This window comes from Gallinula chloropus, assembly GCF_964237585.1.
Source record: "Gallinula chloropus genome assembly, chromosome: 5".
NCBI classification, from domain to species: Eukaryota; Metazoa; Chordata; class Aves; order Gruiformes; family Rallidae; genus Gallinula; species Gallinula chloropus.
Window position 1 is genome coordinate 1,772,953 of NC_140090.1, and position 285,670 is coordinate 2,058,622.

At 44.1% G+C, this 285,670-nt stretch overlaps 7 protein-coding genes across 20 annotated transcripts in view; 5 read left to right on the top strand and 2 right to left on the bottom strand.

Annotated features, from left to right (window-relative positions):
- Positions 1-9,591, top strand: part of CACNB4 (calcium voltage-gated channel auxiliary subunit beta 4) — a gene marked incomplete at its 5' end in the record, with an annotated part of 92,859 nt that extends 83,268 nt beyond the window's left edge. For both annotated transcript variants that reach the window (XM_084264768.1, XM_084264769.1), the window contains 2 exons: positions 5,257-5,442; positions 9,271-9,591. In XM_084264768.1, the coding sequence (XP_084120894.1) occupies positions 5,257-5,442; positions 9,271-9,531 (447 nt within the window). In that variant the 3' untranslated portion in view covers positions 9,532-9,591. The remainder of the gene's footprint in view (positions 1-5,256; positions 5,443-9,270) is intronic.
- Positions 9,592-20,310: 10,719 nt separating this feature from the next.
- ARL5A (ARF like GTPase 5A) lies at positions 20,311-30,247 on the top strand. The gene is made up of 6 exons (XM_084265036.1): positions 20,311-20,619; positions 22,755-22,815; positions 25,860-26,007; positions 27,054-27,137; positions 29,411-29,562; positions 30,129-30,247. Exons 1-6 carry the CDS (start codon positions 20,574-20,576, stop codon positions 30,175-30,177), a joined length of 540 nt encoding a protein of 179 aa, XP_084121162.1. The 5' UTR covers positions 20,311-20,573; the 3' UTR covers positions 30,178-30,247.
- Positions 30,248-57,585: 27,338 nt separating this feature from the next.
- On the top strand, positions 57,586-174,605 carry NEB (nebulin). Of its 13 annotated transcripts, none has more exons than XM_084264247.1 (154): positions 57,586-57,654; positions 58,386-58,494; positions 59,028-59,093; positions 62,323-62,367; positions 64,200-64,403; positions 65,353-65,460; positions 66,860-66,964; positions 67,264-67,368; positions 67,477-67,581; positions 67,869-67,973; positions 69,540-69,644; positions 69,801-69,908; positions 70,600-70,716; positions 71,378-71,479; positions 71,563-71,670; positions 71,763-71,867; positions 72,596-72,694; positions 73,140-73,244; positions 73,342-73,449; positions 74,120-74,431; positions 74,556-74,762; positions 75,378-75,482; positions 75,841-75,948; positions 77,339-77,650; positions 78,094-78,300; positions 78,519-78,623; positions 79,625-79,732; positions 80,388-80,699; positions 81,806-82,012; positions 82,826-82,930; positions 83,091-83,198; positions 83,557-83,868; positions 84,604-84,810; positions 86,246-86,350; positions 87,287-87,394; positions 88,344-88,655; positions 88,802-89,008; positions 89,425-89,529; positions 90,425-90,532; positions 91,329-91,640; positions 91,855-92,058; positions 92,416-92,520; positions 93,326-93,433; positions 93,814-94,125; positions 94,255-94,458; positions 94,795-94,899; positions 94,995-95,102; positions 96,392-96,703; positions 97,217-97,420; positions 97,757-97,861; positions 97,957-98,064; positions 99,242-99,553; positions 99,683-99,886; positions 100,198-100,302; positions 100,398-100,505; positions 101,694-102,005; positions 102,135-102,338; positions 102,676-102,780; positions 102,876-102,983; positions 103,936-104,247; positions 104,878-105,081; positions 105,836-105,940; positions 106,625-106,732; positions 110,271-110,582; positions 110,989-111,192; positions 112,103-112,207; positions 112,386-112,493; positions 112,863-113,174; positions 114,401-114,604; positions 114,821-114,925; positions 115,068-115,175; positions 115,830-116,141; positions 116,674-116,877; positions 117,072-117,176; positions 117,321-117,428; positions 117,592-117,903; positions 118,866-119,069; positions 119,267-119,371; positions 119,877-119,981; positions 120,074-120,385; positions 120,678-120,782; positions 121,019-121,117; positions 121,271-121,372; positions 121,538-121,645; positions 122,400-122,711; positions 122,848-122,952; positions 123,049-123,153; positions 123,723-123,827; positions 124,776-124,883; positions 124,974-125,087; positions 125,840-126,037; positions 126,192-126,296; positions 126,887-126,991; positions 127,111-127,215; positions 127,613-127,720; positions 128,396-128,509; positions 128,969-129,166; positions 129,817-129,921; positions 130,634-130,738; positions 131,047-131,154; positions 131,439-131,546; positions 132,221-132,328; positions 132,964-133,068; positions 133,158-133,262; positions 133,455-133,553; positions 133,764-133,874; positions 134,045-134,149; positions 134,836-134,940; positions 135,377-135,481; positions 136,582-136,686; positions 136,986-137,090; positions 137,601-137,705; positions 138,040-138,144; positions 139,699-139,803; positions 142,317-142,421; positions 142,549-142,656; positions 143,852-143,956; positions 144,561-144,665; positions 144,781-144,885; positions 145,453-145,557; positions 145,673-145,783; positions 146,265-146,375; positions 146,527-146,628; positions 146,745-146,843; positions 147,613-147,711; positions 150,674-150,784; positions 150,922-151,026; positions 153,220-153,324; positions 154,141-154,251; positions 154,683-154,793; positions 155,301-155,414; positions 155,539-155,643; positions 156,092-156,196; positions 156,836-156,940; positions 157,722-157,814; positions 160,005-160,097; positions 161,578-161,670; positions 162,133-162,225; positions 163,432-163,524; positions 164,018-164,110; positions 165,277-165,369; positions 166,157-166,249; positions 166,831-166,923; positions 167,488-167,580; positions 168,084-168,176; positions 169,140-169,232; positions 169,524-169,616; positions 169,888-169,980; positions 170,769-170,876; positions 171,181-171,364; positions 171,778-171,870; positions 172,356-172,505; positions 172,768-172,877; positions 173,853-174,605. In XM_084264247.1, the coding sequence occupies exons 3-154, from the start codon at positions 59,061-59,063 to the stop codon at positions 174,024-174,026; spliced, it is 21,264 nt and encodes a 7,087-aa protein (XP_084120373.1). In that variant the 5' UTR covers positions 57,586-57,654; positions 58,386-58,494; positions 59,028-59,060; the 3' UTR covers positions 174,027-174,605. The 13 variants fall into 13 exon arrangements, with proteins under 13 accessions (XP_084120373.1, XP_084120368.1, XP_084120374.1 ...); XM_084264242.1 differs by lacking the exon at positions 139,699-139,803 and adding an exon at positions 140,442-140,546; XM_084264248.1 differs by lacking the exons at positions 139,699-139,803; positions 166,831-166,923 and adding an exon at positions 140,442-140,546.
- A 666-nt stretch (positions 174,606-175,271) lies between these two features.
- RIF1 (replication timing regulatory factor 1) lies at positions 175,272-210,126 on the bottom strand (the record flags this gene model as incomplete). The annotated part of the gene is made up of 35 exons (XM_084265660.1): positions 175,272-176,384; positions 176,988-177,096; positions 177,365-177,518; positions 177,625-177,740; positions 177,842-177,919; positions 178,174-178,314; positions 178,789-181,596; positions 182,343-182,397; positions 182,477-182,566; positions 183,237-183,379; positions 183,861-184,004; positions 184,330-184,429; positions 185,235-185,437; positions 185,748-185,790; positions 187,469-187,733; positions 188,819-188,918; positions 190,289-190,438; positions 190,668-190,775; positions 191,772-191,952; positions 192,074-192,147; positions 193,762-193,848; positions 194,255-194,355; positions 195,255-195,317; positions 195,550-195,660; positions 195,910-196,083; positions 197,029-197,149; positions 198,381-198,532; positions 199,815-199,953; positions 200,051-200,143; positions 202,378-202,567; positions 204,341-204,435; positions 204,852-204,982; positions 207,279-207,375; positions 208,370-208,448; positions 210,023-210,126. The coding sequence occupies 35 exons, from the start codon at positions 210,124-210,126 to the stop codon at positions 176,146-176,148; spliced, it is 7,038 nt and encodes a 2,345-aa protein (XP_084121786.1). The 3' UTR covers positions 175,272-176,145.
- Positions 210,127-214,027: 3,901 nt separating this feature from the next.
- Positions 214,028-226,263, bottom strand: TNFAIP6 (TNF alpha induced protein 6; the record flags this gene model as incomplete). Its single annotated transcript, XM_084264827.1, has 6 exons — positions 226,066-226,263; positions 220,266-220,403; positions 218,347-218,508; positions 216,075-216,303; positions 215,134-215,174; positions 214,028-214,191 (listed from the first exon to the last, which is right to left on the bottom strand). Exons 1-6 carry the CDS (start codon positions 226,157-226,159, stop codon positions 214,028-214,030), a joined length of 828 nt encoding a protein of 275 aa, XP_084120953.1. The 5' UTR covers positions 226,160-226,263.
- A 19,009-nt stretch (positions 226,264-245,272) lies between these two features.
- NMI (N-myc and STAT interactor) lies at positions 245,273-259,151 on the top strand. The gene is made up of 10 exons (XM_084265099.1): positions 245,273-245,385; positions 247,466-247,516; positions 249,359-249,439; positions 249,739-249,864; positions 251,055-251,162; positions 252,783-252,945; positions 253,608-253,717; positions 254,247-254,433; positions 255,077-255,183; positions 257,167-259,151. Exons 2-10 carry the CDS (start codon positions 247,472-247,474, stop codon positions 257,353-257,355), a joined length of 1,116 nt encoding a protein of 371 aa, XP_084121225.1. The 5' UTR covers positions 245,273-245,385; positions 247,466-247,471; the 3' UTR covers positions 257,356-259,151.
- A 2,491-nt stretch (positions 259,152-261,642) lies between these two features.
- On the top strand, positions 261,643-263,831 carry RBM43 (RNA binding motif protein 43; the record flags this gene model as incomplete). The annotated part of the gene is made up of 4 exons (XM_084265661.1): positions 261,643-261,678; positions 262,042-262,240; positions 262,859-262,953; positions 263,035-263,831. The coding sequence occupies 4 exons, from the start codon at positions 261,643-261,645 to the stop codon at positions 263,773-263,775; spliced, it is 1,071 nt and encodes a 356-aa protein (XP_084121787.1). The 3' UTR covers positions 263,776-263,831.
- Positions 263,832-285,670: the final 21,839 nt, after the last annotated feature.

Consider the following 285,670-nt stretch of genomic DNA (forward strand, 5'->3'; position numbering starts at 1 on the left):
ACAAATCCCTAGCTTTTCTGATTTAGAAAAGAATTCCTGCAGAGGCATAGACCTTCCAAGCTCTCCACAGGTGTGAGCCAAGTTAAACAGAGCTGCACCTGCACCTCTTTGAACGTGGCTTGTGGTATTTACACCCAGCTGTCACTCAGCTCACACACAGAAGGATCCGCTGCGCATCCTTCACGTTCTGAGAGGTGTATTTATTTTCCCACCTGCACAGACAGAGAAGCCTGTGTGTGTTTCACAGCCTTGGCTGCTCTTTCACACAGCGATTTCCTCTTGCTCCACTTCAGTTTGTTCACATCAGTTGAGAGGAGGCGAGTAGCTGTCTTGATCAGAATAAGCAGCGTGTGGCAGCAGGATGTGTGCCGCAGCTCGGTCGTCGTGTCGTAGCATTTACATTGTCCATCCCTGGGATCTAGCAAACCGCCTTAACACCCAATCTTGAGCTCGTATTTGGCTGCCCAAGGCAGCAGAGTGAGTCCCCATTTGAGTAAGAGTGTTTCCAAATCTCAGTGTCTCCAGATTTCAGCCTCCTGCTCTGTGTCTGCCATTCCCCCCCTGACTTGTGCAACAGCCTTCAGATCACTTGGGTGCTGTTTGATTTCAGGAAAAGCTATTCCTGACTTGGAGCACTCCCACTGGGATATTCTGGTTGGTTTGTGAGGGCAGGATCTACTCTGTCATGAGCAAAATAAAAGGCTTAGATTACCCAGGCAGGGCAGGGACAAATAGAGCTGGGCTGTGCAAGGTGATACTCCAGAGCTCACCCGCCTTGGCTGCCCAGCCAGCGCTGCTCCCTGCTCTCCCCAGAGCATCACTGGACGTTGGTGGTTCAGCATCTCACATGCCATTCTGGATGTTTGTTTCCCTTACTGAACCAGTAGCTTTTAAAACCAGGGTTCAGGTTATCCAGTGGTGTCTTTTGGCAATGAGATCTCCATGAAATCAGGTCAAAAAGACCTTTGTAATTTTAAAACTAAGCATCCTCTTCTGTCTTCATGTTCTTGCCTGCTTCTAAGTGTGTGTTTTGGCTCATGATCCTTTAGATTAGGTTAACTTTCAGTTAACCAAGTTGATCCATGATGTAATTAAGTGAAGGCATACTTCCTAAAACCAAAGACACCACTGTCTGTCTGCCACACAGTGACCTGCTTCATCTGTCCTGCAGCTCAGGTTCCTGCAAGAGTGTTTGTTGAAAGCAAAGATACGTTTTCATTTGCTGGGAGTCAGCCTTAAGTAATCAGATGGTGCTCTGTGTCTAGACATCTTAAAATAGCTGTCTTTTTTGGCATAGTTCAGCTCAGGAATGGCTTTCATTATTAATTCCATGCTGATCTTGCAGTGATGCTGCTCGAGCCAGGGCTGCACGACTCCAGCAGGCAGGAGCGATACATGGCTCCAACATGAACTGTGCTGATCACACAGCTGTATGCACACTGGTCTGTTGAGTTCATTGTGATTTGCTGTTGGATTCACAGAATCCCAGACTGGTCTGGGTTAGGAGGGACCCCAAGGGTCCCAGAGCTCCAACCCCCTGCCACAGGCAGGGACACCAACCTCCAGGCCTGGAGCTACACAAGGTTGCCCAGGGCCCCAGCCAACCTGGCCTTGAACACCCCCAGGGATGGGGCACCCACCCCCTCTCTGGGCAGCCCCTTCCAGCCCCTCACCACTCTCTCTGCAAAGAACTTCCCCCTAATATCTCATCTCCCTGTCCGTGCTTCACGTGGATGTGAAGAGAGGGGATGTCTCCCTCTGGTCTATTTGATGTAACCTAAGAAACACCAGAAATTAGACTCCAGCAGAACTAAAATGTGGTATAATTAAAAATAGGCTGTACACCAGCCATATCCAGAGGGTCAGGTTCCTCTGCAGGTAACACCACTGGGTAGGTACCCTTTCCCTAGAGCCTGAGCTCACCTTCCCTGAGCACAGTGGAATTTTTGATTGCCTTTAGGGGATGAGCTCTGGGGCTTGGGCCCTCCTGTGCTCCCTCTCCCTGCCTGTGCAGTCATAACCATTTCATTTTGTCTCCCTAACAAGGGGTGCTGCACCCAGAGTATTTCCTGGTCACACAGTAAACTGGGAGGAATGGCAGAGGAGAGTGGCAACAAGTTGTAGCTTCTCTTCAGGAAAGACCACTGCTTTAATGTGTATCACTTGAAATACTAGTGTTTGGAAGTGTTTATATAGTAACTGTGACTGGCAGAAGGAAATCCTGCAGTGAGTAAAATTCCTTGTAAGGAAAGCTGGGAAGAGCTGCTTTGCTCCGTGCCCCTTGCAAACGAGGTTCTCCTTAAACGATTCTTTCCTCCCAAACACATAGGAGTAGAACAAACACAGTCAAGCTGTGAGCAGAGCTGTTACATGCAAGAGAAAAAACCCTGGGGTCCTTTCTCTGGAATTTAGTTTCCTGTAAAACACCAGAGCCCTGGAATTGGGATCGTGTGGCTGTTCCAGGTGACCTTGGGATGACAGTCGGAGAGGCTCACCATTACCAGTCTGAGTGTTATTTTACACTGGACTGTTAAAAAGGAGATGGCTCCACTGCAGCTCTGGAACATTCTTCTTCCCTAACAGCAGTTCAGTTGGTGATCACAGCTAAAATACCCCGTGGAGCTCCACCCCAGCACCGCTGGGTTCTGTGCCTTCCCCAGCAGTGCCTGCGCTGCTCCTCCTTCCTCCCTGGCACCCCACCTTGCAGCCACTCAGCTGTGCCAGGATCCAGCTTACAGAGAAACCCGGGAAGCAGCTCCCTAAGTGAGCAGGAGGAGGTTGGAGACTGTGGGAAGGGTTTCTGGACCTGCTCACTGCTGCAGCCCCGTACGGCTGAAAATACTCCCGGGGACAGAACTATGCGACCTGCAAAGCTGAGTGTTGAGGAGCCAGGCAGAGCTGAGCTGCCCTCAGAGCAGGGGCCAGGCGTACAAAGAAAGAGGAACACATGAAAGGTGCCTGCTGGTCTCAGGCTGAACAGCAAAAGTCATTATTTATTTAAGAAAACATCTATTCTCCTCCCAGTACCATATTTTTCTGTCAGCATTTTCCAAAGCAAAGCCCCACCTGGAGTGTTGTGTCCAGTGCTGGGCTCCCTGGGATCAAACAGCCAGGGATCTCCTGGAGAGAGTCCAGTGGAGGGACGGAGATGCTGAAGGGCCTGGAGCATCTCCCCTGTGAGGAAAAGCTGAGTGAGCTGGGGCTGTTCAGCCTGGAGAGAAGCAGCCTGAGAGGGGATCTGATCAATGGGGATCAATAGCTGAAGGGTGGGACACAGGGGGCCATGGGCAGCCTCTGCTCAGTGTCTGTGGGGACAGGACAAGGGGCGATGGGCTCAAGTTGGAGCCCAGGGAGTTCCCCCCCAATGTGGGGAAGAACTTCTTCCCAGTGAGGGTGAGGGAGCCCTGGGACAGGCTGCCCAGGGGGTATGGAGTCTCCTTCTCTGGAGAGATTCCAGCCCCGTCTGGACACCGCCCTGTGTGCCCTGTCCTAGGGACCCTGCTTGGGCAGGGGATTGGACCCCATGGGCTCTGGAGGCCCCTTCCAGCCCCTGTGAGTCTGTGGCTCTGTAAGGAAGCCCCATTCTAACATTTCCTACCTTAACTATGTGTGAATTACTAATTTCTTCTGCAAATGCTGGTGTGAGTGATGAGATGGAATATGTCATTTATCAGCATGTGTTCCAGGAGCAGGGGAGGCTCTGAAGGGTGTAGGTAAATACAGGAGCAAAGCAAGCAGCAGTAAGTGCAGGGCTTCCCCAAGGATGCAGTGGGAAGAGCGTTCCTGGCAGTGACAGGAGAAAACGCTGAGTTTGCTGGCAGAAGAGGAAACGTTTTTCTACTGTGCTGATCAGAGAGACTAAATTAACAAATAAATAAAATGGCTTTAGTATTAAAGTACCTTCTGGTCCAGAGTTCTGGGCAGAAGGTAGCTGCGTGGTCAAGACCAGAGCTAAAGTCACTGTGCAGTTTTCTATCTTGTTCTAGAGACTCCAGCTCTGTGTGTAATGGATAGACCCAGAAATAGGCATGGAGGAAGCAGCAAGCTGTGGTTTGTACTGGTTACCCTTTAGCAACACCTGCACTTTTCATTTCCTGTGCCATTTTCACAGTAGTTTGTTTTTCTGCTGAGGCAGGACTTATGGCTGAGGTACGAAATGTCACTGCTGAAAAGGGGCTGATGTTTTTCTGGAGGAACTCAAGTTTGTGATGGTTTAATATCAGTGGTTTCTGATGGGTGCTGTCCTGCTGATGATCCAGAAGATGGTCTGCAGAGCATCCCTTCGATTTCGTGGGTAGCAGGGAAGCCACGTGGCTTTGAATTCTTCCCAGGTTCCCTGGAAAAAAGCATGTGGATCACACGTGGATCACATGGGGAAGAGGCCTGAGGCAAAGCACCAGGGCTTGTGCTTGACTCTAGGGAACCTCACTGAAAGGTTTCAGTGACTTCTCAGAGCTTTGGCTCTTTATCCTCATACAGATCCTCTTGTCTCGTTTTCTTTGGCGATCCCCACACTCTGATTGCAGCTGGGAAGGGTGATGGGATCCTGGGCTCCATCAGCAGAGGGGTGGCAGCAGGGAAAGGGAGGGGATTGTCCCTCTCTGCTCTGCCCTCCCCAGCTGGAGTCCTGTGTCCAGAGCTGGGGCCCAACACAAGGAAGATGTGGGACTGTTGGAGAGGGGTCAGAGGAGCCACGGAGATGCTCAGGGGGCTGGAGCAGCTCCCCATGGAGAGAGGCTGAGGGAGCTGGGCTGGGTCAGCCTGGAGAAGAGAAGGCTGTGGGGGGACCTCACTGCAGCCTTCCAGTCCCTAAAGGGAGCAGAGGAACAGGAGGGGAATGGGCTTGTTAAAGGGCAGAGACTGGCAGGACAAGGGGGCTGGAGTGAAGCTGGAGGAGGGAAGGGGGAGAGGAGAGACTGGGGGGGATGTTCTTTGCAGAGAGAGTGGTGAGGGGCTGGAAGGGGCTGCCCAGAGAGGGGGTGGGTGCCCCATCCCTGGGGGTGTTCAAGGCCAGGTTGGCTGGGGCCCTGGGCAACCTTGTGTAGCTCCAGGCCTGGAGGTTGGTGTCCCTGCCTGTGGCAGGGGGTTGGAGCTCTGTGACCCTTGGGGTCCCTTCCAACCCAGACCATTCTATGATCCTATGGTTGTTGTTTATTCAGTTTTGAAGGATGAGCCTGATGAGAACCATTTAATTAATATCTCTTTCTTTCCATCTGTAACAGTGTTAATGAACTGAACTGTTCTCCTTGCCACCAGGAAATGTTTGATGTAATTCTGGATGAGAATCAGCTTGAAGACGCTTGCGAGCACTTGGCAGAGTACCTGGAGGCGTACTGGCGCGCTACTCACACCACCAGTAGCACACCCATGACTCCTCTCCTGGGGAGGAATTTAGGATCCACTGCCCTTTCCCCGTACCCTGCGGCCATCTCTGGATTACAGGTAGGAAAAGGCCTTTCGGCCCCGAACAGCCGAGCGGATCAGGTGGGTGGGTTTGTTCTGTGGGCAGAGAGTTGAAGATGTGTTCTGGAGCGTGACTTGTCTTTGCTTCAGTCGCTCTTCCTCGCTGTTTGGCCACTGCCAGCAGCGAGCTGAGGCCCGTGGGTGGTGAGGTCAGTCGGTGCTGAGGCACTGTGACCGCTCTTGCGGTAGTGGGAAATACAGGGGCCGTGAGGGAGTTCCTGAGGAGGAGGAGTGAACTGACACTCCTTGGAGTGGCTGTGCTGGTAAAGGGCCTTTCTGGAAAAAAATGTCATTGCAAACGAGCCCCCATCAGCTGGAGGATGAGCACTAAGCACAGACAGTGTGTCACGGCAGGTGAGCGAACGGCGGCTGGGTTTAAGAGCACAGAACAGCATCCGTAACGATCCCTTTGATTCCTGCCCTCCTAACTGCACAAAACCCTTCCCTTCTGGGTGAAAAACCTCCCTGCTTGTCTCTTGTATCAGCAAATTGTCTTCACCTTTATCACTTCTTTGCGTGTCAATAAAATACTTTAATTTATTCTTTCTTTACCCATTGAAAAAAATTCTGACCCTTTTTTTCCACAGGGATAGCTCAAAAACGGCTGAACTTTGAAACTCCAAACCTGGCATGTAAATAGTCCTTAATGAGAAGTACGTGCTTTACTAAGTTTGAAACCAAACCAATGTTTTTCATTAATAGTTGTGAATGCTTGAGAAGATCAGGACTGCAGCCAGTCTGCAAGTCAGAGGAGGAGTTGTGTATGCGTGTGGCTCTGTAGGAGTGTGCTGCTTTCTGGTGTGTGCCAACAGGAGAGCTGAGCAAAATTACCTTAAATGAATAATTCACCTGACAAATTTAACCTCTGTTCTGCTTGTAGAGTGTCTGGAAGCAGGTAACAGTTTTGAAGGCAATGATTCATTGTTCAGTGTTTTCAGTTAACACGAAGCTGGTTTTGCTGTGAGTGGATTGCACTTGGCCCAAGGTGCATGGTACTCGGTGCTCACATCCCTAATGCTCTGCTTGATTTTGTTAGGATCAGTAAGTCACTGTTCCCCGACTGGCTGAATGCACTATAGCACTGTTCTATAACTAATAACTTGCACATGTAAAATGTTGTTTCCATTTTCACTTGCCTTAAAATTTCAGTTTTCCATCCCTTCATGACAATAAAAGTACCATCTGCAGAACTTTCCACCTCTTCAGTTTCATTTTGAAAACTGGGTGTATCCACAGAATTTTTTTCAGGCATTTATTTCTCTCTGATCAATGGACACCAGCAGTGACTGTGAAATGTTGCTCCATTTACTTAGGGAAAACTCACACTGAAGATGAAAATCACCCCTGTGCAGTGGGCTGGCTGAAGGTATGCATCACTTAATCCCTACTTCACCCTAACCGTGAAGGCTTAGATGGGACTTGAATGGTGCTGGTTCTCTGCAGAGGGGTCAATTTCTCCCTGAGCCAACGACACCTGACTAAGAGGCTGCAGGATTTGGCTTTTGGTGCCACTTAAGCGTTCAGGCCCATCTAAAGAGTGGCGATGTTCTCCCTGGCCCCCTCGCAGTAAAGACTCCCAGCATCCCGAGCGCCTCTCTGCCCAGAGGTGTTACCTTAATCCAAGCCTCTGGAAGCACTGGCACCAGTTTTAACTGCAGTGCTGTGACATGGTAATTAAAGCACTGGGAGTTAAACTAGCTTAGGTGGTTATGATATATTAAGAGTTTATACTTCTTATGACCCTGTGATGACTGCTCTCCTGGGGGGACTGAATCCCGAAAGCCCAGAGCCCCACCTAACAGTGGTACCTGAGAAGGGCACAGATTTGCCAGGACAATCCCTACATCCTTCACCTAATCAGGACGTAGGTGTAGCCCTTTTTTACTTGCTTAGAGTTTAGTTTACTGAGAATGGAAACTCCTGTTTTAACTTAAATCTTTGGGCTTCATGAAGGTCATCAGGGTGGAGTTAAATGGCAGAGAGAAGGAAGAGCAAGGCAGAGAGTGCACAGCAGTGTGCTCCAGCTGCATCCCGTCGTGGGATATTGGTCTGTGGTCAGACCTTGCCCAAAGAAAGAGATGTCAGTGCTGAGCTCTGCAGGCTTGCAGTCCTCAGCAGCAGGAGTACATTTGGCATTGCTAACTCCTGCGGCCTGTGGTTCACCCTCATCCCAATCCCCGGTTATGCAGCGATGTAGTGTAGTCTTGATTTCAGCAGAGGGGGTTAATGCTGGAGCTGAGTGTTGGGGGTATGTGTTTCTTAGGCTCAGGGGATTTGCATTTTAAGTTGTGAAAACTTAATGCAGCTTACTCAGATTGTACTCAGATTGTGCTGCAGGGTGAGAACTTTGGGCATCAGAGCAGTGTGCAGCCACACTGGTTCTGTGCCGTGCCTGACCTCTCTGGGGTACATAGCAGGATCAGGAGAGGCCAGGAGCAGGTTCTTAGAAGGGAGCAGGTTGCAGCTGGAGGGACCAGGTCAGTTCCCACAGGGAAGGCAGAGGGTTCAAGCGCAGGAAGGTAAAAGTTCGATTGATGAAATCATTGTGTATCCAAATTGTATGCCTTGGGCAAATAAATCTCAGAAGTACAGCTTGGAAAGAAAATAGGGAGATTTGGCACATAATCACTACTAAAACGCGGTGCTGGGATGAAGACTTGGGAATACCTTGGTGGGAGTTGCTGCCCAGGGTGTGTGAATTTGCAGAAGGGCACCTGTGCTGTGCCTGCTCCCAGCGTGGCATCTCTGAGCGAGTAACCCCGGTAGCAGGGATCCTCAGACAGGGATGGGACACGGTATCGGCTGTGCTGTAAGCGTACACCCACCCGCACAGCAACCGCCCTGGGCAGGCAGGCCTTCTGCTATGAATTATGCAGCTGCTGCACAGAGAGGGTGTAGCAGTAGGAGGGGGTTGTAGCACAGAGCCATGGCTGGGATATCAGACCTAAGAGAAGCAGACGATGCTGTCTGCCTGCGTGAGCCCGCGGCACAACCTTGGCAGCAGCGTTGTGCCAGCGAGTGCAGGGTCAGAAGAGTGACACTGAGTGTGTATCTAGAGAAAGGAAGGTACTGAATGGGCTTGCCCTGAGAGTAGGGATGGCCAAGCTCTTGAGAGGCTTAATGTGGAGCAACTACACAGAATCCTGGTTGTAGGTTGTTTCTTCATTGTGCCAGATTACAGGCAAACAATGGGAATTAATTTGGTTCATGTGACAAGTGTGGCACATTATTGCTATGGGAACGAGAGGATAGCAAAGGCTAAACTTTTTATTTAATAAACTGTCCTAGAAAAGGGTTTTCTGTCAAGATATTTAGAATATCAGTGAAGTTTTAGTGGGAAGAATTAGTTAATATCTCAGCATTCCAGCCCCCCCTTAGCTGCCTGGTGAGCAGTCGGCCCTTTGGTCACAGGAAGGTTTTAAATAGGGCTCAGAGATAGCAAAGAGCATCTTCAGATGTTTTCTAAACCCACCTAAACCAATGCTCAGAATTTGCTAAGCAGAATAGAAGCATGAATGTTACGTTCATGATCAGAGAAAAGTGATAAATGCTGAATACATCAGCTCACTTTTCATGCCAAACGGCCTGTCCTGTTGAACAAGGTGAATAATACCGCGAGGTACACACTGCGATACTGCCTTTGGTCTGCTTTCAGCTCTAGGAACCAGACTATACAGATTTTAATATAAAATTAATAACAGAAAAGTGGATGGATTCTGAAAGACCTCAGAATAAGTCTCAAAGCAAGCTGAAACAGGTGAAATACTTTTTGTCTGTATTAACGCTTGGATTCTTTGGCCCTCGTAGAGCCAGCGTATGAGGCACAGCAGCCATTCTACAGAGAACTCTCCAATTGAGCGACGAAGTCTAATGACCTCAGATGAAAATTATCACAATGAAAGGGCTCGGAAGAGCAGGAACCGCTTGTCTTCCAGTTCCCAACACAGCCGAGATCACTATCCTCTAGTGGAAGAAGAATACTCTGACTCATACCAGGACACTTACAAACCCCATAGGAACCGAGGATCCCCTGGAGGATATAGCCATGAATCACGACATAGGCTTTGAGCTCAAGAACCTGGGATAAAAATAGCATTCATCGGTCTACCTTGCCATAACGTAGCTAGGAAAGGGAAACAAATCATCTTAATTTGGCAGGTGTAACACAGTTACACTGGAGTTGCACTCTGCTGCCGTTCGACCTTAAGTAGGGGGCAAAACAGAGTTACCACACCCTTATGTTTATGCCCAATCATATAGATTGTTTTTTTGGGATTCTATTTATTTCTTTTAACTTTGTTTTTAGTACAGCATTTGCATTTCTAGCCATACTTTTTCGTGTTGTTAGGTTATTAGACACATCCGTTTGTAATTTAGGGTACTTATCGAGGCACTTATCAAATAATTTCCTGTGCTGGAAATTCCAAATGACCAGTTCCAGTTGGAACCAATTTATAAACCAATTCCTGTTGGAATTTGGGTGAATTGACTGGAAAGTCGACTTGAGCATGTTGCAATCAATTGAGACAAATACAAATGAGAGAAAATAAAAATATCCAAAAATTACCAACCACTGGAAGCCAGAAGGTCAGCTACAGTGTTTCTTTGCTGGAAGCTCAATTTATGTTTCAAGTTAGAATAAAAGGATTTATTCTAACTACTGGAATAAAAGGATTTATCCTAACTGCTTCTTTCCAGAATGGCTTTTTCAGACAAACCAAACGTAAAACTGCTGCGAGTGCCAAATATCACAAATTATTACAAAATAACTTTCCAGTTTGAAATTATTTTTAGGTCTGGTGTGAATGGTGGGGCAAAAGGGTTCCTTTTAGTTCAGCCAGCACTGACATTTACATCCTGGTCAGCAAATCACAAACTGTGACTGGATAAGGGGACACAGAAACAGGGAAAGGAACCAACTTGGCAACAGTTTGAATGGTGAGAGGTTGAGGATAGTCTTTTTTTCCCCCTCTTGTTTACCTGAACACAGCTAGCAGGCCCAAAATGGAACATCAGTGTGTAGACACGTGGTGTTTTTTCCTCCCTTTTTAAATATTCTGCCTTTTTAAAGGGAAAACGGTACACTCTTCTTACCCAGTGTGTAGAGTACCTACATTCCAGTACATCCCAATACCTACCTGTATGTTCCATCTTTCTAAATCCACCTTTGAATGTCTGAAAATTCCAGCACCGCACAAGAACTCTCCAGAAGATGAGCTGACATTTCAGGAATGACCTCTGAAGGAAGGGAGAGGGGTTAAATACTCCTAAGTGCTGAACATTTCAAATAACCTATTGGTCAGAATTAGCTTGCAATAATCAGAGTATTGGGAAGAAAGTCTGCTCACAGCAGAGTTGGAGAGCTGATACATTGATTCAGAGAGAATCTTTGGAGATAACTGCTGCCTTACTTCCTAGCAATCGCTTCTTCTCACCTACTGAGTCTCTTAGTTTCTTTAAACAGATGATAAACCTACGTGATCAGACCTTGTGTCTTACACCATCGGTGAAGCCTTAGATCCCCGACCGTTTTGTACGACCCAGTAACGTGTGTAAGCAGAGACCCCTGGGACCCCCACCACACGTGGGCTCCAGAGCTGGCAGCCCCGTGCTGAACATGCAGGGGTTTTTTTTTCATGCAGGTTCATGTCAAAACTTTTTTCTTCCAAAAATGGGAATCATTAACTTTTGTATTTGCATCTTTTCTCCCCAGCCTGCTGAAAGTGGGCTTCAAAAGCATGTAGCACCAGAGGAATTTCCTGAATATTATGGTTTCTTCTACTTTCTGGACCAGTTAGCAAAGATCACTGGTATTTTCCACCACCATTGAGTCTGGTTATCTTCTTGCTGTTAACAATGAGCAAAGTAATTCATCTCCTATCTGGTACAACCACAAACAATGTCCATCCCAGCGGCATTAAAAGATTTGTGGATGCATGATTCATTATTTTAAACAATTTGGCTGCCTAAAAGGCAGCCTTCAGCACCACTCTGTGATTCGAATGGGCCAGTTACCAAGGAAAAAAACAAAAAAAACCCCAAAAAATAACTATCTGCATCCATTTGGAGTACAAGAGTCATGGATACAACAGCCCTGATCCTGCTTGATTTTCTCAGGCTGAATGCCTACAGCTTCCAGGAGGGCGTTGAGGCTGAGAGAGCGCAGCGAGATCTGGTCTGGGAATGGCAGCTTCAGCTGCCTTCTCTAATAATTTTCTGCTATAGCACAGTGGAGCATTCTCCAGGAATTTTTACAGATCTTTGTTCTGTGTACAGCACACATACCTGCATGAGAAAGGAGGCATTAGGCAAAACATTTTTTTCTATAAGCTTTAATAAGTTTCTTGTTTGTGTGCATTAAAGTATTAATTGCAGAGGATGCACTGAGATGTATAAACCTAGATTAGACAGCTGTTTATCTTTATTCTGTAGTAGCATTAGGGATCAGATCATTTAACTGCTTGAAGATATTTGCATTTTAATGGCAGGTACCTGCGAAGCACCTACATAGATTTTTCTAGTAAACAAGGTTACTGCTTTATCATTTCCTAGACAAAAATGGCATTTATTTCTCGAGCCTTTTGGAGCCTTGTTTTTAAGTCTTCCATGTCATGCTAGCAAAGGGAAAGACCCACACAACACATGCACAAACTCCATCACCTGCCACATCTGAAGTGCCAATATGACTTTATTTGGTCTAGTAACAAGCTTCTGAGGGAAGGCATGTATTGTCTTGAAAGAGCACACCGAGTTCCTTTTTGAGGTGGGTTTAAGTTTACTCTGGTATGCAATTAGTTTGCCCTCCCCTCTCCCACTGCCCATTCCACTTCAATGTAAGAAACCATTTAGAGGTGATCCAGCAGGTCCCCCTTGCTTGCTGGGTGTTTTTTTATTCTTTGAAGATAGATACACCTTTAAGTACGAATATAGGTTATTAATTTATTCTGTACACAAGCTGTGGGAGCTCTTTATTTTAAAAAGTAAGTGATTTTTAGGAAACACATCAGTGAGCAAACGCTGCAGCGTCGATCTGGACACGTTAACTTGTAGCATTTGCATTAGGACTTGAGCAGTGCTAGCAGGCTGTGTTGTGGTTTGTTATGCAACGGCGCTATAGAACATCATGAAGTCCCATCTATTCCCAAATGGATACAAGTAAGACTAATTTTCCAGCCCTCATACCATTTCTCCTTCTAATGAAAATATTATTAAAGAAAGGAGTGCTGTTCCTAAGCTCTGCCTCATACAGAGGATTTTTAGAAATGTTTATAAATGATAAATTTCTTGTTGTTCACTGGGACGCTTTGGGATGACCACAACGATCTTTATCCCTAAAGAACAATACACGTCAGCGCACTCCTGGGCTTGTGAAGCAACCAGCAAAATGTTTTGAAAATCTTGAAGCCACTTTAAAAACCATTAATTGTCAAGCTTTTCATTTAAGGTACTTTGGGAAGTTGTATTTAAGAGATGCTGAGGTTCTTTGATGAGCTCCACAGAGGAGCAGTTACCCCGTGAGCTGCGCAGCTCATGGCTGGTGATGCTTTCTAACCGAGTGCCTACGGAAGGTGTGTTGCGAGGAATGCAGCTGAAGCTGTTCCCTGTCAAATTTTAGTTCCTAAACAGTGGGCCAAGTTAGGTGATGATTCTCTAAAGTTAGGTGATAATTCTCTAAAGGGGTCAGTCTGGCACAAATCAGTTGCTCTGCTGGAGAGCTGATAGTGTAGTACAGCCTGACACCTGGGGTTTATCCCCAAAAACCAGCTTGCCCCCCGACTTTGCCCTGGATAGGTGAGAGCAGTGTGAAGCTCTTGCTGGTCGCCCTACTGCTCAGCCTGCTTCTGGCACCAGGTGGTTTGCCTGCACTCCCAGCCCCAGCCAAAGGAACTGGGATCAGAGGCGGCTCGTGACTCACAGTGTTGTTCCTGGGTGCGCTGCAAACGGAGAAGCACCGCGCTGGGTTTCCTCTGGCTTTGAAAGCTGCTTCTGGAGGTGAGATTTGGGGGGGTTCATCTCTTTGCTCCTTGCTTTTAAAATAACGTTTCGTACATACTTAAGGGAGAGAAAGTTACAGGAAGGGGGAATCAGTAGTGCTTAGGAGTAGCAAGGTGGTGGTAGTTGCTCTGGGTATGTGTAGCCCCCTCACTTCAAGTTCAGTTTGGCTGCAAATCTTCTGAACTCAGTTTGGTCTCAGTACCATACAGACGTCTCTGGAACGTCCCAGGACCTCACATCTTCACTGGCAATGCTGATCTCAGAGTAATAGCGCTAACCTGACTGATTCCTAGCATGCTGGTGTGAGTAAGTTCCAGCTTCCATTACTCATTTCTTCTCTGAGAAAGTATTAAATCCATCCTCTGCTACGTTTTGCTTTACAAGTTAAGCGCTTGTGAAGCCTGTCCTTGACTCCTTAGCCTTCAGGGTTTTTTTAAAGCAGAAATAATTGGAGATACAATTGAAAAAATCAGATGAGAATTTGTAAAAATACCATTTATACAAATCTGGGTTTGCTCCTAAAAATGTGGGTTGTAAAGTGGAGTCTCGGAACCCCTGTTGGGGTTAATAAAGGTCTGGGTATGTGAGGTTCTACTACCGTGTATTTTGTTGCAGTTTCCTCTCATTCCTTCCATTGTGGTTCTACAAAGAGTGACAAGGCTGAAGGTACCCTGATGTCACCAGTTTTGACTCTGGGGAAGTCCCCACTGTCTCTAAAATGATGCCAAAATAGAGCATAGTAATTGAAGAGTTGTCATTCGAATAACCTGTGTTAGATTGTTATCCAGTTTGGTTTACATAGAGAAATAAAGGTATGTCTTTAAAAATAAAGGGATGTTTTAATGTTGTAACATACTTGTAAGGAATTAACTTAGGGAAAGAGCTGGAAATGCAGCCTTGTCCTGAAATTTGTGTTAAAATCTCATGATTTCTGGAATCCATTGAGAAATACTGTAACTGAATCCTTACAGAGAATTTGAGGAGAAGGTAGAAATCGTTTTAAAATGTTAGTAAGAGTGTGTCCTGCCTTTATTCCTCTAGAAGTGGTGAAACTGGGAGTAGCATGGGCTTGGTCTGGGCGATGTGTGGTAGACTTGCCTTTTCCCCTTCACATTTCTTGGCAGTGAGTTACTACCTAGTAACTACTGGATCCTGCAGACACCTACTACTGTACACGGTGGTTATTACTGTCTATTACTGGCAGTGTTTGCAAGGTGCCATCATAAACGTCACATGCTGATGATCATATGCCTTATCAATATTTCCCGAAAACCAAAATGTGATTAAATTTAACCCCACAGTCCCCTTGCATCCAAATTCTACTCCGTGTAAGCAGCAGAAAAATCCCTATAGTGAGAAAAATACATGGTATAGGACAGCATAATGTATTTTGCCAATGAGGTCAGAGCAGAGCAAGGAGAAAAGAAGCACATTTGCAATAGCACAAGTGTACAGTAACTCCACTCCTGTGTTTGGCTTTGCCTGTTTGAGAGAATGGGCAGATACTTTGATCCAGCATCAGTGGATTTATTGATTTCTGTATTGCCTTTTTGATCTGTTTAACTTGCTGCCTGATACTTCAGCAGTTTATTTCCAAGCCTTGCATTGTGCATCCGTGATTAACTTGGGTTCTCTCCATATTAATTAATGGGGGGGGGGGGGGGAAAGAAAGCCTTTTAAGATTAGAAAGTCCACTGCATTCATTCCTGCCAAATTCCTCCTCAAAGCTGAAATGACATGAATAACTCCCAGTTTTGGCCAACATACAGATTTTTGGTGTATGACTGATGGACATACCACGAATACATTAGTAGCCCAAGGTCGGGGATGAAATACTCCCCATAATGAGTTCTTGGGGTTACAGAGCTACTGGCTTTCATGTCTGGGGACAGGGAGTGGGGGGAGAGAAGTATGTTTGGCTGTGGATGAGTCCACCCACCCAAAATTTTGCTGCTACTGCTGAGAATTCAGACCATACAGTGAGCTTAAGGACTGCATGCTTAGGCCCGAGGTGTATTTACATTTGAAACGCCCGATTCTCTTCTCATGCAGAAAGTCGGTGATGGGGCACAAGAGCAGCAGAATGCAAATTGTATGAGTGAGAAGTGAGAGGGGTGAAGAAAGTAGATGAAAACACTCACTCAAACTGCAAACTATGGACCTTGGGCTTCTCAGATCCTGGAAAGTCTCCGTTTCTCACCCAAACTGGTTCCCAGTGATAGCTTGGCAGCGTTAGCTCCAACCTCACTGGGAGCCAGTTCAGAGTCACGCTGGTTAACTACTGCCTTTACTAAAACAAATAATAAAAATACCCTCAGATTCCTGTTTTCTGCTGATTTGCCCCTTTCTGTTTTTACTTCTATAGATACTGTATGTGTAGCATTCTACAAGGCATGCTGGGTAAAATATACTATGCAAATGTGTACAGTGTTGCATGCTTTGCTCTCCCTCTGCTTTTAGTGGCTTTCAAAGAGAAACAACAAAAAGAAAAGTGGTGTTATTTTTGTGATCAGAATCATTTAAAAGAAGAAAATGCAGACTGCATGCTGATAGTATCCTCATTTCTATGGATTTGTTTTATGGAATTTAGATGTACAAAAATGAACTGCATTACAATAACTTTTCTACAATAAATGAAAAAAAAAAAACCAAACCTACAAACTGTTTAAAAGTCTTTGAAGTCTCTTTGTGTTCTGCACTCAGGATTGGAAAAGAGCTCCAAAGAGTCACTGGGGAAGAACCGCTCCGGGTCCTGCAGTGTATTTATTGTTTGCCATAGCTTTTGGCAGCAGCTTCATGTGTTTGCATTTTTAGGCCAAATTAATGAGATCCTGAAGAAAGAGATGCATCTGGTCTGTGAAATGAATGGTGGTTTATTTTTAAATCTATCTGCTCTTAAATAGCTGCAGCTCTGAAGTACATGAATACATGTCATACCTTGCTATTCTGTCGCGAAGTAGTTGCTGGGTTGAAGGAAGCTTATTGCCATTAATGGTCTTTGGATCTGGTCCTCAGTATGATCTCACCTTCATTTAAAATTGGTTCCTAGACAGAATGATGTGAGGTATTAGGGGCTGAATGAATAATTAAAAGAAAATTAAATACTGTTTATAGTATCTTGAAAATGGGAAGGCACTGAAAGATGCTGCCTGTAGCAAGGAGTTCCATAGTACCTCTTCCAAAGAGTGAGTAACAGGGAACCAGCAGAGATGCTGTGACCACCAGAAAAACCTGGCAGGACACTGCTTTCAACCCCAGTACGGCAGTGGGGGACCAGACCAGCTCTGTGGCAGCTGGAGCTTGTTTGGAGCCCCACCAGACCAGTAAGGCCAGTGACCTGTGGTGCTCCCAGCACTCCTGCCCCTGTCTTTGGGTTCCTGCTGGAGGGGAGTGGTGGTGTCTGTTGGCAGGGCTCAGGCCCCTTTCACCCTCTGGGGTGTGCCATCCCCCCAGGCCTGTCAGCACTCGGGTAACTGGTTGCACAGTGTGCTTGCTGCCTTCCAGGGCAGAAAGGCAGTGACCAGGGAAGCTGCATGGCACCTCCAAATTAACGCCACCATTCACTTACCTATTGCAGTTTCAGTGTTCAGAATCAGATACGAGTGTGCAAGGCTTGATACAAGCTGTTAATAAAGAGTTTAAGGTCTTTTAAATAAATATAATGGAGCAAAAATCTATTTTGTGTGGTTTTGTACAATCCTAGAAGTTAAAAGTTCCTGAGCCACTGGTCTGTCTCCCCCACAAGCTGAGTTTCCTGTGTGTAGGCTTGTTCAGCCTTGAGAAAAGAAGGCTGAGGGGATCTTATTAATGGTGCTCAATATCTCAAGTGTGGGACACGGGGACATGGGCAGCCTCTTCTCAGTGTCTGTGGGGACAGGACAAGGGGCGATAGGCTTAAGTTGGAGCACAGGGAGTTCCCCCCCAATGTGGGGAAGAACTTCTTCCCAGTGAGGGTGAGGGAGCCCTGGGACAGGCTGCCCAGGGGGTGTGGAGTCTCCTTCTCTGGAGAGATTCCAGCCCCGTCTGGACACCGCCCTGTGTACCCTGTCCTAGGGACCCTGCTTTGGCAGGGGGTTGGACCCCAGGGGCTCTGGAGGTCCCTTCCAACCCCTGTGACTGTGAGTCTGAGACTCTGCAGCACAGGAATGCTGGGGTGACCCACACAGCTGCTGGGAACAACACGTACACAACCTGAACAGGGCTTTTTGAATTTCCAGGAGGAAATTGCGTAACTGTTCTCGTGATCAGCTACACAGCTCTGAGTGCTTCTTAGAAAGCTGCCACCAGCAACGGGGAGCCCAGCATTAGTGTTGGCAGGTAAAGAAGCAGCAGCACAGTACTGGCTAAAGCAGGCTGCCATACAAACAAACGGCAATTTAACTAACAGAGGGAAGCCAGAGATGCAATCATAGCTTAAATAATAAATAAGAGCTAAAATACACCATCTATGCACCCATCTTGTAAAAAGCACTACATTTTTGCAGCTGTTAGGTACAAGCACGCTGTTGATAACTCAGGGTTGTTACGTGGCAGGACCAAGGGGTGCTGGCAGCAGTGACTCCTTACCCCCCCCAGTCTGATGTGGCTCCAACAAGTGCTGGCTGCTGATCTTTGAAAGCAGCTTCAGTAAGTCACAAGGTCAAAGAAAAAAAAACCCAAACTATACACAATGAGGGGAATCCAGTGCTCCTCTATTTTAAGAAACAGACTAAGTGGTTTAATTGAATTTTGCTACCTTCTCACATAGTTGTGCAACCTACTTAACCCTGGGAGGAGCCCATGGGTTTCAGGCTGCTGCTGGGTTTACACCAGACCTGAGAACAGCAATGATTCAGAAGCATCTGAAGTCCTCAGCTGAGGTAGGGCAGAAAGGAGGCTGAATTGCTGGTTAATGAGTAATTCCATCGCAGGCTGAATGCTGAACTTTTGGAAAGGATCACATGGGAGGAGCTGCTCCATTTACCTGCCAGTGACTGCTGCTCTTGCACGGGGACAGGCAGGTCCTGCTGTAAACCTGGATTTTGCTTTCGCCTTCCCTGACCCCCTTCTCTGGCACGCTCAGCTAGCAGACTTCCTTGCTTGTCCTAAGAGGAATATACAAATATTGGTAACACCAGGAGTTGGCACAGGATCACTCTGAGGATGATAACGCACCGCTACTTTCCCAAAGTCATGCCGATTGCCATGTTTGAGGTTGAACACTAACAATGCAATTCTGAAGCAGCAGAGCTAACCCGTGGAGGGTAAACACTTTGTGAATCATAGAATAAGTTAGGTTGGAAGAGACCACAGAGTCCAACCACAGCCTGACCCTGCCTCTAGATCATGTGCCGCAGCACAATATCTACATGCCTTTTAAATCCCTCCAGGGATGGTGACTCCACCACCTCCCTGGGCAGCCTGTTCTAATACTTGACAACCCTTTCAGTAAAGAAATTCTTCCTGATATCTAACCTAAATCTCCCCTGGTGCAATGTGAGACCATTTCCTCTTGTGCTATCCCTTGTCACCTGAGAGAAGAGACCAACCCCAACACCTCGACACCCTCCTTGCAGGTAACTGCAGGGAGCGATGAGGTCTCCCCTCAGCCTCCTCCAGGCTAAACAGTCCCAGCTACCTCAGCCGCTCCTTGTGCTCTAGACCCCTGACCAGCTTCATTGCCCTTCTCTGGACACACTCCAGCATCTCAACATCCTTCCTGTAGTGAGGGGCCCAGAACTGGACACAGCACTCGTGCGGCCTCACCAGAGCTGAGTATAATGGAACAATCACTGCCCTGCTCCTGCTGGTCACACTGTTCCTGATACAAGCCAGGATGCCATCGGCCTTGGCCACCTAGGCACACTGCCGGCTCATGTTCAGACAGCTGTCTCCCAACACCCCCAGGTCCTTTTCCATCGGAGCACTTAAGACATTAAGGACAGAGAGGCTTAAGGGAACCTGTCCTCGAGGAGCTTCTCCATTTCAAGATGGAAGCTTCTCATCCTGTGTGGGGATAGAGCCAAGTGAAAAGGTGGCAAGCTGTGGTGGCAAGCAGCGCCTTCAAACACTGATCTACTGAGGTTTGGACTTAAGAAACCGACTTTCCACGAGTTTCGCTCTTTCACACCATCTCTCCTGAAGCCGAATTTTACTTCCTCAGAGAACTGTGGGTGTGGGTTTTCTTTACCAAGCCTGTCAGGGGTGGTTAAGCAAAAGCCGTGTCTAACAGCCACACATCCTACCTGTGGCTTGAGAGTACTTGGAAGTTATAAATCCTAGTGCTGGAAATGCCCATTGCTTCAATTCACATCCAAGCACCGGTGGCATTGCCTGGCTCACATAGAACCAAGCGTTTGTACAGCGGTTAGCAAGGGCTGCAGGGCTGAACCCGGCAGCATTAACTCAGTTTAACAGCTTTGCTGCCACTAGTTGCATTTCTCTGTTAAATTAAAGCAGTGTTTTTGGTCGGCGACGAGACAAATGTGGGCGACGGAGGCATGTTTTGTGCGTGGGCTGTCACACCGAGGCGCGCGGTGCCTGTTTATCGCCTGGTTTGGGGGGGGTTGTAAAGAAAAATAACAATCCCTGGCGCTTTAATAACGAGGCGGGCGCCGTTTCCTCAGCTGCTGAGGAAACTTCCTGAGGCGGGAAGACTGAAACGCGAGCGGGCGCCGAGGTCTATGGCGCGCTCGCGCCCCCGCCTCAGGCGAGTCGGCGGGAGAGGCGATGAGCGCGGCTTTGACCTCGGCGGCCGCTCGCTGTCTGAGGCGGAGCCGCGTAATGGCGGCCGCCGCCGTTCCCGCCTCCTCGCGTCACGACGACGCGGCCGCCTCCTACTCCGCCTCCCTCGTCTGTACGGTGGCCGCCGCGGGGTCGTTGGGACGGAGAGCGGCGCGTTTCTCTTCTCCGTTCCGCCGCTGGCCCCGGGCAGGCGGTGAAGGGGAAAATAAGCGGGGTCGTCTTCGTCGCCGGCGATGTCCGAACGTGAACAGGTCCGGCGAGGCCCTAGCCCGCCTTTCCGTCGGCAAACCGGGCGTTGGGCCGGGCCCTGAGTCGCCCGCGGTCCCGGAGCTGGATAACCCCGCTGTAGGCGCTGAGGAAGCCGGCGAGGCCCGGAGCTGCCCCGGCTGAGGATGGGGATCCTCTTCACCAGGATATGGAGGCTGTTCAACCATCAGGGTGAGGGCAAGGCGGCGGGAAGGAGGGAGGTGGAGGAGGGAGGCGGCCCTCGGACGTGTCAGGTGCCGGGCCGGGGCCTGAGGGCGATCCCCGGCGGGGCGAGGCGAGGCGGCGGTTCCGCGCCTGTGAAACCGCTGTGGGGACGGCGGGAGGGTTTGGGGGGACCGCGATGGGGTGTGTGTGTGTGTGTGAGGGGGGGCTGAGTGCCCGCCTTTGTAAACCGGCACGGCTTTGGCCAGCGGGGCTAAAGGGCCAGGTGGCGGCGGTCCCGCAGCCCTGGCTGGGGAAGAGAGAGCGAGTGCCTGTGTGTGTGTCGGCCTGTGTGTATCTGTGTTTCTCTCTGTGTATCTGTCTGTCTGTGTGTGGAGATATTGGCCCGGGAGGACGAGCTGCGGTTGGGGAAGTTGGGGAGCGGGGGTGTGTGTGTGTGGAGGGTCCGTTCGTGTGTTTAACCTCTCTTCATTCCCTCCCCCCCCCCACCCCAACTCCCTGTAAAGCTCCTTTCCTGAAAGGTGGATGTTAAATTATTAACGTGCGAGGAAAGGAGTAGAGCGGTGTTGTGTGGCAGCGTGTAGTTTCATCTGGTGATCTGCAGGGTATGCTTTGTTAAGGGTTCTGAGTGATAAACCTGGCTATCAGGCGAAGTTGCATGGAGTGGAGGTTATAAATAGCTTCAGATTTGTAACGCCTGTCTCCTCACAGTGAGATTTCGGTGAGAGTTGTAACTTTAGCAGTAAAACACATACTGAGGCTCTTACCCCTGTTTATCAAGTCCTTTTAAACTTGATTTTGAGTGAACTTAAACCCGCTGACACATGCATGTTAAACGTCCCAGTTCTGTGCCCATTAACGCTTAGTGCAAATACAACCAAATATTTTTGTCTTGTAGTGTCCAGCCCCACCTCAGATCTTCTGTTCCAACCGATTTCCTAACATCCACTATGCTGGCAACACCACACCCGAATCAAAAGTTCCTAGTTATGTGGGGTCAGGTAAGCAGATATTTTTACAATATTGTGCAGTTATGCAAAGTTATTAAAACCAGAGTTTATATTTGATGGTACCCAAGACAACTCTGCAAAACCACACAATATTGGTAAAATCAAAACCAAGAAACCTCACTTACCTGACCCCCAACCCCTTCCTCTTTCCTCTGTGATAAATTGATGTGAGTGTACTTTGTGAACAGAAGGACCTCCATGTATAATGGCTTTTTGTTGCCCTCGTGGACCACTGGGAAGCAGGGGGGAGAAGAAAGCCCCTCCTCACAAAGCCTTCACTTGCATGAATAGTCCGGTTGAAGCCCAGGTTATTTGTGCAAGTAGAAGCTGTGTGTAGTGTAGGTGAGAGCAGGCGGCGCTCGCTCGTCCTGGAAATCACAAATTGGAATGTGCTTCACAACACCAGCTGTGGAACTCAAATTCAATTTCGTGATGTATGGGAAAGAAGGTGCTAAATAGCAACAATAATTGATTCTGGCATGGAGCTCCAAAATGCATTCCCATATGTGTCAGAGTAGTTTCGTGTACTACTCGGTGGCTCATCTAAAACTAAACTGAGGGAATGTGCACTGTGAAATACTCGTAGGCGGATCTGCCCTCCAGGTTCCAAACCTGCTGAAAGAACGAGGACGCTGAGGGAGAGGGGTGGATCACCCTGCTTACAGTGCAGATCATTGTGGGGTTGAACCACTCTGCAAAGAGATTAAGGTGTTACAGGCCCTAATAAGAATACAGCCTTGGAAATCAACATTTAACATGTGTAAGCACGTGTAGCTGGGGGGAATACAGAGTACAGGCAGTTACAATCTGTAGAAGCTTGGGCAGGGATTCCAGTGTGAGATTGCCCTAGCAGGTGAGAGAAGGAAAAAACCCATGTGTGAGCTCTCAGAAATTGTTCTGGTGGATGTGCAAACGGGGAAGAAAATGACCATCACTTACCTACTCAGAACAGTATGCAGGGTTTATTCACCTCCACAGACATGAACCCGTAGGTATGGCCCATGAAACGTGGCCCCTGAAGTTTGGCAGTGTTTGCTTAGCAAATCACTCAGAAACTAACCTTGTTTCATAACATGGTTGTTATCGTGATAGCAAAGTTAACTCTGTGACTTACTAGTGATGTTTTTATTTCAGAGCACAAAGTAATCATTGTTGGTCTGGATAATGCAGGAAAAACGACCATTCTTTATCAATTGTAAGTATGAACTGTGGGTGACGTTTCATGTCTTTCAAGGTGTGCGTTGTGTCTGTTACTCTGAGTTGGTGTTGCTGCTTTCCCTGTTAGTTTCACTGTGAGAGCATTAAGCTGAGCATCGCTGAACAGTGTAAGTGATGGTGTGTTTAGTACACAGAAAAGGTCTCTATTTTGCCTGGTGTATAAATAAGGTTTTGTTCAGAGCTTTTGTTTATCAAATTACACTGCTGTTACCACTTAATCACAACTGCCCTTGGTGTCACTGTGTAGGCTGTCAGCCAGCTACATAAAATATGATTATATTAAGGGTTAGCCACAGGACGATGCTGCTAAACTGATCCATGCCACAGCATGTAAATACTAACCAAATTATTCTGTGAGTGGGAGAGCAGCGAAGCCTGACCTCTCCCTGCCATGACTTGTGCCCTGCATGCTAAGATGTACTTCCATGTCGTTTGTGTCAGGGATGAAGGAGGAAGGTCGAGCTCTTGGCTGGGCCCAGGGCAGTGTAGCTCTGTGGCTGGCAGCAGCCTGTGCTGCTTGGCCTGGTCTGTATTTGAGCCACCAGTGTTGCTAGCTGTCATGCAGCTCCTGCCTCAGTGGCAGTGACTTGTATTTCTCTTGCGTGAACCTTGCTGCTGGTTAACATGAAACTTGTCTGGGCTTCTTCCTATCTCTGGTCCTCAACTGTGTTTAGATAAGAGGGCACAAGTTTGCCTGCAGCCTCAGGAGCTTCTTGGTGGGACAGGCGACTCAAGGCCTGTTTGTAATAGAAACAGATTGTTGATTTCTCATGTGAAGTAGTCTGGTGTTAGGAAGTGTTCCTGAGTCGTATCAGGAATAAGTGATATGGCCATACTGGACCAATCCTACACGTACAATTCCGCTTTCTTGAAGCCTTTTTGGTCTGGTCAAGTTATGATCTGCTTTTCCCTCCCTGAAACGTGAAACTCCTGCAGCGTTTCCAGCCACGTGTGCCCTAGCACATTCTGCAGAGAAAGTGAAAAGATGAAGGTGGTTGTCTTTATTTAAGTCAGGAGTGAGAGATTTTAAAAAGCATAAATAGAATGAAGAATATTTTTAAGGCTAGTAACTGCTGCAGCTGAGAGCCGTCCTCGGTGCATTTTAATGCTGCCTGTGTCTTTCCACTTCCTCCACAAACGTCCCATGATTCTTCTTCTCATCTTCTTCTTTCTGTAGTCTCAGTGTTTTGTTTTCCTGTTTGTACAGTGGGTCTCTCTATGCCTCCTTTTCCCTTACACCCTTTTTAGCTCCACAGGACTTCCCCTTCTCTCAACTGGTATTCCCCTTCCCCTCTTTGCTGCTTTGACAGAGCTCTGTGTGTGCACTATCCTCTCTGCCTCCTTAAACCCTACCTCCATCTTTGTATTTCCCACTTGCTTCTCTTGCTGTTTCTTTGTGGCAGATAAGTGTTCTGATCATGAATGAGTATGTTTAACTCTCACCAAAGGAGTTGGGCAGAGATAACTAGTAGAATAACTAGTGCTGGTTAACCTGGTGGCCGTCACCTTGATGTCATGGAGGGTCACAGCAGGTGTTGGAAGGGTGACTTTTCTAACAGACTGTGGCAGCTCCACAGATGCTTCATTTCTTTCCATTCTCCTACTTCAATCTCCTCCCTCCCCTTGGGTAGCAGTAGGATTTTGTGATCAGGTGCCTAGAAATACATTAAGCTTCACGCTCACCTTGGTTCAGTGTAGAGGAGGGAAAAATCCACCTGGCATCTCCCAGTCTGCGATACGGTAACAGATTAGAGTGTGAAAGGCTGCAGGTTCAGCCAAGGAGAGGGGGATTCATGATACATCTCTTCAAGAATTCGACAAACTCTGCTAAAACTGGGTTTTTAAATACGAAATCAGCCACAAGCATCTTAGATTATTGTTATCCTTAATTTGATTTAATGGTTCTTTCTTCTGATCCTTCTTTTTAGCTTATACAGCCTCCCTCAGATGTGTGTGGGGTGAGAAAGTTCCTTGCTTTGTGCTGCAGAGACAGTGGGTAATGGGATTCTTTTTCAGACCAGTGGATGATCCCTGTATCTCCTCAGTTCTCTCTATCACTTCCAACACAGATTAGAGCACTGTTACAAGTCTCACTGGAACTTGTGAAGTCTTAGCAGAACTCTCAAATCTTCATGTAAAATGAAAAAGGAAAAAAAAGATCAAGATTATCAGAAGAAAAAATAATTAAGTTCTCTGACAATGGTTGATGTTTTCCTTGAAGCTGCCTTTAACTTTTGTTGCATGTCCTGTACAGTAGAGTCTAAATAACTTGAACTTTTGGAGTATCTGGAATGCACATTTGGCTCTTGCTATTGATTGGAAACTGTTTTGTCTTGAGGACAAAGTTGCACTCAATATGTCTAAAGCATCTCAATATTTTGGAAACATTTCACATCCTTGTTTGTCTCCAAAAAGTAACTGTTGGACTCTGCTGAAAGGAAAGAGAAGAAAGTTTGGACATTCAGAAATGGAATTTGCAAAGGATGTACACTTAGTGACCTGTACTGGAAGGAGAGCGAGATGTAGAATGCTTGGTGGAGCTGAATGATGAGCTGTTGTTTTTCTGCAACCTTGGAAATCTTGTGGCTTAACCACAGTCTTGAAGCAAAACAACTGCTCTCTCCCTTGCGTGCCAAAATCAGTCTGGAAGGAGAAAAACTGAGTGCTCAGAACAGCTTTTGAGGCAAACATTCTCTCAGCTTTATGAGTTAATTAATTATAATAGTCTTGTGTGTGAATGCTCTCTCAGCTCTGTAATTCAATTATTATATAATTCAGTGAGTCTCTTTTCGTGGCTGTGTTTATTTATTTTTATTTTTATTTATTTTTGTTTCTTCCCCTTCCACTGTCAAACTGTGTCTCTGTTTGCTGCATAGGGAGTGTTTGTAAGCACCCACTAAGCTGTCTACCTACTTCAGTGGCTATGGGAGTAGGTCAGTTTGGAGCCCTGAGATGTTCCATAATGCAGGTAACTCACCCCTTTTTGCCCATTCTGACCGAGTTGCTCTCTTTGCTGTGCAGCTCCATGAACGAAGTGGTGCACACCTCGCCCACCATCGGGAGCAACGTGGAGGAGATCGTGGTGAACAACACGCGCTTCCTGATGTGGGATATCGGGGGGCAGGAGTCTCTCCGCTCTTCCTGGAACACCTACTACACAAACACTGAGGTGAGGAAAGGGGCTGTAGCACGCTGGTTGCTGGCCAAGGGGGTGCAGCATACCTGAGATGTGTTGCCTGTGCTTTGAATGTTACCGTAACTACTTCAGGGGACTCCTGCTTTGATTTTTGAAGTCTCCTCTTTAGCAAGCTGCTGTGTATTTCTTACGTAAGATATCTAATACAAAGTTGCAATTAAAACCAAGTTCTTCATGAGGATTCTGTTTCTGGGGATCCTCGGCCTTAGGGCAGGGACTCTGTCTCAGTATGGCTGATCCTGCTTCTTGTGGGTCATTGCTGCTCTGTCTCTGCAGCCGGTGCTCCAAAACCAGTGTCACCTCTCTGGAGTTATAACTAAAAGGCCCAAAAGTTTTCCTCCAGGTCTTGTGAGCTCTCGTGATCAGTTAACTGAAGCAGCCCTGAAGATTTTCAGAACCCTTTAGCAACAGAGTTGCAGCATATATACTGACCTTGATTGAAATAACCATTAATCAATTGGGCCTTAAAAGTAATTTTTCATAATAATTAATTTAGTTTTCTTATGCTTAGCTAAAAGATGCTGTGACAAGTATCTGTATATATGCTTTTAAGGAGTGGAACTTTCAGGATTTTGAAATCTCTCTTAAATACCTACTTGCATGTTAATAGCTGAAGTAGAAGAAGAAAGCTGAAACAATTTACCTTTTTAAAAATGCAACAAATCATTTAGGGGTCTGTGTGCTACCTCAGTTATGCTAAGCACAAAACTGGGTCTGGGATTGCAGAGAAACTCTTGCTTTTGATATAAATTTTTCCCCTTGAAATTGAAAAATAGAAAGTCAGAGTGTGTGTGGGAGCTACCTTTGTGTACAGACCACAGCACAGGTTGTAGACAGTACCAGTGCTGTGGGTGGTAATCATGCTCTGGCTGGGTAGAAGTATATCTGAAATACAGTGATACCTGATAATCCAGTGATGCCTGGATAACCTGATGGGAAGAATAATCTGTTCTGATGACAAGTGGGTGGCCAGGAGAGTGGAGTTTGTTCTCTGACTAAAAACTTCTCGCTTTTTAAAGTTTGTGATAGTTGTTGTGGACAGCACAGACAGAGAGAGAATTTCTGTGACAAAGGAAGAACTGTATAAAATGTTAGCACATGAGGTGAGTAGACCCTCTGTTTCCTTTGTTTTAGTATTTATTGTGGGCAAGATCTGGGTGATAAATGTGTTAAGGGAAGCAGGTTTGCATGCTGTTTGTGAAAGCTCTAGTTTACACCCACTAGCTGGAGATGGACCAGAATGGAGAGGCCTCTCCAGTGAAGTCCAAGACAGATAGCCACACTTACAGTACCACCCCTCAGCTGGGACAACTTATCAGAGCTGTCTTGTTCCTCCTAGAAGCTCTGTCTTTTGTGAAGCTCCCAATAAAGCTGTGAATTAGTGCTGAATCACTGAAAAGAACTCCCACAAAAGCAGCTTTTCAACTTCTGAGCTGGTTTAAAAAAAAACAACTTGTTTCCTCCAACAGCTTAATTACTATTTTTGATAGCTCCACAGTTGCTTGATGCTTTCTGTTTTCACAGTGAAACAGATACAGCCTTAATAACCTCATAGCAGCCAGCCGTAACACTGAAGAAACGGGCTGCCTGGGGCTATAGTAGCTGTTGTTCTGTGTGTAGTGGGATTACAGAATGAGCATGTAATTTGCAAAGACCCCCTTTAAAATAGAGCCATTTGTCAGATCCAAGCTCTCAGGGTCTGATTCATAACCAATGGACCAGTGTGTAAGCTTAGGAGTACCTATTGTGTGGCCTGAGTGTCCCAAAAACTGCAGCCTACCCGTGCAAGTGCAGCAGGACTGGAGCCCCTTTTTTTAACTGAAGATGTGTTTTTATATAAGCTTGGGTACTGCCAGGACTCATAGGACATTTTTAATGCAAGCTGGATCAGTTTGAGATGATGCTGAAGACACTGAGCTTCCAAATCTTACGTGTCAGATCAAAGATGTGCATAAAATTGATGGCATTATATCCCCAAAATATTACGTCTATATTTAAACTGTAGCCACTGTTTGGTAGATGACTGCAGGAACAGCAAAGACAGTCTGTGTATTTCCTCTGAGTAACTGTGCTAATCCAAGGCATTTGGGAAAAAACATGTGCTTCACCCAGTGTCTTGAGTTCCTAAGTTTTGGTAGTTAAATTAAAGTTGTGTTTAATAAGATGAATTGAAATAAAGTAGGTCTGGCTTTCTTGGTTGTGGTGGAGAGTTAAATGTGGCATGGTGGGGCTGCTGCTGTCATCAGAGTGTCAGAGATGTCACTCTTTGGTATGTTGGAGTCGCTCAACAAAATCTGCATCTTCTCTTTCATCATCTGTAAAAGAAGATGCAGAAGTTGTTAATGAATTAAAATAGAAATGAGGGAAGCCTGGAAGTCCAGGCAGCACCAATGTCCTTGCTTTGTGATGGGAGACTACTTCTGGGTTCTAAAAACACCCATAAACGTGCCCATTGTTTTACAACAGGATGTTTTCAGCATTTTCTGCTAACTCTGCAAACGTTGTGGCATTTAGAGAGCTGAAATGGAAGTCAAATATTTATTTAGAATCACTTTTCATTGCAGTCCTTAAAAATCTTTTCTTTCCAATAACCAGTTCAATTGAATTTCTAAGGCAAAATTGAGTTGTCCAGGTCAGTTCTATGTTTCTGGACCACTAGATTGTTTGGAAATTAATTTTCCTGCCTGTAAAAGGTAGTGTGCCTGATAGGCATTTAAGTGAATAAGTCTTGGCTTCCTGAGAAGACCTTGTTAGTTCCAGAGGGACAGTAATGCATGCCTGTGCTAGAGCCATTCCAAGCAGCCTGAGATAAAATGAGCTTGCCCCAAGAGTCACTGTTCTCTGAGTTGTTAGTACTGAGGTTTTAATTATTGCATGGGCCTTATAAAGGAGCTTATTGCCATGTGCTTGTTCATGTAGATGTCCATCCTTTGATTCTAAAACAGTGCCAGTGATGATTTTCTGCAAATTGTAAATAAAATATTACCACAGCTTGCTTTATGCTGACTGTGGCAGTGGGGGGTGTGTACCAGAGCCAGGCTCAGGAGAATCACTGGCTGGTGTGAGTACAGAGGCAGGGCTGACCTGCATGGTCAGGGTTAGAGGTGTGTGGCTGCATTGCAGCTGCACACATGCAGAGATACAGAGATACAGGGTGCCTCTGAGCCTCACAGGCACAACAAAACATTGCATGTAATTTTACAGATCATCCTAGGCAAAAATTATATGCTTGGTCTGGTGGATCAAAAGATTTTTGGGAGTTAGGGGTCAATCAACCTGCAGCATTTCATAGTTCAGGGGCTTCTATGAACTTAAGGGTTCTTTACTTTGGTCTCACACCTGATTAGTCATTATCTTTTTCTTTCTTTCTCCCTAGGACTTAAAAAAAGCAGGTTTGCTGATCTTTGCTAACAAGCAAGATGTTAAAGAGTGTATGACAGTAGCTGAAATATCTCAGTTTCTGAAACTGACTTCAATTAAGGATCACCAGTGGCACATTCAGGCGTGCTGTGCTCTAACTGGAGAGGGGTAAGGGTTATTCTTGTCTCTAGGGGTGGAATCTTGAATTACTTTGGTATTTTTGTGGTGGTGTTTGGTTTTAACACTCATTCCTCCCCTGTCAATGATAATCTTAACATTTAAAAACTTTTGGGGCTCAGAACATACTGATTTTGGATGACCATAGTCTGAAAACCAACTTTCACATCAAATACATGGTCTCACCTCACAGTGAGAAAGCTGTATGATTTGAGCCTAATGAGGGTGGGCTGGGGGTGGGAACAGTCTGAAGTCTGTTCTGGCTTATTAAGAATAACCATAAGTAGAGATAATTTTGGTGTGTGTCTCAAAAAGTGCTGGGATCTGAAGTCTCTCCCTGTAGATTATGTAATGAGATATAGGAAATAGAATCCTAGAATCTGAGTTGGAAGGGGACCCATAAGGATCATCCAAGTCCAACATACTGTGCCTGGAAGTGACTCCTTCAGTCAGAATTAGAGTTCTTAGGAATGATTTCTATTGGTGCTGTGGAATGATTTTTTTAATTAACCAGAGAAATGCATGTATTCCTTAAAAATCCTCTCTTCTGTTTGCAGACTGTGCCAAGGACTCGAATGGATGATGTCAAGACTTAAGATCAGATGATTTTTAATGACCTCTTTGCACAGACATTGCTTAAAAGGAGCTGCGCCCATGATTACCTTCACAGTGGCAGAATTAATGGGTTAGATGTATTTATACTGAACTGATTTCAACTTTATTTTCTACATAGATGCACACACACATACGTGTATATAAATTAAGACCATTCAGCAAAAAGAAAGATGCAGTTGAGGCTCCAGTTTGGTTTCCTGTTTGTTTTCCTCTGAGGATGCATTTAAAAGCTGTGATCAACCTTCTTTTCAAGATACAGCCACTCAGAACAGCCCGAAGTTGAGCATCAACATGAAATGAGAGGAAGAAGCTCTTAATGGTGACTTTTACAATCCTGTGGTGGTCCTCTCTAGTTGAAGATGTTGGCTTCGTTATTCCAGTAAATTAGCAAAGAAATCAATGGCATAGATACCAACTTTCCAGTATTTTTAAGGTTACTGATGTTACAAATGCAAAAATATTTTCCTGTATGTGTACTGTACATAGTTGTGTATATTTATACCTCAATTTTAGGTCGATTGCAATCTGTTCAGACCAGTGTGTAAAGCTGAATCAGTATCTTGACAAGTAGTACTAACATTTGACATCGCCAACATGTCACAACTCCTTTTCCTTTGTTACCTGTGTGGCCATAGCATCCATCAGACAGTTGGCTCACCACAACTTTGTAAAGCCAACTCTCTCTTGTTTCTCACATGATTTTTTCACTTTGGGAGGATGCTGTAATGGATCAAACTTCAAATTACAGTGTTGGCAAACAGTAAAAATTTGCCAAAGAGTTTAAAATGAGAAAGATACTTTTTTTTTTTGTAGCCATGGGTGGATTAGGCGACTCTAAATAGTACATGTCATGCTGTCCCCTGGTACTGCTCTCCTTTTTGTGCAGTACAGTTCATTTATGATTGAAGTCTAGTTACCAGTACCTTTAGCTGTCATAAAGGGAAAAATGTCATCTCTTTTTTTTTATGTTGTTTTTTTCTTAACCAAAGAAGAGGCACAAAAGTATGTTTTAAAGACCCACTGGAATATTGCAAAACAAGTCATGCTCTGTATCAAGTGTTTTTCAGAGGAAGGCACGCTTCTCTTTGATAGCAGAGTGTGTATATATATATATATATATACACACACCTATATGCAATGGATGGAACCAGGACAGGGAACAAGCCAGACCACACTACTTGAAAAGCAGTAAGTGACACCCTGATCGTGTTCCCTCTGAAGTTCCAGGGCAGCACTTCTTGAACATGCATCTCCCTTGCGTGGTCCTCGGGTGAGTTATACAGAAGTGGCCAAACACTACGTGATTGTCTCCTCTTACTGTAGTACCTGGAGGGATGGGTGTCTCATATGGGTGTTGTTCACAGCGACTGTTGTAAAGGAGCTGGGCCTCTCTTTGGGATGGCAGTTGGGTGGCTTGAAACGTCGTCAGTATTGTGATCGCGTATGTAGCCTTAATCACAGGCTTTTATGTGGGAAATGTGTGCTTGAGGAGTACAGCTAAATGAAATAAAACTGTTTAAAATGTCCCTCCCTTTGGTGGCTCCTACATCTGATGAGGATGGAAGAGACATTTTAAAGGCAAAGTTTAGTTTGAACTTCAGGTGCTTATCTTTGGTCATGGGATAATCTAGTTGGTGCACCTACCTTCCTTTTTGCCTGCTTCGCTGAGGATCGTGGTGTGAACTTGTGGGGAAAAGAAGGGAGGCGATTTCAAAAGTCTGTATTTAACAAAGGCAGGTAAAGAATTTAACTTTTTAATATATTTTTGGTATCTCTATGATGCTCACTGGCTAGGGAATCTGCTGTCTTTGTTACAACGTGTACATGCATATGTTTCTGGTGCATGCACATAGTGGTATTTAACTGGTGTATTGCAAAACGTATAAATGTTTGAAGAAATAACAATTTAATGCAAAGACTTTCTCAGTTTATCTGATAGTATCTTCAAGAAACGAGCTCTGTGCACACTTACCTATGAAATGGAATTGTACGTTTTCTAGTCTTCAAAAAGAAAGAAGCAGACTTGCTTTAAACTGAAGTGTTTGGCTTTTGAGTCTTCCCTTTCATCCCTTCAAAGTATTTAGCTTTAGTTTTCTTACATACTGGATCTGCCCAGGTTGTTTGTGTTGGGTTTTTTTCCTTTGTTTCTAGGAAAACAAGTTGTTCCTGTTAAGGAAAGAGAAATCAAGGAGAGTATTTTAATACCTGCTTCTTGCTGAAATTTGCTGCTCACCCCTTTGCTTGAGTCTGTAGGAGCTGGTACATCCACATAGTGAAAGTGTGGTGGGTTTTGCCAGGTTTTTTTCTCATTATCCTGGCTACTTCCACCTTTGTGGCCTCTCAGATACTGTGTGGTTCACATCATCTTTACTTCACAACTGGCAGCAGACCCAGCAGGGACATGAGCCTAACTGCACACAGGGAGACTGCCTGTCACAACTCTTTTGTGCCCTAAAGAGTTTGTCATCCAAAAATTAAATCCTTTGTGTTGGGTGAAGAAAGCTTAGCCTGACTATGCTCCAGTGTGGGTCATGTCACACAGAGTGAGTTTTCTACCTGGCTTGTGATCCCATGGTATTTTAGAGGCAGATGTGCTCTTCAGTAGCTACAATTTGGCAGTGGCCAGGAGTCAAAGGAAGGCTCACCTTAGATGTAGATGCTGGTTTTGCATTCTGTAAAGGTGGTGGGTTTTGTCTGGGCCACTCTTTGTCACCCTGTTGAAAGCAGAGGGGATGATTCTATGTTTTCCCTGCATGTGGCTGGTGTGAGTGTGCTTGCAGGGGCAGCAAAGCTTAGTGAAAGCAGAATAGCATCACCCAGACATTGCAGGGGAAACTTCTGCAGTCAAGTTTGTCTGCCTGAAGGCCCTTTACCAGGACAAGTGTGTTTGCTCAGATACCACCCAGATGAACACTGGAAGAATATACAAGTCTAGACCTTCATGGTAGTGGTGTAGCTGTGACCATCCTTTCCTACACACCTTGCCTTGTGTAAGCCAAGAATGGTTTTCAATGTAGCCACCTAGCAGAGCAGGCTGACTGTTGGACACGTGGTCCCTTTTTGTGTGTCCTTCTTGTTTACAGCTCGTTGTCTTTTCCCTGTGGGAGACAAACCACATTTTTCTCACGACTGTCCATAAAGAAGCAAGTAAACTTTGTATCAGTGCTGCTTCCAGCTTCGCTCAGTTATTGTTTGGAAGGGATTGTCTTAACGTGGGTCGTGACCTGGATTTGTATTGCTTTTGTGTTTTCATGTGCTGCTGGGACTTTCAGCTAAAGCTTAAGATTACTTTGCCTTTGTTCTTCATGAAATTCTTGGGATATTATACAGAAAAAGGGAGGGGTCTTTAAAAATGGGGTTTTATTTTTTCAGTTTATGCTGCAGAATACCATTTTACTAGCAAAAAAAATATAGAGCAGTAAGCTAATACTGAAAATGTTTCCTTTGGTTTAGCAGATGATAAATGTGGTAAATAATCTCTATTAAAAAGTGTGCAGATTTTTAATTGTGAGGAAAGGTGGGATATGGAACTTGAAAAATGGGAACAGGGATTTACCTAGCTTTTTTTTGTGATTTTTCTGTTTTTCAGGGAGGGTTAGTAGCAGCTTTCCTGTGCATTGTTAAGTAGTGTGTTCCTGGGTGTAGGTGTGCAGGGGTGAATGTTAAACGTTGCATCTGATGGGCCCCTTCTACAGTCTATGCAGCTCAAGTGCCTAGAACTAATTCAGTGATTTATTTTCTTCCTTCCTATGCTATAATTTCCATTCCCTTAAAATAGATATATTTCTATTAAAGCCTCTAAGAGTGTGTAAATGAGTGGGGTTTTTTTCTCCTGCTTACACACTGGTATTAACATGATTTATGGTAAATTTCTTTGTTACAGTTATTTCTATCTTCTGCATTCCAAGCACTTTCCCACTCACCGGACGTCGTGTAGCCAGCTTGCTTTGAGAAAGGCTCTCTTAAATTTCTCCTCACATCAGATCACTTAGCTGGGATTCTTTTCCAGGAGCTCTGTTTAAATAACAATATTTGGCCTTGTGAGCAGCCTCATGTAAGTAGTTCCTTTTTAATGGGCTAGAAAAGCGTGGACTTTGTGACTGTCAGACTGATGATGTCTGCAGAAGAGCTTTCAGCTCATTCAAATGAATGTAACATTAAGCCTTTACCTGGTGCATCATTGGGACAAGAATGATTTGATGCTACAAAGAATGGCACTAAGAGAAAAAACCTCTGTGCTTATAGTTGTGATATGTATTATAAACACAAATGTGACTTGAACATACTTGTTGCAGTGAATATATTACATGTACAAAAAGCAGAGTTCAAAGGGGTTGCCACTGTAACTTTTTTACGACGTGCTTTAGAATCATAAGCAGAAGTTCTCTTCTTGCCTTACTTGGATTTTACTGCTTAAGTTTTATATTGTACAGAAACTTGTTTTGAAAATGTTCTTCACATCCGATAGGCGCCTTTATTCCCAGCAGGATCATACCCTTGTGCCACCCCTGGCCTTGTAAGCCTCTGGGGAGGAGGGACCCAAGTTGGGTGGGGGTTTGAAAGCTTTTCCTATCTGGACATTCAGACATCTTAGCTGCTACTGAATTGAGAGAGCACTGCTTTGCTGCAGGCTGCAAATCATTTAACACATCAGCTGTGTGTTATCTTGTCTGATTCTCCCTGCATCAAACACTAGGGAGGGTTCAGGAGGTGGCTGAGAGCAGCTGTATTGGAGAGGGAGATGCAGAGTGCTCTGGTGGCTGATAGCTCAAAGAATGGGTAGGATACAATAGGGGAATGATAACTGTGTCTGTATGATGTTTTACTGAATGTTTTTAACTGCTCCTCAACTGTTACAGCCACATTCTTTCTCAAAACCTTTAACCCCGCAGCCACAGCAAGCTGCTGGAGGTCCAGGTCTGCCCCTCTGGCTGAAGGAGGGGTCAGGGGGAGCCAGCTCTCTGTCCTCAGGCTCCACCAAACGCCAGCTTGTCATCCTGAGCTCCAACACTAACCCTGTGACTCCTTGCGTGCAAAGTAACCTCTGATTAGTACACTAATGATGTGCTTACGTTACGGTGTATGATCTGCCTGGTTTTACCAATACAAAGTCCGTCTGTACACACATTAATCATACGACCCAGGGTCAGATTTCTTTTGATGGCCTGTATTTTGTACTACTTCTCTTTCTCTAAAGTTTGTCTCCTTTCTGAAAGAACACATAAAGTCTGTGGCTGACACTGATACTGCAATAAAATCTCATTCTGGAACCTACAGAATTCCCTCTTGGAGTTAATGCAGAGCCTTGTGAGGGCTGGCGTTTCCTGGCAGGAGCACTTCTGGGGCTGAAACTTGAGTACGTTTATTAAAGGCATTAAAGCATTTATAAAGGTATTTGTAAAATAAATATTTATAAATGATGATTCTATTAATTAACTTTTCCTGAAATTTTATCAGAACATTCCAGGGATTGTTACGGTTACCCTTACCTCTCACCCCCTTACCTCTTTCTGACTTTCCTGTAGTTGAAGGGAACTTGTTCAGCCTTTTCAGTTCTTCTTTGAAGGGGTGAGATGTGGATTTGGTCTGGAGCTGGGGGGGGAGCTGGGTACCAGCACACGTACATTTCCCTAGATAACTTGAGAACTGCTGATCCTTGAAGAACTGCCACTATCTGTTATTCCAAAGTGAAAAGAAGTGTCAGGGGTTTACTGTTTGCATTAACTGTTTTGTGTGTATCTGTTGTGGAGAAACTTTTCAAGCAAAAGTCCTTTCTGGCCTAGTTCAGGGGGTTGTCTGGGCATTTTTGGAGTGAAACACGCTGTTCTGTGATGGTCGGTTTGTCCTGGGACGTTGGTGTTAGGGATGAGTTTGGTAACAAGTGTGTGCTGGCTGGTTTGAAACAGAACAGCAACTAAAATGAACAGTGACCTGCTCTTTTCCTGTAGAAAATGCTGAATTCCAGTGGTGAAACTGCTCCTGCTCATCTTCTGCACATGGTATTTGCAGCCTTGGGAGCAGTGGGGTGGTTAAAGCTGATGGCTTAGAAAGTGAAAGTGATAGAACCCGAGCGGGGTTAGAAAATGAAATGACCCTGTTACCCTGCACTGCTGGTTGTCAGCTCTGCAGCCCCAACAGGCCTGGTGTGTTCCTTTCGGACTTACTGCTTGATCTCTAGTTGCACAGTGTTTGTATCCATGTGGTAATCCCATTGTAAAAGAACTTTTCTGTTAGGTAGTGTGCAAACAGATGGTGTCATGAAGTGCATTTTGAGGGAGGAGTAAACACACTGACCTCTCTGTTACAGTGGCATAATAGATGGCAAAATGCTTTCCTGTGGTCCTTATCCTTCTGGCTCTGTCATCCTGAAGCTCAGCTCCCTTGTGACACGCTCTTCCCAGCTGGGTGGCCTTCTCCATGGCACACCACTGTTCTGCCCCTCCATGGGTGTTTTGTGGGAGGGCGAAGGAGGGGTGAGCTACCCTCAAAGCTGTGCCCACTCTCAGGGCAAACCTCCTGCTTGTCTCCCTTCCCCTTAACTCTGCTGTTCCTTCGCTTCCCTACGACTTCTCAGAAAACTGCTCTGGTTTTTGCTGTAATGCCATTAAATAGAGGGTGACTTAGACAAAACATTAAAGGCACCATTATCAGATATTTCATTGTCTGGTTTAGTAAAGGTTCCTCCAACCTGTTTGCTCCTCAGCCGTGGGCCTGGTGCTGGTCTCGCATCCCCCCGGTGCTGGGTAATCTGACTCTAGATCACCACACTAGTCCACAAAACAAATAAGTATTTATAAAGGTTTTTATTCCTGTATGTTTTTAGCATTAAATACCTTTGTTTCTGTGCACACACAAAAAAGGGTTTGCTGCTGCTGCTGACCTCTGACCGTTATACTTCTACATCCAACTCCTGGATGCCCTGAGTAGAGCAGACCTGCTGAAATGAGCCTTGGCTTTGTCATTTGCATCTGGTGTATGAAACTGTAAATAGACTTTTTAACAGAAAACGCTGTTACTTTGGGGCTTTTGTTCCTGACTCTATGAAAGCTGAAGACTGCTGTGTTCTCTTTTAATTCCTTTAAATTAAAACCTAATACAGTACTTCTTTGATCCTGTAGCCACTTTCAAAATTACAAGTCGTGTTGCTACTGCTCCATTGCACAATCTATGTTGATTTATCCTCTCCCAATACAGCTCTTTAATGCAAGGTTGAATTAGACTCAACACTACAGCACAGTTAACGTCTTCAGGTTTAATTCTGGCTATTAACCCTTTTGTTCTGCCCTGCTTTTTGCCCCCAACTCATCAGAACTGGATGGGGTTGGTTTGTTTCCCCAGGTATATATGTATGTGTGTATATACGTGTAGGCAGACTGTTGGGGTCACACACACACACACACACAGATGCAGATCCTGGAGTAGTAACGAGGAAAATGGTGTAAGATTTTTGTACATAAATAAAGATTTGTTATAAATGCTGGTACTGTTGAAGACTTGCTTCTGAGGTCCTTGTACTGTTGACTCCTAACAGGCGCCTCGTTACTCCCTGTATGTGCAACTTGGAAACATGAATTAATGGATGCTTATTAGAGCTGTGTAAACAACTAATAAACCTAACTTTGTATTAAGTTGGCCAGATAACTCCTTCATTTCAGACTCCCTGTGCCATTTTCAGAGTATGACAACCGATTTTCCCCAAGGTGATATCTGTCTGTTATGAGAATGTTGAATTTCTTCAGCATAGGATGTTTTCCAGTGTAGCTCCTGCTGTTGGCAGTGGTACCTGAGCATTGTTCTTGAGCCTGTGGGTAATGACCTGGGTGTATGTTCAGTCTTGCCACGGTGTGGTTGTGCTGTGAGGGGATGTTGGTCTCTGGAGTGGTGAGCTTGCATCCTGTGAGGCCATGCAAGTCAGCCCCCCTTTCCCCTTTCCCCTTTCCCCTTTCCCCTTTCCCCTTTCCCCTTTCCCCTTTCCCCTTTCCCCTTTCCCCTTTCCCCTTTCCCCTTTCCCCTTTCCCCTTTCCCCTTTCCCCTTTCCCCTTTCCCCTTTCCCCTTTCCCCTTTCCCCTTTCCCCTTTCCCCTTTCCCCTTTCCCCTTTCCCCTTTCCCCTTTCCCCTTTCCCCTTTCCCCTTTCCCCTTTCCCCTTTCCCCTTTCCCCTTTCCCCTTTCCCCTTTCCCGTTGTGATACAGGTTTTCTGGCACTTGTGTATACTCTGTTGTATACAGCATACTTAGCAACTAATAATCCAACAGCTTTGCTGGTTGAGGAGTGGTTTTGGGTTTTTTTTTAAAGGCTTTAAGTATATTTGACAAGATATTTGAGCACAGGTTGCTGTTATTGGGAGCATGTTCCTAGAAGCAGCACGGTTGTGTGGGTGTGTTGAATCTCTCTGGGTCCCAGATGCCAAGGGCACTGTATGGTTTATGCTGCAGCGAGCAGGGTAGCTGGTAAATGAAGGAAAATCTTGAACTTGACTTGATGGACAAATCTTCTTAAGAACTTTCAATATCTTCTTTTTCAGCCAGATCTTGTAAAACATGCCTGCAGAAACAAAGTGAGGAGAGAGTGATGAGTTTCTTAAGGGCACGTTCACAGGATGAGGGAAAGCTGCTCTCTGAAGCGTGCTTCAGCCTGTAAGTTCTCTGCTGTGTGTATGTCAGCCAGGAGCATAAGAGAGAACCCAAAACTGCTGTAAGTACCTAAAGCAACCGACTGTCACCGATCCTTCTGTCACACCTGTGCTTGTTCACGACAGGCGGTGTGGGAGATGCCAGGAGGAGACTGTCATGTGGCTCCTGCACATGTTGACGGGTCCTGGGGGGTCTGTTGCGTGGGGTGAGGTTTCTCTTCAGTAACCACTTACTTGCCTGCAGTGCAGTGTGAGTTGATGAGACCACTAAGACCTTCTTTAAGGCAACCTCAGCTACCCAGGTACCTCCCCCCTCCACACCCCTACTCTCTGCTGATGGTCTCTGGCTCTTGGCATAAAACATGCACCTGTGCTTATTTAACAAAGTGGTTAAAACACCCGATTTCACACCAAACGCATTAGCCATCAGCTCTGAGGCTTTTCACCTGCTGCAGGCAGAAACCTAGAGGTGCACAGGGTTTGAACAACCAATGGTTTTAAGTTACCCCTTTTGTTTTCCTCTTTTAATGGGTGGAAGGCATGGAGAGAAAGTGGTCTGATCTGGACCTTCTTCACACAAGATCTGTTTGGGGGTTTTCTGGTTCTGGCAGCAGCAAGCCAAGTCCAGTCGCAGTCAGTGAATCCCAGGGTCCCTTGCTCTCTGGATCAGTTGTACAAAGAGCCCTGTATGCTCACAAACTGCCACAGCCAAACCCCAGTTTTACTGGTTGTGGGGACTATTCTTTAAAGCCAAACTCCTGTGGAGAGGAGCAAGCCCCTCTTTGCCATCCTTTCAGTAAGGGCAGCCTGAAGCCAGGCAGAACAGCTTCTCCCCCGTTTGTTTACACCATTAATTCTTACTGTTCTAGGTATATCTAAGGAGAATCCTGGGGTAGCATGAAAGATGTGCCAGTTGGTAAGTTAGGTAGCTCTTAGCTGAGGGAAAGTGGGAAAATCTCATTCTTACATGGGAGTTTTGCTGCTGGCCAGCACTGACATTACTGTATGATGCGACACTGAGCCCAGCAAAGGAGTGTGAGGTCCAGGACAGAGGGCAGCTGGGGCGAGGAGAAGGAGAGGGCATCTAGAGGTTACCTGGGGGAGTAGGAGGATACCTTATCTTCTGCTAATTGGAGATTTATAATTAAACCTTACGTCTGGTTTTCAGAAAGCAAGAGGTCCCCCTGGATTTAACTGACAGGTTCCCTCTTCCCCTTCCTCCTTGGGGAGAGGTGTCTCAGCTTTGCAGGCCAAGTAACTTTTCTTCAAAAGCCATTTCTGCCTGGAAGTGTAGTACAGAACTTGTGACGTGCTGCAGATTTATAGAGGCAAAGCCAATCAAACTATTGTTTTTCTGGCTCTTGGCAGTGGGCACAGATCTACTGAGGAGACTCTGGTTCCTTCCCACATCGGCAGCAGATGGCGAGGCCTATATATTCCCATTCACACGGCACAGTTGGGCCCATCTGCACCCCACAAACAAACGATTGCATGACTGGAGCCACTCCAGAAGGATTACAATTATCTCTGCTTTTCTGCCAGTCAAACCTCGATCCAAAACCCGAATTATTACCCGTTTCTGAGCGTGGCTCAGGAGCCAGCATTCGCACCCTGCCCAGCGCTCCCCTCGCAGAGCCGCTGCGAGGGATTTCTTGCTCCGGCTCCACCTTGGGCTGCTTCCTTCCAGGGAGGCCAGATGGGGGCAGGATCCTCCTTTTTATTAGCAAATGCTTCCAACTAAAAGTTTTTACTGGTTTTTTTAAGAGAATTGTGCTATATCCAAGGTGATAGAACACTAAGCCTGTGCTGCCAACCAAAGAAATCTCCTTCCCCTCTCCCCATGAATTTTCATGTGGGGCTTGGGGACCCAATGGGGGCTTAGGGACCTGTCATAAAACTACCTTTATTTGTAACCTGAGTAGTTTATAGCTAAATAAGTGTGTTTCAGATGGCTCAAGCAGAGGTTTTTTGGCACTGGAAAGGGTTAGAAATAATCATTGAGGAGTATGAAAAGGGCTGGATAGAGGTGGGGTTGAAAGATGGAGATGTTGGGAGGGTCAGTGTTCCTCTGTGGCACTAGAGCTGGTCTAGCACCCAAACTTTTGCATACACTATAATTTCAATTACTTTTAGATGATGCTCATGCTCAGGGAGCTGCTTGCTGCTAAACTGAGGCGCAGGCTGAGTGGCCCTGCTCCGGCGTAGCGCTGCACTCAGCGTCTCCTTTGGGGCAAACAAGACACAGCCTCACATGTGGAGCTGGGAATGCATTAGCCTCGTGTTTTTGTGTCTCATCAGAGTCTAACAGTTGTCAGTGTGGTTACAGCAACGGTACAGAGAAGTTCTGAGGCTGAGGCTCTGCGCTGTTGGGTGGATTAAAAGCCTGTGGCCTTTCTTCTCAGCAGTGTCCCATTTATTGGCCTACAACAGGTAACGGGAACAGCTGAAACAAACTGGGGACCTGGGAGAGGCTGTAATTGATTTAAGGAGGTTACTGGGTGAGGAGCATGGGCACGGTACAGATCCCCACTGACTTCAGCAGGAACAGAGCGGAATGCTTGCGTTGGTTCAGCCCGCACAGTGAGGAACCCAAAGCATGGAGCTGCCTGGGATGTTGGGAGGGGAAGGAAATCCTGTGTAGGTATGAAACTTCCAAACCCTAGCTAGGGCTTGTGTTTAAAGGCTGAGGTAGGTTTACCTTCACCCAGAAGAATCCCACCATCAGCTCCCAGCAGCCTCTTTTCGGGGCTCCTAGGCGCAATAAAACACAAATATGAGTTTGGTAGAATTAAGGCAAAGGCCTTGGGATGAGCCCTGTTGTTTAGGTGGGGTTTGCAGTGATCGATTTGGGACTGGGGTGAGGGGCAGAGCACCCCTAAGCAGGCATGGACGTGAGGCAGTGTCACTGTGGCTGCTGCTTGTCCAACTGTACGTGGAGATGTGTTGCAGCAGGGAGCTGAGCTGGAGCCTCCAGGAGCCACACGGCTGAGGGGGTCCTGGGGCTTGTCCTGTGGTGAGAGCAGACCCCCTCCCAGCGCTGCTGGGGTGTGTCTTTCTGAGCTGCCAGGTTGTCACTCCATGCCCTGGTGTGTGAGCCTGGCTGAACAGATCCCCTCTTACGCAGAAGAGAATGGGGGAAAAACAGGACCAGAACGCAGGAGCTGCGGTTTTGAGTCATGCCATCTGTGTGGGTAGGATGTGTCACGTAAACTGCCTCCTTTCCCAAACTGTGGCACGGATAAACTGGTTTTCCTTTGCGCTTGGCTGTTCCTGAGCCCAGCTCAGGCAAATGCTGCTGGTTTCCTTAGTAACTTCAGTGGGAAAAGCAGAAAGTGGCTGGAGAGGCAGAGGTGTAGCAAGTGGTACGGTGCAATATGCAGACCCTGGTTCGGCCATCGGTAAGCCCAGAGCAGCCGGTCCCCAAGGCAGAGGATGGGTGATGCTGGGAAGAAAATGCACTGACTGTGGGCTTGGGGAGGCCGTAGCTGTCTGTGTCCCTGGGAAAGCCCTGCTTCTTCCTGTTTTAGGCTGGGAGTGGTGTTTATGGAGATGATGTAGCTGCAGGTGATGGACATCTGTGTCTGAAATGGTTCAGCCACTTCTCACCGTGTAAGGACATGCTAATAAAGTGTCACTAAACTGTGACTTGGTTCTCATGGGGGGTCTGAAGCTGCCTCACAAATGGGGCTCCAAGTACAGCAGTTTGAATCCACTGTGAAGCCTCAGTGTTTGATTCTGTGCTTCAACCCAATCCAGGTGTGTCGCAGAGCTCTCCCTGATGGCTTCCTGATGCACCTCACACCTGGCTTCTCCAGGCAGCAGCTCGAGTGCTGCTGTGCCTCAGCACTGCCCTTGAGCAGGACAGCAGGGCTTTGTCCTGTCCCATCCCCGTGGATCAGGACCAGGTCTGGTGTGGATTCAAGTGTCTCTAATGGCTGTGCTGCTGTGTCATTAACGAGGGTGGGCTCCACTGTAACCACTAATACCTCAGTGTAGTGGCAGCCTAACATTTCTTGTACCACCACATTGTTTGGAGGATTGAAATTGTAGCAAACTCCTACAGCTGAGGCTGTGGCAAACACAGTCAAGTGGAAAGCTGAAGACCTGATGGAGCCGAGTGTCACTGCGGGGTTTGGTGTGAGGTGCTGCTGGGCACGGAGCTGGAGCTGAAGCCAAAGGCCAGGTGAGCTCAAAGCTGTGACACTGTGTCACAGCTGGCACAGTGGCCACCTCTGTGCCATGGGTGCTCCCATCAACAGGAGAGCCCATGGCCAGGGATGGCTGCAGCCTCAGCCTCATCTCCTGCAGAACACTTGGAATCTTCTCAACACAGTGGGAATTGGAGTCCCAATATTCTACCTTTAAAACAAAATAACCAAATTTGTCTCCACACAGCAATCACCTTAGGAAAGTCTGGCTAAGTTTAATCCATGCAACATAATGATAAATCTGTGTCTTTGCCACAGCCATTGGTGTTAGGCTGGATCGTATCTCTTGGGTGATATTGATGGGTAAGCTGAATCTTTGGTCCTTTATTTAAAGGAAAGACGATGCCTAAACACACAGAGTTTAAAAACAGCTCATCTTGTTCATCAAGCTCATCAAAGGTGTCGTGGAAGGAACAGCAGGTTGCAGGGACCTGGGCAGGAGGAAGCACTGCACTAGAAGAGCAACAACTGGAAGCAGCAATTATTAGACATGGGGAAAAAAAGGTTAAAAATAAGAGAGGTTTTAATTTGACACGTTTAGCTCACCAGTGGCTTCTGAAGGAGAGCACTGTGGATCTGCACTTGGAGGCAGAGGGGCTCAGCTGACCTGTGGCAGCGAGGGAAGGAGCTCCCTCCTGGCAGCTCCATGCTGTATTCATTCCCTCCATGGAGCAGCAGGTAAGGAATGGACACTTTCAGGCTCACTGTGCCCTTCCCTATGCACACACCGTGATTTATTGACCTCAGTAACAAGGGAAGCGCTGCAGCAGCGTGGGTGAGGAGGTGTCTGCTGCTCTTCAGCAAGTAGTGATTTGCTGTGCAATTTATTGCTCCCTGAGGGTTTTCCCAAGGGACCAAACTGTTGCTGGTACCACAGGATTGTGCCTGTTTCTGCAGCTTTTCCCTCTCCTGGGGGACAGTGACACGTTTTGTTCCTTCTTCTGAGTCTGCAAATCTGAAATTTCAGCTGCTGGGGCAGGATGTGGCCCCTGCCCTGCACAGGGTGGAGGTGCAGGGGTCTCAGTAGTGCCCACACAGGGGCATTGCCCCATGTCCAGCCCAGCTCCGTGTCCTGCAGCAGGACACTGTTCACCCTGGCAAGGTTCCTGCCAGCCCCTCACCGTGGGAGCAGCTCTGTCCTACGCAGCTCCCCAGGTCTGCCTGTGAGTTTGGGCTGTGTGGTGCTCAGCTCCACCTGCTCCTAAAGAGGGAGTGGCCTTCAACCTCTGCCAGGATTTGAGCCTGTGGTTTCACAGAAATAGGGTGTTTCTATGACTGGAATGCTTTTCAGGCAAGAAAGCTGCTGCTTACTGGTCCCTCCCTTAGGAAACGATGCTTTCATAGCCGTTGCCTTAAGGAAGCAGCTGTAGCAGCCAGTGGTTTTATAGCACACCAAACTTCAGATTTCCCCAGCTTGACATTAAACAAAACTGGTTTTTTTAGTCCTTTGGGTACTTGTGCATAAACCCAGTTCAATCTGATTTTACAGGAATGAAAGTTAAAGCCCAATTAACTTCCCAAACTCCTATTGTAATCTACTAAAACATAACCTTTGAGCTGCACAGGCTGACTCTTTGGTTCAGCTGCAGCTTTTCATCTTTCTGTAAGCACCCGGGGTGGGAATCCTGCTCATGCTGGAGGTTTTGGAACTGATTTTAAAAGCTTCTGGGATTTGGTCTGGAGCTGGAGCCGGACAGGTTTCAGCTGCCTCCGTATCACAAAACCAGAGCTATCTCAGCCTGGTCTCCCCTGTGCCAGTGGGGTTTTCGTAGACTATCATCTTTCCTTTAAATCATCAGTTGATGTGCTGCTAAAAACTCGGTCACCTCTTAGCCCAAATAAATGCTGACAATGTCACGGAGTTATTTAAGCTCAGTCTCTGTTTCAAAGCCTGGTAGAGCTTTACTCAAGTTAGTTTTTGTGTCTTAGGACCAGCTTCTATCGATGACACAGGAATTTCACAGGGGGTTTCACTGGCCTCCTGCTGTGCGGTTGTGCTGGCACAGGGAGGGGATGGGGAATCACCTTTGGTGTCTGCAGCCAGCAGCCCAGCAGAGAAACACCTGGAACCATCACCACCACTGAAGGGTAAAGATCATAGTGCTGGACTCACTGCCAGTGTGGGACTTGGGTGTTTGGGGTCCTGGTCCCCAAGGACAAGTAGCTGCTTAACTCCCCTGGGTCTCACTGGCAGTGGAGCCCCTTGTAAACCCAGGGCTGACAGGAGATGTACATCACTGACGGAGATCCTGCAGGCACCTCGCTCAGCAGAGGCTATCTATAGTCTTGCTTTTGTCTATCTCATTTCTGCTTCCAAAACAAGCCTGTCTTCAGTACCTTTGAAATCCAGGTGTTCTCTGGTATTTTTAAAGGCTGAAGGAGGTGGCTGGATTGAAACAGACAGGTTTCGCTCGCAGCTTCACTGCACCAGGGCGCCAGGCAGACCTCAAAATGCTTTACCTGCTTTTCAGTGCCAAAGCCATCCCACAAACTAGACAAACAAAAATATTTGCTCTATGTTTGTTGCTCAGAAATCTGTGGATTCAAAGCATTTCTGTGAGAGTTGGATCACTTTTGAATCTTTACATCTCAGGAGATATCCTTGAGAGTGAATTTCCAACGCTCGACTCGCTGTGGGCTGAGCCTGGCCCAGAGCTGCCTGTGCCCTGCTGAGCCAGTGGTGGATATTGTCCCAGTACCCTGGGAAATTGGCTTTTACTCGTGTCCCTTGCCACCTGATGAGAGAGGAACATGCACCAGCTAAATCCACAGCTGATGTATGGTAAGGAAAGGGAACCCCGAGCCTGTGTTAGATCATTGCGCTTCATTTTCAGGTTGGGAATGGCTGTGTGAGGGTTCCTGGGGATGAGATGCTTTAACAAGCGCAGGCTGAGAACATGCCCAAGCATAGCCAGAGCTATCACAAGACACTCCCAAATCCCAGGTAAGTCCTCTCCTTCCCTGGAAATCAGCATGTCCCATGCAGCGCTGCTGCTAGCGTGCCCTGCGGTGACAAGCACCCACTTAGCATCTCCTCACTGCTGGTTCTGAGGCAGCAACCCTGCAGCCACAGGGACAGGGAGAGTCATCTCCCTGAAGGCCACCACGCACAGGCAGCCCTGCCACAGCCAGGGTAGTTCTGCAGCTGCTGCTGTCCATTCCCTGTCATTATGTTGCTTTATAAAAAGACCCATGAGGTCATCAGTAGTTTCTCCTGCCATGGAACCATTTCCAAGGAAATGAGCTGACAGCCTGCCAGGCTCCCTGGAATGAGAACTATTCAATGAACAAAATTTTTCCTCCCCTGGCTCCCCTATTGTTGAGAAAAATGCACCAATGACCCGAGTTGTTTTGGACCATGAATGAATGTGAGAAGATCTGCAGGGAAGGCAGAGACCAGAGCCTGTGTGGGTGTGAGTGGAGAGGGACTGAGGGCTCAGAGGGTGGCTACAACCCTTTTGGCATGGGTGCAAGCAGGACCAGAGCAAACCTCCACATAACATGGGTGAAGGGCTTACAGTTTATATCCTGATGGCACGATCCCCAGTGCTGAAGATGCTGTGAAATGTGAGGCAAAGAAAAGAATCACAGAATCCCAGACTGGTCTGGGTTGGAAGGGACACAGAGCTCCAAGCCCCTGCCACAGGCAGGGACACCAACCTCCAGGCCTGGAGCTACACAAGGTTGCCCAGGGCCCCAGCCAACCTGGCCTTGAACACCCTCAGGGATGGGGTACCCATCCCCTCTCTGGGCAGCCTGTTCCTGCCCCTAGAAATCATTTCCCAGGGGCTGAATTTCAGGCTTTTTCCTGCTTGTTTCTTTTCGTCCTGTCCTTGGTGCAGGTTGTTCAGGTGAAATCCCAGCTTGTGTCAGGACTTTGGTTTGCAGACACTTATGTTCCCTTGTGAGCTGCTGCAGATTATACCTCTGAGGATGCTGCTCTTAGGGCAGGAGAGGTAGGGGATATTATTTGTGACAGTATCGTTCCTCGTTGCAATTAAATGTCACTTTGTTGACCTCAGTAACGAAGCAGTTGTCTCACAGTCCAGTGCCGCTGCCGGGCTGAGCAGTGGGAGCAACCACAGATTCCTTATGGCTGGTTAGCACTGTTAATAATAGTCTGGAGAAGAATTTCTCGCGGTGGCTGTTGTGTTAATGACCTTTTTGTTGTGTTAATGACCTTTCCCGGAGCATTCAGCCTCGGGGAACTGCTGCTGCAAAGTATTACTGGCCACAGCAGACTGTGCCACAATGCCCTGCAGCATTTGGACCTCTGAGGTGGGACAATCCTTGTGTCTGTGCCTCAGGACCACCAAGGAGAAGTTATATATCTTCCTTCTGCATAAGTGGGTGGCCAGTGCTGAGTGGTGTCCCTCAGGGGGCTGCACTGGGACCGGTGTTACTTAACATCTCTGTCAGTAACATGGGTAGTGGGCTCGAGTGTGTTCTCAGCAAGTTTGCTGATGACACTGAGCTGCGTGGTGGTGTGGTTGACATGCTGGAGGGAAGGGATGTCATCCCGAGGGACCTGACAGGCTGGAGAGGTGAGACATGCAAACTGCATGAAGTTCAACAAGGCCAAGGGCAAGGTCCTGGCCATGGGTCATCCCCAGCACAGTGACAGGCTGGGGATGGATGGATGGATGGATGGATGGATGGATGGATGGATGGATGGATGGAGAGCAGACCTGAGGAGAGGGGCTTGAGCTGTTGGGGGACAAGCTCAACATGAGCTGGCAATGTGCACTGGCAGCTCAGAAAGCCACCTGTGTCCTGGGCTGCAGCAGGTCAGGGGCAGGGATTCTGTCCCTTGAGCCTGTGCAGTGCTGCGTCCAGCTCTGAGGTCCCCAGCACAAGCAAGTCCAGAGGAGGCCACGGAGATGATCTGAGGGCTGGAGCACCTCTGCTATTGAGACAGGCTGGGAGTTGGGGTGGTTCAGTCTGTAAAGGAGAAGGCTCTGGGGAGAGCTCTGAGCCCCTTCCAGCCCCTCGAGGGGCTCCAGGAGGAGAGATGGAGAGGATCTGGTGCCGAGGGCAGGGAGGGCAAGGCCCAGGGGCATGGCCTTCAGCTGCAGGAGGGGGATGGAGAGGGGCTGGGAGGCAGAAATCCTTCCTGCAGAGGTGGGAGGCCCTGGCACAGGGTGCCCAGAGAAGCTGGGGCTGCTCCTGGACCCCTAGCAGGGTTCAAGGCTTGGTTGGATGGGGATTGGGGCACCCTGGGCTGGGGGGGTGTGTCCCTGCCCATGGCAGGGAGGCACTGGGGGGGGGCCTGAGGACCATTTCAATCCAAACCATTCCATGATTCTAAGTGCAACCATAACCCAGCCTAGGAAGTGAAAGGAAACAGGACGATCAATGCCAAGAAGCAGCAGGCACCGCAACAAGTGTGATGTGGAGTCCTCTCCCTCCACTTTTCACTCCCAGTGCTTTACAGGGGACAAGTGTTGCAGACAGGGGAAGCACTGAAATTCTGGCTGTCAGTCAGGGCTTTTCACTGGCATTTACAGCTGATATTTGTACCTCTGGTCTAAATATATAAAGGTTTATTTATCTTATAAATAGAAGGAAAAATAAAAGATTCCCCTTCCTAGTTCATATTAACTTAAATTCACATTCTGGCAACTGGAAATCTTGTGTTGCAGCAGGAAGAGCTGTGTGCTGTGTCTAAGCTTACCCCAGAGCTCCTGCTGGGAAATCCAGTCAATATGATCAGAGCTGGGCTGGTATTTTTCAAGAGATCTTCCTTTGGTGTATCTCCTTTCTGCTTAGCACCTAGGTGGAAAATCCTGGTGCAGTCTTGGGAACATTAGTAGGAGAGATAAATTAGGCTGTTTGACATCATCTTGTTGATAAATGTTTTCTTTTCAGACTCCCAAAGGACTGGACTAGGGAACAGTGGAGGCTCTGACAGATGCTGTCATGTGAGGAGAACTTCCCTTCATGCCAATGACCAGATTCAGTTGGATAAAAAACCACCAAACAACCCTAAACCCCAAAGCAGGGCTGTGTCTGCCTGTTAATGATGTGTAGATATCTTGTAGCAGTATACAGTATCCTTTACACTGTGACATCAATGTTTTGGGATGGTTTTTTTGAAATCTTATACTAATTTTTAAGTTTCTACAGCTAGCTGGAGGGTTAGGTTGAGATTATTTGCCCATTTGATTTATCCTGCTTCATGGTATCTCAGCATGGAAAAAAACAAACTAACAAATCTTTGGCATCTTGTTGATATCCTTTTCAGATTGGGCTTGTTTGGGTTCCCCTTCCCCTTGAATCCTCTCTTGATTCAGTGTTTGAAATATCCAGGTTGGACACGACCAGAGGTGACCACAGGAGATGAGCAGGAATGGACAGTGCTCAGTGTGAGCAAAGCTGGTGTGTGGCTTTGAGGAGATGCACCTGCAGCAGGCAAACCACAGGTCAGTGGATACATGCTCCCCTACAAGTTGAAATAACATTTTATCTGAAGAAGTCTGGGGTGAATGTTTATTTGGGGTTTATCTTGCAGCTTGGATCTGTTGAAACGCCCCCAGTGACTGCAGTTCTGGGGTGTGTGTCCGTGTCCTGTAGCCAAATGATTTGATCAGGAAGCACAAAATGAGTTCTGGTTTCATACTGATATCACCTCCTTCCCTCCTCCTCCTCCAGCAAAGTCTTTTTGACTCATAGCAATGCTCTGAGTGGTTGGTCTACATACCACCCAGCCTCGTGTTAACCTGCCAGGATCAAAAAATAAACATGAAAATAAGACACTGTAGATGATTTACTCATGGCATTTTGTTTGCATTGCCTCTAAGTGTATTATTTGTTATGACCTAATGATTTCTATTAATACTTTAAGAAAGAGGATAAGCAACACCCAAGTGTGGCCCAAGTGATGTTGATTTTATTAGATCCTTTCCTAAAACCCAGCAGGTTTGTACGGTGCTTCGATTGAAAAAATAACCTTTGTAACTACTTGTCTCAGTTGGGTGGACAGACAAACAAGAAACTGTGTCTGTGGTATATAAAAAAGACTTTATTACTTTTAGACACACGTGGGCACTTCTGAGTCCAGAGAACAGGGTGAAGAGAAGGTGCTGTTAGCAGTTTGTATTTAGAATCGTAGAATTGCCTGGGTTGGAAGAGACCCTTTAGATCATAGAGTCCAGCGCCAGCCTAACCCCGCTTAGCCCACCTCCAGACCATGCCCTTAAGGACTTCATCTGTATGTCTTTTAAGTCCCTCCAGGGATGGTGACTACACCACCTCCCTGGGCAGCCTGTTCCAGTGCCTGACAACCCTTTCAGTACAGAAATTCTTCCTGTTATCTCACCTAAATCTCCCCTGATGCAATTTTAAGCCATTTCCTCTCGTCCTATCACTTGTCACCTGAGAGAAGAGACCAACACTAACAACTCTGCAACCTCCTTGCAAGTAGTTGCAGAGAGCGATGAAGTCTCCCCTCAGCCTCCTCTTCTCCAGACTAACAAGCCTCAGCTCCCTCAGCTGCTCCTCAGAGGATCTGCCCGCCAGCCCCTTCCCCAGCCTGGCTGCCCTTCTCTGGACTCGCTCCAGCATCTCAACATCCTTCCTGTAGTGAGGGCCCAAAACTGAACACAGTATTCAGTACTTTTTTCATATTGCCAGTGAGTTAATTAGCTAGCTATTAATGAACTAGGAAGCCATTCATCATTAGATACTGACTTGCCTCCTGTGTTTGGGCATCATCCTAAACCAGCGAGTCTGTGACATTGTCATGGTCGGGTTCTCAGATGGCCCGGCTGTTGGGACATCGGGTGGTTCAGGCTCAGCCGGTTGTTGCAGCTGTAGATGGCTTTACAGCCCTTGTGTGGTGACTCTGCTAATTGCTCCCTGTCTTGGGGCTGGAGGTCTACCACACAGGCAGCGAGCACCACGCAACTTGTCAGTGCCAAGGGCTATCTGTAGTTTAAACAGTTAAATTCCCTGTCAGGTGGAAATTTTCATTCTTAAGCCAAGACAGTCCCTGATAACCCACATGGGCCTGGCCTGTCTCCTGCAGAAGGACAAAGGCTGGCTTAATGTGCTGCCAACTGTCCTACTGCAAAGAGAGGTCTCAGAGAAATATTTGCATATATATATATATATATAAAATAATAATTCTAAGGCAATCACTTGCATTTGTCTAACAAAGCCCTTAATTTCTTATTTTTTGGTTAAAAAACAATTTTCCCTGCTTGCCACAATACATCAGGCCACAATGTGCCCCCTCCCACTGCAGAGGTGCCGGGCTGCTGACCCTCACAGCTAACCCATCCTATAGCTAAGCTGTTCCAACAGGGAGGTGAGCTCTTCCGACAGTCGGCCAGGCTGACTGCTGCTCTGGGTGCTGCCTCTGCACTGGGTGAAGTACTGCTAAATCAGCCTCCATTCTCAGAGCCACCTCTCTCCACAACACAACAAAATCCTATTCACTTCAGAGGCCTCTATCAGGTTTTGAACAGTCGGGCTTCCACTCATACCCCACAGGGTTCACAGTTTCATATCCTAATGTATCCTCTCGGTAGTTTCCAAACAGTTAGGAGAGAGGTGTCTGCACATGTGTCTGCAGGATAGAGGCTGCCTCAGTCTCTTAAGAAGAGAAGCACGTTGTTATGTTTCATATTCTCACCTGCCAATTTTGCACCTGCAGCTTATGAAGAGAAAACTTAGTTGGGCCGTTAAAAAAGCCCAAGTTCAACTTGCTGATGTAAGCTTTGAAAGGAAAGCTTTGAGTAGAGCTGAAGTTCTTGTGGTGTGGCTTTTGTGTGCTTCTAGAATGATATGCCACTTCTACCACATGACAATGATGCTGTCCTAGGGAACCTGCTTTGGTGGGGGTGTTGGACTCGATGGTCTCTGGAGGTGCCTTCCAACCCCCACAATTCTGTGATTAAGAAGAAAAATAAGGCCACTAGTGTGAGAGAAAGCCTGCAGTCGTAGGAGAGCGTGCCTTTGCCTTTGCTTGTACACGTAAAACCGTGTCTTAGTTCCTAGGCTGCGTGACATCACAGAAATGGCAGAGATGTATGGCATGCATTCAAAGTGCAGGTATTCCTTTGCTCAATTGATGCTGCAGTGCCAGCTTGAGTGGCATACAGATTCAGTGCTGAGTTCCTGAAAGCTCTTCTAACTCTGTAGCAAGCCAAATCCACTGTGATTCCCTGAGCTGGGAGAATGTCCCCTTAGCTATTTCAGTCCTGGTATTGATCAGTACTTTTGTACTTGGCCTCATCATCAAGTCCACTGGGGATCTAGAAACCATGTAGAGTCAAGCTTGTATGGGGTCTCAATATGATATTGGGAAAAAATACAAGGTCATGGTCTACTCCAAGGTTTGTGCAGGCATTAGTGCGTTTAAACTCTGCTGGCAGCATGTGTACTTGTGTCTTGATGTGATTACTGCAGCTTCCAACAGGTCGTAGTTCCTTCCTCACCTCCTTAGGAAGGCACAATAAACACCGTGAGCCCCTGTAAGAACAGGGAAAGCCCTCACCTGAGTCCCTTCTTCATTATTAGTGGAGCTTCTACAGCTCATGTTTTCTACACCTGTTTCCTCTATTGCTTGGGTCCCTGGAGTGCAAATACAAATATAGCTTGTGGGCCTCCCGACACAGGCTGGTAACAGCTTAGCTAACGAGAATGGCTTTATTTTTAGGGCTCTGAAGCTTGTCTTGTGCTCTTCAGTTAAGGCTTTTCTCCCAGGCTAAATGGCTTTCATGTTTAAGGCTTCTTTGTTAAGGTTTCTTTGTTGTTCCAGCATGTTTCAGGTTGAATATCAGTGTCTTGTAGACCGGGTATCACAAGCAGCACGTATTTCACGTCTTAGAGCCCACAGTGCATTTTTAGATTTCTGATGGAAACTGGACTCTAAAGGAAAATTTTGAGCCTGTGTTTAGCTTAGGTGAGAGCTCTGTACGTGCTGAAGTACGTGATTTGATTCTCCCAGCTTTCCTGGGAAGCAAATGGCAAAAAGAATGAAAAATAACAATTGCAGTTAAAAAAATAGAGACAGTGACATAAAAGTGTATTAAAATATGCTCTTTTTCAATGACACAGTGCCTGTTAAGTCTAGGTGGTCTACTGATTACCTCAGGAGGTTAAACATAGCACCCATGATGTCATTAGGCTTATCCACACAGAAGGCAAGTTGCAGAGAAGCCCGTGTAATCTCTGGCACAACAGATTTCCTGTGTAATTTTCAAACAGATGCAAAGATGGATAGAAAGTCTCTTGAGTCTTGAAATTGTCTCCTTCAGGGAGTAGCTGCAGGCTTGCAGTTCTCTGCCTGGAATCACAGAATCACAGGGGTTGGAAGGGCCCCCCAGAGCCCATGGGGTCCAGCCCCCTGCCCAAGCAGGGTCCCTAGGACAGGGCACACAGGGCGGTGTCCAGACGGGGCTGGAATCTCTCCAGAGAAGGAGACTCCACACCCCCTGGGCAGCCTGTCCCAGGGTTCCCTCACCCTCACTGGGAAGAAGTTCTTCCCCACATTGGGGGGGAACTCCCTGTGCTCCAACTTGAGCCCATCGCCCCTTGTCCTGTCCCCACAGACCAGAATCTAGAGAGTGATGTGCTACAGAAGACATACAAGACAATACACAAATGTCAGTAGGAGGAGGGAGGGTCATAGAAACCCAGAATTTCTGCACCAGTTGTGTCTTTTGGGGGTGAGGGAGTTACAGTGGGGCTGCCCTTTGGTCCTTCCATGCTGAGCCTTTCTATTTTGTCCTCTCTACTGATCGTGCTCCAGGTTTAGATGTTGTATCTTTCCTAGGTGGAAGAGTGGCTCCCAAAACAAAGTAAATGAAGTGCTAGAAGAAAGCAGTGAGTGTCTGCATGTGAATGCTGTGTGGGTTGGGGCACTGAGCCTACACAGGCTGCTGTTTCATAGCTCTTGTATTATATGCCTTCTAAATCAGTCTAGAGAAGGGTGCCTGTGATTTCCCTCCTTTCACCCTGCCCTGAGTGGTTACTGTTTGGTGAGTAGCACTGACTGAACTTAATATTTTAAAAAATTAACCTCAAAAAACTATTTGCTGCTTTAAAATTTTGGGCTGTTTAGAAGCAGTGTGACATCTTCCTCTACCTGAGTCATCTTGCACCATCCTGTCTCTGTAGTTCAAAACAGCTGAGCGTATGCATATCGATGTACTGTGGATAAGCCAGTCTGGTCTGGTAAGCTAACCTGTATGAGAGCTGCTGGGCTGTCACCTACAACAGATTTTTCCTGATGCCTTTAAAACATTTGTTCCCCCCCCCAAAAAAAGTAAAGTTGGCATTCTCAGAACATTCCAGCAAACAGTGACTTGAAATCTGAGTCACAGACACGAGTTTTCACAATTAAGACATTTTAAAATATCCTAAAAGGAATATTAACTGTTAGTAGCCTCTTAGCTCATGCCTATCTGAGTGATATGTCCTAGGGAGCTGCTTTGGCTGGGGGGTTGGACACGATGATCTCTCGAGGTCCCTTCCAACCCCTACAATTCTATGATTCTATGATTCTATGTTCTACTTCAGCAGGTGATACCTGCTGATTACCTGCTATCAACCTGTATCACTGACATTTTCACAGTCCTGAGAAAGTGGATGATGTGAAATGTAACAATGAGCAGCAGTAGTTTATTTCCAGTGAAAATCAATGGGTAGACATACATGAAGATATGTGTGCATGCCTTTAGGTATTAGATATAAACATACAAATACCAACTTGGTTAAACACACAGGCAGGGGTGTAAAGGCCCACTTATTGGTATGTATTCTATGTGGATAAAAGCACATAAAGCAAACTCTGACTTTTCACCAATAAAAGCCAATCACAGACTTGGGTAGCAATGACAGGAAATGTAATGTGGGTTTGCTTGTTGTTTGCTTCTTTTTTCTCCAATTCTAACAAAAACTTAAGCTAGTAGTGATAGTTTGCTCAGAGTTTCTTCCCTGAGATTTGGAGCTGAAGGAAGAAAACAGTAAATGTAAAGCTTGAAAACTTTTCTGGCAGCCACAGATGACCTCAGAGGACTGTCCTCCCCTTCTCAGATTCTGATATTGCTGAAACTTCTCATTTCAGCAACAGTACTTTCACTTTTTAAACCTCTTCTGTCGTTTTGATGGGTTGTGCTATGCTTCATTTCCAGCCCTGAGCTGTCTGCCAGCTAAGATCTGCCATGTTTCACTCCAGACAGCTGCATTTCAGAAGCAGAAAAGCAGCACTTGCATCCTGCACATAATTTTGCCTTATTTAGTGTCTCTCTAAATAAGTTAGATTGAACAGCACTCTAAAAGAATCTGAAGGTGATGTTCTGGCCACCCAGGAGTTGCAGAGTATAACACTAAGGGAGAGGTTGTTTGCAGGACCTTTCAAGAGAACTGAACAGAAAATTGCATCCTGTTTCAAAATGCTTGTGGATTTTCTTGGAATAACCATCAGGATAGAGGAATACAAGCTTTGCTTTATCTAGTAAACCTGATTTAAGTCAAGTGAATCAGAACAAGGCATAATAATATCCAGTTTTATAGCAGTGACTATGGGGAATGGTGTTTGCAGGGAGAGGAGGGTGAAGAACAAATGTTAAGTCTGAAAAAGAGGTGAGGAACCCAGACAGACTGAAAAGAATGAAGAATCATAGAACCATAGAATGGCATGGGTTAGAAGGAACCCCAAGGAGCACAGAGCTCCAACCCCCTGCCACAGGCAGGGACACCAACCTCCAGGCCTGGAGCTACACAAGGTTGCCCAGGGCCCCAGCCAACCTGGCCTTGAACACCCCCAGGGATGGGGCACCCACCCCCTCTCTGGGCAGCCCCTTCCAGCCCCTCACCACTCTCTCTGCAAAGAACTTCCCCCCAATCTCTCCTCTCCCCCTTCCCTCCTCCAGCTTCACTCCATCCCCCTTGTCCTGCCAGTCTCTGCCCTTTAACAAGCCCATTCCCCTCCTGTTCCTCTGCTCCCTTCAGGGACGGGGAGGCTGCAGTGAGGTCCCCCCACAGCCTTCTCTTCTCCAGGCTGACCCAGCCCAGCTCCCTCAGCCTCTCTCCATAGGGGAGGTGGGGGATGAAAAAAAGGTGATGGTAAGTCACTGGCCACAGCACTAATTTTGACATCAACAGAGATTTGAGCTGGAAATGACAATAATAAATTACATGTTTAATAGTAATAGTAAAAAATAATAATAAATTGACCCTTCAGTACATAAAGTATTGTCATCACTTACATCGATGCTGCGTTATGCACCCCATCAACTGAAAAGCAGTACTTGGGGGGAAAATGGCTCTGGGAGTTATTTCTGGAATGCTCACACACAGGATCTGGATTGGAGAGCAGAATGTTAAGTTGAACCTGCTCTTGTGAGATTCCATCAACATGCTGTATTCGTTTCCAGGCCTCTTCAAAAGATGTTAAGAAACTGAAGGGCTTTTAAGTAAACAGAAATAAGATTAATAGGGGAAGGATTGCCTTGTAAAGCAGAATGGGGACTAATTTAAAGCCTATAGCTTGCCTGAAGGAGAAAGGGAAGGATCCACATCTCTGTGCAGAGCATAAAATACTTGGCAGTAGCAAATGAGATATGATATTTCATCTGGATATAAATATTAAGTTCTGGAAAGAGTTAAGGAACAAGAAGATATTTCAAGGGCTCCTGACAATCATTTGTTGAACTACGTGATACAGTATATGACAAGAGATCCCTGTTGGTATCAGCTTTTAAATGCACCTCCCTGAAGAACACAAGCCAGTCCTACAATGTGAGTTGACTAGATGACCTAAGAGGTCATGTGTGTTATCATCACCGTAATTCTACTCCATACATCATATCACTCTTGACTTTTCAAAATACTCTGTGCATTAGAATTGCTCCTGTGTCACTTCATCTGTTTATTGTGTATTTAGTCTTTCTCCACCAGACATCTTGGCTGGTAATTGGGTTCCTTGCAAGTTCCTCCTTGAGAGTAGGCAGTTTTTGTGTGTTCTTGGGTCCATGTGTTCAGCTTTATCACATTTCATAAGAAATGATCAAACTATTGGCATGTGATTTGCATCAAGTTAAGTTGATAAAACACTTCAGGTGCTTTTAATTTCATCCTTATACTTTAACACTTAAGTATAAGGATGAAATTAAAGGCAGACTTGCACTAAAAATTCAGTTCCAAGTCCGGATTCTTTCTCTGGTGTTGAAAGATTCTTGAATTTGGGTAGTTTTAGCTCAGATACAATGTAGGAATTAAAGTGTCTCTGACAATGTGAATTCATTATTAATATCACTTTCACAAGAAGAATATGTGCAAAAGTGGTTTTTACCATTTGAGTTCTTCCTTGGACTTCCCTAGCACCCCATTTCAGCAGAGAGCTGGTGAAGTTCAGTCAAGCTCTGGTGTGTTTTGGGTTTCCTCAGGAGCACAGAAATGCCCAAGCTCCCTTTTCCTTCATGTTGCAGAGAACAGGTGGCCTCCTCCGGGGTCACCAAGTATATTTAGGGCTGAAACTCGAGCGGGCTGGAGCCAGATTGGCTGTGCTGGCCACATGCGTAATTAGGAGGCGAAGCACCAAGCTTGTTCTCACCCAGTGCTGGTCAGGAGGGAAGACTGGAGAGGCTTTGCTCCTAAGGATATTTACTGGATGCTGCTGGTAAGAACGTTTTATTCCCATTTAATTTCTTTTCCTTAGCATGGGATCTTCAGATGTTTCCTGATTCTGTAGGGGTTTTTTGGCGAGTAATAGTTGTGTCTTGTCCATGTAAATCAGACTTTTTGTCTGGCTGACTAGAGGCAAGTTGCAGTAAGAGAACAGGACCTGGCCCTGTGCTTTGGAAGCAGTGCTGAGGGTTAATGCAGTGACAGTTTGTACAGCTCATACCCTTACATGCAGTCCCTATTTCTTGGGTTTCTTCATAAGCTTTGGCCTACTTTCCCCAAGACATGTCACTTATTGAGTTATTTCTAATTTATTTCCGTAGCTATCATTCAGGTTTAACAACTAGATGATTTTTTTCTCTTGTTTTTTGGTAATTTTTCTCAACACTAGAACTAAAAAGGGACAGTATTCTGTGTTCCTATATTTAACCTGCATTACTAGACTTCACTTGCCTCAGAAGGAATTGCAGTTTAGCCAGCTACACAAAACCACCCCGTCATTTGGCAGTATTAGCTTTCACGGCAAATATCTTTGGACTCAGGAACAGCTGTTCCAAAGCCTCATCCCCTACCAACATTAGAAACAGGGCTGTACTCGCTGGTGGAAAATTGTAGCTTTGCCTCATAGCAAAATCATTGTGTTAATTCATTTAAAGGTTTTTGACAGTCATATTTTCTTATTACTTTGTAATATAGCCAACTGTTATGGATTTTCCTACTTTCCAGGTCTGAAGATATATAAAGAAAAAAGCCACAAGAACTGAAAAAAATAACAAACCCAGAGTACCTGTATAGGCTAATGCTGGGAAGAAAGAAATTGCCTCATTAATCTAAGGTCACTTAAAAATTTACAGTCTTTTTTTTTTTTACAGTATACTTTTACTTGTGAATGAGTATAGCAAAAATATATGGGTAAAGCTCCCATTCAAACAGGAGCTTTGAACAATGTGATGAAGTAGTAGAGAATACTCATAGAGAAAAGAGAAATTCTTCAAATAATTTTGTTGTCCTGAAAAAAAAATCAAATCATATTTCAATCTCCCCCAGTAATTTTCTTAAGTTTTATATTCACTGAAATCCAGTATTGAAGTTACAGCTAGTAAAATATTTGTCCAAAATGAGAATTTATATTAGTATGTTTGAAACTTAATCCAATTCTTTTCCATAAATCAGCAACGAAGCAGTGCCAGACCCCAACTTTAGCTCTCACTGACTTTCAGGGTTCTTCACTGATTAGCCAACATCATTGTATTAATCTGACTAGTTACTGTGAGCCAGGTGCTTTATAAACTTGACTATAGCTTTTCATAGCACTTTCAGTCTTTGGCTAACACTGTGCATTCACACTTCTGTTTGCTGCATGACCAGTGAGTGGGGGAGAGACAGAAGAATACCCTCAAAATGGAGGAAGAAGAATATGAAGAAGTTGTGGAGGTAAGAAGAAAATCTGAAAGAAGAAATATTTGTTTCCTGCCTTGTGAATGAATGTATTAATCACTTCAATGAGATGTTGCTCCTGAGCATAGATGATTGCTTGCTCTTTGCCCTCTGAAGATTAGAGTATGCATCGATATCTATTAAGTGGTTTGATCAGTAAAAAAACAACAACAAATAGTTATGCAGTGGAGCAAAATCTGTCTGGGTCGTGTTATAGTTTCTCTGTTTAAATAAGGATTGTAACCATCCCTCACCCCCGTCGCGAGGTTTTGAGATTACTCTTCTGTGTAATTATAGATGCAGTGGGCCATCTCTTTTCCTTCCTGGCTTGCCCTCTGTCATCCAATCCATGCTAGAGAGGATAACTTTGGGAGCCACTTTCTATCTGCTCCTCTGTGCCTACTGCAATGGAGAAATGCAGGAGTTTTATACCACCACAGTACCGTGAACAAACTGAGCCTCAGGAGCTGCAAAGATAGAGGTAGATCAAAACCTGTAGATGGCCAAGGAGTTGCGTCAGGGATTAATTTACCAATAAGACTTTTACACTCATAGTTATATGCCTTATTATTTAGTCTCAGCAATTTGATTAAATGAATCCCCAGGAACTGGGGAAACTACAGTTTACTATTACGAGCAAGTGCCATTGGAATAATGACTTTTCTATTGAAAGAGGCTAGCAAACAGTGTGGTCTTGTAGCATTAATACTATTCTGAAATGAAATTATATACATAAGTGATTACAACAAATTTCTCACTGCTGGTTGGAGGAAAGGAATATGACAGTACAAATGTAGATGTCTCGCAACTTGTTATTGCCACACCGTGTTCAGTGGGCTGTTGGTGATAGCATTGAGCCCTGACCGCCAACTTTACACGTTTAGTAAAATACTTTATATAAATAGTGAATGAAGTCCAGTTCAATAGTTTTCCAGTTGAATTAGTTAGACTTATTTTGGAAAATAAGCCTTACCATTCATAAAATCCATTTTAAAGACTGTTTTTTGTTTCTATGGAGTTATTGGCCTGTGCTGGGCATTGGAGCCATCTGCAATATGCAAAAAGGGCCCACAGGGAACGAGACAGCCCTTTGCTGCTGAGTTACTGCAGGCTCTGTGGAAGGTGTGCCAAACGTGGTGTAGGGCCAGTGAGCAGAAATTGCCCAAAAAGAGACATGTATGAGGCAGGTTGAAAAATTGGGGCTAGTTACGTGAGCCTGGCTTGGAGGAACAACTCTGGGAAAAGGGCTTGAATTTATATCAGAGTTTGTTCGGGGCTGGATTCGAACGGCTTTCTGTTCCCGCCGCTTTGGCGTGTGACCTCAGGCAAATAATTGCCAAGGCGATTTTCAAAGAGACAAAACAACATGCGGCGTTTTCTCCTTTCTGGAAATCCGGGCTAAGTTTTGCACCTCCTGCATAATATACCCGCTGTTTACTGCAGCGGATGGAGCAATCCCGCTAAGCGTTCCTTCGCACCCTAAGCAGCGAGGGGAGATGGAGGGCCATGCCTCTTCGGGAGGGCGAAGCCTCGCGCAGCGCTGAGGCGGGTTGGCGGGAGGGCGCCATCGCGCGACAGCTGCTGACTGTGCGGCCGCCATTTGCTGCGTGGCCCCGGGCGGCGCCTCAGGCGCAATAGCTCAGGCTCTGCGCTTGCTGGGGCGGCTCTGGTGGGAGCTGTGGGGAAGGGCAAGCTGTCAGCGGGGAGGGAAGCCCACATGGCGCTGCAGGCAGGGACGTAGTCCTTGTTGCTTCTCCAAGTGGGAGATGTGTTCTGGTCAGGTCGCTCAGTTGCGCTAAGGGTGCTGAAGGAAGGTGTGAGCATGCTTTGCGCCATCTTGGAAGGTGGAGGAGAGGTTGACTGGAGGAGATAAGGATAAAGTGCCATCTATTTGGGACCCAAAAGTGGTTATGGTAATATCAGAGGAGATTAGTGGTGGAGAATGAGTTTCAGAATGGGAGATATTTGTTCGAAAAGTCATCTGTCTGAGACCCTGGGAAAAACCAGGAGTTTATGAATTGGATCAAGTTGCTCTCCTGGGGTGGAGACAGCAAGAAGCAGAGCCACACATGGCAAAGTGGGTATTGGAGACCCTGCTCAAATGGGTGATGGAGAGTGGACATCAGGAAGGAGAGGGCAGGAAGATGGCGATTTTTGGCAACAGGAGGAAGGTTTGTGCTCCACTCGCAGGTCTGACACTTTAGAGTAGACGTAGTGCTCTGGGAACTTCTTATGCAGCTCGAGAAAGCTTCATAGGCACAGCCCTTGTGGTTTTAACCACCTCAGTATCTACCAGAAGACCCCGTGGTTGAGCACAAGCAACCTATGAGATTTATGGAAAGTACTGAAGATAAATTTATTGATGCAGTTGATTGATTAACTGATTAGGGGAATTCCATAGGACTAGAGGCTGCTGCGGGCACAGGCTGATGACATGGCAAGGCTGCTATCCTCTTTGAAAGCTCATGGTGATGCAAGGATGTTCATGAAGATTGGAAAAAGATAGATATTCAAGAGAGGCAAGAAAGATCCAGAGAACTACAGGCTGGTCAACCTCATTTCAGTCCTTGGGAAGGCTATGGAGAAAATAGTTTTAGAAGCTATTTCTAAACACATGAAAGACATGAAGGTCATGGGGATCAGTGACACATTGATTTATCAAGGGCAAATCATGGCTGACCAAACTTGTTGCTTTTAATGAGTTTACTGATGGAATGGACAGGGGGAAACCAGTGAATGTTGCATACCTTGACTATAGGAAGACCTCTGAAACAGTCTCTCATAGTCTTCTTACCACCAAATTTATGACAAGTGGGATGGATAAGTGGAAAATTGACTGGATTACTGAGCTCAGAATTGCGACCAGTAGTACCAAGTCTAGCTGGCACCTAGTGATTATTGGTGTCCTTCAAGGAGCTGTGGGTACGAACAACTCTGAGGGTAGACTTAGAGACAGAAAAACCTACTCTAGTCCTTTCAGAGTATTACCAAACACTTGGAAAATCCTAGTTTTTTGAATGTTGAGTCCTTCGTTTAGGGTGGTCATCATTAATGCAAAAAATGAACAGATACTCGTAATTTCCAAGGATGGTGACTACATAGGTACCTACGGACTGCAGTCCTATATCATCAGAAGTGTGTTTTTAAAACAGCTTAACAGAAGCCACAATTTGCTATTCTGTTTGATCTGGCCTAAAAATGACTTTTCTCTCTCTCTTTTTTATAGTACTACATTGAAGAGACAATTATTGAGGAGGGTGAACCACATGAGGTAAAGGTCCCCGTGAGTTGCCTGTGGTGTGTAGATGCATATAATTCATGCATGATGCTAAATTAGTGGCTTTCTGCATTCCATTTGCTCCTGCCCAGCAGCTGCTTGTGCAGGAGCTGACATAATGAAGCAAAGGCTTATGGAGGACATGAATGTGATTAGATATGTACATATTAACTACAGACACATGTATACATTGCATTTAGCCTTGTTATGAAGGGAAATATAAGTAGTTCTGCCTGAAGTCAGTTTAGATCTATCAGTTCTGTTCCCTTCACCGTGTGTGATTTCACTGAAAAGTGATGGTTTGCAGATTTTTTTCATGTCAAGGTAACAAGTACTCCACTTACCAAGGAGTTACTACCATCATATGAAATTCTGCTTAGAATGTATACCCAAGTCTCTGCTGTGTGCTGTGAAACACTTTTTATGGCATAGATTTATGTGGAAACAAAAGCTTAATGTTTCATGCTGTGTGTCTCCTTCCAAACAAAGCATCTGTTAAGTCTTCCTATGTTTTTAATTTAATAAAAGCTGATTTGATTAATACTGCTCGAGCAAGTAATCTAGGACTACACTTTTGAAGGAAGACTGCCATCAGAGTGTTTTCAAGATTAATTCATCCACAGCATTCATCAGGTGTTCTAAAATCTCTAGCCAGACTGGCTCGAAAGGGAGCAATGGCACAATTGATTCAAACTCTCCAGTGCTTTCAGTGCCAAAACTTGGATGCACACTTGTATTTTTGAAAAGAGCTGTATGAGGAAAAAATTGTGGCAGTTTTTGGATGGCATTAGTGAAATGCAATTAATGTTCGTGTAGTAAACAAACCTCTTGTAAATTAAGTTTTGTATACTTATCAATATTTAACACTTGATGTATTTTCTGGCCTGTCTCATGCTAATGTGAGTAGCTGTCAGAAATTGGAGCTTCATTCATTTGCCTTTTAAGGTGCTTTTTTTTTACAGTTAATTGCTACATTTATTCAGATGACTTTAAGAGCACATTTTAAAGTTGCAATAATTATTTTTAAATGCATTTAATTAGAATCCTAGTACTATAATTATTGCTTGCAGCATGAATATATTGATAAACGAGTACATAAACCATTTAAATTAATTAGTTTCCAATGGATGCTTGACGAATTGATTATGTAGATACCTCAGCTATGCCTCAGCCATGATTGTGATCTGGCTATGAGAAAATACAGCTTGGTAGAAAAGGTGGATTCTAGAAATTTGTTCAGTCAGCTGGTGCATCATGAACTTACTCCAAGATCCCAAAGTCTCCATCTTGTTTGTCTGCTGGGTTCATTCCTTTCTTTTTGCAAGGAGGAGATAATCTTTTTGAATGGCTATACACCTCTGACCTGCTTCCACAGCTTCCAGTGTCATTGTTAGGAGCCCTGCCTGTGCACTGGGTTTCTTCAACACAACTTCAGCACTGAGAACATTTCTACACTTTGGTTTTAGTAGCTGGTGGTCCCACCTGAGGACTCCCCTGGTAGCAGTAGAAGTTACACATTTAGAACAGAGGCGACAGGAGCCCCACACTTCCAGCTTCTCTGGAGAATAATTACATGACTGATACAGAAGCCAGCCAGTCAGTTAATTTATTGTGGGGTTTTTTAGGTTGGGTGATGTACAGCATCCTACACACCTATATTACTGGGTAATCCCAGTAGGAAAACCGACACTGATTTCCTGTCTTGCAGGTAGTTCTTGGATAAGAACTAAGCATCCTTTTACTAGATAGGAGAGGTGAAAAATGCATCTCATGAAGTGGTGATTTATAGGTATAAAGCAAGTAATTATTTTTTTCTTTATCCCCAGGTGGTCACTGAGATCACTGAGACATACAGCACAGACTTCACAGGTCCTAAAACAACCACCTATACCGTCGAGCATGAGAAACCTTCTGTTGAGGCTGCAGCACCTCCAGTCAGAAAGAAGACAATACGGACAAAAGTGGACCCATCTAAGTTTTTGACACCTTATCTGCAACACAGTAATAAAATGAAGGACCTATTCAGTGAGGTAAATTGCTCCACATCTTTTCTTTGTTGAAGAACACCAACTTTAAAAATATTTCATAGGTGTTATTGCAAATCTTCATCATTCTATTTTGTCTCATGTACTTTATTTTATGATGTGTATTAGTATTATTTACCTGAAATAAGAAGTTTCCTTCTTTCAATTAGTGCCTCTCTTGCCTATTTCCTGCTTAAGGGCATTAGGTAATTGTTAGGCACAAAAAGTGGCTTGAGGCAGAGGGCTGGAGATGGTCAGAGATGTCAGTTAACAGGACTCCTGCACCACCTGACTCGAGTATCTGAGTGAAGGACAGTAACAGGGGACTCTTGTCCATTGAATAGCAAGCCTCAGTACTTTTTGTAGTAGCACATTTCTCTGTGCCTGTCTATTAAAGAGAAATCATTGTGTGCAGTATCTAGGAGTAGGCACCAACCTAAATTCCTGGTACAGGACACCTAAGCCGACAAGACCAATATTGTATGATGCTGTGAAAAGTGGAAAACAGCAGCTTTGCACAGATGCAGATGATATCAGATCCCTTTTCCTAAATTTTCATGTGTAATACCTACTGGTGTTCACTGTTAAAGGATTATTGAAGATCATAGGTCTACACCTGCTACCTTCACGCACATATTTTCCATATCTTTGGTCACCGGAACAAATAACTCTGCATTTATCAAGGGAATATAATCAATTGGAGGTGATCTGAACTAGGCTAAAATTAGAAATAGATTTTTTCTATTGGATCAGATGGAAGAAAATCAGTTGGCTAAAATAATAAGCAACTCTAGAAATGTAATTGAGCAATGCTAGTTTGTATTATTGAATAATCTGCCCCGGATAACAAACCAGATAAATACATCAGTATTTGGTATCTGCATTTCTGCTACATACATTGCTATGTACATCTTCAGGATATGTCTTGATTATATTTGTCATTATTTTGTTTCAGAACAAATACAAAGAAAAATTTAGGAAAGAAAAAGGAAAGCCCTATGCTTCCACAATTGATACCCCTGAAATTCGGAGAATCAAGAAAGTGCAAGAGCAGCTGAGCGAGGTAGGTAACAGTTCTCATAAGAAGAAATATTTATTGAGTGTAAAGAAGCAAATTAAGTCACAATTTTAAATGTTAGATAAGAAGTGATGGGGTTTTGATGATGCTGTGATAAGGCAATCTTAACATTTAGCAGAAACTTAGATTACAAGAGCCAGGAATACTGAGTATGTGACAGATCTGAGTTCTGTGATGTATGCTGGAACTGAGGTCTTTAGGAAGGGAGGTGTGATAGTTCCTTTCTAGCTATAATAATAACCTGTTTTATTGTGTCTAAAGAGGTATGAAAGTTTCTGATCAGATGTTACAGGCATGGGAGGTGATGGCAATGCCCATGTCATTGAATTTGAAGGTTCCACACACTGTCCTGCAGTCATTGTGAATGCTGTGCCTGATGAATTTCTGTTGAGGTTAAGTTGTGCACTGGGTAAACAACCCTAGAATTTTGTTTTTAAAATGTGTTTAAACATTTTTGTTTTCATAAAGCAATAGAAAGTCAGTTCCTCAAGATATATTGGGAAAATGATGCTTAGATTCTCCAAATGTTGCAAAATTACATATTTTTTTACTTGGATTTCCCATGATGTGTTGTGCTCTCTGTGTGAATCCCTCTCTTAAGTGATCTGTCTTTGAAAGCGATCCCAGGTGCAATTGCCCCATTAATGCAGTGCCTCTAGTTCTGGAAACTACATCATCCTTCCTTCTTTCTTTTAAGCAGCACTGGTCTGCCTTTCAATAATACACCTCACAGTCTGGGAAACTGAACCCCCCCTGCAAAGGCTTCTTAATTCTTTGCACAGAAAATAGAGAGAGTTGAGTCCCTAGGAATGGGAGGTGAGAGGGTAGTCACCGAATCTAACCAGTGCTCACAAGAAGAGGGTGTTTTCAGTTCTACTCCACTCCTGACTTGTGATATATTAGGCAGTGTGACGCAGCAATCCAAGTGCTAGTGCTGGCAGGTGGGAGTGCTATAACCACATTAGGATGATTTTGTGCCCAAGCTGCTGGTTTGCCGTGGTCATGTAGCTCTATTGTTTCTGGCACTGGAGCTGGTGTTTACATGGTAATGGACTGTGAAATTGAGATATATGGTGTAGCATGTGGATCTTTCCAGCTCATTATAGAGAGTGGAAGTACTTCTAGAAACTCTGTGATTACAGAAGGGCACTACCTCTCACTTGGATTCACAGCTCTGGAAACTGTCTCCACGCTGTGGTTTTTTTCTCAGTTAATTCACAAAATCCATTTGTTCCCATAGGCTCAATTTTTAAGGAACAATTAGGCCTAAAAGCTAAATTAAATTCAGGTTTTGCATGTTTGACAAATGACAACGTTCTGCTTTTTATGAAACCTGTCAGTTTTGGCTGTAAGAACAAATGCATCATGTTGTGCCTTGATCTAGGTTAAGTACCGCATGGCTGGAGAAGTCGCTAGAACTATTTGCCACGTCGATGAAAAAGCCAGGGATATAGAGCACGCAAAGAAGGTGTCCCAACAAGTGAGCAAGGTGAGTAGTGACTTTCTGGAAGGGTTCTGAACATTAGTGGATCATGCAGTTGTTATATGAATAAAGCTTTTAGCTGAGGGCACTAAAGCAATGTTTACAGAATGGTTTAGAAGCACAGGGAGAGTAATAGAGAAGTTGATAAGGCAAGTATGAATACCATCTTATGTGTTTGCAGTTGATGTCTTCAGATGTCAAGGGTTTGAGACTTCCTCATCGAAAAAATCTTTAGAGCAGGTGGCTCTAAAAGGTAAACATTTTTCTAATGATGGTGTAACCAACTTGCTCATCTTTCTTTCCAGGTATTATATAAACAGAACTGGGAGGAGAATAAGGACAAGTACCTGCTTCCCCCTGATGCTCCAGAGCTTGTGAATGCAATAAAAAACACAGCAATGTTCAGTAAGGTAAGAAAAAAGAGACCACAGGTCTAGGTAGCTGAAGTGCCAGAAGCATTCCAAATCAGAGATGAATTAATGATGAGTATTATCTGGCATTTTTCTGTGTTTTTTTAGAAACTCTATACTGAAGATTGGGAAGGAGACAAATCATTATTCTATCCATACAATGACAGTCCAGAGCTCAGAAGGGTGGCACAGGCTCAAAAGGCTCTGAGTGATGTAAGTATCACAGCCTGATTGGCAGTTGGGTCACTGTTGCAGTGTAACTTCATAGACCTCATGGTGAACTTTGACCAGATATAAAACCTTTGTAATGGAACAGACAATAAAGTCTCTTATCAGGAGAGTTCTCAGGAGTCCTCCAGAATACATCAGAAGAGTTTATGGTGCAGCAGCTGTGGACAGAATGACTTTTGTTAACGGTGGCATTAGCAGAGTTAAGAGTAAATGTTCTGATGCTCTAAGTTGGTAGTTACTGTATATATTTACTTCTCTCAATTTTTCAGATTGTCTACAAAAAAGGGCATGATGAACGAAAATCCAAATTTACTTGTCTGCCAGATCCACCTGATGTGGAACAAGCCAAGAAGGTGACAAGGCAGCTGAGTGATGTGAGTAAAGCACAGTGCTCTTCTTTCTTTGGAAACCTCACTTCTGGAGTTAGGCAAAAAGGTGCCTAAAGAAAGGCAACATGAAAGAAAAGACCAGAGCTCATATGAAGACCCCTTTGTTTTTTACTGGCCAGGGACAGGTCCTTTCTTTCTCAAGTGTCTCAGGCAAAAATCCTGCCTGGTCTGTGAAAGGCCAAACTTTATTCTTGTCAGTCAGTTTAGTTCTAGCAAAACTTTACTGCTTCTACTGTACACACGTTGCTTCCTCTTCTCCCTTTTTGTGTCAAACCATCAGATGTATGCATATCCCAAGCATCCTCAGTTCATGGATATCAATCAGTGGAAATACCTGGCAACCTGTTTCCTCGTTTGCACACTGAATTAAAAAGTAATATTCAATGTGAAATTCTGTAAGTGTGTGGCATAATTAACAAAGACTCTGGCACCAGTTGTTGGCAATGAATTTTAGGTATATGTAGAATAAAACACAGCTGAGGAGAGCATGAGGTGAAATGAATTGCATAAGACCAACTTTTGCTGAAGAAACTGGAACTAGATTGCATAATCTTGTAAGATGAAAGTAGGGTTTAAACTCAGTTCAGAATTTAGCTATCATGAAGAGGGCATGCATCATTTTATTGCTGTGTATTGAAAATTATCTGCTGTTTAAGATTAGAGAGTTGCAGTATTCACTTACAGTTGCAAAACCGGTAAGAAAATACTGTGGTGAACCCATTGGGGAGGTGTGAGGAGGTAGTATTTCATTTAGAGAGGATGTCCTTATTCTTCTATAGCTTAAAAACTAAACTGTCATCAAGAAAAATTTGAGACACGCAGAAAGCAAGATCAACATCATACTTCTTCGAAATGAATGAAATAATAAACAACACAGGTATCTCCAAAACTATAAAATATAGACTTTTTAAGGTTCTTTTGGGCATGTATGTTTTTTATCAGTGTGATAACAATTAAAAAGGCATTTGAGAAGTTGTATTTTTTGTGATAAGAAATGCAACTGGGGCTGAAAATCCATTTCAAACACCGAGTCAGAACTCAGGAATATGTTTGGTTATTTGAGAGACAGGAACTGTCTGTTTAACAGTTGGTACTTGATTTCCATGTGCTTGAATATAGTCTCATAGAAACCACATATACCAGGCAATCTATGCATTGTAAGAGCTTGCTTATAGCAGGTTTCACCAGCAATAACAATAAATTCAGGCTTAACTAAAGGGCAATATTGTGTCCCAATTTTATGTGACCAGTGAGAAAACAGAGCTAAAGGAATGTTAGTGATATGTCACAGAGAGAATTTCTTATTAATAACTGTCTTCTAGTAGTTCACCTATTTCTCCTTCTTTTCAGTCAGGGAAGATACTAAGAGAAATAACTGACTGCTGCAGAGCTTAGGCCATATCATATTGAAAGTCTTTTTGACAATAAATGGAAAAGTGGTTGTAAGACAGATGTGAAATGTGAAGCAACTTAAAGAAGAAGGTTTTTAATCTGTCAAGTGAAAAGTGAGCTGTGTCTAGGAGATTAATGTTTTTTAAAATTGTGTTGCAGATTGTTTACCACGAGGACTATAAAAACAAGATCAAAGGCAAGTGGACTCAGACTCCATGCTACGATGTTGCAATTGCAAAAATGAATGCAGAAAATATAAGTATGGTAAGTGCATTCTTCAGAAAATCTTGAAACTAACAGCTTTATCCTCTGTGTTAATGTGGAAAATATGGAATAATTTTGTCTGCTACTTCAGGATGGGTGTTTTATAATGTTAGTTCATTTGATACATTGTTAACTATTTGTCTGTGTTCCTAACAGAGAAAATATCAGGAAGACTTTGAGAACATGAAAGACCAAATCTACTTCATGCAGACTGAAACTCCAGAATATGAAGCTAATAAGCGAGTCTCAAATAATGTCAGTAAGGTATGTTATGCTGTGCTCCCATTCTTTTAGCTTGAGTGTTGTTCTGAAGTCAGGCCAGTTTGTGCTGAAACTGTTTTGTCATCACCAAATCAAATTTCTTACATGCAAAGGATGTATTCTCTAGTACATTCCACTGGGAAGCTTGGTACAACTCCTAGCCATTCGTATCCTTTTCCACAGTAGTACCCATGAAGAAGACTTGTCTTTCAGTGAAGTAGAATTTCCTTCATTGTTTGTTCTGATTGTTATGTGCCTGAGTTTTACTTGGAACCAATGAATACCTTTAATCAAGACCAACTTAAGCTACATGGATTTGGCTTGATATTTTCATATTTATTCATCCTTGCTTAGTGTATCTCAGCAATGGCCCAACTTTTCCTTAAAATACAGAATTTGTCATTAATTGTAACAACCTGACTGTTCTGAGATGTCAACTGATATTTGAAAACTTACAATGTTTGGAGAGGGGCTCAGAGATGGGGACATCTACTGAATATCTCCCAGTTATCTTCTGGGCCCAACTCCCATCTCAGCATCCATGCACTCCTGTGATCTGAGTGCCTTCATGGTCCCTTGCCATCATGAATCACAAGTTAAAGAGGGGAAATTTTCCTGAAAAGTTCAGTAGAGGTTAATGAACATTTGACTTTTAATGCTGATTTTATAACCTTACTTTTAATTTTTTTTAAAGATAAAATACAGAGCAGACTATGAAAAGAACAAAGCTATTGCAGATTATAATGTGCTTCCTGCTACAGAGAACCCACTGCTGAGACAATTAAAAACTGCAGGAAATGTGCTGAGTGATGTAAGTATTATCAAAGTACAGCTGGATGATTTTCAGTCATATACAGCAAACCAAGCACGTTATTTCTGCACAAGGCTTCTCGTAGTATTTTTAGTTTTATAGGTGGATAGTTGTGATGAGGTACCACCAACCAGAGCAATGGAGATAAGGAATCATTTCTCCATGGCAGAGTGTAACAATAGCTGTGGCATGTTATGAGGATAGCTAATTACTGTATACTTCATTTAGGTCCCTGTAGAGAATGGATCACAAGGTGACAGTTGTTCCCTTAGTGTTTTAAGGAACTTCAGCCGATGCTGATAATGAGAATATGTGGTACTTTTGCACAGCCATACATGCTGTATTCTGATTCCTCACTGTAATGGCTTTCTCAGTTTCTCTCTTCTTGCTGTTTGCATTGCTATGGAAAGACATGGCATCGTTCTCAGTGTCAGAAGTTCAAGACCCATTAGTCAGACTTTCCTGTCTTCCTTTACAAACCTTAGAATCACTAAAAAAGGTTTTTTAAAAGAACAATTGGGGAAAAAGTAACATCTCTTTTCAGTCTTCTGGGAAAGCTTTTCTTTGCAATCATTTCTGGTTTACTCTTGTCATTTTTAATGTGCTGTGAGTGAGTTGTAATGAAATTGGCTGCATTATCTGACATTACATTCTTTGGCAGAAATTATACAAAGAAGCCTATGAACAATCAAAAGGAACCAGCATGAATTACTGTGACACACCCAAGTTCCAGACTGATACTGTTCTGAAGAATTTTAGTGATGTATGTATTTTATGTCTGTTCTGTTGTTCAGAACTGACACTCTGGATTACTTTTGTTTATCAAACTTTTGATTATTTTTCCAGGTAAAATACAAAGATGCATATCAAAAGAATATCTTAGGACACTATTTGGGCAGCTTTGAGGACCCACATCATACACACTGCATGAAAGTTGAAGCTATGAAGAGTGATGTAAGTGTGATACCATTCCTTTTCACCATCACACTTTGATTTCAGGGGAAGCTCAATAATGGTTTCTTACTGAGAGTTGGTTTCATTCCTAGAAAAATTACAAAGCTGATTACGAGGAGGAAAAGACAAAGTGCTACTTCCCTCAAACCATCACTCAGGAGTACGAGGCTATTAAGAAGTTAGATCAGTGTAAAGATGTAAGTAAAGGACAGCAGTGATTATCAAGTAGCTAATTACACACACAGTATCTGCTTCTGAGGCATGTAGAAATTCAGTATTTCCTGTTGATTTGGATGATTTTGCACGTGACCTTATTAACATATGTGACTTTTAAAACCCATATTCATCTGTATTTTAGAGCCTTTTGTGACATCTAGTGATCAAGTCAGATATAGCACGATCTTTAACAAATAACATGAGAGAGTCAGCAGTGCTTTAAGAGTACTAATCTTATTTCCTTTATTGGTGCTTCAAAATATATACATGTATATAATATACTAAAATGTATATACTACAATATGTATAATGTGTTGTCATGAATACTAGATGTATGTCATAATATTTAATAATAAATATAGAATAGTAAAATTACAGAATATATAACATATAAGAAATATCTTATATACCTATAATATATAATTGATACAGCATATACGTTATATGTTATATAATTTGTATGTGAGAAATATATTAATATATTAATGATATATAATATTTATATCTATTTTGAAAATCTTTTACTTAATACTTTTTAAATATTTGTAAAGACTTGTTTGCTCTCTGATAAGAACCATTGTGCATGACAGTGCTTATCTGCATGTACGCCCTAACTGCTGACTATCCCAAGTAATGTTACATTGACATGGCTTGTAAAAGAATTTTGCTTATCTACAATATCTGCAAATATATTTATCTTCTACTTCAGCACACCTACAAAAAGCATCCTGATCAAACCAAATTTACTCAAGTGACTGACTCTCCAGTACAGAAGCAAGCTGAGATCAATAGCAAACAGCTGAGTGATGTAAGTTAACTTAGAAAACATGTCACTACGCTCTGATATTATCAAGTTCTGCACTGTGACCACCACTTCATCATACAGTTTTGGGAGAACTCCTGAAATGGGTGTGTAGGTGAATGCGTGCACGTACAGACACACAGAAGCACAAAGACATTCACAGTTCTGTTCCAGTGGGTGATCACCTGGAAGCCAGGTGTTTGTAGTTTTTTGAGGGGCTGTGCCTGTCGAGGTTTTGTGCGTGGTTTGTTCATGTCCATTGTTCTTCACATATTTTTGAATGAGTTACAACAGTAAGTTTATGCCCTTCACTTGGAAAGAACTAGTAGTATTTCATCTCCATCTCTGTGAGTGAGGTAATGTGAGATCTTTAAGCTGTGCCACTCAGCATTATTAAGCATTCACAATGTATAAGTATTGGGCTGCTAGATGTCTTTATTTCTCTTTGCAGATAATGTATAAATCCAAAGGTGAAGAAATTATTCACAAGTACCACCTCCCTCCAGACGTGCCCCAGTTTATACAGGCTAGAGTTAATGCCTACAACATTAGTGATGTGAGTATGTTTTGAATCTGGAGCTCTTGGTTCAACTTATAATACATAGTTTCTGTTAGCTAGAAACTGTTCATTCCAAATTCACCTTTTCTTCTAGAACTATTACAAAACAGGATTGGAAGAATTAAAATCAAGAGGATATGATCTAAAAAGCGATGCTATTCCTATCCGAGCTGCCAAGGCTGCTAGGCAGGCTGCCAGTGATGTAAGTACATCCTTCCTAAAGGAACTGTTTCATTCAAAAGAGTTAACTTATTGTTTGCAATTATGCTTATTAAGGTTATCTGAAGGATAACTTATTGCCTTTTTTGAGCATGTTGTTGGATGTATTTCACACCATTATATCTTTATTGGTGTTTCATTGCTTCACTAAAGTATTTGTTTAATCACATTTAGAAAAGGCTTTTCATGATGAAATTCTCTGTGAGCAAATAGGCTATCTTGCACTTCATTATGGAGGAGAATCATGAGGAGTATGTCAGTAGTGACAGCTCCATGAGAAATGGACCCCTGATTTCTCTCCATCCTTAATTATAGGCCTGATCATAAATGAGATGAAAGGCTCTAGGACATTAGTGAGTTTTGAGTAGACTCTTGGGGATGGCCTTACAGAAGTCCTGTAGTATTTTAAGACTCATCTCCCTATTATGCTAAGTAAAGTGAGATCATAGCTCTTTGAAAGCTAACTAACTGTTTTGTGTAGCAGTGGATTGTAGAGAGATACATGTCTGGTTTTATTGAGATGTGTGGTCAATGGCTTAAATGTGAGGGATACTCTTTGTAGAAAACAAAGTTTAACCTTTGCTTTTAATTTACTTATTGCTAAGTATAAACATTGAAGATGATATTTTCCACGTTCTGTTATATTCTAACAGGTTAACTATAAAAAAGCGTATGAACTTGCCAAGGGCAAACTTGTTGGCTTCAAGAGCCTCCAAGATGATCCTAAACTCGTTCATTACATGAAGGTAGCCAAGATGCAGTCTGAGCGAGAGTACAAGAAAGACTATGAGAATTCAAAAACTAGGTACAACATTCCAATGGATATGGTTAATGTTGTTGGTGCCAAGAAGGCTCAAGAGATTGCCAGCAATGCTAATTACAAGAACCTCCTACACCACTATACGTATTTACCAGATGCAATGAATGTGGAGCTGACAAAAAATATGATGGAGATTCAGAGTGATGTAAGTAAAACCTCATGTGAACAGATTTCTTTTTGAGATGCCTCAAAGAAAAACTGTGAAGAATCAGGCAAGTTGCTTTTCCTGATTCCTAACATTTAAAACACTGTTTTCACTCCTTTATTAGAATGCATACAAAGCAGATTATAACAACTGGATGAAAGGCATCGGCTGGATCCCCATTGGCTCACTTGATGTAGAAAAAGCTAAAAAAGCTGGAGATGCCTTGAATGAAAAGAAATATCGTCAGCATCCAGACACCATTAAATTCACAAGTGTGGTGGACTCTCCAGTAATGGTCCAAGCCAAACAGAATTCAGTTCAACTCAATGATGTAAGTAGAGAAAGAAATGGGTGCTGTAGTAAGAATTGAGCATTACCTTTAAAATTTTTTAAAGTACTGTTAGCCTGAAAGTGTTTCTCTGTGTTGTCATTGTTTTGTGCACCGATTTTGCCTGAGAAATCTCTATGGAAATCAGATGCTTCCTTCAGTTCACAGCAGTTGATTCTGTCCATTTATTTTTAAAGTATATTTGAAATATATGTGATTTAAGAAATGTGACATTTTCAAGTTGTTTATTGGTGTTGTACCACCTACAAGAATTAATATGATTAATCAAGCGTTCTGTAATTCAAGCAACACCATTATAAACCAGCAGGCTTTGTTTTATTTTGCACTCTCCTTCCATGCCTTATTGTCCCACTCTTTCAGAAATTGCTTTTTATGTTCATTAAGGGCTTAATTTTATTGGGTAAAGACTGCATAGAGTTTTAGAGTCTGTTCCTTCTATCTGTAAGGTCAGCAACTCTGGATGAAAAGTGCATCTTCAATCTTATGAGATAGGTGGCAATGCCAGTTTATTTGCAAAACCTATCATAAACCTGCAGTTAATTCACAGTGAGCTATGCAAGGAAAGAACGATTTATTTCTCTATCACGTATTTTACAGAAACTGTACAGATCTTCTGGAGAGGAAGTTAAGCATAAATATACTCTTACCCCAGATGTCCCACAGTTTATCCAAGCAAGATACAATGCAGCTAATGTCAGTGATGTAAGTGACTTCTTTACAACACGTTGTACACATTGCTAATGACTTTTTGTGTAGTATGTTACAGATCCACTCATACAGCGGATTCCTTTCTCTGACATGCAGTTCGGTAGAATCAACCTGTGGTACTGGATTTTCTCATTCTACATGTCATTTGACTTTGCACCAGATACCATTTGAACATGTAATAATTTAATTAATAGATAAATCCATTCTCAGAAAGGAAGACTGATAGTGGTATATGATTCCCCACTGCATCTGCTTCTAAAGAATTGCCTGGAGCAGTTTAGGATTAACTTTGACTTGCATCATTTTGTGTGCTAACTAGGTTCTCTAGAATAATGCAGATTTTCTTTTTCAGGCATATTATAAACAAGGCTACCATGACTTAATAGCTAAAGGGAACAATGTGTCACTCGATGCTATTCCAATTACACGAGCCAAGGCTTCAAGGAACATTGCTAGTGATGTAAGTATCTATCCCATATATACTTTTCTTAGACCTTTAGTAAAAAAGTTGAGCATTACAGGCATGTGGTAGATCTCGTATGTTGCACAAGTCTCACTAGAGTCCATATTACTCTAGTGAGAAAGAGAATCTCTAGGAAGAGATTCTTGGTCTTTCCCAAAGGCTTAGTTTGTGTACAACTTATTTTATGCTCACCTTGTTTGCTTTAGATAGGCAAATGCTATTGTACTGTTTCTTGACCCACTTTTCATAAGAGAAATGAAATCAGTAGTTCTTGGTCCAGCCCTCATATCAAACTTCTGGCCTCCTCTAGACTCGCTCCAACAGCTCCATGTCCTTCTTGTGCTGAGGGCTCCAGAGCTGGACACGGCACTGCAGTGGGGTGTCTCAGCAGAGCAGAGGGGCAGAATCCCCTCTCTCAATCTGCTGGCCACACTTCTGGTGATGCAGCCCAGAATGCAATTGGCCATTGTTGGCTCCTGTCCACATTTTTGTCCATCAGTACCCCCAAGTCCTTTTCCACAGGGCTGTTCTCCATCACATTATCCCCCACCTTGTATTAGTAGCAAGGATTTTCCCAACCCAAGTGCAGGACCTTGCACTTGGCCTTGTTGAACGTCATGAGGTTTGCATGGTCCCACCTCTCTGGCTTGTCCAGGTCCCTCTGGATGTTGTCCTGTTCCTCTGAGGTGTCAACTGCACCACTCGGCTTCATGTCATCTGCAGACTTGCTGAGGGTGCACTTGATCCCACTGTCTGTGTCATTGATGAAGATATTAAACAGCACTCTTCCCAGTATGGATCCCTGGGACACCACTCATCACCCCTCTCCATCTGGACACCAAGCTGTGGACACACCCTCAGGATGCAACCATCAAGCCAATTCTTTATCCCCCCCAACAATCCACCCATCAAACCTGTGTTTGTTCCACTTAGAGAGAGGGATGTTGTAGGGGACCATGTCAAAGGTCTTGCAGAAATCCAGACAGATGACATCCATAGCTCTTCTGGTCCACTGATGTAGTCACTCTATTGTAGAGAGGCACTAGATTGGTCAGGCAGGACTTGCCCTTGTTGAAGCCATGCTGGCTGTCTTGAATCATCTCCCTCTCTGACTTCTATGTGACCTAACATAGCTCTGAGAAGGATCTTTGGCTGATGCTTTAGAAATGTTTTCCCTCCCTTACAAGAAAAGCTAATGTTTATCAGTCTTATTGTGGTGGGTGTACCCTGTTGTGTACAGGTTTAGATGGTGGAGCAAGAAAAGCTGGGCATGCTGAATTGCTTGCAGCTGCTTTTTCTGAAGAGTGTTCTGAAAGCTTTTATTTTCCTTAGCGTGGACATCGATAGCCAGGCCACAGTACATTTGATGTCTTTTCTCTGTTTCTAGTATAAATATAAAGAAGCATATGAGAAGGCTAAAGGAAAACAGGTTGGTTTCAGAAGTCTGCAAGATGACCCTAAGCTTGTCCACTACATGAATGTAGCAAAGATTCAGTCTGAGCGTGAGTACAAGAAAGACTATGAGAAGACCAAGACTAACTACCACACACCTCCTGACATGTACAGTATACAGGCTGCCAAACAGTCTCAGGATGTGGCTTCTAATGCCCACTACAAAAATCTGATCCATCACTACACTTACCTGCCAGATGCCATGGATGTTGAGCTTGCAAAGAACATGATGCAAATTCAGAGTGATGTAAGTATTTTAATGATTGCAGTGTCATGAGTGTTTTCCTATACGCTGTGAATAATTAAACATGAGTTTATATTCAATGGAAATTGCCGTTACTCTATGGGAATGGTCTGTTTAACCTGTGAAAGATGGTTTGAAGTTGTATCAGTGATGGTGTTTAGAAATACCAAATTCCATGTGAGTTCGACTCATAAGGATTTTGATGTTGGCATATTTATTTAAAAATAAATTTGCATTTTATAAGAAATGAATCATGAATTGAAAATACAGTAGCTCATTTCCTTCCTTGTGAGATCACAGATAAAAAATATCTGTTGTTCCCTTCAAGAATTTGTAATTTTTTTCTGCTAGTGTAGAAGGCAGTAGCCAGGCTGTGTGATTATTGTTTTTAACAGAATTATTACAGTTCTGTGGGAAACTCTTCATCTATGTTGTCTTTCTTTCAGAATGCATACAAACAAGACTATAACAGCTGGTTCAAGGGTATTGGATGGAGCCCTCTTGGTTCTCTGGATGTTGAAAAAGCTAAAAAAGCTGGAGAGGCGTTAAATGAGAAGAAATACCGTCAGCATCCCGACACCATCAAATTTACAAGCATACCAGATTCAATACCAATGGTCTTAGCTCAGCACAACACCAAGCAACTGAGCGATGTAAGAACTTTTTCATTATTAATGTGATGCAGTGACTTGGGGTTTTCAAAACCATGTTTATGATTTATATATTACTGTCTGATATGCTATCTAAAACACATTTCAATTTTAAAAACTGTGAAACTGCAATTTGTTGGTAAGAATTAAGCATTGTTGCATTGTCTCTACGTGTTTACACTACTACTTGTCAACTGGTATTTGTGTATTTTTCCATGCAGGTAACATATAAGCAAGAGGGTGAAAAAGTGAAACACAAATACACCCTGGATCCTGATGTTCCTCAGTTTATTCAAGCCAGGGTCAACGCCTTCAATTTGAGTGATGTGAGCATATAACCAATAATTCATTGCAGAATATTTTTGTTTGTCTTCTATTTAATAGAAAGAAATCCTTTTATTTATTCATGATCTCATGTTGAATATAGGGATGACCAAGCTCTGAATTCAGCTAAACTTTTACTTCTAGAAGTCAGTGAGTTTTGCACTTAAGCAAAATTTTAAACCAAGCACTCATGAACATAAACACATTTCAGTGCTTTATCACCAGGCTACTTGGACAGCCTGAATGAGAAACCCAGCATGGCTTATTATTCAGATTCCTATAGGTTTGGATAGTTATATCATCTACTTTTATAAAAACCACATTGCATAGGTAAGCAGTACAAATTCTCTGTATGCTGCTTCCTGCTTCTGGGCTCTCAAAGGAAACAAACTGATCCAGTGGAAAGTAATGCCTTTTTCTGCCATTCAGCTACTAATCTGCCTGTTTTCCATCCAACACTGTAATGATCTCCACTGATAGTATCAGTTTTATTGCCTTCATGATATTAACGTTTTTGGTGGCATTATCAGGCCTCCAGGAGCTAAGATAAAAGCTGATATCTCCTTTAATAGTTGTGAAATACTGCTAGTCTGTCCAGGCATTAACTGCTTACTAGCAGTCAGTCAGATTGCTTTCTTCAGTTTCTTAAGACCAGAAGTTATTTTGAAACTATCAGAAAAAAATTTCTGAACATTCAGTCAAATGAGAAAAGGTTTTGCTTAAGAAGGGCAAAATTGCCACTGATACAGTTGTTGTGCATAAAAATTGCAGAAACCCCCCAAACTTAGAGAATTAATGATTCAGCTACAGTAATTAAACTGATTGTCTTGAAGGTAGATTTGTTTAGCACAATCTAACTGTAATTTGTGTACAGGTTAGCATATTCCCTAGCAATTGTACAGACTAAATCAAATATTTTTTCCTGTAAGAAAAATATGAGCTTAAACAACTTTTAAAATCACTACAGGTAACATAGCGACCTCATACTTCTTTTCTCAATCAGGCTAATTACAAAGCAGACTGGAAAAAAACCATTGCCAAAGGATATGATCTGAAACCAGATGCCATTCCTATTATTGCTGCTAAAGCTTCTAGAAATATTGCAAGTGATGTAAGTATAGAACAAAATACATACATTAACTGCATTACAGCTTTCCCCAACACATGCTTTGTATGTTATGCACATATCATGGTATAGAGTCACTTGACTGAGAATTGAAACTCTGATGACACTGTGAAATAACAAGTGAATTCAGATGTTTACATGAACCACCAAAACCTCCTGTTTCTTTGGAAATGCATGGTGTCGTGTGTGAGTGCTGGTGAGCTGGGGCTGTTTTATGTGCTTCAAGTGGCCACCAGCCACCTTTTTAGCAAAAGGCTGCAAATTACTTCCATTTCCCACTTAAACATGCCACCCTCCAATAGCTGAGTATTGGGATATCTAATTGTTTGGTAGCCAGGCTTTTAAATAATATTATGGTGGTCTTTTAATTAAAAGATGAGTGTTCCTGGGAGCTAGAAGTCCCTGGCAATAAAATACACTATGGCAGAGGCAATGGTCAAGGAGGGCCTGTAACTGCAAGTCTAGTTCTGTACCAGGGGTCAAGATAAGCTGAGAATTCCAGCAGTCCTCTTCTTTTTTTGACCTAAATAATCCTGTGCTGTGTGAAAAACAATTTATAAATTTAATACTGAGTTGAAATTGTCACAAACATGGTTTCTTTTTCTGAAGTGGGTAAGGCTTTCTTTTCCTTTGTCTCTAGTACAAGTACAAGGAATCATATGAGAAAGATAAAGGTAAACAGGTTGGATACCGTAGCCTGCAGGATGATCCTAAACTTGTTCATTACATGAATGTGGCCAAAATGCAATCAGACCGTGAATACAAGAAGGATTACGAAGTCACCAAGACCAAGTATCACACTCCTTTGGATATGTTCAGTGTGACAGCTGCCAAGAAAGCCCAGGAAGTGGTTACAAACGCTGGCTATAAGCAGCCAATTCACAATTACACGCTCTTGCCTGATTCGGTGAATCTGGAGCTGTCAAGAAATGTGATGCAGCTTCAGAGTGACGTATGTAAAGATTAATCAGCTCTTTTTTTTTTGCTTCTTGTAATGACTGTGTTACACTGTTAACCTTTTAAGGCTAAAAACTGAACTGTATTGGATTGAGAGTAGACTGAGGGGTAAATGTCTGGTTTGGAACCCTGTGTTTTCCAAAGACTATCTGTAGCTGGCAAGTTGTAGGGAACTTACTGGGCAAGTAACAACTCTCTCTCTGTCTCTACATATTTGGCTAATTTGAAGAAAATAGATATGTTTTGTTATTCATGTATTTTTGTAGATGGATTTGTAATTGCAGTGTGTCATTACTGTGACAATCATTTGTATTGTCAAAGATTTTACAGAGTCTAAATTCTGACTATATCTTATTTTAAGTTTACCAAAAATATACATTATATGTTTTTGTATTATACCTCAGGATTTGACATTTATATATTTTGTTCACTTTTCCTTCCTACCTTTATCCTCCAACAGATGCATATGCCATGCATTAGATGTGCTCAAAAAAAGCTTGGTAGTTTCCATTAGGTTCTGTGACTCATTTCCATTTTTTTCCCTAGTATAAGTTTAGAGTCTGCTTGTTTATCCAGAAAGCATTTAGTTTAATCTTCATTATTGAATAGTCCTCTGACAGATGTTTAACTCCCCAAAGCGTTAACAATCAGATTGAACATGTTGTCAATAACAGACAAGAATGCAATGCTTCCCCATTGCATTTCTACCCAGCCTTGCTGAGTTGGCTGAGCTTGCTGGGCTCTCTGACTCAGGAGGTTTGCAAGGAGAAAAATGTGATACTTGAAGACAGATTTTGCCCTGTATACACATGCTATGAAACTATACAGTCTTTTGCTCAGACTCTGATATTCTTCCTGTTACTTCTAACATTGCAGTTCAGGAAAAAACTTTATTTTCACAGTAGTTTTGTACCTTTATCTGTTCTAAAAGCCATGCTGTAAAGTATGATTAAATAGGAATGGTGTCTATTCAAGATTGTGCAGAGCTGGGCCATATTTTTGTCAGATTTTTATATTTACCACTCAAAATTTGTTCTTATGTATATGGGCATCCTATGTTTCGTTGCCTCACTGTGTTTTTCCTTGTTTGTTTTTTAAAAGAATGTGTACAAAGCAGACTTTAATAACTGGCTGAGAGGAGTTGGCTGGATACCAATTCAGTCACTGGATGTAGAAAAGGCCAAAAAAGCCACAGACATTCTCAGTGAGAAGAAGTATCGCCAGCACCCTGACAAGCTCAAGTATTCCATCACGATGGATGCCATGGAACAAGTGCTCGCTAAGCAAAACGCCAAGACCATGAATAAGGTAAGAATTGGATCATAACTGAGTCAGAGTTGGGGTCTTGCTCTTGCAAAATTATGGGAGGGGTGCATCCTGGCTGAAATCCGAGAACTTCAAATGAGTATTGGTTTCTTGGTGGTTTACTTGGTTAAGACTGGACCCTAAGAGATGATGGGAGCCTCAGACTTTATTCTTAATTAACAGAGTCTCATTTTATGTTGATAAAGATTTTTCTTTTGTGTAAGTGATTAAAGGTGTCTTCTCCAGATTTACAGTGCTTTGGTAATCTTTGCTCTGTATCTGCATGAAGTAATATTCATAACCAATGACATGAAAACCCCCTGAAGTTATGTCAGTAATAGAATCAGAGAATACTTTGGGTTGGAAGTGACCTCAGAGAGCATCTAGTTCCAACCCCCATGCCTTTCACAAGATCAGGTTACTCAAATCTTTCCTTGAAAAGTGGAGGTCTTTAAATTTGCTCCTAATTGTCTGGGAGACCTCTGACCCCTATTCCATGTTTGCCATTGACAGGTTTGTGGAAAAAAAATTTTAAATTACAGTTTGCATTCAAGCAGGCTGAAAAGGTTAAGTTTCAATATTTATTAGTTATTATTTATCAAGGCAATTTGCAAGTTTCTCAAAGGCAGTACTAAAGAAAGAGGAGGAGCATAATATTGCCTCTGGGCTGTTATCTTTGTAAAAAAATTTTATAGTGCTTATGGAACCTCATTGTACTGTAAAATATTACTTACTGCAAGTGAGAAAAACAACAGCAAGGTCCTATTTTATGAGTGCAGTCCCTTTTCAGTGCTGAATGCTACTTTGTAATTGCAGAGGCTCTACACTGATAAATGGAACAAAGAGAAGACCAGCATTCACGTTATGCCAGATACTCCAGAGATTCTGCAGTCCAGAGTGAACCAGATCACGATGAGTAATGTGAGTTACCGTGCTCACCGTGGGCATTGAGTGACTGTTGTATAGATCAAAAACTGGTTAAATTTTAATTTCTTTTTCTGAAAATATTTAAATTCAGATGTAAGTTCAGTAGTTCTGCCTTCATCACAGAGTCCGTGTTCTCTCTTACATTTTAAATTAGAAACTTTACAGAGCTGGATGGGAGGAAGAGAAGAAGAAAGGTTATGACATGCAGCCAGATGCTATTCCAATAAAAGCAGCCAAGGCCTCCAGAGATATTGCAAGTGATGTAAGTTTAATTGCATGGTAATGCTCAGAACTGCTACAGCCAGAACATTTTCAAAGTGCTCTGTTATATGCAAATGCATTTTTTCAGGCATTTTGAGTTATCCAGTTTTCAATTATATGCTTGATGGAACAAACCTTTGTGGTTTGTGGAGTAACACTGGACTGGGCTTTTTCACTCTTTGTTGAGCAAGCTGCTGAGCTTCATGGGCTATTTTGTAAGACTGAGTATGTTTAAATGACTAAATGTGAGATCTCGTGACGAACGAGTATTTTCTGTTTTCAGAGATAAAATTGAGCTTAATGGTGCATTATTTTAATTTGATTTTAATTTTGCTGTTCTTTGTCTCCTCTGCTGTCAGTATAAATACAAACTGGCCTACGAAAAAGCCAAAGGAAAGCATATTGGGTTCCGCAGCCTTGAAGATGACCCCAAGCTGGTGCACTTCATGCAGGTGGCTAAAATGCAATCTGATCGTGAATACAAAAAAGGCTATGAGAAATCAAAGACTAATTTCCATACTCCAGTTGACATGGTCAGTGTTGTGGCAGCCAAGAAAGCACAGGAAGTGGCTACAAATGTGAACTACAAAAACCTGATCCACACCTACAACGTTTTGCCGGATGCTATGAGTCTTGAATTAGCCAAAAACATGATGCAGATACAAAGTGATGTAAGTGATTCTTCAAGCTTTGCACTGCAAATACAGTGATACTTAGTTTATCAAAGCATACTGTAAGATAAATTGTAGTATTTTCTTAGTGAAATTAGTTCAGTTCTATAATAAAACGCAAATTAAATGACGCCTTCAGCAATTCTAACCATTGCATTTTTCTAGGACTCTGAAATATTAAATGATGCCTATTGCTAAAGAATTTGGGCTCAGAAATAAGTAATTTATGTTTAAAGCACAGTGGATATTTGCTGCTTACGTGTCCCCTCAGGCTCTACAGGAGCAATAGGTGTGTGTAGGCCAAGATAGGAAAAGCTTCTACTTTTCATCAATAGTTTTGTGTTGTACTTCCCACAAGATATCTTTTTTGATGAAGGGGGAGCCAGCTAAATAGCTGTGTTCTCACAGTTCCTGGGATGTTTAACCTTGAGAGAAGAGGGCCTTTTTTTCTTCAATGTAGTGGTTTAAAATAATCCCCTTCTTCAAGAGGGCCTTAGCATAAAAATTGTATGTGAGCAATCTAAACACATCGCAAGGAGGATCTGAACATTGTATAAAAGGTGAAATAATAGAATACAGCCACACTAACAAATGTATCTCTAAATAAACCTTGAATTCATCTTGATACTCTATGCTTCATTTTAGTGTAAGTGCATTCACTAAACATAGAAAGAAGTGGCATGATTTACAGACTTTTTTGTGCATCTAGTTATTTGCTTTCCTTTCTGCCTCCAGAATCAGTACAGAGCAGATTATGATGAAAGCATGAAAGGTGTTGGATGGATACCACTGGGCTCCCTGGAAGCTGAGAAGAACAAAAAAGCAATGGAAATTGTTAGTGAAAAGAAGTATCGCCAGCATCCGGACACGTTGAAGTATTCTGTTCCTATGGATTCCATGAACATGGTCTTAGCTTTAAATAATGCTAAAATCATGGATGAGGTAAGAAAGTGTTCGTCAGAATTCACTTAGATGTGCAGAAGTGTGGCTGATGTAACAGGACTATTTATTGTATTTGGAAATCATCAATTTTGGCAACTAATACATTGAATGACTGTAATTGTGTTTAATCTTAATAGACCTTGAATATACCTGAAAGCAAAGCATGACTGTATTTCTAAGAAATACATATAAAGACAGACCGGGGGGGGTCACATTTTATTAATAAAGTTTGCCCAAGATAACTGACTCTAGACTTTCAGCAGTTTAAATCTACACACTAGATCCCTTGTGGAAGTGGGTTTAGACTTTTAAATGTATGATCTGCTTCATCCAGTGCCTGTTACATTAATACAAAATTGCTGCATGATGTGAACGCTTTTATACTGAGCTCCTTAGTTCCTGATTCTCCTGCTGAAGTGATGTAATCCCCTGGTGCTCTCTAGAAATGTCTGAAGTTTGTGGGGTATTTTAGTTGCAGGGACCATCAGAATCTTATGAGCAATTTCCTTAACTCTGCTTCCTCAAAGTAAAGCTCTGGTGCCTCTCTCGAGTGATGCTCATTTTCCAGGAGATAAATGAATGATCTTCCACCTCTAACGTTTGGGTTTTATCCCTTCTGACTTGGCTTGGGGTTGTGGGTCAACTGGTGGGCAGCTCAACACCACACAGCCACATGCTCACTTCCTTCCCTCCCCTCCAGTAGGCTGCAGGAAGAGGAAAGGCAGAGTACAAACAAGGAAACTTATGGATCAAGATAAAAACTGTTTAATAGGCAAAGGAGAAGTGGGAGAAGGGAGAGAAAAAACAAAACAAGTGATGGAAAAGCAATCTCTCACCCGCCTCCCATGGGTAGACTGATGCTCAGCCAGTTCCAGAGCAAGAAATGTCAAACCTCACTAATCCCCCTCCTCCTTTTTTTACTTACTGAGCATGATGTTATAATGCATAGAGTATGTCTTTGGTTAGTGAGTCACCTGCCTGATTATGTCACCTCCCAAACTCTTGCACCCACCCCCCAACCACCCAGAAGTGTATATTCAGAACAGGAGTAGAGAGCAACAAAGAAACACTGCAAGGACTGTCCAGCAGCAGCTAAAACATTAGTGTGCTATCAGTGTTGCTTTAGTCGTGCACTCTGAGCTGAGAGGATTGACTCCATCCCAGCCAGACCCAGTGCATTTTGAAACCTCTTGTTTTCTGCTGTTGAACGTTGCTTGAATACATTGCTTTTATTTCAGCCTCACACCATTAACTTCCTAAGAGCTCTTCCTGATTCATACTGCTTTTAAGTGCTAAAATAAAAAGACAGATCTTCCTACCGTGTCAATAGTTACATCATTGTAATGAAATTTTGTATTTCAAATAGGAAATATCCCTTTAAATTGTTTTTATATTTTTGGTTATGTTGACATCTGTATTTTCTCTATCCTTCCAGCACAAGTACAAACAAGCATGGGAAGAAGACAAAAAGAAAGTTCACATGACACCAGATATTCCACAGATCGCTTTAGCAAAAGTTAATGCATTTAATATAAGTGATGTGAGTACTGTTTTAAGACTAAGACGCTGCTCTTATTTTTTTTTATTGGGAATAAATGAGATGATAACATAAAAAAATCTCCCTAATTCTCACTTTGCTAGCCTGTAGTAATTTCACAAAATGCTATTATTTCCCCTTTTCCTTCCTCCTTCCCCAAACTTAAATACCAAAAGTTGTCAAGAAAAAAAGCCATAATATTATAGTTAGGTTATGAAGTGTTTGTGTGGGTCAGCAAGATATAATAGCCACTAACAAAATAGTAGATTTTGAGTACTGTCCATGTTTGTTACCATATTTGTGATTTTATTTCCTCATGCACAAGGTTTTGTACTGGAACCAAAAGTTCTTTCCTGCAGATTGAAACTGTTCTTGCAGTAACGGGTGATATGTAGTCTGTTTTTCAGTAGCCAGTTGTTAAATCTGCATACGCTAAATATAGGATTATATAATGACAGAACACTTTGGGCTGGAAGGGACCTAAAAGCCCAACTAGTTCCAACCCCCTGCCATGGGCAAGGACACTCTCACCAGCCCAGGTTTCCCAAAGCCCCATCTATCCTGGCCTTAAATGCCTCCAGTGGTGGGGCTTCCACAGCCTCTCTGAGCACCCTGTGCCAGGGCCTCACCAACCTGTTTGTACTTGTGCACATGTTTAACGTGCAAAGAAAAAGACATATTTTGCCTCATTTTTTTAAAGGGTAACAGCCCTGTACATGTAACTTTTCACCAATATTTGTGCAAATGGAAAACAAATGCAAGGTTTTTGTTCTTAGACATTATTGTTACTGATTATAGTGCAGATCAGTGGCATTGGTATATGCATGTTAGGACTGGAGCTCATTTTGCAGGAGTGCCTGAGTGTTAAATATATGAATAGATTATGTTTTAATTAAGTAGGGTGTGTTTTGCTTTCTTAAAGTATATTTCTTTTCACAGAAAATGTACAGACATTCATTTGAAGAATCTAGGAAGAAAGGGTATGATCTCCGAGCTGATGCGATCCCTATTAAAGCTGCCAAAGCTTCTAGGGATATCGCAAGTGACGTAAGTTCTTGAAAGAAAAAATGATCCATTTCAGATATTGTAAAGCATTCACCTCTTGACACAATTTACTTGTATATTGCCAAATATATGAAGTTTCTTTATTCTCTTCCTTGTAGATAATTCTGACATATATGCTCTATTTTCTAGTGGGGTTAAAGAACAATTCTTTTAGTCAGATAGGCAAGGAGATATAAGAGACACTCTCAGGAAAAAAAGGGTTCATTCTTCAGTGTGATGGTGCTACTTTGTGTGTTGTGTATTTGTAGCTTAGAATGTTCTCAGATCATCTTTACAATATTGGAAAAGAACAGATGTGGGCTTCAATTACTTTTCTTGAAATTATTGTATTCCTTTGTTAAAAGTCCCATTAAATTTCTTTGTGCAGAGAATACAAACTTCTGGAATCAGGGCCGTTCTGAAATCAGAGACCTGTGTGGGCTAATGTACCTCAGGTCTATTGTTGGTGATAGCCCATCTCAGCATTAATATGGCTATCTCTACATTCTAGAGTGAAAAGAATAAAAAGGTTTTTTTCCAAAGAATCGTCTTCAGCATAATAGACCTTATGCCTTCCTTTTGCCCTTGCTTTCTATCAGTATGTTTCATATTTTCATTGTGTCATTTGTAACGAGATTAGAAAGCAATTACGTTACAGATTACATTGAAGCTTGTGCAGAAGCATGATATACTATTGTAAGAAAATGTCTTTTATTAGGAGAGTTCTTTAAATGTAGTGCTTTTAAAAGAGGCACTAGACATCTCTTTTGCTTTTAGAATGCACCCTAAGAGTAGGTGGACAAAGCCACCACCTCTGTATGCTTGGTGAGGTTTTCCTAACAACATAAATATCTTATTTTAATCTAAGTTTTGGGTTTGTTTTTTTCCTTACAAGCTGTTTATCTATTATTAAGCAAATGAAATAAAATTGAATTCTCCATTTTCTTTACAGTATAAATACAAATTAGGTTATGAACAAGACAAAGGAAAACTTGTAGGCTTCCGCAGCCTGCAGGATGATCCCAAGCTTGTCCATTATATGCAAGTGGCTAAGATGCAATCTGACCGTGAATACAAGAAAGCTTATGAGAAAAGCAAGACTCATTACCAAACACCTTCTGATGCACTCAGCATCGTGGCAGCTAAGGAGGCACAAGATCGTGTAACCAATACTAACTACAAGCGACTGATCCACCAGTATATGCTTCTACCAGATGCAATGAATTTAGAACTCTACAGAAACATGAATCAGATACAAAGTGATGTAAGTTTCTGTTTTCTTTGTCACTCTCAGCTGTGACATCTTTTCCTGTTTTTTCTTTCATTCTGCCTGTGTTTTGGAAACAGCAGCATTGTTTTCTATGTGCCATTTGTAAATTGTAACTCTTACTTTTGCGTTCTGTTTGGCAGAATGAGTACAAGCAGGATTACAATGAGTGGTTCAAGGGTATCGGATGGAGTCCTGTTGGGTCTCTGGATGTGGAGAAATCTAAGAAAGCCACAGAAATTGCAAGCGATCGGAAATACCGCCAGCATCCCAGCATCTTCCCCTTTACAAAGCAGAATGATGCCATGGACATGGTCCTTGCAAAGCAGAATGCAAATATAATGAACAAAGTGAGTATCTAAGGGCAAAATTAGGCATATAACCCATCTTCATCAACAGTCTGTAAGTCTCTGTCACCACCTTTATGTATCAATGTTTCCCTGGAAAAAGCGACCGAAACTTACAGGTTCCTCTTTTTTCAGTTTTCTCTCAATGAAACAGTTACTGATAAATAAATCATTTCTCATTTTTCACTTTGTTACCTCTCCAACCTCTCCTGTCATTCTTAATAGAACTATTGGCCCTGAAGATCGTGATAGTTGGACTTAACTAGAAGCAAGACTGGATCCTAGTTAATCTGGTTGCAGATTAGGCAATTACATGATACAATAAATCTAAGTCAACACCTTTGTGTTTTTACTGTCCATATCCATATTGAAAGAGCTAGCCTTTGTAATTTATATTAACATGTTACTTTTTTCAACAGCATGCTTATACTCAAGCTTGGGAGAAAGATAAAATTCAGGTTCATGTGATGCCAGACACACCAGATATTCTACAGGCAAAGCAGAACAAGACAAACTACAGTCAGGTAGAGTTATTTAATACTTCCTATTACATATTAAATTGATACCTACTTTCTTCAAATTTAAAGGGGACTTCCATTTCAAAAGACGTAATTATTTTGTGTAATTTAGAAGAAATGGAATGGGGGATTAGAACAGAGGCAAGAATTCTATGCGAGAAGTATTTTCAGAGTAGCAATAACTACTATCTTCAGGCTAGCAAAGTAACAGCCTAAATTACAGTATAAGGTATGGAAAATCTAGGTTCAGTTTTTGAAATCTGGATTCACATATTCCATACTCTGTGATTACCATGGAAATCAATCATGTTAAATTTCCTTCCTATAAAATTAAAGAATAATTCTGTATATTTTTAACTAAACAAATGGGAAAAGAAACACATGCAGTGATTCTAACTTTTATGTCAGCTTTTAAATATAGGGAAGTGAGAATTGTGTCAGCATAAAATAGTCAGATTTTGTTTCACATGATTGCTCAGAGGCAAATCTATGATTTGCAAGTGCTTGTTCTTAAAATCAACTGCACAAACTGAATATGTTATTAAATGGCTATTTTACAGCCTTATTAATTAAAATTTTGTTAAGCCATGTGAAAAGTTTTCAGTTATCCCAGGTGTATATATTTCAAATTCTCCAGATAGGTTATCTTGGGGATTCAAAACATATAGTAGGAAACTGCTACAATAAAGAAAAACTATTTAGTCACTAGCCTAAGACTTGGAAGACCTGTATTCCTTGCTTCTCAGTCTGTCACGTCTCCATTCCCATTCTGGTAGCCTTTCTCCCATAACTGAAGCCTTCGAAGTAACCAGAATTTGGTAATATGGATCATTAGCATAGCTAGTTAGAAGATGAAATATGTATTTCTCAGACTTTTGATTAATATTGTTTTTAATTTTAGAAATTATACAAACTTGGCTGGGAGGAGATGATAAAGAAAGGGTATGACCTCACACCTGAAGCCATTTCAGTGAAAGCTGCCAAAGCTTCCAGGGACATTGCAAGTGACGTAAGCCACGTTTCTAATTCAGTAGGACATACACTTTGTGTAGCTGCTGTAACCTACAGAGTCACGTTAGACTGAGATACACCCCTCTGCTAAAGCAAAATTACTAACAAATCTCTTTGCTGATATTTTTTTGTCAGTGAAGAACATGATTTAAGAAGTGTTGCTCTGGCACCTTGGCAATTCCAAAGGTTGTGGTCCATCCATGAAGCAGCTAGTCCTACAAAGTTAGAAGCTGTCTTTTCTTGGATTTTGCGTTTTCAGACCAGGAACAAATTTAGTCCAATTAGCTTATCCCAGTGCCTAGACTGAGAAACCTTCTTTACAGCTCTGAAACATACATGCTGACACATGTATTGCAGTTATCAGAACTTGGTGTCAATGCAACTTCTCCATGTATGGAAGAGATTTCAGTAATTGGTAAGAAATACTTCCCATGCTTAAGCATCCATGCTTTTTATTGCTGACTATTTTATTCATCAGAATATTTTCGTGTGTCAACCTTTGGGAGTTCTGAGCAGTATGACTATATGAATCAAATGCCACAGAACACAATTCCTATAGCCACGACTCCTCTCCGGGGATTCTGTTCATTCCTGGGGAGAGCAATTACTGAGACCAAGTGATGTGCATTAACCAAGGGGCTACTAAACTTTTTACATGAGGTGCCATCGCAAGTTGCTTATTTCCTTGATAATGGGAAACATGAGCTGAGTGAATATATTGATATATGGCTTATATGTTTTACCACTGTCTGTTTCTTACTGAAATTTCACTAATGCAACCTTTATAATTTCAGTACAAGTACAAAGAAGGTTACCGCAAGCAGCAGGGACATCACATCGGATTCCGCAGCTTACAGGATGATCCAAAGATGTTGTGGTCTATGCAAGTAGCTAAGATGCAGAGTGAGAGGGAGTACAAGAAAGATTTTGAAAAGTGGAAGACAAAGTTTAATATGCCCGTGGATATGTTAGGCTTCCTTCTGGCTAAGAAATGTCAGGAACTGGTTAGTGATATAGACTACAAACGGATACTACACCGCTGGACTTGTCTGCCAGACCAGAATGATGTCACCCAAGCAAAGAGGGTCTACGAACTGCAGAGTGATGTAAGCTTCCCCTGGATTTAATTAATTTAGTTTTTGGTAAGATATTTACTGCTTATTGTAATGTATCTTTAATGACTCCCTTCTGATGTCACTATAGATCACTATGAATATAATCACTATTGAACCTAAAATGCCAGTTAGTCTTTTAATATGGTTTAATAAATGAGATGGGAAATAATCTACCATGGTTTTGATTTTTCTTTTCCCTTAACAGAATATGTATAAATCAGATCTGCAATGGCTCCGAGGCATTGGATGGGCTCCTTTAGGATCTTTGGAAGCTGAAAAGAACAAGAAAGCTTCTGAAATCCTGAGTGAGAAGAAGTACCGACAGCACCCAGATACTATTAAGTTCACAAGTATCCCAGATGCCATGGATGTTGTGTTAGCAAAATCCAATGCCAAAAACAGGAGTGATGTAAGTTGCCTCTGGAGACAGAACATGTGGTGCAATAAATGAATACATGAGTATATATTTATTAAAAAAGATTAAGGTCTTTAGCACTGTATAACTTATTCAGTAATAACTACAAATAAGACCCTTTAATATGTAGTACATAAATGTATCATCATAAGGTTGATGCTTTGACATTTCATGGATGTAAAGAAGAAAAAAGGTGGTATTTGAGTAAGATTCTAAGACCTTGTGTCGTTTACATCACTCCTCCTTGCATACTGCCTGTTTACTTTGGGATAGTAAAGGTAAATTGAATTTACTGCTACACATGAGAGCCTTTTATCAAACAAAGTATTTTTTGTTTGTGTGTCTCTTCAGATACTGTACAGAGAAGCTTGGGACAAGGACAAGACTCAGGTTCACATCATGCCTGATACTCCTGAAATTTTGCTGGCTAAATCAAACTTAATTAACACAAGTGATGTAAGTGTGTCTCTACAATGTTTCTTTTATGGAGTTTGGAATTACATGTTGTGGCTTTAGTTTAAAATGTAGCACAATAGTTAGTAATTCTGCAATTCTAACAGCTGTAAGCACACTTCTGATCTTTTCTTGTGAGATCTGCGATGCACTGCGAAGCCCAAATGGAATTGTTAAAATATAAAGTGGAAGTGGAGTTGCTAACATATAAAAACCCCAAGAAAATATTCCACACAAGTTAGCAGTCATCTTACTCATCCCTATTGGTTATATTAACATTGTAGATAATGTGTTCAGTACGTTCAGTAGGCCTGTTGTTCTCATTAAAATGTCTGATTACTTTGAATTGCCTCTTTGGATGGACATAGAATTATGTAATTCACATCAAATTCCTGCTTATAATGGAACACGTGTAGACCACATGCAAAGCCAAAGAATGTCAGCAGCTCTATCAAAAGAACTAAGGATGACAAAAATTGCAGTTTGAACTGGGTGTAGAGAATCACAGGGTTGAATTATTCATCCCTGTAGAAGACTCTGTCATTCAGGTTAATATATTTAAATAAGAAATTGTTGATCTTGAATGATTTAATAAGAAAACATACAAATAGTAATTTAAACTATTTTATTATATTCAGTTACAAAATGCAAATTATTAAAAGCAAGCTATGGAATAAAATCTCACCAATTAAACCGTGCTTGGAATCTCATACTTTATTTTCAATAACCAGGAGAGGAAGCCTGTAGTATTGGAAAAATCCCTTAGAGAGCTTTATTTGAATAATTGCTTTCAATCCTTTTCCAACAGAAACATTACAAGTTAGGATATGAAGAGCTGAAGAAGAAAGGCTATGATCTTCCTCCTGATGCTATACCCCTCAAGTCAGCAAAGGCATCCAGAGACATAGCTAGTGAAGTAAGTCTTACAGAGTGAAAGGGGTAATGGGGCATAGAGCTGGGTACACACCTGTGAAAAATACAGGTTTTATTTAAAAGGAGGAGAGGTCTAAAATTGTAACAGTCCTATATTGCTGCCCTCTCCAGAAGATGTATGATTCTTAAAGGTATAAAGTGAATTAAACTAAATACAATAATTTACTAATAATTAGTATATAACCATTAGAAAAATCAGTTACTACATCCTGGATGATGTGATACAGACAAAAAATGTGGGGGAAAAAACACAAACACACAAAAAATATATTACATGTGAACGTTTTAATGTCTCTATGAATAACAGACAAATGAAAATTACAGTGATAATAGGTGATAATTGTGATTTTTGCATTCAATTAGTACCAATACAAAACAGCGTACCGAAAGCAGCTTGGCCACCACATTGGAGCCCGAAACATAGAGGATGACCCGAAGATGATGTGGTCGATGCACGTAGCCAAGATCCAGAGTGACAGGGAGTACAAGAAAGACTTTGAGAAGTCAAAGACACGCTTCAGCACCCCAGTGGATATGCTGGGTGTCGTGTTGGCCAAGAAATGTCAGGAGTTGGTCAGTGACATTGATTACAAGCACCCTCTGCATCGGTGGACCTGTCTGCCGGATCAGAACGATGTTGTCCAAGCCAGGAAAGTGTACGACCTTCAGAGTGATGTAAGTTCTTTGTTCCTGGCTGTGTGAAAAGCAGAAGTTTGTCCTGTGATCTGTTTCTCTGTTGGAGAAGGTCCAGATATGGATTAAGCAGGTTTCTGAGCTGCGGTGTGTCCTTGCCTGTCCTTCCAGAACGTGTACAAGTCCGACCTCCTGTGGCTGAGGGGCATTGGCTGGTCACCAAGTGGTTCCCTGGATGATGAGAAGAACAAGAGGGCGAGCCAGATCCTGAGTGACAAGAAGTATCGTCAGCACCCGGACACCATCAAATTCACGAGCCTTCCTGACTCGATGCCTATGGTTCTGGCAAAGCACAACTCTGAAATCATGAACCAGGTGAGATTTCCTTGTGTGTGCAGCCTGAGGGAAATGAGTGTGTTTCCCAGGGCTCTGGGCTCTGTCCTTGCAGGGCCTGGGCTTTGCAAGGGGTACATGGCACCCTCTTGCGTCAGGGTTTGCCTTCCTTCTTTGGATCAAATTGTGTTTTGTGTGTCTGGAGCAGAGTTTGGCTGCAGTGTGGAAAGCAAAGGGTGTGAAGTGTTAGAACGTCTTGGGTCAAGGAAAGCCGTTCCTGACTCAGTGCAAAGTAGAGGCACCTTGCTTCAGTTCCCTCTCTGAGCTTGCTGTTGAGCAGTTGGATGATCTTCTTTCCCTTTGCTGTGATGTTTTCAGCGCTCGTACATCGCAGCCTGGGAGAAGGACAAAACCAGCGTTCACATTATGCCGGATACACCTGGTATTTTGCTGGCCCAGCAGAACAAAGTGAACTTCAGTGAGGTGGGTGTTTGAGGAGGGCTCGGGTGTCCCTCCGTGGACACGGCTGTGTCCTGGGGTGAAGTGTTTCCTGAGGGCAAAGCTTGTTTTCCTTTCAGAAACTGTACAAGCTTGCGATGGAGGAAGAGAAGAAAAAGGGCTATGACATGCGGGCAGATGCCATTCCTATCAAGTCTGCTAAAGCTTCCCGAGATATTGCAAGTGATGTAAGTACACAGCAGCCCGTGGCAGAATTCCCTGTCGGACAGTTTCCAGGTGGTTGGAGTTGAGGGCTGGGCTTTGCAGCCTTAGATGAATGGAGGCAACACAGCTCTTCACTGTCATTACCACTGAATGGTCTGTGAACATTTTGGATCTGGAGGTTCTGCCTGTAGCTGTCTCTGGGTGTTGTGGGATTTCTGTGTTTTGAGGGAAGGTGTAGAGAGTGTGGAGTGAGTAACTGTGGGAGCTTGGTGATGGACATAATCCAAAGCTGCATGAAGGTAATATAAAAAGTTTTTTTTTTATTAAGATTATTATTAGCTGTTAATACAGAAATTTATTTGGTATTTGTATTTATTGTCTCTGTTTAAGCTTCCAAGTCTGTCTCTGTGCTCTTTCATTTTTTAATCATAGAATCTTTATAGAGTGATTTGCATTGGAATGGCCCTCAGAGCCCTCCCCTGTCCCATAACCCCATAGGCAGGGACAATCCCCACCAGGCCAGCGTGCCCAAAGCCCCATTCAACCCGGCCTTGAACCATGCGGGGATCCAAGGGCAACCCCTGCTTCTCTGGGCACCCTGTGCCAGAGCCTCTCCCCTCCCTGGGAAGGATTTCTGCCTCCCAGCCCCTTTCCAGCTGCCCTCCTGCAGCTGAAGGCCATTCTCCTGGGCCTGGTCCTCCCTGCCCTTGGCACCAGACCCTCTCCAGCATTCCGATTGGCCACTTTAGGTACTGGAAGGCTGCAATAAAGTCTCCATGGAGCCAGCTCGTAGACTCTGTCCAAGAGCTCTGTGTCTTTCTGTACTGGGTACCCCAGAGCTGGATACAGTGGGGACTCACAGGGGCAGACTAGATGGCAGAATCACCTCCTGTGACCTGCTGGTTACGCTGGTTTTGATGGAACCCAGGACACTTTGGGCATTTCATCTCCTCAGTAGATAGAATAAGGGTTTCTTTAGCTGTCATACCTGAGGATCACTGACTGATTCTTTATGTAGGAGGTATTTCTTGAACTTGGCGCCTTCTGTAACAGTGACATAAACTGGGAAATATTTTTAATCTGAGTTACTGAGGAGTAGCTCTTAACATGTAGAGCAGGGAATTTCTTCAGAAAGGTGAATGTCTTATTGGTCAGACAATGTTGTGTGAATCCTTTTCTAGCCGTCTGCTGCAATTCATAAGTTGAATAGTTTCTAGCTCTAAGGTGTCTGTAGTTTGAGATACTAAGTTCTCTGGAGTTTCTGGCACCTGGCCTGCTACTAAACTGACAGGACATGTTTTTTTGCCTATAGTACAAGTACAAGGAAGGCTATCGCAAGCAGCTTGGCCACCACATTGGAGCCCGGAACATAGAGGATGACCCGAAGATGATGTGGTCGATGCACGTAGCCAAGATCCAGAGTGACAGGGAGTACAAGAAGGACTTTGAGAAGTCAAAGACACGCTTCAGCACCCCAGTGGACATGCTGGGTGTCGTGTTGGCCAAGAAATGTCAGGAGTTGGTCAGTGACATTGATTACAAGCACCCTCTGCATCGGTGGACCTGTCTGCCGGACCAGAACGATGTTGTGCAAGCCAGGAAAGTGTACGACCTTCAGAGTGATGTAAGTTCTTTGTTCCTGGCTGTGTGAAAAGCAGAAGTTTGTCCTGTGTTCTGTTCCTCTGTTGGAGAAATTCCAAGTGGGAAGCATGAGTCTAGGCTGATTGTGAGAGATGGAGACTGTGTTGTGGCTGCACTGGCTTGGTGAGAGTTGGTGTCATGAAGGGGCGAGGATGATGTTTGCATGGGGTCTTGGTTTCTGGTGACAGAAGAGTGGTGTGTTGCCTTGATCACTGGTTGGGCAGGGTTGCAGCAGGAGGCTGGAGTTCAGTGTGGCAGGGGAAGGGCAAGGAAGTCTGGTATTTTTGAGGCATGAGAATGGGCAAAGGCAAGGCATGTGTGCCGTGGGGAATGGTAGGTGCGGGGAGCTGAATATTAAGGGGGTCACTTTTGTGGTGGCTGGCTTGTTGTCTGAGGGGCATGTGTTTTGGTAGACAGAGGTTGCCTTGGGAGGAGGATTAGTTGGGGAGAGTAAGGAGGTTTCTGAGCTGCGGTGTGTCCTTGCCTGTCCTTTCAGAACGTGTACAAGTCTGACCTCCTGTGGCTGAGGGGCATTGGCTGGTCACCAAGTGGTTCCCTGGACGATGAGAAGAACAAGAGGGCGAGCCAGATCCTGAGTGACAAGAAGTATCGTCAGCACCCGGACACCATCAAATTCACGAGCCTTCCTGACTCGATGCCTATGGTTCTGGCAAAGCACAACTCTGAAATCATGAACCAGGTGAGATTTCCTTGTGTGTGCAGCCTGAGGGAAATGAGTGTGTTTCCCAGGGCTCTGGGCTCTGTCCTTGCAGGGCCTGGGCTTTGCAAGGGGTACATGGCACCCTCTTGCGTCAGGGTTTGCCTTCCTTCTTTGGATCAAATTGTGTTTTGTGTGTCTGGAGCAGAGTTTGGCTGCAGTGTGGAAAGCAAAGGGTGTGAAGTGTTAAAACGTCTTGGGTCAAGGAAAGCCGTTCCTGACTCAGTGCAAAGTAGAGGCACCTTGCTTCAGTTTCTTCTCTGAGCTTGCTGTTGAGCAGTTGGATGATCTTCTTTCCCTTTGCTGTGATGTTTTCAGCGCTCGTACATCGCAGCCTGGGAGAAGGACAAAACCAGCGTTCACATTATGCCGGATACACCTGGTATTTTGCTGGCCCAGCAGAACAAAGTGAACTTCAGTGAGGTGGGTGTTTGAGGAGGGCTCGGGTGTCCCTCCGTGGACACGGCTGTATCCTGGGACGAAGTGTTTCCTGAGGGCAAAGCTTGTTTTCCTTTCAGAAACTGTACAAGCTTGCGATGGAGGAAGACAAGAAAAAGGGCTACGACATGCGGGCAGATGCCATTCCTATCAAGTCTGCTAAAGCTTCCCGAGATATTGCAAGTGATGTAAGTACACAGCAGCCCGTGGCAGAATTCCCTGTCGGACAGTTTCCAGGTGGTTGGAGTTGAGGGCTGGGCTTTGCAGCCTTAGATGAATGGAGGCAACACAGCTCTTCACTGTCATTACCACTGAATGGTCTGTGAACATTTTGGATCTGGAGGTTCTGCCTGTAGCTGTCTCTGGGTGTTGTGGGACTGCTGTGTTTTGAGGGAAGGTGTAGAGAGTGTGGAGTGAGTAACTGTGGGAGCTTGGTGATGGACATAATCCAAAGCAGCATCCCACTTGGGCTTGTGGCTGCATCTCCTCCTTGGCTTTTCAGGAGGCTGCTGCCCTCAGTCCTGGCAATCTGCACACCCTTAATTTTGCAGGTACACATCTCAGATGGACATTAGGATAGGAAACACAGACCAGGTTATTTTCTTGATAGTGGGGTGTTTACTTAATTTCTGTCTAGACTGGGGGCAGGGGCAGTCACTTCTGGCCAGTCAATACTGGGTCCCAAATTATCTTGTTAATTCTTTGTTCTGCCCGAAGTTTATTTGCCCTACTATGCAAGTTTCTGCAGTTCCGGTTTCTCCTGTACCACAAGGTCTGGGTTTAATCTCTCCTTAGGCTTATTTGACATTTCAGTGAAAAAAGTTGCAAGAAGTGTTGTGCTGCCCCTTGTCACATTCCCAAGCTTAGTGGTTGTAGCCAGCAGCTGAGGACACACACAGGGTGGGAGAGGAAGAGTCCTGAGCAGCGTGCAGGCCAGCCTGGTGCAGTGGAGCATGCCAGCTGCTGTGGGTGTGTGTGTCAGCGCAGAGAGGTCTGTGCAGGATGAGGCCCAGGTACTTGCTGGAGCACTGCAGTGATTTTCCCAAGTTCTGCATCCTAGGTGCTGAGCCAGCATCTCCATGGAGGTGCTTAAATTGTGTGGAAGTCCTGTCTGCTGGCACATGTCACTCCTGGTTCCTGAGTAAGCTTGGTTGGTGTTTTTGTCTGTACCTCCATGTGCATCATGTGGCTACATGTAGGCACAGGGTGCGATGGAAGTGAGGAGAGAGAAGGGATGTGCTGTGGTAGATGGGGTGGCCTTGCCAGGCTACATTAGTAAAGTGTTTCTCACAGGTACCTCTGGAGAATAGGGTAAGAAGGGAGAAGGGCTGGCCAGAAACTCACTGAGCATCTTTATCCCTGCAGTACAAGTACAAGGAAGGCTATCGCAAGCAGCTTGGCCACCACATTGGAGCCCGAAACATAGAGGATGACCCGAAGATGATGTGGTCGATGCACGTAGCCAAGATCCAGAGTGACAGGGAGTACAAGAAGGACTTTGAGAAGTCAAAGACACACTTCAGTACCCCAGTAGACATGCTGGGTGTCGTGTTGGCCAAGAAATGTCAGGAGTTGGTCAGTGACATTGATTACAAGCACCCTCTGCATCGGTGGACCTGTCTGCCGGACCAGAACGATGTTGTGCAAGCCAGGAAAGTGTACGACCTTCAGAGCGATGTAAGTTCTTTGTTCCTGGCTGTGTGAAAAGCAGAAGTCTGTCCTGTGATATGTTTCTATGTTGGAGAAGGTCCAGATATGGATTAAGCAGGTTTCTGAGCTGCGGTGTGTCCTTGCCTGTCCTTTCAGAACGTGTACAAGTCCGACCTCCTGTGGCTGAGGGGCATTGGCTGGTCACCAAGTGGTTCCCTGGACGATGAGAAGAACAAGAGGGCGAGCCAGATCCTGAGTGACAAGAAGTATCGTCAGCACCCGGACACCATCAAATTCACGAGCCTTCCTGACTCGATGCCTATGGTTCTGGCAAAGCACAACTCTGAAATCATGAACCAGGTGAGATTTCCTTGTGTGTGCAGCCTGAGGGAAATGAGTGTGTTTCCCAGGGCTCTGGGCTCTGTCCTTGCAGGGCCTGGGCTTTGCAAGGGGTACATGGCACCCTCTTGCGTCAGGGTTTGCCTTCCTTCTTTGGATCAAATTGTGTTTTGTGTGTCTGGAGCAGAGTTTGGCTGCAGTGTGGAAAGCAAAGGGTGTGAAGTGTTAGAATGTTTTGGGTCAAGGAAAGCCGTTCCTGACTCAGTGCAAAGTAGAGGCACTGCTGTTGAGCAGTTGGATGATCTTCTTTCCCTTTGCTGTGATGTTTTCAGCGCTCGTACATCGCAGCCTGGGAGAAGGACAAAACCAGCGTTCACATTATGCCGGATACACCTGGTATTTTGCTGGCCCAGCAGAACAAAGTGAACTTCAGTGAGGTGGGTGTTTGAGGAGGGCTCGGGTGTCCCTCCGTGGACACGGCTGTGTCCTGAGACGAAGTGTTTCCTGAGGGCAAAGCTTGTTTTCCTTTCAGAAACTGTACAAGCTTGCGATGGAGGAAGACAAGAAAAAGGGCTACGACATGCGTGCAGATGCCATTCCTATCAAGTCTGCTAAAGCTTCCCGAGATATTGCAAGTGATGTAAGTGCACAACAGCCCATTGCAGCATGCTCTCTCCAGTGTTACTTGACATTTTAGGAAGAGAGAATGGAAATTGTTGTAGAATCATGTAATCATAGAATAGTTTGGATTGGAATGGAACTTAAAATCCATCTAAGTCGAAACTCTGCCAATAGCTGGGACACCCTCCTCTAGCCTAGGTAGTTCAAAAGCCCCATCCCACCTGGCCTTGAACACAGCCAGAAATCCTGGGCAGCCACAGCTTCTCTGGGCACCCTATGCCAGTGCCTCACCAGCCTCACAGGGAAGAATTTCTTCCTAATCCCTTATCTAAAATCCCCTGTTTCAGATTAATGCAATTCCTCCTGTCCTGTCCTTCCCTGCCCTCGGCACCAGTCCATCTTCAGCATTCCAGAACCCCCTTTTGTTCCTGGAAGGTGCTATAAGTTCTCCATGGAGCCTTTTTTTCTCTAGGCTGAACAAGCACAACTATCTCAGCTTTTCATTGTACGAGAGACAGTCCAGCTCTTGGATCATCTTTGTGTCCTCTTGACTGACTCCAAGAACTGCATGATTTTCTTATGCTGAGGGCCCCTGAGTTGAACACAGTTCTCCAGAAGCTGTGGCATGAGGGTGGAGCTGAGTTGGACAATTTCCTCCCTCGACCTGCTGGTCACATTGCTTTTATGCAGATCAGGACATTGTTGACTTTCTGGGCTGCAAGTGCACATTGCCAGCTCATGCTATGCTTGTTCCCTAATGCCTCCATGTCCTTTTCCTCAGGGCTGCTCTCCATTCTCACCCAACCTGTAGTTGTGCTTGGGATTTCCCTAACCCATTTGCAGGACCTTGCATTTGACCTTGTTGAGCTACATGCGGTTCACATGGTCCTACCTCTCCAGCCTGCAGCCTGTCCCTCTCGATGTTGTCCCTTCCCTCCAGCATGTCAGCTGTACCACACAGCTTCATATCATAGTCACACTTGCTGAAGGTGTTGGTGTTTCTGTTTGTGCCTCCATGTGCATCATGTGCTACACATAGGCACAAGGTGGGATAGAAATGAGGAGAGAGAAGGGATGTGCTGTGCTTAGATGTGATGGCCTTGCCAGGCTACATTAGTAAACTGCTTTCTCACAGGCACCACTGGAGAATAGTGTCAGAAGGGAGAAGGGCTGGCCGGAAACTCACTGAGCATCTTTATCCCTGCAGTACAAGTACAAGGAAGGCTATCGCAAGCAGCTTGGCCACCACATTGGAGCTCGAAACATAGAGGATGACCCGAAGATGATGTGGTCGATGCACGTAGCCAAGATCCAGAGTGACAGGGAGTACAAGAAAGCCTTTGAGAAGACAAAGACACACTTCAGCACCCCAGTGGACATGCTGGGCATCGTGTTGGCCAAGAAGTGTCAGGAGTTGGTCAGCGATGTGGACTACAAGCACCCTCTGCATCGGTGGACCTGTCTGCCGGACCAGAACGATGTTGTCCAAGCCAGGAAAGTGTACGACCTTCAGAGTGATGTAAGTTCTTTGTTCCTGGCTGTGTGAAAAGCAGAAGTTTGTCCTGTGGTCTGTTTCTCTGTTGGAGAAGGTCCAGATATGGATTAAGCAGGTTTCTGAGCTGCGGTGTGTCCTTGCCTGTCCTTTCAGAACGTGTACAAGTCTGACCTCCTGTGGCTGAGGGGCATTGGCTGGTCACCAAGTGGTTCCCTGGATGATGAGAAGAACAAGAGGGCGAGCCAGATCCTGAGTGACAAGAAGTATCGTCAGCACCCGGACACCATCAAATTCACGAGCCTTCCTGACTCGATGCCTATGGTTCTGGCAAAGCACAACTCTGAAATCATGAACCAGGTGAGATTTCCTTGTGTGTGCAGCCTGAGGGAAATGAGTGTGTTTCCCAGGGCTCTGGGCTCTGTCCTTGCAGGGCCTGGGCTTTGCAAGGGGTACATGGCACCCTCTTGCGTCAGGGTTTGCCTTCCTTCTTTGGATTGAACTGTATTTTGTGTGTCTGGAGCAGAGTTTGGGTGCAGTGTGGGAAAGCAAAGGGTGTGAAGTGTTAGAACGTTTTGGGTCAAGGAAAGCCGTTCTTGACTCAGTGCAAAGTAGAGGCAACTTGCTTCAGTTTCCTCTCTGAGTTTGCTGTTGAGCAGTTGGATGATCTTCTTTCCCTTTGCTGTGATGTTTTCAGCGCTCGTACATCGCAGCCTGGGAGAAGGACAAAACCAGCGTTCACATTATGCCGGATACACCTGGTATTTTGCTGGCCCAGCAGAACAAAGTGAACTTCAGTGAGGTGGGTGTTTGAGGAGGGCTCGGGTGTCCCTCCGTGGACACGGCTGTGTCCTGAGACGAAGTGTTTCCTGAGGGCAAAGCTTGTTTTCCTTTCAGAAACTGTACAAGCTTGCGATGGAGGAAGACAAGAAAAAGGGCTACGACATGCGTGCAGATGCCATTCCTATCAAGTCTGCTAAAGCTTCCCGAGATATTGCAAGTGATGTAAGTGCACAACAGCCCATTGCAGCATGCTCTCTCCAGTGTTACTTGACATTTTAGGAAGAGAGAATGGAAATTGTTGTAGAATCATGTAATCATAGAATAGTTTGGATTGGAAGGGAACTTAAAATCCATCTAAGTTGAAACTCTGCCAATAGCTGGGACACCCTCCTCTAGCCTCTAGCCCCATCCCACCTGGTCTTGAACACAGCCAGAAATCCTGGGCAGCCACAGCTTCTCTGGGCACCCTGTGCCAGTGCCTCACCAGCCTCACAGGGAAGAATTTCTTCCTAATCCCTTATCTAATCTCCCCATGTTAATGCCATTCCTCCTGGCCCTGTCCTTCCCTGCCCTCGGCACCAGTCCATCTCCAGCTTTCTGATCAGCCTCTTTAGGTACTGGAAGGCTGCAATAAGTACTCCATGGAACCATCTCTTAGACTCTGTCCAAGAGCTCCATGGTTTCTGTACTGGGGACCCCAGAGCTGGATGCAGAACTGCAGACGGGCCTTACTGTAGCAGATTAGAAGGGCCAAATCCCCTCCCGTGACCTGCTGGTTACGCTGGTTTTGATGGAACCCAGGACACTGGGCATTTCATCTCCTCAATAGATAAAGTGTTTCTTCGGCTGTCATACCTGAGGGTCACTGACTGATTCTTTATGTAGGTGGTATTTCTTGAACATTGGTCCTTCTGTATCTCTGATATAAATTGGGAAACTTTTTTCCTGTGAGTTACTGAGGAGTAGCTCTTAATATGTAGGGCAGGGAATTCCATCAGAAAGGTGAATGTCCTATTGGGCAGACAATGTTGTGTGAGTCATTTTGTAGCTGTCCACTGCAGATCATCAGTTGAATTTCTCATTCTGAGGTGTCTGTTTTGGGATACTAAGTTCTCTGGAGTTTCTGGCACCTGGCCTGCTACTAAACTGACAGGACATGTTTTTTTGCCTATAGTACAAGTACAAGGAAGGCTATCGCAAGCAGCTTGGCCACCACATTGGAGCCCGGAACATAGAGGATGACCCGAAGATGATGTGGTCGATGCACGTAGCCAAGATCCAGAGTGACAGGGAGTACAAGAAAGCCTTTGAGAAGACAAAGACACACTTCAGTAGCCCAGTGGACATGCTGGGCATCGTGTTGGCCAAGAAATGTCAAGGGTTGGTCAGCGATGTTGATTACCGCCACTATCTGCATCAGTGGATCTGCCTGCCGGACCAGAACGATGTTATCCATGCTAAGAAGGCCTATGATCTGCAGAGTGATGTGAGTAGTCACTTACAGGCTTTGGAGTTCTGAGGTATATTTTACGCCTGTGGAATATAAGCTATAGAAATGCTTGCACTGTCTCTTTCTTCTTTTTCTTCTTGCAACCTGTGTCATAGGATTTTAATGAGGGAACGAATCTGTGTATGAGGAAGGTTGAGTACTATGTAGGTTTATATGCAGCTCATCAGTTAGCTGAATAGTAGATTTATCTGCTTATAATCCTTCCTAATAGCCAATCTGAATAGCTTTATGTGTGGAGTAGCTCCTTAGGAAGAGAAATTTCATAGTAGGACTGTTCTGTCTTGGAGGTTATGGTTTAAATTGAGACTTGCTGTTCTTAGTGGGTGACCATGTATTTCTTGGGAACAACTGTCACAGTAATGATTTATACTGACTTTGAGGGTGTTGTATTAATCTACTCTGACTATTCCGCAACATGCTCTTAGGTGAATGATACCTCCTGAAGACAGTGAAGGGGTCTGAATCTAGGTTGCTAACAGAGATTGTTTTGCAGATTGAACTAGGAGAAGGGAAACTTAAGCAAAGTAAGCATTAGTTTTATGGTATTTATGAATTGTTTAACTGGCAATATTAATAAGTGAGCTGTCTTTTTGCATTTTGTATTAGAACTGCTACAAGTCTGACCTCGAGTGGTTGCGGGGCATTGGTTGGGTCCCAATTGGTTCCTTGGAAGTTGAGAAAGCCAAGAAGGCCGGGGAGATCTTAAGTGATAAAATATACCGTCAGCCGCCGGACACAATCAAGTTTACGAGTGTCACTGATTCTCTAGAGATGGTCTTGGCCAAGCACAATGCAGAGACGATGAATAAGGTGAGTCCTGATTCAACTGGGTAATGTAGCAGTATCCCCCTCAACCTGGAGCCAGGACTAGACGCACAGATGTGTGGTTATTGGGTGAGGTATCAGCACAGAGAGGTTTTAAAAGTGTAAATTATATTCTTGGTCATTAACAGGTAACTTATTTTCAGCAAGTGCTAATTTATTAATATCTATCAAATTATCCATTTAAATGGGATTTATCAGTTCTACGTACTCTACTGTGAATCTAGTAAAGTGTTTCCTAAATTTCACCTGTTTTTTAATATAGCAACTTCTCTAATAATTCTAATAATTTATCAAGCTTATCTATTCATCTAGTAATTAATAAACTGCTTGTTTTAGGATAGGCTTTGAAATAAATATCTGTCTTTCAAACAATCCACTGTAGTACTTGTAAGAGTTTTTCTGAATCTGTGGTCTTGATCTTAATCCTGTTTATGTCAATAAAACCACTTCCTCTTTCAAGCAGGCTTTATTCTTAGAGTTTAGATCTTTGTGTGTCTGGTTACATTCTGTGCCTTCTTTCTAAACATTCTTTTTTTAAAGAATCTTTTGTGTGTTGCTATTTCTTAGCCTGACCATTACATATCTTGAAGAGTGTCTATAAAATCTATTTGCTATATACAGAACAAAGATTGTTTTTGGAATAGGAGTACAGATCTGTAATTATTCTTATGTTTTAGGAGATCTCAAAGTAGACACTGGTTGTTTTTTTCCCCTTTAACATACCTTATTTCTCCTGCAGCGTTTATATACTGAGGCCTGGGATAAAGACAAGACACAAATCCACATAATGCCTGATACACCTGAAATCACACTGGCAAAACAGAACATGCAGAACTACAGTGCGGTGAGTGTGTTAGCTCTCCAAATGTAACTGCCCTGTTTCATGGCTGGATCCTTGGTATTCTGATAAACCTTATATAGATGATACCATCAGTTTCTTTAAGTAACCTCCAATGTTTATCCTCAAAATTGTGAATTTAAAATCATTGTTTGCCTATTAGTACAGCAGCGTGTATGTACAATAGTGAGCACTATGGAAAATGAATTCCATGAGAAGCTGTGTGCCTCCAGTGAGTTTTGGGGAGTAATTTCTGCCAGTGTGCATACTGTTGGGAAGGCACAAAATTAATTCCAACATTGGAAATACCAAAAAGTTAGTTTCTAGAAGAATTCTGAAGACCAGTGATGCCAGTGTATGATATTAGTTTAGGCAAGTAAATACACATCAGGAAAAGGTGGCTTTAAAAAGTAAGTTTTATTCCACTTGTATAGAAGAGTTTATCTTCAAAACCATAGTATTGAAAGAGAAAGTTATTCACTGGTGTATTTAGCAAAGATATTACTTTGGAATGAATTTCTGTCAGCTACTGATCTGGGGCTTTGAGTTAAGAAAGATAAATAAAGCTGGGTAAGAATAAATCTTAACACAATTTTTAAAATCTACTCTACTTAAAAGCAGTTTGTTTTGCCTAGAAAGTAATATATGGATCTTACTTACGTGAATCCCATTGTTTACTTCTTCACCTAGAAACTCTACAAACAAGCCATGGAAGAAGCAAAAAAGAAAGGCTATGATTTGAGGAGTGATGCTATCCCAATTCAGGCTGCCAAAGCTTCCAGGCAAATTGCCAGTGATGTAAGGAACTACTCTTTTGTTTCCTTGGGTGGTGACATCTCATCTCTGCAACCTCAGAGTTATCAGCTGGATTTTGTAAAAGGCATTTCATTTAGACTGTGATCTGGAACAGTACAGTTTTGGAAGGAAAGATTCATATATCTTTAAAGACTTAACTGGAAAAATTACAACTTTGAGGAGTTATAGGGATATAAGCCTGTTGTTATGTTCATTTTATAGCTCATAAACCTGTGTCTGTTAAATATTAACACTATATTATTATATTTAATAAGTATTAAATATATTTAATAAGACAATTATTCCTCTCTAGTATTAGTAAAGAGTGTTCTGTCAAGAAACCTTACGTAAAAACCTCTATTTAGTGTTCTAAATCAAGTCTCAAAAATTTAATGTGAGAACCCATGTAATTAGCCTCTGAAAAGCTTTGACAGTGTTGACTTTTGGACTGTAGGTCATAGAGAAATTCGTAGAGTTTATCATTAGAAACACTTAATACAAGTAACTGATATTTAGATACTGTCTCAATATTATATCTTGATTTCTACTTCAGTACAAGTACAAGGAAGACTATCGCAAGCAGCTTGGCCACCACATTGGAGCCCGAAACATAGAGGATGACCCAAAGATGATGTGGTCGATGCACGTAGCCAAGATCCAGAGTGACAGGGAGTACAAGAAAGCCTTTGAGAAGACAAAGACACACTTCAGCAGCCCAGTGGACATGCTGGGCATCGTGTTGGCCAAGAAATGTCAAGGGTTGGTCAGCGATGTTGATTATCGCCACTATCTGCATCAGTGGATCTGCCTGCCGGACCAGAACGATGTTATCCATGCTAAGAAGGCCTATGATCTGCAGAGTGATGTACGCACTTTTTGATTTAATTTTTGATGGGGAATGGATTGATATGTTTCATAGGTAGGCCAGGTACCACAGACCAATTGGTACCACATACAAATGTGGTAGAATCAAATTTTCAAGAATTCTCTTTAAGTCTAATTGAAACTCAGCTGTCCAGTAGGATACATTAACTTATTAACATTTAAATTAAAGTATGTAGTTTCAGAATCAGAACTATTTCACATTTACCCTCTTGGGAAAGTTGGTTAATGATTCCACTCTTAATGTAAGGTGAACTGCAGTAACATATTCTAAGGTTTTCCTCAGGTTTTTGAATTTGATTGATTTCAGAGTTGATAGTGAAGTTACTTAACTGTGAAAAGACACTCTATATCAATGGCATTATTATTGTTATTGTATTACTGTAATTACCTGTTTAATTTTGCTTGTAATAGAACTGCTACAAGTCTGACCTTGAATGGTTGCGGGGCATTGGTTGGGTCCCAATTGGTTCCTTGGAAGTTGAGAAAGTCAAGAAGGCCGGGGAGATCTTGAGTGATAAAATATACCGTCAGCCGCCGGACACAATCAAGTTTACGAGTGTCACTGATTCTCTAGAGATGGTCTTGGCCAAGCACAATGCAGAGACAATGAATAAGGTGAGTCCTGATTCAATGAGGTAACATGTCAGCAGTCTCTGCCTAAGCTGAGGAGACAGCCTAGAAATAGAGTGATCCCAAGTAAAGCTGAAGTTCAGAGGTGATGTGTTTCTAAGTAGTATGATCGATTCTTTTAAGTTGAAACTATTAGGCCATGTAATTGAAGGCTCACCTTTGTCATGATAGTTCTGCATATTAGATTTAATCTTTGCTATGACACTTCTGTGCAGTGAGTAGATTAATGCTTTGGGCTTTTTCCTTATTCTTAAGTAATGTGATAATTTTCTAAGTGTTGTTAAATTTTCTCAGGTAAATTCCTTTTTAAACAATGATATCTCTACCTGTTTAAATACACAACTGTTTATCCAATGTACATTTCCTCATTTTGCCTAGTATACTCTATGTTTTACCTGACTAAGGAGATATTAAACTGTTTTGAAATGTAGTATTAATGTCTTCCTGCATTCTTCCTTAGCGTTTATACACTGAAGCATGGAATAAAGATAAGACCATGGTTCATGTCATGCCTGACACACCAGAAATCCTGCTAGCTAAGCAAAACCAAGTCAACTACAGTCAGGTGAGGAACACTGAAGAGTTGCATGAAATGATTTCTGACAAGTACAATTTTTCATCTCTGAATTTTAATTAATATTGTTGTTTATTTTCACAAAAGTTGTTCTTTCTCTAGAGTTTACCTCCCGAGGGTTTAATTGAGCTTTAAAAATATTTTCTGCTATAATTGAGAAATAATTTCTATAGCAAGGGATGGAAATAAATAATTTAACTTTCAAACCATTCTTTTCTTTGTCTTCCCTAAATGATTTCCAGTTTCTAGGCATCTATGCTGCAAATACAAGATCTTTGAAATCTGCATTTTTTTACTGTCTACAGTAGATAGAACAATGTTCTGATATTTAAGTTGTCTGAACATTAATATTGTTTAGGGGCTTCATTTGTTCTATTACCCAGATGTTATTAACTGGAGTGTAATATTTTTTTTAAATAAGAATGTGACTCCTTTTCTCACAGAAAATGTACAAACTAGCTTTGGAGGAATCGAAGAAGAAGGGGCATGATTTGCGTTTCGATGCCATTCCTATTCAAGCTGCCAGAGCATCCAGAGAGATTGCCAGTGATGTAAGTGGTTTTTCAATCATGTCTATATGGGCTTGGTAATGGAAAAGAATCAGAATGTTTGTTCCATTATTTGTTAATTTAATGCCTTAAGTTTACAGAATAGATAGTACTGAAATTCAGTGATTCTACTGCATGCCTTTAGTACATGAAATAGCTGGTATTTTTATGCATGAGGTATGTATCACAGGAATAAATAAATAAAATAGTGTGAGGGTTATTCCTATGCCCTCTGTAATAGTTCCACTGGTGTCCATGAATGGCCAAGTATAATAATCAATAAGATATATGAGTCAGTGCTAGAGTTAGCCAAATTTTCTGTTTCAAAATAGGAAATACTTTAAAGTATCTTCCCAAAATAGACAAATTAGTAAATGAATTCTAAAAGTTCTAAATTGTTACCTTTTTAATGAGAATTAAATAATTCTGTTGAAGTGTCATATTGAAATTCAAGTTGTCTGAATTAAAAAAAAAAAGGAAAAAAAAGGTTTTTCTTATGGAATAATCAAACATTACTAAGGGAGAGCAAAAAGCTATCCTCCTTTTTCTATCAAGATTGATATTTAAAATGGTAGTACCAGACCAACTCAGACTATCATCACAGTGTTTTGTAGTGAGGTTTTAAATAAGTTAATCTTTAGGTGTTAATCTTAATAGTAAAATAATGTGTAATATCAAACTTGTTAGTAAGTGAGGGACACGCAATGTTAGTTAATTGAAAGTGTGATACATAAAAATACAGAGATAACAATATCTGTAATAAAAATCCTTTCTATGTGAAAATTAAGAAAACAATAGAAACACCTCGATCCTATTTTTCTCTAAACAAAAAATGATTATATTAAACTATATTATTTATTAATTTATAAATATACCACACGAATATAAATATACTTTATTTCAGTACAAGTACAAGGAAGGCTATCGCAAGCAGCTTGGCCACCACATAGGGGCCCGTAACATAGAAGATGATCCAAAGATGATGTGGTCAATTCATGTAGCAAAGATCCAGAGTGACAGGGAGTACAAGAAAGCCTTTGAGAAGACAAAGACACACTTCAGTAGCCCGGTGGACATGCTGGGCATCGTGTTGGCCAAGAAATGTCAAGAGTTGGTCAGCGACGTTGATTACCGCCACTATCTGCATCAGTGGATCTGCCTGCCGGACCAGAACGATGTTATCCATGCTAAGAAGGCCTATGATCTGCAGAGTGATGTGAGTAAACTTTAAAATTTGTAATACTTCATTAAATATGCTGGATCCTGTACAATGCAACTTTTAATAGGTATGTAATATTTCTTAGTTGCTTGCATCAGGCAAGATAGAGATGAAAAGTTTAATATTCCATCACTAAATTTATTTTTAATCTTATTTTCTCAGTCCTTACCTTGGGGTGTGATTTGTGTGTAACTCTGGTATTTGTGGAGTTCTTTCATAACTCTATTCCTTTTGTTATTTAATAATTATTTTACTAAATATTCCAAAGTAACAATTGTTTTCAAAGCCATATCCTGCTAGTTTGCAAAATATATAGAATTGTTTGATTAGACTAGGATATGCTTAGTTATTTTAATAATAAAGCACATTTGCACACATCTAATGAACTTCTAAACTTTTTCAGGCGGTTTACAAATCAGACCTGGAATGGCTGAGAGGAATCGGATGGGTTCCTATTGGCTCCATGGAAGTTGAGAAAGCCAAGAAAGCTGGAGAGATCCTGAGTGACAGGAAGTATCGTCAGCCAGTAGACCAAATTAAATTTACTAGTGTGACAGATTCTTTGCCCATGGTCTTAGCCAAGCAAAACGCTGAGATAATGAACAAGGTGAGGTTTTGGGGTGGGTTTTCCTCAAAATCACCAGTGTTACTGGCTAATAGAACTTGCTGATGAGGTGAAAGATACAAAATACAAAGTAAGACTAAATGTTTTGCTGTGGGCTTAGGAGAAAGTGAATGTCCAGATTCAGCCCTTCCACAGGAGAACGCTTATCTCATGGCTCTGTCCAAAATGAACACCTAGTAGAAATGTCCAGGGGAAAAAAAGTCCCTCAAACCACGTATTTTTCAAGAATGATACTAACAATTTTGGTGAATTTCCCTGTTCCTTGCATCCCAGCTGAAATCCTATTTTGAAATGGTTGGTTGGTATGGTTTTTCAGGTTTGTTACTGCTACTTCACTATACAAAACTCACCTTGGACAGAACACACTGTCTTTTTTGCAGTCCTTAGGCAATAGGTAAAATCTGCAGAAATGATGTTCCAGCAAGGGGTTAGAGTATGTCCAGAGGTGGTGGTGCCACCACCATGCTGATGTAGCAGAGTATTGAGGCTTAGTAGCTACTCCTCTCTAATACAAAACATGAATCAAACAACTTGCACAGATATGGCAGAATAATGAATATGTTTTTCCTCCTATGGCAGTTTCCGAGCAATCTTAAATCAGTCAATTGCTCTGCCAGCTTAGCCTGAGAAATAATGAGGAAGGACAAAGCTTCCTTCTCAAGCTTTGCTCAGTGAGAAGCTTTGCTATGTCAGGGTATTTAGAATTTGCTCTAAGTACCCCTTGCAGTTTGCAGAATACTTCCTTTGGACAGATGTATTAGTTTAGTTGTATATATATGTCTTGTGGTGCTTCAAGATTACTTTGTTGGTAACTACTGCTTTCAAAATTGCAACCTTTTCATTGTGATGCTCAAAGAAACTTTTTAAAGGAATGTGTTTTCCTCTCTCCTAGCGTTTATACACAGAGGCCTGGGATGCAGACAAGACATCAATTCATGTCATGCCCGATACACCCACAATTTTGTTGGCAAAGGCCAATGCAGCTAATGTTAGCCAAGTAAGTACATTTAAATGTATATTAAAGTAATTGGTTTTCAGAAATTAAGTAAGCATTTATTTAACCATAATGTTCTTCTCAAATAGGCATTCATGAAACTTCTAAGAAAAAATTACGAAACTAAGAAATTCTATCTTTCAGAATATTGAGAAGCCGTTTTCTCTCTTCTTTTGTGTAGAAACTTTATACACAAGCTTGGGAAGACGCCAAAAAGAAGGGTTATGACCTGAGAGCTGATGCAATTCCAATCCGGAGTGCAAAGGCATCAAGAGATATTGCGAGTGATGTATGTTCTTCCTTTACATTTCAGTTGACTTGAGCAACAAGGATGAATTAACATGCTAAGTAAAACGTGGTGTAACAAGATTCATCTTGAAAGCCTGCTAACAAAGAAGGCACTGCAAAAGGAAAATGGGCAACAGTTTCTGAAAGGAAGATTGAATTATAAATATTTGTACTAAGTAGATATTAGAAAATAATCTACAAAGAAAAAAACCACAAGCTGTGGAGCAGTAATGCATTTGGCATTTCTAAATGCTAAATGAGTATATTTCATAACATAAAAATATGTATTGGTTAAAATTAGAAATAGGAAATTACAGGAAATTCATCCCAGATTCCCTATTTCTTTTAATACATCTTTTTGCATCTCTAGTACAAGTACAAAGAAACACACGAGAAGGAGAAGGGCCACTATGTTGGGTGCAGAAATGCCAAGGAGGATCCCAAACTGTCGTGGGCTGCGCGTGCCATGTTGCTGCAGAACGACCGCCTTTACCGGAAGGCGTACCATGAGTCCAAGGCCCAGATCCACATCCCGGTGGATGCCATGTCGGTGCAGGCAGCCAAGGAGTGCCAGAGTCTAGTCAGTGATGTTGACTACCGCCAGTACCTTCACCAGTGGACGTGCCTGCCTGACCAGAACGACGTGATCCATGCAAGGAAAGCCTACGATCTGCAGAGCGATGTGCGTTTGGGTAGAGTTGTGGTAGTTACTACTGGTACTGTTAGAGTGATGTGAGTGAGTGTTACAGAATTACAGATTCACAGAATGATCAGACTTCAAAGGGATCTCTGAAGATCATCCAGTCCAGCCCCTTGCTAAAGCAGGATCACCTATAGCACACTGCACAGGCTTGTTTTGAGTTGGGTCTTGAATGTCTCCAGAGAAGGAGACACTCTAGCCTACCTGGGCAGCCTGTCCCAGGGCCTAAGTACCCAGAGAGTGAAGAAGTTTTTCCTCATGTTAAAATGGACCTTCCTGTGTTCCAGTTTGTGCCCATTTTCCCTGGTCCTGTCACTGGGCTCCACTGAGAAGAGTCTGTCCCATTCCTCTAGACACCCACCCTCTAAATAATCATATCCCATCTCAAGTCTTCTTTTCTCCTGGTTAAACAGCCCCAGCTCTCTCAGCCTCTCCTCATACAATAGACACTCCAGTCCCCTCATCACTTTTGTAGCCCTCCACTGGATTCTCTCCAGTAATTCCCTGTCTTTCTTGAACTGTGAAGCCCAGAAGTGGACAGAATATTCCAGATGTGGCCTCAGCAGGGCAGAGTAGATGGGGAGAGTAACCTCCCTCAACCACTGACCATGTTCCTATAAATGCACTGCAGGGCACCACTGCCCTTCTTGTCCACGAGGGCTGACTGCTGGCTATGGAGAGCTGCTTGTTCACTTCGACTCCCAGGTCCTTCTCCACAGAGCTGTTCCTTGTACTGTAGAAAAGTAGTAATCGTAGAGAAGACTTATGGCAGTTGTATAAGGGTCTGTTTGTTACTGATTGGGTAAATACCTGTTCAAATTCATATTCCTGAGCCTGCAGTCAGTTCTGGCACATTTATTTTAATTCATCTGGATGATCCTTTCCAAATCAGTAGTGCTTTCAGCCTGGGGAGCAGAAATATCCCAGGCAGTTCATAAGGAAGCTAGGCTTTTTGTTCTGCACTACTATGTTTGCTGACAGACTGCTTGCAGATTATGCCACTGATTTACATATAGCAAAGTATTTTAAAAGTATGTTTGTTACCATTCAAATCGGGGTTTAGCTGTGTGGTGGGAGGATATGGTATACCACAGTCGGATTGACTGCCATGTAACTGTACAAGGAGGAGCTTGGGGAATGCCTTGTCCAAAACATCTCTGCATGTGGAGTTGTCTCTGCAATGCCATTAACCCCCCCTTTATTTGTAGAATGTGTACAAGTCAGACCTGGAATGGTTGCGAGGCATCGGCTGGGTGACAGATGGTTCTGTGGATGTGGTCAAAGCCAAGAAAGCCCAGGAACTCCTGAACGAGAGGCTGTACCGCACGCGGCCGGAGGAGTTGAAATTCACCAGCATCACTGACGCACCAGACGTGGTCCAGGCAAAGATCAATGCTTTGCAGATCAGTGATGTAAGCTTGCCTTTCACTTACCTTTCACTTAAGCTTGCCTTTCACTTACCTTTCACTTATGCATTGCTTTGTGGTGAAGAATTTTGACCATGGGTATGACAAATTGGAAATGAATTCAAATCAGAATTACCAAAGGTTTTCTGTTGGGGGCGTGGGGGTGTAATTAATCTGTGTTCAGACCATAGTGTAATGTCCTTGTGCTTCCTTTCTCCTTAGCGCCTGTACCGGGAAGCCTGGGATAAAGATAAGACACAGGTTTCCATACCTTCTGACACTCCTGTAATGCTGCAGTCCAAAGTCAACGCTGTCAACATCAGCAATGTAAGAGAATACAATGGTTAAATGTGTGTAGTGTGATAAAACGAAGAGCATGCCAACTGCTCTTCCAGGGTTGGTTGTAAGAGAAGGCATTGGTACAAGAGTCTTGACTGCGTGTAACCAGAGTGATTAATTGTCTTTGCAGAAACATTATCAGAAGGCCTGGGATGAGGCCAAATCAAAAAGCTATGACATACGAGCTGATGCCATCCCCATCAAACACGCCAAGGCTTCCAGAGACATCGCCAGTGAGGTACAGTCTTCTCTTGATGTGCTGGCTTTTTCTGTGTGTTGCGGCTTCTAGCCCAGCACAACTGGGTGTAGTTCAGCACAACTAGGACCAATGTACTTTTTGTGCCCCTTTGTTATTTTACATCCTGTTGCGAGCACTTTTCATCTTCCCTCAGCTTGAAGCTGCCTGTTGGTAAGTGCTCTGTGAATAAGAGGACATGTGAAGTTTGTGAGATTCCTCAGAGTACTGAGTAACGACACGTGAACTTTCAGACACCAAGCAGCAGTTTAAAGCTGATTATGGCGAGGGGTACAGTTGTGGGTGCTGCTCAATTCTTACATTTCCTGTAGTCACTACTATCAAGTATATTCTCTGAAAACTAATTAAATGTGGCCAGTGCTCAGAGTGGTCTTACTGAGCACACAGGTATCTACTTTAGTAGCGCTGTTTACAAGTATTAAATGAAAGCCAGAGATACTTATTTTAATTTGTGGGTGTCTTGGGAAATGCCTTTCTGGAGAGCTTGAGTCCTGCTGCTTAAGTGAACTGCGCTGAGAAAGACTCTCTGGGAAATTCATCAAAGCGTTGACAGCTTCAAAAGCTGCAAGGCTTCTGTTCCATTGCTGCATTCAGGTGAGCAACATGTGGCTACTCATGTTGTTTCTGCTTTTCTAGTACAAGTACAAAGAAACACATGAGAAGCAGAAAGGCCACTACATTGGGTGCCGAACCGCCAAGGAGGATCCCAAACTGTCGTGGGCTGCGCGTGCCATGTTGCTGCAGAACGACCGCCTTTACCGGAAGGCGTACCATGAGTCCAAGGCCCAGATCCACATCCCGGTGGATGCCATGTCGGTGCAGGCAGCCAAGGAGTGCCAGAGTCTAGTCAGTGATGTTGACTACCGCCAGTACCTTCACCAGTGGACGTGCCTGCCTGACCAGAACGACGTGATCCATGCAAGGAAAGCCTACGATCTACAGAGCGATGTGCGTTTGGGTAGAGATGTGGTAGTTACTGCTGGTACTGTTTTAAGCGTGATACGAGTGAGAGTAACTATAGAAAACCATTGTGGCAGTTGTGTGAGGATCTGTTTGGTATTGGTCAAATACCTGTTCAAATGCACTTTCCTGCTCTTGCAGTCAATTCTGGCACATTTCTTTTAATTCATCTGGATGATCCTTTCCAAATCAGTAGAGTTTTCAGCCTGGGGAGCAGAAATATTCGAGACTGTTCACACAGAAGGGAAACATAAAGTGTGTCTGATAGCTTTTGGTTGCCACAGAACTTTTGCTTGAAGATTATGCCTCTGGTCTACATGTAGCCAATATTTTTAAAAGAACATTAATTTAATTGCTGTCTAAATAGGGGTGTAGCTGTGTGTGGGGAGAATGTGGTATACCACAGTCTCATTGACTGCCATGTAACTGTACAAGGAGAAGCTTGGGGAAAGCCTTGTCCAAAACATCTCTACATGTGGAGTTGTCTCTGCAATGCCATTAACCCCCCCTTTATTTGTAGAATGTGTACAAGTCAGACCTGGAATGGTTGCGAGGCATTGGTTGGCTGACAGAAGGTTCTGTGGATGTGGTCAAAGCCAAGAAAGCCCAGGAACTCCTGAACGAGAGGCTGTACCGCACGCGGCCGGAGGAGTTGAAATTCACCAGCATCACTGACGCACCAGACGTGGTCCAGGCAAAGATCAATGCTTTGCAGATCAGTGATGTAAGCTTGCCTTTCACTTACCTTTCACTTATGTGATGGCATTGCTTTTCTTTGTGGTGTAGAGGAGAATTTGGCCATAGGAATATCTAACTGGGAAGGAATTCAAATCAGAATTACCAAATGTTTTCTTTTGGGGGAGAGTTTATCTGTGTTCAGACCATAGTGTAATGTCCTTGTGCTTCCTTTCTCCTTAGCGCCTGTACCGGGAAGCCTGGGATAAAGATAAGACACAGGTTTCCATACCTTCTGACACTCCTGTAATGCTGCAGTCCAAAGTCAACGCTGTCAACATCAGCAATGTAAGAGAATACAATGGTTAAGTGTGTGTAGTGTGATGAAACGAAGAGTATGCCAACTGCTCTTCCAGGGTTGGTTGTAAGAGAAGGCATTGGTACGAGATAGTCTTGACTGCATGTAACCAGGGTGATTAATTGTCTTTGCAGAAACATTATCAGAAGGCCTGGGATGAGGCCAAATCAAAAAGCTATGACATACGAGCTGATGCCATCCCCATCAAACACGCCAAGGCTTCCAGAGACATCGCCAGTGAGGTACAGTCTTCTCTTGATGTGCTGGCTGCTTCTGACCAGCCCAGCAGAACTGGGTGTAGTTGAGTTCAAAGGGCTGACAGCTGCAAAAGCTGCAAGGCTTCTGTTCCGTTGTCACATTCAGGTGAGTAACATGTGGCTACTCGTGTTGTTTCTGCTTTTCTAGTACAAGTACAAAGAAACACATGAGAAGCAGAAAGGCCACTACATTGGGTGCCGAACCGCCAAGGAGGATCCCAAACTGTCGTGGGCTGCGCGTGCCATGTTGCTGCAGAACGACCGCCTTTACCGGAAGGCGTACCATGAGTCCAAGGCCCAGATCCACATCCCGGTGGATGCCATGTCGGTGCAGGCAGCCAAGGAGTGCCAGAGTCTAGTCAGTGATGTTGACTACCGCCAGTACCTTCACCAGTGGACGTGCCTGCCTGACCAGAATGATGTGATCCATGCAAGGAAAGCCTACGATCTACAGAGCGATGTGCGTTTGGGTAGAGATGTAGTAGTTAGCAGTATTGTTAGTTGATGTATTATAGTCTTATTTTGATGGATTGATTATATACAGTCACGAAGAATTTAGACTATTTTCTTCATTTTTTTTCTTGTCACTTCTATTGATGGCTGGTTTTATCCTTTAAAAGGTATTGGTATTGCCTCTAAGTTTGACAAATGGTTTAGCTGGTATCTGCAATGTTACATGTGCTTTCAGAGCATTGGAATGTGGACGGGATGAAGCGTATTTCTCTCTGATGAGAGTTAGCAAATAACATCTGCTTGCTACTTTAGAATCAGTTTGGCTATTATTACTCCTGTTTATTTGAGTCAATGTAGAAATTTCTTTAATTGCAAGAAAACTATGTGAAATAGCAGGTAAGATTTTGTGGCTGATTTCAAAGCACGAGAAATCAGTGCAGCTAATTTCCTGACTTCTCATTGCTGCTTATGAGTCAACATCAGTCACTCTTCTTTTGTTTCAATGATGAGCTTTGGAGGGGAGATTCATGTCCCTTGCTAAAGGATTTGCTTGATAACTTAGATAATGCCTGATACCATTCAGGAGCTATGCTGGTTAGCTCTAGTCCCCATTGCCTTATTTACTTCCTTTTTGTCAATTTTTCTGGTACACAGTTCACTTTGTTGAATTGAACAGAGAATGAGTGCTTTGGAGGAGACAGGAAGACTCTTTTAAGCTCTTAATGCTCACCATTATTAATGGCAATTCTGTCCAGTTGTTTCCCTCTATTGAACTTCACAAGGTTTAGAATGTATTGTTTAAAAAGTAAACTGGTTCCCAGGTTGTATTTTACTTAGGCCATCGAGCATCTCTTGCATATAAAAAGGATATTTGACATTTTCTAGAACATGTACTGCTTTGAATACTTTTAAATTAATAAGACAGACACTTTAAACAGCATTTTCCTTTTCTGACCATGTCTGATACAGGCTATCTACAAGTCAGACCTAGAGTGGCTCCGTGGAATTGGCTGGCTGCCTAATGAATCTCCAGATGTTAAGAGAGTGAAGCATGCCCAGGATCTCCTGAGTGACCATGTGTATCGTACACCTATTGAAAGCCTGAAATACACCAGTGTTGTTGATTCTCCAGACGTTGTTCTAGCTAAAGTGAACGCCGAGCAAGTCAGCATTGTACGTTACAATGGTATTAAAGTTGTTTCTAGGTTAAAGAGAAATCTCATTGCTAACATATGAAATTTATCAGGGATATCTTAAATCAAGTTTAATGCTTTTCCAGACAGTTTACTGTTTTGGAGATGACAACTTATTATTCATGGGAATTAATGTTATAGACAAGCAAATAATACCAACATGAACTATTTTAACAGCCCAAATACAAAGAAGCTTGGGAAAAGGACAAAATTATGATCCACGTTATGCCAGACACACCTGAAATTAACCTAGCCAAGACCAATGCTGCTAATTATAGCAAGGTATGTTTAACACTCTATTTCCTACTTTTCTACAAAATAGTATGTGTTTCCTGTGAATTTTAATGTTCTAAGGTGGTACTTACAAAGTTGAAGATTAAGTCACATGAATCACGCTGAAGCTTGTCCTTGTACAAGGCTTGCAATGTTCCCTTCTCTCTACTGAGTATTTTAAATGGGCTTTTAAATGGGCTTTTAAACTGAGTGCTCACATACAGCTGTTAAAAAATTACTAACATCATGCAGCATCAAGATAATATTTTGTTGAAATGGATGAGAGCCCAAAGCATGTAAATATTTTCTAAACTTTTGCAAACACCCTTCTATGCAATAGGGGCTGCAGAACTGGTGTTCTGGGTGCTGTACGTGTTTGAAAGGCAGGAAGCAGGAGTAAGGCACAAAAATGGTTTGTGCTATTTCAGCAAACAAATGGCAGTAAACTATGTGTTTCTTTAATGGCAAATGCCAGAGTCTTTAACGTTTGCATGACATTTTGCTGTCTTTTCAGAAACTGTATAAAGAAGCTTGGGATGAGCTGAAGGTCAGTTATGATCTGAGAGCAGATGCAATCCCAATCAAGGCAGCAAAAGCTTCTAGAGAAATTGCCAGTGATGTAAGTGTCAAAAGAAGCATCTAGCTCTTCACAGGCTTTAAGAGCTATTTGATAATAGATGTTAGTAATGGCAATCTTTACTCTTTACCCAGTATAAATACAAACTGGATCATGAGAAGCAGAAGGGACATTATGTCGGCGTCCCAAATGCGAAAGCAGATACGAAAATGCAGTTTGCCCTCGACATAGGCAAAGTTCAGAGTGAGCTGGAATACAAGAAACACTTTGCCAAATGGAGGACACAGTGCCACCTACCAGCAGACATGGTCTCAATCCTCTCAGCTAAACACGGCCAGTCTTTGGTCAGTGATGTTGATTACCGTCATTACTTGCATCAGTGGATCTGCCTTCCAGATCAGAATGATGTCATACAGGCTAGGAGAGCCTACAATCTTCAGAGTGATGTAAGTTAACATGAAAACTTAGCTTAACTTATTACTGTATTGTCTCTCTGTCTGCTTCAGTTCTAAGTACTGGGAATTTTTGCTGAATCCAGTGAAATGGCTTTGCTGTTTGTTAGGAATGCAAAGTATATGTCACTGTTATATATTGCCAAGCTTAAATTCATGCATAGTACTCGTGTTGGAATTACTGCTCTCCTTTTAATCAGTGGAAGGAAGTGCTGTTACTTATGAATCTTACTGGATTGTACAGGGAACTGTAGCTCACAGCAGGGACCCTATTTTGTTTTCTCAGGCTATTTACAAATCTGATTTAGAATGGCTACGGGGTATTGGATGGCTACCAAATGATTCTGTTGGAATCAACCATGTCAAATATGCTGGAGATCTCCTGAATGAGGTAAGAAATAGTTTTTTGATACTAAAATTTTCTTAAAGCTGGTTGTAATTGAAAGTGATGGTTAAATGTGTCGATACTTTTTAAAATAAACAAGACAAGTGGAGTATTTCCACAGAATTCATTGTGTATGGTTTTTCTCTCCATGTAAACTTTCTTGTCCTGTCAGTGCGTTCAGATTTGATGTGCTATCTGTAAAATATTCCAGTATAATCTGACTTTTCATCTTCCTTGCATAGAGGAAGTACCGTACAAAAGCTGAAACTCTTCCATTTACACCAGTGGCGGACAGAGTCGATTATATCACAGCGAAGAACAGTGGGGAAATACTTAGTGATGTAAGTTTGCTAGCATGTTTCCAGGCTCTTAACTTGGCCTGTGTATTTACATTTTATCTTTAAAATATGGGTCTTATGTGGTATTATTATGGTATTGTGTTTTCCCAATTTTATGATGGTGCTGCAAGGCAGTAATGTCTTTCTCTTCTCTAGATTAAATACCACAAAGCATGGAATGAGGTCAAGTCAAATTACACTCTAACAGAGACACCACAGCTCGATATGGCCCGAGAGGCAGCCAGAATTCTTAATCAGGTATCTGGTCTCTCCTTGACAGTTTCTGCTCACATTAACAGCTTATTTGGGGAAAGATCCTAAAGGACGGTTATTATCCTTACACTTTAATATGGGTTACCTAAATATGGTAATAATTATCATGACCGTGGTAAGTGAGTTCTTCCTCACTTTTATTTTCCACAGAACCTATACAAGGAAAGTTGGGAGAAAGAAAAAGCGACTGGTTACCTCTTGCCTGCTGATACTGTGCAGATCTCCCATGCCAAACACTCAAATGATGTCCAAAGTGAGGTAATAATTTTTCTGGTTAGGAAGGCAAGTGCTTGGAAGCCTGGAAATGGTAAAGGCCTTCCAAATTTCACAGCAGACATAAAAAGTCTTCCATTAGGGCTAACATCCAGTAGGCTTTTCATGAGCCATGAAGTCTACTGGCCTTCAAACAATTCAGACACCTCTGTTATTATAGGGGTTACATAATTTTTCATTTTGTTAATGTTAAATCATTGATGTGATGCTAAAATAGTAATACATAGCTGATTTAACTTTTTAGCATATTATGGAGGCTTCCTCCTTGAAAAACTAAGATGCACATTACTTAGAAGTACATTGCATTTTAAACTTTTGCATAATGAATGTTGAAATAGTTACCTGCCTCTTAGTGTGAATATACATTTTTATCAAACCAATATGATGTAAATACCTTAAATAAGCACCCACTCTTCAGACAGTCTCAAATAATTTGTTACAAAACAGATTAAATGCATTTATTAGCAAACATTTTCTAACAAGGCTTTCTTTTTATGTTGAAAATACTTTTTACTGAAAAATGGTAGCATATTTGTGTATAAAATTATATCCTTTGAAATGGAAGGACTGTACAAAGTAACTGTGTCATATTTTTATCTGGTCATGTGCTAAAAACTTAAGACTGCATTTGACAACTCCCTGTCTCACCTCTACTTAGCACTGACAAAACCATAGCTGTCCACAGGTTAAAAACAGAGCAGATGCTGATTTTATATATATTTCTCCTCTCTTCCGTCAGCTTAAATACAAAGCTGAGTATGTCAAACAAAGAGGCCACTACGTTGGAGTCCCCAGTATGAGAGATGATCCAAAACTGGTGTGGTTTGAGCATGCGGGCGAGATCCAGAACGACAGACTGTACAAATCAGACTATCACAAAACAAAGTCCAAGATTCACATCCCTCCAGATATGGTGTCTGTTGTAGCAGCCAAGGAATGTCAGACCTTGGTGAGCGAGATTGACTACCGCCAGCACCTGCACGAATGGACCTGCCACCCTGACCAGAATGACTGTATTCAGGCAAGGAAGGCCTATGATCTGCAGAGCGATGTAAGTGATGGGACATACAGGTTACTTGGTTGCAACTTGATTTGGTCTAAGTGTATTGTCTGTATTACACAAGGCTGAAATACATCATCCTGAATTAAATAATTAATTTCCTTTTTAATTATCTTTTATGATTTAGAATATTTATAAATCTGATCTGGAATGGCTCCGTGGGTGTGGTTGGATTCCCCTGGATTCAGTGGAACATAAGAAAGTTAAGAATGCCCAAGAACTGATAAATAAAGTAAGAGAAAATATTTCAGCAATAATATTTTAGCAGTTAGGTTATTAGCTGTTCTTTCTCCTGCAGCATTTAAGAAAATATTTCATCTCTTTGTAGAAAGCATACACGAAGGAAGCCCTTGATAACTTTGCCAATTATACCAGTGTGGTTGACACTCCTGAAGTTGTCTTGGCAAAGATTAACTCTGTCAATCAAAGTGATGTATGTACCTTTTTAATTCTTTTTTAAATAGAAACAGAGCTAGTAGATGATTTAACTGCTTTTGCTAAACTGTAGTGTGTTCAGTCTTATGTATGTGGTTGTATGCATGTGCATGCTTCATTATTAAGACTTTTACTGGGGTAAATAAGTTTAGTAAGAAGTTATGTAAATGAACAACACAGTATTGCTGTCCAAAGTAATTACACACTTTTCTGTAGAAGGATATAGCATGTCCCTTGTTTAGTGTTAACACAGATTTTGCTTAGGGTAGATAAAAATTGATTCTTGTTCTTAGTAAACAGCAGTCAGTTGTACAGTGCTAGTGGAGTTCCTGGTATTGCTAACCTGTATTTGCTGATCAGAATGTTTAATTTCTCTAGAATACTGTGTGGATTTCGTGGTGTGACATACCGAGGACATTTCCCTGTGTACTGTAGTGGTTGGAATGTATTGCCTGTTACTGAAGATAGACCATAACAGAAAATTGATGTCTACAATCACAACTTCTATCTAGTTGTGATAATTTATTTCTCCTGTGGCATTAACATTGTGTTTGTTTTCTTTTCTAGCTCAAATACAAAGAAACATTTAACCTTGAGAAAGGCCAGTATATTGGCTCTGATGATACTCCTGCGCTGAACCATGCCAGAGACATGTCCTTACTCTACAGTGATGTAAGAGTCAATAAAGCTTTAATTTGTTTTGAAAGCAAGAGAATGCATAGTGGACTTCAGAAAACTATTCTGTTTCTGCTTCTGTCTACTTGGGTGGCTCTGGGAAAGTTCTTTAAACTCTTTGTTCTTCAGTTTTCCATCATTTGGATCACTGGGATGAGAACTTCTTTCCTAATTGAGCTGATCTGAAAGCACTGCTGTGTGGTGTTTGGAAGCAGCAATAGCATCAGCAGTAGTAATAACAGTAGTAGAGTTTGTGTGAGAAAAACACTTTAAAATTCCATGCAACAATATATTCCTAGATGAAATTTAAATGCTATTTACTTTTTTTTTATGAGAGGAATATTGTAGGCAATTTACTTTATTAAGCAGTTACTTTTGAGTCACTTTACTAATTTCAATGGGAAATCTCCATTTTTAAAAATGTGACCATTTGTAGGAATAGGTGCTTCATAATTTAGTCTGAATACATTTAATATTTAACAAAATATGATGTATTAGCAAAGTGCTACTGATAGTTCATGGTCTTATAATAAACTGTAGTATTACTTGGAGTTCTTTCACAATTTTGAACATGTGTCTGTAAAATTATCAATGCCAAGTCCATACTACACTTTTCAACAAGAGTTCATGTCTACATTTTCCATATTTTTATTACTTTTGTGGATGAGAAATTTTGAATTCCAAATGTAGGGGGGAAAATGAAGCAAAGATCAGTTCAAATTTCTGCTCAGGTACCTTCCTGAATTGGAATGATTCTTCTGTTTGCCTCACATTGTGTAGGAGTTCAAAATGATCATTCTTCATTTAATCTACTGGGAAAAATTCATGTAATAAGGAACTGCTGTGTAAAAGTACTTAGATTCCATGTGTGAATGACAGAGTCAGTTTTTTTGGAAAGTATAATGGACTTTTTTACCAAAACCTCAATGTGTTTTGTTTGTCTAGAAACTTTATAAAAATGCTTGGGAAGTTAGCAAGCCCCTTGCGTATACTTTGGATGAGAAATACATCCCAGTTGTTGGAGCGAAGCGTGCAAACTACATAAATAGTGAGGTTAGTATGAATTTTTCATTCTTTCTCTTTTTTTAAATTGTTGTATGTTGTTAGAATGAACTTTAAAATTTCCACATGGATATTTTGCAGCTTAAATATAAGGAAATATATGAGAAGCTGAAAGGCCATTACCTGGCTGGGAAGGAGATTGGTGATTTCCCCAGTGTCATTCATTCTCTAGCATTCCAGAAGATGAGGAGTGCGGTAAGGAGAGAATCAATCTCCCTGTTGTACTTTCCATTTTCTTTTTGGTTTTAGTGTGACATATTTAATCATAAATAATGTGTTACTTAATAATGTCGTTAAAAGTGTTTTCAGCATGTTTTCTGCATGGTTATTTTGAATGTGGGTTGAATAATTGGACTTGAAGTGATTTAGGAGATTAAGAAGATACTTCTTTATCTATTAGACATGCTAGAATAGGGTAAAAAAACTTTCTATTTAAGTATCTGAGCAGTAAGAAATAGCACATGATTTAGGAAATTTTTGCTTTGCCAAGAAAAAGAGAAGTTATTTTGAATTGAAATAGGAATTTAAGAACTGGAAAAGTAAATGCATGTTGGGTGTTTTGTTATTGTCACTACTGCACTTGCAGAGCACAAAACCAGTATGACCCCAAGTGTTCTGTCTTCATGCTGACAAGGAGGTTTAACTAGATTAGAAACATATTGGTAGCACATGACCATTTTTATCTTGAAGTCTTTGTTGATTTTCTCACTAGCTGTTAAATCAGCAAGTGAAGAAGGTTCTTCCTGTCCTTCTAGAACCTTGTTAGAATAAATGATGATTAATACGAAAGTTAAGATTTCATCTCGTTGAATCCAATGGGAGTTTAGCCACTAAATTCAGAAAGCATGTCTCAGATTATGCTATAACCTGTAGTCTGTTAGATTCAAAATTATGCAGAAAACCACTATTCTTTCTTCTTGCCCTTTCCCCCAATCTTTCCTTTTTAGTTGGCATACAGGAAAAATTATGAAGACACGAAGGCAAATGTCCATATTCCAAGTGACATGATGAATCACGTGCTAGCCAAGAAGTGCCAGTATATCCTCAGTGATCTTGAATACAGAACATACCTCCATCAGTGGAATTGTTCACCTGAAGAAAATGATGTCATTCAAGCCAGGAAAGCCCAGGAAATTCTGAGTGATGTATGTGTTTCATTTATTTTTTGGATGACTTAGTCACCTTTCATGTAATAGTTTTCAATTCAAGATATTAAATATAGAGAAAAAATATCAAATTCTTTCTTCAAGCAAAGAGAAGATTTCTTCCTAGTTTATTAGTCTGTTCTCTTCTATATAGGTGGTGTATAAAGATGACTTGAATTGGCTGAAAGGACTTGGATGTTATGTCTGGGATACTCCACAAATCCTGCATGCTAAAAAATCATATGACCTCCAGAGCCAAGTAAGCAAGTTTTCCTCAAATAAGTACATATCTGTAAGGTTTTTTCTTCTGTTTATGATTCACTGGAACTGACACCTGTGCTAGTGCAGAGCAGAATGAAGTCATTCCTACTACATCAGGAAGAGTTTGTTCAGATTGTTAAAATACACTCTTTCAGTTTTGTCTGTAGACAGGTGATCATTTTTGTTACTGAAGGAGCTGAAAGCTGAGGAGAACAGAAGGGTGGCAGGGTTGTGGTTTTTAACAGTAAGAAGATAACACTGTCTTTCACTATTGCCACCCTTGCACAACATACCTCACTGACATGATTATAGTGTGATCTTTCAGTGAGAAGACAGCATCTCTTGCCTTGCTGATTGTACTTGAGCCTATGAGCTGCTGTAGAGTGGTGTGCAATTTCCATTGTTTGTTATATATATATATACTGGCTATATATTAAATATTTCTTTTATATGGCCTGTCTCTTTCACAGTTGGTTTTAACTGTAATCCTTGGCTTCAGTTCCCTGAACTCATTTTAAGTGGAAGATGGGAGGGAATTTCTTGGTCATTTTCAGCATTAATTTGTTTTGTTTTGGTTTGTTTCCTTAGATAAAATACACAGCTGCAGGAAAAGAGAATTTTCAGAACTTTGGTGTTGTTACTGACACACCTGTCTATGTGACTGCGGTGCAGAGCGGTGCAAACGCTAGTGAGGTGAGTGTCCCACTTGTTCCACTCAGGCTTTACCCCCTGCTCCTTCAAGCACTGAAACCAGTTAACTAAATGAGTCTTTCCCTGAAACAAGTAAACTAGATCCGTCTTTCCTCTCGCAGGTGAAATACAAGCAGGAGTACCACAAAACTAAGGACAAGTACACAACTGTGACTGAAACAGTGGATTCTGAAAGAGTTCAAAATTTGAAGCATCTCTTTAGCAATGTGAGTGTTTCTACACATTATTTCTTTTCTCAGAAGGTGGTACTATGTTGGGCTGTTACTTTATTTAGTTTGTTCACTCTGTTTGAAGATAAACTTCCAAGCATGGAGCTTATCAAAGGCACTAATAACCCTCTGCATTGCTTAAGCATGGGGAAGATGCGGTATTTCAGGCAGAGGGCATATTTCCTAGCTGTAGTTCCAGTCTTGTCAAAATACATATATTAATAAATGAATTCCCTGAAGAAAATTGCACCTTAACAAAATTAAGACCTTGTATAAGAATGGACATCTTGATATTAATTTATATATACAGTGTAAAAAAGAAGGGCTTTGGATTTCTGTTGGTCCTTGGTCATTGAGAGTTTTTCCACTCACAGAAACTTCTGTTTCCCCACAGAATCTCTACAAGGAAGCATGGGATAAAGTGAAAGCTACTGGCTATATACTGCCCTCTGATGCTGTATCCCTCGCAAGAGCAAAAGAACTGAAGCATAATGCTAGTATTGTAAGTCAATGAAATACTTTCTGGTTTTAATCAGGTCATCAAGTATATCCTTTGTGCCTTGAATATACTATAGATATAGCAAAGGCTTTTTTAAAATTACCTTGTATTTGTAATTTAGATATGATATGTATCTGTAGATAATCAGTTTTCTGTGATCATCATTTGTATAACATAGTTCTTTGCTGCTTCTTTTCATGGAAAAAAAGAAAGTCACTTTTTATAGTAATAGAAACTGTTTCTTGAACATGTATGGTTAGGTCTTATTTTAGCCTAAATTGCATAAGCACCCAGGTCAGAAAAACACCAAATGTCTTTAAATGATGCTTTACCAAGTATAGAAGAACATGATCTTACCCTTTACCAATTGAGGATTATGAGAGATCACACTCTTTATATGGATATCTTTAGATAAAAGAGCTGGAACAATAAATAATGACTTATTCTACTCATGTTTATTTTTAAAGTCTACTAGTTGGCTGTTGTTATTTTACGTGATAGTTATGATAGGCTTTTTTTTGCCATATAAAATAAATTAGAAAACCCAGATCCTGCTTTAAAGGCTTTCTCTGCTTGTTGGACTCAACTAAGTAGTTTGCTTAGTGATGAATTCTGTTCCAAAAATACCACTGACTCATTGGAGTGAGTTATTTGTTGCTTTTCTTTGCATCTGCTTAGGTAAAATACCGAGAAGAATATGACAAGTTTAAAGCACTGTACACGTTACCCAGAGGTGTTGAGGATGATCCCAATACAGCAAGGTGCCTCAGAGTGGGAAAGCTTAATATTGATGTAAGTGTTGTTTTCTGATACATGTTTTCCTGATAAAACCTACGTCTCTCAGAGGAAGCTACTCAAAGCATCCACGTGCCTGCACTCAGCTGTCACCTTTGCACATGCATTTGGCTAAATTTTACAATACACCTACAACTGTCTTTTCAAACTTTACATTTCCTGCATGGCTAAACCTTTGCTGCAGTGTGTTTATGTATAAAACAGAGCACTACGTAGTTCACCTCCTTTTAACACGCGAGTTCAATGAAAATTTGACAAATCATATTCTATCACCCTTGTTAAGGGTTCTTCAAATTATTTTTGGAGCAGGCAAGATGTAAATTTTAGTCATAGCCAGAATGATTGCTGTCCTACTAACAGTTCATTGAAACAACAATGATTTAGCTTTGCATTTATCAGCAGGTAATGCTTTAGACTATTTGTCAGCATTATTAATGTACTGCTTTAACACTGCAGCGTCTGTACAAGGAAGTCTATGAGAAGAATAAAGCCAAAGTCCACATTATCCCAGACATGGTAGACATAATTTCTGCTAAGGATGCACAGAAGAAGATCAGTGAAATTGATTACCGCACACACCTCCACGAATGGATCTGCCTGCCAGACCTTCAAATCAATGCCCATGTTCGGAAAGTAACCGATCAACTCAGTGATGTAAGTTCACAAATCATGTGTTTGGGGCTCCCTTTTGGAAAAGAATCATGTGTTTATGCTCTGTTAGAAGAAATTATTTGGCAAAAACTTCGTTGGAGCACTCTCAAGTTGCCATTTCAATTATGCACTGCTGAACAGCACCTGTACCGTGTTACTGGAACACTTGGCAGTAAGTGTGTAGTCGAGATGTGGCTTAGCCTGCATTATTCTAGTGTTACCAGTGTAGGCACTGAGTCATATCATTACAGCTCTACCAGTCACTTATTATTTGGTTGCATATGGTGTAGAATCTTCAGGAGCTTGAGAAAACCCAGGTGGTGTGAAGCTTCTCCACACTTGCCTTGCATAGGTCAGCCCTGGAGAAAGCCAGCAATCACACAGTAAATCATTGCCCAGTATGATATGCAAGTAGTTGGGCTTTTTCTAATCATTGGGTCTTTTTATTTACTGGCCAAACTGATGCAATGAAAAAGAAATGTTTAAATACCAGAAGGAGATTTTTAAATTTTCTAAAACTAAATTAATAAAATCCAAGTTCTGCAAACCTTACTTGCCATCGTTTGACAGTTGCGTTACAGGCTGGTTTAGCAACATGGGATTAGATTCTAGTGGAAATCTTACTAACTTGCTTGTTTGCTCTGATACCTTAGGTGGTATACAAGGATGATCTTAACTGGCTGAAGGGCATTGGCTGCTTTGTTTGGGACACTCCTGAAATTCTCCATGCCAAACATGCCTACGATCTTCGCAGTGATGTGAGTGGAGACACTGGTTTTGCTTCTTTGTGGGTTTTTTTTTTTTATCATGGCATGAAAAGGATAGGATAGCTTTCTTCTCCTCCAGATATAATCTGGAAAATGTTATATATCTTTCTCTACTGAAACACTCATTAAATAACCCTGTTTGGTTATTTAAACTTCAGTGCTCTGGATGTAGGTATTTATCAGGTTACATCCTATTCAGGGAAGCATTAAGCATGTGTTTAAATACTTGTCTTCTCAGAAAAACACTTAAAACAGTAAATCTTCATTCAGAAGCCTTGAAGCAAAGCAGGAATGGTAAAGAATTCATGTTAGAAAAATATATTTTGGTATTGATGATGTGATTTCTTTTTCTCCTCTCAAGATCTTATGACACATCCTTAGTTTGGAATTAGGCCATTAATATGGGAGAATGTGTGTCCCTTCATAAGTTCTGTATCAAAAGTATGTTTGATACTTATCATATGGTGCATATGCCTGTGCTACAAATGAGTGTTGATGTTTCCCAGTATTCCTCGAGAAAACTTAAACAACTTTTTTTATTTAATAAGGGCCATGTTCATTTACTCAGACATAATTTCAATACATATTCTTTTTAAATACTCCTCACTAATAGTTCAGGACTAAAATAAATAGTAAATATATAATAAATTCAGTGAACAATAACTAGCATTGCTAATTAGAGCTCTTGAATTTCTCTCTGCAGATTAAATACAAAGCTAAGGCAGAAAAAATGAAGAATGACTACACTGTGGTCACAGACACACCTGTCTATGTCCAGAATGTCCTCAGTGGCTTGAATTTAAGTGAAGTAAGTGCTTCTATCACCTTGCACCCCCAATATCACATATGCCATTACCTCACAAGCTCTAGAAATGCAACTTAATATTTCTTTAGTAATTTCATTTTCATAATTTAATCACTATGGGTTATCTATAACTCATTGCCTATGCCTACACTGAGATAGAACACCATAATTACGAAAATCATTAACTGCCTGAATCCAAGAATCTTTCATCCAGTTTTTTAGGAGAAATGCCTGTATGTATACAAACAATACAAACTGTGAGAGAACATCATAATTATGTGTCTCCTCTAATGACCTTTTCTTCTTCTCAGGCTGTTTATCGTGGTGAATACATGCACAATGTTAAAGGCAAAATGATTCCTACTGACAAAACAATAGATTTGGAGCGGGCATACCATGCAAACAAAATACAGAGTGAAGTGAGTATGAAACTTTTGGGTCCACAGAGTTCCTAATAGTCAGTAAGCAAATTCTTTAAAAGTTAATGCCTGTCTTTAGCTTTTTGGATAAAGCAGCTCAATTTCACTGCTCTGAAATGGAAGTGGGAAACTGTCCTCCTCTAAGCTACAGATATGCATTACAGTGCAGACATGGGCAAAATCATTTGCCAGTTGCAATCAAGAGATTTCCTGTGCCACTAATGAATACTCTCAAATATTACACATAGTTGTCACAAGTTCTCTCTTTCTCTCTTCTCTTGCAGAATTTGTATCGCTGGGCTGGTGTGAAAGCTCTACCAACTGGATACACCCTTCCCACTGATACCCCCAGCTTTCAGCATGCAAAACATATCCAGTACATTGGCAGTGATGTAAGTGGTGTACTGAGGCTTTGTACAGTCTAAGTTGGAAGGGAATATTTGATGCCCATCCTGTGTGAGCACACAACTGTTTGAAATGGAGTGGGGTAGTTCCAGGTGGATGCCTGAGCCAGGAACTGCAAGGGGATCCACTCAGGAGCTGCAGGAAACAAAGCCAAGGTTGGAGACAAGCTACTTGCAACCCAGGTCAAAGGCAAATCCAGAGACAGGGCTAGAGACAGGTTACACATACCATAGGGCTGATGTTCATTGAGGAGATGAGGACAGAGACATGACCTGACATCCCAGGTGTGGCTGACCAGCACCATTTAATTGTATTAGTGCTCTCAAGCCCCAACATTGATAATCTTTGCCATAACAGAATCTAAATGTTACCAAATCCCATAATTATCTGAAGCAGTTACTATCAAAATATAATTTTCATCAGGCAGATACAAATTTCTTATTAATTGCAGGAGAAATGTAAAGCATTATTAATCTTGAGCCACATGATAAATGCAAAAATATGATGATGTCTAATGTATTTAACTCTGACATGGTTAATTCTCACTTATTTCTAAAAAATGTCATTGTTTATACTGCATAAATTGCTGTCAGAACTGCAGTGTGACTAGTATCATGGTTGAATATTTCCATACATTGTTTTTCCTTTATCCCCTATGTAGCTAAAATACAAAGAAGCCTATGAACACATGAAAGCTAAAGGCTATACTCTGGGACCTAAAGATGTTGGGTTTGAAAACGTGAAGAAAGTGAATCAAGTCATTAATGAGGTACAGTATATATATGCATTTGTTTTCAGTTGTGCTCAAAACATGAATGGTGAGACTACATTGACTAGGAAGGTCGTAGGATCCCTGTTCTTTGTGGCTTTTAGGAGCAATTTACACAAATATCCATCATGAATATCAAGGGATTGCTGAGCCAGGCTTGGAGTTGGGCTTTAGGGATTTTTAAGGTTCTTGATAAATCTAACTTTCTGTAATCCTGTAAAAATGTTACCATAATATAAAATTAATTTCAGCATAATTTTGATAACTGATCTGCTGCCGCCTGACTGAAGTTGCATAGAAATCATAGTAGCTGTGTGAACTGCATTGGTCTCAATAGTTTCAGGTTTTATATATATGCACACACTTTTTTGGTCACTGGCTGGAATAGGACAGAAATTAAACGTACATGTTTGCATGTCTGTAGGATTAGAGTCTCAGATTCTCCTTGTATTAGAGATGGTGCTATCAAAACCAGATGTGGAAAATCTTTGCCTGGTTAGAAAGTGTGTTTGCTCCCTTTTCTCTGGCAGTTGTGCACTACCTAGCAGAAAACCTGCCTTTGAAGACTTACAGTCTGCCAAACAACTTGCCATTCTAAGTTTTTAACATCTAGATTGCTGTCTCCTTTGATACAGAGGTTGTACCGGGCAACGTACCACAAGTACAAGGACAAGATTCACACCACTCCAGACACACCAGAAATCCGTCAAGTCAGAGCAACGCAGGAGGCTGTCAGTGATGTATGTGTCTTTCTGACATAAAAACCAGAAGAGACTTACTAAAGTCAGCATGACCAGACATGTGAAATGCTGGGTTTTTTGTCTTTCAGCTGATCTACAAGACAGATTTCTTTAAGATGCAGGGACACCTGATTTCCTTGCCATACACTCCTCAGGTCTTACACTGCCGCTATGTTGGGGACATCACAAGTGATGTAAGCAACTTCAGTTAAGATACTTGGTGTTTGAATGCACTGGCCTAATACTTTTACACTGGAAGTTGAACTTGGCTTCTGTCATTTACATTCTATTCTGTAATAGAATAATTGCTTTGTAACTGTGCTTAGGGACTGATTAATGAAATTATCCTGAAAGTTAACTTCTGATTTTTTCTAATTGCCTCACAGAATAAATACAAAGAAGATCTGAAGTGGCTGAAGGGCTTGGGTTGCTTCCTGTATGACACTCCTGATATGGTCCGTGCTCGTCAGCTGCGTAAGCTTTGGGTAAGAATTTTCTTCTGAGAACAATGTAAACCAACAGTTGGTTTATTTACTTGCATGCTGTGTGCTTCCAGGGAGAACAAGTAGACATGAGAGTACCTGCTGCCATGCAGCCAGTTAATTGTTTCAAAGCACTGTTAGTTTGCACTGTAAAATCTTTCACTACCAAAACCAATAAAAACTTCTTAAGTAATACTGCTTTTCTTTTTACAGTCTAATTATATCTACACTGATACTGCCAAGAAGATGTGGCCTAAATGCAACGTGGTATTGGATACTCCTGGATACAGAGCAGTTCAGGAACTCAAAACCCATTTGAGTGAAGTAAGTTCTGTATTATTTCTGCACATCTTTGTTAGCTATAATTGTGCTCAGATTCTTTCACTCTTTTTTCTGAAATACATCAGATTTTACAATTTCTAAGTTGTGATTGTTCAGCTGCTAAATGAATATATATAATAGAAGAAATAATTCATGGACTTGTCTTTTTCCAGCTGGTTTACAGAGCTGCAGGCAAGGAGCTGAAGACAAAATACACTTCCATCCTTGATACACCTGACTTCTTAAGAGCCAAGCAAGGACAGAAAATACAGAGCCAGGTGAAAAAATTTGTACTGAAAAGATATATCAAGGGATCCCTCTTAATATAAAGAACACCAAAATCTTTCCAGGCCTTTTCAACATGGCTATGAATTTTCACATTGACCATGTGTCCATAGTGGACATTTTCAGCTTTGTCCATCTGAAACAGAACATTGAACCCTGGTACAGTCAGTTCATGTTCTCTGGAACTTTATTTATTGGAGGAATAAATACTTTTATCCGCCTACCTTTATTCATCACCATTTCTTTATTCAGGTAGTAGTAATCTGATCTATTAGCTACAAATTTTGTGGAATTTTTAATTTTTTATAAATTAAAGATACTCACCAGAGAAAAATAGACCTTAGGGATGCTTTTACCAAGAGATAGGTCTGTATTAATGTCCCATGCATTTGACTTCTTGCTTTGTGAGCATGTTACTGGCCGTTACAGAGTATCAGGAGTACTGATAGAGAGAGGTAAACTGAGGTAGTCTGGAAGAATCATATAATCATTCAGGTTGGATAAGACCTCCAAGATCATCTAGTCCAACCGCAAGAGGAAAGGGCACATTATGTTTTCCTGGGGTAAACTGTGTGGTTATGGTTCACCCATTGTGAATTTACAGGCATTTTTCAGAGAGATAAATAAAGTAAAGCTGACTTGAAATGTATATTTTCTGATTCTGTTCTTGTTGCTGCAGTACTTGTATGTGGAACTCGCCACAAAAGAAAGACCCCATCATCACGCTGGTAGTCAGACTCCAGCCTTTACACATGCTAGGCAAATCAAGGACATGGTCAGTGAGGTAAGAGATTGAGATATTTTTGGTTTGGTACCACTGCTCTGAACTGTTTATAAGTCTAATAGTGGCAGTGTTTTAGTGATAGCTCCAAGGCTCAATTCTGTTTGTCCTTCATTTAGTTGTATGTCTCATGCTTAAGCTCCACATTTCCTTTATAAGCTACATTAACTGAGCACACTTTTTTAGTATGTTTTAGTATTTTATGTGATACCTGTTTCTAAGTGTTTGTTTGCATGATTTGAGGTACACTGGCTGCAAAACCAAGAACATCTAGAAAGAGATGAACAGCTGTGCTTGTTTGCCAAAGTTTTGACAGAAGGGCTTTGCAAGAACAAGTTTATGCACTTAGTGTGGCACCCCTGGTCATTAATATAATACCAGATTTGCAAATGCTTCTAAGATTAAACATATAACTTTTCCCTTCTGCTGTCTCTCTCAGAAAAAGTATAAAACCCAGTATGAGAAGATGAAGGACAAATACACGCCTGTCCCTGACACTCCGATCTTGATCAGAGCTAAGAGAGCATACCTGAATGCCAGTGATGTATGTAGTCCATGAACACTTTCTTTGCTGCTTTTAATTAATTTCTTTATGAAAAGAGCAGAAAAAGGATCTGTGGGGAGGGAGCATGCAGAGCAGAGAATATCCAGTGGGGGTCATAAGTAGGTCATCCTACTTGCATGTATATTTCCATCTGATATTTGATTTTTAAGTTTTTATTTGATATGACTGTAATGCTTTTTTCATTTATTAGAATTAATTCTAATTTTTCATTGCGCTGAGGTGTGGTCTTACAATAAAGAAAAAAAATAGATGTAAAGTAATATGCTTAGACATGAAATCTCTGAAGAGTACAGACTGGAGTTTGATTGATACTGGAGCCAGGATAGAATACCTTTCATCAGATATTTTCATCTCAGTTTTCTGTTAGAAGTAAACTTGCACATCACTGAGAAGGCACTCATTTTTTTTAATTCAGAAGATGAGAGAGAAATATCTGATCTGCTGCTCAGATATCAGGTTATTAAGGGGAAATGGATTTTTCTTTCAAGCTTGGAATAGCGATATGTGATTTAAGGCAATGATTAAAAGTACTCTACTCCTTTGTGAGTTCTTTGCTATATATTTCAGGTTGCATGTTGTACTTTGAAAGAGTATTGGCTGGTCTGGGTTTAGTTCTAGCTACTTGTCTTACTGCTCACTTAAGAATGTTTTTTAAATACTGTAAAGGAGCATCCCAGTTCTTTCCACATCTGAATTTCTCCTCTGAGAAAGTCTTTCTCGAAAGACTGGTATGACCTTCTTGCTTTCTTCTAGATCAGGACACAAGAGACAGAATAAGTAATGCTAAAAGTGCCACTTTCACTGTTTTAGAGTGTAGTCCCGTGGTACATTGATTTTCTTCCGCAGTCAGAAAGTGAATAGAATGACCTTAGATATACCAAATCCTTTTCTCTCTAATTTCCACCAGATCCCAGTCAAGTTGCCATTGACTGTAGGCAATTGCAGCTTCTTAAAATTCCTCTAGACCTGCATTAGGATACAAGATATCATCCCTGGGTGTCATTCCTAAGAGGTAGGAAATGTAACTAAACTGATTCCTGACAGATAAATATGTTCTTTTATGTTACTTTTCTTACCAGTTGCGGTACAAAGAAACCTTTGAGACTACCAAGGGCAAGTACCACACTGTGAAAGATGCTTTGGATATTGTCTACCATCGAAAGGTCACCGATGATATTAGCAGTGTATGTATACAACATTTTCATTCCTAACTAGTGTTTGTCATTCAGTAACGTAAAATATGCCATTTATGATCTCGTTCTCTTTAAACATGTCAACTAATAAGAAAAACATGATTAGCATATTAACAACTTCTCTGGAAGATTGTGCTCTTGATTGCCTTTGCTGTTGCAAAGGTGAATGGAAGTAACTCTCATTTCTACTCTTAGTCCTGATGTTTCAGGAAAAGGAATGTCTTGAAACCACATGGTCTGGAGTATCCTGTTCTCAGACACTTTACTTCATTCTTCAATTCTCTTTGTAGGTGAAATATAAAGAAAATTATATGAGCCAATTAGGAATCTGGAGATCGATCCCAGACCGTCCGGACCATTTCCATCATCGTGCAGTCACGGATGCTATAAGTGATGTGAGTTCAAATAGTTTCTGTGTGGGGGATGCTGAAAGTGATAAGTAGGTTTCCAAAATTAAAACCCAGTCTTATTTCTGGAGAAAAAGAAGGCAGCTGAATACTTTTAAGTGATTTACACTTTAACCTGGCAGATCTGTGGAATGACAGCAAATCAGATGGATGAAATTGTAGCCCTTCTCCTTTCGAAATTAACAGTCTTAATTCATTGCAGTTGCATTTGCTTAGATTTGTTTGTTAACCCTAGAACAGCCCTTAATTGAATTTGTCAGTACAGATACAATAACCACTTAGTTGTACAAGAATAAATGGTTTTTAATTCACACAGGAACTCCAGTGGCTAATGATAGATCAGGTGTGCGAGCAATCAGAGTCCATCAGGAAAACATGAGTAACTAACTTATTTTATAATGGAAGAATAATTGATGTAGCTCCACTTGTGACACCTTGTGTCGATCAGCTGCCACTTGATGCTGCTTAAAGCTGAATTCTTTTGCTTCTGTTCTAAAGGTCAAATACAAGGAGGACCTGTCATGGCTCAGAGGCATTGGCTGTTACGCCTGGGATACTCCAAGTCTTGCTCTGGCAGAAAAGAATAAGGTGCTCTACAGTGGGGTAAGTAAAACAGTCTGATTTGTTGCTAACTTACAGTTTTTTAGTTTGCATAAAGTGTACGTGCAAAGATAGCAGCACCATAGTAATTCTACTGATTCTAAGTCTAGCTTTAAAATGAGGAAGACTTGTAATTTCCATTGCTTTCTTGCTGTGATGGTTTCATCCAGCAAACTACTAGATTTACAACTGTTTTTTCTTTGTAGGTGTGTTAAACACACACATGCAATAATTCTTCCATGGATTTGCTGGAGTTCAATCAAATGTTTTCATTGCCTTAGCCTTTTTTGGGGTGATGATGGGATTATTTTTGTCTTTGTGGTTTTGTTTCCTCTAGTGTAAGTACAAGGAGATGTTTGAGAAGACCAAGTCTCAATTCAATTATGTAGCCGACTCTCCAATTAACAGGCATTTTAAACATGCAACTCAGTTGATGGATGGGGTAAGTCTAAAGATTTCTGTGAAGTATCATACTGAAGGATTAAGTGTGTGTATGTTAATACCAAGTTGAAGGTTGATCTTCCTTAGGAAGTTGTAAATAAATCAGAATATAGTCAGACTGAAAGATATCTTAAGGTCAGAATAAAAGCAGGAAGGACTAGACTATAAGTACTGTCTGTCTGAGTATTAGGCGGCGCAGGTTTACAACACCTAAGAAGTGAAGACCTTACCCCTATTCCATTACTTTGTCATTGTGAAGAAACTTTGCTGATGGATAAATCAATGCTAACTTAAATAATGCTGCTTGCTTGGTAACACTGTCTGTTGGTTGTCATGGGGAAAAGGTGTAGAGAGAATCAGAATTGCTTTCCTGAAACTCTGAAAACCAAATTCATGAGTGGTAGGAAGATAGTGCTGTGTCTGAAGTTATCACAGCTCGGTTTCATTTCAGATATTTTGCCTTGGATTGTCCCCGTCTGCTACTTAGTTTATCTTCTGTAGTGCTAAAGAAACACTAAACACAGCATAATAGCAAAGAGGGTAGTGAATGTGCTTGTGTCTAAGATGGAAATCACCTGTGGAGATGCAGGGAGCAGTGCTGTGCACCTCTGGAGTGCCCACTGAAAAGCACTCTGTTCTGGGTAAATTCTGGTCATGGCACACCACACCAGACTGAGCCTAGTTGTTAAAGCAGCAGATCTTTTGACTTTCACATTGTGGGATTATATTCTCCCTCACCAGACACTATGTGGCATTGTTTCCCTGTCAGTAAATGTGTTATTGTATTATGTCCTCTCAGTAAGAAAAACTGTTTCACAATAGATACTGTTCCAGTACCATCACTATCATTTTGTACTCTATTCGATAAGCAGTTAAACAGGATTTGTTATGGAAGGTTGTTACTATCCAGTCTCCTTATTTTTTGGTAAAGCAAATAAGGAAAAAATTCTCATGATGAACATAAATAAGATTTTAGCAATGCTCCATACATTGAAATGAACTTGCCTAAGTGCCTTCTGTTGTAAGTGATGTGGGTTTGGAAGGGGGATTATAGTTTTCTGCTTACAAAATGTCTGATGATAATATGACATCATATTTTAACTTTGCATCTCATTGTGTTCTCTTCTTACTTAAGTCAAGAATTCAGTTCCATACAGAGTTACTTCTGCAGTTATTTTTATAGAATAGAAGAAAGTAAGGCATAAAATGGCTTATTGAAGAGTGGCAGAGGTAGAATACAGACTTCCAGAACTGGTAGACAAGTCTTCCAGTGCAAGTGTAGAAATGTATATTGTGTTTGGATATAAGTTTTCTCCATGTTTTTTTTTTTTATTTTAGTGGGGTTCTTTGTGTGGTTGGTTTTTGTTTGGTTTTTTTTTGGAGGGGTGGGGGGGTTCTTTGGGTTTTTGTGGTTTTTTAATATATTCTTATCTTTTGGATATGAACTTCAATCCCAGCCTTCCAACAGCCCCTGGCTTCAACGGTTAGAACTATGATCAATGTTGTGTCTTCACTCTCTTAATTTTTTTACACTGTATTATGCTATTCTGAGCAGAAATTATATAAAGCTGCCTATGAGAAGCTCAAAGATAGGTACAGCGTTATTGTGGATGATCCTAAGAACCTCCTGGCCAAGTGGGGGACTACCCTGAGCAGTCAGGTACTGTAGGAGCACTAGCCAGTGCTGCCAGAAAGTGCCTGGTTCACTCACAGCTACTCTGTGTGAAATGTCTGTAGCTGACAGCATCAGAGGTTCTACCTGTGATGTTGTGATGCTTTCAGTCAATCAGATGGTCTTTGTTTTGCCACCCAAAAAGAAGTGTGACTTTTTGAGTGAGCTCATCTCTACTGTATGTACTTTCAGATATTGTGCATCAATTGACATCAGCAATCTCATGCCTGCAGAAGTCATTGGAGATGTTATAAAAAATGCATGTTGTATCATGCATTTAGTTTTTATTACCTCTGTTAATGACCTTCACAGGCATTATCTTCTTGTTCATTACTTAAGCAAAAGTGATGTATTTGGCTTTTGAGTGCTCTCGCCTTCTCTTACAATTTGTTCTTATCTCTCAAAACAGTTTTTACAATTTCTTTAATGGGATAGTATGCAAATTTTTAATATAGACTCTTAACATTCTTAATTATATAGATGCAAGTTGTATGCACATCCGAATGAATACATATAGTACCTTGCCTAAATCTCTCCACTCTCCAAGTGTCTGGGATCTAGAGCTGAGCTGTTGTTTCTGGTGTTCATGAGTCTCTTTTGTGCTTCGTTGCCATTTGCATGAACAGATAGCATATAAATCCCTTGCCAAGATGCTCCTGCAACACGGATGTAATGAAATTCTGAGGCCAGATATGCTGACAGCACTCTACAACACATACTTATGGAGCCAGGTAATATGAAGAACTGCTGCAGTAGGAGACATTATATGTGCAAACATATATACAAATTAGCTGCTTGGACTTCTAATATTTAATGCTTGGGAGTTCTCTAAATTTCTACGTGGAGCAGACTCCAGAGTTTTGTCCCTGTGCTTAATGCTGGCTGTGATAAAATACTGTTTGAGAACAGAGTAACTGAAACAATATTTACTGTAACGTGGACTTAGCTCAGGCTGATCTTGCCTCCATTTTCTCCTTTCATTATAAATAATTGTTATATGTACATCTATTAAATATTTCACATAGATAATGTCCTGGTTTCGGTCAGGATGGAGTTAACTTCTTTTGTAGCAGCGCAAACATAAAGCACAATTGTCCATACATTTAAGATATCCAATGTTAGCTCTTCCTGATATTTCCTAACCAAATTCTCATCCTGCCACCATTTCCCTTACTTAGTACAAACATGATGAAGTAATTTGGTGAGTTGATTACATTTACTTTTACCTGCCATTCTGCCTGAGAATGGTATCAGACTGTGCCTAGACACAGAACAGAGTCATGTCTCACTTCTCAGTGCTCTTAGAAATGGTCTAGGTGCACAGCTCTGTAGTAAATCCTGTTTTCATCACTTGCTGACCTTGCTTACCAGCAAAGCAGCTGCCACACAGTCACACAGCAGAGTTTACTCAATAAAAATACTTTTTCCATTTGCCAGTTCTCATAAGAATCAGAAGGTAGAAAGTGTGATTCACCTACCTGTTCCTACAGAATAAAAAGCCTGAGACATTTATACCTCCAATGATGTAAAAGGAAGCCTGTAATGACTCTGAAGTTATTATATAGAATTAATTTTATATATTCTGCCTTCATTCAGTCTGGATTCCAGCATATATATTTTGGTTGTACCAGGTGGATGAAAATGTGGCTTATTAAATAACTGATACATATTTATTTCTGCTCAAAATCACAGCTGCTAGCAGTAACCTTACTCTTTTCGATGGTAAAAATGATCCCTGACTGGGCCAGGTGAAACCAGCATATAACATTCAAACTGTGAACTGGAAATGCAAGAGGAGAAAACATTCACATGAGAGGGAGGAGTGTTCTTCTTTGTAACTATTAGCACAGTTAATAAAATTCTTCAGTAATAAGCTACTGAAAGTCTTTATTAGACATTTTTGTTCAATTTATCCATGAATTTCTATTATTTCATTAAAAACACCTTACAGGTAAGTTTGATTATGTTTGAAGCAAAAAATACCACTCTGTGTGATCTGCATGTTCATCTGAGTTCAGTGCATGTTATGAGTTGTTGTTTGTATATAATTTTTTATGTTTTGTCTGTCATAGTGCTGTTTCAAAAGCATGATTTTCTTTTCATTCTGCTATCAAAGCCTTTAAAATAGCTTGGCATTATGATATATGCAGTGGATGTTTTTATCTTCTACTGTGCAAGATGGTTTATCTTTCTCTTCAATTGATGGATATGTAAAAATGAGATACTGTCTAGTTAATGAATTTTAAAAGTCTCTGGCTGAGATTGCTCAATCTTGGAGATTTAGGGTAAAAGTGGAGCTTTTCCACTTAGTGAAATAAATAAGAAATTAGTCAAGCAAATAGATAAGGGGCCTTTGGGCAGACAAGGGGATTGCAGCATGTCTGGCTTTCATTGGCTTTGGTGGAAGGATTCTGCAAGTTTATGTGTGAATATAAACGTATCTCCTGAGGGTGTTTTGGCTTGGGTTGTGTGGTTAACATACTCTCTTCCCCAATCACCAGGTCGAATACAAAAAGGACTATGAAAAGAAGAAGGACAAGTATACCACAGTTGTGGATACTCCAGAACACTTAAGGACTACAAAAGTCAACAAACAGATTAGTGATGTAAGTGTGGTGAACCCCTTTCCAGCTCCTTCTCTGAATGCTGACCTTTGGGGTGTGATCAGTGGGCCTGTTGTACTGTGTTTCTCCCTGCCAAGAAATAATATTATCTGTATTTTTTTATCATCAGATTATTTATAAGTTGGAGTATAACAAAGCCAAGCCTAAGGGCTATACTACGATCCATGACACACCCATGTTACTCCATGTACGCAAGGTCAAGGACAGAATAAGTGATGTAAGTAAATGATCCTTGTCTGTGGTATCAAAATGACACATAATTAACTTTTTGCTTTGATATACAATACTTTTAACTCCTATGTAAGCCCCGGTTTCTTGTTGTAGGTAGTTGAGCTGGTTTGTGTGTAAAACTCTGTATGTACTTAGTGCTCTTTTAAAAAACACAGTAGAGTGTAAAAGAATTCAAGAAGTTTTTTCTTGTAACGTTCTTCTGTAGCTCTTGGAACAGTTTTCCTGGGGAAGAGCAGCCTTCAAAATTAATAAAAGCTGTGAACTGGAGCTGGTACCTAGTTAATGCATGCATCTGGGGAGTTTGTTTCTGGGTTTTCTTACCCTACTGGCTAGTGGCTTTTGTGGAGCCTTCATTAGGGTGCTTGGTACACTACTGTCTTTATTCATTTCCTCTGTGAATGTTGCAAACATGTAAGGTAAATATTCTTATCTAAAATAAATATGTGTTTTAATTATGGGGCAATAGAAGGGTAAGAAGAAGAGAAAGAAAGGAAGTTATCATAGGATTTGGGAGTCCTGGTCCTAATTTCTCCCCCCACCCTAGGCTTTCTCAGACCGTAGATATACATAAATAGAGAATACCAGCACACCTGCAAGTCATACAGTACTGTGAGAATAAATCCTGTGAAAGTTATTCAGATGCTACAGGGATTATCTATACAGTGAATCAATCTAGGAGGGAAAAATCATATTACACAGGTACTAACATGGATCATAAGAGACAAAGGTGTTCAAAAGTGATCTGTGAATTGAAGCAACATTTTTCTGGTTCCAAACTGAGTGCTGATCTTGAGATCGTATAAAGGAGATTTTGGAAAGCATTGAATGTGCCTGTTTGAAGATAAGTTTATGTAAAGCTTTTCTATTGGGTGGAAAAACTAGAAACAGGCAGAATTATTGTTCATATTGTTCATATGTAGGTTTAGTGAAATCTTAGCCTGTGCTTCGTGGTGAGTTATACCTGCTGCGTTTTCTAGTCCAAGAGAACTGCTGCTGAAGAGGACCCTTCTTTCAGGCAGATGTTTGATACCAGGTCATACTGATACAACTTCTCACTCTTCTGTTAAGATTTTCTCTGGACAGGAGCAATTTTTAATACAGTGTTTTTCATATTTTGATGCTTTTCCTTTTTGACAATGCTATTAACTTTGTAAACATTTTTTATGTTTGTCTTTCTTTAGCTGAAATACAAAGAAGTGTATGAGAGGAACAAATCTCACTGCAATGTCATAGCAGATTCTGTTCATATTAAGACTCCAAGGCATGCTTACAAGCTAAACAGCAACGTGAGTTCAGTTTTACTGATACTTGAATTCTCTTATGGACAATGTCTGGGACTGGAAATGGAGGCCACAAGAAATTATTTCTAGGCCCACTGAAATTTTTTGAGCTTGGACATTGTTTCTAATTCTTATAATGCTTGGATAAAATGTAATTAAATTTATTTCATGCCAAAGTGCTTGCTCTTGCAAGTTGTCCTTGAGGTCATTTGAGGTGTCCTTGTATGTCACACAACTACAGATACATAACTGTCCCAGAAATTCTCTTGTGATGATGTTCTTGTAGACAAAGCAAGCTCTCTCCTGTGTTTTCTATTATTGGTGGCCCTACATCCACTACAGTAGGCAAGGAATGGAAAGCACTTAAGTTCTTCAAAGTCAAGACATGTTTCAGTCATTCCTTTCTCCACCCAGCAGTAGAAGAACTAGAGATGGGCTTCCACTGGTTGTCCATGATTCAGAGGAAAGCTCTGGTCTGATGTAGATGCACTTTCTTACCTCTTCTCTCTTTAATACACAGCAAAAGATAATTGCATCTGTAAGAATGTCATGTCAAATGCACAACTTCCAATTCACTTTGTTTTTTTTCTTCTTGTTTCACTACAAACAGCTGGATTATAAGAAGAAATATGAAGCAGCCAAAGCTCATTGGCACTGGATTGCTGATAGGCCTGACTTTGTTCAAGCAGCCAAGTCGTCTCTGCAACAGAGTGATGTAAAACAATCAGAACAAACTCAATACTCCCTTTCCCCACATCTCTCATCTTCAGAATAATTACCAAAAAGAGTAGATTTGAGACACTCTCATCTTTTATTGTTTCTTCCTGCAGTATGAATACAAACTGGACCGGGAGTTCCTAAAGGGATGCAAACTCTCTGTCACAGATGATAAAAACACAGTATTGGCTTTAAATAATGCCATCTTGGCCAGTGATGTAAGTACTTGAACACTCACTTCTCTGTTCTACTATAACCTTACGTTCTACATAAACTACTACAAATACGATTGTGTTCAGAATGAACCTTTGAAAAGCTGTTTTCAGACTCACTTCATTATTGGATTTGGCTTTAATATTTCATTCAAATTGGAAAAATCTGACTAAATTTGGTCCTGTAAATGTCACTGACCTCATTTCTGGATTAAATGAATATTCAAAATTAATAGTGCCTGAACACTCTAGACCTTTGGTGCATCTCTGCATCCTTTCTATTGAAATGAAAATATTTTCTGGAGAAAACAGAGAAAGTACTTTAGGTATAATTTCTGCATTACAGAAAGTATCTTTAATAATTACTAATGATTTATTCAGTATATTGATAAAATGCCAAGAGAGAACTCTATGGATATATAGACTGGAATGAATTTATTGTGGAAAACATTAAAACATAGGATTGTCTGCAAACTTTTTACTAAGAAGCTGTCAGAACTACAGTAATGTCTTGTTAAATTGCCACAAGTCAAGACACACATTACTGAAAGCTATTTCTTTTCTTCCTGCTAGATAAAATACAAAGAGAAGCACAACAAAGCTCGAGGAACATACCATGTGGTTCCAGATACCCCTCAGATCCTTCTGGCTAAGAATGTCAGCTCTCTTGTATCTGAGGTAAAACATTGGGCAGTTACTTATCCATGTTAACTCCATCCCTGTAATATTGCAGGGACAGGGGACATGGGCCTTGTGTTGCAGGTTTTTACCTGGTTTTATGCTGTGCTTTCAGAACAAGTACAAAGCTCATAGCAAAAAGCAGCTTCCACATGGGTCTTACACAACCCTGCCAGAGAGACTAGACACTGCTCATGTGAAAGATGTGACCAAGAACATCAGTGAGGTAAGTAACCACTGCGATAACGATTTATGGTGAGATGATTACCTGCTGCCTCTAATTGATTAGACTATTGCATGTTTTAGTATACATCCACCACATTTAGACTCATCATAAAATGCCCAAGGAGTCAGAAGAGATTAATTCTTACCAGAATCAGACTTTAACAAAGAACTAAACACGTTTTATTAGGAACAAGTTGAATATTCTGGAGAAAATTGACAGGCTGATGTGCTAACAGGTACCCTGAATTGAGATTTTGTTTTTCATAGAAAACAGTTTAAATACAAATTATTATCTCCAAATGGGAAACTTTTGTAATCTAAAGTGCAAGTGATGATGAGCAAGCTGGGGACCTACATTTTGAGACTGAGTAGACTGCATTTTATCTGTTTTAGCAATTTCAGTGAGCTTATTTCCAAGTTTCTGTAGCATTTACCTCAGTGTGAAATTAAAAACCACTTATGGCCCTTTTTGCTCTTTACAGACAAACTATAAAAAGAAATTCGTGAAGGAGAAAGGCAAGTCTAATTACTCTATCATGTTGGAGCCTCCTGAAGTGAAACATGCTATGGAAGTTGCTAAAAAACAGAGTACAGTAAGTTTGGCTTCTGTTTTCTATTCCTTGGGAAATTAATTCTTTTAAAATCCCCTGTGCTGTCCAGCAACATTGCTGTGTCCTTATTAGCTATGTTCCTCATCAACAAACCTCATTAATTGTCTTGCCTCTGTCTATTGTTGTGGATTAGGTTGAGTACAAGAAAGATGCCAAGTCAAAGCTCCACTACACACCTATAGCTGATCGACCAGATATTAAGAAAGCGACTCAGGCTGCCAAGTTAATTAGTGATGTAAGTGGGTTTTAAATCCTCTGTATAATTCTTTGGTAGTAATTTTACTATTAAAAACAGCATCAGTAAAATATTTAATAGGAAATTAAAATACAATCTTTTTTCTTCTTTATTAGATTGAGTATAAGAAGCGTGGAGAAGCTGGTATCGGCGTGACCATGCTGGGACGGCCAGATATTGAACTGGCAAAGGAGGTGTCCAAGCTAACTAGCCAGGTAATCATAAAAAGTTGGTGAAACGTTGAAGCTCTGAGGGAAATGAGACATGATATTAACTTCCAGAGCAGTACTAATATTATATCTGAAATTATTTCTGGATTGGGGGATAAGGGGATACTTTAAAGGAAGTGTGTTACAGTAAAGATTAAATCCCAGTGCAAGGTATTTGTTAAATGTGCTTTTCTACTGATTTGCACAACACCAGTAACGAGATATAAAATCTCCTTACTGTGATGCTGTGACAGGATCCTTTAAACACTAAAGTGTCAGCTGCACCTGGGGGTGTTCAAAGCCAGGTTGAATGGGACCCTGGGCAACCTTATGTAGATCCAGGCCTGGAGGTTGGTGGCCCTGCCTGTGGCAGGCGATTGGAAGTCTGTGAACCTTGGGGTCCCTTCCAACCCAGACCTTTCTATCATTCTAGGATTCTATGATTTTCTTTTCTTTTTAAATCTTTTCTGTGCTTTGGCTTTAAAAGAAGCAGCCTTTTACCTGACTCTTACTCTGCACCCTTTATGTAATGGACATTTACTTTCCTTCAGCCACTTTCTTTCTACTTTGTGCCTTTAAAAGAATTTTCTATTTTGGAGTTAATATGTTAATGGAACCTTGCTCACTTCAGTACAATGGTCGTGTTCTCTGACCAGTCTAAAGCACACGCTCACCATGTTCTGTGACAGTTCAGCTTGGTTCTTTCTCACCACGTCGTGTTTTAATCCTGGTCTTGTTTGCAATTCTGATCATGCTTTCTTGCTACACGTTATAGGCAGAATACCTCAAACGACACATGAGAGGGCACGGAGCTGCATCTTACGATACCCCGTGGATGAGAACCTTTAAGAAAGCTAATATGCTAAGTAGTCATGTAAGAGAAGTTTAAGTGACACATCTGGGAATGCCATTTTATGCATCTCTTGTTTGTGTATTGTCTTACCATTCCAAGCTGTTAAAGGATTTATGATGCACCAGCTGCACGGGATCTTTTTCTGTCAAAGGTGTTCAATGTAGCAAAGCTCAGGAAACTGATGAGTGAGATGCCACCACCTTTTTTTCCTCTGGGAAAACAGTCCGTGGGGAACTGGTTTCTGCAATACCACATAATGTTATTACACCTTTCATAGTGGTTTTGGAATTTCCAGCTTGCACTGGAAGTTTCCAATGCACTCAGGCAGTGTGAAAACTCACCTTTTTCACCCCAAAAACCTCAAACCAGACATAGAGGCTGGAGCTGGTTTTCCTGAAACGATGAAAAATAGAAATGTGTGTGTATGAGAAACCCAAACAGTGGTGCTGGTATCTTTCAGTGAACAGTCATACCACTTTATTTAACTATTCAAACTTCAAACATCTATTTAAACTTCACTTAAACTACTCTGTCTGCATTGTGCTGGAATGGCATAATGGAAGCAGAGTGTCAGACTGAGCCAGCCCCAGAGCCCTCGAGAAGCGTATCCCATTGTGATCTGAGACACATTGTTTCTTATATTTCTTACCATCTCAAAACCTTTGGAAAATAGAAGAATGATGGCTACAAAGCATTTTTTGAAGTGGCAGCATACAGATCTGTGCTGTTTCAGTTTTGCACATGTATTTCCAAATGAAAAAAAGGGGGAGTGTGGCTTTTCTGTGTCTAGCCATGACTGCTGCATGTCACTGTTGCATGTTTGAATGTCGGCCACCCTCTTTGTCAGAAGAAAGAAGCATCTTCTCAGTAGAACCAAGGATTCTTAAACTGAACAACTGAACAACAAGGAAAAGAAGAAATCACATGTATTCAGTGATGAGATCCTCCTTCTCCAGGCTTTTGCTCCAGTGCTAGCCAGTTCTCCTCATAATCTTGTAAACATGCTGTGATTAACTCTTGCAGAGGCAATACAGAAACAAAAAACAATTGACATGATCTTTAACTTTCTTCTTAGGCATTTCTTCTCATAAACTTCTCCCTTGTAAAGCCCTCTGTCCAGTTTGTCTGTCCACTTGCTTCTTTTCAGTTGGATTTCATCTGTCTGTCATGTTTGCTTTTAATTTTGCATAGATCTTCCAGTTGCATTTCTTCTGGGCTGGAACTCTGTGGCATGGTGGGCTGATCTTGATCATAAGTTGTGTAGCCTGCAGAACTTGACAGATTCTAGGCTACTTCAACTTGATTTTAATTTTTGTGAAGTCAGAACCAGTACCAATTCCCTGTATGCAAAAAACCCCCCATTAATAGTCTTTGTTGTCTTATGGCAGCTGTACAATTTGGATTTGCCCATTTCACTGTGTGTTTTATCTGAATGTTGGCATGTTTTACAAAGCAAAAGACAGCATGAACTGTGTGGTGCTATATGGACAAGGATATGACAGTGAATTTAAAGTCTGAGTGTGATTGTGGAATGTGAATTAGTTCTGCATTCAATCATCTTTCTTGTTTTACTAATATAAAATTATCTGCTTACATTTCTGAAATCGTCAAGGTTTCAAAACTTCCTGCATGAATCTGCTGTTCCCCAACTTACCTGTCAGTTCTTCAGTATTTTATCTCTTTCATTTCAATTTTCACATAAATTTCTAAAGAACCATTAATCCTTTTTCCCCTAATTTGCCAGAGTCTTATATTTTCTGCACACTTTTTATAAGTATAATCTTGGTCCTGAACAGGACCAAATCCTTTAGAAAGACCGATGACAGCTGTTCAATTCTTGTTCTTTAGACCAGAAGTGGGCACTGCCAGTTTATTTAGTATAAAGTATCTCCAAGGAATGTGAACTGGTAGGCAGGAAGAAATACTGCCTCACTTATTTCCATGCCAGTCAGAATACTACTGCAGAGAAGACGTAAAGCCTCAGAACTTTTCTCCTGACATTGATGAGTATACATGCTAACTATGGGATCCATTTAGATAAGCCAGAACTTAATTTTTAATACTACAAGTTTTTCTTGCACTCTTCATTAACTCTTTTGAAACAATTGTATGCATCTTTGATAGCAAAAAAAAGGTAATAAACCCAAAATATTCCCAATGGAACTGCCCCTCTTGTAGGTTCCTACAAAGTAGTGAGGAATTAGCCTTCAGGTGTACCTGCAGCCGTGGGATGGGACAAGTCATGATGGATGAATGACTTGCCCTCTTTTAAGTTGTTGGAAAAACTCTCATTCCTGTCAACATTTCTCTGCCTTCACCCTGGGTCTGCTGGAGTATTATGGTTTGCCTTGCTGGTGGTTTGTCTTGCTGATGGTTTGGAAACCACCTTGCTGGTGGTTTGGAAGTGCTGCTAAGCTTCTTGCATAATCTAATTCCTAGTAATTTATTTTGTCACTGCTCTGTTTGTGATCACTAATATCCTTCTTCATCTCTGATCTATACAGAACACAGTATGTTTATAACAGATTTTGCCATCTTCAGTGCTCTTGAGCCCATATTTCTCCAAGTAGTATGTAAAAAGCTCTTTTAAATACTCTTTATGCCTGTGTCTGCTTTTGTCTCTCTGTGGAATAGGGTATCTTTTACCCATGCACAATTCCCATCAAGTGAGGAATTCTTCCTCTCTGAGGGTCAGAATTTAGCTGTGTGTTGTCAACGTACTTCTCTTGAATATGTCTCTTATTTTTACAATGAGATGTAACCTGTGGACTGAAAAGAAAAATTGTAAGTGGCATTTTGTAAATACAGATGTAGATTTTGATTCCATGTCAGGTCATCTTTAAAATAACCTTTACTCCAGTGGATGCCTTCGAGTTACCACATTTTCATTCATCTGCATTGAAGTAGGGTCTCTTTGCCTTCTGCAGCCCAACAAGTGAGAAACTCAAGAACAGTTGTAATACCTGGTTGTTTTTCAATTTAGGTGAAATACAAAGAGAACTTTTCCAAAGAGATGGGTAAAAAGCCAAAGTATGATTTAAAGGAGGCCAAGATCTACAAGACCATGAAAGATGCCCACAACATGGCTAGTGAGGTATGTGCACTTATGCTTTTCCTCTCAGTTTCAAATTTCTTTAACAAAGACCTCCTTTATGTTACTAATCCATTCATCATCACAGGTTTTATTAGCAGTCTCCTTTCCTGATGTTCTTTGTCCTTTCTTACCTGCAGGTGAAATACAAGGCGGATTTAAAGAAGCTCCATAAGCCTGTCACAGACATGTCTGAGTCGCTGATCATGAACCACGTCCTGAACACCAGCCAACTCGCCAGTGCCGTAAGCTCGTTAACCACTCCCAGATCCATTTCAGTTTTCCATCACTATTGATTCCATTCTGAATCAATTTCCTCTAACTAATTCTGCACCAATTACTCCCTCTGCTGTTGTTCACTGGGCATCACCTGGTAGTGATCTCTTCCTCTGCTTTCTAAGGATTCTTTCCCAGTTAACTAGCACCTTTGCCACATTGGTCCTCTGGGAAGTGAAATCTTTATTAGTTGTAGAACTGCTAATATTTTAAATCCTCTAATATTTTTTAGTGGAGTGATTCTTTATTCCATTTTAACTGATTGAATTGCACTAACAGATACTATTGTCTTCTTGGTTTTTTTACTTTTTCCTTTCCTGCTTACCATATTTAAAATTTTTTGGTTTGTCTGGTTTTTTTCCTTTCATGTTCATGTTTAACATCCCCCTGCTGTAGATGTGCAGAAAATACTTGATAATTTTACTGAGAAAAGGCAAAAATCATTATTGCCTGCTACAGCCTTTTCATCTCTCCACTGTGTTTCTTTTTTTGTTTGTTTGTTTGTTTTCTTTTTTCTTTTTCCAATTCTGGTTTTGAAAGCAATCTTTGTTGTGATCAAAATGGTCAAAACCAGATAAATATTCACCCTCATCTTTAGAAGTGATATCTGGGAGTTAAACTTCTTGGGTTTGTTTTGCTTTTTGTACTTCTAATTTCTTCTTGATGTTCCATTGAAGTGTTGTTTTGATTGGACCTGAGAAGTAAATTTGTTGGGGGGTGATTTTTTTTTTTATTGAGATGCTTTTTGACACCTTCCCTTCAGTACCAGTACAAGAAGCAGTATGAGAAGAGTAAGGGTCACTACCATGTGGTGCCAGATAATCTTGAACAGGTTCATCTAAGGGAGGCATCAGAACTACAGAGCCACGTAAGTTGGTCCCGTGTTTCTCACTAACCCCACAGTGCTCCAGCACTGAGTCATCCTAGCAAATTCTCCAGTGTATAACAATCCCTGTGCCTATCTGCTTCCTAAACACTGCACACCTGGGTAAACAAGTTGCTGAGAAATATTTGTACATCTGCAAGTTTTAGGACATGTACGAAATACCTGTATGATTTCTTTAGAGCAAATCTCACAGTTGCTTATGGCTGTTGTATATGGATCTTCTCACACAGTAGAACACATTTATCAGGGTGATTTCATCTGTAGAAAAAAGGTCCTGGTGAGGACAGAAACTGGAGGTGGAAAGAAGTAGGGCTGTTGCTGACAGTGTATTTTCAGCTGTTTTATCCAGCCTCAAATGATACAGAGGAGAGTTCTGCCATTCTTTTTCTGCATCCAAAACTGCTTTATCCAAAACAATGCCTACTGCTGTTGTTAAGTGTGCCTGACATCTTTTTCCTCTGGAATATAGCACATGGAGAATCATTCCAGAGAAATTAATCCTCTGACTTGGTCTCTAATCCCCTCTGTTCCAGATTCTATTCCAGGTGTTTATTGACCATAAAACAAGAGAAAAACTACTGCTAGAGCACAAAGGGCCATAATTATTGTTCTGCTGCATGGCATGGAAAAGCAAAAAGGTTACATAGCTAAAGACTATAAGAAAATGGTTGTTAATGAGTTTGTAGTTACAGTCACTACTTCTTGTTCCAGTTTGAGATCAGGATCTGTCGCAGCCAAGGACGTAGCATTACCTCATGCAGCAGCCTGAAAATTGGTGCCTTAAAGGCTGACCACTGTAACTTGAAGCAAGAATATCTTCATCCTTGTGGACATTTTACTTCCTGGACACCCATGCCCAGAATTAGCAAGTTACTAAACTGCATCTATTCAGTCCCTGCTGCTAATGCCTCAGCTGTCAACTAACACATAACTGGCTGAACTCAACCAGGGCCATGAGCAGTCTGAGTGCTCAAGACAGATTTTTACAGCCACTCATCTTCCTTCTTGTGACCAGGAAATTTTGGAAATCTGAGATGATATTGCTCATTCACCACAACAGGAAAGAAATCAATAGGATTTTAGTGCTCACATATTTCACTGCACATTTCACCTTTGATTTATCATTTGATGGTCAGTAATACAGATTTCAGGAAGGTAAACAGGTATTAGGCATTGAATTTTTACCAGAGATCTGTAGACCAAGGTAAGCACATACTAGTCAATGACCTGGTTCTTCCATTATTTAGGAGGGTAACTCTTCAATTTTTCTTCTCAGGTGAAATACAGAGAAAAGTATGAGAAGGAAAAAGGCAAACCTATGTTGGACTTTGAAACTCCAACATACCTTACTGCAAAGGAGTCTCAGCTCATGCAGAGTGAGGTATGGTTGAAATCAATACTAGCAGGCTAAAGAAACTTCAAAATTAATTTTATATAGTTAAACTTTCGCAGTGATTTAAACAGGCAGTTATACTTGCTTCTTGTGCATGCTGATAGACTGCAAAATTACAGCTATATCACATTTCTTTATATTGGTTATGAAGTACTGCATTTAAAATTCATGAAGCTTTCCTGTGTCACAAGGAAGTGTATATTGTCTGTAATTTTTCATCCAGATGCTATCAGTAAATGAAGCTTAAGCAAGTCTTTGAGTCCTTGGAAGTTAGTGTGTAATACATTTCCCTTAGTCTGTGTCACTTCTTGTAGCCCATAGAAAGTACCCTGGTTATTCTTTGCACCCGAGAAACCCACTGAATTCCTGTTTGTCTCTGCTGTCATAGTATTCTTCACTGACATGTTGTTCTATTTCCTTGAGCAGTTATTTTCTGTTTGTTTGAAGTATAATCATGTTCTGTCACAGATCAAGGCTGATACAAGCTGCACAACAGTTATATAAGGCTGTTAAGTCATTATGTTGGAGTAATTCCACTGAATGTTTTCTCTGCATATACAAATAAGTAGGGGAAAGAAAAGAGGCAGAGTCAGGTTATATTTCTGTTGGAAGCAATGAGCTGGTTTTGGGTGGCAATAGAAATAGCATTTATTCCCTTATGTGCCCCCAGCACTGACTGTAGCAACTTGTCATTATAACATTAATACCAAACCACTGCTCCATCCTCCCAGTAGTTTTTATTGTAATTAAAAATAATCTAATAAATATTTGCTATTTTGCTTTTTTTCTTCTTACTCTCATTAGAAAGAATATAAGAGGGACTTTGAAGAGTCCATTAAGGGCAGAAACCTTACTGGCTTGGAGATTACACCATCCTTATTACATGTCAAATATGCAACCAAAATAGCAAGCGAGGTAGCAGTTACTCTGTGCTTATTTCCTCTGTCAAAAATAATTCCACTAAGTATTCTTAGCAGCATTTCTTCCTCACCACTTTCTTTATCCTAACCATTCACACTGAGCATGTTTACATACAGTTTGTGTTGTGATCTAATTCGTTGTGGACATTGTTTGTTAACTGTATTTACTGTGTCCCTTTCTGACATTGATCTGCATAACTGTTCCAGTGTGTATCTGTGTGTGCCTTTGCAATTCATCTTAAATAATAATTACTATATTCTATTGCAGTGGTTCTCATATAATCCTACACAACCTTCTTTATTGTTTGGGGTTATTTTTAATCTTTTGGAGTTTTTGGATTGATTTATTTTTCAGTTTTTGCAACACAGCTGAGGACTGTAGAGCTCTGTTTAGTCTGGTCTTGCAGTTTTCCTTTTCTTTCTCAGAAAGAGTACAGGAAGGATCTGGAGGAAGGTGTCAAAGGGAAAGGCCTAACAGCCTTAGAGGAGACTCCAGACATGTTAAGAGCGAAGAATGCAACTCAGATCCTGAATGAGGTACATCAAAAACTGTCAGAAAATAACTAAACTAAATGGAGATAAAAGCATCCAACTAGTAAATGCTTATGGCTGTCTAGCACTAGTAGGAGCTTTGTCATTCCCTAGAGACTCTTGAGTAGAGAGGGAAAAAAGAATGTGTATGGGTGACTGGGACCCTGAACTTTTAAGCAAGCTCTTTTCTGGCTTTGCAGTTACTGTCAGGAACATAAGTGGGAAAGAGGTGCTGTTCCTAAAGGAACTCACACTTTGAGATGACTGCTGTGAGAAGCAAGAGTGACCTTAATACAGCTGGCCTGTAGTGTGCTGCAGTTACTGCTGGACTAGGGCTGTTTGTTCCCAAGATCTGAGTCGCAAAATACACACTGTAATGACATCGTATGTGTTTTGTTGTGAGCCTATATTAGTGCTATTCCTATTTTATAGTGTGGTCATTAAACTACCTAAAGTTGCTCCAGGTATTGTGTTGATCTTGATGAAGTATCTGTTTACTGTCTTCATCTGCAGAAAGAGTATAAAAAAGCCTTGGAATTAGAAATCCGAGGAAAAGGCTTGACAGAGCTGGCTTTGGAGACACCAGATTTTGTGAGAGCAAAGAATGCCACTGACATTGCCAGCCAGGTATGTGGGAATATCTGATGTCTTCTTTAAGGGAAAATCTATGAACAGTTCTTTCTGATTAAACCAAATGAAAATAGCTCTCAAGATGTGGTTAAGGCCCCTAAATGTGAGCTTCTCCCCGCAGATCAAATACAAACAGTTGGCAGAGATGGAGAAAGCCAACTACACCAGTGTTGTGGATACTCCAGACATTATTCATGCCCAGCAGGTCAAGAACCTTTCAAGCCAGGTATCTTGAGTGAAGCAATGTAATCACTGCTCATGTGGGAACCACGAGTGGATACTAATTTGGAGCACTGAAGTAACTACCTGTTACAACATTCAAGAGATACACCAAACCCACAAATTTCAGTAGAGCTGGGATGGGGCATCTCTTACTCTGAAGTTCCATTTCAGTATTGAAATGAATTTGTTTTAATACTTCATAAAATGAAACAAGAATTTCTATTGCTTTTGCAATGGCAAAGCTAATTATTTTCTAAGGAGGTTTAGCTTGATTTTCCTACTCCTTTAATCACTTAATGTTTGAAAGAAGTCTTACACAGAGGTGTAATCTTAATTTACATCACAGAAGTGCTCACGTTTCCCTAAAGATGGGAATTATGCAACAGTCAGTAATACCAGGTTGCTTGTTACTGCTTGTGTATCAGTCAAATATATTTTCTATTTTCTCTCAGAAAAAGTACAAGGAAGATGCAGAGAGGACCATGCCATACTATGTGCCTGTAGCAGACACACCAGAAATGCAGAGAGTCCGTGAGAATCAGAAGAACTTCAGCACGGTGTGTATATAAATAACCAACACTGTTACTGTCAAATAATAAAAATAATTCAGCTTTTTGTCAGTTAGCAAGGTTTGGAGATCACACCCTCAGCCCAACCAGGCTGCTGTTTTATTCTTTAGGATCTCCGGTTAGAGAGTTCACTGTGTATGCAGCCCCCCACTTATGCCTTTACACAGGGATGTGTAATTTTCTTGTGATAATAATTGTGATTCTGTAATTTTAATGGAAAAAAAAACCCTTTCTGCTGCAGTTCTTTGACAATTCCCTTCCAAGAAATAGGGAACTATACTTGCCTGAGTTGTCTGTTGGTGGCAGTGGGACTGCCTGCCAGCCTGTATGGCAGTAATAGAACTGTATGAGCTGACTTCAGATCCATAACTTCCCTTGTTGAGTCATTTTTTTGTGGAGTCTGCCCCCTTTCAAGATTTTTCACTGAACCTAGTTAAGGATTTCCTGTTGCTAATTTAAATGAGAGTACCTGTTCCTGTAGTACATCTCTACATCACGTTAAAATGATGATTAAAATCATCCCCTGATAAGGTGTTCTTGAAAATATTGTTTTCTCATCTTCAAAGAAAACTCTGAGAAGGTTTTCATGGCAGAGTGTGAACATTTTATGTTTAACTTATTTAACAGCTTCAGTATCAGTGGGACCTGCAGAACAGTAAAGGGAAGGTCACAGTTGTGCAAGACACACCAGAAATGCTGCGTGTGAAAGAAAACCAGAAGAATTTCAGCTCGGTATGGTTACTCTCTTTTTCAGTACTCATTCAAAAAAAAAAAGAGTTTAATACAGTTAATAAAATAATTATATTTGGCTCTTACCTTACAGGTACTTATGTTCTTGACCTGCTTAAATATCTATTGGAACTTTGCCAAACAAACCTCAATTTATTCTAAGTAGATTTCGCTGTCTTTTGCTACCCCTTTCTATCTAGAGTCTTTGTGGAGTGCCCTCCACATGTACAGAGCTGTGAGATAGGTAAACAATCAATCCAGAGCTGAAATCAGTATTGGTAGTATTGACCTTTATTTTGTCCTGTTACCATGTAAGCAGTGTAGTTCAGCTGTGTTGCAACTGTCTTCCTTCAGCGACAAGTGAACTGTCTGCCTGGTTTCACCACTCACTTGTTACCATGACGTGCCCAAAGCCGGCTGTACTGTTTCCCCACTAGCACCCTTAGCGTAGTAAGTAGCTGAAGTAGAATAAATTTGTGGGAAACATAATAAATCAGCTTAGAATAAAGGAACAAATTAGAGCTAGAACAAAACCCACTCTTCAATCCTAAAATTAGTCTACAACTAATATGTTCTACTTAAAATGAGTTACTTCAGGTGTAAGTGGCATGCATTAGGACAGACTTCAGTAGGCAATAAGGCAGTGGCTGGAGGTGACCCTCCAAATTGGCTTTCAGCCTGCATTTGTGTACACATTGCTGTCATGAGCCCCTATCCCCTCTCTAGAAGAAATAATGTTGTGTTTTGTATGCTTAACTTTGTTGTCTTCATTCTAAATATTAAGATTTTATATAAAGAAGATATTGGAACTGGAACTACCATTGAAAAGACACCAGAGATGCAGAGAGTTAAACGAACCCAGGATGCAATTAGCTCGGTACAAAAGAATTGATTTTTAACACTCTACCAGTGCTAATTCACCTTGAAATAATGTATCTTTATCCCCTCTTATTTCTTGAAGTGTTGCTAACAGTAGCTTGGCAGTAATCCATCCAGCTAAGGACTACTTTCTAAAAGTTTTTGCCTATTTTCTTTACTTGAACAGTAACCCTTTGATTTGTTACTTACAATCCATTTCTACAATGTGAGAGCTCTTGCCACCATTTTACTCCCATCCCAAACACAGTTTACTTAGCACTGAATCACAGCAGGCTGGAAATGACCTCTTGAGGTCATCTGCTCCAGCCCCATTGCTCAAGCAGAATCAAGTAGAGCAGGTTGCCTTTGAACCACATCCAGTTGAGTTTTGAATATCTCAAAGGATGGAGACCCCATAACCTCTCTGGCAACCTGTTCCAGTGTCTGACCACCCTCAGAGTGATAAAAGTGTTTTCCTGTGTTCACATTGAATTTTCTGGGTCTTAATTGTGGCTGTTATCTCCTGTCCTGCCACTGAACGCTACTGAGAAGAGAGTCTTTGATCCCTCCCACTAGATGTTTGCACATCTTGGTAAGATCCTCCCAAGACTCCTCTTCTCCAGGCTGGAGAGTTCCACTACTCTAAGCCTCTTCTCACATCAAAGATACTTATCTTTGTAGCCCTGCACTGGACTAGCTCCAGTAAATCCATACCTTGTCCTGGCAAGCCGAGACCTGGACACAGAAGTACAGGTGTGGCCTCACCAGTGTTGAGTAAAGGGAAGGGTCCCCTCCCTTGACCTGCTGGCCATGCCCTCCTTAGTGCAGCTGAGGATTCTGTTGGCCTTCTTTGTCATGAGGCTGCTTTGCTGGCTCATGGTCAGCTTGGTTACCCTCATCCTCTCTACAAAGCTGCTGCTGCCCCACACTAGGCCCCAGAAGTGCTGTCACCTGGGGTTACTCCTCCCCAGGTGTAGGGCTTTGCATTTCCCCATTTCATGAGGTGCCCCTCAGCCCATTTCTCCAGCCTGTTGAAGACCCTGTTGGTGACACCACAACCTGCTGAGGGTGCAACCTCCAGGTCCATAATGAGGATGTTAAACAGGACTAGCCCGAGTATTGACCCCAGGGGTACGCCACTGGTGACTTGCCTCCAACTGGCCCTTGTGCCACCAATCAAAATGCTCTGGGCCTGGAAGTTCAGTCAGTTTTCAGTCCACCTCACCATGCACTCACCTCAGCTGTACTTTGGCAGCTTCTCCATGAGGATGCCAGGACAAACAGAGGCAGAAGCCTTACTAAAGCATGTCTTGTAAAACTTGATGTGTCAAAAAATTGTGTAACACTCTAAAACTGGCATAACTGTATATGTTCCTTTTCTTTCAACACTGTCTTTGTCATGCCTTTCCAAATGCTGACATCATTCTAGTGTAAAACATACTAACAGCTCAGCCAGTTCGTTCCCTGTGTAGTATGTTAACTACGTTCTTGTGGGACATGGGTATTTTGTTATGCTGAAGTAGAAAAGCCAAGATGTTGTATGATGCTGCTCACCTTTGTGCACTATAACAGATTATTACAAATCCCAAATTCTTCTTTGGTTGGTAGAAAGCCCAAATAGTATCAGGTTCAAAGGTGTTTATACCTGGGTTTAGTTAACCCTTTTAGTAACGTGCCATTCAGAGTGACATCTCCTCAACAGCTGAAATTGCAGATGGCTTGTAAAGATGTTGGGAACACTTTCACAGCAGCTCTCTGCTCATGTTAGAAGACAGAGCTTTTAAATTTTGAGTCTCCTTGAGATCAGGGTAACGCTCTTGGTGGATCCACATAGAATCCAGGTGCCTATTTCAGTGCCATTCAGCTAAAATTTGTAGAAATGACTTAAAACGTTTAACAGCACAGGGTTTTGGAACTCTGTGTAAGAAACCTTGAAATGCTTCAGTTGTTTTAACTTGAGGGTAGGGGGTGAGTGGGTGTTCTCTTGCTGAAGCTAAGCTCCTGGGAGATGTTAGATACCCAAATTTGTTGGGTATTAAGCTTCAATTGGAAAATTGCACAACAATAGCACAAACAAGACTTCTATTTTTACCTAAAAATGGGCATAAAGGGCCTATTTTTCTTTATTCATAACCTGTTTCACATGTCTTCATCAGCTGTGCTGTTGGGTAAGTCCTTTTACTTCTTTCTGATGTCTGTGCCTTTGTAGATTAAATACAAGGAGAGTATTGGAAAGGGAACTCCAATTCCTGACCTGCCTGAAGTGAAGCGTGTCAAGGAGACCCAGAAGCACATCAGTTCGGTAATGGTCGATATTTTCTCCTTACCTATGTACTTGTGCAGATCTCAAGCACCAAGCTTTGGTCAGCTTTGTGGTTACTTGTAATGGAAAAGAGAGCAGGCCTCTTAAATCCCTGTATTGAGCAGCAGGAAGTTTAAATACCTGAACTTTGCAGTAATCATTATGATCAGCCACTTCCTGGTATCACTTCTGTGGCCCTTTTCTGACCACAGAACTGGAAACAAAACAATACCCAAAATGATGGTTTTTATCATTATTTTGAAAAAAAAACAAGAAACCTTTATGGAAAAAAGTATTTGGAGCCTTTTCTGTAATCACAAACCCTAGTGACAGAAGTGGAAGCAGTACCTAGGTCTTCCCATATCCCCCAGTTAAGTGTATATTTTAATAACCACCACATGCTGTCCTGATTCTGAGCTGCTGCTTTGCCTTGATCTCTGCATCCAGAACTGAGGCAAGACATGGTCTTCTGGGTGTTGGCATCTCAGATGTTTGCTGTGAGGTGCTGAGGACCAGTGACACCCACATAACAAGTGTCTTATGATTTTCCATTCCTGAGATTCTAAGTACTGTTTCCCTTTTGAGTTACCTTGTTAGATGTGTTTTACAGCTCAGGTTTTGCACAATTCAGTTGGTTTTTTTTAATGATTCTTCATTTTTTCGAACCTTTTACATAATTAGGTTTCCCTGGCTGGGAATGCTTCATTTTTGTATGGTTTTCAGGGTTTTGGTGACACCAAGCAGTGAAATACCTTTTGTTTTGTTAGCTTGTTTTGTTGCCAATATTTTCCTAGTTGCAACCAGAACCCTGAGTGCATTTGTAATGTATTGCTGCCTGGTTAGGTTTTTAAACCAACCCAGGCAACTTTAATGAAAAATGCAATTTGTTAAAGTTTTAATATCAAACAATTACAGGTTAATTTAAATTGACTATTATGAGAGCTAAAACTCAATTGTTTTTCTTACTTGGGACCTAAAGCAAAGTAAAAAAGTGGTGTTCTGAACAAGTACTCACAATGATCAAAGTGAAATGGAGCCCACAACTAAGTATTTTTATTAATCTTACTATAAAAGGGTCAGGTGTTTGTTAATGCCATAAAAAATAAACCAAAACCAAACCCCCAAAAGCAAGAAAACCAACAAAAATGCCAAGTACTACTGTGAAGTAATACTCTCCCACTTTCTGAACTAAGATGAAAAGCAAAACATGCCTACTTTTCAGGGCAGGTCAGTAGAGTATTTAAACTTGTGTCTTTACTGTGCTGGACTCCTGGGTGTTCAAACACCTCAACAGACATTAAGTACTTTGCTGGGCAGGTTGGTGACTGTACTTACCAAGATGCTCATTGAGTAAAATAAGTTGCTCACAGATTTACATATAGTGTGTAAGACCAGACTGTATCCACCTAGAAACCAGGTAAATTATCTACCTGAATGTACTACGGTTGTTGTGGAAGGAATATCATCTTGTGTTCTGCAGGTGTTGTACAAAGAGGACCTGGGGACAGGTATCCCAACCCCTGTCACTCCAGAAATAGAGAGAGTCAAACGCAATCAAGAACACATTAGCTCGGTATTTAAACGAATATAAATCGATTATAACAACTTATTTTTGCATAACATCCTAACATGTAATCCGTTTTTCCTCAGTGGTTTAGTATCTCACCCCGCTCCTGACTTTTCCTGGGCAATAATTTTTAACTCATTTATATTCCACCTTCTTGTGGGTTAACTTTTCTTGGTGATTTACAACTTTCCATGCGTTTCTCTTAAGAACCAAAACTGGAAGTAAGTTGTGAAATTAACGTTTCTCTCCCTGTTTGTTCTATCTTAACCCCTTCTCTTCTAGTACCTCTAGTCATATATTTACAGAATAATCACCCAGCAGCCTCTTCCTTAATATTTTCCTCTAGAACAAGTGTGAACTTAATTAAAAAGCAATCCTAACGCTAAACATAACTCACAAAATCGCCAGATGTAATGGTTTGGCCTGTGTTGAGTGCTGTTTTTGTGGAAACTTTCTTGTACCTCACAGGTGTTATACAAAGAGGGCTTGGGGACCGGCACCCCAACACCGGTCACTCCAGAGATGGAGAGAGTCAAACGCAACCAAGAACACATTAGCTCGGTACTGCTCAATGAAACAAACGCCAGTCACACCCCTTTAACTCTGCCAGATTAAACTTCTCTTTCAGTTCTGTGCTGAACTTTGCACACCTCTCTCCTAAATCACTAAAACCCCGTCAGTGTCCCTATATTCTGATTTTTTTCACTCAATCTAACGTAGTTGGTGTTACACTGTTCCAGCTGTGAGACTTTAACCTCCCTTACTTAAAGCAGTCGAGTGGTACCTTACTCTTCTTCCCAAAGACATAGTAGTCATCTGAGTGCTGCCACTCCTCCTCCATAACCAAGTATTCTAACAGCCTTCAGACTCACCACAAATGGAAAACGACCTCCTAATGCTTCCTGAAGCAACACCACCTAATGCAACTAGGGTGTGCTGCCTCTCTTTCCCCAGTCTCGCTGTGCTGGATGCTTTCCTGTCTCCTACAGGTCTTTGCAACACAAGCTGGGTGGCAAACCCCTGCCACTGCAGTATGAAATAAGGAGGAACGCTGCCTATCTAAGGAAAAACTGCTGTTGTGATGAGTTTGTGTCCTGGTTGTTTCTGCTCCTGACACATTCCAGTTAAATGGCCATTATGTCAGAATTTTGTTCCATATTTGTTTTCATTAGAGCAGCTTAGGACTAATGTGGATGCAATGCAGATGTGGCTGTTTGATATAAAATTAAGTCCTGGCTTGAGATTAATAGGGCAGTTCAGAGAAACCATTGTTGTTGCCCGTTCTGCTACATTTAATTGTCTCTGAGGTCAGCACAGCTCTTCTTTATGCTGGTGAGCCTGTTGAGAAATCCTAGAGGAGAGGTGCTGATGCAGCATCTTTTGTCTGAGGAAGGAAAGCCCTTGACAGTGAGTTTTCAGGTGGCTTGGCTCAAGCTGTCCTGTGTACGGTTGTGGTTCTTGCTGGCATTATTTGTGTGCCCAGGTGAGATGACAACAAAGCCACAGTGGCTTTAGCTGATTATTTTAATGGAGATTTTTTTTTGGCTCATCTTTGAACAGGGCTGACAAAACTCTTTCTTTCATACTTTAAAATGTCACTATGTTAAATTACTTGTCTTCTCTCTCTCCTCTCCCTATCCTCCTTTCCCTTTCTTTTCCTTTTTCCTTTTTCCTTTTTCCTTTTTCCTTTTTCCTTTTTCCTTTTTCCTTTTTTCCTTTTTTCCTTTTCCTTATTGTTTTCTTTGCTGCTCCCCTGTTGCCACACAGGTGTTGTACAGAGAGGAGCTGGGCATTGGAACCCCAGTGCCTGTCACTCCTGAGATGGAGAGGGTCAAACGCAATCAAGAAAACTTTAGCTCGGTATTTGAGGAAACCACCAATGTTACCTGTGGCTATTTAACACCTGCAGATTTTCTATTCTCTCTAATTTAACCTTAGAGAACCATCCCCTTTCTCCTATTGATTTTTTAGTATCTGTTGCATTTTATGTATGGATTTTGTAAAAATTTTTTTTAATACTCATAACACTGGCTGCTTTAAGATGTCCTTTAATTTTTGAAGCTTTTTTGGGGGGATCATAAGTTATTTTGCATTTTTAAACTGGTTTTTCTTTGCTTAATTCCATTCCTCTAATGCTTAATCCTTCTGTTCAAGCATATCTAAGAATGAGGATGCAGTGTTTCTCACTAGCAGAAGACACCCTCTGAATTCACCACAACTGTTCACTGGTTTCTGCTTCCTAATTTTTCCATCTTTCTAGTATACTTAGTGGTTGTGAAAATACGTGTGGCCTCCCTCCATCAAATGCAGCACTTTTGTTTTTTGTTCTTAACTTTTTTTAAACTCTATGTAGGTGTTGTACAAAGAGGACCTGGGGACAGGAACCCCAACCCCTGTCACTCCTGAGATTGAAAGAGTCAAACGCAATCAAGAGAACTTTAGCTCGGTATTTTTTTAATGTGAAAGCAGCAATTTCCCTTTTAATATTTTTTAAAATAATTTTAACACCAAAAAAAATCCTCTTGCATTTCCCTATAATCAATTTACACAGAAAAGATTGTCCTATTCCCCACGTTTTGATGCTTTTTCCTCCGTAACTGTTACTTTGGTTTTATTAGATCATCTCACTAATGATAACTTTTAGATTCCTTGTTTCCATCCTTCTTTACACTCTGAATATATTTTTTTCTTCTTTTTTATCTGCTTTTTTTGATCACTCCAATCCTTGGTTGTTGGTTTTCCCCTGGTTTTCCCACATATAAAAACTAAACTGCCTCATCCCAACCCATGGCTCTGACCTCGGTGTAACAGTGACACACGCCCGTGTAACCTGCTGTGACAGTTATGGAGTGGGTAAATGGCACAGAATCGATGGCTTTATTCCTTCTGCATTGTGTTTGGTACCTTCTTCCTTTAGGTAATATTGTTGGCTCCACTTTCCCATGGGTGTAAACTGCTCCAGGGGTGTCAGAAGCACAGTTCAGCAGCATTAGGATGCTTCTCAGGGTGAGGAAGGTGTCACGGAGGATAGCACAGCACCAGTAAACATCATTTCTCTGGTACCACTTTCACAGACGTGCCTTAATGATGATCATGTCTCTGTGTCCTACCTGTAATATGCAGACATGGTCCTTTGATGATAAACTCTGGACAGTAAGTAGGGTTTCCCTTGGGGAGGTGACTCTTCCTTGAGGGCTGTGTGTTCAGGAAAGCTGTTGGGAAGGCAGGCTCACTGGGATCCAATCCTCCAATGACTCAAGCATGGTCAGGAAATGTTTACCTCACCGCTGGTGAGAAGACAATCAAATACTTCTGTATAATTAATACAAGACTTTAATCTTCTAAGAACTCACCTATTCTAAATGTCCACTTGACAGCAAGGCAGGAAGGGCTCTAGCATCCTGGTAAAGCCATACCGCTGTGCCAGTGCCTCACTCCAGCATCAGGGTTTACACTAGTTCTTGATTTTTAGGGATTTGTTTTAATCCCTGTGTTCCTTCAGAGCATCTCAGAAACCCACCTCTCATGGTCCATGCGTTTTCTCAGCAAACAGAGTGTTACTGGGGTCTGCTTGTTCCTTTTGGGTTTTAATGCAGCCGTGTCACCCCGCAGGTGTTATACAAAGAGGACCTGGGGACAGGAACCCCAACGCCTGTCACTCCTGAGATTGAGAGAGTCAAACGCAATCAAGAACACATTAGCTCGGTATTTTTGGATTTGAAACCCAGCACTCTCCCTTTTAATCTATTCTAAATCACTTTTAACACACACACACACACACACAAAAATCTTGTTCCTCTACCATCAACTTACACAAAAATAATATCCTGGTCCCTTTGGGATTTTTTCCTTCATAATTATTACTTACATCATTCCCATTCCTCTTTTTTATTACAGCATCTTAATAACTTTTAATCCCACCTTTCTTTTGAATCTGATTCTCTTTTTAATTTTCTGCTCTTGAAAAGCCACCCTCTTTTCCTTAGTCACAGCAACCCTTGGTTTTGTTTTTGTGTGGTGGGTTTTTCCCCCTGATGTTACTTGCTTTATAAGTGAGAACTAAATGATTATTGCCTGATACAACCCGTGGCTCTGACCTCAGTATAACTCTGCTCAAATACACGCCAGTGTAACCTGCTGTGATGTTTGTGGAATGGGTACATGAAAGAGAATTGATTCCTTGGCTCCTTTGGTCTTGTGTTTGATACTTTCTGCCTTTAGGAAGACTTTACCCATCGAGGTTTCTTCTGTAGCCCCTGAGAAGCTGACTGGGAAGGAGCCCTCTCTTCCTGCCAGGAGTCATTGCAGAGGACGAGTCTTTAGCCGTGTGGTTTTTGAGCAGCATTTTAATCTTTCTCTTTAATCCCAAGCTTTGGCTCAGAGCGACTTTGAGAACCACCCAGCCTGTCTTCTCAGCAAGCTGTGTGTCACTGTTGTTTGCTTGGTCCTTTCTTGCTTTGTTGTCTTTTAATGCAGCCGTGTCACCCCGCAGGTGTTGTACAAAGAGGACCTGGGGACAGGAACCCCAACCCCTGTCACTCCTGAGGTTGAGAGAGTCAAACGCAATCAAGAACACATTAGCTCGGTATTTTGTGGAGGAACAGAAGTATTCCCTTTAACTCCACTTAAACCTTTTAACTAAAAAATGAGTAATTCCACTCCTCCCTTACACGTAATCACCTCTAAAAACATCTTTCTTCTTTGCTGTCCTGTATTTTCCAGTGTTACTGACCTACCACTTCTTCATATGTATAATTATTTACAAAATCCTAAATGTTTTTAACCATTTTGCTCCCTGTTCCAACTTCCTTTTTCTTCCTTTATATGTGGTTTGGATTTTTCACTGGGTTTCTTTATAAAAAGTCTTTATCTCTTTCCTATTTTCACATTGTTATTATAGAAGAGGGAGGGTCCAGCTTTCCAGCGGGATCCACTGGTAGTCTTAAAAGCTCCCCTCCACCTGATAATGTATTTAATGTAAGAGGTCCACCCTAAGATAAATCCATAGATGTCTGTCCTTCAGGCCCTTGCAGATACAATCCCTGTCTTCACTGCTTCCAGGGGAAGCTTTCAGGGTTAGAACAGCTTGAGCTCCAGCAGACTCAGAGATGTGCCTTCATGTCGGGTGTTGTCATTCCTGAGCTGTGATTATGTTTTTGGATGCAGGTGTTGTACAAAGAGAACGTGGGGACTGGAACCCCCACTCCTGTCACTCCTGAGATGGAGAGGGCCAAACGCAATCAAGAGATCTGTAGCTCGGTACTTTGCCAAGGAGAAAAGTTCCCTTTAATGCTGCTGAAAAGGCCATTTTAACAGTTTTAATAAACAGACCTTGTAACCCTCGTTCCAAAATAATGCTGACCCCAGCTCTCAAGCAGCTCACCCAGTGATTGCCTCTTCCTGGGGTTTCCAGTGGTGCCTGTAACTCATGACAGCCTCTATTCCTTTTCTAAAGAGTGATTTTAATGCCCTGTTTTAATCCTAAACAACCCACCTAACAACAGACTCTTTTGCTCTGTGATCCCAGCAGCCTTTCTTTGACAGATTATAATTTACACATCTGTAACACCCTCAGCCCCTCACTGCTGGATTGTTGTAGCACTTACACTATTTATTCTGAGTGATCCTGCAGTTAGTTAGGAAGCCTGTATGCCAACCCCTGCTTCCCTAGTACAGTACTGCTAAGTACCTGCTTTAAAGACACCTGTACTACCTGGGTCCTGGAAAATACATGGCAAAAAGGCTTAGGTGTTTGTTTGCCTTTCAGCCAGGTGTTTGTTTGTTTATTGCTGTTTTCTTTGGCTCCTTTCTTATGTCTCATAGGTGTTGTATAAAGAAAACATAGGGAAAGCAACCCCAACACCCGTCACTCCTGAGATGGAAAGAGTCAAACGCAATCAAGAGATCATTAGCTCGGTACTTGGAACAGGAAATCAGTTCTTAATGACGTGGTTAACCCAACTGTAGCAGGTTTAGTAAGCTGTGCTGGCTAACTACAGAGTGAACCCACCATAGCATAACCACCACCCCCCCACCCCCCCCAGCCTCCGTGCTGCCCCACTCATCTCAGTACCTGCTGCTTAACACTGGCTGAAGCAGGATTGTTCCAGGGCCGGGTCTGACCTTGTTTGGGATGAATATTGTTTCTCTGGAACTTGTTTGTAACCCTCTCTTACTACTCTTGTGCTTTCATGCAGAGTTGATTCTGTGGAGGGGTGGGGGTGTTCTGCATCCTAGCAGCTCAGTGGCAAAGCTCCCTTTGCTTCTCTGGGGCCAGCAGCGTGCCCCAAATCTAACCCTTTCTAAGTGTCATGGTTCAAAAGCTCTGTTGTTGGGTTGGGTTTGTGGCTGGGGTTTCTTTTGGGGGGTGGTGGTGATGCCTTTTTAATGACATTTGGATACTCCCTTGTATCCTGTAGGTTTTGTACAAAGAAAATGTGGGGAAAGTGACCCCAACACCAATCACTCCAGAGATGGAGAGAGTCAAACGCAATCAAGAGATCATTAGCTCGGTACCTTAAAAACAGATTACTTTTTTCCTTTCTGCTTATATCTTAATACAGTAACATCCTAACTCCTGACTGAAAGCTGATTTTAGTTTTAAAAATAGATATTCTTGTTCCTGCAAATTAATCACTTCTAAAAATAGAATTACTTCAGTGTTAACAGTCTGAGCCAGAGATTTGGGCCTGTCCTACAGTTCAGTTTGCATAGCCATGGGCTCTATCCAGCCAGTGTGAAGCATCCTTGGGGGAAGGCAGTCTGGTTTAGCTCTCCATTCTTAATGTGTAAGCTTCTCCTGGCTTTATTTTCAGGGATATTTGACTTTAGTGAAACCCACCCACCCTGGAAAAGCCCAGCTCTCCGACCCCCCCCACCGAGATCGTGTTGCCAACAGGTGACTTAGACCATGACACAACAGGAATGCAACAGGTCCTGTTCCAACTGGCACCTGAGGGGAGCTGCTCAGGTGGCCTCAGGGACTGGGGCAATGCATAGGTGTAATGGTGTGGTGCACCCAGACATGCACCCCCCCAGCACCCCTTGTTATTTGGCCACCCCAGATGCAATGTGGTAACAAAACAACTTCCTCCTCCCTCCCATAAAGGTCACCAAATGCTCCAAGTAGAGATAAACCATTTCTCAAGTAGCTCTCTAGGGCCCAAGGCAGCTTCCCTAAGCAGCTGGAGCTGTCTTCAGAGTTGGAGCTGGATAGAGCCCGTCTTTGTTAACCAGAGAAATAACAAGCTTTTCTTTTCCAGTGTCTTTTTCTTACCCTTCCTCACAGCAGTGGGTGTTTGGCTCTTGTGCAGTGCTGCAATCCCATAATCAGTCCTGATCTTTTTTTTTTGGGGGGGTGTTTCGTGGTTTGTTTTTTTTTTTTTAAATTTGATAACCAAGTAATGCTTTGTGTTCAAACCCTTTTGATACTGGGAGGATTTTAAGCTACTGGATACATCTTCTGTATCCCACAGGTGTTGTACAAAGAAAACTTGGGGCGAGCGACCCCCACACCAATCACTCCAGAGATGGAGAGAGTCAAACGCAATCAAGAACAGATTAGCTCGGTATTGTCTGGAAGAAGTAAAGGGGACATGACATGACAGAGCACTTTTTTATAACCTAAGTCTGCCTGGTTTTATTTAACCCTCTAATTTTTGTCCCTCAAACTTAAAAAGTCATCTCTTAAAGTACTTAAAAGAATATTTTTCTTCTCAATTAACTTTTTAATCCTGTTTTTCTCTGATCTGTCTTTCCCTTGGTAAGGGATGGTGTTGACTCTAAACCCCGTAACGCGGCAGTTTTCACCTGTATTTCGCCTGTATTCTTGTGACACTGAGTTACTTTGTGATCTGTAGGTTGTATACAAAGAAGGCTTAGGGAAGGCAACCCCCACACCGGTCACTCCAGAGATGGAGAGAGTCAGACGCAACCAAGAACACATTAGCTCGGTACTGAAAGGCGGCTCCCACCTTATCTTAAACATAACTGTTCTGAGCAAACACTCCACTTCTAATTTGGCCTTGTTTTTCCCAGTTTTTCCTTCATTTTGCCTATTTTTCCCTGTGATTTCTACCTTTCGCTCTAGCAAATAACTTCTTAGCTGCTTTATTTCCCAAGATCTTTTCTACCCCTGTGGTGGTGACTGTGCTTAAGCAATAACCCCCCTTTACAGCTCCATGAATCGTTCCTGACTTGTGGATGCCTTTTTGTGCACTGCAGGTTCTGTACAAGGAGAACCTGGCAAAAGGCACCCCAACCCCGATGACCCCGGAGATGGAGAGAGCGAAACGCAATCAGGAGAACATCAGCTCGGTACGTTCTGTTCAGCCAGGAAAGGACAAGGTGTTAGACAGGTAACGGTGGGGTCCCTGAGACCCTTACAGGAGCAGTGTGACATCAACACACCCATGGCTGTATAAAGCCATGCCAGAGCTGGACGTGCCTTCTTTAGCAACCTCTGTTTCTCCAGAGGTGAATCCTGCCATAACCATTTCCAGTCTGGGTATCTACCTCACACACCATAGAACCCTGGACTGGTTTGGGGGAGGAAGAACCTTTCCAGGGCAGCTAGTGCAACCCCCTGCTGTGAGCAGGGACATCTTCACCGCAGCCAGGTTGCTCAGAGCGCAGCCAGCCTGCCTTTGAATGCTGCCATGGCTTGTCCCATCAATCCAGTGACACAATAGCTGCAAGCCAATGTTTACAGACACGATGCAACAGGTATCACTCAACATGGAAACCCTACACCCCAGCAGGAGAGAGATAAATAGAGGTGGAATGATGCTGTTTCCCACGGATACCTTCCCTGAAGGCAGCAAGGCACATGTCAAATATACAGGAGTGCCTAGACCATTATTGCTGCGTTAGCAGGTCAAGAGAGGAGCTTTGAGTTAAGACAGGGACCGGCTGGGATCCCATCCAGAGCTGTCGAGGTCTCACCTGATTCTGAAAAGAACTTTGCTTTGCCCTCTAATGTTACTCACCCCAGAGCTGCTGCTGGGTTCTTTGCCATGTAGCCCAGCTCCTTCCTAGTGCTGCGGGTGCAGCGCTGTCGCTGTGCTCACCTCGCCTCACCTCACCTCCTCCTTCTCCCCTGGCAGGTTCTTTATTCAGACAGTTTCCGAAAACAAGTCCAAGGCAAAGCTGCCTATGTGCTGGATACCCCTGAGATGCGGCGCGTGCGGGAGACCCAGAAGCACATCTCTACAGTAAGAGCAGCCATAGAGCTCTTCTTTAGCACCTGGCAAGAGAGTCACATGAAACCATACCCCTGGCCCTGCGCCATTGGTGGGGGCAGTGCCAGGACAGTGCATGCATCCTGAGCTTGTTACCCAAAGGCTTGAGGGGAGAGGGACTAGGGGAGAGGCACAGGCTCTCTCCTTGTTGCTTGGAAGGAGAAGGCAAAAGTTCAGCAGAGCAGTCACTGCTCCATGAGACATTCACCTAAGGTAAGCAGGAATGAAAAGGTCTTCTCTTTGCTGCAGAGACCAGACGGTTCCTTTTACATTGCAGGTGAAATACCATGAAGACTTTGAGAAAACCAAAGGTACGTTCACACCTGTAGTGACCGACCCCATAACAGAGCGTGTGAAGAAGAACATGCAGGACTTCAGTGACATCAGCTACAGGGGCATCCAAAGGAAAGTGGTACAAATGGAGCGAAAGCGCGTGGACCAGGATCAAGAGAATCTCACAGGTGAGAGGAACCCAGGTTTGGTAAGGGCTGAGTACCTCAGCTACCATAACACACAGTACCAGGATGAACTGGTTTAGTTTAAGTTACTTCAAATTCATTGTGACTTGGAGACTGTATTTTTAGCAAAGCCCACCTGGAAAATATTCTCTCACAGCAGCTGTGAGCCAGCTTTTGCCTCACCCCTGCCCACCTTTGTGCTGCCATGTTTCTTACATTTTAACATCACTTCTGTGTGTGTTACAGAGTCTGTAGCTTACTCAATGCGAATAACTGTTCAAAAAAGAAAAGCCTGCTGAGAAATGCAAATTTATGCGATACAGTTGCCCTTCCCTGACACACTTCCACTCCCAGGTGCTGCTCAGGGAGTGGCCTGAGCTACAGCTCCTCCTCAGACAGTGCTCTTTCTCTTGCAGGTCTTCGTGTGTGGCGCACTAATCCCGGGTCAGTCTTTGACTATGACCCAGCAGAGGACAATATCCAGTCCAGAAGCCTACACATGATCTCTGGTTTGTACTGTGGGCTGTGCTATGAGTGGGAAATGGGGCCACAGGAGTACAGCTGTGGGAGCAGCCGTAGGTGCTGACATCAGCCCCTAGGTTAAATCAGTGGGGCTGTAATGCCTTCTCCAGCAGGGTGTCCACAGGGCACTGTTTAAATCTCTGGCAGCACCCTGGAGTAGCAGTACAACCATCCCACAATTAATCAACACACTTCTTGTCATTAACTTTGAGAGCTGCAGTCTCCAGACCAGCTTAGCGTGTGTGGGTGGCCTGCACCAGGTCTGTACTTGGTGTAAGCATGACTGCTACAGGTTTGCTAACAGTGGCATAGAATACATGAGTATTTTCATGGACTACTCACACACACCCCCACACCCGTACATGGGTGTGTCTCTAAGCAACCTCTCCATGTGCATGTGCACACGTGTTGTAGGGTGTGCCTCTCCCTGCAAAGCAAACCTGTGACTTGGCCCCCTCCTTGCTCCTTGCAGTCCAAGCCCAGCGCCGCAGCCGCGAGCACTCCCGCTCCGCCAGCGCCTTGAGCCTCAGTGGTGGAGATGAGAAGTCTGAACCCTCGGACGGGGTGGATCAGCATCTCTCCTACTACAGCAACGGCGGCTTCTTCACCACAACCACAACAGGTAGGAGAGGAAAGGTGTCCATTAATCCTGGTGAGACACAGTGCACAGACACGGGGCAGGGTGGCACTGCTCACAGGCTCAGAGCTGCACCTACACAGCATGGAGCTCTGGGCAGAACCAGCAGCCAGGAAGTTGTGTTTCAGTAGGAAAAGGGCAGATTTGCCTCCCCCCACACACAGACCCTGTCCCTGAGCCCTGGGTCAGAGCAACATTAACCCACTGCCAGTTACTAACACAGAATGTTGACTTTTTCCTCTTGTAGTGGGCTACAAACATGCTAAAACCATTGAGCTCCCTCAACAACGGTCATCGTCAGTCGCCACCCAGCAAACAACAGTGTCATCAGTTCCTTCTCACCCCTCCACTGCTGGTGTAAGTAATGCTGGTCCGGTGTAGTAAGACCCCAGCCCCTTGCTGCAGGGCTGCTCTGCCTGCCTGCCAGGTGTGCACAGCCCTGAGGGGCTGCAGAAGCCGATCTTGTGTGCCACCATGCTCCAGCTGATGTTAGCCTGGGATCAAGCTGGTAGCACACCATGGCCAGCCCAGGGCTGGAGGTGGGACAGACCCTCCCCTGTGCTTGAAAACTTCCTCCCCGGCTCAGGAGATACATGCCAGGGGGATGGATGCCATCACCTCCCCCCCAGAGCTGCTCTGAGGCAGCATCTTCATTAGGGCTGGAGCTACCTTGAGCTGGTACAGCTCAAAACCAAAACCAGCTCAAAACCAAGCCTGGAGAAGAGAAGGCTGCGGCGGGGGGGGGGGGGGGGGGCCTCATTGCAGCCTTCCAGTACCTGAAGGGAGCTTATAGGTAGGAGGGGATTCGAGTTTTTAAAAGAGCAGATAATGGAAGGACAAGGGGGAATGGACTAAAGCTAAAGGAGGGAAGGTTTAGATTAGATATTAGGGGGAAGTTTTTTTTTACAGAAAGAGTGGTGAGGTGCTGGAACAGGCTGCCCAGAGAGGTAGTGGATTCCCCATCCCTGGGGGTGTTCAAGGCCAGGTTGGATGAGGCCCTGGGCAGCCTTGTGTAGCTCCAGGCCTGGAGGTTGGTGTCCCTGCCTGTGGCAGGGGGGTTGGAGCTCTGTGATCCTTGGGGTCCCTTCCAACCCAGACCATTCTATGATTCTATGATTCTGTTGTGGTCTGATGCCAGGAGATGCCTAAGAGCAGCCAGAGAGCTTCCAGCACTAGTACTGAAACAAGGAGGACTGACCTTGTCCTTATTCTGCTCCTCCACGCCCCTTCTCACCGAGTAACAGCTGCAGCTCTCCGTGCTGACAGCCAGGCTGTACCCAGCTCTTGTTTTGGTCTACACCCTCCCACCCCCTTTTTTCTTATCCCCCCCAGAAAACCTACCGGGCCATGTACGACTACATGGCAGCTGATGCTGACGAGGTGTCCTTCAAGGACGGCGACACGATTGTGAACGTACAAGCAATTGATGAGGGCTGGATGTACGGGACTGTCCAGCGAACCGGCAAGACCGGCATGCTGCCCGCCAACTACGTAGAAGCCGTGTAACCCACATCCCTCCTCCCCAGCGCGTGTCTGCGGGCCACAGGCACAGGGGCCTTCTTGTCCTCTCTGCCGATGGTGCCTCGTGACCCACAATGCCAACCAGAAAAAAAGAGTAACTGCAGAGCAAAATGCTGCTTTCCTCCTGTCAGAACAGTTCTGAGAAGCGCCTGTGCCCAGGGCCTGGGTGCTACTCACAGAACCCCCATCACTTCCAGGTTTTTAGAGCAGTGCCGGGACCGCCAGACACACCCCCCATCCCACCACTGCACTCCAGCTCCGTGTCTCTGAAGTTCTTTCCATGAACTTCAGCCCAAACCCCACACATCACTTCACTCACCCTCTCCTACTGACAGTAGTTTCCTGGGTTGTCCTAACAGGTTTAAACCTGTTCTTTTTTCTATGTGAGCACCATTTAACTGTAGTGACTTTAGCTGGGGGCAACGGGAACCCAACCCAGCCCCACCGCAAAGCCTCCGCTCCTGCTTGCTGAGCTCCTGCGTGTGTTCTCCACGCCACACTCCTGGGGTCAAACGCTGCCATTTCCTGTAAAGTAGCAACTAAATAAAGCTCGTTTCTGCAGTACAGGCGCTGTCTCTCTTCACTCCTGCTTAGGAGCAGAACCAGTCTTGTTTGGAAAGTGCTAGAGGATGTGTCAGCCAGGGCAGAAGTCCAGCTGTGAGAGGTGATGGTGTGCTGGGCACATTCCACTCCTGAGCACGGTGGTTCTTTGCTTCATCTACTGAAGTGTGAAAGGGAAAGGTCCCTCCTCAAAGCAGGATGCAGGATCGCCAGCGCTGACAGGTGTTAAAGGCATCAACACCAGTCTGAGCTTCCTTAGGAACATCCTTACAGGCACTGGTCCCAGGAGGAAAGGCAGCACAGGCCTGAGGAGGCAGAGCTGGGAACCTACAAAACACTTTTGTTATTTCACAAAACCCAGAGTCAGCTCACCAGCAGCCCTGGTGGGGTTCCAGCTCCAGCAGGCGTCCCTGTCCCCTTAGTTTTCTTCATGAGATGTAGGAACAGGGCAAAGACAAGCTCGAGCCTCGCTGGCCACGTGCCCCCACGTCCTTCAGAGCCGGCTCCTGCCTCCCTTAAGACAGCAGCAATGACTCTTCAGGTTCCCTCACAGCCCTTGGGAATCCAAAGCGAAGCCGAGGGAGGGCTGAACAGATCTGGAGGCAAAGGGAGCCTCAAACCACAACACCGTTCACACGTTTGGGAACTATCTGCTAGTTTATTTGCCCACGTGTAAGTTCTAAAAACACCTTCAGCAATCCCCTCCCCAGAACTGCCCCCGCTTTGACAGCTACAGCCCAATATATACACATGAGATGCCGCGTAAAACCCGAGAGCTCTGCGAAGGTCTCCGAGCAGCAGCAATGCATTCCGTGCAATTAAAACTCCCAGTCATAAATTATTAACCAACATTGGCCATCTGTACAGAATATACAAAGAGCTCTTGTCCAAGCCAGTCGTTTCCCCAAGGTAAAAAGAGTCTCCAGAGAGGGAGAATCGCTGCAAGCAAAGAGCACAGTAAAGAGCCTGAGACCTTCGGCCAAGTCTTCTCCCTGCCAGGGTGCTTTTCGCTGGCGGCTGCTTGGTGTGACCCTTACAAACCCCCACGGGAAACAGGGGCTGAAGCCCAGCTCACCTCCTAGAAAACGGTGCTGAAGGTCTGACAGGGGCTGCAGCTGAGCAGAGCCAGGAGATGGGGCTCTCACCAGCCCCACTAAGGGTTCCCAGCAGCTAAGAACACTTCGGATTCAGAAAAATAATAATAATTTAAAGTACTCTGGCTGTTTGGTTTCACAGTCTTTGCTATTGCACACCTTGATCAAGTTTCCTTTCACTACCTGAAAGAAAAATGCATAGCAATTCCTCTGCTAGGGAATGAGCAATCCCACGACTCAGACCGAAATGGAAACAAGGAAAACACCCCCACAGTACATTTTACTGATGTAGGGATTAAAGAAAACAACCCAAACCTCTTTTACAGTACAAAATGCACAGTTTAAGGAATAATTCACCAGTCAGAGAAGTGGGATTTGGGGGGGGGGGGGGGGGGGGGGGGGGGAAACCTGTCGTAACAAAATCCTCCTCACTCAGAAACGGCACAGAACTAATCAGAACTTTCATGGGGTGGCGATTTCCACCGGGCCTGCAGGTTCTTCAGGATGCAGTTTGTCATTCCAGCAAGTTTTTCCTGCATGTCAAAGAGCTGGTTTCCTGAATAGCTGTGAAGATCTTCCGAGATCAACCGTGCGGCAAGAGCATCGATCTGGCTCGGGAGATCTGCTGGGGGCTGGTCGCTGGCGGTCAAGGAAACGCTGGTGTTTGAGGCAACTGGCTCAACGAGGTCTGAAAAAAAAGGGGGAAGGGAGAGCAGGGAAGTCAGGGATTCCAGATGGCTCCATGAGGTTGTGTTCCCCTCAGCGAGCTCCTGACAACGGCACCCTCAGAACGCCAACTGATGTTGGCGTTCTGAGGGTGCCGTTGTCAGGAGCTCGCTGGAGGAACACACACTGTTGCTGCCCATCTTACAGCAGCCATGTATCCACTCACATGTGTGATCCAAAAGGAATATATGGGACATCCAGAGTCTTCAGTTTGGGAACCCAGTGAATTCTGACCCCCCCACACACATCCCTTAATTATCTCATCTCCAGCGCACTGGTTTCTGTGCGCACCCAGAACCACAGCACGGCACCAAACAGCTCAGGAGAAGGAGCACTTGGAGCCCTCACAACCCTCTATGGGCTTCATTAGGGAAACTCCAAATCTCCCCTCAAATTGTGGAACAAGTTTGAAAAAGCCATCGCTCCAGGGCTTCATAAAACAGCCAACTCAAAGACCGCTGCAGTGTGATGTGCTGCCCAGCTACCAGCACTCAGAGAAAGACCCAGAGCTCCCCCCAGGAAGGGAAGCACCCACACAGCAGACACAAGAGCCAGCAACAGGTACCTGCAGCAAGTTTTTCTTCATCTACAGGAAGAGATCTCTCCTCTACGTTATTTATGGGCTTTTCTGCATCCTCCAGAGCTACAATTTCCTCAAATCCTCGAGATTTCACCTGAAGTTGGTTTGGGGGGGGGGAAGAGAAGAAATGCAGAGAGGAAGAGTTCATTGTGGGGCAAGTTATGACCTTACAATACAAACAAATATTCCCCTTAACAACACTGCAACCAGGTCATCTGTACCTGGAACAACTCCTTACTTGGACAATAAGTATTTACATTTTGAAGTGGTGGTAACAAACCCCCCCCCCATCATTCCTCACAGTGGGTATTAGCAGTTCATTGGGTAGTAATGTCTTTTTGGGTAGTAGAACTAAGCTGTACCTGCTGTTCATGGTATCCTTTAAGAACTTTTTTAACGTTGGAGACTTTGGGGGAGCGGATGGGGAGAGTTTTGATTTCTGATATTGTCAGAGCACTCAGGTCACCCACGGTCTTAATGTTCTTGGCTCGAATGAGCTGCCCCAAACCTCTGGCACTGAACAGGGGAGAAAGAAAAACAGTCCCCAAGTCATCACATTTTGCATCAGTTCAGTTTTGAAGGTTCAGTAAGAACTCATTGTCTGAAGGCTCAATCCACTTACCATAAGCTTGACGTAATCTGAGGTAAAATGATGTCAACTGGTGCTTTGCAGCCAATTAAGGCCGGATACACACACTCTGGAGGGCAAAGCAGCGACTCCTTGACCATTTCTGTGATCTTGGATACAGAAACAAAATCATCAAGTTAATTATCACGTAGCTGAACACAGGGGGAAAACAAAATAGAAGAAGAGATACATAAACCAAAGCACTTCTTACTAAACACTTCTTTGAGCTCTTAAATTTAGGGTAACGAGATCCTGGGGACAGAAATCCTTTGGTTGGAGTGGTAATATGCTGGATAGAAAAAGAGGAAAAAAATCTCTCTCAGGATGGTAGGAATTCAGTTAATCATAAGATTCTAACTACCTCTGAGCACATTTGTCTTCAGAGAGTAACAAGGCATCGAGCTAAAGCAGTTACAGTTGTTTCTTATTGATTCTCAGCTCTTACAACCGGTCACAACTGACCGTGAGCATACACTAAAGCAACCTCACCTACATAAGGGAGGAACACGAGTACCCACACAGAGAACACGTAATGGAACTCACCTTAGCCTGGACATTAGATAAAATTTTAAGGCTGCGTGAGGATGGTGAGGAAGAATGGGACCTGATGACAGGGCTCCTCCGGTCGATGTCGTCCGCCAGCCCTTCCTGATAGATGGGATTGGCAAAAGAGACCCGGCGAATCTGTGAGAGAGAGAAGCAGTTTTCATAGGAGGAACTCAAAGCACCACAGGCTGGTGAAGGATAGAGGGAGAGAAAACAGCCTGTGAACGAAATAAATCACTGAAGTTCTTGAAGGACACGGATGATGGACAAGGGCAGGAACTGGATTCCTTGTCGCTGGAAGAAACTTTAAATGGCTTTTGCAAAAAGCTGCTCCAAATCCAGCAGTGAGAACCCGATGATGTGTCTGGGGGTTTGGCAGGAGCAGATGGGACCTTGGGGTCCTGTTTCCAAAATAAAGAACTCCCAATCCCAACCCCCACAGCACAAGGCTGCTGGTACGTTACCAGAACACCCTAAGCCCTCAGCAGAGCATCCCTTACAGTGAGAAAACAGCAACTCAACAGACTTGGGCTCAGGACAGGGCAGACACTGTTACACACCCCGGGTACAACCCCAGTGAGCTGTATCACAGGACAAGTCCCATTCCAATACCTTATTAGCAGGTGATGGGGAATCGTCATCCTGGTTTCTTTTCACACCTCTCTTTAAGATACTGGTGGATGGAGATGCTGAAGGAGACCAGGTGCAGCGAGCCTGCATCCCAGTAGGGCTCTCAGTGACCACCACTGAGCAATCCCCATCTTCTGGCTTCTGTGGGGAACCCACACTGTTATTTCCTCCTCCATCACTTTTCTCTATGGCCACGCTGTCCAAGGCCACATTTTCAGGCACTGTAACTTCTGTTTTCACTACTTCCACCACCTCTTGATCTTGAGCAATGCCTGTTTCTCCTGAGGTATTCTCAGCTTCTTCCTTATCACCCAGATCGCTCTCTGGCTCAGTCACCTGTTCTTCCTCAGGTTTGCTAACATCAATCAGTGCCTCAGGTTTCTCCTCCAGTTCTCCCTTCTGGGTTATTTCCTCGCTTTCCATAGCTGCTGGTTCTTCACTGTCACCCCCACCAGCCAGGCAGCTGTCACCAGGCTCATGGGAAACGGGCTCAGACACACCCTGCTCAGCTCTGTCACTCTGATCAGGGGGTTCTTCCACCTCCACCACACAGTCAGTCACTTTACCTGCTACACACTCCGAATTGTCCAGATCCTCCTCTGCTACAAGACCACTTCCTTGCAGGTGGTCTGAAGACGTTGTCTCTCTCTCTGAGGTGAAGGCACTGGGCTCCTGAGGCGGATGCAAGGGAGTGCTCATTGCACAAGGTGCCATGGACAAGTCCAAGTTCGAGTTGCCAGACACGTCGGATGTATTTACAGATGTCTGAGCTGGGCTGATGGAGGCCTCACTCAGCTCTGGAGTGCTCTCCGTTGCTGAGTCAGGCAGTGACACCACTCTCTGCTTGGGCTTTAGAGAGGAGCCCTCATCATTCTGCGTTCTTTTCAGCCTTTTGCGTCTTTTGCGCCGAGACCTCCTCTGCAAAGAGGAAAGATCCTCCCCTGAAGCATTTGCTTCTGGTGTGGCTTCACGTGGAGCAGCTGAACTACAGTCCTTTGTGTCAGCTTCCTCCTCAACAGATGGGTTTTTCTCTGTCTTTTCCTCTGCATTGTCCTCTGTCTTTTCCTCTGTCACTTCCAAATCCTGGTCAGAGACACGAGGGCCAGGGAATGGCTCCACCAACGCATCGCTCTCGGTTTGTTCCGTGTTCACAGGCTGGCTGGCAGGTTTGCTCTCTGAGCTGGCAGATCCCACAGCTTTGCCTTCATCTGTAGGAGCTCCTTGGTCTTTCAGGTCACAGGGTTCAGCTGCTGAGGCAGTGTCCATGCTTACCTCACAGCTTAGTTCACCCTTATTTGCTTCTTCCAACAGATTGTTCACTTCATTTCCTTGGGAAGACACAGCCGTGTCTTCTGGCTGGGAGCCCTCTGGCTGGGAGCCCTCTGGCTGGGAATCTTTCGATTTACCTTCAAGAGAATCACTTCTGCTCCTCACTTTTGCAGATCTTTTCTTCCTTGTGCTTTCCTCCTTGGTCTCAGAGCCCTCAGCCTCAGAATTTTCTATGCTGGAAAGCAATCCCTGGGAAGATCTTCTCGTGTGGTACCGCGGGCGTTCCATCTTCTGGCTGGCTGTAGCCGAGCTGCAGTCCTGACTTCCCGTGTCAGTCTTTGAGGTGTCTTCTGACCCCTCTTCATCAAGGCCCCTTGGAGCAGGAGACTCCTTTGAGCTTGAGTCCTCAGCAGCTCTCTCAGCTAGCTTGCTTTCTTTTTTACTTGTACTTTCTGTAGCTTTCCCAAGAACTGCTTTCTGCTTTTGGGCCGCGTTGTCCTTAGCCTGGGGCACCCTTTTTTTCCCAGATTTTAACTCCTCTTTCCTCCTGTCTCTCTTTTGGTGGCCATCTTCCTTATCCTGGCTGGCTGCTGGACTTTCTACCGTCTCCAGCCGGCGCCTTGAAGAACGTCTGAGTATTTTCTGATTAGAAGACTGCTGTGGAACCTGACTGTCATCACCTGCTGCCAGGTCAGATGATGCTGTTGTTTCTGGAGGTTTATTTTCTTTAGAATCTGTATCTAATACCTCAACCTCTTCTGATTTTATATCTTCAACTTTGATCTCTACTCCTGTAGAAGCTTGGGGTTCAGCAAGGAGAACGTGTTCCATGTCTGTTGTGGAAGACTGTTCCAGACTGTCTTCCATACTGTTGGAAGCTGAAGACTCTTGTATGCTTGTCTCTTGTTCTGACCCAGCTGCCAACTGCTCAGCTCCTTGCTGTGCTGCCTTGCTCTGCCTGTGAGTCAGCCTTCGGATCGCAGAGAGGATCTGCTTCGACTCCGATTTTGACAGCTTGCTACTTACTTCTCCAGGTTTTTCCTGGTGAGGACCAGCCTTGGACACCTTCCTGTCTTCCTGTGTACCTGCCACAGGAGTGGTGCTGGATGTCTCTGACAGACTGTTTAATGCTGAGGGGCTGAAGGGTCTGTTCCCTGGGCTATCAAATTTCTCCAGAGTAATGAACGACTGGCGCCGGCTCACGGGCTGCGGCGTTCCCGAGATCACATCACTTGACGTCGAACTGCTGCTGACACTGGAAGTGTTTCCACTCCCCACCAAGGGCTCATTTGAAGCTGTTGCCACTGTACTTTTTTCTAGCCCCTCTCCAAGGGCTGGCTCCTCTGGAATCAGTTCAGCTGTATCCCTGTTTGACTCACTGTCTGAAGCTGAGCTCTCTGCTACGTGAGGAACAGAGGATTTCTCCTCACAGGCAGCGTTCTCAAGAGCATTATCCTGTCTGCCTTCCTCTGTGGCTTCATCTGATTTGGTGGGGCTGCTCTCATGAGTCACATTTTCTTCCTGTCCCAAAAATACAAACAGAAAGCTGTAGTTTTACTATGATTTTTTTAAACATTATCTTGATAACAGTTTTTTAAGTTTCACAGGAGATACTCACAAACCTACTACTGAACCAGTTTTTATGGGCAATCTGCTGCGTTTTACCTACTGCCTGTTCATGGCAGAGCTGAAGGAACTGGCTGCTCAGCTGACTCCCCTCCCAAAGCAAGCAGATCTCTATTTAGGATTCACCAGTGTTTCCCCCCCAGCCCCAATCTGCTATTTAAGCTCATTACTGAAATCATCCCACTTTCAAATTAAGCCAAAATGTTTAACAATTGGCCCTTTCTACTGCAAACTGTATCCAGCAGAGCACAGCACAGCACAAAACACAGCACAGGGATTAAATTCATTCTCATCTCCAGATTCAAAATAGCACAAAGGCTGCCAGTGTGTTCTATAGGCTATAGGGAGCCTCCTATATATTCTATAGGGAGCCTCTGTCAGTATTACTCAGACATGGAAAAAACAGGAGCACCCTGAGAATTCCAAGATATTCTGACAGAGAGAGAAAGGAAATGTTTCCTGTGAGCCAATAGATCTGGGGGGGCTTTTTTTCACTTGAGGAGTTCCCAGTCTCATCTTAAAATCACAAGATCACCAGTAATCAAAGAGTTTCACCAATAATTACCAATAATAGGAAGAAGACATCACTGGTATGGTTATAATTCTGGTATCTTAGTTACCATTAGACAATGAGAAATTACCTGAGGGTCGGTTTTAGGATCTTCTTTTGTGTCTTCTGGTAAAGAAGATTTCTCCCTAAAACAGAAGTAACCTCAGTGAGAAGTACAGCAGGAAAGGGGCACCTTTCACATTCATACCAGCCACCTTTACTTACAAAGAAGCTTCCTGGCTCTGGGTATACTGAGAGAATAAGGTCGTGTCTTGTGAGGAGTCCAAGTTGTTGTACATGGCAGGAATGCCAACTCTGAAACAAGCCAGACAGTCAGACTGCAGATGCAGCTCGTGCTGTATTTCCTTATTTCAAGTACTTTCAGTTGCAATTTTTTGTGCTTTTGGGGGTAAAATGCTGTGACCCCACTCCACAGAGAATTCATCAATACACACTAACTACATAACCCAACCAGGATCCTGTGGAGCACCACTGTACACAGGGGTTTGTGAACAGCTCCTGTAGTTGCCCATCCACAAAAAATACTCCAGTACTTATTTTTCCCACATAAAACCCCAGGATAATGCTAATAAGGATTCCCTTCCCATTAAGATGAGTCTTGGGAACATCCCCATTTCTGATATGCTGCTGACATAAGACTTCAAATTTAGAAGTCCCTCCTTCAGAGCAGCTAAGAAAAACCCTTTTAATTCAACTACTGAAAGAAAACCAGCAGCTCCCATTTCACATTGCAAGGAAGAGACCAAATTACCAATCTCAGGGTGTTTAATCAAAACAGGACATGTGGATCAGATCAGAGAATAACATGGTCACTCTGTAACAGGAAAGCAAGAACTGGGTGAGATTTACACTTGTGTGGAGGAGTAAGACAATGACCTACAGCAGTCTGAGACCAGGGAACTGAACTTGTGTCAATCTCACATGTCAGATCACATGAACATTCAGAACAGAATAAATCACAGACCTCTTTGACCTAAGGACTTCCTTCTGGTGTTCTGTCAATACTCTTGCTTTTGTTTCTAGAGGAATAACCACAAAATTAACAGATTTCTCCTCTTCCAGAAGCATCTCACTTTTAGGCTTCAAAGATGAAAACTCTAGTTTCAGCTACAGAAAGGAAACAAACAAACAAAAAAAAAGCTGGATGAGAACCAAAATAGAGGAACTGAAAGTCTCCTCACAGTTCATGTACTGCCATCCTCAATGGAACAACTCCTAAGTAACCACAGCTCTTCCAGCACGTTCAGCAGCACAAATCCCTCAGCAGGTGCCAGGTTTATTTAGGAGTTATTTTTCTCCCCAACACTACCACCCAGGAGAGGTTCTCCCACCCCTCCTCTGTGCCTTGAGCAAACTGCTGCACCTCCTCTGGCATCCTGACCTTCAAAGGCTGCAGCAGGTGAAGGTACCTTGACAGGCACCTGTATTCTTTACCGCTCTGCTTTAAGAACAGGGTCACCTTCTCTCCCTACAGCATGGGACAGACTGGAGCACACAGCTCAGGTCTAACCTAACCAAGATCCTCCTCAACACCTGCAACCTACACCTACCCCTCAACACCTACCACACCTGCCTGCAAACCCCTTACCTTTGCAGATGGTACTTGCACATTACTGGGCTTGTCTTTTACTTCATTTTTTAGTTCACTTGTCTGTGTCAATAGGGAGTCTCGTTTCTGACCCAGCTTTACTTTCATCCCACTTATCTTTGCATCCAGCTGTGAGTTTTCCATCTGTTTGAAGAGAAATACACTGAATGTGTTGTATGAAAAAGGCCAAGCTCCCAAACCCAGCCCAAGATGCATGAAGTTCTACAGCTCAAAGATCCCACACTCCTCTAAGTTATGCAGAGGACAACGTAAAAAAATCAATCCTTTCAAACAAGCTAGCAGAACTTAACATTCACAAGCTGTTAAGAACCACCTCAGTCTTTTGATGGTGCTTCCCCAGCACAGCTTGTCACCCCAAACGTGAGGACCAAAATCAAAATTGACCTTGCCACCACCTTATGAAGTCACACACAGTGAAGCACGTGCTAGGAGGCAATGAGATACCCACCAGGTCAGAGTAAGGGCCGCTGCATTCTTCGCCCATCTCGATGCTTTCAAAGCCAGGCAGCAAGAGGGGAATTTTCTTTTTGACTTGGCTTAACACAGACCTGCTCAAAGGAGATGGAAATTGGAGGGGAGGAAGTGCACCAGACCAGGAGATATCCCAGCTTGTGCACACAGGGAAATAAAATTGCTAAGCAGAACCCCACCCAATTTATCTGTACATGATCACAGCATCCCAGACTAGTCTGGGTGGGAAGGGACCCCAAGGGTCACAGAGCTCCAACCCCCTGCACCCACCCCCTCTCTGGGCAGCCTGTTCCAGCCCCTCACCACTCTCTCTGCAAAGAACTTCCCCCCAATCTCTCCTCTCACCCTTCCCTCCTCCAGCTTCACTCCAGCCCCCTTGTCCTGCCAGTCTCTGCCCTTTAACAAGCTGATTCCCCTCCTGTTCCTCTGCTCCCTTCAGGGACAGGGAGGCTGCAGTGAGGTCCCCCCACAGCCTTCTCTTCTCCAGGCTGACCCAGCCCAGCTCCCTCAGCCTCTCTCCATGGGAAGCTGCTCCAGCCCCCTGAGCATCTCCGTGGCTCCTCTGACCCCTCTCCAACAGCCCCACATCTTTCTTGTGTTGGGGCCCAGCTCTGGACACATGACTCCAGCTGGGGAGAGGAGGGCAGAGCAGAGGGACAATCCCCTCCCTGTCCCTGCTGCCACCCCTCTGCTGATGGAGCCCAGGATCTCATCACCCTTCCCAGCTGCAGGAGCCACTGCTGACTCATATTAAGTTTCTCATCCACCTTGACACCCAGGTCCTTCTCAGCAGGGCCACTCCCCAGGAGCTCTTCTCCCAGGCTGTATCTGTCTAATACCTCTCACTTTAAAAACATCCAAATAGAGATTTGTGTATCTTACTTTAACTCCTCTGGGTAGGTTAGTGTTGCAGCGTTGGCAAAGGTTGAGTTCCAGAAGTAGGTGCACTGCTTGCGGAGCTGTTTGCTCCTGTGCTGGAACACCACGCACAGCAGCGGCGAGAGATGCGCCAGCAGCTCACTGTCGTAGGAGCCTGTGCAGTGGGACTGCAGGCACAGGAAGATCTCAGCCAGCAGCTTTTCAAGCTGGGGGAGGGAAAAAGGAACAGGGGTTTTTATTTAATCCACCATTTAAAAGGTTAATGTTATTTACAACATTATTATCCCCTAGAACAGCCTGGACTGAAAAAACAAGTTTAAAAAGCCACGCCACACACAGTGTGGTAGCTAAGCTTAGTGGTCCTCCCCTCAGCTACCCTTAGAGTCAAAAAACAGATTGCTTAACAACTAAGTCTCCATCTTTGTCACTTTTTAACTTTAGAATACAGGATGAACAGCAAAATTCCAGTGCCATAGACTTTTCTCCAAACCCCAGCTACATCTCTGGCATATTTACCTTGATGATGAGGTTACTGTACACTTTAGATATATCAACAAGCCTGCCAAAACAAAGAAACAAAGTTTTAATTCCCCTCTCATTTATCCCAAGCATAACAATTAAACACACACACTCAGGCACTGCTCACTAGGTTTAGCATACAGCTTGATGAAATAATGTTGTGGAATGAGCCTCTCATTAAGCAATGAAAAGATTTTCTGATGTAGAGAGCTTTAAGTAAACTTCTCCTTTAACCCCTACTGATACTCATCTGCTGACTGTCAGAGAAACTCACAGAAAGATTGGTAATAATTAGTAGTACAAACTTCATGAGTTTTCTTATGATAGAAGTTATGCCATAAGAAATGACAACTGCCTTCTTTGTGATGCTCTTAAACCTCCCCCCAAACAGATCACCCATGCCCCAGAGATCCCTACATTAAAAAGCAGAAGTATCACCTAAACAAAGTAGTTTCCCATGAACAAACCCCATGGCACACCACGTAGAAAAGCATGAGAATCTGCATTTACTGTTTCCTTCCATAAGCCAGTGAACCTCCCACCTGCAGAGGGTCCCAAACTCGTATTTGCTTGCATATGCCTTCCTTCAAACCCTGTATCCAGCACTCACTCCTCCCCCTTTCCTGAGGAATTCCAAGGGCAATGCTCAAAGAAAGGCAGATGAGATGGGAGATGGAGAAAGGTGGCCAACTCAACCTTACACAGGAACAAGGGGATTCCTGCCCCTGAAACAGGGTCTCCTGATGACTTAAGAGCAGTGGTAGCAGCTCACTTCAAGTTTCATTTGTTAAAGGTTCAAGAAAACCTTTACAGGCAGATTGCCAGCATCCTATCCACCCCTTCCCCCAATCCCAAAACAAAGCTGTGCTCCATTTCCTGTCCTTATCCCAAGCAAAGAGTACATCTCTTGCATCAACTGAGCAGCAGCAAGCCTCTGCCAGCCCCCTCCCAGCAAGCCCCTCATAATCCCACCTTGTGTGGGGAAAGAGCAGCCTGCAACAATTAAAAGAAATTAAAAAGCAAAGCCAGAAGCAAAAAATAAAGCACAAAGCAACAAGTATTTCTCAGAACTTCCCTCTGCTTCAAAGCTTACAGGATTTTAATGCACTTCAACTTGGCATCTTTATTTCCTACAAAACATTATGCAGCTCCCACCCACTAGAAAACACATTATTGTTAACAAATGTCTCCACTGCAGTGAAAATAAACAGCAGGTAGAAACCAAACACTTCAGCAATGTGGAGATGACACCACGTTCACTCCAGATTAGAGAGAATATTAAGTACCAAGCCTTCAGAAGCCCTAGGGGTTTCCTTTCACACAGGACAGGTGTGTGTGCCCTCACTCCTAAAGAGCAGCTCTGTTGCAGAGCTACTCACACACATGGTTTATTGAATCCCACTGAAACTCAGCAGAGGGCTGGGCTGATGTTCCTGGACCCACCTCAGCTCAGGGCCACCACACAGGCAGTCCCTCAATCACAGCAGCCAGCAGGAGACACCAGCTTTCTGTGGTGTTTGGTGCAGTGCCAAATAGTACCTACTGGTGCCTAGGGACATACAGGCTGCTCCTGAAGGGGAGAGACGCGGCAGAAGTAACAACCAGCAGCAAAGCTCCGAGGAGACCCCAAGCTGTTCTCACACTGCTTGCTACAGACCACACAGAACTCCACCAACACAACGAAGCCAGTTTCCCCAACCAGCCTTTCAAATACTCACTTTGTTTTTTCATAAAACACTGCCAGGGGTTTTGAAAAAATTGCAAACATAGTCGTGATCACTGAAGGCAATGAAACGTGGCTGATGATGTTGTGGAGAACAGCGAGAACTGAAGGACCGACAGAGATCAATGTTTCTGAACACATTTCTTTGGAACTGAACACATGGAAAGAGTTTAGTAACATCACCAGGAGTTTAAACAGAGAGGCAAGCTTTCCAAGGGGTTCCTTTTTCTTCTTAGACCAATCTGAAGGGGTCTGTGGAGCTAATATTAAAAAATAAATAGAAATGAATGTTTTCTCCTATGTAACCAACATGCATTTACAGCATAACACTTCTGAACGTTGTGAGCAGCAGTTCTTTGATTCCCAAGTTGAATCTACATACACATAGTCTGAAACCTAGCAAAAGCCATACATTTCTAACACATAATTTTATCAGACCAGCACAGATGCAACTCCCAGTCCCCTTATTTATAGTTGTTCCTACAAATGGCTATGCTTTTATGTGTCTTTGCTGCCTACTAGCAAAAGGACAGCAACCACTCCAGAGATATTAGGTGATACTGGGACAGGTGAGGAGGAGGGAAGGGGAAGTATCAGGTTTTATTTGCTTATTTTAAGTAAGATTTCTGTCATGTTTTTCTTCATCAACCTTTCCAGTGAGAGCATTTCATTCTTTCAGCAGTCCCACACTATGTCTTACTACTCTAACAAAGGTAAATGATACAAAACTTCATTTTGTAAGAGAATTTTTTCAGCTTTGATAGTTGAACAAGGGAGTGGGAAACAGAACATAAAGAACTGTACACACCACGACTTCTGTACTGCTAAGCCTACTCTTGCCTGTTTTATGAGGAACAGTGACCTCTCAAGTGTTAACAGCTTACCAGCAGCTTTAAGCAGGTATTACCCAATTAACACTGTGGATTATGATCAAGCATTACTGCTCCAGATCACATTTCAAGAGAGTGAAAGCAGATTCCACAAGCAAAGAACAAATTGTAGCCAGAATACCAAGTACAACCCCAGAAGCCAGCACTGTTTTGTGGTGAATGGAAAAGGGGCCTCAACATCTACATCAATTTCAGATGTGTTTTGTCAGGCTACACAGTAACTACTCAACTACTCAAACAGAAAAGGTACAATACTCAAATGATACTCAAACATGCATATGGGAGGATATTTTGGTCCTTCTTATTTTTTAGTCAGTCCCTTCAGTGCTTGGATAGTACATGCAACACATACAGGCTGCTGCTGTCCTACAGTCATTGCTTCTGTATCTACAACAGTTTTCAACCAGCTCTGGAAGAAAGCTACAGAAACCCCCAATATTCAAGTATTTTCTTACATCTATTTGTGGGCTGATACTTAGTGCCATATGGTGCAAAGTTGATGCAGTCAACCATAACTGACACAACATGGGTGAGACCATCCATCATTGAAAACGCCTGAGGAGGAAACAGAACTCATCAGCAAAGCCCAGAAGAGCAACAGGGACATAAACACCCAACGCTGGGCATTGAGAACAGCAATACAAACAGCTTTCAAATCTGAGAGTGGATGAAATCTGTCAGCATTATCAGGCAAGACTCAGATAAGATGACATTTTACACAGGCTGAAGATTAAGGCTGCCCATTCAATACAAAAAAGACATAAGCACATTTACTATCTAATGAAGTACAATCAGTGAGAGGCTGCTGTAAGGTGGTGTTAGATCTAGGAAGACACATCTGAAGTCTTCAGGTTTCAAGGTAGGAGCTGTCTCCAAGACATATCACCAAATGTCAGCCTGTGTTTAAAGCCTGATCTCACTGCAGACATAACAATTAGGCTGTCATTAACATCCAGGAAACATGATTGACTTCTTGTATATAGAGAGACGGGTCAAGGTCCTCCACACCCCCCCCCCCCAATTACTCTAAGTAATCCCACCCCTGCTTTTAAAAGCAACATTGATGTTGTGGGCCAAAAAAACCCCGTTTAGTTTCAATATAACTTAAACAATTTAGATCTTCAGTATGTAAGTTTGGCTTGCTTAATAATGAGTAATTTCTGAACACTGAAGTTTATCACCAGGATACAGCAGCACCCAAAGGAAGTCATAATGATTAAATCCTCCAAATCCCATGTATTTAAATTCCATTTTTCTTTCTCATCTGCTTCTTATTTGTTCCTTTCATGTTATTTTGTTTTGGGTTTTTTTTCAAGAGTCAACTTCAAAGTTGACTTTATGTTCCTAAGTTGATGTTCACTGACACCTACAGACTGCCTTCCCATTTGATGTGGGCTTGTGAACAGGAATGACAGGTAGTGGAAAAGCTTCCTCTTTCAAAACTTCTTCTTAGGAAGTATTAAAGTCAAGTCATGATGGTACCAGGAACATCGCCAATGATGCCCTTGGAACATTACAGTGCTGCTCTACCCCCTTCCCTAAACACAACACCTGGTTTTGTGGTATTTGTTAATTCAACCTGAAGCTGAATTAACTTGTGCAACCCACACATTTCAACCAGACAAATCGTATTTACCCTGGGGATGACATTCACTAAGCTGTTATTTCAGAGCCAGAAGACAAATCCAAAGACTGCTGAACTGCTGTTTTAACATTACACTTTACAACTATTTTTACTCTCTTCTTTCAATCTATTTCCAGACCAATTCCACTCCTGTTAGTAAGAAGTATTTTGCTACAGCTTTAAGTCTCACCCAAAACACTCTTAGTACAACATTAAGAGTTTACAATAGATTCTTGTATCTAACTTAAAAATATATCTGCTAAAGTATTTATGTAGTTCAGTATCACTGGTTTATACTCACTACTGGAGTTTCACCTTCTAGCCCAGCTAATATTTTGGCACAAAGCTCTTCACAGCACAGGTTTTCTTCTGCTGTTGCCACCAAAGCAGCACAACGAGCAAACGCTCTGTACAGGTCTGACCAAGCGCGCAGCAGGGATTTCATCGTTGGCTTTAACAAGAGAAAGAAAGAGTCTGTAAATATCAATACCTGGTAAGAACTCAGAGATAAAAATTCACTTTTAAGTTTTCTTCTCTGTGGCTCAAGATTTCCAACCCTGGAGCAGTGATCCAAGGTATACATGTCTTGGTAGCAAACTCTACTCTGAGGTTATCAAGTAGTACTTTATGGGGTTTGTAAAAGCCACACTGCTGCTCATCAGTGCTCTGCATTCTGTTACCTGGGGAAACTCCTGCACAGGGAAGATGTGTGACACTGGCAGCAGCAAGGCGCTATAAATGGCACTGAAGTTGTGTTCCAGTGCATCACCCTGATTCACTTCATTAGTCTGCAACGAGAAAACAACGTTCTGGTTAAAACTCAGTTGCACAACTCAGGAGGACAAATAAAGCTGTTCTAAGTAAACTGGCTCTGGACATAGAATCTGCACAAGCTAAACTGCCAGTGGCATTCTGAAATTAGCCATTCTTGGTTCTTTCCAGGGGTTGAGTTGATCCTACTATTTAGAGAGATACAAACCACTGCTGCTTAATCCAAAAGTATCTTACTTCCAAGAATAAAAACAACCTATTGGAAGTTTTCATGTGATTTAACTTATTGCAGTTGTAGTAAGTGATGTCAGCAACTTATTTGTAACACTTAAAACTTTCTCCATAATTTCTAGGATTAGTTCACAAACTCCTATGTTACAAGCAATGTACTTCTAGTATGCTGCCTGCAGAACCTGCTGGATGCACCAGTTTATATCGCTTTCATTAGGGCTTCTGATCAAGGAGTCCAACATTAGTAAGAAACACAGTTCTAATTACATCTTGAATATCCCACCTTAGCATTTACTGTATTTCCATGTAAAGAAAAAAACCCTCTTGGTGTTTAAAAGTTAAGAAGCCCCAGAGGGTAAGTTTCCAGCCTGTGCAGCCACAAGACTACACCATGGAATGAAGGCTTGAAACCCATCTAGAAACAGGATTATAATCTTTTTTAAAAAGAACATTCCCAACGCAATACTGGACACAGTATTTAAGAGTGATTATTCTCAACAAGTGGAAGTCACTTTAAACCACGCTTTGGATGACTACTCCACTACTGCCCTTTGTCCAACCTCACTGCAAATGTTCAGATTCCAATCAGGGATTTTTTAATATTTTTTTTAAGCTGCACACATTCCAGTTTCCCAAACACTACCAAGGTTTGTGTCATTTTTACCAGCACTTCAAGACATGTAACTCCTAAAAATACATCAAGATAAAGGATGGGCACAAAGTTTTGCTGTATTTATTCTTGGGAGGTGGGAATGGAAGAGAACAAAAAAAAGCCACTATACCTGATTAATCCACTCGGTCAGCGGATTAACTACAATACTCCACATTCTCCAGAGATGCTCCTTGTTTTCCACTTGCTTTGCACTCTGATTGATAATGCTGATCACAGATTCACTGAAAGCCAGCGGAGATGTAGGCCCAGACAAAACATAAGTCACAAGTGTTTCTAGAATGACAAAGAATCTAGGGGGAAAAAAAAAAAGAGTCAAGCAGTTAAGATACTTTTTTCAAATGAAGTTAAGAAAAAACATCTATAAAGTTTTAAACTATGGTTAGCTTGTTATAAACAACCACCACCACGTACCTCTCATCTGTCACACAGCATTCCAGGAGGTTATTGTGGAAAGGCAGCTGGATTAAGAACAAAGCTGGTGTTCCCTTGTAAGAGAAATTTAAGATGTCAAAAGAACATATACACTGATCAAATTTAATCATCTATCTCTACAGTAAAGTTTAACTCTGGGCCAGAAATGTGCAATTACTACAAGTTGTCAAAACCTGCCCATTGTAACACTTGCAGTTAAAAATGAGAGAGAAAGCTGGAAACCTGAGCCTCTGCTAGTTCCCAGCACTTCAGCAGAGTATCAATTATACTACAGGAGAAGTTTTTGTTTCTCCTGATGAAAAAGGCTGCAAGTTTTACAGTACTTAGTCATTGCTGCCTTGAAATGAAATGCAACACATGATACCTGGAATGAGATGCAGCAACCTGAGATTTACTTGATCTCAGCAAGACATCTTTTAGACAACCTCTCTTAAAAAACATACCACAAGTACTTCAGGTTTGCTGATGTGGAAGTATTTAACAAAATGCATTCAATCCCTACCAATTAAAAGCTTCAACCACCTTAATAAAGTTCTCATTTTTGTACCCAAGTCAGAAAAAGCCTCCAAATATAAACAACACACCCAGGAAAAGAAACTAGGAGGAATTTTGAGAGTTCAGCTCTTAATCCAGTTTTGATAGACAAAGTTTAATACTACTCACTGGAGTTGATGCATTAATTTCTTACACTTAGGTCTTCTCACATGCATTTGTCTGCTTGTAAAAGGCTCCACATGGATTCCACACAGTCCCTGGCCAACCATGTAAGCATGTAGCTACTTCCATAGGCTAAAAAAATATCCAGTGTCCACTGAAGGAAGATATTGCCCCCCATCTACTGGTGCCCCATTTTAAGGCTGTAACCAACCTTTTACAATTGTAGTAGGTCTACCTTGTAGCCTGCTCCACCACAAACATAATGCATAAAGGTTCATTCCAGCCTTTTCTCACAGGTCACTTCTTGTGGTGATTTTCTAGGTTGCCCTCATCCATTCCTCCCTTCCAAAGGCAGCACCCAGAGCACAGCCCAGCACTCCCGTTTGGGCTCAGCAGGACCAGAGAACAGAGCAGTTCTCACTGCCAGTGAGTGCCACCACCTGTCCTGCAGCAGAGCATGGCCAGGAGTTCAGGCTGCAGCTCTCTATAGATGACTTCTGAAATAATGCTGTCTAGCATGATATTCTGCTTGGCTTCTGAGCATTTCATTTTGCCTGAAGAGCAACACTTTCTACATTTCTATTGACTTCAAAACATTTCCAAAACATCAGTTCTTAGTACCTAAGTAGTCCTACACAGTTTCACAGTCACAAGGTTGGGAAAGACCTTTAGGATCATCAAGTCCAACTGTTCCTGTCCTGTGCTAAACTATCTCTTTCACTACACCATCTCTGTGAGCTCAGAGTATTTGCAACCTCTATCTGAAATCATGACCTGAACATAAGAAACCCTCTTACAATACTTCCACATAGCCCTTTTTTTGCTATAAAAGGTTAAATTATCAGAGGTGAGGGATGGAAACAAGAGCCTACACTCTGGAACATGGAAAGTTATGGTTTCCTGAAAGATCTGGACCTAACCATTTATAAAATGCTCTGTACTTGATGTAAATACGACACCCTAATGCATTTCAGCCTGAAGACAAACTTCTGGAATGAAGTCAGACTTACATTTAAAAGATCCATATCAGCAACCTGGTAAGCTGGTGACCCCAATACTTTTGGAGGCAATTCCTTCACAGTAATATCAATGAGGGACTGAGTAGGGGAAAAGAAGAAAACATTGTCAATATTTCCCTTCCTCCCAAGGGCTAAAATATTTTAAGAAACACCACAAGTAAAAGCAAAGTCATAACGACTGTTTTCTGTAAAAAGAAAAATATCCCTCTGGAAAGCAACTGTCCTTTGAATGTTCTGGTAGGGGAACCAGGTACCCAGTTATGAACATTGTGGGTAAGTCTGAAAAACACTTTAAAGAGACAGAAACCCTTAAGCAACACTGTGCCATCTGATGACAACTGCATAACTTACAGTTTACACCAAAACAGTTCTCTCTTAAAGGGGCCATTCTGTTAAGTTAGATACAAAAGGCTGCTACTCATCAGGATCCAGACCAGCAAGAAGAAATGAGATTAAAAAACACAGACAAACCCATCCAACTTACCAGTATTTTCTGTACAGGAAGAGAATTTGATTTAACAATGTTTTTTAAGGCTTGGAGCAACATAGTCAGTATTTCTGACCCTTGCTTCTCTTTCTTATTTCCTAGAACGAAGCATATCTGCAGTTAGAACAGAACAGAGTACTGATCACACTGACCATCATTTCAAACTTAAAGAAAATGTACTGTAAACAAAAAACCCCTCTGTGTATGTTTATAAATATAAACCAAATACTTACAAAATAAATACAGCTATTGAGTCTCTGCTCTGAAGAGCCAAAAAGTTTAAATACCCCCCTAAATTGTATTAGTAAAATGGGAATACTTTGGTATTATTAACAACCTTAGCTTTACAGGTTAAAGAGGGCATGAAACTTTACATTCATCCAAGCAACATTCCTCTTATGCTTTTCAATTAGATCTTACAATATAAAAGTCTTCATTATTAATATTATTCTGGACTTTCATAGCCTTTATAGAATAATGGACTCTCTTTTAATAGGAAACATCTTTTATACACCTGTAAAGACATACTGAACCAGATTTTATTTCACAGTAAAAGAAAAAAAAGCAGTCATGTAACAATTTTTTTATGCCAATTTGAGTAATACACTGAATGTCTCAATTTCTCAATACCAAAGACTTGGGGTAGGGTGTTGGGGTTTTTTAAATGGAAAGATTTCTTCATCAGAAAAGTCCATTAAAGTGCTTTTAAGTCTGACTGCTGCATGCAATACGCCTGCAGTCATATCCTACTGTGTCTTCACTAACAAGCTTCAGTGGATCAGAGCAGCATGACTTGCTATTTGTCACAAAGACACAGGCATCATGGCAAATATCAAGTGTAGCTTCAAGAACAATTACTGATGGTGCCTGAACCCAAGTTTTACCAGCAATGAAACAAACATTACTTTAGATCTAGTCTTAAAAAAACCCAACAAAACAAAAAAAACCCAACAGCCTCTAATTGGTCAGCAATGACAAGTCAAAGAAACCTTTTTACCTGATTCAGTAGCTGTTTTTACATATCCATTTATGTCCTTCCATATAACATTCAGCATACAATCTACAAGGTAACATTAAATTTTTACTCCAATTGTTACAAAAACAAGATTGCAGTTAAAATACAAATGGTGTTTGATGCAAGCTAAAACAGATATAAACTTTCAAATCAAAGAAAGACTAATCCTATTTAAAATCAAGATTAGGATACTACAGAAAGGGGTTATTTTTCTGTGTTTTCCCTCCCCCACTTTATTTTCCAGAAAATAAATCACATTTCACCACTGAATTCTTACCAGGAACTTCTTTTCCAATTGAAATGAAGCCATCCTGGACTGCATTTATAAGTGTGCTAGCATGCTTGCCAAAAAAAGAAGGGCTACTGATCAGTGGATACTGGAGAGGCTCTAGGAGAACAAAACACATTCTGTAAATACAGTCAACTGGTAAGATAAGTCTTAAAATTAATGAAGTGTGTATATATATGTATATGTATATAGGATTTGACAGAAAAATTACTGTTTAATATTAAAAGATGACAGGTAAGTTTTACATGTTTAAAGCATTTCATGCTAGTAGACATCTTTAATCCCAACAAAATTGGCAAGTGCAGGTTATTTGAGGTTACTTTAAAAAAAAAAAAATTACTCACATACCTAAACTAAGAGCAAGTTTGTTTTGCTTAGCAAAATCTAAAACTTCTGGTCCCATCAAGAAGTGAAGCAGCATTTCAATTCCCAAAAGCTGAATGGAAGGAATCACCACCCCTACTGCTGTACTGGAATTCAAGTTTATCTTTGGTGTGACTGGACTGGGAAATGGGTAAGGACCTAATCAAGGGGAGAAAAATTAGACTGTCTTGTATTTCACATAAAATGAGATAAAGAAAAGACCCAACAGCCCCAAATGGCAGTTACAATGAAAAGAACAAATCATAGGTGAACACTGGCTAAAAGGGATTCCTAACAGCCAGACAGATACCAACCACACACTCCTGTTCAGTAAGGTTAGCATCACAGTTATAATAATGTATTTTACAAGTATAAATGTCTTCCAAAGATTGTAAAGTCTCTGGCACCAAACTTTTATTTGGCAACAGGAGTCTCCCTGGAAGCTGTGGTTATACAGCAGATAACATTCTATGTACTAGCTACACAGTAACTCTCCTGCTGAGTTACCAGTAGAGACTTTACACTGAGCACAAGTCTCACGTGAGAAGCAGTTTGTCTAACCTCAGTTATGGTCTCTCAGAGCCAAGACAAACTCTGTCTTTAAAAGAAAGGAAGGTGTACACACCTACAGCTCTTCCACAATATATCTGAGGCTTCTAGTTCAGCACTCTAGAACTACACAAGCTGTGAATGCTAGGCTTGCCATACTGCAAAGAGCAGCAGTTCCTTATCTCGGGCATGAAGATGTAAAGCTCAAGTAGGTACCATTTCATACCCATTCAAAGTATGGTACAGAAGTGTGACCAGCATATAGAAGCAGCACACATACATGAAAAGCTGTTTCAAACCCAAGCTCCTTTGGACATTAAAAGTGGTCTTCAACACAACCTGATGAGGGCAAGTTTGTAACCTTGACACACTGACCACAGCAGCCTCCTTTTATCCAGTGTCAACCACTACCCCTGAGCTCTCCAATCAGCATGCAGAAAGCTTAGTTTTCAATAATATACAGCAAATTAGACAGCATAAACACATGAAAAGCACAAATTACTTGCTGCACCCAACTATATCCTAGAATAAACAATTTAGCTTATACTTTAGTACCTGATTTATGTGCAGGGGTTGAGGATGCTAAGCTCTGGTTGGCTGGTACACGTGAGGGAGTTCCTGGCACTGCAGCAGAGGAATCCAGACTTAAAGTACTCTGGATTAAGGGTACACAAACCTGCAAAGAGACCAAACCCAGTGAAAACAGGGATAACACAAGCCACAGCCACAAAGAATGATACACTTAAAATACCACACAGGCTGTACAGGTGTTCACAGCATCAGCGTTTCAGAGTTTCTAGGTACTTAAAACCTTTTTAAGGTGCTGTGTAAAATATGAATACTGTTACACACCAATGGCTGAACAAAACCTCATGTTAGAAGGATCCAACTGTACCATATCTAAAGAGGTAGATTTTTTCTCTTTACTCTCATCTTGAAGCTTTATATAATGAAATTCAGAACCCCAGCAGAAACATGCTCATTCCTGTTGTATTTTGAGTAGCAATGAAACACTTGGATCACTTTTTTCTCCGTACATCTTTCAAACTATTTTTCTGATCTTCTCAGTATGTTTTCCCACTGCACTTTCCAAAATTCACACTTGGAGTGAAAGGACAAAGCAGTCCTTAGACAACATGCCTCTGTTCACTCCTGCTGTATGCTCGCTGGAGATGTTTACAGAGATGCTCACTCGACACTCAGACTCAAAAAAATCTTTAGGAACTCTAAAAAGATTGCCCAGGTAGTCCCAAGCACTCCTGCTGTATTGAAACATGTAAGTCAGATTCAGGTCCTTAAGACAGGTTTATTTTAATAATAAATGTAGAACTGTTGGAGAGGGGTCAGAGGAGCCACGGAGATGCTCAGGGGGCTGGAGCAGCTTCCCATGGAGAGAGGCTGAGGGAGCTGGGCTGGGTCAGCCTGGAGAAGAGAAGGCTGTGGGGGGACCTCATTGCAGCCTCCCCGTCCCTGAAGGGAGCAGAGGAACAGGAGGGGAATCAGCTTGTTAAAGGACAGAGACTGGCAGGACAAGGGGGATGGAGTGAAGCTGGAGGAGGGAAGGGGGAGAGGAGAGACTGGGGGGAAGTTCTTTGCAGAGAGAGTGGTGAGGGGCTGGAACAGGCTGCCCAGAGAGGGGGTGGGTGCCCCATCCCTGGGGGTGTTCAAGGCCAGGTTGGCTGGGGCCCTGGGCAACCTTGTGTAGCTCCAGGCCTGGAGGTTGGTGTCCCTGCCTGTGGCAGGGGGTTGGAGCTCTGTGATCCTTGGGGTCCCTTCCCACCCAGACCAGTCTGGGATTCTATGACAAAGCTGGTACAGGGAAAGTTACACTGACAAAGAGTGGACTTCGCTTCATACACTCAACACAGGCCAAGTGATTCTGCTGTAAGCATTTTCGGTTGCGGTACCTGTTCGAAGTTCATGGGCAGGTGAGGTCCCAGCCTCATCAGTAAATACCACCAGACCTCCAGTTTTGTCAGTGCCAGAGCCTCTGTTCTCACATGGATCGAGCTAAGTGGCTGCATTAGCAATTTCAGCCTCTTAGCACTGCACAATATATCTTGAAGACAAAAAAGTGTATTTTTAAGCCATGCAAATAACTAAATCGTAGAGATAATAAAAATAAAGGAATGTTTTTAAACCATTACTTTTTCCCTAATACTTTTTCGCTTAAAAATTCAATTAACAGTTTCAAAACTAAAATACATAAGTGCACCAACCTTTCAAACTATTTTATTGCTCTAATTGCTGTCCTGAATGACCCTGGAGATAGCAAGTACTTTCTTTCCAGTTTCAAGACTAAGATGATTATGTACTGTATATCAACATAAGCAGATGGAAATTCACTCTTGCTCGGTCAAGAGTCGTACTTGTCACAGTAGAAGAAATACCAAACACTTAACACTGGATGAGAATGAATGACCATAAATACACTATTCTGAGGCCACAAGTGCTCAATTCCACTGAAGTTAAAATAGCAAAGCTTGTCTGGACAGAGACTTGCTCACCAAGCGTTTATGAAGAGGAGAAACACTTTTAGTCAGCTCAGCAGCATCAGAACCTGTCCACCTGCAAGTCAGAACTGCTGACAGACTGCCTGTGTAGTGTGTAATCCTTACTGGCCATACTGGAACACACACAATAAACACCAGTTGGGCTGTGGATTTTATTTTCTGATAGAAGCAAATCCCTTGTTCATTCATTTATGGGAAACAACGGTCAGAACGAGTGACCAGGTAAGAAACAAATAAAAACGACAATTTAAGTTAAATTCAGCTAAACTAAGCAATGTCCATGTTCAGCTTTCTTCTGGAGAAGCACAAGGTTAAAAAAAAAATGAGTACTGTGTACTTTGACATGGGCTAGGGTTGAAAGAACTCATTCAGGTCTTGGCTACACCTTCAAAGCAACACCCCTAAGAATCCTGCAACACTGCTCTTCCCTATTTAATCCACAGTCCAAAAATAAGCTCTTTGGAATGCTGTATTTTCTTCTTCACTGCTGGCTGGATCAATCAGAGCATTACAAAACAAAGGTTTGTTCACTTGATTCTAGTCATTTTTCCTCGCAGAAAAGTTAAGATAAAGCTACTGATCAAACTGCCACTTTTCCTCAAAAACACCCCAACAAAACCCACTTCAGTCCTACTTCTGTTTATGCACACAGTATGTACCACTACCTATGTGTACAGACACACACACCACCATGTGTACACCACAGGTGTACGCTGCTTCTATCCACTGGTATGTACCACAGCACTGACCACTATTAGACAGACTATTCTCTTCCAGAGGCAAAGTGACAGCAGTCAAAACAATTCAGGTTAACTTTTTTTGATCTACCTGGATTTAGAGCAAAATTATCTATTAGACTCTTCCATGCAATGAAGGCTATTTTCTTTACCACTGGTGAGCCACTACGAAATCCAAGTTCCTCCAGCTGCAGCAATGAGTTGATAAAACTGCCACTACGATGCAGAGTCTGAAGACAAAGAAGTTCAGGATCAAGATCTTTGTGTTGTCAAAAATTCATTCCCTAAAGATTCAGGGTGGTAAAACTTAACTGCTTTTCTGCTTACCTTTCCAAGCAATTTGACAAACAGGGGCCATAATTTTAACACGTAAGTCTCATTTTTTGTAGAAAACAGTTTCTGAAGTTCTGAAATCAGTTTCTGCAGACAGAAAGAAACACAATTTCTACAAGAAATGTTTTCAAGGTATTCTAAAAGCTACACACTCATACAGCTACACACTCATACAGGACTCAAAAACTATTTCTAAGTCAGGACTGAATTCTGTCCCATGCATAATCTGCTGGCAAATCAGTCAAATGCTGCTACCACCTGATAATTGTCTTAGCTGAAATTTATGGTTGGATTCCATTATTTTGAGAGTGGCAACCAACAGATCAAAATCCATTTCCTTCAATACTTGTAGTCTCTTTAACTCTGAAGTCAAAACACATTGTGACCCCAAGAATCAGCTTGTTTGGGTTCTTTGGTAAAGATCCTTAACTTCAAGAACTGTAAGCTTATTTTGCATTACTCACTCCTGAAGTGAGCAGGATTATGAAAAGCTTCATCAAAAAGACCAAGGGGGCTGCTGCTGAATGGGGTGGGGAATCTTAACTCAGCATTTACCATGTCTGTTAACTCAGTGTCTTTCTTGCCTCTATCTTTCCTTGCAGGCCTCCAACATCTGTCTCCCACTGCCTTTGCTGCTGGGCACAGAGGTACTCCTCTGGTAGAGAACTGAGCTGGGAACTATTTAACTTGACATATACAAGTCCCTTGAATTCTATAGGGTGTGTCCACTGAAGGAGAAGGCTAACAACCCAACAAGACCACACGACTATTGAACAGGCACAGTGACTGGGAGAGATCCCCAGTGACAGAGCAGGGCAGAACTAATTTTATGTCAACTTCCAAAAGCAGCAGAAGAGGAGATCTGGGGAATTACTAGCTAGCCAGTCTCACTCCTGTGTCATTTCTAGGCACACGGAGCACAAGAAGTTCCTGACAAACAGCCAGCATACGTTTACCACGGGCAAAGCCTGCTCTTCCAATCTGAGTGCTATGAGGAAATGCCTGGTTTTGCAGGTGCCAGGAGTGCAGAAGACTTTCTCCACTCCAGTGTTAGCAAGGCAATCTCCTCTAGTGTCCCTGCAGCCCAACTGAGAATATACAAACTAGGTGTGAGGCTGGATGGCAAGGCTCAAAGGCTGGTGCTTCGCAGTTCAGAGCCCAGGTTACGTGTGGCATTTACAAAGGGTCTACAAGGGCCTATTTGATTTACACAATCCATGGTGGGAGGGAAACATTGGTTGAGAGGCTGGAGGACAGGGCTACCATCCACAGGGATCTTCACAAGCTTGAAAAACAGACTGACAGAAACCTCATGGAAGTCAAAGGCAAAGTCCTTCAGACAGGGACAGACAAACCCCCACTAAGGACTCACATGCTATGCAACACCTCTGCAGAAAAAGAGGTGGGGACAAGAATTGTAGAGTCAAGGATGGGAACCTGCACACTGGACTGCACTACCAAACACACAAGCAGCAAGTCAAGGGGACTGACCCCTCTATGTGGTACTCATCAGATCATCTCTGGAATACTGTGCCAAACCTTGGGTACTGAAGTACCAGAGCTACAGAGAAACTGGAGTGAATCCAGCAGACAACCACCACTGAAGTGACAGAAGAGCTAGGCTTGTTTACCTTGGGGAGGGGGTGTGGGGGGGTAAATCTAACCATGGTCTTCCACTACATACAGCTGGATTACAAGGAAGAAGTCAGATGCTTCAGAGAATTATTGAAAGAAAGGACTGGAGGTCACAGGCATGAGTTTCAACAAGGCAAATCCTACTTCAGCAAAAGGACTGACTGTTTCTACACTGAGGGTGGTTAAGCACTGAAAACAAGCAGCCCAGACAGACTGTAGGATTTCCATCCTTTGACATTCAAACCTCAACTGGACAAGGCCCTGAGCAAGCTGGCCTTGACATCAAAGCCAGCCTTGTTTTGAGTAGGAAGCTAAAGTAGATGACGCAAGTTACTGCCACACCAAGATCTGCTGATTCCAGTTCAGTAAGCAATTCCTTTAAGAGGAGACAGTATTAGTTTAATGATATTATAAGAGTTAATGTTATCAAGACAGGTGCTTCACAGTCAATTAAGAAAAGCAAGTTATTATACTGATCAACAATTCTTTTCAGAAACTTAACACTTTTTTCAGTGGCCCTGTACTTGCACTGCTTTTATACTAACTTTTCACTCAAGGTTGCTGCCATAGCTTTTTGCTGCCACTCTCTAGACCACAAATAAAAATGTAAGCCCCCCTCCTCCCCCCAGCATTCCCCACTAACACCCCTGTTGCCTCTAGAGAAAAGGAACAGCATTTCCACTTACTGTGGTCATGAGGTGCTCGGTGACAGCCGCTACCTCCTGCTGTTTCTGGAGCAGCAGGGGCATGCCCATCTCCAGCGCAGTGGCACCTCGTAACTGCACCTTGTGAGCCGAATGGACGACCAGAGGGATGATCAGTTTTGCCCACCTCACAGCCTCTTCTCCCATCTCAGCTGGAGTTTGCTCCATTAAGCTAGATCAAAAGAAAAAAGCCTCACACAAAATAAAAAAAAAAAAAAGCCTCACCAAATATAGGTATGAGAAATCACCAACAGACATAGGGCTCAGACACTCAAAGACAACCTTAGGATCAGCAGTAAAATGCTCTAGTTCAACCAATGTGTTTTCCTCTACATCGTTCTCAACAATTTCATTTATCAGAACAATTGTAATTTGGCAGTTCACTTAGAACTGCAAAGCTGAATATTATTTTTCAGAACCAGCCCTCCAAAAGCAGAACAGACTGACATTCACAGTTGTCCTTTCTATTCTATCACACTGTTTGGGGCAAACGATCTGAACTGAGAGCCTGAAAGGAACACTCCAACACTTCCTTATCAGGGACCAAGCACAAAGTTTGCAGATAAACTATCCCTTGCGTGTTCTTTGCAGCTCAGACCAGCTCCAACGTGCCACATGTGCTGAGAACAATGCCTGCCTGCTTCTGAAAAACAATCCAACCCCTGAAGCAGCACAGACTCAAAATACATTAGCCTAGTCAAGTGCTCCTATTTTATCCTTCCATTACAGAGATGTTAGAACACAGCATGATGAACAACTCTGTACGTTCACACCATCCCACACAGAAGCCAACAAAGCTTTCAGGAACAGGCATCCAACCAGCCCACAGGAACCAGCTTGTCTCTAGAAGAGATGGAATTTTGCCAACGTGTCCCCTTTGGCACAAGCACATTAAGCCTCCATGACTACAGCTTATGAAGGGTTTGCTGTACTAAGGAAAGCTGCTGCCTTTCAAATTGTTTTATGAAGGCAGGAGGACAAGCACTGCTTAAGAGAATGGTTTTCCACTACATCTGTCAGCATTGTGGCTTCTGAACAAAAGCCCTGTCAATCAACCTGAGCCCCAGTATCTGTTTAGAGATTATTTTCAGGTACAACTCAATGATAACAACACACACATACATAAAAATAACTAAAAGAAACCATTTAACACCTTATTTTCCAGAAACAGCTACCTACTGAATTTCAGATTTAGAAAAGACAGATTAAGATAAATTAGCCAAATGCTGGTAAATCCAGCTCTCTGCTACAAAGAATGGATGTACCAGAGATAAAATAAACAAATAATTATTATTTCAATTTTAAATGGATTTACAGTTCAAACCAGATGAAAAAACAATTATAGAATACTTAAATAATAATAAAGACATAAGCTCAACATATTCACTAATAAAAAATGAAATACTAAGATAAAATTTGACTATTCCAGCACTACTGACCAAAACAATGCATTCTTGGTATTGGTTCTAAAAACCAACACAATTAAACCATATCCTCAGTGTTATGAGAAATGTTTCAGTAAAATGTATGACACTCCAAGGAATCATTTTTAAAACAAACAAACATATAATGGCCAAGAATTTCTCACCCATGTGGGTTCTGAAAATGAAAGCTAGATCAACGTGACTTAAGTACGCCTAAAACTTTGGAAGTAACTCCTAATAAGCTATTAATAAACTATTAATCAAAGTTCATCTGAATACTGTTTTCTGTGTCAAAAATCAGTCATCACGTTATCATGACAGAAGCAGGTAATAATTCAGACTGTTCTACCAACTGTAATACAAAAAACTGGGGGGGAAAAAAAAGTCTTGAACATATTGCACAATTCAAAGAGCATTCCAAAAATTCTCTTTAGAATATCTAGTGCTACTAAGATATTGTTTCAATAGTTTCCCAATAAAACTAAGCATGTTTTAACCACTGAATACTGCAGTGCACGTACCGTATAATGACATTTAGTGCTTCATATTCAACCACCATAGACTGAACATCTCCTTTAGTTAGTATTGTTTCCAGGGTAGAAATAATATTGGACACCTGAGGAAAGAAGAGAACAGCAGAGTGAGCCCCTAAATGCAGATATTTCCTTGAGGAGCTGGAATGATGACATTGTTTCCCAGGATTTATGCTAGGCCTAGCTTTAAGGTTATAGCGCTGATCAAATGTTGAGTGTCCAGAACATTTCCCCCTTATTCTCTTTCACTGCTAACTAACAGCATCACATACATTGCAGCTTCTCCCAGAGGAGAAGGAATAATCTGTTGGCTCTTTTCCCTCAGAAGCTGCTTTTATATTTTCAAGAGCTTGGGCCCTACACTTGGCCATCAGATTTGATGGGAAATGATCTCTCTATTCAAAAACTACTGAGTGGAGTGACCAAGAGGTTGCACCAGCCTCCTCTGCCCAGGAAATCAGGCTACACAGAAAAATTTAAAAAATTAAAAGAGACTTACCTCCTTTTTAACAATTTCAGAAGGAAACATCTGCTTAGAGATCACCCAAAGTGCCCGAGTGCGAGTGTTTTTGTCTGAAGTTTTCACAGCAACGCTGTTCACCACTGACAGCAAGTCCTGTACTTCAGTTGCTGAAAGCACAACACACAGCACTCAGGTCCTGTTCATGCAATAATCCTAACCAGCAAGGTTTTGGGTCATTTTTGCTCAGTTAATGTTATTAAAGGTACATGCAACTACCTAGTCCCAACGGACATGATTGAGTATCTGAAACTTTGGTAATTTTTGGGAGTTTCTCTCAAAATAAACCAGCAAAGAAAGCTCAAAGTGTCCAAATTATCTTTGTGAGAACCCAGAATGCCACAACGCCAAAGAATTTCACACAAACACACCAGAGCCAAACAATAAATAGTTAATTAATCAAAATGGTTTGGATTTGGAGTGAATTTAGCAGCTCTTGGACAAATTTCACTGCTTTGCCAACATACATAAATTCAGTTTAGTGTCTTCAAGAAGCTTTATCATTACAGAGGGCAGTAAAACTGTAACTGAGGTTATTTCCCAAAAAAGAATACAGCTAACACAGGATTTGCATGCAACTAGGAGGAAGGAGGGACAAATCATGTATTCCTTTAAAATCTCTTAGAAATTTGGGCTTCATGCCTAAACAATCAAAAGTACATACACTTTTTGTCCTCCCCCCACTGTTTCCAGGGCTCAATAATTTCTGCAATCTAATACTTTTCTCTAACAAAACTGACTGCAATTTATCAACTCATTAAAAAAAAGGGGAATGAAAGGGACCATATAAACATAGTTGGCTCATTCTCACAGGTAGTCAGGCCAAGGTTTAAGAGGAAAGCAGGACACACTGGGAAATGAGTGGAAGAACTGAGAGAATCAAATTCAGAGAACAAAATGGCAGTCACACAGTAAGGAAATATCTCTGCACATCAACACACATGACTTTGTTCAGTCGTGCCCACGGTTAAGTTTCTCTCTGATAAATGTCATTCCAGAACATTTGTCCAAGAGTATCAACACTCCACAGAAGAAGACAGAGAATAATTGACACTGCCATTTGTTATCACCATTTGAAGAGTCACTGTAGAGTCCAGCACCATGATGGCACCACACATCAGCCAAATCACTACATTTCCTTCTGTGCCCACAAAGGACCTCAGCTTAATCACCTTCCTCCTCCACACAACCCTGCTGGCACACACACACACAGAGCCAGCCAACAGTGAGCAGCTTCTGATCACATTATGGATATGCCTAAGCTCTGTGTGTGTATCACAGGTTCCTCCCATGCACCAGCCAACTCCCACATCAGCTCTCTCCCCTATTAACAAAATCCAGTGTTTTCACCTTGCTGCATCACCTCCAGCTCTCAGCAACAAGATCTTCTGTTAGAGGGGTTTGGCCCTTTCTAGACAAGTAGGCTGCAGGATTTCTTGGTTACTTTAAGCTAGCTTAATTCTAAACATTTACCAGCACAATATTTAGGGTTGGACTAAATGACCTTTAAAGTCTCTTCCAACCCAAAACACCCTATGATTTAATGTAACAACCAGGGATCACCAGGTAAAGGCTGGAAAGCACTGAAACACACACATACACACTCAAGTTCTGCAAACAAATAAAAATTTCTTTCTAGTGTAGCTGGTATACTGCCGAGATCTGGATTTAGGACAGGAATAATGTTGGTAACACAGTGATGTTTCCAGTTGTTACAACGTAGTTTCAAGCCAAGGACTTGTCAGTTTCTTGTGCCCTGCCCTGTGTGGAAGCAGCAGGGAAAGCACAGCCAGGGCAGCTGGCCCAGGCTGGCCAAAGGGATATCCACACCATACGACACCACGCTCTGGATGTCAGTGGGGCAGCTAGCCAGGAGGTGGGACTGCTGTTCAGAAACAGACTGGGCATCCTGGCTTTCCCACAGGTGGTGAGAAACCACATCACTTGTTTTATACATTATTTTTCTCCTCATTGTTGTCCTATTACACTGTCTTATCTCAACCCATGAGGTGAGATTTCTTCTATCCTTCTCCCCATCCCACTGGAAGGAGAAAGCTGAGCTGTGTGGTGCTCAGCAAGCAGCTGAGATTAAACCACAAAAGTCCTTTTTTCACCCAGACATCTTTTTTGATTACTAATTCCACAAAACTAATTACAGTACCTAACTGCTACCAAAGCATCTAATGAAACTTCAAGTTAGTAAAACAATATTAGCATGACAGCATAAAAACATTTACTATTTTTCTTGGATGAGATGGACTTCATGAGCTCATCATACTGCTTATACTGGAGACAAAACCACTGAACCACTCAGTAACTGTAAACTTAGCCAAAAATAAAGCATATGCTAATAAAGAATTCCAGTATACACACAGTACCAGCATCCAACAAAGTCTGTTTGCTTACCAGATAATGCAGATGTAGTCTTTGAATTAAAAACACAGAATCCTAGTGCCTGTAATGCTGCATTACTTAGTTCTGAGTTTTGACTGGAAATGTGTGTCTGAAAAAAAAAACCACCCCATAAAAATCTCAGTTTACAGAAGTAGCTGTGAAGCACCAACACTGCTGCTCAAAGAAGAGCTTTCAAAAGCAAACACTTGAACAAAATCCACCCACGTAGGAAAGCCTTCCTGACCACATATGCTCCAAATCAACAGAACAATTTGGGGTTCTGAAGACATTTTTATTCTCTGTAATTTAGACATCTTTACTGAAGTGAAGTTCTAAGCATCCAAAGTTCTTTAAGTTGTCTGCTTGTTATGCACTATCACCTGACTGTCCAGATGTTTCTAAACATCTGAAACAGATGGTGAGAAAAAAAAGGTGTCTAAGAACAGTATTTACATTAATTTGACATTTACTGCAATTATTCCAATTCCCTGAAGCGTTTCTAAAGGCAGGACACACTGTGCCTTTTCTGGCTTTGAAAAGATCACAGAATCATTGAATGGCATGGGTTGGGAGGGACCCCAAGGGTCACAGAGCTCCAACCCCTGCCACAGGCAGGGACACCAACCTCCAGGCCTGGAGCTACACAAGGTTGCCCAGGGCCCCAGCCAACCTGGCCTTGAACACCCCCAGGGATGGGGCACCCACCCCCTCTGTGGGCAGCCTGTTCCAGCCCTGTAAAAATCTTCCCCCTAATACCTAATTTAAGCCTTCCTTCCTTTAGCTTTAATCCATCCCACTTGTCCTGCCATTGTCTACCCTTTTAAAAAGTTGATTCCCCCCCTGTTCAAAGATCAGCTGTCAAAGATCAACTATGACAACACACCACAGCCCCAACACCTCCAAGAGCTGGTCTTTTAGCTTTTCTGTAGCGATTTCTAATAACATGGGAGCTGTATTTTGCCCACAAACGTGCACTGCTACCTCCCTCGCTTTAGTTCTTGTTAAACCAACTCAAATTAACTGCTTACAATGGTCACGGACCTTGACCACCCCAACATAACTTTGTTCACTGCAGTGTAGAGACCTGAGTGGAAAGGACACACCTTAAACGCTTTGCAGAGCTGAGGGAAGTGGCTTCTGACATTCACGGCGAACTCTTTGCCTTCCTCGCCCGTCAAGCGACTTCAGGGAGCAGAAGGGAAAACAAGCAATATTCAGAGGTTAAGCATGTTAGAACTGACATAACTTTAAATGTCCAACACACAATTCATTATCTAGCACAGATACATCTCCCCTATGAGGAAAGGCTGAGTGAGCTGGGACTGTTCAGCCTGGAGAAGACTAAGGGGGGACCTTATTAATGTTTATAAATATCTTAAGGATGGGATGCAGGGAGGGGAATGGCCAGTCCCTTTTCAGTGTCTGTGGGGACAGGACAAGGGGCCATGGGCTCAAGTTGGAGCACAGGGAGTTCCCCCCCAATGTGGGGAAGTACTTCTTCCCAGTGAGGGTGAGGGAGCCCTGGGACAGGCTGCCCAGGGGGTGTGGAGTCTCCTTCTCTGGAGAGATTCCAGCCCCGTCTGGACACCGCCCTGTGTGCCCTGTCCTAGGGACCCTGCTCTGGCAGGGGGTTGGACCTGATGATCTCTCCAGGTCCCTCCCAACCCCTATGATTCTATCACTTCTCTCCTTGGAAAGCTAGAACACAACACTGCAGAAGTTACAGAAAAGAGCAGAAACGCCAGTCAGCAAACATTTGCCAGACACATGAGGCAAACCATGTGTTCCAGAGCACACATGTCCTAGCACGTAGACAAAAGTGACTAGAGACCCAATGCTCCTCATGAGCAGCTCCCTGCTCCAGGGATGTTCTGGTTTGACAACCAGCAGCGACGACTTCACACGTGTCACCCATCCCTGAAGTTATGTGGCTCTGCACATAGCATCCATACAGAGAAACTATACTCACCCTATAAAACCTTAACTTAGCCTTTCCACATCGCAAAGCCCAACTTTAAAGTGCCATCACCCAGATGACAACCCGGGAAACCGGCTGTTTAACGGTACCTTTGCGTTAGGACGGGGGGTTTGCCAGTTATCACTGCGAGGGTAAAGTCTCACAGCGCGATTAGAATCGCTAAGCGGCCACAGAGAGGAACTCAAGGGGGATACTGATGGAAGGCGATAAAGCCGCTGCGCGCCTACGCTAACAAATTCAAAGCTCCAGGTAAAAGCAGACCCTCGCGGCTGATTCCTTCCAGAAAGGGTTGCAGTTAAGGGCGGGATCATCCCAAGCCTGAGCTTTCCAACCCCAGAGCTGAGGCGCAGGTCCTCCTCCGGTTAGAAAAGAGTTACTACTTCCCAAAGCTCCGCCGCCCACCCCCGCTGCCTGCCCAGGAAGGGGAAACGCGGCTCCCGACGAGCGGGCACCGCCAGCCGCCCTCCTTTCCCGCCTCCCGGCCCGCACGCTCCCCGTCACCAGCAGCCCCGCCCAGCCGCCTCACGCCGAGCCCGGGCAGATCCCTCCCTCCCTCCCCGCGCCGCCGAGGCAGCCCCGGGGCTCGCGGTACCGCACGCGGAGAGAGCCGGCCGGGCCTGCACACCGACACACCCCCCACCACACACCAACACCCCTTCAGGCAGCAGCGAGCCGCCCGGGCCGAGGGCAGCGCCATCCTCCCGGGCAGCGCGGGGCCCCCCCCACCTCCCTCACACACCGTCCCCGCGGCCGTGAGGCGGCAGCGACCCGCACTCACTTGACGATGGTGAGGTAGGCGTCTGTGAGCTCGCCCGGCGGGGCGGCTGCGTCCTCCAGGGTCTCCAGCAGGGGCTGCAGGCTGGCGGAGGCGGGGGCGCTCATGGCGCTGCGGAGCGGGGGCCGGGCGCGCTGCGCTGCGCTGAGGCGAGGCGTCGGCGCAGTGCCGCCAGCCGCGGGTAGCAACCGCCGCTCTGCCGCGCCGTGTCCCGGGTCAAGATGGCGGCGCGCGAGCCCGGGCTGAGCCGCCCCGCAGCCAATGGGAGAGCGCGGAGGCGCGGCGGGCTGCCGAACCGGAAGGCGTAGCAGGACGCCACGCGCTTTCTCCGCGCGCAACGGGGTGCGGAGCCACGGATCGCTTCCCGCGCCCTGCGGGCCCCGCCCCCGCGGGCCCCGCCCCTCGGGGAGAGGCGGTCGCTCCCCTCAGGCGGCCGCGGGCGGGCGGCGCGGCGGGTTAGGAGCCGCCTCAGGGGACGGGTCTGGTATTTCTGGCTGGGAGGTGGTCTCTGGTGCTCCCAGGGCTGCCCAGCGGTTTCAGCTGAGCTCCGGCTCCACAGAAACCGAGCTCCATGACCGGTGTTCACAGAGTCGAAGCATCACAGGGTTGGAAAAGCCCTTTGAGATCATCGAGTCCAACCGTCCCTGTCCTGTGCTGACCCAGCTCCCTGAGCACCTCATCTCCCCTCTGTTAAACCCCCCCAGGGCTGGGGACTCAGCCCCCTCCCTGGGCAGCCTTGGGTGCTCACAGTGTGCCAACCTCCCACTAAAGGGGCTGGGAGCAGACAAGGGACGGGTCCATCCAGGTGTGGGTTACACTGGTACCTGGAACCAAGGCTGTAAGATTCGTGGTGCCTGTCTCTGATGGTACTTCTGTTGTGCTGGCTTTCTACTTGCTGGAGCAACTTGGAAACGTTTTGGTACAAACCAGAAGGCTTAAGAAGCCTTGAGCTATTGCTGTGTACGGAGCAGAAGGGGAGCAGCAGGCTAAGGAGGAATGCAGGGACCCTCAGATAAGAATGCTTCCACAGGTATTTCACAGCCCTGGCGGAAGGATGCAGATAAACTGGCAAGAAATTGGTTAAAACTAGATAGCTAAGAGAAGAAACAAGGCATCTGGGTTAATCCACACTGCGCATGCTTCCAGGAGTTAATAGAAAAGGACCTTTTCACAGAACCACTAGGGACCACCAAAGTACCACCAATGGCCTTCACAGAGGATCCTTATAGCCATGTGTAGTAATATGCAAATATTGTTACAAGTTCTGGGCAATGAAATGAATATGCATGTACTGGAATGACAGGAGCTTTTCTCTCACAACTAACAGTACGTATGTTAGGTTGGAGCGATCCCCCTGCATCCAGCGCTGCAATAAAGAATACCTGCTTTCTAAAGCTCCAAATTGAGCCTTAGAGAGTTTCTTAACCGGCTTTTACAGTAACAACATCAGGGCCTTTGTGGGCGTAATATGAAATACCAGCAGCAAATCTGAATTGGGTAGAAACCCCATTTCCCAGGGATAGAGAAAGGCTTGAGCAGTAGCATTAATGGCTGAGTCTGTCTTAGGCACCCCCCAGCCTTCTCAGCGACGCTGAGGATGGTTAGCAGGAGTGTCTGCTCTGGAAAGAAACTCTTCCCCAAACACCATCACCCTGACAGTTCCTTCAGATTACTGTCTTTTGGATTGTTAATCCTTTCTGGATTATGTCCTGTACACCCCTTGGTTCTGAGCCATAACAAGTACATTGAGGTCCTCAAGTAAGTCCAGAGAAAGGCAACCAGGCTGGGGAAGGGGCTGGAGGGCAAATCCTCTGATGAGCAGCTGAGGGAGCTGGGGGTGTTCAGCATGTTCAAGACCTGTCACTTGTTAATTAATGTGTTACCAGAAAAGTTGGTTAAGAAACTCTCATAAGACCCCGATATTTAAGTTTTAGGAAGCAGGCATTCTTCACTGCAGGGCTGGATGCATGGGGGATCCCTCCAACCTGATGTGAATACCGATTTCTAAGAGGCAGGTGTTTTTATACACATCATGGGAGGAGCGAGCGAGCGGCTGCGTGGGGCTCAGTTGCTGGCCAGGATCACATCACGATGCTCAGTCACCAGGTGGCAGGATTAAAAAGCAGCTCTTAGGTGCAGTTTGGTCCCGTTAAATGTAGCAACACGAAGTGTTGGGAATGAGGGGGAGAAGCTGCAGTGCTCACTGTAACACTGCTCTCCAGTACAGCCAGGAAGTGGAATTATATTCCCAGGGAAAATTGCAACAATAAAAACTGAAAGATGAAATAAATGTAAAGAATTGGAATAAATAAAGAAAAGATGGGTCTGATTAGCTTAAAATTCTACTCCTCCCATGTAAAACTCTTTCTGAGGAATTCAGCATGCTCCAAACACACAAAAAAATCACAGGAAGAGTCTCAGTGGTCATGAAACTTCAGCAGATCGTGGGTCAAGAAAACATTCACTGAATCACAGAATCACAAGGTTGGAAAAGAACTTTAAGATCATCAAGTCCAGCCGTTCCCTTCCTATGCTAACCCATATCCCTAAGTACCTGATCTGCCCTGTTTTCAGACACATCCAGGGATGGTGACTGAACCCCCTCCCTGGGCAGCCCGTTCCAGGCCCCGACAACTCTTTCAATGAAGAATTTTTTCCTAATATTTAATCTAAACCTGCCCAGGCAGAGCTTCTTGCCCTTTCCCCTTGTCCCATCTCCTGTCCCCTGGCTGGAGAGACCATCGCCCACCTCTCTGCACCCTCCTGGCAGGGCAGGGGAGGTGGGGAGAAGGGCTCCCCTCAGCCTCCTCTTCTCCAGGCTCAACACCCCCAGCTCCCTCAGCTGCTCCTCAGAGGATTTGCCCTCCAGCCCCTTCCCCAGCCTGGTTGCCCTTCTCTGCACTCGCTCCAGGACCTCCATGTCCTTCTGATGCTGAGGAGCCCAGAACTGGACACAGATTTGGAGTGAAAGAAGCCCTTAAAATTTATTTACTGCTTTAAATTAAGAGAAACGTTTCAAAGCCTGAACAGTTCTCAAGAAATAAGAAGAATTCATTGGAAGCTCGGGACATGGTTAAAACAGAGGTAGCTTTAATGCTGCTTCAGACGGAGGAATTTAAACTGGAATTACAAACATATGGAGAAGGGTTTGTGTTCATCAATTCAAAGTAGAACAGTCTCCTTAAAACCCGTGTAAACAACATACAGCGTCTCGACAGTATCTTCGGAACAGATTTGCTGGGACTCATTAAGCAATTTCTTCTGATGCTTCTTCTCACTGTTTTCATTATTATTACCAAGTCTTTCATTTGATTCTTTACTAAGTGAAAGCAGGGAAGTGAAAGGAGTTGAACAGCTCCTCTCTGGATGAGGAAACACTGACAAAATTCATTGAGCAGTTTCTGATTCAGCTCACAACACAATTATGATGACAGCGTAATTGATGCTGTGCTGCTCATCCTGCTTCCCAGTCTTCTGAGTTCAGCCAGTTCCATGGGTGGCTGCTCGGCCATCCACAAGATGAACTTATGTATCTTAAAAATAAGCTTATTCTAAAGGCCTTTGGAGTTCAGGGAGATGAGTTAATTTAACAAAAAATAATAATGTGTAGAGAACAAGAAGAAACAAAACAACAGGCTGAAAAATAAATATGTGGAAATGAAGGAAGAGAATGTCATGTTAAATTTAAAAATAACTAAAGCAGTCACACAAAAAGTTTGTTCAACTGGTGCATGAAATGAGGAGAAGGAGCAGTTTATATAGAAAAATAATTTTAAATCTTTGGTAACAATGAATTCTTTTACAGTACCTGTGCTCTAAAAATAGTCTTCTGTTATTCCTGTAAGTACAGTTTATAATTTATTTCTTAGTATACTTCTGTAACAAAACTTATATAAGAGCAGAAAATAAAAAGTCAGAAAGATACGAAGAAGATGTCTTATCTGGGGAAAAAGGTACCTGCTTTGGTTCTAAAACGTGTTTCTTCATGAGTCTATCTCGTTACTCTGCTCACATAATACCAAATTTTCCAGGTAAGAAGTTTGCTTTCCCTTGGGATGTTGTGTTCTTTCCATCAGTTGACTTTGAAGGCATGTCCATAGTAATATATCTAATTTGGAAACCACCAGCTGTCACTGAGGCGTCTGTCAAGAACTTCAAGGTCATAACATTGCCTGGGACAAGACAGAGAAAAGCAAAGGTTAGGGTTTTCAGGAGGCATAAAAGTGAGGTATTTCAGGGGGGGGGGTTTAAAGTTCTTTTTCTTGCTTGCTTCAGAGATCTTCAGAGCAATCCACCTGGCCTGCCTACTTCCAAGCTGTGGCCTGGGGGGATTATAGTTCCATTACCCCCATGGAAAACCAGGTGAATACTGATCTGTTGCCTTTCTTCATGAAGCCTTGCTGTACTCAGTGCTTCTGCAAAGCATCTCCAGCTTTTAAAACACTGCTCTGCTTCACTCTACCTGTGGAATGTCACACTTCATGCCTGAGACACACGTGGAGTGAAGCCTCCTGGATCTCTAGGTGACAGGGGTGAGGTTGCTACATCGCTCTCCTGTGAGTGTCACCTGCTCATCTCCACTAGGCCCAGGTAAACTGAGAGACCAGGGATGGCACAATTTGACTTTTCTACTCTCTCTCTCTGCTAATTAGAGTCGTGGGCTGGAGTGCAGTACTGTGACTGTCTGCACAGACTGTCCATGATCCTCAGGGAACACAGCTACTTCCTCCCTCGTGTGGCATCTCATTCAGAGGCTTTGCAACGCATGAGCAAAGAGAGGTGAAAGTGGCTTTGATTTATGTACACTCAGACCTTGAGCAGCTGTTTAAGTGAACACAGAAGAATGTCTCTAACCAGCTTTGGAAGGGTCCTTGCAATCCTTGCCCTTGAAATAGGAGAAATGAGTGCAGGCAGAGGGTGTGTATAAGTAGGGCTGAGTTACAGATTAGGGGTCTGCTGTATGAAGGTGCCTGAGTGTGAAAACTCTTTAACACAGGTAGGTGTAGCAGCTCTGCAAGGCCAGCAGGATACATCCTGATAGTCACAGAATCACAGAACATTAGGAATTGGAAGGCTGTTTTTTTATTTTACCATAACGAGTGCAAATGTATTACCTGTGCTGATGATGTCATCTGGCAACTCATCTCCACAAAACCTGGAAAAAAATAGAATATTCATGACTAAATGACATGGCAAATATGCCACCCCCAACCCCCCAACTATACAGGGACCTACACAGAATTGTGACTCTCAGGCTGTACTCTCCTTTGGAGCTGCAGCTCATGTGTGTCCTGGGTATGACACACTCTGCTATATGTTAAAGCAATTGCCTAAAGAATTCTTGTCATTTATCTTCTAGTAAAGTTTAGGGGAAGGAAAAATGCAGGAAACGTTTTTCAATTTATGCAGGAAGTAAATGGTGCAAAACAAGAAAAAGAGCAATTTAACAAAGTGTTAAGGAAAAGAGCAATGGCCCAAGGCTAAGAAAGGAAGAATATTGCCATGAAAAATAAATTATCTGTAAAGGGAAGACAAATGGAGTACATCCTCACTTGGCTACACAGGATCTGTAGAGAGGAGGTCAAAAGTGGCAGGAATTGGGAAGTGGTTTTTAACATCTCTAGTATGAGAGAGTATATGTAACACTTGTTCTGATCTTGTTAGAAAATATTTTTCTCCTGTAGTGAATAGTAAATTAAATACATTTTTGCTAAGAGTTTAACACCTCATCTCCCTCCTTTCAATTAAAGCAATTACAAATGACTGACATTGCCAGGAGTTCTTCCTGTAAGACAGTAGAGAATTAAGATAAGCAGTTAACTAAAAGGTCTCACAGCTTTTTCATGCAGTTTAACAAAGCAGAAGAGGGCAAAGCACAATTCTTTGAAACTCTCTCCTGGCTTGTGTGTGAGTGGAATAAATTGCCAGGAAACATAAGTCAGGTATATTGCTACAAGTGTTATAGGCATTTCAGAGGTGCTAATTGGGTAAGGTACAGCCTTCTTCTGAAGCAATATATTTAAGTATTTGCATGTTAAAGCTGTAATTACTTTACCTGCCCACAAAGCCATTGATGTCATCATAGCTGTCATAGATTTCCAAGAAATCAGCCATGCAAGCAACGTCCTCTTCAACATCGAACTCCAGAAACTGTAGATGAATGCGCTGTCCGTACTTTACTCTAATATGCCAGTAGCAAATTTGGTCATTTTCATATTCATTTGGGTAGCCTGGTGACTTAAAAACATGTTTTGAATCTGTGAAGACTCCACCACATTCTTTTCCTAAGAGAAAAATGAAAAGATCTGAATTTAGTTCAGTTCTGGATATGGGTATGGCTGTGGTTTAAATCTTTGTGTCCTTTGACCCAGGACAGCCGCTGAAATTCACCCAGGAGCACCCAGAGGGATAGTGCCTTCCATATATTGAAGCACTCAGCATTCAAAAGACATGTCAGTCATTCCTATGCTTTGGGAGGAGATGTTTTGGAAACAAGAGGCATGATCCAAACCTCACTGAATTCAGAGGAAAAGCTTTCATTGACTTCAGCGGACTTTGGGCCAGAGCGAAGTGGTTTATGTAAAAGGCACTGGAGATTTCTGGCTGTAGTGAACTGTAGGCTTTACAGCTGTACTTGCAAGTCCCCCTGGCATTCAGCTTCACCCTTTCTTCTCCAAAAACTTCATCTTCTACAAGAAAATGTATAAAGGCTAGTGATTGCATGCATTGCATTGTATTCCTTGTTGTAGCTCTTCCCTCCTTTTGGAATGTCTCCTTTTGGACACAAAAAACCCTCATTCCAGTTTGATTCAGTGGCCATTTGAACTTTACCAGCTCCCTGGCAGCGGAACAAACCAATCTGGGGACCTCCAAAAGAGCCTGTCTTTTGGATTTGTTGTAGTTCCCCAGGTTCAGACGTGGGAGGAGATACCAGTTCAGGGTGGGTGAGTTAAGAGCCTTGAGCTGGATAGGATGATTATACCTCTTAGTCTGCATATTGTCTGTGAGTCCTGAACTTTTCAGCTCCAGATCGTCAGATTGTACATTTCAAACACAAAAACAGCTCCACAAGTTCCTCTTGACTCTTTAGCATCCCAGAGAACAGCCCAGGCTCAATTCAATCAGAGATTTCTCTTCATTTCTCCAGGCTATTTGTCTCCCACCGGCACAGAGAGCTCTTGCCAGGCTGCAGAGCAGATTGCCCACCGAGCATGGATACACATCCTTTTCATGAGAGACCTGAGCTGTCTGCTGAGCGTTGCCAGTTCTCATTTCCTTTTCCTTTTGTCCTCTAACCAAGCAGTGCATTTGGCAAGTAACCCCCTCTCAGCCTGGAGGAGAGAAGGCTGACCAAGGGGAAAGTTGGGCTGGTGATAATGAATGCAGTAGTGTCTCTCACAGCTCTCTTTGTATGCTGAACATCTGTGAACGTCCCCCACCCCACAGAGCTATTTGATTAACAACTGCCCCACTAACATAAACAAGCTCAAGCCCTGTGAGCACAAACAAAATGTGCACAGCTGTACAGACGTCACAACTCCAACTTTTGGCTCTGCCAGGCAGCGTAGTACACTTGGAGTAGTAGGAGAGCCAAGCACTGAACAACGTCAAGCTTTGCTTTTCTTGTTGGTGCCTCCTTTTTGTGTCTTGCCTGCTCTAGGAAGTGATATTGAGCTAAACTGAAGCAGTGGCCAATTCAGTATTTCAGTCATCTGGAGGGGAATGGGGAGATGTCCTGTGTCTGGTGAAGTCTTGTCAGTTGTGTTGGAACTGTGTCTCCAGATCTCCTCTGAAGACCCACTTTTCTCCATCTAGTTACACACATGCACACACACACTCACACAAGGCACTGCTGGGAGCTGGAGCTGCCAGATGTTTCAGTCCCAGACATTTCATCTTCAAAAGTTGCTCTATCTCAGGCACAAGGAGGAAGGAACCAGGGTTAACAGTAAATTTCACCTGTGTACCTGGAAAATGATTCCCATGTCAATAACCTCAGATTAGTTATTTAATGAAACAAGTCACGTACACATCACAGTGGAAAAATGTTACCTTTTTAGTCAACATCATTACAGTTTTAGCTTCTGAAAGGCCTTTGCTTAGGCCCAGTTCTGTACTGTCCAATGCAGTGCAGACACTGAGCTCTGAGCAAGCCAGAGCAGCCTTGGTGCAAGGCTCCAAGTGAGTTTGCATCAATATGCCCCCCTTCTCAGGCAGCATATTTGTTTATCGAAGCCAGCTCCCTCAGACTCCCTTACACACCCAGACAGCATCACAAGCAGTTGTAGTTTTAGACCCAAAGAGCAATGGGCTGGTGTTAAACCCACCGTTGGGGTTGTAGCAGTAGGCATCCCATCTTTCGCTTCTGTTGAGGCGAATCCCATAGTCGACGATCCCGGTTTTCCCAAAGCCACAGTTGGCTCCAGCTCTTACGATGGGATAACCCACCCTGCCCTTCGCCATCCAGCCAGCAGCACACACATGGAAACCTGCAACAGGGAGGAAATGAGAGGCATGGGTGTGAGAAATCAATCCTAGGCAAGGAACTCTGCTTTATCTTCACACAAGTGAAGTCATCTTACTCCAGCTGATCAATGACTTGGGTGTAATTGGCCTAATAGAAATGGAGCTACAGGAGAGAAGAGTCCTTTGAGAAGCTAACTTTAAACATAGGACATAAAATCACATTGTGTTCTCTGCAATAGAATGGATCCTCACTCAAAAACAAAGATCAAATGCAGATGGCCTGTGTAGCTTCCTGGGCAGTGAGCTTTAAGTGCTGTACCAGCATTTGTAACCAAATTATATACTGGATGAGTTATGTATGTGTGTTCTTTGTTTCCCTTTTTGTAGTCATACAGATTTATTCAATCATATCAAGAGGTTGCAGCATTAAGTTCTCAGGGAATAAAATGCTACATCCAGAAGACAGCCAAGAAAATGAAGTATTTACTTAAAATACTTTCAGTTTAAATACCTGAAATGCCTTGATATTTTTGGTTAAAAAACGCCAGATCCCACTAATGCTTTTTGTGGCTGAGAACCTAAAAACAATAGCCAAAGAATGCAATGTTTGTCACTGTTTGGTAGAGACCAGTGCAATGTTTTCACCGAGACGATCTGGAACATATTTGTGGCATCCCAGGACTATGGAGCTGCTCAGAAGAGACAAAAGTGCCCTTTCTGGAAGTGTCCTGGCACTGAGAGCCAGCTTCTGACTCAGCGGCGTAGCCTGCACATTTCTAGGGAGGATGATATTTTCCATTGTTTTCCTAATGCTCTGAATGAATTAACATTTCTCATGAGGAATCAGATGGAAATACAGTTGTGCCCTCACCCAGCTCCACTCTGCACCCCGAGCACACCGCTCACTTTCTCTCAGAGCAAGTAAGTCTGGAGAAAGTGTTACGAAAACATCGTGGGTAGTGACAGGAAAAACAGCAATGAGCATTTCCTATGGGAGCTCCCTGGGGAGAAGAGCATCCCCCTGCAGCCCCCAGGTGCTGGAGCTTGGAGAGACTGTGTCTTCCCTCTTTAGGGCTAAGATGATTAAAGGCCTGGAGCATCTCCCCTGTGAGGAAAGGCTGAGTGACCTGGGGCTGTTCAGCCTGGAGAGAAGCAGCCTGAGAGGGGGTCTGATCAATGGGTATCAAAAGCTGAAGGGTGGGACACAGGGGGCCATGGGCAGCCTCTGCTCAGTGTCTGTGGGGACAGGACAAGGGGCGATGGGCTCAAGTTGGAGCACAGGGAGTTCCCCCCCAGTCTGGGGAAGAACTTCTTCCCAGGGAGGGTGAGGGAGCCCTGGGACAGGCTGCCCAGGGGGTGTGGAGTCTCCTTCTCTGGAGAGATTCCAGCCCCGTCTGGACACCGCCCTGTGTGCCCTGTCCTAGGGACCCTGCTTGGGCAGGGGGTTGGACCCCATGGGCTCTGGGGGTCCCTTCCAACCCCTGTGACTCTGTGATTCCCAGCTCAGCCAGACAGCTCTCTGCTGGGTGTTGCTGGTTCCGGGACTGTGCTCACCCAGGGCTCAGGGAGGGGGATGTGTAGCAGATGTTATCCTGACAGCTCTGCAGGTAGCACAGTCATGCTCTGCTGCTGAAGGGGGAAATTGCACACAACTTGGGCAGACATCCAGGGAGTTTACAAGTCTCTCAGTCCCAGAGTTCATAACATTCACAAAAATACAAGACTGGCAACATTATGAATGAGCAATGTGAAAAGTAAAGAGCTTTGAATGTTTTCAAACCTATTTTCCTTGCTGCCTCCAGCTGCTGATACGTGGCCAGATGTCCTCCCTCATATTCACAGACTGCTTTTGCTTCTGCATAGGTGAGCTGGTACTTCCCAGAGCGTGACTCTCTGTGATACACCCCGGCTGCTCGCTCTGTAGGACCGAAGCAATAAATGATTTCAGCAGAGTACCTCAGCTGGCCCACACCCTGGGCTGGTGGTGGGCTCTCACCCCCTCCAGCAGTTTCCCCAAGACCTGTGCTTTGGGCTACTGTCCAGGTGAGAAGAGAAACAAAATGCTCAGCTCGTAGCTGTGCTGCTTGGGAAGTGTCAGGAAAACAGGTCCCTCCCAACCCAAAGGCGTGTTTGCAACCCAAAGGTATGTTTTTGTTTGGGAGAAGTTTTGAACAACAGGACTAGTCAGAACTTGGTGAGTTTTTGAACAACAGAAGATCAACAAACAGAGGGAAGGGCTCCCCTAGGACTATGCAGAAGGCAGTAGTTATGGGAACCATCGGCTGGTGTCAGCATCACTAGTTCTGTGCGTCCTATCTGACTCAGGGGAAGCTCCTTCTGGATTCCTATCACAGCATACTTTTGGATGTAACTCTGCCTTTGTTAGATGAATCAGAGCTTTGTTTGGAATCTCCAGAGAAGTTAAATCAGAGCTACTTGGATAGAGGAGAGGCAGAAATTAAAGGGAACAAAAATGTGGAAATAGAAATATCTGAGCTTGTGTCACAAAGGGCAGGACCAGAACAATTGCTGGCTGACATTTCTGCTGCACAGAAAACGAGTGCACTTTCTTCATTACTTTTTTTCCTTTGCTGTTGCAAGTACAATATAAAGCAGCTTTCCAGGGAAACCTAGAAACTGTCAGTACTACTGCAAGTTTTATAATCTTTTCATGTTGCACTTGTCTGATGCCATATGCATGGAAATCTGTCTCAGAACCAATCTGCACAGCAAATCCGAGCGGCGCTCTTGGTTAGATCTTCCTTCTGTTTGGTATAACCTGAGAGAAGTGGCTGCCTGTAGCCATCACTGGTCAACACGACTGAAAAAAGGCACAAAACAGGAAGCATTTTTCACAGCAGTTATTTGCACCCTGGGGAAAAAAAAATGCCTTTTCTAGGGACATTCTTAGAGTCAGTAGTTTTGGCTAGGTTAGGATATTTTTTTTAAAAACCAGTGGTCAGCACTGGATTGTGGTTAGGAATGGTGGGATCCCTTATTAGATACAGAACAGCCTTTGCCAATGTAGTTTTTGGACCCAGAGTCACTGGCCTCATGCCCAGGGAAGTGACACTGCTGACAACAGCCTCAGAAGACAGAGCTGCTTTCTGTAACATTGATGGGAATGTTGCTGGCGTGGGCATGGGATAACACATATTCCATGGAAGAATGTTTCCAATGAAGCCCCTTTCCTTGCAAAGAAGAGTCAGAACAACTAACAGCTGTGGAATAATGGTATGCTGTATTAAAAAACAATAATCTGCTTTAATAAAAAATTTGCTCATAGGAAGCATTAACACAATAATCTGTTCCAATTAAAAAATTTGTTCATAGGAAGCATTAAAACAATAATCTGTTCCAATTAAAAATTTGTTCATAGGAAGCATTATTTTTCATTCACTTGGTAGTTTATCCTGTCTCACCTGATAGTTCCACTCACTGCTTCTTTGCAGTATGATTGTACTGGGTTCAGGGTACACGAACTGAAATCCAGAGTGCTACAGAAAATAGCACACAGCATGTAATATCCCTGCACACAACCTGGGATTGACATTATCCATCACTGCAGCTCTCAGGGAACCCAAGGGTGAGCTGAAAACACAGGCTGTAGTGCTTGGAGAGCTGAGCCCCTACACTGACTCAAAGAGTAAGAGGCAGATCTTAAGGTCAGCCACCCCTGCAAACGTGACTGGTCGCAGTCAACGTGAGAGCAGTGGTAATGCTGATTCTCAGTGATGTTTGCTGGCAAAAGCCCCCATGGCTCTGGCAGCTGCCTGCACAAGACCCACCCTGTTCCTTCCCTGGAGGCGCTGCTGGATGTACCCCCAGGGATTCTGAGGGAATTGCTGCTGCTTGCACCCAGCACTCTTGGAGCTGACAGTAAAAATATCAGTTTTAGTTGTTCTCCACACTTTTTTACCTGGCAATATTGTATTCAGATCTTACCCCTCACACTTAACTGATGCTAAAACATCGCTATGGACGGGCACTGAGTTTTTCAGAACGTTGCTGGAAAGATCTGCTCTTCATGCTTTCCACAAGGGCTGCTCTGCCACCACCACACCAGAGTCCTGGTGCAGTGTGTGCTGGTGGGTGGTGTTAGCCTGCAGTCCCCAGCCTGTATCTGTCACTCCCTTGTAGCTGTTGGAAAGGCTGACCACACATGTGTACTCCACTGAGCTTTGACACATGCTGCTGGCTCAGTGTGTCAGTTGAGTGATGTAGTTTTCCCTAACAGTGTATCCCAAATAACTGATCAGAGCTTTCACTGGCATTTTTATCCCCTCCTGCTTAATTGCCTTGTTCTATTCATCTGATCTGTCTGAAATCTGCTGAACAACAGAGAGAACCTTCAGCAAAGATTGTTCTTCCTTCACCTGAAAACCTGCACATTGGGACCCTTCTCTCAGGGACTTCTCCCACTTCTCTTCTTTGGTTCTTACTCAAAAGACCAGGGGTTACATGGCTGACAGGACATGTTTCCTCTAACTCACATTTCTTAAAATCTCTCCTTGAAGTCTCAGGACAGCAGGATCCTGCAAGGACAGTGACCCTCTACTCACCCTCAGCAGTGGGAGATGGTAAAACAGCCAAATCTCTTCCTCAAACACAATAAGCATGAAATTTGGCCCAAAACAGCTCCCTCAGTATGCATGCCATGAATACTAAATGCTAAATAGAAAGAAACAGTTAACTTTTAAACAGAGGATGCCCACGTTGTGTTACTGACTCTGACCTCTGCTAAGCCACACGGTCATACTCAAGAGTACTCCACTAAATTATAGGATCATAGAATCACAGACTGGTCTGGGTTGGAAGGGACCCCAAGGATCACAGAGCTCCAACCCCCTGCCACAGGCAGGGACACCAACCTCCAGGCCTGGAGCTACACAAGGTTGCCCAGGGCCCCAGCCAACCTGGCCTTGAACACCCCCAGGGACGGGGCACCCACCCCCTCTCTGGGCAGCCCCTTCCAGCCCCTCACCACTCTCTCTGCAAAGAACTTCCCACTAATATCTAAGTTAAACCTTCCCTACTTTATCTTTAATCCATCCCCCTTGTCCTGCCATTCTCTACCCTTTTATAAAGTTGATTCCCCTACTGGGGTAGCTCCGGCCCCTGAACCGCACCGACACACGGTGTGTGAACGGGGATGATCCTCTGAGCACAGTGTGCAGCAGCCATCCTGGGAAACTGACTCTGTGGCACTAAGAACTGGCTCTCAAATAAACCTCTGAGCACGTTTGGGCCAGACAGCTCCAATCCTCTCATCAGTTTACAATGAACCTTTGGTTATAAAGTGCTCGTGTCGAAAATGAGAGAGAATAAAATCCCATTCACACGAGAAAGACATGAACAGGAGGGGGATAGAGTCAGCTACAGCAGGAGGAAACAAAAGAGGGTTTCTAATGAGAAGGTAAAAGACCTGAGCATTTCTAGACTGGGATTAATGGAAGATTTTCTGCTTGTGCTGCTCATTGTTGAGGAAGGGAGGTAAAATGGAAAACTCTTCATTTTCCACTTGGTCTTGATAGTGTTTTATCAGAAGAGGAGGAGATAAGGAACAGTGACAGTCACTGAGCTTTCCTGGGTTTTATTCAAGGGAGGGGGTCTTGCTTTAATGCTCATGCACAGTGAGGATGAGATTGGGGTTCCTTTTTCACTGGTCTAGTTGCACTTTCTTTTAACAGAAAGATGCACAAATTGGATGGCTGTGGTTTTGCCAGTTTGTTCTTCGTTTATGTGCAATGTCACAGAATTCCACTGGTAATTAATTAACAGCACTTTGAGGTGGGTTTCAATAATTGTATTGCTGTAGTTACACTAGATGGTGCATTTCTCAAGGAGCTTTGACAGAGTCCTGGAGAGGTGAAAGCAGAGTGGGGATTTCAAAGCTGCACACTGTGCTTCCAGGTTTTGCACGTTTGCTTCTTTGGAGCAAGTCACCACGGCTTCTCTTGCTTTGTTCTCATGCTAAATGCTAATGTTGTAGCAAACCAGGATTTTATTATGTGCTCCAGTGAACACTCTTTCTTCATTTTAAAGAATCACCTTTTTTTTTTCTTCAAATTGACTTTATAAACCTGCTTAATTGACTGCTGTATCACCAATTCAAGTGCAAGTGTGTGTGTGTGTGTGAGCATCAGGCTGCTCACCCAGCACTGGAGTACTCCTTCAGAGGCCACTGGCTGGCTGAGAGCGAAACTGAGCCAGGGAATGTGGGAATGGTTAAAGCACAGCCAGGGCCTGCAACCCCACGTGCTGCTCACTTGTGCAGCTCACTTGTGCAAGGACAGCCTGTGCAGGCTACAGAAAGGCAGGCTCAGCAAGGCCCTTCACCTCTGAACACATCCCTTCTACAGCAGAATGCCCATCACATCCCACGTCACATTCAACTGCTCTCCCCCTACTATCAGGGGTTAACACAGCCCCAGTCCTGCTTATCTCCTGGGTCTCTTTCCTGTTATTCCAGCCAAGGATCCAAGCTCTGCTTGTTCCTCACACAAACCTCTTCTCTGTCATCCTTGTATTTGAATAGCAGCCCCTTGAGATGGTGTGTGAAGCTGCCAAGCTGTCCTCCCTCTCAGCTCTCCCCCCCAAGCACCTTCAGCAGCTACAGGGCACAGCAGGCACGTTCCAAGTGCAGAAGGAAAGAGAAGCCATTAAAAACGTGCAGTGAGATGGAAAACAATAGAGATCATTCTCCTTCTCATTTACGTTCCTCTTCGTTTACATGCTCCTCTGAGGAAGGAGTGGAGGCACGTGGTGGCTGCACCAGTTAATACAGCGTGGCTCCAGTCCCTCATCAAACATCTGAGCACCACAGAAAGATGTGCCAGCTACAGGAATTCCTTAAAATCCTTAAAACCAAAAAGGTGCAACATGCTAGAGAGGATAAAGGGGTTTGGAAGTGCTTGAATACACAATGCAGCACTTGGTATGTGTTTCTGTTTTGGCATCCTTTATGTGACTGTATTCTGAAGACGTTTTTCTGTTGTGCTGGATAATTATACAGATCTGTACTCTGAGAGCTGTTTAAACCCACTTGAGGTATAAGCCACAGCATTTTCTGTAGCCCTTCTGGAATCTGCTCTCCACTGTTTAATGATGTGAACAAGCCAACAGGCAAAGCATATACATTTCTGTCCTTTCCTAGAAACCTAGGAAATATGATGGCTATTATTTCCAGATCATTTAGTTTCATATGTAGGACCCCAGGCATTTGAAGTATGTTCATGCAGAAAGTAATTCATTCCTTTGGCAAATGTTTCTTTTCAGACCCGTTTGCCTTCATTAGAAGCAACTACTATTTAATGCTGTTTTCCCTTCACCTTATGCTGTAGGAAAACACATTCAGAGGAAATATCCCATTACTACTTTCAGAGGAATAGTAAAATAGTAAAAATAGTAAGTCTGTAGCTGCAAAACTGAACAGTCCCTGCTCAGAGAAAATGATCACTGATTTCACTGCAGGGCTCTGCTGATGCATGGCTCACTGTACTGCTAGGTGCTCATCTTTACACTGCTAGGCAAACCCAGTAACTTGCACAGCAAAATGTTCACAATGAGATGGTTCTTACCTAACCAGATGGAGTTGTGCAGCACTCCGTCCTTGAATCCCCACGCTCCAGCCTCGTCCCACAGCAGGGCAGAAAAGAAAATCAGGGCAAACATCTCTTCCAAACTATCAGGCTGTAAATATTCCCTGTTAAAACACTCGGGGTAACCTCTGCTAGCAGCTGGCTAGATCCTATTGGAACATCTGGTAGCCAGATCTTAAATAGTGCTTTCAGCTGTGAGGTCAGCAAGCCTGCTCCAATTGTGCTTGCTGTAGTATTATTACACAATTAAATGTGATGTCTGCAGTCGTCCATGTGACTCACTTTTGGCTCCTTTGATTCCCAGTGTGTCCAAGAAACCATTCTATCCCTCACTACTGCAGCACACATGAATGCTTTTCAAGCCAAAGTCTGTTCATTCTTCAGCTCTCACAATAAACCCAACAACCAGTCTATCTGCTTACAGCGTTTCTAGTTGCACCATTTACAGGACCAAAGAGACACGTACCACCTCACATTCTCATTTAAACATTCTGCTCCTTAGTATATAATTCAGATTTAATTTCACAGTGACTGAATCAATGAAGGAGAACATTCTGTATCAGCTGCTTGAATGCAGTTTCCCTACATGGAATCTGTAACTGGAAGTCAAACTCACAGATCAGCATAAAACTGCAAGTGTCAAAAACAGATGCTCTTTGTTCAGCAAGTGGGAAATCAGGCTAAAATCTTCCCCTCCAAACCACAGTTTAAAATCTGATTCATAGTATTCATAGTGTGACAGCTGTCTGCTTGTCTTCCCTCCTGGCTGAAAGTGAATCCTGCAGCTGCTCCTTGTGGGTGAGTGGGAGAGTAGAAAAGGGGGGGGGGGAAATGAGAGTATGGAAAATGGTCTGGTGCTCCACACTCCTGAGCAGCTGCTGGAAGCCTCTGCTCTCCAGTTCTGATAACATTTGCAACTTCTGAGTCAGGAGCTAGAGAAAAAGATGTGCTCATGAGCATGAACACAACTGAATTAGAATAGATGAAAGGGAAAGGAGGGAGGATGCTGTGCCCACTCAAAAGCATTTTACATGGAAGGCTGTTGTACTAATGAGGAAGATACTCATAGCATGAAGTGATGGATGCCTAGCTACATAGCACACACAGACACACAAATTTACTCCTCCCACTCACAACTCAGGCAGATACTGAAGGGCAGAGCTGTGGGGAAACAGTGGAGAGAGAGCCTTTGTCCTGCCTCAGAGCAGCAAGGCATCTTCCACCAAAACACTGATGTCTTCACCTGTCCTTCAGCACACCCATTCTTCCAGGAACTTTCACCTCCTGCCACATTCCTGCTGTGCACACCACACAACTTTTGGTGTGCAGCAGGAGGTGTACAATGTATACAGACATGTCTTCTTGCTCCTGACAAAGCTGACGTGCACTCTGACATCAGGCAAGGCCTGGCACTGGGATGTTACAGTGTGGTACCAGAAAGCTGACAGCCCACTGGGCCCCTCTGACCAGCCTGGGACACTTAGGGCTTATTGTCCTCTTTCCTGGTGTGCTAGGGAGCTACCACAGAGTAGGATGCCACTATACTCACCCTGAGCATCCCACCACTCTACAGCTACTCTGTCAGCACAACAAGCAAGCAGTCTAGGGAGTTGTCTTACTGCATAGAGGTGAAACCCCTACTCTGCTCCTTCTTTCTAGATTTGAGGATTGGAGCTTTACTTGTACTTGGTTTTCCACTCCAATGCCCAACAGATACGTGTCCCAGTTTCCTGAATGAGACCTAATTCAAGAGTATTCTGTTAAAGCCTATTGGGAGAAGTCTGTTGCTTTCTAAGCATTAACATCCAAGTCATGTATCTGAGGTTACCTGGGATATGAGTTGTGGAGGCTTCCCTGTGTAAACTTCTGGGATGGTGGTGGATGGAGGAGACTGTGTTGAGTATGTGGCTCTGGAGAGGGGACTGGCACTCAGCCTTTGCTGGTTGGGAGCTGTGATGTACTCATGGTATCTTCCAGCAACCTAGAAACAATAAAGAGGCATGAGGGAAGGGATGGAAAACAAAGGAAACAGAGACTTCAACAGGAATATAATTCACTGGTAATCTATAAAGAGAAAACACTGATTCAGATCAAGACAATCCTCTGAGACCGATGTGAAGATTTCTCTTTCTGGAGAAAGTATGATGAGGGTGTCTCCCTCTGCACTGGACACCATATGTGTCTGCCTTTCCATGCAAATTCCTCTGGATGACATTGCAACATGAGTTGATAGCTTAATGACCTTCTGTCAGGAGATGTCTACGCCCCAGGGAATTGTCCTGTTCTGTGGTAGGCAAGTGCCAGCCCCACAAGGTCACAGAAATGTGTTAACAGCCACCAACCCATAAATGCCAGGAGCACATACCAACTTGGAGATGATTTATAACAGGCTGCCATGATCAAACTCTTGAGACAGATGCTCGTGCAATAGTGAATTTCAAGGTTATTTTTTACTGATGTTAACTGTTCCTGGTGAAAAGCCTCACTTAGAAAAAGCAACTTCTTAAATAAAGGACATAATAAAGCAAATGGTTCTAATAATGACAGTATCTGATGGCATCTCTTGATTTATCCAAGGCCTAATGTTTGGATGAATGTATACCTCCCTGGAGGAGCCAGGCTGGCTGTTAATAAGTCCAGAGAAATACAATGGCTTATGAATCACAGAAGAACTGAGGCTGCAAGGGATCACAGGAAATCAGGATTCAGACGCCCATTATAATATCCCCTGACTAATCCCTCAAATTAATAAACTTCATCTGTGTTGGGCAGCAACAAAAGCTCTGCAGGGTTCAGGACATGTTTCACAGTGAAGAGGGGATGGTGAATATTTTGATACCTGGGGAAACAACCTGATGTCTGCTGTTGAGTTGCATTAACATCAGCCATATGCTCCAGGTTCAGCCTAGGTGTAAGTCGGTGCAGCTTGGGGTGTCAGTAAAGTAACACATTTGGTCCCACACATCTGCCTCCCAAGGGAGCCAGGAAGGAATGTTTTCATCTGCAGATCCCAGCAGAACCTCTCACCAAGAGGAAGATATTCCACAGCTGTACGTGGGCATGCTGAGACATTCATCTGACACTATTTTCATAAGGTTCCTTCCAAGTTTTCCACATTTAAATACATCCCAGACAAATCTTATATAAATTGAGGGGGGAAAGAGGCAGCTTTCCTTAACTCTTTCCATATATCCATATGTTAAGAAATACCATTTGAAAGTCCTTCTCTGCTTTTGACTAGTGAACACCTCATTTGGTCATTCTCAACCCGTGGTGTGAAGCCCACAGTGATACAGGACTAATTGCAGTGATAGAGAGAGAAAAGGGTTTGGGAGCTTAATGGATGAACCATTGAGGATGATGGAAAAAAATAGAACAGTGGGTGTAGGAGGGGAGGTTTAAATTAGATATTAGGGGGAAGTTCTTTGCAGAGAGAGTGGTGAGGGGCTGGAAGAGGCTGCCCAGAGAGGGGGTGGGTGCCCCATCCCTGGGGGTGTTCAGGGCCAGGTTGGCTGGGGCCCTGGGCAACCTTGTGTGGCTCCAGGCCTGGAGGTTGGTGTCCCTGCCTGTGGCAGGGGGTTGGAGCTCTGTGACCCTTGGGGTCCCTTCCAACCCATGCCATTCTACAATTCTATGATTTTAAAAAATCTAACAGTAGCATATGTGAATCATGAATCTCTTTTGCCTTGATTTAAATATCAAGCAGATAAGCCTCTTTATTTTTCTTTTTATTTTTCTTCTATTTCTAAATGAATGAAAATGGTGAAAATATTCATGGCCTTTGTGCTCTTAGATTCTTGTCTTACTGTTGGTGATACAGAATATGTGGTGACACCAAGGATGATGTATTTCAATGGAAAGGCACGTGGCAATGGCCTTCCATGGTGAGGTTTATGGCAACACACTGTAAGCTCATTCAGAACAAATTGCTTGGTGGAAAGTGTTGGAACAAGGAGTGCAGGGAAAGAGATAGTGAAACCATTAAAGCTAAGATTTTCCTATGAGAAAAAGCTACAATAGCTGATGTGAAAGGGGGAATATAGCTACAGTGATTGAATTTACACTGTGGGGAACCTGAGAAAGGAAGAAGAGCTGTTTAACCTGAAGAAAGGATCAAGTTAGCCCAACAACAATCCCATCCCATACAGAGTTAAATTTAGGCTGAAAAGGAGAAGACAGTTTCAAACCATGAAGCCAGAGAAGCTCCAGAGCAGCCAAACAAACAGATGACCTAACTTATTTTGAGATGATGTTTTAGAGCCTGGATTTGATGTTCTTTGCAAGAAGGCAACTTCCAGTGCTATCTCACTCTTACCTCACTTTAAATAAATTTCATCTTATCTTGGATATCTTTTTTTCTTTTCTTTTTTCCATGAACTGATCCATCAAGGTACAAGTTGAAGGATTGTCCCAGGACCTCCAAGGAGATGTTAAGAACCATCAGATCCCCACCATATGCCACATGGCAGAAGTAATCACACCTGAATTATTCCTGGCAGATCCTTGTGTGCCTTGTTCTCAGGAACCTGCAGTGGTGGCAATTCCACAGCTTCCTGGTGCTTAACTCTTCCTAACACTTTAAATACCTTCCTTAATCAAAATATTGTGCATTAACTAAAATTTTTGCTGATGCAACTTTAGCCTATTCTTTTTGCTTCCTCAGAGTAAAGTAACAGATCATTTAGTGCCTCCTTTAGTGCAGGGAAGTTCTGTTACAACTGTCAATTTATCTTGCTTCAGGTCTCTCCCTAAAAATAAGCAGGCTGTTCTTTTTATCTGTCCTGTAGGTCCCATTTTCTAGGCTCCATCATTCTTATTCCTCTCCCCTATACTCTTTCCAGGTGGCCTGCATCCTTCTTGAAGTGGCATGCCAAAACTAAACATAGTATCCCAACAAAAGACTCTGCTGTGTCAGACAGAACAAAACCATGGCATGAATCTTCCAGCTGACATTTTGGTTTATACAAAATCCCAGTTTGGAGTTTGCTGTTGGTGAGATTTCCCTTGAAAATGACAAGTCAGCATTTTAAAATACCTATTTCATTTCAAAGGCCTCTGAGAAGAAGGTGTTTTAAGTAGGAGACTCATGCAGAATGATGACTGAGATTTGGTAAGCCTACCTGAATATATACAACTTGCTTTTCCAGTCTCTTTTCTTGTATGCTTTCTGGTTTAGAGCTGAAAATCTCTGTTTAAGCCTGAGAAGTGTTACAGGAATGATGTGTTGTGGGAAAGAGTTGGTGACACTCTTACATTCATGTTTTGGACTAGTGAGGAACTCACTTCCCAAAGAACTTACAAGGCCGGATTTCTAAATTGTCACACTTTTGTTTGACTTAAAGGAAAGATGGAAGGAATTTCTAATTGAATTTCCTTTTTATCTCCCCTGTATCTGAATAATTTCATAACATGAGAATTTATCTGGCTAATGATTTCACCATTTATTGTCAGTGTTAAGTTAATCTTTCAGAGAGAACTTTGTCTTTCAATATTTTCAAACTTACTATCCTCCATCTTATAGTCTCATTCTCATTGAAATCAATGCACATTTTTATCAGCAACATCAATGAGATAAGAATTAACTAGTGTGTGTAATGGTGCTTTAGTTTAAACAACAACAAAAAAAGCAAACAAAAAACTTCATGTGAAAGTAGAAGAAACCAAAAACATTTGGGATTATTAAGAGCAGATGTTAGGAGAGTATAATGCATTCACTTATAAAAAACCTGAACGTTTGCCAAGTTAAAATATTTGTCTGTTGAAGTCCTATAGTGACAGAAATTCTAAATAAAATAGCTGAGCCTATCAAAATTTAAAATACATAGAGATATGAAATTTCCAAGTGTCTCATGGATGCTGTTCTGTGTTTACATTTGAAATGACATAAATATATAAAAAAAATCCCCAAGTGTTGTAAACAGAGATTTTAGAATCTGATACTGAAGAATGGGTAATATGGTAGGGGGATGCCAAGACAAACAGGCTCCAAAGATTGCCAAGAAACTCCTCAAAGACAAAAATAACTTGGAGCTCCAGCCATTGCAAAGCAAGCTGTAACAGTCTTGGGGCTATATGTGTGTTGCAAAGCAAGCTGTAACAATCCTGGAGCTGCATGTGTGTGTGTACATGAAAACATCCATACTTGAGGGCAGAACCCATACATGCAAAGAGTCAGCTGTACAGAATTTAGTCCCTTAGCACCATCGTTCAAACAACTGAGGTTTGTCCACTTAATATCAGATATTGAGCAGCCAGTGAAGGAAAACCATGAGCCAGGCCTTGTTCTTCCAGCATCCTTACAAGAATGCTTATCTCTTCCTCTTGGATACAAAGAGGATTTAGTTTTCTGGCCAAAGTGGAGCAACTTTAAAGGGAAATGCTACAAGAGAGTTACTCTATGCTATCTCCAGACTGCTGACTGGCACATGCCCTTTGTGGCTAAGCTAGGGAGGTTCAGATATCCTCAAGCAGATGAAAACATTGAACCTGTGTTTTGGAAGCTGTTACCCAGCAGAGCCATTAGAGAAGAGCTTTCCTGTCTGCTGGGAAACTGAACGTGCTTCTGGTATTTACATGGCTGTATTTTTTTAAAACATTGTATATTAACTATTTTTACATTGCTGGAAGCAAGATCACAGCCCAACCACTGGCGACCATTCAACCACATGGAGATCATTTTTGCAAAGAAAGACTTTGTGTTCAAGGAGTTTGGGGAAATAAACATTCCTGTAAGCTTATATGCTTTAAAAAATGTGTAATTCTAAGAAGTCCTCCCACGTGTGAAATTGTAGAGACAATTATTAGGACAGTTAATAAGCTGCAGTAAATAATTAGGTCTGCACAAAGGGGGAAAAAGTGTTCCTCCTCTCTGGCAGTTTATGTACCTACACTGATTATGTGACTACTCACTTTTGTGGCATTGTGAGAATGATCCCTGTCCTGGCAACAGTTAAATCACACTGAGTGGACAGAATGAACTAATAACTAAATTAAAGAGGACAGCAGAACTTCACATTACTCACGTTACATTTTCAGGCAGGTATTGCATAAGCTGTTGCAAAATTGGCAGAAAATCCCCTACAAAGTAAATGCTTATCTTCACCATTGTAATTATTTCTTCTTTATAATTAACATAACTAATAATTGTTTTAATCCTTTATGATTATTTCCTTGGCATACTACACAGCACAGGTGTTCAGACTATCTAACTCTAAGCACCTAATTTAAGTGTGTGAATTAAGAGCCTTTGAGTTAAGTAAGCCTCTGATGGGCATTCAGAGCATGCACATGCTGAGCATCACACCACTAGTTTCCACCTGTTTGGCTTTCATAACATCTTAGATTTTAAACATTCTTTCCAAACCCTAAGATGTACAGAGGCAGGTAGTGAATTTTCAAAAGCAAAATACTCCCAGGAGTTTGTGCACAAAAATCTTGCCAGGTACCTAAATACTTTGGAAAATTCTGCCTTATAACTGGGGATCAAAAGAGCCTCCTGCTCTGCATTCTTAATGCCTTGTTTCTGATCAATATTCCTGGTAGATAGATTAAGAAAGGAGTTTATTAGACCCAGGGTGGAACTGAAGTGTTAGCCCAGCATTGCATCACTCCTCCCTAAATGCAGCACTTTGGAAAACCTGGAGGCCACTGAACTCGTCACACATTCTATCCAGTGGCTACAGAAATAGGGCTGTGTAAAATGCATTAAGAGTCTGGGGCAGGTCCTGCAGTCCAGGGAGAGGGGCAAATCCCTAAATCACTGAGGGCTTCCTGTTCAGGCTGCTTCTCCCACTGTTCCCTTCAGACTCCTTGAGTCTATCACCTTCTGGCTGCCCTGGGTTGGGGCACTACCACACTGCCAGCAGCTCGTTTGACAAAGAACCAGCTAAGGTCTGCTTTCCTCTTCAGATGCACATGGTACCAGTGCCCTGTCTTCCCCTTTGGCACACCCAATATCAGCCCCAGGATGTCCTTTGGCACACCCAATGTCAGTTTACCATCCTCAGCACTGGCATGGTAGTGGCTGAATCTGTCCTTGGTCTTAGAGTCGCCTCGTTAGCTCAAGGGCAGCACCTCTAGTCCCATCAAAGCTAACCACACACATTAATTTGATTTGCAGTATTACACCAAATTCCTTCCTGAAACCCAAATAGATGGATACAGTGATAACATACTCAGTGGATTAGTCTCAGCAGTCGTTGCTTAAGATGTCCCTTTATGTCTGCAACACTCATTTCCTACCCCATTGCACATTCATTTTCTCTCCTCCCTCCTGCTGTCTGCTTCTAAGGAAATCAATTTTCTGTCTTTTCCTAATGCCATGGTGACTCAGTATTTTACCAGCTTTTTTGTGTTTTGCTTTATTTTCTTTAGCATGATGTATTAGATCCCTGTCACTCATTTTCTAACCTTCTGGGAAGGGCTAGGCTATGGATTTGCTTATATGTGTGGGCACAGGTCACATCCTGTGAGCCCAAGAGAAACAAACTGGTGTCTCTGCTCATCCCCCCAGCAATCAGCACGGTGCTAATAAATACTCTTTGGCACTGTGTCCTCATCATGGAAATGCCCAGTTGCACAAGCTGACTGGAAATGGCTTTATAATGGTATGGATTACTCCTGCTGCTTCTGAAAGGGCTACAAGGATGACTAAGGACCTGGAGCATCTCCCCTGTGAGGAAAGGCTGAGTGACCTGGGGCTGTTCAGCCTGGAGAGAAGCAGCCTGAGAGGGGATCTGATCAATGGGGATCAAGAGCTGAAGGGTGGGACACAGGGGGCCATGGGCAGCCTCTGCTCAGTGTCTGTGGGGACAGGACAAGGGGCCATGGGCTCAAGTTGGAGCACAGGGAGTTCCCCCCCAATGTGGGGAAGAACTTCTTCCCAGTGAGGGTGAGGGAGCCCTGGGACAGGCTGCCCAGGGGGTGTGGAGTCTCCTTCTCTGGAGAGATTCCAGCCCTGTCTGGATACCGCCCTGTGTGCCCTGTCCTAGGGACCCTGCTTTGGCAGGGGGTTGGACCCCATGGGCTCTGGGGGTCCCTTCCAACCCCTGTGATTCTGTGATGCTGTGTAATGACAACACCTGGAGTCTTTCCTCTGGGTACTCACTGCCAACCACCATCAGCTTCTTCATTAATGGCACAACCCGTTGGAAGTCCAGACAATCCCCAGGCCTTGCAGTTTGATGTACAATGCTACCAACTTGTTTGCAGTGGATCACATCACATTTTCCTCTCATAATCATTCATTTTACTCATTTCCCACAGCTGTGAGCCTCTGTCTCCTTCACAGATTATTCTGATGAACATGTGTTTTTATGGAGTTGGTATTTTTGCTTTATTTCTTTTTTTAAGGTCTATTTTCTTTTTCATCTTCTTCATTATAAAAGAAAATGGACTATCCTATCCCATAATAACATCTCTCCATTGAGTCATTTTTACATGGCTGTGGTCTCAACCTCCTTCTTTTTGTGTGTATGAAAGCATCCTATTACTTTGTTCTCATACTTGGCAGATTGTGATTTATCTAATTTCATTTTTATGGTATTTATTTGTCCTCGTTTTTCATACTCTGCCTGTGCTTCTCTTACTCTGCCAGCTCCCAGTTTTGGTCTGTCTGGCATGCCAGCAGAATACTTCACTCCTAAACAGCACTTCAAATGGGCCAAGCAATCCCTTTCAGGAGAGATTCATTCAGTTGTACAAGTAAGTCTATGAACCCTTGTTCTTTTAAACCAACATCATATACAAAGTGTCAAAAAGGAGTAAAAATAACCCAGATAATTTCTGTTAAACATTCTTAGCCATACTGAGCTCCAGCAGCATTAGAACTGCTACTGTGTTTCCCTGGTATTTAGAATATAATTGATTGATACTCATTTGCTATTTATCTTGCTAAGAAGGGACCAAGAGTAAATGTTACTAAATAGCTCTCCAGGCCCTGCAGAAAAACCATCAGATGCAAAATCAGAATGGAAGGTAAAATGGGAATTCTTATAGATCTGATGAACCAGTAAGTGAGAAAGGTTCCTCTTCTCAGTATAAGGACTCTTGAAATAGTACCACAGAAAGTGCCCCCCACCACAGGCATTTCTCACTTAATGATGGATATAAATGGGTGTACAATTCTAGACAAACCTTACCAGTGTAGCTGGTTCAAGTGACAAATCTGTGATCTGCATCTGGGCCAAAAGCAAGATGAATCTCTGGTCTAGAATTCAGTATCTTTAAGTACACAAATCAGCCTGCAGGGAAAAAAACAATGAAAAGGTGTCCTTACCAGCAGTGATACAACTGATTACCCTGGTGAAAACCAGGCTGAGGTCTATTTGCTGCTTTGTTACTCCAGCTTTCCTCATTTTCTTCCTATGTGTGCTTCCATACAGGTGTTGATACTCAGATGTTTGCAGAACAGCTCTGGGTATCTTAGGGGAATCCCAGCCCAGCTTCAGTAGAGTATTTTAGAAGCTGTCAAGCTGGCAGTGTGGGCTGAAGGGCTGCTGGCTGTTATTGCCTGTTCTTTCCTCTCTGAATATTAACAGCTGCATCAAGTAAAAAAATTAATATCCCAAATTTAGAGCACTGTAATGAAGCTATAGAGCTAAAGGAATCATCCCTCCTGAAAAGCTCCAGTGATACAAATCTTACCCAGGTTCACTGCATGTTGAGTATCCTGTGCTTTGACTGTTAATGCCTTCATGCTCATCCAGGGGAAGGGAATTTCTGCAGAGATCTAAGTAAAGAAATAAAACCTGTGAGTTTTCCATTTGCTGGCCAAACACAAAGGAGATAGAAAGGAATAAAATTGTCTGTTGTTTCAAAATAGGAAGTTATTTTTTAGTGAAACAGACTGATATTGAGCCAAGTTCTTTTACTTTGTTTGAAGTTCCTCCTTTTCATTAGTTTTTTTTTTTTTAAATTAATGATTGACTATGGCTGTTTTCCAAAATGCTTGAAACAAAAAATCAAGTGGTTTAATTCTGAAAGAGTTAAACCAAATATTTGAGCTCCTTCAATCTCTTTTCTTTCTTGACACGACTGGATTTTACCCAAAATTATGAACAGTCTTCTCCTCCCTAAAACTGTTAGTGAGTTTTCTGTGGTGCAGTAATAAAAATACAAATTAATAGACTGTATTTTAAGGCTGCCTTTAGCTGTGAATAACATCACACTAGCCATTTTGAATGTTGATTGAATGTGTAACCAAGATGACTTGTCAGATCTAAAACAGATTATCAGGAATATGAGACACTTGTTTAGCTGGACACACCAAAATACCTTCATCCAGAATCATCAGTGGCATAAAAATCATAGTTTTTAAAAAAAACCAAACCTGGAAAAACTAAACAGGGCTCTTTGATTTAGTAACTCTTCATTTGGAGGTGATCTGGGCTCATTGCTGTTGTGTCTTTCTCTTCAAAAGAGTGCTTTCTGTGCATGAGCAAGGGAAGAAATTGAAACATGAGGTCATCCAAAACAATTAAACCCTGGGTTATTTTGAAAAGGAACAAAAAAGGACAAAAAAGCCCACCCCAAGCATACCCATCACCATGAAATATTCCATATAGACCCTTGAGGGCCTGTGTGTGGGGATATCTCTGGGGAGAAGGAAGCAGGATTTCCACAGAAGAGGAAGAGACAGCCATTAGTCAGCCCTTGGCTGCACACTGGGCCTTTCAGTAAAAAAGGGGAAAAGAAAACGAATTGCATGTAAATATCTGCAGGCAGCCTGTCTGCCCAGCGTTCTGCAGCTCAGGCTCTGCCAGAAGACTCAAGGATGGAGGCAGAAGTTGGAAAGAGATGGTGAGCTTTTCATTCTTACTTTCTTAGCAGTCTCCCCACTTGGGTGGGGCTTGTTCAAGCTTCCAGAAGAGAAGACATGGAATATCAGTGTGAATTTTTTTAAATCCCAGCCTTTGTTTGGAGACTGGGATGAACTGACCAAAACAGCAGTGTCAATAAACTAAACCCAATATATTCACAGAGTCACAAGGTTGGAAAAGACCTTTAAGATCATCAAGTCCAACTGTGATGAGTTCAATCCTCATTAGCAGTTTGTCAGGCAAAGTGACCTTCTAGGAGATCCTTCCTTCCCTTTAGATTTCTGAATTCTTCCAGCTGGGATTACTGAGACAGCCTCTACAGAAGAATTCCCATGCTTTAACTTACACTCATTTTCTTTTCAATTTACCTCAGTTGTACCATGGCTTTCTACTTCAGACAGGGTGCAGAGAGGTGGGCGATGGTCTCTGCAGCCAGGGGACAGGAGATGGGACAAGGGGCAATGGGGTCAAGCTGCCCCAGGGCAGGGTCAGCTCAGCTGAGAGGGCAAAGTTCTTCCCTGGCAGAGTTGTGGGGCTGTGGCACAGGCTGCCCAGGGAGGGGCTGAGTCCCCAGCCCTGGGGGTGTTTAACAGAGGGGAGATGAGGTGCTCAGGGATCTGGGTCAGCACAGGACAGGGACGGTTGGACTCAGTGAGCTTAAAGGGCTTTTCCAACCTGGTGATGCTGTGATTCTGTGATTTACACTGTACCTTACATGTTGAATGTTTCTTTCCTGAAGCATGGTGTGTATTACTTTTCAGAAATTAAAAAAAACGGAGGAAACCTCACAGTCTCTTTCAAAAGCCATTCCCAGAGAAACTGCCCTTATTCAAACATTCCCCAAAAGATTATCTCGACAGAGTGTGCATTCAGAAGTCCTGCCCACTGCAAAGTCTGGCAAGAAACAGCAAAGATTTTTTTTTCATATGGACAATTTCAGAACCTGACACTCAGGCCAGAAATGGAGCAAAGAACCATTCTGCCCTCTGCTACAGCCTCTGCAATGACCAGTGGTCAGCCTGGGACACGCCGAGCCCCAGCTGGAGTCCTGTGGCCAGTCCTGGGGCCCCAGTACAAGGAAGATGTGGGGCTGTTGGAGAGGGGTCAGAGGAGCCACGGGGATGCTCAGAGGGCTGGAGCAGCTCCCCATGGAGAGAGGCTGAGGGAGCTGGGCTGGGTCAGCCTGGAGAAGAGAAGGCTGTGGGGGGACCTCATTGCAGCCTTCCAGTCCCTGAAGGGAGCAGAGGAACAGGAGGGGAATCAGCTTGTTAAAGGGCAGAGACTGGCAGGACAAGGGGGCTGGAGTGAAGCTGGAGGAGGGAAGGGGGAGAGGAGAGATTGGGGGGAAGTTCTTTGCAGAGAGAGTGGTGAGGGGCTGGAAGGGGCTGCCCAGAGAGGGGGTGGGTGCCCCATCCCTGGGGGTGTTCAAGGCCAGGTTGGCTGGGGCCCTGGGCAACCTTGTGTAGCTCCAGGCCTGGAGGTTGGTGTCCCTGCCTGTGGCAGGGGGTTGGAGCTCTGTGATCCTTGGGGTCCCTTCCAACCCAGACCAGGCTGTGACTCTATGGTTCTATGATTCAGAGGCCATGTTTTTTTTATTCCTATAGAATATAAACCGTCAATTTCTCTTAACTCATCAAATAAAATAAAAGCACAGACTAATACTAGACAGAGGTGCCCCCTCTACCCCCTCTCCTAGTCTCCCTTCTCTCTCATTAACCTCTGAGCACACAGTGACCTGCACACACTCTGCCTATAGGACCAGAGAATCCTCCCTGCAAGACCAACAGTGTGGTTTGAAAGAAGAATTTCATTAACACGCAGTGATTTACAGCCAAAGGACTGGAATGTGATTCAAGCCTAACAACACACATCTTAGATGATCTCTGCTTCATTGTTTGCTTACTAGCGGTCGTGCTGGGACTATTTGCTAAGCCACTGCATTGCCTCATAGCGCCCTGTTCTGGGACACACATCTTGGGGAGGCTGAAACAGTCCCAAGTCTTGCTGGAAGCATTTCAGGCTCCTTCCTGTAAGCAATGTAGCTTGGTGTAGAGTATTTATTTCATCATTCTGCTTGAGTTGGAAGTGGACTTGTGCATTTCTAAGAGGCTGGTATTGGACATCTGAAGGAGCTGGGTGTTTGCTCTCAGGTATATCTTTCTCTCTTGCCTTGAGAGAAAAAAGGACACAGTTTTGTGCTGCCTAAAAGGCCTCTTGAAACAGAACCTGGAAGCTCCTCCGTGGCACTGAGGCATGCTGTACCCCAGCAGAGACTGAGGCTGTGTTTGGAGGAGGGCTGTAAGCCACGTCACGCTGGCAGCACCGCTGCAGTACGTTGTTATTCACCCCTGCTGAGCCCACTGACCCTGCTGCATGGCAGCCCCATGGGACAGCACACTGGTTTTTGACCACAGCATGAACTGGATTGGAGACAGATGCCAGTTAAAACCACCTTTCTTCGGGGTTAGTTTTTAAGCTGTTTCATTTCCCCGTCTAGAAGGACACAAACACTCTGGTTACAGGAGAAGCAGGAACGATGGGTGTGCAGGACAGCTTCCTTAGAGGCACCACTGTCTGTGTGTCCCTGGTGTCCCTTTGATACCAAGGTCTGATGAACCACAGGCTCTGGTATCTCAGCAGTGACATCCAGAACTATCATCACAGTGATTTTTGATGCTGCTTAGAAGTCTGGGCACTGCATAAGGTATCACCTACAGTAACTGTAGGATTCGGATCTGCTCCTCTCCAGGGCCTGGCATTGCACCAAGCATAGAAAGGAAAAATTCCTGTTTGCCTGGGGTTTGCCTTTGGGATATATTTTTCCCCCAGTAACTGAGTAGAGATCAGTAAGGATGGGAGATGGTGCAGCAGTCATCATTCCCTTTAGGCAGGCTAGGTGCTGGGCAAAGGATTGGGACACCTGCATTCACTGAAGAGGCATCAAACCCATTTCTCACCATTTCTGGAACACTGACCACAGGACACTGGTTGCTCTGGAACATGAGGTGTCTCTTCTCCCTTTTGAAATGTGTGAAGGCTTCTCAAAGAACACAGGGGGAAAAAAAGCACAGCTAAACAGGATTCATAACTGTACACTGGTTATGTATGAATGTGTCTGGGAGATGACATGGGGACTGAATGCACAAGCAGGTCCTTAAAGAAGAAATTGAAATTTGATTTCCTTCTTTCAAGGCACTAGAAGTCTACAAAAGCAAGCACCACTTTCTATGCTCTCAAATCTTGAAGGCAAGCAAGGAAGGCATCACTATGCCTTCATTGGCCAGGTTTTGAGAGAAAGAACAAAATAAACTGCACAGTTGTGGAACACGATCCTGTTTGAGTATAAAAGTACTTTCTGTGCCATCAGGACAGCTCAGGGGTTGAGTCTGGGTTCTGCGTTTGAGGATCGGACAGACACCAAGCAGGGTTTTCATGATGACAGTTATGTTGTAAGCAACTAAATTCCACTCTACTTCCTTCTTTGGATCTGTTCTCACTATAAAAAACCTCAAAACACTCTCCCTGTGAAGGCAATGCCACATGATTCTTAACAGTTACTGTTGGAAGTATGGTTACATTGTTTTGGTACCAAAAAAAGGTAAGGTTATGTCTGTAATCCTCCTTCCAGCTTCATCAGAGTATTTCCTGCTGTAGGTGAGCCCTAATCCTACACTGTCAGAAGGGTTATGGGTTTCTTCTGAAGTTTCCAGCTCAGATTTCTAGGTATATCAAGAGTTTTTCAGACTCCTGAGCAACAGGTTTGGTATCAGTGCTCCAAGAAATCCTGAGAGATTTAAAGCTCCTTGTACTCTATGCTACATTTTACTCCTTGATTTTCCTCTCAGCTAGACTCTTCAGAGTTACTAGATCAATGCTTTTTTCCCCTTTACTCTGATTCCTAAGTGGTTAAAACTTTAAATTCACGACACCTAAAAATCAATTCACGCATCAGCTCGAAGTCAACTTCATTCCAGTGAAGGAACTCGGCCCACATCAGCATCTCCAATAAATTTTCTGCACCAAACAAGCAGAAACACACTGTTCAGCAAAAATCCCAAAGCAGGCCATGTAAACAGATTGGTGTTGCTACATTCCCTGGGGTTTAGAGAAATATGGCTCTTCCAGATCAGCAGTGACTTCCCAACATGACCATGGTTACTGGAGAACAGCCTGCCACTCTGACATTTAAATCTGAAATCTGATGTACTTAGGTCATAACATAATCACCTCCTCCTCCCTGGCTACTCCAGCTAAACCTCTCCCTTTTTTACTCATCTCATTAGTAACCAACTTTGTGTTTATAAAGCAATAGTAAACATAGTTATCCATTGTCAAGGCAGAAAATAATAATAAGAAGAAAAATCTCAAATACAGGGTCACAGCTTCATCCACGTATCTTAAGAACCAGAGAAGAAGGTTTGAAACTGCCATAATAATTACCCCATGGGTAAAACTCCCACTGAATTCAGTGGCACAAGGTGATTGCCATCCAAGCAGGATGCAGTCCAAGATTCCCTTTGTATAGCAAATGAAAGCAAAAGCTCTGCAAACCTTGCTCTGGCTGCTCTTGCTCCGGCCTCCTCATGTGCATGTGCAGAATCCAACCAGTTTCACTGCAATGCTTCATTGCTGTACATCTCCTCCTGCTTTTCTCTGAAAGCAGAGGTCCACATCTGCCTAGTGACAAAGTCAGCTTCCACTCTTTCTCCAACTATTGCCAATATTTTTGAGGATTAATTTCCTTCTCAGTCAGTGCTGGTTGACTGCTAACCATACAAAAAGCTTTGGCCAAGGAGTACAAGTCTGTTTGCAGTTGTGAGGGCAACATTTAAAAGATCAGCCAGCTTGGTTTGAAAGGAAACCTGCAAGCAATATACTTTCTTAATTTCCCTTGGTCTAGGACACTGGCACTGCCCAAATTTTGTTTGTGACTGCAATGCATCTATTATGAGTATCTATACAGATAGTAAGTCTTGAGTTCAAACTGCTTGGCTACATTCTTGGATGCATTGCCTGAATCCAAGAGGTATTAGTGAAAGATGAGTGTGGTACTTACTTCTCTTTCACCCACCCACGCTTAAGCTTGGGTACCTGCTGCCTGACAGCTCCCTCCGTGAGAAGTCCATCCTGTCCTAGCAGCGCACTCTGCCAGCTTCCTCAGGATCCATGAGACTCTTTCCTTTAGTTACCTACAGGAAGAAGGATCATTCAGCAACCAAAGCCTTTTACCCTCCCCTTCAAGGAGGAGCCAGTGCTTTCTCTTCCTCCAACTGATCATCCTGGAAACAGAAGCTTTTCTTTCCCCAGAGAAGCTGTTCCCAGAAATCTCTAGAAAATGAGTGCCCACTGGCTAACACAACAAATATTTGCAACTACAAGTCACTCCACACCAGTCCACATTTCATGACTTCTCCAGGCTGACTTCCATGCGTGCTGAGCTATCCTCCCCTTTGTTCCCTGGGCTGGCAGGAGCAGTTGTGGCCACAGATCTGGGAACTGATCTGGGCAAAGACGGGGCTTTATTTTTTTGGGGGGGTTGGGGGGGAGTGGTGAGGGGGGTTGTATAGGAGGTAGTTGTCAGATCCATACTCCAGTCCAACTCACAAAGCACACACCATTGATCTGAGGGTACAGAATCATGATTATATATGTAGTGTAGTATAATTATGGGGAGCAGCTCTTGCTCAGCTAGGTAATTACGTGGAACGGCTTGTGAAGGAGAAGGGGAGTCTTTTTGTTTTTCTTTTCCATAGCAAAGGGATTACTCTGAAGGCCTTGTACTATCTCAAGGAGAAGATAATAGAGGGAGAACTCGAGGATGGAATAATGTCCATCCCGTTACCTCCTTATTAAAGAAAACAGGTGGCTGATAAAGGACAGGAATTGTGTTCGTAGACCTCCTTACTGGAGGAAAATGGATAGTTAACAAGGCCATAAATTAGTTCAGACTAATGAGAACACTGCAAGCTTGCAAGATCAGCACATTCCAGGCGAGAGGTGAAAAGTGCATCGTGAGGAGGACCCGGGGCCTTCCTCCCAAGGACCACCAAAGACCCCTGCCCACAGTTTTTGGAAGAAACTGCCCAATTGCAAAGGACTGATAAGCTGATTAGCAGAAGCGAGAGTAGGCGGGGTTAGGTAATGAATATGTATAGGTGTTAATTGAATATTCATTGTCTCATTGTATAAATATGGGACGGTTTTGTTACTCCAGGTGTGCACGTGTGTGGTGGAGCGATGCCCTGTGCATCTGCGTGCAATAAACATACCTACTGTATAACTTTTGAGTTACAGAGTCTATTTCCGTACGTCACCATGGCCAGTCAAAGCACTTGAAAAACCTCAGAGACCTTAAGCATTGCCCTGGAATGACGTTGGCATTGCCTACAGACTGCCCATCAGTGACTTTGTTGCCCAACTCTAGGTGCACCTGCCATGGCTCATTTTTAGGAATCTATATTTGAAGGGTTTATAAACCAACCAGGTTCCTCTGGGACGGAGGATGAAGCCTTCTGCTCAATGAGGGATGGCTGCCACCCCCTGCCCCAGGGACCCCTCTCATCCCCTGCCCCATGGTGATGGAAAAGAGCTGTGTGGCCACCACCTGCCCTTTGGTTTTCCAGACTTTTTCCATCTTTTTTATAGTTTTTAGCATGAGGTGCCTCCATTAGCAAAGGGTCCTTCTGTTGCCAGTTGTTTTACACCTTTTGCAGCACCCTAGTAAAAACAGATGGCCTTACGATGCACACACACAACCCCACATAACGTGGTTTACAGCAAACAAACAAACAAAATTACCAAAAATGAGCTTGACAACACCGAGTCTTGGTCACTTTACTTCACAGAAAGATCCAGAGGCCAAACCAGAAGCTTCCAGCCAAGAGATGGGCGAAAAGGAGGTGAGGCGGCAGGGAGGGCGGGCATGGCCGCCATGAAGGCTTTGTGCCCCCGGCCGCCATGAAGGCTTCGTGCCCCCTTGAAGACACAGCACTGAGCTTTCCCAGCTCTCCCCACCTCTTCTGGGTTTTTACTCGTGTTCCTTAGGCCGTTATATGCGGGTGCTGCCCGCGGGCTGCTTCCCAGGGACGCCTCAGGGCATGAGCTGAGGGGTGGCGGGACCAGGCTTCCCGCTCCTGCCCCTCAGGGGTGAAGGGGGCCGGCAAGGCGGCAAGGTCCCGCCGCGCTGCCCCGCGCTGAGGAGGCAGGGAGGGCCGGTGTCACCTTCCTCCACGTAATTTCGAGGAAGAGGAGCGGCACCGCCCGGGTTGGGACCCGGGGCCGGTCACCCCGTCGCTGTGGCAGGGCCGAGGGGTGTGGAAGGGCCGCCAGCCCCTCCTCCGCCAGCGGGAAAGCGAAAGCGAAAGCCGGCCGGGGCAGCGGAGGGGCGGCGGGGAGCCCGGCGCCAGGCTAAGGACTGTCACCGTGGGGAGAGGGCGCGGCGCGGCCGGCTGCCTCCGCGGGGACCCTCGGCTGCCGTCAGGTGTGTGAGCCCCGGCTCGCGTCCTCAGCGGCCCGGGGGTGCGCCGGGATCCCGCCGGTGCTGGCCCTTCCCGAGCAGCGAGCCTCGGGCTCTTCCTGGCGCTCAGTTACCGCGGCCTTCCTTCCGCGGGGACTTCATGGGCTGGGAGCGGCCTCCCCGCACCGGAGAGGGTGGCTGGGCCCGGCTCCCAGGGCCTGCCCACGGAGGAGAGGGGCAGGCTCAGGCGGTTGGGGTGCTGGAGCTTCGAGCGCGGCCGTGAGCCGTGTTGTCGGCCCCTCAGACCGCAGGGGGAGGCATGGCGGCAGGGCGGGGTCGGGCCTCAGCTGCTGCCGGGCTGTCCCGTCAGGGAGCCAAACTGGTTTGCAGTTGTTCTTTTGCCTTCCTGAACCGGTAAATGTTGGTTACTTAACGCAAACCAGAAAGGGATTCCCGCATCGTTCCCCGGAGGTGGCCTCAGTGCCGAGCCTCCTTGGTGAATGCAGCAGGGATGGTGCTGTGGGGTTAAAACCCAGCTCAGCCTTCCCAGGTGAGAGCCTCAGAGACGCCCAGCCTGGTCAGGACGCTGGGCTGCTGGCCACCAGCACCTTCAGAGCTGATAGATGCAGGGCTGCCTCCTACCAGCACCTTCAGAGCTGATAGATGCAGGGCTGCCTCCCACCAGTGCCTTCAGAGCTGATAGATGCAGGGCTGCCTCCCACCAGTGCCTTCAGAGCTGATAGACACAGGGCTGCTGGCCACCAGTGCCTTCAGAGCTGATAGATGCAGGGCTGCCTCCTACCAGCACCTTCAGAGCTGATAGATGCAGGGCTGCCTCCCACCAGTGCCTTCAGAGCTGATAGATGCAGAGCTGCCTCCCACCAGTGCCTTCAGAGCTGATAGACACCCATCCTGCAAAGCCCTGGTGCTGCCCCAGCATCCCCGGGCTGGCTTGGCTGGAGAACCCGTCCGTGGGTCCCTGGCCTGTGAGCTTGTCTAAAGGCCTTTTGAGCCGCCTCCGCTTGGTGTTGTGGCAACAGGTGATTCACTGAAACACAATAACGCTGAATAGATTGGTGTAGATGCAGCTTGAGACAACATCACTTTACTTTGTGGATTCTAAGAGTAGATGTGGTTTGGATTTCAGTAGAATGTGGCTGTGACCGTGTGGGCTGTTTCGTGAGGGCGGCTACAACACTGAGCCAGAACAGTGCAACGGCCTTGAAGCTAGAGAAGGTGAAGATGGGGACTCATAAACAATGACCAATTCAGAGACACAGTACATCTTGTTTTCAGCAAAAAGGGGTTCCTAACTAGTTTGTGCAGGAATGGGGCTTTGAGCTCAGGAATGTGGTTTGGTAACTGTGGAGAAAACCGTAAAGAGCATGTGCTGAGAGAGAGGAAGACGTCCAGCCTTCATCCCTGAAGCCCAGCTGAAGACCCCCTGAGTGTCACAGAGCATGCTCTATCTGGGAGGAGTTAAATGTAAATGGCTTCTTAGAAATAATTTGCACAACCTTGCCTTTTCTTGGAAATTATAATGAACATGTAGAGTCAATCTGTATAAATATGAGAAATGTGGCTTCAGTGGGTGCACACACTGGGAGGAGCCATCCCCTGTGTGCCCAGCACTGCAGTAGAGGACCCCTGCTTCAGAGTCACCAAGGCTACTGAGGTTTGATTCCGGCTTCTGAGGCACCACAAGTTACAGATTTTATGTTATCCTCTGTGTGAAGGAAGGCTTTTTGTTTGTGTCAAGCAGGTTTAGGGGCTTATATCTTTTAAGGCCAGAGCATACAGGATGTTATCCACCTGTGCAATGGTACAAAAGTAACATAAAGGTTATTTTTAATAAGTTACAGGACTGAAAAATTAACTTATGTGATGTAGAGTTCTTCACATACCTCTGTCTTTTATGTTTGGTAGGAAGGAGGCTGCAGATACCCCATATATATCACTTTTGCTTGTAAAGAGATGCAACACTTACGTTTAAAAATTCATCTAGCCCTACACAGCTTCTGCAGTTCCCTCCAGGTATTCCATTCTGCTGCAAAGGAAACCCTAGTACACACAATGTTGTCATTTTTTTCTCCTGTTTCCTCAGATCTCAATGGATTTGAGAAGTGCCCCTCAGTCTTTGAAAGAGGATGGGTTTGTAAGTATTTCCTCATGTGTTACCTGGAAAAACCTTGGGTTTAACAGTAGGATCTCTGAATGAAGGTTTGTGCTTGGATGATGCTTCTGAAAGCCCTTATCTCACCTTCTGCCATCCTTTAAGATTTGGGATGTTCCTCTTTCCTGGGGGAAGAGTGCCATACCAAAGTGTCTGCAGATGCTGTAAGAATCTCCCTGTCCTGCCTCTCTTGCTCATCTGCCTCTGTGCAGGGGAATTTCCTTTTCCCTGGTGCCTCCCTTGATTCAGCTCATGCACTGTGGCAAGGAGTTTGGATGGGACTTTCCCTGGAATTTCTTGTGTTTTCCATTTTTCTTTCTTTCAGGGTGAAAGCTGTTGTCTTAGATCATTTTTCAGCAAGACCCAGGCATGCTTTCTTATCAGCTTCCAGCTCTGGCACGTGCATCCTTCTGCCTTCCTGCACTCTCAGTCCCATGACTGAAGGAACTCTTCTCTGTTTTGAAGTTATACTCAGATGGGGATTTCCCTCTTGCTTAATAGGCATTTGGAACTGGACAAAGTAGTGGGAAAAATGATCTTATTTTACTGTTTTTAGGAAATACCTAGCATTACCACAACAGCTGACAAGGTTATCCACTCTAGACCTTTCCAGGCCTAAACTTCATGGTCCCCATTCAAGTTTTATGTAATCTTAAGTAACAGGGAGGGATTGTTTCAGCAGGTCTCTTTGGATTATTCTTTTCTGCAGAATATTGCAGCCATAGAAACAAAACAGAGCAGAGGAGATTGTCTCTCTTCTTGGGCTCCTTCCAGTTGTAGTTTCCCCGTGCTGGCTGCCCTGAAGTACTTCAACTCAGTGGTGCTTTTATCACCTTCCTCCTGCTTGATGTTAGTTCTGCTGTCCAACCTCCCTGAGCTTGGAAGCATCCCATTTTGAAATGGGTTTTTTTCCCCATTAAGCCTGGATATTGTATTTTTTGTATGTTCTCTTAGAGGGGCTGCTGAGAAAGCATAGAGATGAAGGTGTGTGGTTTGAGGGGCTTATTTCCCTGTGGAAGAACTGAGAGGTCACTCTCTTTTGTTCTTGATCAAAATACCAGCCTGGGAATATTTTCAGTGGGATAGTTGGTAAATAATGATTACTGACCAGGATCCATTTTCTTTGGGTTTTGTCCTGTCCAGCCATTAAAATAGTATCAGTGATTTGGCCTGAGTGTCTAAAAGCATTTTTAAAAGATCACCTGGAATATGTTGTCCTCTGGCATGCAGATTCTAAAGAGATTTAATTGTGAAACGTAACTGGTGTCTCAAAGTGTTTGACTTGTGGCATCTCTTGGCTGCATAATGGGAGACAATCAGCCTTCCAGTCCCTGAAGGGAGCAGAGGAACAGGAGGGGAATCAGCTTGTTAAAGGGCAGAGACTGGCAGGACAAGGGGGATGGAGTGAAGCTGGAGGAGGGAAGGGGGGCTGGAAGGGGCTGCCCAGAGAGGGGTGGGTGCCCCGTCCCTGGGGGTGTTCAAGGCCAGGTTGGCTGGGGCCCTGGGCAACCTTGTGTAGCTCCAGGCCTGGAGGTTGGTGTCCCTGCCTGTGGCAGGGGGTTGGAGCTCTGTGACCCTTGGGGTCCCTCCCAACCCAGACCAGTCTGTGACTCTGATTCTATGACTGGGTGGGCACACGGGCAAAATCCCTTGGACTTTGGTTACTGGACATGCATTGAAAGCTCCTGTGGCAAAAAGCTTCATCCAACTCATGAGGGTTTGGGGGTTTTTTTAATTATTTTGAAGGCTCGTTTGAATTGTTTGGTGTGTCTTTATTGCCTAATGGAGGGGAAAACCTCTGTGTGCCTCTTCTTTTCCCTCTAGAATTTGGTAGCCCTTACTGACCCTTTTGACATGTCAACTTGTGAGATGGAAAAACTTAAAGAAGAACTGAAGATGTGGAAGGCAAGTTCTGCAAAGAGCACAGAGTCGTGGGAATTAGATGAAAGATACTTGAAGACCTTGATTCCATTCTTCTAAACCCGAATCAGCTCTCCCCCAGTTCTAGCATGCTTTTATAACCTGCTTCCTGCTCTTCAGCAGGACTTGCTTGTATTGATCTCACTGGTAACTGTGCTTGTGAGACTAAGAGAAATATTGATCCAAAGTGTTAAAAATAAGTAACACAAAGGGCTTACTTAAGGTTTTGTTTGATGCTGTAGAAGAAGAAAAATGACTTAAAAATCTCTCTTTTTACTATCCAGGAACGAGTTGCAAAAGCTGAACAAAAAAAAGCTGACCACCTTCTCTCTAAATTAAGAGCTGAAAATGAGTATGATCAAGTAGAGGAGGAGCTGACAAAGCAAAAGGTCATTCAAAAGAACTTTGAGGTATGGAGAAGGCTTACTCATAGCTGTTAGTGTCTGGAGGTGTTGATTAGAGAAATGCTTCCTTTCAGTTTAAACAGCTTTACAGGTTTCCAGACTGTATGACTAGAATGCTCAGGTCATAATTCTTCAGAGGCAGAGGAAGAACCATTTGTATGGAAGGTGAAGGCTGGCAGAAGCAGTCTTCCTCTTCCAAGATTCTCTTCTAGCAGATGAGTTCCACTTTTGGGTGATGCAGATAAAAGCAGGTGAATTGATTCCCCTGCTTTGTCAACTCCCTTTGCTGACTGAACACAAGCCAGCAGACTGGCCAGGAAGGCCAAGGGCATCCTGGCTTGTGTCAGACACAGCGTGGCCAGCAGGTCTGGGGAGGGGACTGTGCCCCTGGACTGGGCACTGGTGAGGCTGCACCTGGAGTGCTGGGTCCAGTTCTGGGCTCCTCAGCATCAGAAGGACAGGGAGGTCCTGGAGTGAGTCCAGAGAAGGGCAACCAGGCTGGGGAAGGGGCTGGAGGGCAAATCCTCTGAGGAGCAGCTGAGGGAGCTGGGGGTGTTGAGCCTGGAGAAGAGGAGGCTGAGGGGAGACCTTCTCCCCACCTCCCCTGCCCTGCCAGGAGGGTGCAGAGAGGTGGGCGATGGTCTCTGCAGCCAGGGGACAGGAGATGGGACAAGGGGCAATGGGCTCAAGCTGCCCCAGGGCAGGGTCAGCTCAGCTGGGAGGGCAAAGTTCTTCCCTGGCAGAGTTGTGGGGCTGTGGCACAGGCTGCCCAGGGAGGGGCTGAGTCCCCAGCCCTGGGGGTGTTTAACAGAGGGGAGATGAGGTGCTCAGGGATCTGGGTCAGCACAGGACAGGGACGGTTGGACTTGATGGTCTGAAAGGGCTTTTCCAACCTGGTCCCTCTGTGATTCTGTATTTCACATCTGTGGAAAGTGCTGTGTGATTTATGGTCACCACAAAACACTGATTCCTCCTTTCAAAAAACCTTCTTACTGTAACTTACTTTGAAACTGCTCCTCAGTGAGTGCATTTCCCTTGCAGATAGTTGGAGCTCTACAAACCCTGTATCCTGCATGGCTGTGGGGTGGAACAATTAGAAGTTGAAGCCAGTTCTAAAGCACACAGATTCTGCTGAAACACCTTTTTCTCTTCTATGTGTTTCATTTTGTGTTTTCTGCTCTTTTTTTGGGCTGCAGAGAGAACTCAACACACTACACCAAGTAAATGCTGAGCTGAAGAGAGACATCCAAAAGCTCCAAGAAGAGCTCACAGTGTGTAGCCCAGGGCTTTCCCAGGTTGGGCTGGTAAGGTTTGAATTATTTTGCAGTTTGTCTTTTGGAAGGGCACATTTTAATTCCATCAGCTCTAGATCACTGGGGCCAGCTGAGCATTTGAACCTCTATTATAGATTTCAGTATAAAATACAGCTTGCTGGTTTATTTCCTTGGGTTATATGACAAGATAATGGGAGGAAGGCTGAGGACATGGAAACAAATACAAGTATGTGACATACTGAAAATGTGAGAAGAATGAAGAAAAGCATAAAATTATTAAATAGAAGCCACCAGAATAAAAAATACACATAGTATTAGTAATTTTCAAGTATTCTCCTTTTATATTTCTTGGGCAAGAGGATGGAAGAAAGGGAATATTTCCATTGTATGGCAAATATACCTTATTTTTTTGCCTATTCTGGTTTGATTATAGTCTCTCTCATGTTATTCCAAATCAGAAATTACTCCATTTGCAGCCAGATAAATATCAGTGATGCTAAATGGATATAAACTCAGGATCCCAAGTGCCTTTTGGTGAAACTGCTGGAGATTCTGAGGTGCTCAGAAACTGGAACTTCCCTTGTGGAAATCTCAGCTTTTAAGAACTGGTTTTCATTCTGAACTGGGACCAAACCAAGTATCTTGGGGAATTTACAGTAAAATGAAAACTGTGGTTGTTTTTCCTTTATACAGAGATTGAGACTTGGTATCTGAGTGTTAAAAACCTTGTTTATTGTTAATGCTATTACAGAATTAGCTCTAGCTGCCTAAATTTCATTTCTAGTTGTAGGAGGTGTCAATTAAATCCAAGCAGTCACTAGAGAGGGCAAGGCTTCTCACACAGGAGGTCTGGTGTGAACTGGGGTTCCTCCCAGTTACCTTCAGGAGGAATGTTTCTCTTTCCATGGGCAGCAGAAGCAATGGAAGGAAAGGGGGCTCACAGATAAGATCCTAACTTTGAGGATAGGTGCCTGGAATGCTTTAATTACTCTTTAATTATTTTATCTTGACACAGTTTTCTTCCACACAGGGTTTTCTTTGGAAATAGTCGTGGATGTGAGTGAAAAGGGTTATCTGGAACTCCCACAAGTCTATCAAATCAGCTTGTCCTACCCAAACCTTCTCATGAGCTGGTTTAATCTGTCCTGGCTGTGAAACACTGGGATATTCCTGCCTGTTTTATTAAGGTGGCAACACACATGGCTGATTGTCAGCAGACTTCCCATTGCTGTACAGCAAAAATAATTAGGCAAAATTAATTGGCAACACAAATGACTCTGAACCTTGAGTTTAGCAGATTTTAGCTACCAAAAGACACCACTTCCACAGGGGGAAATCCCTCTGGACTTCAGTTGAATTTTTACTGAATAAGGTCAAGTTTAAGTTCAAAATTAATCTAAAGGGGGGGAAAGAAAGTGAAAAAACCCCACCTCACTGACAAAAATCCCAGGAACAGACAAGTACAACTAGTCAGGTTAGTTAGAAGAGTTCTACTTGTTCTACCAGCCATGACTTCAACCTGCTTGACTGTTAAACTTCAGAGACCCAAGACCTATGTAGCACTTCAAGGAAAAACTACTGTTCATTTTCCCATTCTGCAATAAATGTCAGAAATGTTTCTTTTTCCTTCTCTTGATTCTAAAATACCAGATTAAAAAAAAGGTGGCAGAAAAGAAGGTGAAGTTCAGCCACATGGCAGACCTGAAGCACACCTACCCAGATACAAATACTCACTGTGTGTTTGGTGTAACTGCAAAAATCCCATTCAGGCTGAATCCAAACCATACACTGATTACTTTTGAAGATGAAGAAGGTAGGATGCATATTTCAAACACAAATTAATGCCTCTGATGTATTTCATTGCCAAAGGGAAAAGATTTATGTAGTCATTTGGGGGGGGGGGAGGGAACCAACCCCCAACAACAGCCCAAGAAAGAACATGTGGAGAACCTTTCCCTGTTGCACCAGTCAGGAGGAAAACACCCTTCCAAGCACTCTGCTTGTTTGTGTTGGATCACCAGGTCTCTGCTCTCAGCTAACACAAACAATACCTGGTGTTTGCAATTGGGAATATCTTTCTACATCACAGGGCATTGCCAAGAATGGTTTCAAATGTTCTGGCAGGAGAATTTGATTGTTTTCCTTGCTCTGGGCAGTCCCTTACTCTGACAGCAGTTATGTTGGGTGTGCATAAAGATTTGGCAACATGAAGATTCTATACTGTTCTAAAGATAGTATAATATAAAGATAGTATGATGTAATATCTAAAGATAGTGTGATGTTTTACCTGTTGTCTATAACTGGGGAGATTTTACAGCTGTAGACATGGAGAGTGGGATCTGGTTGCCCAACTGTTATTTATTTCTCTTCCCTTGATGCAAAACATGATCTTGCTTAAGAGACTGGGGAATAGTTTTGGGCTTAAAATGGTCAAACAAGGCTTTTCAGATCTGAAAACTTGTGATTTGTCCTTAGTTGCCCAGAGACTGACACGAATAGGCAAGCACACTGTGAGCCTGGATGCCAACAAAACAGTGGATGTGAGCGTGAAGCCTTTGACACTTGAAATGGGATTCAAATTTGAGGTAAGCCTGAGGGAGCTGGGCTGGGTCAGCCTGGAGAAGAGAAGGCTGTGGGGGGACCTTATTGCAGCCTCCCAGTCCCTGAAGGGAGCAGAGGAACAGGAGGGGAATCAGCTTGTTAAAGGGCAGAGACTGGCAGGACAAGGGGATGGAGTGAAGCTGGAGGAGGGAAGGGGGAGAGGAGAGATTGGGGGGAAGTTCTTTGCAGAGAGAGTGGTGAGGGGCTGGAAGGGGCTGCCCAGAGAGGGGGTGGGTGCCCCATCCCTGGGGGTGTTCAAGGCCAGGTTGGCTGGGGCCCTGGGCAACCTTGTGTAGCTCCAGGCCTGGAGGTTGATGTCCCTGCCTGTGGCAGGGGGTTGGAGCTCTGTGCTCCTTGGGGTCCCTTCCAACCCAGACCAGTCTGGGATTCTGTGGTTCTATGAAATAGGAAACTGTGAAGGATAGGAACATGCAGGACTTAAAAAGCTTTAGGTTCACTTTTTTTGGGGTGTTTTCAGTCACAGAGGTCACAACAAACCCCTCTCTTTTTTAGCTCCATGTGGTTATTTCTGGAAGGAAGATCAGCGTTTCGGATATACCTCAGCTGCCCATTCATGAGGACTGGATGAGAGACAAGTTAGAGCTGAATTTCTGCAAACTTGCACAGGGAGGAGCAGTAGAAAACGTGACCTATAACAGTCAGCTCAGAACAGCTGCTGTTACCTTCCTCAGGCCTGGAGGTACAGTATGGAATCCTTTGTTAGTGAGATGTGCAGGACACACTGCCCATTCTCTGTTCCATCCCATATAACATTCTGTGTTAACTCAACCACAGAACAAAGCAAATTCTTCCCAAGGAGAGTTAAGTAGATGAGGAAAAGATGTGGGTTCACCCACACATCTGTAAATCAGTATTTCAGCATATCCCTTTTTGACCTGATACACAGATTGTGAGCTTTATTTCTTCCTTAACTTTGTCTAACCCCTATTTTTCCTTGGCATTGCCAGGCACTTACATTGCAAAAAGAAACTTGGGGAAAATGTGTTTGATTTTAGCTCTTCTTTCATGACAATGAAGTTAGAGAGGCATTCAGATTGCCCAACTGGATGAAATCCTCTGAAGATCAGTGGAGCCACATCCATTTCGAGCAGCTGCTTTAGATTTACTGCAGAAGGGTTTTTGTGGGTATTGGATGATTTTGCTTTTTATCTTCTGGAAATGGCAAATAAACTTCTGGTGAGCTGGATCTGAAGAAGCTGCAAGCGTGCTATCATACACTAGTTCCTAAACCCATGAAAAAAAAACCCTAGTCTGTTCTTTGATATGCTTACAAGATGCATTTCAGGTTGTATTACTCCTCTTTTTCTCCTTCTCCATTACAGTGACCAACAGCTTTGTGAGATGTACCAAATACCCCTTCCTTGTGAATGGAGAGCGCCATATGCTTTCTGTGTACCCACACTTCACTGTACATATGGAAAAGTTTCAGGTAAAAGAATCCAATCTGGGCTAAGCCATAAATAGAAAAAATATGTGGGCAATAGGAGGTGCAGGCAGAAGTTTCAGTTCTGAGGACTGCAGAAGCTTTTGTCTCATGCACTTTGTGAAACTTAATCGCAGGCACGAGCCTGCAACAAGCTGCTCTGCTGATGATCTTATGACTGGCAGTGTGAGGCAGAGAGGCAGGTCCTTCTCTGTCAGGCAGAGAAGGACCTGGGGGTGTTGGGTGACTGGAGGCTGAACATGAGCCAGCAGTGTGCCCAGGTGGCCAGAAAAGCCAATGGCATCCTGGCTTGTGTCAGAAATAGTGTGGCCAGCAGGTCTGGGGAGGGGATTGTGCCCCTGGACTGGGCACTGGTGAGGCTGCAGCTCGAGTGCTGGGTCCAGTTCTGGGCTCCTCAGCATCAGAAGGACATGGAGGTCCTGGAGCGAGTGCAGAGAAGGGCAACCAGGCTGGGGAAGGGGCTGGAGGGCAAATCCTCTGAGGAGCAGCTGAGGGAGCTGGGGGTGTTGAGCCTGGAGAAGAGGAGGCTGAGGGGAGCCCTTCTCCCCACCTCCCCTGCCCTGCCAGGAGGGTGCAGAGAGGTGGGCGATGGTCTCTGCAGCCAGGGGACAGGAGCTGGGACAAGGGGCAATGGGCTCAAGCTGCCCCAGGGCAGGGTCAGCTCAGCTGGGAGGGCAAAGTTCTTCCCTGGCAGAGTTGTGGGGCTGTGGCACAGGCTGCCCAGGGAGGGGGCTGAGTCCCCAGCCCTGGGGGTGTTTAACAGAGGGGAGATGAGGTGCTCAGGGATCTGGGTCAGCACAGGACAGGGACGGTTGGACTTAATGGTCTGAAAGGGCTTTTCCAACCTGGTGATGCTGTGATTCTGTGAAAGCTGTAATTTATTTGAGAGGGGTGTGTGCACATGCCTTTCCTCAATCAAATTATATCATTACTTCCCATCATGCCGGTGCCAGACAGGAGGCAAATTCTGAACTGGTTGTGAACTGGGTTAATCACAGACACGATGCTTTTCCCAGTCATGAAGCACTGTGGTACTGGTCCCTGATGAGGGGCCTCGTTGAATGTCTCAGCAGCGACCTTGGTTGTTCTGTGCAACACGTGCTCATTCAGCTTTTCCTTCCTGCATTCATTCATTTAACCCAAATAATGACTTCTTTTCCTGTAACTCTAGCCTGCTTGCTCATCATATTCTCACTGAAACTGTCACAGAATCACAGGGGTTGGAAGGGACCCCCAGAGCCCATGGGGTCCAACCCCCTGCCAAAGCAGGGTCCCTAGGACAGGGCTGGAATCTCTCCAGAGAAGGAGACTCCACACCCCCTGGGCAGCCTGTCCCAGGGCTCCCTCACCCTCACTGGGAAGAAGTTCTTCCCCACATTGGGGGGGAACTCCCTGTGCTCCAACTTGAGCCCATCGCCCCTTGTCCTGTCCCCACAGACACTGAGCAGAGGCTGCCCATGGCCCCTGTGTCCCACCCTTCAGCTCTTGATCCCCATTGATCAGATCCCCTCTCAGGCTGTTTCTCTCCAGGCTGAGCAGCCCCAGCTCCCTCAGCCTTTCCTCCCAGGGGAGATGCTCCAGGCCCTTCAGCATCTCTGTCCCTCCTCTGGACTCTCTCCAGGAGATCCCTGTCCTTTACTTTGTGTGAATAGATTGTAATCAAGTCACTATTGTGGCAGTAATCAGGCCTTTGTAATTAAAGCATTGACTGGAGTGTGTGTGTGAGATAGGACAGCAGTCATTGCAGGTGAGTATCCATCATGTGTTGGTGTGTGTTTTATGGGGTGCTGCTCTCTAGAGTCATGGGGGCTCCCCAGATCCAGGGTGTGTGTGCACGAAGGAGCGTGGGGCACACTGGTTGAGGAGCCTGTCTGTGTGGCTGATGGAACTGGTGGCAATTGTCTGTTCCAGTGGATATACACACAGTAGCTGATGTGTAACACAAGTTTGTTTCTCTTCCCTCCATAGCTCTACTCTGGGATTTCTAAGAAGACCATTCTGCTGAAAGGAATTAAAGAGATAGAAGATGATGAGGAAAACGTCCAGGACATGATTGAAATTCATTTTCAAAGGCCTACTAATGGTGGGGGGGAAATAGAGAAAATCAAGTATGTGTCCAAAGGAGTCACGTGGGTTTGCTTTGAGGAGGATGTTTAGAATGCCATGTAGGAAACCTGTTGACTGAACTCATGAAGTTCTGACTTGCTGCTTCATCAGAGGCATAGAAATTGTGCTTTAATTGTTCTGAGATCTCTCCTTGCAAAAGAGGAACTACCTGTCTCTCTGATTCCTGCAACAGCACAGACCCTGCATAGAAATTCAGTAAAGCTCACTGCTTGGCATTCCAGGTGTTCCTGATTCAAGTCACAGAAAAAGAAAAGAAACTCAATCTAGGATTGCTTCCTGCAAGGATGCAGGTTCTGCATCTCCCCAGCGTTAGATGAACCTGTTCCTTCTTACACCTTGCCTACAAAAGCTGAGTGTGTTCCCAAGGGGCAGCATCTTCACCCACCTGCTTCTGCTCAGTGCTGTGGCTTCTGCAGATGGCTCATGAGGTGTGGCTGTGTGGGAGCAGTGAGAAGCTCCAGGTTTTAAATCCATCAGAACTCCAGGCAAACACCTAAAAACAATTGCCCTGTAATTCATACAATCCATGTTGTTTGAGTAGGGAAAGAGACAGGTGTACTCAGGACACTGCACCTTGCCATAGCTGTCCAGAGGCCGTTACTGCTCCTTCTCCTGGGAGCTGCTGCAAACTCTACCAAGCTTCTGATAGCCTGGTTTGCTTCTTGGTTTTAATATTTGCTGCAATAATTAGCTTTTTACTCATTTTTCTTCATGATTTTGCTTCCTGTGAAATGCTACGGGCAAGAACTGAGATGATCCTTTATCTAGAATCTCTCTACCTGTCTTTGCAACAATCCTGAGGCAACAGTGTGATGCTGAACGCTGGGCCAGAGGTGTCTGTGTGGGTGGGAGTGACTGGCCAGGCTCTGTGAGGGCGTGCAGAGGGACAGCTGCAAAAAGGCAGAGAAGAATTTAGAGCATCTCACCCTTCCATTTCTCTTTTTAAAAGCTCTTTGAGTTAGAATGGAAGAGCAGAGTCAGGGCTTCTTTTCCAAGGAGGGATGTTTCTCCTTTTCTGCTGTGGTCCTTTCTGTTTGCTGCCCTTGGGGACCTGAAATAATTTGGGAACAGTAATCTGAACTTCAAAGCAGCGTGGGTCTCACGTTGGAAATAACTTGTTTCCATAGTGTTTCACCTCTCAGCATGCAGCAAAAGGGACAGTGCACCCAGCTAGTGCAAGAAGAGCAGCACAGATACACCCCAGGTATTACTATTCCAGAGATACCATTGAGAGGCAGTGGAACATAGGGAGGGTACAAGGCTGCCTGCCCTTGGCTGATGTTGAATGTACTGTCAGGGGAGATACATGGGGCTGTAGCACCTCTTGCTGTTTAGTGCATGCAAAGGCCTGGATTGATTACCTGGCAATTGTGAAACAGTCATGAAGGAAAAGTAGTTGCATTGGAGTATTTAGGGGGAATTTGCATCTCCAGAATGCCTTGAAATGTTAGGAGCAAATTCCTTAAAAGAGGAGGAAAACCTGATGTAGGTGAAGGAAAAGGTCATGAATTTTAACCACACCTCACTGGTTTATGCTGCCAAGTCTTTTTTAAAGGGAACAATAAAGACATTCTGATAATTATGACTGTGTGGGAGGAGTGAGAAGCTCCAGGTTTTAAATCCATAAAACCAAGATGAGATTTTAAGTGACACTGTAGGACAATCAGTGTTTGGAAATGGCTCTGTTTTTTTCTCTGATTAATTGATGATGCTGAGTAAATTTTAAAGCAATAGTGATGCCACAGAAAGGCTGGGAAACAGTTTTAATGATGAAAAGCAGGAATGCAGAATGTATGTGGTGTTTCTATAAATGGCAATACACTTTTTCCTACCTGCCTGAGTGCAGTTTCCTTTGCCTGGGGGTCGGAAGGAGGGTGGTGACTGTTCAGACCTGTAACTGCACACAAGCACTGCGCATTGTCAGAGATGTGGCTTCTGCCATGAGCCAAACTGCAGGGGTGAGTCAGTCAGACAGCCCTGGTGTGGGAGCAGACAGACAGACAGCCCTGGTGTGGGAGCAGACAGACAGACGGACCTGCTGTGGGACCAGCCAGTGGGACAGCACTGCTGTGGGAGCAGACAGACAGTCAGACAGCCCTGGTGTGGGAGCAGACAGACAGCCCTGGTGTGGGACCAGTCAGTGGGACAGCACTGGTGTGGGAGCAGACAGACAGCCCTGGTGAGGAAGCAGACAGACAGACAGCCCTGGTGAGGGAGCAGACAGACAGACAGCCCTGGTGTGGGAGCAGACAGCCCTGGTGTGGGAGCGGACAGACAGACAGCCCTGGTGTGGGAGCAGACAGACAGACAGCCCTGGTGTGGGAGCAGACAGACAGACAGCCCTGGTGAGGGAGCAGCCAGCCCTGGACAGGGACCCTCAGGATGCTGCTGTGTCCCTGCAGCTGCAGTACAGCCGCCCCGGGGTTGCCGTGTCCGTGCCGGTGCCGTTGCCTCGCCCGGCGGGCAGCTGGCCCGTCCCGTCCCGCCCCGCCTGAGGAGACGCCGGGACGGGGGTGCCGGAGGTGGGGCAGGGCCGGGGCAGCGCCGGGGGAGGCCGGGCAGTTCCCGCCGCTTCCCGCCGACACCGGGGCCCGGCGGCCTCTCCAGCCTCCCCGCGGCGGGAGGCGGCGCGGAGCAGCTCCCGGGCCCCGCTTGTTTCTCTTTCGCTTTCCCCGGCGGGCCGGGGCTTCCCGCGGGGGAGGCGCCGCCCTCCGCCCGCGGAGCCGGAGGCTGGCGGAAGCCCTGAGCCGGCGGAGCGACGGCCACGGCAATGGCAAGTGCCTGCGGGGCAGAGGGGAGGCTGGGCCGGGCGAAGCGTGGAGCCGGGGCTGCGGGGGGAGGTCCGGGAAGGGCCCGGGAGCCGCGGCTGGCGGAGAGCCGGGTTCTTCCTGCGGGCCCGTCCCGCCCCCGCAGCCCCCGCAGCGCGGCGCGTCCCGGGCCCGCGGGCTGGGGGCAGGAGCGGCCTTCGCCCGCCCCGCTGTTCGGGGGCTCGGGGGTTGCCAGTGGCGGGGGGGGGGAGGCGAAGGGAACGGGAGCGCCGTGTCGGCCCCTCGCTGCGGAGTTACGGGCTGCGGGGCCAGCGGCCTGCGGTCCCGGCCCGCCAGGCAGGGGTAGCAGTGGGCCTGGTGTCCCTTCCCCTCCCGGCACTGATGCTCCGGGCGTGTAATCGCGGTGGGAACCGGTGCTGAGTTCTCCCGGTCCCCTCGAGGCGTGGGAGCGGATGTCCCGGGAAGCGGGAGGCCTGTCTCGCTCAGCGCCAGCGCCCCGCGATGCTCAGCGCCCCGCGGAGCCCAGCGCCGGAGCCCAGAGCCCCCGGAGCCCAGCGCTGGAGCCCAGAGCCCCCGGAGCCCAGCGCCGGCCCCACTCCTCCGCCTCGCTCTTCTGCCCCATCGCTGCCGCTCCACCTTTCTCTTCAGCAGCAGGCACCGGGCCCAGGCTTGGCTTCCCGGAGGTTCAGCACAGGTCGTGTTCTTGGGGCGGGGGGTGTTTCTCCTGCCCCCAGTAGCAGGCGTGGGTACCGCTCCAGATACCAGCTGGCGCGGTGCGAGGGGGCATCTGGCAGCCGAGTGCTCGGGCACAGGCTGCCTGAAGCACGGGAGACCCCTCCATCCACCTCAGAAACACCCCGTTTGTATTCTCTCGGTGTCGCCTCGTTAGCACAGAGACTGGCTTTGGCAGGGACGTTACCACCGACATAATTGCCTGATACAATTAAACCTCCCGGCTCTTTAAATGTGATGGGTGATCAACAACAACAACAACAAAAGGTCCCACGTCTTTATGAATGAAAAGCTCACAGGGTCGCGTTGAATCCGTCTCCAGACACGGTGGTGGTCTGCGAGGCCTTGGACACCTCAGCCGAGCATTTGTCCCCAGCAGCACATGCTGTGGGCTTTTGTAGCCAGCCCTCGTGTTTCATGCACCCCGGGGTCCAGAAGAAACCTTGTTAAGAGGAGTCTAAAGGATTTGAATGGAGCGACTGGCCCTGGGTGCAGTCGCTCTGGAGCTGCTGGTGGTTTGTTCCTGGGAATGCTGCCGTGCAGACATGGGAATAACTTTCTGTCTTCCAAGAAAGCCAGCAAACTGCTAGAAAATTTCCTCAGGGTTCCACCATCTGCAGTGATTCTGCTGCGATAGTCAGAGGGAAATACTCCTGCTTACCCCTGTGCAATGAGAATGGAAAGAGAATACCCTCTTCTCAACCAGCCAGGGATGCAAAATCCTGTTTAGGATGGGTTTTGTGTCTGCAGCACTGGGAGGTGTGTCTCTGGTGTGTGTAGTTCCTTGTTCTGCTCCCAGCGAGTCCCAGGCGGTGGGATGATGTTCTTCCCATTGGAGAAGGTTATCCATTCAGTAAGTGGGGAGGGGGGAGCCACAGCACAGCCCTGATGAATGGAACACGGTCTGAACCAGAGCCCCCACCCCAAAAGGACAATCCTTGCTGAGCACTACATGCAATTAAAGTTTTCCTTTCTCCTCAGCTTTTGAAACATCCATATCAGTGTGCTGCTGGGGCTGTCCTTGGAGAAGCCGTTACGTTTAGCTCTGGTTTCCAGGGCTCTCAGGAAAGAGAAGGGGGTGAATCGCACTTGTCAGGCCATTTTTTCCTGGGAAGAGGTTCCCTGTGGAGCTGCAGGTGATCAGGGTGAAGATGGGCAACCTCTGCAGCGGGTCTCTGCTTCCCTTGCGTTAACAGCGTGCCGTGTCTCTCTGCAGGCAACGGGACAAGCTGCCAGATCAGCAAGGACAGTTGTCATCACCGGTATTCCAGATGGCCTTCTGCACGATGACGTCATGGCTGACATATTGATCATCCATTTCCAAATGTCAAAGAATAACGGGGGAGATGTGGAAGAGGTCCTGTATCCAACAACGGAGAAAGGAGTTGCCTATGTAACTTTTGAAGATCAAGAAGGTATTTATATTAATAACCTAACTACAGCCCAAAGGATGAGCCCTAGAACATTAATCCCAAACCTGGGAGATGAACACCTCTCTCTTCATCAGTCACAGTTTTAGGACCATATTTCTGTTCAGTGAGAGGCTTTGTGCAGAGCATTAATTATGTTTGTTTTTAGGAATAAACTTATCCCACACATAAGGGACATGATATTTGTAGCCAGGTCTTTGAGAATTAATCTCTGCTGGCTGATGTTCTGAGAAGATGGGCTTCTGTCTGTCTGTCTCTCTCTCTCTCTGAACAATTCTGACTAATACATAAAATATCAGGTGAGAGTGTTGAATCACCTGTGTGTGTGTACGTGTGGGGAATGGATGGGGAAGGCATTGGGAGAAAAACACCCATGAAGTGTTCCACCATCAGGCTGGCAACGACGCAGCCCAGGGAGGTTGTGGAGTCTCCTTCTCTGGAGAGATTCCAGCCCCGTCTGGACACCGCCCTGTGTGCCCTGTCCTAGGGACCCTGCTTGGGCAGGGGGTTGGACCCCATGGGCTCTGGGGGTCCCTCTCAACCCCTGTGATTCTGTGATTCTGTACCTGGCTGTGCAGCAAATGAATCTGGCTTTCTCTTTAGTTGTAGAGAGTGTTCTAAAGAAGGAGGAACATCGGCTGGAGGACAGGAGGTTGTCAGGATACTACCCGCTGACAGTGACCCGTTACAGCGAAAACGTAAGCTCCTCCCTCCTTCACCTGGCTGTGCTTCCTCTGCTGTGTTAACCACCACTTGACTTCTCTCATTCCAAATCCTAGGTGTTCAGCTCCGTCACGTCTCTCCTCAATATGTCAGTTTTCAAAGATCAGTTTGTTTTAGAAGATCTGATACAGGAGCTTAAGAAGACGCGCGCAGCTTTGAGCTTTGGCCCTCTGCAGTCCAACGGGTGTATTTCTGTTCAAGGGTCATTTCCAGAGATGAAGTCTCTGAGAGATTTTCTCGTACTAAAAGCAAAATCCCTGCCAGCGAAGGACAAAAGAGAAGAAAGTCAGTCCAGCCAGAGACCAAAGAGGAGGCTGCAGCAGCACAGACCTGCCGTGGAGACGCGTCATTTTGTCCGTGATGCCACTGGGGAGCAGCAGGTGGTTGTTGTTGACACTGACATCTACCGCTACATGAAGCACTTCCACCCTGGGACATTCCAGGGGAGCAGTGATGTTGTCATTACTGACGTCACCGACGGCGACGTGACCACCATCACTATTGAGAAGGCTGGAAGTAGGTCTGATGCTGGGCAGGTATTGAGAGCCAAGGAGAGAATCGAAAACCAGAGTTCCAGGCTCCTTAACACTCTCCGTAAAGAGAGGCTCCAGTTCAAGGAGCACGTCAGAGCCCAGAAGCACAAGTACTCGCAGGCCTGCGAGAGCCTGAAACGCCGGTACCGCTCTGTTCTGGTCATCCCGTACGACACCCACATCGACGTCATAGGAGACTCGGAGATGTTTAGATTCACAGAAGAGCTGAGGAAAAAAGCCCAGGGGCTCTTTCAAAGCAGGTAGAAATCCCCCTGTTCGTGCTCTTTGCGCCGTGGGAGAAGCTTCTCATGCGGCCTGTACTGGTGCAACCCGCGCGCCTCAGAGTTGCGGCACGTTTCTCCTACTCACAGGTTTCTCCCACTCTCCCCGTTTCTCCTGCTCACAGGTTTCTCCCACTCTCCCCGTTTCTCCTGCTCACAGGTTTCTCCCACTCGCCACGTTTCTCCTACTCACAGGTTTCTCACTCTCCACATTTCTCCTACTCAGGTTTCTCCCACTCTCCACGTTTCTCCTACTCACAGGTTTCTCCCACTCTCCACGTTTCTCCTACTCACAGGTTTCTCACTCTCCACATTTCTCCTACTCAGGTTTCCCCCACTCTCCACGTTTCTCCTACTCACAGGTTTCTCCCACTCTTCCACATTTCTCCTACTCACAGGTTTCTCCCGCTCTCCACGTTTCTCTTACTCACAGGTTTCTCCCGCTCTCCACGTTTCTCCTACTCACAGGTTTCTCCCACTCTCCACATTTCTCCTACTCAGGTTTCTCCCACTCTCCACGTTTCTCCTACTCACAGGTTTCTCCCACTCTCCACATTTCTCCTACTCACAGGTTTCTCACTCTCCACATTTCTCCTACTCAGGTTTCTCCCGCTCTCCACGTTTCTCCTACTCACAGGTTTCTCCCACTCTCCACATTTCTCCTACTCACAGGTTTCTCACTCTCCACATTTCTCCTACTCAGGTTTCTCCCACTCTCCACATTTCTCCTACTCACAGGTTTCTCCCACTCTCCACATTTCTCCTACTCACAGGTTTCTCCCACTCTCCCCGTTTCTCCTACTCACAGGTTTCTCCCACTCTCCACATTTCTCCTACTCACAGGTTTCTCACTCTCCACATTTCTCCTACTCAGGTTTCTCCCGCTCTCCACGTTTCTCCTACTCACAGGTTTCTCCCACTCTCCACATTTCTCCTACTCACAGGTTTCTCACTCTCCACATTTCTCCTACTCAGGTTTCTCCCACTCTCCACATTTCTCCTACTCACAGGTTTCTCCCACTCTCCACATTTCTCCTACTCACAGGTTTCTCCCACTCTCCCCGTTTCTCCTACTCACAGGTTTCTCCCACTCTCCACATTTCTCCTACTCACAGGTTTCTCACTCTCCACATTTCTCCTACTCAGGTTTCTCCCACTCTCCACATTTCTCCTACTCACAGGCTGGGAGGTCTGCGTGTGAGGGGTGAACGAGTCCGTTCCCCCCCCTGCAAATAGCAAATTTATGTTTAGAACAGGAAACAAATGACTCTGTATCCCTCAGGAGATCAGAGTCCGTAGAAATTAGGCCTCTTTTGTCCAGATACAGCCACTTCCTCTCGTTAGCTGCGTTCTGGGTGCTCATTCTGTCTTGCACAGGATGGGAAAGGAGGATTTTTGAGAGCATTAGCATGGGAAGTTGGATGGCCGAGGCTGGGTGAGCCAACCTGAGGTAAATGTGGTGTTGGGTTAGGTTTCTCTGTGCCAGGAGCTGGCTGCTGAGAACAGGAGGGGTGGCCTTGTTCTGCTGTCTCTCTCTGCAAGGAGGCAGTTCTCATCTCTGGCATGCACAAAGCAGGTAGAGCTTTGGGACCTGAGAAAGACCTGAGAAGGTGGCATTGGAAGTTCCTGACAGTAGAAAACAAGCAAGTTGGTTTTCACAGGAGTGATAATGTTTGGTTTCCGAGGAAGCATCCCTTGGCAGAATGTAATTTAGATGTGAAAACACATCCAGAGCTTTGATATGAAAACCTTGGGGCGTGTAAAGCTTTGAATCACATGCTGTTTATGCAGCTCTCACACCCAGTGCAGTCACAGAGCAGTTCTTCTGCTTCGAGTCGTCGCCTGTTTCAGATGCCTGGAACAGCAGCAATCTTTTCTTTTCTGTGGAAAACTGATGACTTGCTGTAATTAAGAACAGAATCATAGAATCCCAGACTGGTCTGGGTTGGGAGGGACCCCAAGGGTCACAGAGCTCCAACCCCCTGCCACAGGCAGGGACACCAACCTCCAGGCCTGGAGCTACACAAGGGTGCCCAGGGCCCCAGCCAACCTGGCCTTGAACACCCCCAGGGATGGGGCACCCACCCCCTCTCTGGGCAGCCCCTTCCAGCCCCTCACCACTCTCTCTGCAAAGAACCACCCCTCTGCTGATGGAGCCCAGGATCCCATCGCCCTTCCCAGCTGCAAGAGCCACTGCTGGCTCGGGGGAAGTTTCTCCTCCCCCATGACCCCCAGGTCCTTCTCATCAGGGCTGCTCTCCAGCAGCTCTTCTCCCAGGCTGTGTCTATGGCTGGGATTCCTCTGGCCCCTCACACTCCCCAGTGTTGAACCTCATGAGGTTCACCTGGGCCCACCTTTCCAGCCTGTCAAGACCCCTCTGGATGGTTTCCTTTCCTTCTGTTGTGCCAACCACACCACTCAGAAACACCCACTTCAGTAATACATTTTGGTTGTTTTTTAGGCCAGAGCTAGAGGTTTCTGCCACCTTTATTAGAGCTGGACAGTCCAGCAAGGGCTTAGTCAAACTTAGAATTAAGTTGAATGCTGCAGATCTCATTTCCCTTTCGTTAGGAGCCGCACCCATGCCCAGAGACGGTCAGGTTTTGATGTGTGTGCAGTTAAAAAACATCCTCATGCATATTGTTTTCACTTCAGAGGTCTGTAGAATACCTGTTTATGTCAGTCTTGCCCTTCACTTTCATTCCTGGGGCTAAATGTTTGCAGTGAGAACTGAAATCTTGTTACAGAATTCCATCTTGGCAAAACATTAGATCAAACTAGTCCCCAGGAACACAACAATTGAGGTGTTTCTCTGTTTTTTTCTGAAGATGAACTTTTTCTGTATCCATTACGAGGGGCTGAGTGCCCATCCCAACACCAGCTTTTTATAAAACCACTTCAGAAAAGCACTTTCATTACCAGTCTCTCCGGAATACTGTGTCAAAGCGCACAGAGTGCTGGCTCTTTTGCTTTACATGCAGGATGAGTTTCATGTTTTTATGCTATTAAATAGTTATTCACAATATTGTGTCCGTGTTCTTTAAACCAACCCCCAGACTTCTGGTTGAAAGCCCAGACCTGAAGCCTGAGAAATGCTTCAGGCGTTCTCTTGTCACGACTGATTATCCATTGCAATTATGCTAATGAAAGATGAAGCTGTTAAACCAGTGTCAGTGAAATAACCTGTCAGAGTGGGGAAATCAGGAGCTTAAGTACTTTGCTGAACAGGGGGGGTGTGTGGATGATTTAAAGGCTTCATCTCTTCCAAGTTCCCCGTGGCCAGGAGGTTCACCAAGGGGGTCAGAGATGGGGCTGACCGTGGATGCCCAGAGTCCAGCCCTGGAAGAGCCCCTGGTCTGCACCCTGCAGAGCACAGCCAGACCCTCCAGCCCCAGGGCTGGTCTGGGGGGTCCCCACAGAGCTGGAGCAAAGATGGGAAGTTTTTCAACTCTGTAAAAACAAACTCCTCTCTGAAGGATAATCCCTTAATGCAATTAGTGCTCTTGTCTAGCGGCCAGGTTGGTTTCCCTTCTCTTTTCTGAGGAGCCTCAGTTTTTTCCAATTCATAGCAGTAATATTTCCTGTTCGCTTCAATAACCATCCAGGGAAGGCTGGTAAACCAGTGGCACTGGTGTTGGTTTGAATCCTGACTGGTTACTACTGGCTGAGTGTCACTTTTGAGTCATGTGTGACTGGTACAGGTGTCATTTAGGCCTCAGGGCCTAGCAAGGCCTTCGTTTTCACTGCCTGATCTTCAGTCGAAGCCTGAAAACCACCTGAGCAGAACAGCTGAGTCTGAACTTGAGTAAAATCTTGTGAACTCTGTGAGTAAAATGCTGCTGTTGAATCCTGGTTCAGGGTTGTAGAGGCTCCTCTTTGGATTCACTCGCCCAGCACCCCTTTGCCACTGAGAGCCAGGGCCCTGTGCCCCCCCAGCCAGCACTGTCTCCTTGTTCCCTGGTGCTCACCCAGCTGCTGTCTCTGCTCTCACACCCAGAATGTCATGGAGCAAAAAAGCAGCTTTGCCTTGGCTGTTTGGTGTTTATGGAGTGCCTAGTAAATGCTGTTAGTAAATGGTCACTATTGTTACTCTCCAGGCTTCCCAGGGCCAGTTTTTCACGTGGGATTTCACAGCATCACCAGGCTGGAAAAGCCCTTTAAGCTCATGGAGTCCAACCGTCCCTGTCCTGTGCTGACCCAGATCCCTGAGCACCTCATCTCCCCTCTGTTAAACACCCCCAGGGCTGGGGACTCAGCCCCCTCCCTGGGCAGCCTGTGCCACAGCCCCACAACTCTGCCAGGGAAGAACTTTGCCCTTCCAGCTGAGCTGTCCCTGCCCTGGGGCAGCTTGAGCCCATTGCCCCTTGTCCCATCTCCTGTCCCCTGGCTGCAGAGACCATCGCCCACCTCTCTGCACCCTCCTGGCAGGGCAGGGGAGGTGGGGAGAAGGGCTCCCCTCAGCCTCCTCTTCTCCAGGCTCAACACCCCCAGCTCCCTCAGCTGCTCCTCAGAGGATTTGCCCTCCAGCCCCTTCCCCAGCCTGGTTGCCCTTCTCTGCACTCGCTCCAGGACCTCCATGTCCTTCTGATGCTGAGGAGCCCAGAACTGGACCCAGCACTCGAGGTGCAGCCTCACCAGTGCCCAGTCCAGGGGCACAATCCCCTCCCCAGACCTGCTGGCCATGCTGGGTCTGACACAAGCCAGGATGCCATTGGCCTTCCTGGCCACCTGGGCACACTGCTGGCTCATATTCAGCCTCCAGTCACCCAACACCCCCAGGTCCTTCTCTGCCTGACAGCAGCATTGGCCAGGAACACCCCACCTTTGTCACCTTGTAGCTTTGTCCCTTGTAGCTGTGCGAAAGCAGGGCAGCACAGGGTCTTTACTAGTGGTAGTAGAGAAGCTGTGGCACGCAGGGCCTGTGACTGAGCTACTCTTAAGATATCACCCCACATAGGAACCTGCTTTCTGTAGCAGGAGGAAAACAAAGCTGTGATCGATCCCCAGGGTAGACAAAGGTTTGCTGTAAAACTCCAAACAGTGTTCCAGCAGAGTAACACCATAAGTGATACACAGATTTGTTCCTTCCTTTGTGTTGCAGATACCATGGAAAACAACAGATGTTACACAAAAAAAAGTCAAGTCCCAGTTTTGTCATTACCACAGACATAAACAGGTACAACACAAGGAATCAGTTTTTAGGTCTGGGAAAGCCTTAATTTTTTAATGGAGATCCAGCTCCTCCTGATGGATCCTAAAATATAAAAGAAAAGGTGACAAAGAGCAGGAGAGTCTGAGCCCAGCTCCTGGCAGCACCCCACTGTGGTCAGTGGGGTAAACACCACTTTCTGTCGCCTGAGAACCTGAGAGAGATGATTCGACATCCCTTATCAGGAAAACGCTGCGCAATTTGGAGGCAAATGCAGTCTCCCTGTTGGCTGGAGATGGAGGAAGGGTGATTTACAGGAGCCCTTCCAACCCTCACCAATGCACAGAGCAGCTCTGGCGTGGCAAAGGGCGGACAAAGCCCCCTCCACTCCCCATTGTACCTGTGCGTCTCATTATGCAGAGGAACAGATCGATTTCGTTCCCATGGGAAGGAGGTTGTTCCATTAAGGGGAAATAAAAAAAGAATTTGAAACAAAAACTCCTTTCCTGCAGGTTTGATTGTTGTCCCTGAAGCTGCCTCTGCCCCCTTTGAGCTGCACGGAAACCCTCTCCATGCGCTTGTTAGAAAAGCAAGTGCTACAAAAGCCCTGTCACGTCCCCTGGAAGGCTGCAGGGCTGGAGTGAGGATTTTGGGAGGCAGAAGCTCTTGCTGCTTTCAGGAGCCACGTGCCTTGTTTAAAAAACACCCCAACCACCACCCACAAAACGATGTGTAGGGGAAATAAACAGCGTGGCTAGCAAATAACTCGTTGTTTCAGACAACTTTAGGCTCACATCTGCATCCGGCCACACCGGAGAGCCAGGAGCAGCAGACCCCACATGAGGACAGGCAACAGCCACGGGCCGTGGGTGAGCTGAGGGTGGTGGGTGAGTCAGTACCTGGGGTCAGGCAGGGACGTGCTCCCACCAGCAGAGGAGATGGATTTAACAGTGTGTGTATCCGGAGGAGCTGAGGCTGTCTCTTGGCTGGGGTTCAGCTCTCAGGAGGCGCCTGCAAACACACACACACACACACAGACACACACACACGTTCCTGTTTGGTTGCACATCTTGTGCTAGAGAAAAGCAGCTGCAGAGACGGGCCCAGCTAATGCTGGGGGAATTCCTTCTCCCTTGCAGGGTATTTCTGTGGTGACTTCTTCCCTCAGCTTTAGCCTGGCTGGTGGGTGTTGATGGGCTGTGTGGCTTCTGTCCAACATCATTCAAACTCCTTTCTTTTCCTTCGGGCTGCTGCCCTTCAACCTGCCACAGTTACTGATGGAAGGACCTTTCCCATCCCTCTCTTAACTCAGAGCACAGGCAAATCACAAGTAGAAACTTGACCTTTTTCCCCTGCCCTTGGAGGATGGATCTCTCCCCTGCTTCGAGCAGGCTGCCTGAAGATAACCAGGCAACACAGCTAAAAGAATACAAAGACTAATTTTAATTATGATTAAAAAAACAACTCACACAGCAGAAAAAACTGAGTCAGAAGGGCACAATTTGGGAGTATCAGAGCCCGTTCTGATTGTACTTGCTTTTTCCTTGCCTAGAGAGATTCGCAGAACATCTGCTGGAAAACAAGCCCCTTTCAGTGCTTCACCTGGCTTTCCTTTGTCTCCTGACACCCATTAATGACCTTTAAAGAAATCTCCTAAAAGCAGCTGGCTGAAGAAGGAGCAGTACTCTAACAGCAGCAGCCCGAGCACGGCATTAGAGCCCTTTTCCAGGTGGATTTCCCCACTCCTTGCTGCTACCAGCTTTGTAAGAGGAGCAGGGCCAGGGACACAGGGTACCTCACTAAAATAAAGTAAGAAAATACTGGAAAAATGAAATTCTGTGGTCTGTGTACAGGTGAAACCACTTCACAGCCCTTAAAATCCCAACGTTGAAGAGGAGGAAGCGCGTCGCGTGCGGAGGGCGGCAGGTACAGATGGCAGAGCTGTCACCAGGGCTGAGTGGTGTAGAAGAAGGGGGGGACTGTCTCCAAGGTAGAAGCGACGGCTGACAGTCACAACTCATCCCCGATGGAGCTACAAGCTGTGCGTGGTGCATATGGAGCCGCACACCCTGTTCCCTAGGAACAGCTTGGCACTTCCTGGCAAGCTCAAGGATGCCAACATACGGAGACGGTCCACAGCGGGTCAGGTCCGGACTAACAGCTCCTGGGGCATCTGCTTCTGGGGCTGGACACCTCCCCAGCCCGACTTGGTCCCATCCGACTTGTCCTGCCATAAGCACGGGGAGCACAAGGGGGAGCCAGATGCTTTGGAGCTGAAATCCCAGCCTCTCCGGGGTCCTGCCCCAAGGAGGGGATGCCAGGAGCTGGACCTGCTCCGGCCCTTAGCTGGTGGATGGGGAGCTCGGCTCGCCCTTGCCTGGAGCAGATGATGGGAGCGGTCCCTTCCAGCCTTTCACCGCTCGGGTGAGGGGCTCTTACATCACCTTCCTCCAAGGTTATATAAAAACGGGTGAAGAAATCAAGCACTTAGGGGTTTCACTCTGAAATTACGGATGGCTGAGCTGGCCAGAAGCCTGAGCAGTGCTGTAGTTAACCCCTAGTTAAACATCATGACTTCAGCACGTAGCACAGCACAGGGCAGATCACCCTGATAGGCATGTGAGCTGTGGGGGATGGCCACCCCCTACCACTGTGATGATACAGAAGGGAGTTACCAGAGGAAAGACCAGGTGAAAGCCAGCAGCTCTGCTCTCTGGGGGCGATGCCCTCACCACCCCTTGGAGGTAAGGGCCTGCTGTGGAGAGCTGTGCTTGGAGCCCACCTCACCTGCACTGCTCTTGGGCTCCTGCAGATCCCACCCAGTGCAGGGCTTTGGAGACAGACACCACCAGCTTGAGGCCACCACTGTATTCAGGAATTTAACCCTCCCTGCAAATAAGAATAGCCCATCCCATTGGTGAGCCCCTGGCACAGGGTGCCCAGGTAGGTGGTGGCTGCCCCATCCCTGGAGGTGTCCAAGGCTGGGTTGGATGGGGCTTTGGACACCCTGATCTAGTGAGCATGTCCCTGCCCACGGCAGAGTGGGATGGAACTGGATGATCTTTGAGGTGCCTTCCAGCCCAAAGCATTCTGTGCTCCCATCCCCTCTCGGCCTGTCTGGCCCTGAACTCACACCCCCACACCACCCTCCCCAAAGCCCCTTCGGTTTTGGCATGGCTTCTGGCAAGCCTTTCCTGGTAGTGTGATCAAAGCCACATCCCTCCTCGGTGCTGCAAGCAGAAGGGCCCTGCCTGGCCTGCACACGGGGACTCGCATCGCAGGAACTCTCCATCCCCACCGTTGCCTGTGCCCTTCTGCGTCTCTTGTGCAGGCACAGCCGGTTCTTAACAGCCAGGAGGTTTCAATGCACACACTAAGCACGGCTGAGAGCGCTTTGTTTTCCCCCTAAGCCCTGCGAACACTTCCCCCCACCCCACCCCCCATGAATTAAGGGATTTGGCATTTCTCTCCAGCATACTTTACATTTTCCAAACTTTCTGAATAACACATTGAGAGACTTAAAGCATCTGCGATGCCAAACCAAATGAGAGAAGAAACGACTCTGCAGGCTCATTAATGCCTCGCACTGACAGGCCTGGAGGGGCTGGGGGTTTATTTACATAGGGTAGAGACAGGCCTTCGGGGAAGCCTTTAAAGCAGGGAAAGTCTCCCAGCGCTGGTGTTACTTACATGGAGGAGAGATCTTCCTGCAGGGGTGGCGGTCTCATTTAGATGCAAAAGGGACAAGAGCTGGGAGCACAGTCTGAGGAAGATGGGGGTTTACCCCTGTGCTTCCAAAAACACACATAAAACACTGTCACTGGTGCTGCTCTCTCCTTTCTACATGAGGAGTTCAGCAGCATCAGCTGTCCCACTGCCTCTGAAAGCAAGTGAGGGTGAATTAGCTACAGAGGAAAGCAACACAAACTAGAGCCTAAGATGGAAAGATTAAGAAAACACAGAAAACAACAGCATTTGTAACAACAGCATTTGTAACAACTGCAGTTGCCAGCCCTCCCCGTGAACTCCCCTGAAGTCAAACCCAAAATAACTGTATTTTTCTCCTTGCTGGCTTGATGCTATTTGCAGAGCTATCCCCACCACCTCCCAGCCCATCCCTGCTCCCCAACATGCCCTGAGCCCTCCCCACCCCATCACAGCCTGCCCACACCACCCACCTCCCCTCGGTCCCTCTCCACAGCCAATGAGGTCTGATCTTCACCACCCCGGAGTCATCCTCCCAGCCTCCAGGAGAGCTGGTGATTAATTGAAGCCAGCTGCTTGGCTCCCTCTCCTTCTTCCCACACCACTTTGCATTCCTATTAAAGCGCACGCACCGCCCCAGAGCTGTGCTGGGCTTTCTTCAGCACACAGCAGTGATGCAGCAGAAACAGGGCCAGCTTTCACACCCCCCTGCTTCTCCCCCTCTTTGTGGGCTGTAGCTGTTTGGGTACCAGACATTCACGGTGGTGAACTCTGGGTGCGATGTCACCAGGCTCAGAGCTGCATAAAGTATTCAGAGGCTTGCTGATTTGGGGCTTGAGTTATGTTTTTTAGCTTTTCTGTGTTATGTTCTCAGGTTTTTTAATGGGGGTAACCTTGAAGAGCCTCCAGACTTGCAGTGCAGCAGTAGAAATCACATATTGAATGCCTAATCAAAAAAAGAGATCCTCAGGAATGGTATTTCTTCTAGATATTCTGTATTAAGTCAGCTGCTGAAATGAAGTGTGTGGCTGCTGGGACCAGCCAGCCTCCTCTGAGGGATGATTTATCCCACTTTGGGGTAAAGGAGGATGCGCAGTGCCCTCTGCAGAGAGCATCTGCAGCCTTCCTTGCTGCACAGCACATCTAGGTGAACAGCACAGATGGCAAATTTTAGATGTTCTGGCTTCCTGCTGGTTATCTCTAGGCAAGTCTTTTGTCTCTACTTACCTGCCTGCTGTGCCATCCGGCTGGGAGTGCAGAGGGAAGCATGGAAAGGGCTGGTGGTGCCTCTCCTGCAAGAGCCCTCAGGTAGCTTTGCTAGGGATGAGTGTCCAGTGTCACAGAGGGCAGCGGGTAGAAGTGTCCTTGTGTTTCCAGTTTCCATGTGGGGTGTGTGCTGGGATCCTGGGCTGGTTAATGCCTGCACTTGCTTAGTGTTCCCCCAGGTTTCTCAGTGTTTCAGCACAAAGCAAAGCCCTTCCACGTCTAGTGAGATCTCTTCCAGCTCCTGGACGAGCATCCCAGATGTACAACCGTAGGTGAAATGTGATTTAGTTTCCTGAGCTTGCAGCTGCCCTGGTATTTGTGTCTGTGTTCCTGACCTGTTCTTCTCAGTGACCAGTGCTGCCTGCTGAGAGTGCCACCAAGCTCAGGTGTCAAAATTGAGTGTGCCAGATGGTTTGGATTGGAAAGGCCCTCAGAGAGGCCCCCCTAGCCATGGGCAGGGCCATCCCCCACCAACCTAGCGTGGCCCAAGCCCCATCCAACCTGACCTTGAGCCCTGCCAGGGATCCAGGGACAGCCCCAGCTTCTCTGGGCACCCTGTGCCAGGGCCTCCCCAGGAAGAAAAGGGGCACTCCAGAGGCCTTGCAACCCGTCTGCCCTGGGCTTGCTTGGCACCTCAGCCTGAGCTAGTCCACTCTTGAGTTCTTATCTCCATGCCTGTTGCCATTTATGCCTCCTCTGTGCCAACCAGTCCCAAGGCACATCCACCACCACTCCCAGGCTCTGCACAAATACAAACACAAGTGAATAAATTCCCGGGTCAGAGCACTAAAGAGTTAAGAAAGCTCCTTATCCTTCCCCAGGGGAGAGCCTACTGCAGCCTGGAAAGGCTTGCTGTCTCTTTGCAGGTGGCAATCAAAAGAGCTTCCCCCCACCAAGTCCGGATTCTATTGGGAGGGTGATGATTTCCTGGGGAAAACAGCTCTATTTCCACTCATGATCGGCCCCATGCGATGCCTGTGTGTGATTCTAGCTGCAGCTCTGGCAGGTGAGACCCAGAGACCCTCTGGTACAGCTTACTGGGATCTCTCAGAGGTTTTTCTTTCTCCTGCTATCATGCCAGCTTGTGAAAGGCAGCTGGTTGTGCTGTGGAGTTGCTCCTTTGAAGCCTTTAGCGTGGAGCTGTTGGTCACCCTGTCAGGTAACAGTACACCTGTGGGATGGGCTCTGTCAGGAGAAGGCAAATTGGGGTGAATTAGCCAAAGTTATTTGGCTGTATTAACTCCTCACAGTGTGGGTGGCACCCATAAGGTGTGCTGAGGCTGCGCTCCACACCAGCACCACGTCACCACCGCTCAGCCCCAGCTGAGCCCCATACTACCACAGGGAGGACTCCACCGAGGCTCAGCCCCAGCTGGATAGATCATTCCCACTTTTGGCCCCTTTGGGGAAAGCGTGGCAGGGAAAGCTTCCTCTCCTTGTGTTAAAAATGAGTATTTTCACTATCTAGACAGAAGCCTTCAATCTCCAGGGCCATCAGTCTGTACCCCTGACAAAGACTGAATGAAAGGCAAAACATAATTACTTACATATTACTTCATCTGACATCTTCAATATTAAGACATCTATCTAGTCTAAAATCCTTCATATAAACGTGTTTGTGGCACCGTAGGCCTGGGAGATTTTGACTAGCTGAAGTGGTAACGTCCTTCAGTTCCTTTGGGCTCCTGGTAGAATGGGATTTAGTTTTACTCAGATGCTATGGCCTCGTGCTGGGAAGTTCTGGCCCCACCTGCCATGAAATTTATACTATTTCTCCTTGCCTCTGGAGATGTTTTCCAGGATAGTCCAGTGTGTTAGCATGAAATTTGAGGCAATGCCTCCATTTATTTATATATTTTAAAGTAAACGTTATGTAAAAATGAGTATAAATGTCACGCGTTTCCCTAACTGTCAGAGTATTATAATTCCTTTGTTATTTTATGGATTGAAAAATTGAGGCAAAGAGGGCAAGTGCTTGCCCGAGGCTACGCATTCAATAGCAGAATAAAAATTGGCAATCCTGAGCTAAGCTCAGGCCAGGGAAATATTAACACTTTGTCAGCTGAAAGCGTCCAGGAAACGCGGGCGCCAGACCCCACGTTCCCATTGCTGGAGCCCTCCACATCTAGCTTGCTGCAGGTTGAGTTTTGAAGGTGCCTATTTCCAGCCCTTTTAACAAGAAGCAGATTAAAAAGTCTGAAAATTGTGAATAAAGTGGCTGCTGAGAGTCTCAGGTATTCACAGAATCACAGACTCACCAGGCTGGAAAAGCCCTTTAAGCTCATCGAGTCCAACTGTCCCTGTCCTGTGCTGACCCAGATCCCTGAGCACCTCATCTCCCCTCTGTTAAACACCCCCAGGGCTGGGGACTCAGCCCCCTCCCTGGGCAGCCTGTGCCACAGCCCCACAACTCTGCCAGGGAAGAACTTTGCCCTCCCAGCTGAGCTGACCCTGCCCTGGGGCAGCTTGAGCCCATTGCCCCTTGGCCCATCTCCTGTCCCCTGGCTGCAGAGACCGTCACCCACCTCTCTGCACCCTGTCTGAAATAGAAAGCCATGGTACAACTGAGGTAAATTGAAAAGTAAATGACTGTAAGTTAAAGCATGGGAATTCTTATGTAGAGGCTGTCTCAGTAATCCCAGCTGGAAGAATTCAGAAATCTAAAGGGAAGGAAGGACAGGGCACACAGGGCAGTGTCCAGACGGGGCTGGAATCTCTCCAGAGAAGGAGACTCCACACCCCCTGGGCAGCCTGTCCCAGGGCTCCCTCACCCTCACTGGCAAGAAGTTCTTCCCCACATTGGGGGGGAACTCCCTGTGCTCCAACTTGAGCCCATCACCCCTTGTCCTGTCCCCACAGACACTGTCCCCCTGTGTCCCACCCTTCAGCTATTGAGAACCATTGATCAGATCCCCTCTCAGGCTGCTTCTCTCCAGGCTGAACAGCCCCAGCTCACTCAGCCTTTCTTCACCGGGGAGATAACCTTTCCTCATAGGGCAGATGATATATCTGGATGTTTAGGTTTGAACTGCAGCATATGGTCTGGAGCAGTCATGGGGAAGTTGGGGATGGCCCATCTCAGCTCTATAATGTCATTTGTACAACTATTCTTTTGATTAATTTGATGGCAGCTAATGATGTAACCAATAGGTTCTGAGTTTTGGCCCCTTACACATTGGGGGAGGTGGTGCTGTAGGACTTTGTGGGTGGGAGGCAGGACAGCTACCCCTGGGACACCCTCTCCTCTGGGTATTATTCCTGGTGTCCTTCCTGACGCAACATCCTCGGACTTCAAGACCCCCTACGCAGAGCTTTGCAGAGCCTGGTGATGGCGAGCGCACATATAAGGCCAAGAAACCCGTCTTTCTTCTCTTTTATTTCCAGAGAGAAGTGCTAGAAAACAACATTAACAGCACTTCCCTGGTTTGTTAGCTCCTTCCTTTCATCTTTGGCAATAAGCAGCTCATTAAACAAATCAAAGCAGGTTTTTATGAGACTGCCTTCATCTCACCAGCTGTGCTTCACCCAGATGCGTGTGTGGCACCTCCCCGCCGAGGCACTGAGGACTACTGGGCTAGTACATGGAACAGGACTATGGGCTTGTGCCTCTGAACGTGTGCTTCAGCTGAATAACTTCAAGAGTTAAAATAAAAAAAAGACTAAAATCCTTTTTGGGATGCCTTGGCCTGGGGAGATGCTTTTTCCCCTCTAGCTGCAGCAGTGTCAAGAGAGGAGTGTGCCAGGTGCTGTGGTTATGTTCAGACACAACCAACTCACCTCACTTTGTCAGGATAGATCTGGTTTGATTGCCTGCACCGCTAGTGACAGCAGTTAGGGGTTTGCCAGAGCCACCCTCGTTGGGGTGAGAGCCACGTGGAACGCAGAAGGGGTCCCTGGTAGCAGCAGCAGAGGAAAGCACGTCGCGCTGTTCCCCATCTCCAGTTACCGTTAGCCCATACAGGAAGCACTGGTGATCTTACACACCACATGTTCTATGGTATGAGCCGCAACAGAGGCACAAAGGGGTGTGTTTATATTGTAACTTTGGGTTTTTATTGTTCTGTAAGGTTTATTTTGAGATGTTTGTATTTTTTTAATAATGCATTTCTGTTTTCCCCGGCGGCGCTTGCCTTCAGAATCGAAGCTGTTAACCACAGCCAGATACCTGGCAGCGACACATCGTTTTACACTCACACAAAGACCATTAACGTTCACCCAGAGATCACTACCACGGTAATGAACCACGGGACGTGTCTGCTGGGGTAAGCACAGCCTCAGCTTGGCCGTAAAGGTGAGAACCTTAATTTTCCAGGGGGAAAATCAAGTCACAGGCACTGCTTGATAATGCCAAAGCACAGCTGATCCCAGGGTGTGTGGTCAGCGGAGGCATCCGAGGGGTTTGAGCCTGTGTCACCTACACCTGTAACACCATACGGTCACCTACACCCGTAACACCATACGGTCACCAATCAGTCTGGCAGAGGATGCTGTGTGAGGTGTGCTAGAGCATCCCTCTGCTGAGCCAACCCCACGTTACCCCCATCACCCCATAAAGGTAACCCCAGATCCCAAGGAAGAATCGCAGAGTATAGATGGCAGAGCATCCTGCTGGTGTATGAAACCATGGCAACACTGTTTTAAGCGTTTCTAGGCTGTTTAATTTGGCCTAAACATTTTATAGGCATTTTTCCTTCAGCTATTTTTGTATATTTTTATGTGGATTTTAATAGACTAGTCTAAGTGGGATTTTTGTCCCTCCCTGCAATCGCCCCTTAAAGGCACCTTACAATGCAGTCAGATGTTTCTCACTGAAAACCCTCGGGTAGAAAATAGCTTGGCTTGCTGGAGCATCAGGCCACTTGCATGGTGGTTTTTTTTAAACCCTTGAAATCGGGCTGGAAAAGCTCAAGAGTAAGACAGGGGCTGTGGCTGGTGCCACGAGAAGGACTCGATTCATCATTTTTGTGTGAGCCTGCAAGCTCCCCCCCCACCCTCAATCGCGGTGTGATACTCAAATCAGCTCGTAGTCACTGTTAAAGGGAGAACAAGAACGCTCAGGCAGTTAATCTGGGAGATGGTTTTTTGACTTCTGCAGAAGCAGGGTTGTTTTTTTTTTTCCTTTAAGATTACCCTCAAGAACCAAGAGAGCCCATTTAATTTCAAATTTAATGACTTTCCACCATACCTAATTCCACCATTTCCGAGCACATTAGCTGCATGATCTCCAGATTGCTAGAAAGATGTCGTCAGGTACCAGACTGAACGTCAGACATAAAAGCTTAATAAGTGACATGCTTTACATTTTTGGTGCAATCGAATATAAAAGCTTCCACTCAGTTAAAATTACCAGAGGTAATTTCAACACAGCTGTCAAGCCTTTTTCCTAGAAATGGAAGTTTTTTCCTAATGTGCTTTTACTGAGATTGAGGGAAGTCGTTTCTGATGTAATTTCTTTGTATGCAGGTATTATCGGGGAGAGGTGAAGCTTGACAATTTGCTGAGAAGGTATTTTTGGGGCCGTCCTTAGCAGTGTGCTGCTAGAAATGTTCCCCCTGGTTCAGACTGGGGTAGATTTAAGACCGATGTTCATGTGGGGCTGAGAGCCAAGGCCAGCTGGGGCATGGAAAAACAGATAAATCCCATTAAATGCTGAAAGAGATCTGGGATGGTCCCAGACTGGTAACGTGGAGCACTCCCAAAGCTGCGTTTTGAAGGCAGAGGAGGTATCGGTGGGACCTATGCTGTAATCCCCCAAACCTGCTTGCTTTGGTCATGGAGCCTTGGGGGAGAAGGGCTGCACCCCATTGTATCTACAAAAGAATCATAGAATCCCAGACTGGTCTGGGTTGGGAGGGACCCCAAGGGTCACAGAGCTCCAACCCCCTGCCACAGGCAGGGACACCAACCTCCAGGCCTGGAGCTACACAAGGTTGCCCAGGGCCCCAGCCAACCTGGCCTTGAACACCCCCAGGGATGGGGCACCCACCCCCTCTCTGGGCAGCCCCTTCCAGCCCCTCACCACTCTCTCTGCAAAGAACTTCCCCCCAGTCTCTCCTCTCCCCCTTCCCTCCTCCAGCTTCACTCCATCCCCCTTGTCCTGCCAGTCTCTGCCCTTTAACAAGCTGATTCCCCTCCTGTTCCTCTGCTCCCTTCAGGGACTGGAAGGCTGCAGTGAGGTCCCCCCACAGCCTTCTCTTCTCCAGGCTGACCCAGCCCAGCTCCCTCAGCCTCTCTCCATGGGGAGCTGCTTCAGCCCTCTGAGCATCCCCGGGGCTCCTCTGACCCCTCTCCAACAGCCCCACATCTTCCTTGTGTTGGGCCGCAGCTCTGGACACAGGACTCCAGCTGGGGAGGGCAGAGCAGAGAGGGACAATCCCCTCCCTGTCCCTGCTGCCACCCCTCTGCGGATGGAATGAAAATAAAATCAAAAATGTCAGTGCTTTCAGCTCTCCATTGCCTCTTGTGGAGTCAGGCACGGGAAGAAGTTATCAGTAGGGGATAAGAGAAAAGTGCAGTTTGCCTGTAGAGCCGCTCAGCCCTGACAGAACAGGCCTTAACCCCAAGACCGGGGCCTTGTCAGCGCTGACTTGTAAACCAGATGATGAGCCAGCCTGAGAGCCACTCAGCTGCCACTGTGGCCTTCAGCAAAGATCTTTATCATGAACGAGTGTGGGGTTTTTTCAGAAGCTGGTGGCCTTTTAAAGTCCAACTGCTCAACTTTGTAGGCTTTGCAAGGGTCCCTCTGAGCCTCAGATTTCATTTCAAGCACCGTAATAGATGCTTCATCATCTCCAAATGTTTTTCTCAATGCTTTAAGGAAGGAATAGGGTGAAATTAATATTTCTGGAGTAGTTTTGGACTGGCCTGTCCCAAAAGCTTGGAGGGGACAGGGATTAGGGTCTGGCATGCTACTGGGGGTGGCGAGGCCAGAGGGAAGAGACAGCTCTTGAACCCCAAAGCCTCACAGGAGGTTTGGGCAAGGCTCCTGCCTCTCCTCTGCAATGTCTTGGCAGCAGAAGCAGGTCCAGGAACAGAGCAGGGGGAAAGGGGTGAGGGATGGTCTGGGGGGTCTGGGTGTTTGTGCTCAGGATGGTGCGTGTGCCTCGAGTCCCCTTCCCAGGGTGTCAGTGTCTCAGCACGCTGCGAGAAACAGCCCTGAGGTGTGATTTAATGGGTGAATAATGCATGGGAGAAGCGACAGCTGCTCCTGCCAGGGCAGATGCCTCGGTGGGCACATTTAGGGCAGCATTTAGCCCATGAGAACCCTCGAGACAAGAGATCTTGCAGCATCCTCACAGACCACTCAGTGCTCTGCAGCTCTCTGCAGCCAACTGATCGCTCTGCCTGGCTGTCAGGGGAGGTTTCTGCAGCAGTGTGTCCCAAGAACTCACGTTCCAGCTCAGCTGTGACATAGATGTATTGCTCTAATCAGCCAAGTATCTGCTTAAGATTTAATAATATGCTCATCCACACATCATCTAATTCCTTCCAAAGCACTGATGCTCGCATCCATCTTACCTTTTTTTCTTCCTCCCTCCGAACAGTAATCAGGCCATGTGGTTTTCCCAGTTTGTCAGGGAACGCAGCGATCTATGTAATCACATCCTTCATCGGATTACATCTCATTTTCCCTCCCCTTCCCCTTGCAATAAGGCTGGCAGCGAGGGGAATTGTCCTTTCTCAGCCGCACGCTTAGGTGCTGCTCCTCTGCTGGGGTCCGGGTTTCACCCACGGGTTTCTCAGCCTCAGGGTCTCTCCTCTCCCCCTTCTCCAAACGCTTCGGCATCGATCCTTTGTTCAAACACTCCATTTCTCTTCCAGGGCTGCCTCGACCTCCCCTCCAGCAGCAGACACGTTGTGGGCTTGCAGCTCAGCACAACCCACGTGCACCGCAGGGACCTTTTTACTGCCTGGCTGAGCCCATCACCAGCAGCCAGGATGAAATCATTCTGCTTTTTATTTCGTCATTACAAGCCCATAACCGGCTTTTAGGGCAAATGGAGTATTTTTCTCTAAATAGCTGTAAACATTAGCAGAATGTACTGTAAAAGTGAGAGAGAAGAGGGGAAAAGCACAAACCCCAGCCTTTGTCCTCGCTGCACCTTGTTCCCTTTATGAGGCCTCCAAACAAAGAGCTTAAGGCAGAAAACCCTTCGAAATATGATGTTTTTACACCGTTGGGAGCAAGAAAGCAAAGCCCTGAGTATGCCCTGGGCTGCAGTTTGGAGACAGAGTAAAAAAACTTCATGAGAGCACGCAGCGTTTTCCCTACAGCTCAGTCCAAGTATAATCGTGCCCAAGTGTGCCAGCCTGGGTTGTCCTTATCTTCTGCCTCTGTGGGCTCTCCTGTGCTTCCAGGTCCAAGCACACAGGGCACCCATGTGGCATCGCTAAGAGATATTTTATTATTATTTTTACTTTTCTCTTGGTTTTCTTGCTGAAAGGGACCTCACAAGAAAGGCAGAGCTACGTTTTGCAAGGCTTTGTTGACACCAGCGTTTGCAGGAGAAGGAAAAAACTGCGTGGAAGCCTTTTCCTGAAATTTGATATGGTAATTAAGGCTTTCTTCCACTTCCCAGCTAATGAAAAGGAATTTGTATCGCAAGATAGTGTGTGTCACTGCTGAATGGCACGAGTTCAAGGCAAGAAGCGTTGCTGGTGAAATCCTGTCCCTGCCAGCTCTGGGGAGCTCTGGAGGCATTAACGATGCGCTCGTCCTAATGAGAGTCATGAAGCAGCCAGCACATCTGCGTGGTGCGGAGCAGGGTATCTGGAGGATGCAATGCTATTTTGATAACAGCGATGTTAGCAGCTTCTCCTCTCTTTAGTAAGGGCTGGGAAAGGGAGAAGAGGCTGCAAGGAGGATGGGGAGCACAGCAGTCTCTCAAACCCCTGGCACGGATGTGGGTAGGGGGTGATGTACACAGCAGCCTCGGCATCTCCCTGGGTTTTTTTATCTGTTTGTGGTCAGTATTCTGCTTGCACAAACCCAAAAAGCAGGGGTTTGGCACTCTTTGGGGTTCTGTTAACATACTGATCCTGCCTCCTCCCTGCTGAGAAGTGATCAGGCCCTGTGTCCTGGAGTTTCCCAGGTAGTCCAGAAAGACGAGGGCTTTAAACCCCACTTCACTTATCATCTTCCCAGTACACTATGGAGACCAACCACTGCCCAAGCCTGCCCAGCTCGAAGGCACATCTATTCACTGTGTTGGCCAGAAACATCCTGGATGAGAAACAAAATGGTATGGAATGTGTATGTGTGCTCTTTGCCTGGAAGTCAGATCGGTGTGTCTCAGGAGTGTGACCTTGAGGTTTCACTAATATTCCCCCTCCCCAAGAAAATCATTGTGTAGGAAGAATAGCAAGATACAGATCTTTAAATCTGTGGGGAAAGTAAGTATTCAAGCAAGATAAAAAGAAGTAGGGAAAAGGATGGGAAGGAAAATGTCTCTAGGATCATGCTTTGTGATTCCCTGTATAACAGGAGTCTCCACAGTGAGTGATGGAGCAGGTAGTGCTGCTTGGAAAGGTCTGACCTCGAGGGGAGAAGCTCACGCGCAGGATCCGAGGCTCCTGCCCGCAGGAGAAGCAGGGGGAGAAGGCATTACAGGGATTCCAATTTTGATCTCTCACCCAGCAATTCTTTGAACTGAATGTAGTAATAAGAGGAGCGTGTACCAGTGTCTTTGTGATAGAAGGATATTGCTGGCTGTTAATATTTTATATGTTGTCTCAGGGTAACTAAGACTCTTTCTCCCCTCTCCCTCCCACAGAATAACCCTAAAGCTGCCAGCAGGAAAACCCAAACACCTTGAATTTGAACACCATGCAAAGAAAGGCGTTAAGATCTGACCTAAGCTTGTTTTTCCCATTTTTAACAGGAGTGAAGTCAGGAGCAGAAGTTCAGGGTGCAGCAGCATTGTCCCATGCACACGCCTGCCACGTGGCCTGTCGATGGCAAATGCAAGCTAGCTATTAAGCTTATCTCCCAGCTGCTAAATATAGAAGCGCATGCATGCATGCTGTCAGATGGATGATGCCTGGGATTTTTACAATTTGACACCAAAATGACATATCTGAGGATTGAAAACTTCCAGTTTTGTTCCATAAGCTGCTTTAAAGGTTTCTTTTTTTTTTTACCTTTTGAGCATCTTTTTTCTCTTGTGGTGGAGAAAATCCCAGTAGATGATTCAATCAATGCTAGTGAAATGGAAAGGGTGCACACAGCACCATTCTGCTCCCTTCCCACCCCTTTATTTTTGAGAAGAGTTTCTTATTTTTGTTACAGAGGAGTTCATGAGCACCAATGCTAGCAGGAGAGGTGGGGGAAAATAAAAAGAGCATGAGGGGCTGTTCAGCTTTGAGAAAAGAAGCCTGAGAGGGGATCTGATCAATGGTTCTCAATAGCTGAAGGGTGGGACACAGGGGGCCATGGGCAGCCTCTGCTCAGTGTCTGTGGGGACAGGACAAGGGGCGATGGGCTCAAGTTGGAGCACAGGGAGTTCCCCCCCAATGTGGGGAAGAACTTCTTCCCAGTGAGGGTGAGGGAGCCCTGGGACAGGCTGCCCAGGGGGTGTGGAGTCTCCTTCTCTGGAGAGATTCCAGCCCCGTCTGGACACCGCCCTGTGTGCCCTGTCCTAGGGACCCTGCTTTGGCCTGATGAGCTCTGGAGGTCCCTTCCAACCCTGATGATTCTGTGATTCTGTGAATAGAGACTCTCAACATAGATCAAAACATTGGCCAAAACAAGAGAAAAGCATAATGTGAGGGACAGCTCTGGTCTTGTGAGGGTGGAAAAGACACTGTATGTAGGCTCTGTTGGGTTAGAGCCTAAAGAATGGCTAGTTCAAAGGATCCAGGAAAAGATAGCTCTTGCACATTCAGCAGAGATTTAGGGCAGACATACAGGAAGCCAGCTTGAAAAAACCCCAGCTTTTTCTGTACAGTTCCGTTGGACCTTCAATAAGAGAGATTCAGGAATTGGAAGCATTTGAAATGTAGTTTGGGTTAAAAAAAAATGTGCTGAGAATTCCAAATATAGCAAAAGGAAAAGATAACAGTAATGTGCTTGGAGAACTCCTAGAGGAAATTAAAAGGAAGAAGGAAGATGGAAGGGATGGGAAAAGTGCAATTAAGGGACATGGGAGGGCAGATGGAACTGAGGATCGCTCTAACAAGATTAAGGGTGATTAGACAATTGAGCCGAAATCTCATTTATTGGGCACTGCCCTTTGAACTGAGGTTGTTGATGTTAAAGAAGATAATTGCCTGAAGGCTTTGCTGGGTGAGGTTTAAGGACGGGTTCCCCCCACCTGCATTGGCCCCCCAGGATGGGCAGCAGGCAGGAAGGAGCAGGGATGAGTTCAAGTTCCTTAGTTCCTTTGAAACAAAAGAAAAGCCTTTCAGCCCTAAGTCTCAGCAGTGTATTAGAGCGATGCTGGGGTGAAGTGAGGAGAAGAAAATATACTCAGATGTTTGGACTCCAGAACATCCTCATACTTGTTCACTTAGAAACTGGTGGTGTATGAAATTAAAGTATCGAGGTGGATGGGCAGCTCATCTGTGGGTGAAGATGCACCAGTGAGTTTTGGAATATTTTCTGATGTGATTTTCCATCATGATAGGATGCAGAACCTTCTCATTTCCTTGGATTGTCTTTCGTTTCCCCCCCCCCCCCTTTTCTTTCACCCTCAAGTTTCTTGCCAGAGTGTGTTAATGTGTCATAGTACTGTCAGGGGTGGTGGAGGTGAGGGTGCTG

Excerpts from the sequence above, each read along its gene's own strand:
- ARL5A (XM_084265036.1), top strand. The coding sequence starts at position 20,574 with ATGGGGATCCTCTTCACCAGGATATGGAGGCTGTTCAACCATCAGG. Across the intron at positions 20,620-22,754 it reads GAGGCTGTTCAACCATCAGG|AGCACAAAGTAATCATTGTT; the intron begins GTGAGGGCAAGG and ends TTTTTATTTCAG. Across the intron at positions 29,563-30,128 it reads TGTGCTCTAACTGGAGAGGG|ACTGTGCCAAGGACTCGAAT; the intron begins GTAAGGGTTATT and ends TTCTGTTTGCAG.
- NEB (XM_084264247.1), top strand. The coding sequence starts at position 59,061 with ATGGAGGAAGAAGAATATGAAGAAGTTGTGGAG. Across the intron at positions 121,373-121,537 it reads CAGCCAGAATTCTTAATCAG|AACCTATACAAGGAAAGTTG; the intron begins GTATCTGGTCTC and ends TATTTTCCACAG. Across the intron at positions 129,922-130,633 it reads CCTACGATCTTCGCAGTGAT|ATTAAATACAAAGCTAAGGC; the intron begins GTGAGTGGAGAC and ends TTCTCTCTGCAG.
- NMI (XM_084265099.1), top strand. The coding sequence starts at position 247,472 with ATGGATTTGAGAAGTGCCCCTCAGTCTTTGAAAGAGGATGGGTTT. Across the intron at positions 249,865-251,054 it reads TCATTCAAAAGAACTTTGAG|AGAGAACTCAACACACTACA; the intron begins GTATGGAGAAGG and ends TTTGGGCTGCAG. Across the intron at positions 255,184-257,166 it reads TACATATGGAAAAGTTTCAG|CTCTACTCTGGGATTTCTAA; the intron begins GTAAAAGAATCC and ends TTCCCTCCATAG.